The 288,358-nt window shown below is 38.0% G+C and overlaps 1 protein-coding gene and 2 pseudogenes across 2 annotated transcripts; 1 reads left to right on the top strand and 2 right to left on the bottom strand.

Annotated features, from left to right (window-relative positions):
* Window positions 1–53,655: 53,655 nt before the first annotated feature.
* On the bottom strand, window positions 53,656–54,873 carry LOC102953512 (annotated as a pseudogene).
* Window positions 54,874–67,633: 12,760 nt separating this feature from the next.
* On the top strand, window positions 67,634–109,711 carry LOC102953212 (annotated as a pseudogene).
* A 4,964-nt stretch (window positions 109,712–114,675) lies between these two features.
* EMCN (endomucin) lies at window positions 114,676–218,281 on the bottom strand. 2 transcript variants are annotated; one of them, XM_042984129.1, is made up of 12 exons: window positions 218,090–218,281; window positions 180,880–180,996; window positions 174,712–174,789; window positions 163,555–163,665; window positions 150,931–150,969; window positions 138,686–138,778; window positions 138,168–138,221; window positions 136,375–136,470; window positions 131,904–131,928; window positions 129,593–129,654; window positions 122,825–122,898; window positions 114,676–115,582 (listed from the first exon to the last, which is right to left on the bottom strand). In XM_042984129.1, exons 1-11 carry the CDS (start codon window positions 218,154–218,156, stop codon window positions 122,864–122,866), a joined length of 777 nt encoding a protein of 258 aa, XP_042840063.1. In that variant the 5' UTR covers window positions 218,157–218,281; the 3' UTR covers window positions 114,676–115,582; window positions 122,825–122,863. The 2 variants fall into 2 exon arrangements, with proteins under 2 accessions (XP_042840063.1, XP_042840062.1); XM_042984128.1 differs by having other exon boundaries at window positions 114,688–115,560.
* Between the last annotated feature and the right edge of the window lie 70,077 nt (window positions 218,282–288,358).

The following is a 288,358-nucleotide window of genomic DNA, read 5'->3' as shown; positions in this document are numbered from 1 at the left end:
TACATTAAGAGAGAAGTTGGGGTTCTCACGTGGATTTGGACTTTATCTAGCATGAAGGCGATATTCGAAGGTACGGGCATGGATGTGACCACATTGCCTTAAACACAGCAGGAAAGTTTACTTTGAAACGCTAGTTCTCTTATTCGAATTAATACTAACAACAACGGAGCCATTAGCAGTTAACAGTGCTTGCTCTGGGCCTGGCATCGTTCCTCGTGATACAGTTATCAAATTCCTATGGCATTGATGATACTAATATCTGATTTTGCAGGTTGTCTGCTAACTTTGGTAATCGTCATCAAATTGTTATTTATCCAATTTCATTTGTTTCTCATTGTGTGATTTGGGACAAGGTATATTGACAAATACATATATATCTTCTAAGGTAGATCTAATTTTTTTGTGTTTTAAAGATAAAAGACTTATCTTTACGTCTTTTGTCGTTACTGCTGCCAAAACTCGCATGCTTTTTTACTCTGTCCTTTACTTTTATGCATAATGGTGATCACAGAGATCATTGGTTGAGTGTCGTGCTTACTCCATGGCAGGCATTACACTCTTTATCTTATCTAAACCTCATAACAGCTATACAAGGTAGCTTCCATTATGATTTCTATTTTATATATGAGGGGAGTGAGGCTTATTGAGGATCACTGATTTGTTCAAGAAGGCACGGCTATTCAGGTGGAGTTGGAAATGATATCTGGATACAGATACCATGCGATTCACTGGCAATCTAGCTATCTGATGATACTGTCTCTTCATTACTTTTTCTTGCAGCCTATAAACATGCTTGAGGCTCCTGCATTCTTTTTTTTGTTGGGGCGTAATCACATATAACATGATATGAGTATTAGGTGTACAACATGATTTGAAATTTGTATATATCGCAAAATGTCCACTACAATAAATCCAGTTAACATCGGTCATCGTATAGCTATAGTTTTTTTTTCCTTGTGGTGAGAACTTTAATTATGTAATCTCCTAGCTACTTTCAAATCTTCAGTAAAGTAAAATTCACTGTAATCAGCATGCTATACACTACATCGCTATGACTTATTCCTTTTATAGGTGAAAATGTGTACCTTTTAACCCCCTTTATCCATTTCATGCAACCTCCACCCCTTACCTCAGGCAACCACCAATCTGTTCTCAGTAACCATTAGCTCAGCTAGGCATGTTTGTTTGTTGTTTTTTGGATCGCACATATAAGTGAGAACATCTGGTATTTGCCTTTTCCTACCTGACATATTTCACTGAGCATAATGCCCTCAGAGTTTATCCATGTTATCACAAGTGGCGACATTTTATTCTTTTTTATGGCTGAATGATACTGCAGTCCGCGCGCGCGCGTGCATGTGTGTGTGTGTGTGTGTGTGTGTGTGTGTGTGTGTATCACATCTTCTTTATCCGTTCATCCATCAATGGACATTTAGATTGTTTCCATATCTTGGCTATTGTAAATAATACAGCAATGAACATGGGGGTGCGTGTATCTTTTCACATTAGTGTTTTTGTTTTCTGGATGTAAACGCCCAGAAGTGGAATTGCTGGATCATCCTGTAGATTTATTTTACATTTTTTTTCGGGAATCTGCACACTGTTTTCCATAGTGGCTGTACCGATTTCCATCTCTACAAGCCATGCACATTTCTCTTCTCCACGTCCTTGCCAGCACTTGTTATTTTGTCTCTTTCTGTCAACAGCCGTCCTCACAGGGGTGAGGCCATATCTCGTTGTGAAGACTCTTGCACTCTTGACATTACATCCTTCTTTTGCTTTCACCCTTTCTCATGACTTTTTTACTAGTTAGGCTTGTTTGAAGGACAGACTGCAGTCACTTTATCGGTACCTTCCTTTCCCACGGCACTCTGGTGCTCACCACCATGCTTAAACTGCTTTGGCCAAGGTGCCCAATGGCTAAACCCAATGGATACTTCTGCCCTTTCCTTATATGCTCCTATGACCCTTCATGCTTTTTTGAGAATGCTCTAATCACGTGGTTTCCTTGACACAATTTTTCTTTGGTCTTCTTTTACCTCAAGCTTCTCCTGTAGGTGGTGGTCAAGTGTTCTCTCGTCGTTCATGATAAACACCCTCCCTATGCGATCCATTCATGTTTACCATTTTAACTGTTATTTCTTCCAAAGCAACAGATTCATGCCAATTCCTTTCTGGATATATACGTTGGTATGTTTCTCGAACACTTTAAGATAAACAATTACCGCCTACTCTTCCTCCTGGGTTCCTGATCATAGCAAACAGCAGCACCCTTTACTTGTTTATACAGACTGGAAACCTGGAGTCAGCCTAGATGCTTGCCTTCACCATCCATTATATTTCACTCCCTAAATGCACCTTACATTCATCCCATTCTCTATGTTTCTGTGTGTATTGTTCACTTTCATTCCCATAGTGTCTGGTTTTGCCCTTAGCAAACCTATCATTCATGCTGTGGCCAGAATAATTTACCTGAGAAAACTCTTCACTCCTTTATTTGCTTCATTTATTTATATAATGTGTTTAGTAACCCCAATTTAACACACCGATGCTGGAGTGCTCTCTTAGAACTAAGCCATATAGGTACCCTACAGTACAAGGATGATTGTATCACTTCCTAAGACCCTCTAAAGGATTCGTACGGCAGTTAAGATGAAAATTTAAATCCTTTATGGCCTTCAAGCACCTGCTGGTGCCCCCTGCTTGTTTCTCAGCCTCATTTGGAACCAGTTGCCATCTTGTCCTTGACATAGACCTTACAGTTTATGTGACCTGCTATATAGCTTCCTGCCTCAGGTCCCTTGTATGTGTTACACCCTCATTGCCACACCTCCCTACCCTGATATACATACATCTTTAAATGAAAATAAAATGAAATTTTATTATTGCAATTTTTTCTAGGATGTCACAGAACTGTGTCCCTTTCCTTCAGACTACTTCATTCAGTTTGTAATTAGATAATCAGAAATATGGGGTAGTTTGATTAGTGGCTATCTTTCTTATTTCCCTGTTTGGCAAAAACAATGTCAACTTTGTTTATCATGGCAACCCTGCATAAGTACTGTGCATATAGTAGGCACTTAATAAATGTTAATTAAATGGATGCTCATTGTTGTAGGGGACCTCCTTCTTTTTTTTTTTCCCTCTGAGATTTATCTTCAATAGACCATTTGTCTAGAATAAATGGCAAATGGGATTTTCTGATTGTAAAGAAATCTTGATCTTGCTTAAAACATGCAACACACACACACACACACACACACACACACACTGCAAATAGGAAAGTACATGTGGGGAAGGCAGATGTTTTCATTGAAGTTTTAATTTCATTTGGGATTTTCTCACAGGAGGAATGTGTTTCCTCTACCATACTCGGTTCTGAGGCACTAACTGCCACCATCCCTCTTTATATTCTGTGCCAAGAGGAAAACATTTCCTTCCTTTATTTATTCTTAGCCCTGTTGATATTTTTCCCTTGAAAAGTATTTTCTCGGTAATATGGAAGGACTGAGGTGAATATTGAAGCTCTCTAGGAAAAGACAAGTTACTGAGCATAGGCTCACTTCATGTGAAGATTTGTTTCCCCTCTCACCACATCTCTAATCCATTGGTAGTGGCTGCCTGGAGACATGTGTGAGAGGGAATCTGAGGGCATGGCCAGTCTTGGTGGGAAAGTGCACTGTGACTAATTCATTCAACACATACTTATTGAGCGTGTGTTATATAATTAGCAGGCTGGCCAGGGGCGTGGGAGTAGAGAGAGTCAGCAACCTGGCTCGTCCTTCTCCATGCACAAAGGGCTGATACAATTTTATAAGCATCTTGCTTATTTTATTCCTCCCCCTACTCAAAGCTTATCCCTCGCTTACAAGACTTTTGGCCACCATCTGGACTTCTTGATGTCAGAAGCAAGTCTAACAGAGAATTTTGTTTTGTCATCGGACAGGAATCAAAAGCTCTTTCCTCACTAAAAGCCCCCAGTTTTCCTGACTTAACCCTTCCCATATCCATCATTCTTTCCTTCCTTCTTTCCTTCTACCCTCCCCCCTCCCTGTTTGCCTCCCTCCCTTCTTTCCTTCCTTCCTTCCTTCCTTCCTTCCTTCCTTCCTTCCTTCCTTCCTTCTTTCCATCTTCCCTCCCTTCCTTCCTCCCACACTCCTTCCCTCCCTCTCACTCCCTTGCTTGCTTCTGCTTTCTCTTTTGAGAAACATACTTTGCTCCCATCTAATTAGTACTGAAGGGTCTATGACCTGTCTTGAGCCTCAGTGAATAGTCTGGCCCTTAATTCTTGAGCTGTGGTGGAGACTGTTAGCTATTTATCCAACATCCACTTCTCATTCTTTCTTAATGGCCACTTATAGGTCATTGGGCAAGGAGTTTTGCACATTTGGCACTTTTCTCCTTCTTGCAGGAAAGTGGGTGTGATGGCTGGAATTTCAGGAATCATTTTGTGACTTTGAGGTTAGAAGACACAAAGGTAGAGCAGAAAGATAGATGTAGTCTGGATCCCTACTGACCCTAGTAGAGCTACCCTTCAAGCTCTGTACTGCCTACTTTTGGACATCATTTTATATAAACCCTAATATGGTTAAGCTACTCTAGTCTGGTTTCTATTATTTGAAGCTGAATGCAGTTCCTAGCAATAGGTTCGTTATTCAGCTCTGGTTTCCCCTGGATTCTTTTGTTACAATAATATGCTTGTTCATGTGATACTGTCTCTTCATCCAGGAAGGACTCTTCCATCCATGTTCCTCTAAGACTGTAAGTTCCGTGAAGGCAAGGAACACGACTCTTCTACTCGCTAGTGTTTCCTGTGTCTAGCCTGTTACCTGACAGGTAGTAGTTGGGTATATAAATAGTTGATGTCTGAGTGAATTAATAATAACACATCCTTTCTTCAAATGCAAGTTATATTAAAAAGAACTAGTGGGGAGGGGGTGCCTGAGTGGCTCAGTCATTTAAGCATCCGACTTTAGCTCAGGTCATGATCTCATGGTTTGTGAGTTCAAGCCCCGCATTGGGCTCTGTGCTGGTAACTCAGAGCCTGGAGCCTGCTTGGCCAGGTCACTGAGGGCTTCCTTCCCTGAGAGAGCTCACATACTATCCTATATGTACCAAGGGGACCAAAAAATAGTGCCGTAGTTACTTTTATATTTCAGTAGAATAACTGACTGCAACGTGGAGAATAGCAAGACCTGAAGACTCGGGTGAAGGTGAATGCATTAGGGTCCTACCGTATTGTTTGAATTCAAATTTAATTGAAATGAGATCTCTTGCAAATTTTGAATGCCTATCCTCATTTAATTCTGAAAAGCTGTATGCCCATGGAGAATCTGCACTATGGTTGAGTATTTCAAATAGGCTCAAACTTCTATTTTCTGCTCCAGTGAGAAGAAACAGAGGAGTGTATAATACAAAATGGGAGATAACTTCAACTAGTTAATTCTATTTTTGAATTTAGGAATTTCTAATATCCCGAAGATGTATTCTCAAACAACAAATGGTGCTATGGAGAACCGCTGGGAGAGGCTGAACAAGTGTCCTATTGTCCCATGCTGATCCTGCCTTTCTGTTCCTAGCCTCCCTCCATTATATTCCGTGCTGGGCATTGCTGGCCAACTTCTCAAAAGGATGCATACAAATGGCTTTTTCTCAACCCTTCTGTGATGGAAGTATCATGTTAAACAATTGCAATCTCCCAAATTTTCTCTGCAGAATATGAAATGAGGAAGAGAAACGGAGCCATCAAACAGATCAGTCAGCGGTATCCATCCGCGCCTTCCTCTATGTGGCCAGAGTGGGACTTGGGTTTATAGTTTTTTAACTGTAACCCCACATCGAAAAAGCTCTGAAAGACCGAAGTGTTCTCACGGCTGATTTGGCAGTAATACCTGATTATACACCTGACCCAAGCTGATGAAAGTTTATTTTATAATCTGCATTTTACTCGGTGTGAAGGATCACACACTTCGCTAAAAAGGATTCATATGTTTGACACTGCTTGTCAGGTTACATAATATAATGAATATGCACTTACTGCCTTTTAAAATGTTTCCCTTAAAAAATTTTATTGAGACTTGTCAATTCAGATGCAGCTGTAAGAAATAGTAGACGAAGTCGTATATCCCCCATGGTAACATTTGCCATGTCTGTAGTGTTGTATCACAACTAGGAAACTGACATTGATACAAGCCTTTGATCTTATTTGGTTTTTGCCCATTTTACACGCACTCACGTTTTTGCCTGTGTGTGTGTATTTAGTTCCTTGCAATCTTGTTACATGTAGATTTGTGTGACCACCACCACAGTCAGATGCGAAAGAGTCCATCCCAAGGATCTCCGGGTGCTACCCTGTTGCAGCCACAGCCCCCTCCTGCACTGCTTATCCGCCTAACCACTGTGGCCACCACTAACCTGCTCTCTCTCTCTCTCTTTGTAACTTTGTCAGTCCAACAAGGCTAGATAAATGGAACCATGACGTAACCTTCTGTGATTGGCGTTATTCACTCAGGACGATGCCTTTGGAAATTCATACAGGTTGTTGCATGCCTTTTAATGTCTGAAAATTCTGAACTCCAAAATGCATCTAGCTCAAAGGTTTTGGATGAAAGGTTGTAGAGCTGCACTGAAGATCTGTGGCCACCGACAGAGCCCCGCCTGCTCTTTGGACCATTGAGGTTCAAACCATTGAGGGGTTGGGCCGGCAGGACCTCGGTGGTTGTGTTCCCACCAGTGGTGGGGCCTGGAAACAGTTTGAAACCTACGTTTCCAGTGTCTCGTTTAAATGCAGCTCCTGTCCCGTGTGACATTTGCCTCACGTTGCAGCTCTTTTTATTCAATGCTAACAATCCTCCTCTGGCTTGCCTTTGCCTGGGTTTCTCATTTTCATCACATTTCCCTTCTGGCCCTAAATTCTAGCCCTAATTAGCAATCTGCTTTCCTTTTCTTGTTTCTATCAGCCCCCTTTCCCTGGGACTGCACCTGGCTTCCTATGTCACTTACACTGACTCCAATCAGCTACAGATCTGTGACTCAGGGCTCGGATTTCAGCCCCGCCGGCCTCAGGCCTGTGTTGAGTTCTCGCTGCCCCTCTGACCCCAAAAGTTGGATACAGGGTCCTTCACGGAGAGCTGCCAAATTTGCATTCTCATCATCATTAGAGTAAGTTCTGATGTCAATAAAGTTAAACCATAAGTATAGTGACTGCTTATATTCTAAAGCAAAATTTGCTCCATTTAGACTGACATACAGTTCAAAAGAGACTTTGGTAAATTCAGTAACCATAATAAGATAATGTTCTGTTCTTGACATTTGACTGAAGCTTATCTCTAGAAGTGTGCATGTTTATGTGTTCCTCTAAAATTGCTAATGATATGTAGGGAAAAGGATACAAGGCAGAATGACTGAAGGAGGGGCCTTTATTATGTTCACCCTAGAATCTCAGTTCTTTTTTCAGCCAGCTGCAATGGAAGATATCAAAATAGTCAATGTTATAATGTTATTATCCCAGTCAACCTTGATTAAAAATGCTTCCCTTTTAGAGAAAGCTAAACTGAAGGAGTTGTTGGATCACCAAAATTTTACTTCTAGCCCTACAGCTGTTATACACAGACACATGCAGGTGAAAAGCAAACACTTCATTTCTAATAATTCATAGAATTTATTCAGGGGAAATGATTATCTGGGAAATTTCCAGATTTCACTTTTTCATCTGCTGTTTGCCAATGTGTATAGAAGTGTCAGATTGTTCTGTGATACTTTTGGTTAGCGCTGACTTGCCAAAATTTTGCTTTGGGAATGTCATTAAGATCCACTGATGCCCTGAAGAAATCAGTTAGGAATGAAGAAGGAAGAGAAGAAGAAAAGGTAGTATCTGATCCTGACTTAGTTTCTCATCTAAAATATTGTTAGTCTTCTTTCCAAAGACAATGAATGACACAGATTTGGCAACTAAGAAAGAAAATAAGGGCAAATTAAAAACACATAGGGTAATTTGAGCCATCTTTTAAATCTCTATACAGAAGTAATGGAAAAACTGAGTAAGTAAGAAAGTTATGCATTTTTTTAGGGTGCATGGAAGAAAGGAGAAAAACAAATAAACCAGCTTTCCTCCCTTGAAAGTGTTTTAAGTCTTTTTGTCTTTTTTGAAAATCATCCCATTGTCCCTAAAAATCTCCCAGAATAGCAATGAAATGGGTTCCTATGATTTTTACCTTCAGTTAAAATAGTTTTCCTTTATTCAAGTGCATTACCACTGAAGAAACAGCCATATCCATAGGTCTCTGCTTTTGCTTTGTATGTCAAAGCCACTTCTTGAAAAATAATTTTTGTTCTACTTTGCAAATCTATTCACAGTCGAACGAGTCATACAGTGCATCAGATAAAGAATACACAAGGAAGCGGATGTGTCTGGCTGGTTACCCATGATGGAACGGTGAGGTTAGGGGGCATAGATACGAAAAATAAAGGCTAATGGGTTTCTATTTTTTAGTCTAAACTATAGACATATATATTTGTTGTCGTTATCATTTGTTTGTCTCAAATACTTAAATCACAACTTCAAGTAGACCTTAGAACCTTTTTATTACTGGGTGTCCAGAATAGGGGCTGGCCCAAAGTGGGTGCTGAATCAATATTTACTGGCCAACTGCATGCATGAATGAGGATCTCTGTATTCATTCTCTCCCAGTCTTTAAAAAAATATCATATGAGACTCCCAGAACCTTGACCAAAGCAAGGAGGAATTTCTGAGTTTGGACTATTTATTTTGAAACTTTATTTTGAAAAGTGGGAATGCCTTGCCTGTGGAATTTGAGTTTTACATAATATAATAGCTATAGAAATAAAGTTTGTTTTTTTTTTTTTTTTTTTGCTATCCGGTTTAATTAGATAATTAGAATTCAGTAAGCTATGTAGAGGCTGCCCTTTGCGGCTCATTAAGCCAGCAGGGTTAGGAGTGTTGCAAGTGAAGAAAATCCATTTTTGAGTCAAGCCTGTTGTTGCCGAAAAGTCACTTGGTTACTACAACACTGCTTGGGAAGAGGGATCAGCCTCGGGGCCAGATGGCAGGCGGGGATCCCGGGAGCACGAGGCGGTGAGCAGTTGCGCGGTGCAGCGATCGGCTTACGGGTCTGGGGCGCAGCGCCCTGCGGCGGCGGGCAGGGAAGGCGGCGGGCTTCTGAGCGTGGATGTGCCGGCTCAAACAAGCTTAATCTTTTGAGCGGGCTGACCCCGGCTTCACTGAAGAAGCAGTTTGAATCACAACGGTCTTTGGATTGAAATCTTAGCCCCAGCGCAACAGGAACCCTTCACTGTTGCTGTTGCTGTCCTGTTGGCTGCGAATGTTGGGGATTCCAGCGTTTCGGTCTCCAGGGCCTTCGGGTCTAAATCTTTCTACCAGCTTGAAAGTCTCACGGAGTTGTTAAAAGAAAAAAAAAAAAAAAAAAATCAAACACACAGAGCCACAGGCCCTTCGCATTTAGTTTTGCTGGACAGGGAATCATGCTAATTGGAAAACAGACCGCACAGCCTGTTTTATAAACTGAGACTTTTGTTCTTTCCCCCCTGTATTTTAAACCTGTGATTGCAATGGCCTGAATTTCTTCCCCTGAAAACAGAAGAGGTATTTTGCACCTGGATATAAAATGCTGCAAGTCTCGATAATGAGGCAGTATGCTGCTGTCTTACAAAAGGCCAGTTCTGCCATGTCGAGTTACACTTCCAATCTGCAAAACCACTGAGTTGTCAACAAATCTAGTTCCAAATGGCTGGATTAGGAAAAACAACAACAACAACAACAACAACAACAAACCTAGACGAAGTTTGTCATTTTGATGTTTCTGACTGTATGCTGTGTAGCTTTGTGAAGGCCCTTTTCATCATTTGAAATGGTTTTGTTTAGTCAGGCTCTTACTAAAGTGAAATGCATTTCCATGTGAATTTATTGGGGTTTGCAGCCCTATGCCACTCCTGCCCGCCTCCTTGATTTTGGCTCTACTATCCGTTCCTTTTATTGGTTTTTGGCAAGTGGCTGAGGGCATATGTTTTAGACTTTTCTTGCCTAATTTGTGAGATTCTGCTGACATCCAGGAAAGTGCTGCAAAAACCTGTTGCTCACATCCAAGCTTGTGTGTTTCATGGCAAATCCACCCGCGCTGAGCTCAAGTTTCTTGACGACAAGTCTTATTTATGGAGAAACAGACGTAGGCAGTAGTTTGTGGGACCAGGCTGTTCTTTCTGGGAGTAACATTTGGCATTTCTATGCAAAAGGGCAAATAGTTTTTAAGCGTCTCCAATTTTATGGGTGCGACGGGGGAGGTAACGCCGCCGTCACCGCCGCTTCCGGCGGTGGCGCCGTTTATTCAAACACGTTCCGTATACCAAGCAATTCGCAACTGATTCACCACCACGTAACCGCAAGGGAAACGCTATTGTACCCATTCTGAAGATGAAGATACTGAGGTTAAGCAACTTTCCTAGAGTCTTATGGAGTGGTAAAGCCAGGATTTAAAAACTTCAGTCTTTCTATGTCAACAGTTTTGGGCTTTTTCCCCCCAAAGAAATCCGGGAGACAAATGTTGCTCTTGATTTTTTAATAAAGAAAATTTTTTGTCCTGTTGTTTCCATTCTATTTTATAACAATTAGTAAATGCATCCGATTTGTAGTCGTCGGTGCCACCAGTCGTGACTAATACATCGTCTTAGTCATTCTTTAAGGACTCATAGACTAGAGCAGTGCTTGTTGACCTGGAGTGATTTCACCCCTCCAGGGGACATTTCCCAAGGTCTGGGGCCATTTTGAATTGGCAGGGTGGGTGAGTGTGTGCGGTGTCCAGTGACTTCAGGCCAGGGATGTTGTTCGACATCCTACAATACACAGACAAACCCTGCAACAAGGAATTACCTGCCCTAATGTGTCAGTAGTGGTGAGGTCCAGATACTGTGGTCTCGAAGAAGTGAGCCACTGAAACGTGGTGGGATTTATGCTGTAGTTTTGAGGACGGTGTGGTAGATTATATTATGTGTTCAAAATACTTGCTGATGTTTCCTATTGGGATCATCCATGTGGGAGAATTATAGGGTTCTACCCTGTTAAGTAGCAGGCGTGTTGCCTTGTTGACCAATGAAATAAGCATAGAAGCTTACAGAGCCATTCTGTAGATTTCTTTCCCCTCTGTCACAAGACTCAAGTTCCAGGCAGGGACTCCTTCACCTGGGTACTCGGATGAAGACAATATAGAGTAAATATAAAGGCCACTCTGAAGAATTGGTGCCATGAGCAACAAATAAACTTCTTTTGAAAGCCAGTGAGATTTTGAATTTTTTTTTTTTTTTTTCTGCAGCAGAACTTAGTCCATGCTGGCTAATACAGATGTGGTTATAACTTCAACAGATGAGGCTGAGATGGGACTGTAGTAAGAGGAAAACCTGGAAGGAAAGACTGGAGCCAGTGCACTCCAGATGGCAAAGAGTGGATTTTAACTTTATGTGTGGGAATTTTAGTAGGGGTGAGAAAGAAAATTAATTCCGAGAGACCAGAGGGAACAATTATTCAGAAAGAAACAGACACAGAAGGCCAGAAATCAGTTAGGCTATGAGAACAGTAGTCCCAATGAGAGAAGCAAGAGCGTGATCATGGCAGAGTCTATTTAAGTGAAAAATTGGATGCTTATGCAAGAGTGACTTGAAAAGATAAAACAACCATTGGCCCTGAAAATTCACTTGGTAAGGACAAGAAGAAGATGATGCAAAGGTGATATCAAGATTTTGAGAGTGATTATCTTGGAAAATGATGTCACACAAGAACATATTTTGGAATAGATATGATGATTTCCTTTGGGAGTTTATTGAGCTTGGGCTAAAGACGGGCTGTCCAGTGGGAAATATTCAGAGGCAATTGGCTATGAAGGTCTGGACAGTGGGAAGCCTGGTGTGATTTACAGATTTGGGCATCATCTGCGTAAGAGTGCAATTTGGGCCAAATTATCTAGGGATAGTGGCTGGAACCGAAAGAGACACTCAAGGAAAAGGAGGTTGGAGTTTGGGCAAAGAATGAACCTGATGGGAGGAATGTTTGGCATTTAAGTGGATAATGCTGCCATATTGGCTGGGAAAGAGCTTTGTTTGGATCTTTCAGAGGTAATTAAGAGTGTAAGGAGGCAAATTAATGCCTACTTCTTGGTTAACTGCAAATAGGTGCTTAAATGTCTTTGCTGTTATCCTGAAGCAGTTAAGCTTTGGTTAAAAAAAAAAAAAAAGGTAGTACATGTTTACAAGGTCAGGAATTTGTAAACACTCTAAATGAGAGTTTAAGTTTGAAGTTTTCCCTACTGTCAAAACGAAAACCATAATCACAGTAGCACTTACTTGAAAAAAATTCTTAATTTATAATTTATAGTGCTAAACTTTATTAACTCTGTGCTATGCCTGTCAGAAGCGATTTTCCTATATTCTTTATTTATTGGTTATATTTTTAAGGAAAGCTGTTCTTGATTAGGTCATGATCAATTATGTTGCTTCTCGGTTTCTGCACCTCAGGGAAACCTAACTAGCAGATGTTCACTTAAGAAGGTCTGAACTTCTGGTCCGTGCTGTTTCTACCTCCTCCCAGGTTCACAGGCAAGACACGCATTGGTTTTGAAGTTTTGGCAAGGCAGCTTGATGGATAAAATAGGCCGGCGATACGCCGTATTCCCTAAGCATAAGTCAGAACACCACCTGTTTCTTTTCCTCTGGCTTCACCCTTCAGTATGTTAGGATCCGGGGACATCATGGCAGAGAAATGCTAATGACCCACCATCAACCTGCTGGTGGCTGCAGGAGTTACGGACAGCGCCCGAGAGAAGTCACAGGGGTGCATGAGATTGTCTTAGGGAGAGACAACATTAAACACCTGGGTATTAAATACCATTCACCTCTGTGAAAATGGAACCTACCACTCTTTCGAAAGCAACACTAACGTGAGTGATTTCGTCCGGAATAAGAATTTCCTTTCATTTCTCAGCCGAACCCATCTGCCAGTTTGTATTTATTGCGACTAAAGAGATGAGGGCCTTTCCCAGATTTGGAGAGTTTAGGACACTGTCCTCTTTCAGGGTAGTTAGCATATTACTACATAAAGCCAGTCCTTTGGAGATCTTGTGATTTACACCGGAGAAGGCTGTGTAATCTTTTAGTTTCTGTGCCTAAGCAATGTTATCACCATTGGTAAAACATCTCCTCTGATGGCACAGTAAATTGGAGCTGGGGAATTCAGTTATGGAACCTCATGTCTCTAGGTCCTGAATTCACAAGCTTCTACCTCACTTCCTTTATCAGGGTCCCAGCATCCTCACGTGCTCTCTGCAGCAACTTGCGTTTTGCTTCATGACCTTTCCTTTCCATCTCTTTGGAAGTGTGGTACACATTGTCATGTGCATTGCAGCTCACTGGCATTAGTGACAGATTACTAATCTGATCAGCTACTCACTGGAATATATTACAGGGAGTGGCCGTCTTCATGGCTTTTTCCCTGGGTTGTACATTTTCCTGTTAAGGCAGGCCTTCCAGAGACACGAAGCATTAAGCCAAACAACTGTCATTAACAGAATAGTGTTCAGGAAGGTGAAGGAGAGATTTTTGAGAAGTCTTTAGACCTCCTTCTAATTATACCACTTTACTGATCAGCAACTTTGTGTCTCCGCTCTGTATGTGTGCAGAATAATAACTGAATGCCATTTTGATGTGGGTTCAGCAGAGATAAAGCCATGGACCGTTTTTAGTATTGTTGCATTTCAATTAATGATTAGGGGTAATCAGATGATTTAGCTTGAAGCAGTTTTCTAGATTCAAACTCTTTTGTTATAATTCATAGGGCAGAAACCTGAAGAAACTGAATAATCCACAAGACTCAATTAAGACAGACAAGGAGAAGCATCGGGGGAGGCCCTGCTGAAGAGGGTGGAGTCTCTCTCATCTTGCGATTTTCTTAGTGATCGTCACCGCTTGTCCACACTGGCAGCATGATAGGGATGATATGGTGTGCCACCCTGTGAGTGGTGGTGGGTGATGTGCTGCTATTATGCTCCAACGGAATCAGGGTGAATGAGGGTGGGGAGATGAGGAAGAGAAAAATGAGGGGGCTATCTCTCAGTCAGTAGAGGGATGTGCCCCTCCGGAAATCATTCAAGAATTGGTCTTGGGTTGGGGAAGAGCGGAAGTCATGGAGTGGGAAAAGGGTTATGGTGAAGGCATCCAGCAAATACCAAGAGCAGGGGCTGGACACAGGAGCCCTGGGTGACTCCCTATGTCTGGCTGCCTCTCTATGAGCATTCGACCTGGATCCTCTTCTCTACTGTCTGCACTGACTCCCTTGATGCTGCAATTCAGTCTCGTGACTCACACTGCCACGCACGTTTGAAAGACTTTGGCATTTGTGTCGGTAATCCAGATCATGTCGCTCCTCTGCTTAAAATCCTCCAGCGGATTCCCACCTTATGTAAAGGCTGAAATCCATACCTGGCACCGTTACCTCTCAGAGCTCATTTCCTGCTATCCTTTCTTCTCTTCAAACAAAAAAAAATCTTTTTTAATGTTTATTTGTTTTTGAGAGAGAGACAGAGAGCACGAGCAGAGGACGGACAGAGAGAAAGGGAGACACAGAATCCGAAGCGGGCTCCAGGCTCTGAGCTGTCAGCACAGAGCCTGACGGGGGACTCGAACTAATGAACTGTGAGATCATGACCTGAGCTGAAGTTGGACGCTTAACCTACTGAGCCACCCAGGCTCACCCAATCCTTTCCTCTCTTATTCCCTTCTAGACACACAGTCCTTAGGACTTTTGCACGGAAATACCTTTCTTCTGTACAGCCATGTGGCTAACTTCTTCACTCCTTCACAAAGTATTCAAATGTTACCTTCTCAGTGAGGCCTGCTCTGATAGTACCACTTAAAATTGCAACACACTCCTTCTTTTCCCCAGCACTAGAATCCCTTCACGCTCTTCTAGTCATTCCTTTTTATCCCCCATAGTATTTATCAACTTTATTTTTTTTAATCTTCATTTAATTTTGAGAGAGCGAGAGAGAGAGTGCGAGCATGGGAGGAACAGAGAGAGAGGGAGACACAGAATCTGAAGCAGGCTCCAGGCTCCTAGCTGTCAGCACAGAGCCTAACATGGGGCTCGAACTCACGAACCACAAGTCCATGATCTGAGCCGAAGCTGGACGCTCAACCAACTGAGCCATCCAGGCACCCCCATCACCTTTCAGCATACCATATAATTTACTCACTTATAATATCTAATGTTTATTGTCTGTCTCTTTCTAGAACGTTAGCCCCACAGAGGCATAGATTTTTGTGTTTTGTTCACTGATGCTTAAAATGTTTAGAAAAATTGCCTGATATATGGTAGTGATCAATGTGCTAAATGAATGAATATAAATAATTTCCTTTGCCAGGGAGAAGGTTATCATGAGGTTGGAAGCTAGAAAAATCAGAAAGTGGAGGGGCCAAAGTGGAGCAATGGATCCAGGACGAGGGACCACAGACCAACGCAAGATGGCAGAGTTTTGTTTTATGTTGTGGAGGTAGGTTTAACAGATGTCAGTTACCACGAAGCACTGAAAACCTAGTTTGTTCACAATTCTGCAGATGATGTGGCTTCCAGACTCTCTACTGCCTTGATTTTCTCCTTTGCATACGTTTTAGTTTGTTGGAATCCCTTTAAAAAATATGGTGCTCAAAACTGAACACGATATTGCAGATACACTCAAACCAGCATCCCATTAATGTAGTGGACTATTGTCTCCCTTTGTCTGAACCTACATGTTCAGCAACATAGCCAAAGAGATCATTCACTTCCCGGGGTTAAGTGACATAGGACTCAGATTGAGCCTGCTGTCAGCCAAACCGCAAGTTGCGTTTATTTATTTATTTTTCACATAAACTACACACACGCAATTTGCTCGCTTCTATCCTTTTAACGTATGTGTATGACTTTTATATTTTTTTTCTATGAAATTTATCTTTTCAGTTTAGATCCATTATTCTGACCTGCCAAGATCTCAATTAAGAACTTTAGTATATCCTCACAACCTCTCATTTTCTAGAAATGTGACAATTGAAAAAAAAAGATTGTCAAGGTATTGATAAAATGTTCTTGACAGGGTCCATGGCAAAATCTGTGCAAACTATTATGAACCTTTATTTCCATAAAACAGTATCTGCTTAATACTCAGGATATATAGGTTTAAGCTGGATATTTCTTAGTCTTGCCCACAAAATTATTGCTGAATAATTTTTCAGATGCTTGCTGAAATCCAAATGTCCTATGCCTGCTGATTTTCCAGTCTAGCATTTTGACCAAAGGAGAAAGTGAGGCCATTTTGGCATAATTTTATTAGATAAGCCTGTGTTGGCTCTTCATGAGCCCATTATATGAACTCACAAACCCATCTTTTATGAATTGTGTCTTGAGGTCAGGCTTAGTATTTGTGATTTGAAGGTTTAATCTTCTCCATCACAGTGACGCCTTGTCTGTATTTATTTGTGACTTATATTTGTAAGGAACCATTAATATATTCCTTCTAGATGGGTGGTCCTTGTCATTCAAAAATATGAAAAATTGCAATATATTATTTTATATAAATGTATATATGAAATATTATCATACAAATTTGAGTGACATCTTTCTTTTCCTATTTTTCTTGGCTCTCTTCTCTCCTTTTTTTTAAATTATGACTTGTTTTATTTTATATTTTTTTAAATTTACACCCAAATTAGTTAGCATATAGTGCAACAATATTATCAGGGGTAGATTCCTTAGTGCCCCTTACTCATTTGGCCCATCCCCCCCTCCCACAACCCCTCCCGTGAGCCTCAGTTTGTTCTCCATATTTATGAGTCTCTTCTGTTTTGTCCCCCTCCCTGTTTTTATATTATTTTTGTTTCCCTTGTGTTCATCTGTTTTGTCTCGTAAAGTCCTCATATGAGTGAAGTCATATGATTTTTGTCTTCCTCTCACTGACTAATTTCACTTAGCATAATACCCTCCAGTTCCATCCACGTAGTTGCAAATGGCAAGATTTCATTCTTTTTGATTGACGAGTAATACTCCATATATATATATATATATATATATATATATGGAGTATTATATATATATGTGTGTGTGTGTGTGTGTGTGTGTATATATATATATATATATATATATATATATACACCACATCTTCTTTATCCATTCATCCATCGATGGACATTTGGGCTCTTTCCATACTTTGGCTATTGTTGATAGTCCTGCTATAAACATGGGGGTGCGTGTGTCCCTTTTAAACAGCACACCTGTATCCCGTGGATAAGTGCCTAGTAGTGCAATTGCTGGGTCATAGGGTAGTTCTATTTTTAGTATTTTGAAGAACCTCCATACTGTTTTCCAGAGTGGCTGCACCAGCTTGCATTTCCACCAACAATGCAAAAGAGATCCTCTTTCCCCATATCCTCGCCAACATCTGTTGTTGCCTGAGTTGTTAATGTTAGCCATTCTGACAGGCGTAAGGTGGTATCTCATGATTTGTATTTCCCTGATGGTGAGTGATGTTGAGCATTTTTTCATGTGTCAGTTGGCCATCTGGATGTCTTCTTTGGAGAAGTGTCTATTCATGTCTTTTGCCCATTTCTTAACTGGATTATTTGTCTTTTTGGGTGTTGATTTTGATAATATCTTGATAGATTTTGGATACTAACTCTTTATCTGATATGTCATTTGCAAATATCTTCTCCCATTATGTTGGTTGCTTTTTAGTTTTGCTGATTATTTACTTTGCTGTGCAGAAGCTTTTTATTTTGATGAGGTCCCTATAGTTCATTTTTGCTTTTGTTTCCCTCGCCTCTGGAGACGTGTTGACCAAGAAGTTGCTGCGGCCAAAGTCAAAGAGGTTTTTGCCTGTCTTCTCCTCAAGGATTTTGATGGCTTCCATCTTACATTTAGGTCTTTCATAAATTTTGAGCTTATTTTTGTGTATGGTGTAAGAAAGTGGTCCAAGTTCATTCTTCTGCATGTCGCTTTCCAGTTTTCCCGGCACCACTTGCTGAAGAGACTGTCTTTATTCCATTGGATATTCTTCCCTGCTTTGTCAAAGATTAGTTGGCCATACATTTGTGGGTCTATTTCTGGGTTCTCTATACTGTTCCATTGATCTGTCTGTTCTTGTGCCAGTACCATACTGTCTTGATGATTACAACTTTGTGGTACAGCTTGAAGTCTGGGATTGTGATGCCTCCCGCTTTCGTTTTCTTTTTCAAGATTGTTTTGGCTATTCGGGGTCTTTTCTGTTTCCATACAAATTTTAGGATTATTTGTTCTAGCTCTGTGAAGAATGCTGGTGTTATTTTGATAAGGATTACATTCAATATATAGACTGCTTTGGGTAGTATTGACATTTTAACAATATTTGTTCTTCCACACAATGCTCCTCATTCCAGGAGCATGGAATCTTTTTCCGTTTTTTTTTTTTTGGTCTTCTTCAATTTCTTTCATAAGCTTTCTATAGTTTTCAGTGTATAGATTTTTCACCTCTTTGGTTAGATTTATTCCTAGGTATTTTATGGTTTTTTTTGTGCAATTGTAAATGGTATCGATTCCTTGATTTCTCTTTCTGTTGCTTCATTGTTGGTGTATAGGAATGCAACCAATTTCTGTGCATTGATTTTATATCCTGCAACTTTGCTGAATTCATGAATCAGTTCTAGCAGTTTTTTTGGTGGAATCTTTTGGGTTTTCCATATACAGTATCATGTCATCTGCAAAGAGTGAAAGTTTGACATTTGGATGCCTTTCATTTCTTTGTGTTGTCTGATTGCAGAGGCTAAGACTTCCAATACTATGTTGAATAACAGTGGTGAGAGTGGACATCCCTGTTTTCCCCATTGAGGATGATATTAGCATTGGGCCGTTCATATATTGCTTTTATGATCTCGAGGTTTGCTCCTTCTATCCCTACTTTTTTGAGGGTTTTTATCAAGAAAGGATACTGTATTTTGTCAAATGCTTTCTCTGCATCTATTGAGAGGATCATATGGTTCTTGTCCTTTCTTTTATTGATGTGATGAGTCACGTTAATTGTTTTGTGGGTATTGAATCAGCCCTGCATCCCAGGTATAAATCCCACTTGGTCGTGGAGTGAATAATTTTTTTAATGTATTGTTGGATCCGGTTGACTAATATCTTGTTGAGGATTTTTGCATCCATGTTCATCAGGGAAATTGGTCTATAGTTCTCCTTTTTAGTGGGGTCTCTGGTTTTGGAATCAAGGTAATGCTGGCTTCATAGAAAGAGTTTGGAAGTTTTCCTTCCATTTCTATTTTTTGGAACAGTTTCAAGAGAATAGGTGTTAACTCTTCCTTAAAGAGTTCCTTAATGTTCCTTCCTTAAATGTTTGGTAGAATTCCCCTGGAAAGCCACCTGGCCCTGGACTCTTGTTTTTTGGGAGATTTTTGATTACTAACACGATTTCCTTACTGGTTATGGGTCTGTTCAAATTTTCCATTTCTTCCTGTTTCAGTTTTGGTAGTGTATATGTTTCTAGGAATTTGCCCATTTCTTCCAGATTGCCCATTTTATTGGCATATAATTGCTCATAATAGTCTCTTATTATTGTTTTTATTTCTGCTGTGTTGTTTGTGATCTCTCCTCTTTCATTCTCGATTTTATTTATTTGGGTCCTTTCCTTTTTCTTTTTGATCAAACTGGCTAGTGGTTTATCAATTTTATTGGTTCTTTCAAAGATCCAGCTTCTGGTTTCATTGATCTGTTCTACTGTTTTCTTGGTTTCGGTAGCATTAATTTCTGCTCTAATCTTTATTATTTCCTGTCTTCTGCTGGTTTTGGGTTTTATTTGCCATTCTTTTTCCAGCTCCTCCTTAAGGTGTAAGGTTAGGTTGTGTATCTGAGATCTTTCTTCCTTCTTTAGGAAGGCCTGGATTGCTATATACTTTCTTCTTATAACCTCCTTTGCTGCATCCCAGAGGTTTTGGGTTGTGGTGTTATCATTTTCATTGACTTCCATATATTTTTTAATTTCCTCTTTAACTGCTTGGTTAACCCATTCATTCTTTAGTAGGATGTTCTTCAGTCTCCAAGTATTTGTTACCTTTCCAAATTTTTTCTTGTAGTTGATTTTGAGTTTCATAGAGTTATGGTGTGAAAATATGCACGGTATGATCTTGATCTTTTTCTACCTACTTAGGGCTGATTTGTGTCCCAGTATATGGTCTATTCTGGAGAATGTTCCATGTGCACTGGAGAAGAATGTATATTCTGCTGCTTTAGGATGAAATGTTCTGAATATATCTGTTAAGTCCATCTGGTCCAGTGTGTCATTCAAAGCCGTTGTTTCCTTGTTGATTTTTTGATTAGATGATCTGTCCATTACTGTGAGTGGGGTGTTGAAGTCTCCTACTATTATGGTATTACTATCGATGAGTTTCTTTATGTTTGTGATTAATTGATTTATATATTTGGGTGCTGCCACATTTGGCACATAAATGTTTACAAATGTTAGGTCTTCTTGGTGGATAGACCCCTTGATTAGGATATAATACCCTTCTGCATCTTTTGATACAGTCTTTATTTTAAAGTCTAGATTGTCTGATATAAGTATGGCTACTCTGGCTTTCTTTTGTTGACCATTAGCATGATAGATGGTTCTCCATCTCCTTATTTTCAATCTGAAGGTGTCTTTAGGTCTAAACTGGGTGTCTTGTAAACAGCATATAGATGGATCTTGTTTTCTTATCCATTCTGTTACCCTATGTCTTTTGATTGGAGCATTGAGTCCATTGATGTTTAGAGTGAGTACTGAAAGATATGAATTCATTGCCATTATGATGCTTGTAGAGTTGGAGTTTCTGGTGGTGTTCTCTGGTCCTTTCTAAGCTTTGTTGCTTTGGTATTTATTTATTTATTTATTTCTCTCTCTCTCCCTCTCTCTCTCTCTCTATATATATATATACATATATATATATATACACATATATATGTATGTATATACACACACATATATATGTATATATATGTATATTTTTTAAAATTTATTTTATTTTTTTTCATCTTTTCTCCCCTAAGAGAGTCTCCCTTAAAATTTCTTGCAGGGCTGGTTTAGTGGTCACAAACTCCTTTAATTTTTGTTTGTCTGGGAAACTTTTTATCTCTCCTTCTATTTTGAATGACAGCTTTGCTGGATTAAGAATTCTTGGCTGCATATTTTTCTGATTCAGCACATTGAATATATCCTGCCACTCTATTCTGGCCTGCCAAGTTTCCGTGGATGGGTCTGCTGCAAACCTGATCTGTCTTCCCTTGTAGGTTAGGGACTTTTTTCCCCTTGCTGCTTTCATGATTCTCTCCTTGCCTGAGTATTTTGTGAATTTGACTATGATATGCCTTGTTGATGGTAGGATTTTGTTGAATCTAATTGGGGTCCTCTGTACTTCCTGGATTTTGATGCCTGTGTCTTTCCCCAGGTTAGGAAAGTTTTCCGCTATGATTTGCTCACATAACCCTTCTACCCCTATTTCTCTCTCTTCCTCTTCTGGGACCCCTATGATTCTGATGTTCTTCCTTTTTAATGAGTCACTGATTTCTTTGATTCCTAAATCGTGCTCTTTTGCCTTCATCTCCCTCTTTTTTACTGCTTCATTATTCTCTATAAGTTTGTCCTCTATATCACTGATTCTCTGTTCTGCCTCATCCATCCTTGCCGCCACTGCATCCATCCGTGATTGCAGCTCAGTTACAACATTTTTTATTTCATTCTGGCTATTTTTTACTTCTTTTATCTCTGCAGAAAGGGATTCTAATCTATTTTTTACTCCAGCTAGTATTCTTATTATCATGATTCTAAATTCTGGTTCAGACATCTTGCTTGTATCTGTGTTGGTTAAATCCTTGGCTGTCATTTCTTCGTGCTCTTTCTTTTGTGGTTAATTTCTTTATTTTGTCATTTTGAAGGGAGAAGAGGAATTAATGAGGTAGAAAAATTAAAATTAAAAAAATTAAAATTAAATAATATTAAAATTAAAAAATTAAACACAGACACACAAACACAAATTGAATAAATGATGCTAGATCCTAGACGTGTTTTGGTCTGGGTGTTGAAAGTGGTTTGACAGATTAGAGGAAAAAAGGGGGCGGGGAAGGAAATTGTTTGAGAATTTGAAAAAAATGAATACACTAAAGTAGACTAAAATGAGATGAGGGGAGTAAAATAGAATTTGAAAAAATTGACCCAAAAGTAGAGAATATAGTCGAAAAAAATTAACGAAAAATATTTTTAATAAAAATTAGAAATAAAAATGAATTTTTTCTTTTTCTATGTTCAAGAAAAAGAAAAGAAAGGAGAAAGAGAAAAAGGAAAAAAAAAGAAATCATTTCAGAATTTGAAAAAGTGAATACACTGTAGTAGGTGTGTAGGATGGTTTAGTGTTGGTTTGGCTGTTTTTCATGGATGTGAGACACACAAAAAACCTCCATGCTGTTCTGCCATCTTGGCTCCTCCTCTCCTTTTTTTAAAAAAAAATTAATTTTATTTATTTTGAGAGAAAGAGAGAGAAAGAGAGCAAGTAGGGGGAGAGGCAAAGAGAGAGGGAGAGAGAGAATCCCAAGCAGACCCTGTGCTGTCAGTGACTCGGGGCTCCATTGTGCTAATGATGAAATCATGACCTGAGCCGAGATCAAGATTTTGACATTTAACTGAGTGAGCCACCTAGGCGCCCCTCTTCTCTCCTTATTCCTCCTTCTCCATTCACATTGTCGATTCTATATTAATATCTAGTATACGCATTGCGTTTTGCCATGTATTTAGCACACTTATATAATCATAGATGACTTTTATGAACTTTCAGGTAGTCTATTTCAAAGAGAAGCAGTTTGTACATAACTTCCCTGACGGATGATATTACCTATAAAACTGTCTTTGAAGCACCTGTTTTATACTTGGGACCCCAACCTAAAAGTAATAGAATAATTCATTTGTCCTTTTGTTCAGTATGTTTTGCTGAGGGCTTCTCCCATACACTAGGCCCTGTGCTAGGTTGTGCAGGAACTCCCAACCTTGTCAAGGTGCTGTGTTTAATGTGTTTAGTCCACTTCTCTGTTTTTTCTTTGGCCTCTGAGTGGGGGAAAAAGTTTCTTCTGCTCAGAAGACATCTTTAATGGACTGAATGTGTTCGTTCTCCCCAAATTAATATGTTGAAGCTCTACCCATCAGTATGGCTGAATTTGGAGAGAGGCCTAATGAAATAAATAAAGGCAAATGAGGTCATAAGGGTTGGGTACTGATCTGATAGGATTAACACCCTTTTAAGAATACTAATAGTAAGGGTAGTTGCCCAGAGGAAGATAGAGCCTGTTGACTGAGAGCTATAGATTTTTATCACAATTTATTTGTTTAAAAAAATTTTTTTTTTGCATGGAGAGGGGCTTGGGGAGGTGAACAAATGTATATCCCACAGTATAGAGGAAAATATCTTGATTTAATAAATTAATAAAAATTATAAGTATTCATTATTTGAATATTATGACCTGTGTGGCCCACTTTCTTTCAAGACATGCAGAGTCCCCCTATGATATTCAGCAATATTAAATATTAGTTTGAGTATTATGGGCTGAATTGTGTCTCCTCTCCAAAACCTTCTAGTACCTCAGAATGTGACTATATTTGGAGATAGGGACCTTAAAGAGGTGATTAAGTTAAAATTGGGTCATTAGAGTGGGTCCTAATCCAACCTGGTTGGTGTCCTAGTAGGAAGAGGACTTTAGGATGCAAAAAGAGACACCAGAGATGTGCTCAAAGAGGAAAGACTGAGTGAGGACACAGGGACAAGAGGAACTTCTGCAAGTCAAAGAGAGAGGCCTCAAGAGAAACCAAGGTTGTCGACACCTTGATTGTGGACTTCAGTCTCCACAGTTGTGAGAAATACACATCTGTTGTGTAAGGCAGTCAGTCTGTGGTGTTGTGTTATGGCAACCCTAACAAATTCAAATAGATGGTATATGAGCTTTGGGTTTGTTTTGTTTTTCAATGTTCTCTTCTCCTTGTGTTCTGTAGGTACTCTAAGTACCTTGTGGTCCCTTTGCTATTTAGAAAAATTCTTCTGGTCCACTCTCAGGTACCCTAGCACAGTATCATTTTTATGAATACTAAGTACTGGCAAACTCACATGAAAAACATGACTTTGCTAACCAAAGCACTGGTCATCATGGGGCCAGTCATTTTTAAACACATGTAGAGTACAACATTTGGTCTATTAAAAAACTCTTCTTCCAAAACAATGAATAACCTTGCCTAGGACATACTCTGAGAGCACTTTTCATTTAATATGAAGTTTCATGTTTTATTTGCTTGATTTTTCCTTCCAAGTTCTGCCTGTGACATTCTCTATCTCCTTTTTATGAGGACAAAATAAAAGTGTTCTCTTCCAGATGGTGGGAGGTTGGTAGAAATGGACCTTAGAACCCTTAGTTCTTAAACCCGTGTTCAATCTTCAAGGCCAAGGTGACTCAATGTAGCATATAGAGAGATGAAGATAGGGTCCATGCAGTATTTTAAATAAATAGATAGATAAACAAATAAATACGTACATACATAAATATATAAATAAATGCATAAATAAATAAAAGGATAGAGATTCAAAAAAGCTGGAGTGACTCAGAGCTTATTCCCTGGAGCCCAAATCTCCTTGAGGCTCCTTAGCTAAATTCCCACACTTAGTGTACTTTGTTGAGCCAGCTTCTAATCTGTTCCTTGCTTTGCCACAGAAGCCTTTGTCCCACAGCTGGGGCTCATTTGGTTTGGATTTTTATCTATAAATTGCTTTCAGTAAGAATCTTTAGGAGCTAATTGGTGAAAGTGACCTAAAAAGGGAACTCCAGAAAGGAACCAGAAAGACTGAATTTTCATCCTTTCTTTCCCCAAGAATTTGTATTACCCTCTGCCAAGGAACAGCTAGCTTTGAAGTTTGAGTAATCTCTTTTATTTAAAAGCTAACAACCACCTTGGATGAAACACCATCAAACAAAAGTGTGTTTCTCAGTCCTGGAGTTGAAGAGTATGGAGTGCCGAGTGTTTGAGATTCAAAGTCCCGTTTGGACTCACTTCAAAGAGGGACTCCAGGCCCAACTGCTAAAAGCTCTGCCGGCACCAGGACGCACAGATTTCTAGTCACTGGGGCCTGAACTCAGTCCCTGCCTCTGAGGAGGATCATAATTGCCGTCTTTTTAATCTTCTTTGCAGCCTGTCAAATGGAGGCCACTTCACAGCAGGACACATAGGTTCACAATAATAAGAGCAAAGTTTATAATGATTTGATTTCCCTTAAAGAAATCTTTTCAGCGAATCTGGGGCTTAACACAAGTGTAGGTATTTAAATTGGAATAAAGGAGTACAGGGTAGCTCAGATGATGGGAGAGTAATTCTGGCATCTAAGAACTGGTAGTGGTCCAGGTATAATAGGTGTGGATGTCAGTTTACAAACTGAGGTGTACATACATATAATTTTGTACATTTATTGTTTTTTAAATTTATTTATTTATTTTGAGAGAGAGAGAGAGACAGCAAGTGAGCATGAGCATGGGAGGGGCAGAGAGAGAGGGAGAAAGAGAATTCCCAGTAGGCTCTGTGCTGTCTGTGCAAGCTTGACATGGGGCTCAATCTCACCAACGGTGAGATCGTAACCTGAGCTGAAATCCTGAGTCAGGTGCTTCATTGACTGAGCCACCTAGATGCCCCTGTACATTTCCATAACAACCAATTTTTATCTCGACACCCCATTCCATGAAGACAGAGTAACTTGATCTCAGTCTATTCAGTGTCTTAAAGTCCTAGTGGTTGCTCAAGGTCATCTGCTCACATCTCTGAAATGGAAGTTTTGGGGTATCCATTGTCCTGTCAGGACTTGGCCATGTGCCTAAATGACTTGTCATCTTGACGCTTCTGTCTCCACCCCATTGGCTCCAGCAGCTCTGTTTATTACTTCCATCATGAAGTCTGGGACACGAGAATCATTAGGACACTTGACACAGGGCATGAGAGGCTCACCATGGATCTGGACCAGCTATTCAGCCAGTACCTCCTCAGGGTCTTTCCACTTCCTTGAGGCTGTACAAGGTGAGCATTGGTTCTTCTGCTTCTGGAGTTTTCATACCTCTTTGGGTTTGGCCACATTCCAGGGACAGAGCAAAGTGCCCCTTCTAGACTCTCCAATGTTTATATTCTTGTTGTTTTGCCACCAACTCTCTTTCTCTGCCCCCAGCCAAGGGGACATTTCCTACATTTCATGTAGAGGTGAAGCATTGTGAAGAACTCTACCATCCCTGGGTCGGGCGACCCAACATTTCTCACTTGTCATGCTCTCACACATTTCTCTACATCACCAGTTCTTTCTGCATCTAAAGACTTTGTCTTTGGAAAAAATACCTAGGAAGATATTTCTTCTTCTTTGCTCTTTTGTTATGATATACCCTTCCCCTAGGGCAAGAAGTGCAGGGTTTGTAGGAATTGGGATTGAGGGTGAAGGAGGTAAGAAGCAGAGAAGGGACAATGAGGAAATTTTTAGGAAAAACTAGTGTTGACTAACATTTCAAAAATATGATTGGACCTTTCTAGCTTCCTGTTGATATCTCAGAGTTCATAGGAGACTGCCCTGGGAAAAGTGCCTGGCAACCATATCTTATCTTCCACTTGTAACTTGGAGACTTTCCTTGTCTGTTCTGCTGTTCATTCCTCTAAACATACTTGCCCCACCCTTATGCTTTATTGATCTTAAGTAATTATTTGGCTGGACAACCAATTCATGCTCTAAAATTTCTTTGCACATGCATGTTTTCCCATTCTTGAAGTCCTTGCTAACCAGTCCCCAAGGGTAAGAGTGGGCTCCGCCTACCATTCACTCTTCTTGTGCCCTACAGTTCCTCTTTCATAGCAGCGATTATTTAATCATACTATTATTTGCTAAATATTTATATTGCCCCCCATGAAGATAGGAACCATTCTTTCTTATTCACTGCTGTGCCCACAGCACTTGGCATCTAGCAAGTAGGTGTTAAATATTTATTAGCCAATGAATGAATGAATGGCAAACCAGCTAGATGTTGAGGAGAGGGCAACGGAGGCCCAAATTTGTGTTCCTAGCATTCCAGGCACTTGCATGTAAACCTTATCTGTACTCTCACCTCAGGCCTCTGAAAAAAGATCTTCATTACCCCTATGATGTAGTAGGGTTTCTGAGGGTCCAAGACTGAGGAAGGTTATTTCCAATATTATTCAGTTAATAACTAAAAAAAGGCAAATGCTTTGCTGATTCCCCATGTAGCATGTGTTATCCTTAGCATCTGGCTTGTCTTTGAAAATAACTTCAAAACTTCTACTAATAATTGATACCTTACCAAGTGCTATTTGCTTTTTTTTTTTTTTTTTTTTTTTTTTCTGAGTGGAGTGGGTCTCTAGTCAGGTGAGTGCTTTGCAGAAAGAATTTTAGGCAGATCATGGTGACATAGTTGGTCAGAAATCCTCCCCCAAGTTATTTACATACACATGTACCTGTGTTCTGCCTGTTGCCTTCCTTTCTCCTAAATACTAGACCCATTTCATTTCAAATACTGCATTCAGTCCATTTTTAGGGCCTTGTCTTCAGCATATGAATTTGGGATTGGGGTCAGAGCATCTACTCTGCAAAACATTAGAACAGAGAAGAATACAAACAACACAAAAGGAGCACATTTCTGTTATAGTAACTTCTACTGTCAAATGTAAGAAACATGTGACAACACAGATAACTAGTACAAGAAAGATCTGATGGATTTGGGGGCTTAAAAAATGTATTGGGGCAAAGAGTGATTGGTTGAGGGAGACCAACACAGATAGAGCACTAGAAGGATTCTTGGGGATGAGGAGATTTGGGTTGGGCGTTGTGTAAAGCATAGAATTTCTGCAGACAAATAGGTGATTGAAGGGATAATGGATATTCCAAGAAAGCCAAGTGGTTTATTCTGGCTCTAGATCTCCAATTTAGAGAACTTCCGAGAAGCCCAGGCGGCCCTCGTGTCAGCTTACAAGTTGGAATATAACACGTGGGGTTTGAGTTTCTTTGAGGTTTGAGTGTGTCAAGGCCAGCTTAGGTGTTCCTCAAACAGAGCCAGAACTCTAGATTAGTTTCCGAACTCTCCTGATCTCCTGGAAATGATCCTGACCACAAGATCAGTCTCTGGATCAGAGCAGATGAGGAGATCAGGAAGTCCTCCCCAGCATGCCTCCCACCCACTCCAGATGGACTTAATTTCCCAGCCCCAGCAACCTCTGCTTGCCTCCCTCGCCGCAGTCATCACATTGCTCACTTTGTTTTTAGGGCCGTCTTGCCTCCCTGCTCTGAACTCCTTGACGGCAAGGCTCTGGTTTATTCTCAGTGGTCCCAGTTGTCTTCAGCATCTAATACTTCCCTAGCACTTAGCCTAGGAGGGGCTCAATTAATTTAGTGGAAATGAAGAGACATCACTGCCAACCTCAACTCCCTGCTAGTCTTTACAGAAGCAATGTGTTTTTATATAGGTTGTTATGAATCTCATCTAGCTTTACGAATCAGATATTCCTTAGGAAAGTTATTTAAGTGTTGACACACCGTGTTACATTAGTTTCAGGTGTACAAACTTGGTGATTCAACTTCTCTACACGTCATACTATACTCAGCACAAGTATAGCTACCATCTGTCACCACGTGACACCATTACACTCTCATTGACTATCTTCCCTATGCTGTACCTTTTTAGATATTTGTCTATTACTATTTGGCAGATGGAAGAATGGAGGCTGAGCAAGTAAATGATCAGCTTGCATGGTTCGTAAGTGCATCCTCCAAACTTGAATCCAATCTTTTTTGTTTGTTTGTTTTGGTAGCAAGTACTGTGCTTTGCCTTGGAGAGTTTAGTTTCAGATCTATGTTGAGAAAGAGGAGTAACTTCTGACAAAAAGTTTGATGAGACTCACAAAACCCTAATTACATCCGTGTTCCCCACCACTTTCTGTAAATTCAGAAATGCCCCTTTTAGAATTTTATTGTTGGCTAAAGCACGATCTTCACAAGATTCCTTTTACATTTCATATGTTTTCTGGTAATGATTCCTTGATAATAGAGTTTACATGATGCGGGTCATTTTTCCAATAATAATAATAATAAACACTTGATTAGTGCTTTCCTAAGTGCTTTATACATTTTATTTTAATTAGCCCTCACAACAACCAAAGGAGATAGGTACTGTTGTTGTTGTCATTTTATAGATGAGGAAACTGAGGCAAACATAGACTAAATAACTTTATAAAGATGACACAGTAAGTGGCAGAGTCAGTTTCCCAGTAGTCACCCACTGTCATCAAATATTTATGGATCTGCGCTATAACTCCTACCACCTTGTGCTGGGAGAGCGAGTGATGCACGAAGCAGACGCATTTCTGTCTCCTCAGAGCTCTTATTCGAGGAGTGGATGACAGGCTATTACCAATAAATAAATATGATAAATCAGACAATGACAAAAACAATGTAGCAAATAGCTAGGGCAATGTGATAAAGTGTGACCAGGTTAGAGGAGTGTGGCTACTATACACACGATGGCAGGGAAGGAGGTGACAGTTGAAGCGAGACTTGAGGAGTGAGAAGGTGCTGCCTATCCCAAGTTCCATGGTGGGGCCCCTGGGTGGCTCATTTGGTTAAGCATCCGACTTTTGATTTCGGCTCAGGTCATGATCTCACGTTTTGTGAGATAGAGCCCTCTGTTGGTCTCTGTGCTGACAGCACAGAACCTGCTTGGGATTCTCCCTCTTTCTCTCTCTCTCTCTGCCCCTCCCCAACTCTCTCTCTCTTTGTCAAAATAAATAAACATTAAAAAAATAAAATTAAATATTAAAAAAAAAGTTCTATGGGAAGGGAATGGGAAGAGCTTTCTCCTTGTGACTGGAGCTTGGCTTAGAGCTGTGCAGGGGAAAGAGGGGGGCAAGACCATGGTACGAGTTTGAATTTATTCGGAGTGCAGCGGGAAGAGTTTTCCGTGGGGGAGCCAAGTGATCTGATCTATGGTTTATACACGTCGCTGTGGGCTTTTTAAATGCTCTTATTTGTTTTATTTCTAAATGCCTTTCCACAAAAGAAAAACTTCCCTTTGAGGCCAGGAAATGTACAGTATCTTTTATTTGTATCCCGCATGATACAGAACCCAAGCCAACCGCGTAACAGATCCTCAACATATAATAGGAGCATAATAAAATACCTACTTTATCGGTTTATTGTGAAGATTAAGTGAGGGAATGCACGCATAAAGCTTAGAATGGTGCCTGGCACATGGTAAAAGAGCAGTATATGTTTACTACGACTACTACTATCCTACCTTTCTTTTCTCGAACCTCTGACACACAGCCCTGTGAATTGAAAAGATAATGACATATGACTAGCCAACCTAATTAGAAATTACTTTACAGTAGATATGGGTTCCAGCCTTGGCCATGTTTGATAAGGGCAATCTGCAGTTGGTGTGGATTTGGGAGTATGGAGAGCAGTCGGGAGGCCACAGCACAGCGCTGGCTAGAGGTGATGGCTGTTGAATGGAGAATGGTGGCCGCACAGGTGCAGAGAAGGGGGGGGAGCGTGGAAAATACGTTGGAGGTCAAGCCCGGAACTCCTGTTGGTGGTTTGGGCTGAGAAAAACAGGAAAGGAAGGAAAGTAGGATGACTCCTACATTTGTTTTTACTTTGGTTGCTGTTTGAATCCTCGTGTCATTTTACTGAGTTGGGGAAGGACCGAGGGAGGAACTAGTTTTGAGAAGTGAGCTAGAATTCAAGAATTTTTGTTCAAAATCTGATTTGGACTTTCCTTTAGATATCCATCTGGAGTATTCAAGAAGCAACTGTATATAGACTCAGGTGCTCAAGGGTTGTCCATGTTAAACAGAAGCCTCTAGACAACCAGATTTGACAACATCACAATAGAACTTTTGTGGTTTCAACATTTCTGCTCCAGAGGAGAATCCACTTTTTCAAAAGTATGCCTTGACGTTGAAAGTTTCAATTCTTATCCAAACAAGTAGGCTATAATTTGCACCATCAGAGTGGCCCTAATGGTAATTAAGAAAAACACAGAGGAACAGGCTGTGTTCATTTGAGAGATACAAATTGCAGATGTGTGTGCATGCGCTGTAGGCAAACTTAACACTGTTCCTGGCAAAGTAGTAACAAGGATTGTCTATCGGAAGTCAACAAAGCTTCTCAACAATGAGCCTGCTAAAGATGTTGCCGTTAAAATCGGAACTTGGAGCAAATACAGAGACTGTGCCTAGTAATACAAATATAAAAATGAGCCTTATTTCATAGCAGAGTGGTGGAGCACAGGAATAGGTGATGTTGCAGAGGGTAGCAGGATGTGACAATACGAGGTGAAGCCAGATTCACACCAGGTTAGAACAGAAACCATCTATCTCAGCCCTATCTAACAAAGGATTTTTACTATCTTGTCATGGTGAGGAACTAGAAATTTATATCAGAATTTCCACTGTATATCAGAATTTCTTTTATAATTTGTTGACTACCTAAGTTAACTGCAGAATAAAATAAATATCTAATCCTAGTTTTGGCTTTATCTTAGTAAACTGATCCATTGTGATTTGTTATTAAGTCTGAGATAAAGAGAACCCCCAGATTTGATTAGTGCCCTGCTGGCTATCACAGTTAAGTTTCTGGTATCTGCAGGATGGGCAGAACCAGTTAGCAGAACCTCCAACATGATGCTGTCTTAGCCAGGCTAATTCCTTCCTGGATATGGTACAAGTTTCAAGTAACACCTTAAAACATGAGCACAAACTGGCCATATTTCCTGTCTGAAAGTTAGCAAAGAGTCCTAAGCAAGTGGGACCTAGCCTAGGATGATTTTGCACTGGTTAGCAGGGATGTGCAAAGCTATGGAGCAATCAGCACTTCTAAAGAAAAATGACCCAGGTGGGCTGTGTTAGCTGCTGGGAGAGGATATCTCCACCTCTACCCCTGGACTTGAATCAATATATTCTCTGTAATTACAGACCCAGCCATTCCCCCTTTAGACCTTGCCCAAGTCACTAAATTGCTCAGGAAGTCAAGCAGAGTTATTCATCCTTGTCAGTTAATGTTTACGACTCATTCATTCCCTGTATGCTGGCCATTTTACTGACTAGGCAACTCACTGTGAACCATGCTCCCTGGGAGACTGAGGATTAATGGAGCAAGACAGGGGATTTGGCAAATTTGGCATCCCGTGGTTATTTTCCAGGGAATTGAGAACTGCTGGGACAATGACTAAGCCAGAAACTCATCTTCCATAGAGTTCTACTTGGTTTCTGGTTTTTTATACCATTAATCATGCTCTGTATTTATAGTGTTTCTTTGTCGACCTATATGTCCATGAACAAATATGAGAAAAGGTATCATAAAGCCCATTTGACAAAGAAACAAAACTGGAACTCATGTCAGACCTTATCAAACGCATTCGTGAAAGCATGTGGACATATATAAGGGTCATGTTTAGATATTAACAAGAAATGCACACCTAAATCAAATAAAGAGATATCAAAGAATGATACAGTCATGTGCGTCTCAAATGGTTTTTAAAACTTAGAACACTTTCTTCAACTGAAAGTTAATGTGGAAGCCCAATGTATAAAGTTTCATGTATAAAAAGGTGAGGTGAGGGTTTTGACTTCCTTAACCTCCCCTGAGTCACTTTCCCGGAACTGGAGAGATTAGACAGGATCATTCTGCAAATCTAGCTAGCTGACTTTATTGCTAAGGTAACCGTGGCCCAGAGGAGCCCCAGGGTGATTGTCCAAGGTCACTTCATAAATAATTTAAGTAATTACAGCTAGAACTTGTTTCTACTGACTCTGGATCCATTGTATCACACATTAGGAATCAATTTTCACACTCAAAAATTCTGTGGAATCAGTGAATAAAGGACTGTCTAGTTAGTTATTGCTACTGTTTTTATTTAGATCTTCCTCGCTTTCAAAACAGAGTTGGATAGTTAGAAGTTAACCACATGCTTTTATAACTTGGCCTTTTCTATCTGATTGCTGGGAAAAGTTCAGCTTTCTTAGCTAAGGACATGACTTCCTCCAGTCTGCTGGTGAGTTCTTTTCAGGTTATTGACAACTCCGCAATCCACCCACCTGACACACCAGCTTCTCAGGGTCCTATGCTGACCTCTTTCCTCTCTCTGGACCTCCACATCTTGGCTGGTACGGACTGTTCTCCAGATGCCCTCTTCCCATGTCTCTTGCCATTGATACCCAAGCATCTCAACTTTCCCCATTTCAGAAACCCTTCTGCTCCTGTCTTCCTTCTGCTATTTCTCCAGACCAGCGCATGTCTGAGATTGCCTGTTATTCATGTTATTTAGTGTGTGTCTATCTCTTTCCCTCTCATTTGTGAATTGCTAAGAGAGATCTGGAAACATATTCATATTTTTAGCTTCGGTTAAATCCCTGCCCATACCCAAGGCCCCCAAACTGTTACTCCATTAGGATTGCATAAAATATATTGAAATAGTCTTACTTCCCAGTTTTGATTACTTGTGATAGTGAAAGTCCAAGATGATCAGTAGAGATAACACCCGCTATGAGAATGCTGTTAAAAAATAAGGCTTTGTGGGGCGCCTGGGTGGCTCAGTTGGTTAAACATCCAACTCTTGATCTTGGCTCAGGTCATGATCTCGTGGGTGGTTCGTGAGTTTGAGCCGCGCATCGAGCTCTGCATGTGCTGTGTGCTGACAGCTCAGAGCCTGCCTGGGACTCCTTCTCTCCCTCTCTCTGTCCTTCCCACTCTCTCTCTTTCTCTCAAAATAAATAAATAAACTTAAAAAAAAAACAGAAAATAAAGCTTTGGAATTTTATATTTACAGGTAAATATACGGCTATTCCAATGTTCAAGGATTGAAACACCACAGAAAGTGTTACCTTGATTCTGAGTATGTAGAACTTGAGTTGTTCAGCCTGCTTCTGCAGTTCTATTAAATTCTTTCCAGTTTTTTTTGTTCTTTTTATTCTTTTATTCTTTTTTAACTCTTATTCTTTATTCCCAATAGTGCATCTCAGTTGATATATAATGGCATGATTGGAAAAAAAGCATTATTTTATTTAAAAAAATTCTCACACTATTTTTCTGACTTACTTTTTTCTAGAAACTATGAAGGTATTGAGAGTTAATTTATTTTATATACATAAATATATACATTATATATTCCATCTATTTATCTATCTGTCTGTCTGCCTCTATAAGATAGTCAGGAGCAGGTTTGAAAAAACCGGTCATTTTGGTTCCTGCTTGATTATAGACTTTAGTAGAAAAATAGTCAGTTATGTTTTGGGGCCTGTTAGAATAATCTTTCAAAACACTTTTACTTGTAACAAAAGGCCTTGTGACATTATAATTAAGAGCATGAACTTTGGAGTTAGGCTACCTGGGTTTGAGTCACAATTCAAACTTCTCAGTCGTGTGAGTGAGGGCAAGTTGTAACTCTCTATTTCCTTGACTGTAAAATGGGGATAACGATAGTACTTACACCTTAGAGGTGCTGTATAGACTAAGTGAAGTAACATAAGTACCAGTTTTGTAAATACTAGTTGTTCCTATTCTAGAACTCTCTTTTCATTTTTTTCTGCCTATTCCTATCCCTACCCCCTATGTGTTCTTTGATACGTTTTTGAGGATTAGTTATATGGTTGAGACGAGCATGAGTAAATACAGGCATATACAGCTTAGAGAACACTGTATACACACTTCTGTAGAGTAGGGGTGGTTAATGGCATGAGAAAGTTCTTACACCAAAGGTTTTATGAGAGTGTTAATGGCATTGCTCATAACGGAAAGTAGGATATATGGAGGGGTGATTAGAAATGCAGTCACTGCATTAAATGCATTTTCAGATAATATAGTTCGGGCCTTACCATAGGCAGCTTGAGTGTATTATTCAAGTATGAGCAGAGCTCTGTATCTCAAAAAGCCATTCTAGACTGAGAAGTTTGCTGATGTTAAAGAAGTGCAGATATATGCAATTAATGGGTGAGGCATGGGGGAGAAGTGGTTGCTGACTCAGCCCAATATCCCCATCCATTTGATTGATATTATTTACAGCTCTTTGGGGAAAAGTCCTCCTGCATGCATCGAGATGGTTTTAATGATCCCATTGCTTGCCATCACTCTGCATAATAAGACTAACCTTCATGGGCACTTTCCCTGAGTTTTGAGACTCTGCAGGTTTTTCCCTTACCCTCTTTACATTTCTAAAACGTACATGTTTAGTAAAGAAAGGCTCCAAATTGTGCTCACCGTGCTTGATTGGACACATAGTTTTTCCACTTGGGTTTTAAAGAGACTTGCAGATTTAGGAATCTGCAGAGGTAAAGCTGCTCTATGCCTTTCTGCGTGGACTACCTACCGCCTCCTTTAGCCAGATAATTCAGCACCCACCAAACTTTCCAGTAATGTTTTCCATGTTTATTCATAGATGCAAATTCCAAACCGTATGTTTGCCATTATTTTTAATATTATTGATTACAGAAACAATATTGTGAATTCTTCATTCATAGAAATGAGAGAGTAGGCAAGACAAGGGTAACAGGAGATCAGACATATATACATATATATAAGTATATGTATACGTGTATATATGTATAATATATATACATCTGCATAATGCACTGAGTTTTCTAGATTTTATCTGACATTGATGTCATTTAGAGGTAGACCTGACTCTAAAGATTTACAATTCATTCTTGGAGGTCTCTAGGGCTGTCTTCTGTGTATGTGACCTGAAGGCTATTGGAGAATTAGAAGCTTACCTGAGAGCATAATGCACTAGGTGGTCTCTGCTTATCGACTTATCTTGGAAAGATACCACCTTGAAGACTGGATCGTAGTGATCTACTAAGTTAATTCATCATGAAAGGTAAACCACCGCTCTCAGAGAATAACTTGATAATAATTTGAATAATTTGAAATGATATAAAAATATCTGGAGAAATTTGGTTTTGTTTCTAAAAGAAATTGAGAAGGGGGCTCCTAGGTGGCTCAGTCGGTTGAGCATCCAATGCTTGGTTTCGGCTCGGGTCATGATCTCATGGTTCGTGGGTTCAAGCCTCACAAGGGACTCTGTGCTGACAGCGAGGAGCCTGCCTGGGATTGTCTTTCTTTCCTTTTCCCTTAGCCCCTCTCCCATGCACACACACACTCTCTCAAAATAAACAGGTAAACTAAAAAAATAAATAAATTAAAGAAATTGAGAAAAATTTTGTGATGTATTACCTGGAGTTACTACTAATCATGGCCACCTGAGTGTTTCTTAACCAATCTGATCCTTGGTTCCTAAGTAATGGGAGCATAATTATACCAGTTTTGGAGTTGTTATGATGATAAATAAAATCTGTGCTGAAACGCTGACCCAGGATGACACATAATAATAAGTGTTTAATAATTGGTAGCTCTACGGTGGTATCAGATGCTTGGATTTATTGACAGAGCTTTGGAATAATGTAGTATAACTGCATTCAATCACACAGTGACTGTGGCATGAGTATTTGGTGCTTTTCACTCCTATTACTACTGAGTAAAGTAAGTTTTATTTTTAATAACTGGGACTTGAGGGTGCTCCATTCTGCAGAGTCTTCAGTTGAGAATGCTTGACTAAAGAGCTTCCCTCCTTGACAGAACTCAAGTTAATAGTTGATAGCCTTTCTGTTAGTCTCTGCTGTCCAAAGGAATTTCTCTCTGCCCCTAAATGAGGTAAAAGAGACAGATGCAATGTTTTATCAGTTTGAGAAATGATTATTGAAGGTAATGCTTACTACTGCATGATTTGATTTTCAACTTGCCAAAGACTTTGAGGAATCTAAACTTCTTTCTAAGTAGTTTCCACTTATTAGCTTTTTAAATTTAAGTAATTATTGAGGGAGCAAACACACATATAGTTAGTTTACTTGTGTCTGTATTAACTCAGGATCCTGTACTGCTATGTTTCAGGGACCATGAATGTTTAGAATGTTGGTGGCCATATTGCTAGGATATAGACATGAATGAAATGTGTCAGGATGGTTTAAACCATGGATTCCTGGACTTTGATCCTAAGAACCCCAAGATGAGCGGTGGAACTTGAAGTCTGAGTTCTCTTTTCTGTTAGGAGATGGTGCAGAAAAAAAGTCCCACTGTCACTCTGGAGATACCCTTTCATCACTCCTTCACCAGGAAACACAGAAATATAGGGTCTTGGCGAGGATCCAGTCTCAGGGCTGAAACTACACTAATTATTTTAACAGAGAATTTAATGTGAACAATTGTTAATTTGGACTTAATGAACTGAAAATGCCAAAAATGAACATTATTGGGGTCCAGAGGTGGTCTGCTATCGGTAGGGCTCTTGTTATGTGTGTGTGACTCCTGTGTTTGCACCCTCAAATTTAGAAGGACCCATGAGTGATTTCATGCTGTGTTGTTGCCATCTTAAAATTCTTAGTAATTTTTGAACAAGTAGTCCACATTTTCAATTTTCACTGGACTCTGCAAATTATGCAGAAGGACCAACCTGGAGGAAGCAGCTACCACTTTTAGGGGTAGAAAAACAAAGGAAGAGGTTGAGATTATTGAACAGAAAGTCTTAGAGAAGGTGGCCTCAGAGGTGTGATGGTACCTCCATACTGTTATCTTTGAGTTCAGAGAAGGGACCCTCTGTGGCTGGGGCACTAAGAATGGGTATTGGTCAGCTGGGGCTGGAGTCTTGGAAAGGGCATGCCAAGACTGGCTCTAGAATTCCTGAAGTGGAACCATGAGCCTACTTCCCTGAGTTTTAGAGCCTTAGATTTCTACTACTGGAAGGGATGGGCACTGCTGGGCTGAAGAAGTATTGCTCAAGGATGCTAATAAAGTCAAAGCCCAACAAGGGCAGAGAACAAAAGAGATTAGGGAAGCAGACAAGAGGAGCCAATGCCCTCTCTCTGTTCCAACCTTCCCATCTTCCCCTTGCCCCCTAATGGCAGAGTTTAACTGGCAAAGCATCACCTTGGGCTGCAGAGTCTTAGCCCCAGAGTCACAAACAAAGTACAGAAAGGTGAGTGTGAAGGGAGAGCTTAGTAACTTTCAGGAGCAGTAAGACACTGGGAGAGATGTACAAAATGTCCCAAATCTCTGTCCTCCCCAACCTGCTTTTGCAGTAGTCCGCTTGGACCTATTTAGGCAGATCTTCTGACGTCTCAGTGAACCTTTGGAAGATGCAGCCAACGTGACTTTTGCAAACAGACCTTAAGTATTTGTAGTTCCACTTTGCCCCGAAAACTTTCTGATAAATTATGCAACACATAATTCTGGTTCAGACTGGTGAAGTCTTCAGATAGATGCACATGTGTTAGAAAAAGGTAGGTAATACTCCACTGTGCAGAATATTGACCTTCCCTCTGAGTGCTTCCTGGAAGAAACATTTTAAATAAGCGTCAGACTTCAGGCTCCTCCCTTTGCCTTTTCTCAAGTTCAGAGCTGTGTTTGTTCCAGTGCCTGTGTGAAATTTGATGAGCATGAAGTTTACATCTATTATGGTCTTGCGGTGGTGGTGATTGTTTTTTCACGTGACTCCGTTAAGGTAAGGATTATTATTTCATTTTAAATGAAATCGTTTGCATTTCAGGATTCAGAGTTCCTACAGAGAAGGCCACCCTCCAAGTGAGTGGGTGTGCATGGTTCCATCTCATTGTGCTGTTCTGAGGCTCCCGTCCTTCTCTGGCAGCCCAGGTTGTAATGAACAGCTCAGCTAGATAGGTTTGGAGAGCTCATGAAAATTCTGGTTTGGGGATGGTGCTTTATAAGAGTGGCCTCCTCCCATACATTCTTTTTCTTACACCTGTTTTTTTTTTTTTTTTTTTTTAATGTATACAATTCATCGGTTGATAGTATATTCACAGAGTTGTACAACCACCCCCACAATTTGAGTACATTTTTATCACCTCAAAAAGCCCCTTCCCTTCTGATATCACCCCCCCCACCCCAAACTTTTCACCACCCCTCATCCCAGGCCTTAGTAACCGCTCATCTACCTTCTGTTTATATATTTTCTTATTCTGGATATTGTGTATATATCAGCACATTTTTTCTTTCTTTTTTTTTTTTGGAACTAGTCCTTTGATGAAGATTGAGCCCCACATTTCCCAACATATGTATGTGTTAAAAGAAAAGGGTTTCATCAGAATAATGATGTCAGGCAAGGTACCTATATGAATTTAAACTTAAGCTTACCTTCATAAGGCTCATTTCTCCACTCCTAGGTCTGCCTTCCTAACAATGGCTTTAAAAATCAGATAGGACTATGGTAGTAGCTGCAGGACCAGTTATGAAAACGGTATAGGGGAGAGAGAAAAAGCTGGGACAGAATCCTTTTGTTAGAGTTGTTTGCAGATGAAAAACAAGCACAGTGATAGTTCATACACATGTCATCCATCGTCCATCCCGATCAAAGAGGAGTGCAAGGTACCTTACAATAGAATGTCAAACGTTGGCCTTGAGCAATTCAGCCAGGCCCAGCTCAGCTTGAGCTGCCACTGAGGGGACATGTAGGCAAAGCTGACGGGTTAACTTGATACACTTGATTTCGACAACATTGTGTTGGATCAAGGGCGGACCTGGAAAGAGTGCTGGATTCAGAGAAGTTATTGCTTATGAAATGCCAAAGGTGGGCTCTACACAAAAATATCTAGGAGATCTCTATTTGTGAGATGCAATTTCTTCGCCAAGTGCACGATTTACCGCAAAGTGTGCAAGAGTAAAGCAGCTATTCTTCCTGCCGCTTTGCTTGCCTCTCTTTTTCATTTACCAGCAAGGATCCCCAAATTATATAGACATGTAGAGGCTTTGGTGCACTTCTGGAGCAGGGAAGAAAGAGACCCAGCTGACTCAGCTTCCTAAACTACCGCATTATTTTACCCTGATGGTTTTAATTAGAGAAAAATAACTGCATTGAGACCATCTGCATATTCATAATGTGGAACATATGGCTGGCTTTCAGGATTTTGAAAAAGAAAATGCATTAATAACCGTGCTTCTTTCCATTCATTTCTCACATTCCAGGTTATTTCCTTGAGAAATAATATATTTGAAAAATCTGTTTACCCTTTACATGAGCCAAATGTTCTCATTCCTTTCGGCTTTGTGTGTTGTGTCTGCTACTATTGTGCATTTCAGCAACAAACGCGACAAAGAATATGGTTGTTTATGATTGAGAATGCCCCATAAGTGAGTTCATAACACTTTGTAGATGTGTATTTACATCCACACATTGTCTTTTCTTAGGCATTAGTTACTGGAGTTATATTTATGAGAAAGTCTTGTTAGAATTTCCTGAGAGCATGTTAAGGACTCAAGCCAAGATGGGTGCATAGTGTTTGCACACGGACATGTGTGTCTGCCTATGAACATGAGGGTAGGCATCTCAGCACCTAACAACGCGCATCTAGTTTTGACCAAGTGAAAAAAGTCAACAATTGTGAAAACAAAGAGTATTTAGTACATAGCAAGTATTTTGGACTTACCGCCATTCTGGTAAGACAGTAGATAAGACAGATTGATTTTTGAATTTTAAATTCTTGAAGGAAGAAACTGTAATCTCTATTTATATTAGAAGAAAAAAGAAAACCAATAGAACTATGTTCTTTTTTGTTTTTTGTTTTTTGTTTTTTTGCTTTTGTTTTTTTTTTTTTTTGGTCTGGCTTTTGGATAGTCACTGGATCAATAAATCCAATTCCCAGAGTAAGATAACAAACAAGAAAACCACCAAAGAACTAGAATTGGCATAGCTACCTCAATAGCAAAGCAGAAAAAAGGTGTAAACAGCGGGGGAAAAAAGATTAGGAAAGAAATGAAATCTTGCTCCTCTGGGACCAAACTACCATGTTGGTCGAGCAAAGGAAAAAGAGAACAAAGGAAACAAAATTCGGATGGCAGAGACTTATATGTTGTGAAGAATTGGAAGAAATCTACCTGCTCCCTGGGAGATTGGCCCTGAAGCACTCACGTCCTGTGGGCATGGTGTATCTTAGTTATTCTTGATGCCCCGAGGCGAGGCGAGGCGCTTTCAGGCCCCCAAGGGCTCAAAGATACAATTTCTTTCTTCTCTGTTGCCACATTCAGAGTTTAGCAAGGGTTCTTAGGCACTAAGGTAAAACAACTTACAACTTTTTTCAGATAAAAAACATGGAGATATTTGGAGCAGGTATTGTTTATTAAAAAGAAAAGCCTTCAAGGCAGTGACTGAAATAAATAAACCGCTTATATCAAAATTATGCCTCTGTTTTACGGAAGGAAACAATCTGACCCTTCCATTTATTTAGTGAGGGCATTGGAGTTTCCACTATTGCACAAAATCTACTGGGATGACTCTTAGATTGGGAATAGGCTTGTTTTTATGAACATAATGAGTGACTCCTTTTCAAGGAATTGACTTGATCTGAATTAATTTTGTCCTTTTTTCCCCTTCCAGTTAGAACATCATACCTATGGTTTCACCAATATCCTGTTTTGAAATAGACTGTACTAACTCAGCTCAGATGCCACAGCTCTTTGAATAATAGAAAGAATGTCTTGTTTTCTCTATCGTTTACTTTTTAAAAGTTTTGATGGTTATTTATTTTTGAGAGAGAGAGTGTGCACGTGTGTGTGTGTGTGTGTACCTACATAAGCAAGTGTGTGTGTGTATGTGTGTGTGTGTGCACCTACAAGCAAGTGCACCTACATAAGCAGAGAGGTCAGAGAGAGGGAGATAGAGGATCTGAAGTGGGCTCTGAGCTGACAGCAGAGAGCCTGATGTGGGGCTCGAACTCACAGACCCGCAAAATCATGACCTGAGCTGAAGTTGGACGCTTAACTGACTGAGCCACCCAGGTGCCCCTATCATCTATTTTTTTTTTTTTTTTTACGTAGGCTTCATGTCTAGTGTGGAGTCCAGTGTGAGGCTTGAACTCATGACCCTGAGCTCAAGACCTGAGCTGAGATTAAGAGCAGAACACTTAACCGACTGAGGAACCCCGACACCCCTCTATCATCTAGTGATTTCTAGTGATGATGATACAAAGTTAATAATTTTCTTCATATGGTTTTGAAGTTTGTTTTACATTTACTGTCCTTATATCTAATTAAAAATTCCCCTTGCTTTCTTCTGTAGTGCAAATATCAAAATTTTCCACAATGGGTTCAGCCCTGCTGTTTCTTGTGCATACATTTATCTTGGCTGCAAGCAGTGTAACATAACTGTCCTTTATGTTCTGGGTACCATATTGTTTTATTAGTCCTACTCATGATTTTTTTTTCTGTAAATTTTCCAGTATTATGGAGTTCACTTCTAGCTGATAAAATTGTCTCCACTCTCTTTCAGGGAACAGGGTATACTTAGATGTAGCAATGCCATGTTTTAGTAAAATATGGACTGTTCGATTAGTGTGAATCTCTTTCTCTCTTTTTAAACTTTGCTTTGGCTTCATGCCAATCTAGAAGTGACCATGGAATAAAAAAAGTCTTCACCAGTAACTGTTTTTCTTTTCTTAATGAGATGTGATAAAACATGATCTATATCTTTTAGTTCTGTGCATTTGACAATTCCTCAAAGACCTCAATCAAATCAATTATTCCATATGAAGTGGCCCAAACATTTAAAATAAAATTTCCTGTTTCATTTATTGTGGTAAAATGTATGCAACATAGAATTTACTATCTCAACCATTTTTAATTTTTTTAAATGTTTATTCATTTTTTGAGAGAGAGAGAAAGAGAGGGAGAGAGAGAAAGAGAGAGCCACACATGAGTGGGGGAGGGGCAGAGAGAGAGAGGGAGACACAGAATTCAAAGCAGGCTCCAGGCTCTGAGCTGTCAGCACAGAGCCCCATGCAGGTCTCGAACACACGAACTGCGAGATTATGGCTTGAGCCTAAGTTGGATCCGCAACCGACTGAGTCACCCAGGCGCCCCTATCTTAACCATTTTTAAGTGTACACTTCAGTGGCATTAGAACATTCACATTGTGTGCAGCCATGACCACCGTCCATCTCGAGAGCTTTTCATCATCCCGAACTGAAACTCTGAACCTAGTTAAGCCATAAATCCCCATCTTTCCTGCTTCGCCCCTGGTCACCACTATTTCACTTTCTGTCCCTATCGTACATACTTCATATAAGTGGAATCATACAATGTTTGCTCTTTTATGTAAGTTTTCCCTTTTTGAAAGGATATTGCAGCATCCAGCAGATGACTTGGACCCTTAAAATTGCTCCTTCACTTTCCTTCGGTTTCCGGTCAGCTGAATAAGGTGGGAGATTCATGAGGGCTTCCCCATTAGCCGCAGTGAGGTGATGCTTCAATTAATTTTGTCAAAGACAAATTCATTTCACACAGTATCAGACTGATAGAATATATCACACTCATATGAGAATACTTTTAAGCTCTTTGAGCCAAGGATATAAAAACATATTGAAATAATTATTAACTGAAATTGTTCTGTCTGCATCTTGAGTGTGTGTGTGCATGTGTATGTGTGTGTCTCCTCATAAAGGAAAGGATTTTGCCTGGTAGCATTAATAACTAATCTCCATAAGCCATATTATAGTTTACAAAGGACATTTTCACGACCCCTTCCTATGAAACAGGAGCCTTGAAAAGGTTAACGTTCATTCCCATGTTTAGATGCTACAGTACAAGCTCATTGAGATTCACTCCCTTACATTCCCAAGGTAAGTTAAGTGGTGTTGCCGGGTCCTGAGCACAGTCCCATTGTGTTGGTCCCACATCCCTTCATCTCGCTAATTACCCCCCAGTGGCACAGGAAGCCACATCAGTGTGTGGAATCCCAGTCTGGTGCACTAATCAGCACACGCAGTGCTCTCCGTCTTTTAATTTGACCTTCCAGGAGACCTTTCCCTATGTCCAACAATCTACTACTCACTCTAAGGACGTGGCACTTGACCTACACATCGTGAGGTTCCAGGAGGGTCAGACACTTCCCTTGTCTGGCAAAGAACTTCCCTCAAGCTGCTATGCTTAAGGATCAGGAGCTCTTTTCTCTCACCAAAACTGGGTCACATTACAGATAGTGGGGAGAGATAGTGTGGAACTAGTTCACAGTGGCAGCTGACCAAGTTCTATTGCTGGCAACATGGATGGAAAATGGCCTATGTTAAAGTCCAACATGAAATTGCAAACAATTAAAATAATAATAAAAAGTGCTGCCAATGGTATGCTGAAAACCTTTCGAAATTTAAGGAACATAGTGCAGAGCATATTGGTTTACTTGATGATCTCTCGGCTCTGTGTGTCTGGTCAGTGTAGGAAACACAGCAAAGGGAAGGAGATATGAAGCAGAAACCTCAGCTCTGTGCTCTCTTAACTCTTGGAGACTCACATCCCCAAGAGGATGGTCAGAGTGGTTCTTAAATTAAAAAAAAAAAAATGTAGCAGAGCTGCTAAGTGTTTTATTTCTGAAACCCTCGCCGTCCATGACCATTGACAAACCATCTTCTGTAGGTCCTGCGAAGCTGCCAAAGCAGGGAAATGTGTTATGTTGCATGGATTCATCTCTCACTCCTCATTCGCTCCTATTTTCCATGGCACTTTGATCTTTTCTTGTTTTCCACTCCACATTGGTCCCTGTATATCCTGGGCCAATTGGCATGCTTCTGTTAAAGAAGGATTTTGCTAATAGTATCCTAGCTGTTCTGACTTCTCCTACACTGTCTCGTCCATCCTATCGCGATATACTGCTGGTTACTCTAAATCCTGCTGTTGAATCTTGCTGATACAAGCTTGACTGCCTAACTTTACATTCTTTACGTTATCTATAGATTTACCAAACATCTTTGTTCCAAAGAGTTCAAATTTTTTCGAAAAAAAAATTGTTTTTATCAGATAACATTTTGTTTTAACAGTTTGACAAAAAGGTAACCATTAAGGGGCATCGGAGTGGCTCAGTTGGTTGAGCACCCGACTTCGGCTTAGGTCATGATCTCACAGTTGGTGGGTTCGAGCCCCGCATCTGACTCTGTGGGGACAGCTAGGAGCCTGGAGCCTGGAGCCTGGAGCCTGCTTCGGATTCTGTGTCTCCTTCTCTCTCTGCCCCTCCCCAACTTGTGCTCTGTCTCTCTGTCTCTCTCTCTTTCAAAAATAAAATAAAACATTAAAAAAATTTAAAAAAAAAGGTAACCATCAAGAATGTGTTAATGTTGCCTACTGTGTTAAGGCTAGTTGAGATACAGGTTTTAGTTTGAAAAAGTAAATCTTATCAAGAGATACTTGCCCGAATAGAATGGCTCAAAAGACTCTCCAAACTAGCTGTGTTACACTGCACAAATTACTAGGCCTTTCCAGGCCTCTATTCTGCATCAGAAATAAGGAGTGGAAGATTCCATTTGCCTCTGGGCATTAAAATGCAACAATTCTTTGAATTTATAAAATAAAGAGCAAGTCTGGCATGCTGCCTGAGGACTGCTAGGACTCACATTTCAGATGCTCTTGGCTGTGTGTTTCTAGAAATCAATTTCCTCATTAGTCCTCTTTCAACTTATTTTGAAATTTAGCCTCTGAATTTTTTTCTGTCTTATTCCCCCCTGCAGCCCAGTTCCCCACATTTATTTCTAGAAACCAGCAGCTTCTATAGGTGCTTTAAAACAAAGCTGTATCAGCCACTGAGAGCTATACGTGGCATTATCAGAAAGAGAATTTCATAGAAGAATAACTTTGAAGGCAGTGAGCTTCTGGCCTTTGTTTTCTTTTTTAGCCCACGGAACCACTGTCAGACATAAATGTGATTTCTGTGCTTTGTTTGAGTTGGGTGACTCGGTTTACATGAATATTTTATCATTATACATTAACTTTATCTGGAACATGATTTTTTAACGAGTTCTGTTTGACTAAGAATGTTTTTATTATGCCCTAGGCTTCGCTTTTCTATGGAAATGTGTGCTCAGTGTTATAATAAAAGGATTAAAACAAAAGCACTTTATTTTGAAAGCAACTTTTCAACAATACTGTGTATAAGGCCCTGATAGAGTTTTTAGGCTTTTAATGTTTAGAGAGGTAGTTATAGGTTTGAGAGAACACTCTTCTATCCCACCGAGGCAGCATATCTGCTGTATTTCATAAAGGAAGATGTCTAGGCCTTAAATTAGGTAGCTTTGGACTTTAACCTCATGCTACCCCTTAGCTCAGCGCCATTGGATAAGTCATTTTACCTTAACTTTTCTCCTATAGGGTGAGGGCAGTAATAATTACTTCCCAAGATTAGAGCCAAACACCATCTAGCCCACGGGAGGCACCAAGCAAATGGTTTGGGGATGATTTTCTATTAAGAGATGAGGGAGATTTCAGTTCTTTAGCCTCAGGGTACCATATATTTGCTTTTCTTTTGGACTTGAAGAATTCACTAGGTACAATTATGCAATTTAACTACCACTTTAATAAATTTGTCTTTAAACGATACCTGCTAATTAATGGTTTCCTTCATACCTAAAACCAGCCTTTCATCATATCCCTAGCCTTAAAAATTAACTGTCAGCAAAGTGAGTTAGTGATTTATTAGATTTGTTTGTTTGTTTGTTTGTTTTTAGCTGAACAATGCTTCAGTTGAATTCTCCATTATATAACTCATTTTGCTTCTCTACTGGTTTTCTGATTTGAATCATGAACATTTCTCTCCTTCTCTCTCCCTCATTCCTCTGTGCTTTTCTTTCTTCCTTTCATTCAACATGTATTTACTGAGGGTCCGTTATGGGCCCAACATTGTTCAGGTCCTGGGGAAAAAGTGAAAAAACAAACTAGGAGGTCTGTTTTAAATGAGATGTTCTGAGAAGGCCAACATTTAGGATAAACATTTTTTATATGACATTGGTTCTATTATTCTGTTACCTTTACCCAGAAGCTTCTGAAATGCTCCTGGTTCTCGAGCCATGTCTCAATTTTGAGGCTACATTTTCTAGACATATATGGCCACCTGGCTTTGTCTTAACCTCATCACAAATTCCATTTGATTGCTTTGCAAAACTGCTTGGGAGGTCACATATGCCAAGGGTGGCTCTACACACTTTTTCCTATAAACCCTTCCAGTTGAACTTGTCAACATGGACCGAGAAGCCATTAAGTGGGTGGATGTGATGGTTAATTTTATGTGTTAATACTGGGCATGGAATCCCCAGATATTTAGTTAACCATTATTTTTTGTGTATGTCTGTGAGAGTGTTTCTGGATGAGATTAGTGTTTGTTTTTGTTTTCTTTTCCAAGGTTTTATTTAAATTCTAGTTAGTTAACATATAGTGTAACATCAGTTTCAAGGGTAGAATTTAGTGATTCATCACTTACATACAACACCAAGTGCTCATCACAAGTGCCCTCCTTAATACCCATCATCCATTTAGCCCTTCCCCCCCATCCACCTCCCTTCCAGCAACCCTTGATTTGTTTACTATAGTTAAGAAAGTCTCTTATGGTTTGCTACCCTTTCTCTTTTTTTTCTTTCCTTCCCCTATGTTCACCTGTTTTGTTTCTTAAATTACACAGATGAGTGATATCATTTGTCTTTCTCTGACCGACTTGTTTCACTTAGCATAATACACTCTAGCTCCATTCACATTGCTGCAAATGGCGAGATTTCATTCTTTTTGAGAGCTGAGTAATATTCATTGTATATATATACCAGTTCTTCATTATTCATTCATCAGTCAATGGACATTTGGGCTCTTTCCATAATTTGGCTATTGTTTGTAATGCCACTATAAACATTGGGGTGCATCTGCCCCTTTAAATCAGTATTTTTGTATCTTTTGTGCAAATACCTAGTAGTGTAATTGCTGGGTCATAGGGTAGTTCTATTTTTAGCTTTTTGAGGAACCTTCATACTATGGGTATACCAGTTTGTATTTCCACCAACAGTGTAAGAGAGTTCCTTTTTCTCCACATCCTTACCAACACCTGTTGTTTCCTGTGTTGTTCATTTGGGATTAGCATTTGAATCTGTAGACTGAGAAAGCAGATTGGTCTTCATAATATGGGTGGGCATCATCCAAGCCACTGAAGGCCTGAATAGAACAAAAAGGTAGAGGAAAGGAGAATTTACTCTCTGCCTGACTGCTTGAGCATGCATATTCATTTTCTATCTTCAGACTGGAACTTCCATCATTGGTTCTCCTCTTCTCAAGCCTTTGGACTTGAACTGAAACTATATCACTGACTTTCCTGGACCTTCAGCTTGTAGAGCAGATCATAGGATTTCTCAGCCTCCATAAATGTGTGAGCGAATTTTTTTTCTCTCTCTCTCATATGTGTGTGTGTGTGTGTGTGTGTATGTGTGATGTATATATTACCAGTTCCCTTCTTGCCACCATGATGGAAATATGACCCAGACTTGGAAAATTCTGGTACCTTACATCCTATGCCTTTACAAGCTGATAAAATCCTACGAAATGGGTATTACTATAATTTACAGATGTGGAAACAAGGTCAGAGACATTATGTAAGTTGCTCAAGGTCATCAGCTAATAAGAGGCAAAGCCTAATTTCAATGCCCATGTTCTTTCCACTGTTCCACATTACCATTTATATCATAACGCTTGTTTTAGAGAGCACGACTATTGCTTCAGATCCCGTAACTGAGATGATTGGCAATACTTCTTTTCTAGCTACCTGAGACCTTGTACGTTTAGCCAGAGCTCCCATTAAACTGAAAGATGAAGTTGAATCAAATAATCATGAAAAAATGAATGTGAACAAACTTTAAATAGTAAAACTTCATTAACATAAAACGGGGATTATAAAGCAATGGCAGTAGCCATATGTTATTTTTGTTTGCTCTGCATCTGTTCTTTCAGGAAATTGCCCTACTCCCCATGTGGTTCTGGACATATTTTCAATCAACTCACTTGGCATCCAGGTGCCAGCACCCCCAGCTCCCTTCCTGCCACAATGATGAAAATGTGACCTACTCTTATATCCCAGGCTACTTGATGCCTCTGAAGAGTGGAGTCATGACTGAAGGAAGGCCAATGAAAATCTTTTGCCAGGACTGGTATATAGATGTCAGGAGAGGAAAATTGATTTTGGTTGAAGGGCATACATTTCTACTGATGCTAATCATTTTTTTGAAACATAAGGACTACAGTATGATATATACACACATGTATGTACATAGAATATACGTATATACACATATATCATATTTCTGCCTCTCTCTTTCTCTGCCTAGAGACCTAAACAAATTCTGATTAATAGGGGCATTTCAAGAGGCCATGGAAAGAGGGGGAGTTTAGAGGTTATGTCCTGAGCTGATGAGAAAAAATGAGGTCTAGAAAGTCTAAATGCATGCCTGGATTCATGGATCCAGGGTTAAAATTTAAATCAGTATCTTATTTTGTTGTTATTTCGATCAAACTACACTGCATTAATCTTTCAGAGGTCCACTAAGTTTGCCTGAGTTGGTAGGGGAGGTAGTGAGTATTTATCATATTCAGGGAGCTGTGGTAAGTGTTGCAAGCAAAAGATGATCCCTGGTCTCATGGAGTTTAAGACAAACCATGAGAGCTGCTCTGGTGCCTGTTATGTTCCAGGCATTATCAAGGCCCAGGCAGGATAGGGTCTAACAATAGGATTTATTGCATATATTTCAAATCAATGATTTTGTTTATTCATTCTTTTTAAGAAAATGTTCATTTAATTTGAGAGAAAGAGAGCATGGGAACATGCCTGCACCCTCAAGTCGGGGAAGGGCAGAGAGAAAGGGAGAGAGAGAATCCTAAGCAGGCTCCACACTGTCTGTGCAGAGTCCAACACAGGGCTCACTCCCACCAACCATGCAGGGCTCGGTCCCACCAACCGTGAGATCACGACCTGAGCTGAAATCGAGAGTCGGTCGCTTAACCTACTGAGCCACCCAGACACCCCTTTTTTATTCATTTTTGAATGAGGATGTGATGATATTACAGGATACCCAGACATCACTGAAACCGGAAAGTAGGATGTTATGGTGAAGATCCTGCATTTGATTCTTGCTCTCTTGTAGATTGCATTCTTGCTCTCCTGTAGATTGCATTCTTGCTCTCTTGTAGATTGCATTCTTGCTCTCCTGTAGATTGCATTCTTGCTCTCCTGTAGATTGCATTCTTGCTCTCTTGTAGATTGCATTCTTGCTTCATCTTGCCAAGATGAAGCTTCTAAACACAGAATTATTTACATAAGTAGGAAAATAATAAAAGTACTTATGTTATATTTGCATGTGTTGTAACAATCCTGTGAGCTAGTAACTGGTTCCTGCCCACGTTCCAAGTCTTAGGAGGCTTTGTAGCATCACCTGATTTTCAGTCATCATTCGTGTAGGAGTCCAACAAAGCGTGCATGGTGGCTGGTTTTTAATATTATGGTTATATCTGCATTAACGGTGACAGTTATGTATTCTTACCCTTCAAACAAGAATTTTGTAAAGCTCCGCTCAGATGACCAGCCTACTGTCCATAGCAACCCTAAGTTGGATCTAAGTCAATCCTTTTCCATTTCTGTGCCAGCTGTTAGGCTACAGAAGAGGAGACACATATAATTTGTGGACTTCACACCCATGTAGCATATTTCTACTGAGGAATTCAAGGCAGTCTGGATTTTTATTCCTTTTAATTTAAAATAACCCTGAACTTTAAGATGGAAGAGGTAGTTTTCTTGTCTACTAAATGGAGAAGGTACCTGAGCACAGGGTACCTTACTTCATGCTATGGCTCTGTTGCTGAAAAATGATACCTAAGCTGGATGCTTGCAAATAAAGCAGGGGAGAGTGGTGATAGAGGTTGCAAGGTAAAGAGATTATATAGTGAAAATGCTAATAAAACATACTATCCCTCTATTTAAGTTTTACTTAGAAATTCAGCTTTATGTACATTTGGCCTAAGGAAATAAGACGCGTCTAAACTACATTTCTTGGACTAGAGGTGTTAGTAGAAGCTTCAGTCTGAGGCTCCTTGTCCAGGATTTTGTTGAGATGTCAGTGGCATTTGTCTGTAGAAATAAAAGCTTCTTATTCTGGCCAACAAGATTTTTCAAAATCAGGGCATCACCTATACTTCCAATCGTATTTTTCGGGTACTGACTATTTTTATATAAATAAATATATAAAATATATGCATTGTTAGTTCTGCAGGCCCCAATTCAGCAGATTGGCAGGTAGTATTGAAAAGCTGTGATCCCTGCACTCCTCTGGCTCTCCATCTATAAGTATGAAGTTTGGCATGTATATATGGAACATCGTTCTTCTGGAATAGGAATTATTCCATTTCTCTAAACATTAACTGCCTGGTGTGAGCCCTTGAGTGCCCAGGTGTTCACAAACATCTGTCTTTTCATGCCCCTTGAGAATCTGCCCTGTATTTTCCTGTTGCACTCGAGCCAACTTAGAACCCATCCCTTTCCAGCCAATCTCTTCTCCCTGGTCTTTGGTTCTTTCTTCTTCTGTTTCTGATTTGCCCTGATAATCTTTCTCAATTTTCTGCCTCTAAATGCATCCTAGCAACATACAGCTTCTTGTTTATACATTTTTCTTGTCTTTAGGACTTTGCTGATATTGCGCTTTTGCCTACAATGTCTTAGTCAATCAAACTTCCGCATCTTTGAAGACCCAAGTCAGATGTCAATTCTTCTAGAATCACTTCCTCAGTCCATAGCTTAGGTAAATTTTCTTCTTTTAGTCTTCCAAGGTAAACTGAATGATAATTTCTTGTTTTTTTAGTTATTTAGATCAGCTTTATGTAAGAATTTCCAACATGAACAACTCTTTTGTAATTAATTAATTAATTAATTAATTTAGAGAGAGAGTGAGAGAGCATAAGAGCAGGGTAGGGGCAGAGAGAGGAGAGAGAGAATCCTAAGCAGACTCCACACTGTCAGCGCAGAGCCTGATGTGGAGCTCCAACTCACGAACCACAAGACCCTGACCTGAGCCAAAATCGAGAGTCAGATGCTTATTAACCGATTGAGCCACCCAGGCATCCCCAACATTAACAGTTCTTACAAAAAGCATCTGAGCACAGAACACAGAACTGCATCCAACAGCATTCTTATGGGTCGCTAGCAGACGTTAGGACTTCAACCCTTCTTTGTGACACCCCTAAGCTCCCTGGTGAACTCGACTAACAAGTACTCCTGCAAAGCACACCACAAGCTCAGTTCAAGTTCTCAGCCCGCCAGCTTCAGTTTCCGTGACGTGACCGCACTTACAGATCTGTAACAGAAAAGACCCCCTACCGCTCAGCCTTCACAGCAGTTGACAAAGGGGTGGGGGAGATACCAGTATCATTTCACTTAAGACATTCAACCAACACGGGGTATCTAAGAACAAAACTCACTGAAGGTCTCCAACAGATGCGGACGTCCTTTGAATGCAAAAAACATTCGTACGTTATTTGCTATCATTGCCATCTGCACACTCTGTCACCAAAGCCATAGGATTGAGAGATAACATCTCACCAAGTTGAAAAATATCCGTTATGCATGGGCTGCATGGCTCTCTCCTGTTCTTGCTCATACTGGCCTTTGAAGCCTTGGCACCGCCATCAATCCCACACAAAGTTTCAGAAGTTCATACAGCCTTCTGGTTCCATAGCACAGCCCTGTGTTCATAGCATTGATACGACTCCGTGAAATAAAGAGTAGCGGATAAAAATGGGACGCCCGCTGTCAAAGACACAGCCTGTGCAGGGCAGTGACAGATTCTTGATTCAGAAAGCAAGTAGACAGAGATATTCCCTTGGCAGAATATTTACAGCACTATTTGCAATGAAGAGCTTCCTCCACAAACATTTGAAATGCGATGAACTGCAAAGATTAAATGAAGGCTTCATATCATACTTTTGCATATGAAGGGAGACAAGTGTGAAAAAAACAAAAGAACTAAACACGGTGACAGCGTGATCGCCAAAAAAGATTTTCTTAAGGAAAAAGTCTATATGGTGGGGTTCAAAGTAAAACAAGGAGAAAATAATGTAGTTCTAATCAGTGGTTTCCATTTTGAACATGCGAAGAATTCACTTAACAAGCACAGGGATAAAATATTATAGGAGAAACCTTTTTTTAAAAAAATTTTAAAAAGTTTTTTCTTAATATTTTTTTTTTCTTTTTTTGAGAGCGCGCGCGAGAGAGAGGCAGGCAGAGGGAGAGGGAGACACAGAATCCTAAGCAGGTTCCAGGCTCTGAGCTGTCAGCACAGAGTCAGACACAGGGCTAGAACTCACAAACCAGGAGATCATGAGCCAGAGTCAGACACTTAACTGACTGAGCCACCCAGGGGCCCCTAGAGGAGAAACCTTTTGATATCAATTACAGTGTGTTGGTTCTTACCAATCGGGCAAATAGCAATTCACTTGTAAACATTCAATATTTCTACCTTTTGTAACAACACTTCTAAAAGTCCTTTAGCTTTTCCTCTTTTTCTACAGAAAAAGGTAAAAAAAAAAAAAATACTCCTGAATATACTCCACACTGAACAAACCAATTTTGAGAAGTCTTGGTACATCTGTATTTTACATTATGCTTAACATATGTTTGGAAAAATTTGAATTCCCGCCAGCCTATACCAACCCCACTGTCTACATTCCTCAGCCAGAAGATTTAGAATCCACACTTGAGCCAAAGCATCCACTGGAACCGCTGCCTGACTTTGCATGTAATGCAGAGCCCCAGCCAGTTGCTGCACCTGAATGAGAATTGCTTAGAGGAGTTATTTTCAGAACCAAAGGCCTGACTTGGCTCCCTCTGCATGTTACCCTGGATTCGGTTCTTACCCGATGGGCCTGAACTGGGGACGAACATGCCCATCATACCCTAGCAGCTCTGCGGTGCTGCTGGGGCTGCAGCGCCACTGCTGGATTAATGCTAGAAGCGCCAGAGTTCATCCTTGCACCCATATTCCTACCTTCATCGTTTCCCAAGCCAGCTCCACCCCCTCTCCTGTTACCAAATCCACCCTGATTCCCAAAGCCCCCTGGATTGCCACCAGATCTTCCACTTTTAACTGTCCGTTGCTGTTGTGCTTAAGTTCAGCATCGGTTATGTGGACACCGGGTCCTTTAATGATCAAATCCCCTCCACAAAGAGACTGGGCCACCTGATCATCTGCCAATGTGGCAAAGGCAAAAGCCCCGAACGGTTTGGGAGTAAAGACACCGACCACCTCCCCGTACTGGCTGAAGAACTGCCGCAGCTCCTCAGCAGTCATGTCCCCTCACGACGTCCATCAGATACCTTCCTGCTTCTCAAAGCCTTCCGTGGGCTTTACTTAGAATTAGGAAGTTTATAGTGACACCTTCATCCATCCATCATGTGTCTCTGTGGCATTATTTTCACCTAGGTTTTATATTCCGAAAAATGAACAAAGCCAAACCCCTTTGAATGGCTAGTTTTAATGTCTTTCTTGACCTGAACCATAAGAACTTCTCCAAAGGCACTAAAATATTCTTTTAGATCCTGTTCAGTTGTTTTTCATGGGAGGCCCAACATTATTAAGTTAGACCTTGTCTGGACAGCTCTTTTCACTTGCCCTGCTGATAAAGCATCTGTCTCATCCATTTTTCTCTTGTTATCTTTGGGATAGTTGACAACATATACCAGATTCCCCCAGCCAGTACCGGGCCAGGCAGAATTTCTTCTACTAGCTGGACACCTCTCATCCACTGAGACGCTGGATTGCTGTAGCATGGTCCACATGCCCCTGGAAACTGGGCTGTAACCATGGAAAGCAGCAATGTCTCATTGTCTTCTGATGGTATTTCAACAGGCTCATCATTCTCATCTGCGGTTACCCGAATATATTATTTGGGTACAACATCGTATTTTTCCACTAGGCCGCTGCTAGGAATTCTGGCAAGGAAGCCAAAGCAACAAGGGATCCAAGAGCAGTCCAGCTACCCCTTCACTCCTACCGTAATTTCCTGTTTGTATATAGATTTCTTTTTAAATAATTGTTTTAATGTGTATTTATTTTTGAGAGAGAGAGAGAAAGAGAGAACAAGTAGGAAAGAAGAAGAGAGAGAGGAGCCACAGAATCGGAAGCAGGCTTCAGGCTCCAAGCTGTCAGCACAGAGCCCAACGTGGGGCTCGAACTCATGAACTGTGAGATCGACCTGAGCTGAGGTTGGATGCTTAACCGACTGAGCCACCCAGGTGCCCCTATATACTTCTAATAAGATTCTGTTTCAGTCCCATCCCATTCCCACCCTACTAGCCTGTGAAATACCTCAAGATAAGGGCCAAAGCATTCATCTTTGTATGACTAATACTCTAAGATATTGTTAGACTTTCAGTAAATGTCCCCTGGATGACTGAATGCTCCTTGGATTCCTAGTCACTAGCTGGGGTCTTTATCAGCCTGGAAAATGTTTTCTGGAATCATGACTCTTGCTCATTGGCTATGAGTCTTTACCATGGACTCTCCCCTCAAATCAGACAATGCAGAATGGGGCCACATTAGAGAAGATCCAGCTTCACCATTTCCTCATGAATGTTATGGTATGCCAGGGCCTTTGAAGAGGGGGGTTGGGGTTACTAGGAGAGAGTTTCCTTTGGCTTGTCTCTGTGGTCTGTATCCACTCATTTCTGTATGAGGCCCATTTTTGGGTACCCAGCAGATCCTGATGTCAGAGACATATAAATTATAAGATAAACTGTTCCCTCCAGATGCCATACATGTTCTGATCTTTATACCCCCTTTTATATTATATCTTTCTGGCATGCTCTCCACCAACTTCTCTGTGTAACCAAACCCTACAAATCCAAATTTTATTTCAGGCTCTATCTCCTTTGTGAAGTATCTTTAAGCTTATATTAATCCCCTCTCCTTTTTACTCCTTTTGGTTTCTAGAATCCCAAACTTGTTCTCATCTTTCCTTTGTGTTGTCAGTTTCTACATACCTGTGCTGTCTTCTCAATAGGATTATCACCTTCTCCAAGGTGAGTGTTTTAACTTGGGAATGCCTAAATTTAGAACATGTGGGAACCTCAGTGACAGACCACAAGAGGGCAGGGGTTGGGAATGGCAGAATCAGGTCAGAGATAGTGGGGGGAGAAGTTGACCTGTCTACAGAGGTTGGGCTCTCAGGGGCCTTGGGGTTGGCCAGTGCTCTAAGTCCCAGAGATATGGGGAGGTCAGGGATGGTTCGTGCCAATGTTGGGATCTAGGAGTTCAATCTGCTGTGTGGAGTGGGGCAGTGTGAGGGACCCTGGGCAGCGGGATTTTATTGTGGCCTCAGTTAAACAATGCTCTCCTGTTAGGAAGCCAGTCAGGCTGTAGGAGCAGGGAAGAGTCTGGCAAAATCTAGGTAGAGTGGGAAGAAAGACTCCCAGATCAGTAGGAAACGGGGTTGGTCTAGTAAGTTGAGACAGAAGCCCAAACAACATGAGGGAGGTGAGGAAATGGTGGGAGGAGGGGGAGCAAGGGAGAGAAGAGGAGGAAGGGAGATAAGGAAGGGGAAATGAGGAGTATGTAGAGAGGCTAGCAGTGTGAGAGAAGAGAAAGGAGAACTAGTTGAAGAGGAGAGAAGAGAAAGAGAAGAAAAGGCAAATAAAAGTAAAAGAGAGGAAAGAGGGAAGAAGAGAAACAAGATTAGAAAAGGAGAAGCTAAGAGAAGAGAAGGAAATGGGGAGGCTTATCCCTGCACACCACCTGCCTGAATACAGTCCAACCCAACAGTCATGCTAAGAGGGTGGGTCAAGTTGCATTCTATCTCTGTAAAATCACTATCAACCTTTACCTCCCAAATAGCGACTTGGATGTGGACAACTGCTGTTTTTCTCTCTTTTTTTGTAGAGCGTGAATAAAAGCTTTTAAGAAAATTTGGCTGCATTTAATTTGCATTCTATATACCTTCTCCACTGTGTGTACATTATTTTCATTAAGTGTACGTTGCATATATTGTACACGTATTCCTCATTGGGCACAAATGTGGCATGATTGCTATACAGACACAGCTTTGAAACTGATTTTCTGACTAACTCACTATACCAGCTGCTTCTAGCTTAACCACACTGTGACCAATAAGCTTTAACTCCTGTGTGCAGTTCTGAGTCTGCCTCAGTCACAACCAACTTGTAGGTTAGAGGCTGCTGATGCACTCCCTGGCCCCTTTAGAACTGGCTCATCACTGAACAGTGTCTAGATGACTGAGAAATGTGGTCACGATGCAGTTTTGACGGCCAAGTAAGAGCAGCATCAAGAGTCATTCATTCTCAGCACCCTCGCATGTTAGGTATGAAATAGATCAATGCAAGTAAAATAATACTTGCATGCAACATGAGGCTGCCGGGAGGAATGAAGGACATGCCCTTACAGCAGTAACTCGCACAAAGCATCCGATATCATCTACTATACTTTTATTTGTATTGTTATTGCTTTTGTGCTTACATTTCAACATGCAATATCTGGCCTGATCTTCACAGATGCTCATAGGGCTGACAGAGCAGGCATTCGAGCCTTGTTATACTACTGGGGAAGCGGAGTTTGGCTCAGGTGATGCAGATACCCAAGGGGCCCCAGAAGTCCTCAGCTGCCTAGTGGAGTGCTCTTTGTACTCTTATGAGCTACAACCCCTTAGACCGGCCAAAGAAAAATGATTATTTCTATATCATTTCTAAATGGCCACAAAATAACATATGGTATGCCCTGACAACCCTCCAGTGAATGACTCTGTGTTGCTGTATATTGCTTGATATACTTTAAAAATTTTTAGTTTCAGCTGGGGTTTATTTCTGTGCTCTTTCTCCATTATCTTTCAACATTGGGAAAGTAATACTCAAAATTTTAAGGCTAAAGGGCCACTGGGAACAAGGGTTCAAAATAAAACTGGCTTCAAAACTGCTCCCAGTTTTATTAGTGTGTGTAAAACTGATATTTGGTGGTGCTTGTGTGTGGTTTCGAAGTTATCCCCTGTTGCAGTGAAAAGGCAAGGCGGTAAATCCAGGGGTAGAATCAGGACAGCCAATTTCTGGCTTGCTGTCTGACTCTTGACAAGTCGTTTAATATCCATGCCTTGTTATCTCCTAAATGCAAACTAGGGCAAGCACCAGGACAGGAATGGCATGGAACATTGTGATTACCAGCTATCAAAACATGTATTGGAACAATCTGTGCAGGAGCGACTTTTCCATATACATATCAGAATGTTAGATTAACAGGCTCACAGTTCAGATCCCCTCGGGACAATACCATTGAAGGCATTGGTTCGGGATGTTGTACATAAATTCTTATGCACTGTCTGCTTTTGGGTCTTGGGGATTTTAGTAGGGGACATATTATGAGCATAGCCACTGTCTGTGATGGATACAGATGAATTCTCCTGTGGCCTCCAAGGGATTGCTGAAGAAAATATTGAGAAACTACTTTGGGTTTAACTCAGACAAAAGATTTTCCTACAAAAGGCCTACAGGTAAGCACTAGCTGTGACTTGATACCTTTACTCGATGAGGTATTTCTGGCATATTTTAAATATGTGGAACCTGAAGGAATAAAGAAATGTAAGTCCAAAGAGGAAGTATTTCTCTCCTATCCGTGTATTTCTTTATCAACTTGGTCATGATGCCTAACACCCTTAAATAAGGGTTTTATATAATTCCGTTGAGAAACAGAGTAGTCTCCAACCTTCCAGAATTTTAAAGATCCTCAGAATAATCATATTGGGATAAAATTTGCTCAGGGATTGATTCATATTTCAAATTTATGGTGCTCTTCCCTATTGATTTTCACTCCCTGGGTGATCTCGTCTGGTATCATGGCTTCAAATACCATCGATGTGTTGACACTCCCATATTTATATCTCTGGCTTAGACCTTTCCTCTGAACTCCAGGTTATATACCCAGTTGCCTGATTCACACCTCCACTTGGTGTCTAAAATCTTCTTGAGCCTAACATGTCCAAAATAGAATTCTTGTTAACCCCCACTAAACCTGATAATTCCAAAGGCTTCTCCAACTCTGAATGGCAACTTCATTCTTGAGGTACTCAGTCCAAAAACTTGGCGCTATTCTTTCTTCCTTCCTATCTCACAGCCCATATTCACCTCTCTCAGCAATTCCTATAAGATTTACTTTTCAAAATGTATCTGAAATCGGACCCCTCTGTGTGACCACTTTGTGCCACTGGTCCCGGCCACCGTCACCTTTCATCTTAATTATTATAATAATATTCTAACTGGTCCCCCTGTTTGTTTACACCATAGAGTTTCCTCCATGGTCCTTCTAAAATGTAAATCAGGTTGTGGCACCCCTCTGTTCAAACCTTCTGGGATTTTCTGAAAATATGGACAGTAAAACAAAGCCCTTAAAATGACCTACAAATTTTGGAGTGCCTACAGCCTCCCTCACCTCTGTCCTCACTTCCTAACAGTCTCTCTTGTATTCTGTTCTAGATAGTAGCCTGCTTGCTCTTCCTCCATAATGCCAGGCATGCTATAGTCTTGGTCCTCTGCTTTTTGTTTCTTTTTCCTGTAATGCTCTTTCACCAGATCCTCTGGAGGTGACCTTTTACACTTGTCTGTCAACATTTAGATTCTGATTACTCCCTTCATTGACATCATTGGACCATGGATGGTAACAAAACTTGGAATAATGCACTGTTAGTTGTGATTCCCTCTATGTCTCATCTTAGCAAACTGTCCTTTTGTAAGTAGGCTTGAATTGTCCTAATTTGAATATGCCATCCTGCTATGACCCTGAGTGACACAATAATTACCATTATATTTAGCATTTATTGGTACTGTAAGGTAATAGGCCTGCAAAATGGGATTCTGACAATGAGTTTCTCTTAAATTAATAGAGCACATGGAGAATCATCTTTCCAGGAGAAGGTGGGACATAGGCGCTCCATGTAATGAAAAGGCATTTCTATTACCCAGATTATCACTGATGGTGATATAAATGATATGCAGATGGGGGACATGGCAGTGGGAGATCACTGTGGCAACAATAGGGACCATAAAGATTGCAAGTGAGCTGGTTTCTTCTCTCCCTCAATAGCTTACTTATTAGGGGGGAAAATAAGAGATATAAACTTATATAACACATGTGGAGAACCAGATGGCCTCTATGAAAGATTTGAAGGAATTCCTTATTTCCTACTGTTGCAGGATATATTTGGCTAAGGCACAAGCCCAGGATCTGGTTGTAAGGGGTGAAGGATTGCAGAATTAAATACTGAAGGCTGCCAGGTTTCTCTTCTAAGGCAACTGGTAGAAAAGGACCTGTACCCTGAAGCAGGGGATTGGGACATTTGAACACATACTGGGCTGAGGATTTTGACACTCAAAATTCTCCTGAAATTTTCTTGCCTAGGGAGGTAGTGTCTGCCTCATACCCTTCCTCTAAGTAATGCTCTTCTGCATAAAAACTCTGTAGTTATTGAACCTAAGGTGGTTGCCTCATAACCTAATGTTAGTTTTTCTCACAACCCAACCTCAGGCCTTGTCATTCCTTCTAGACCTAAAATGAGAATTTTTTTTTAACAACATAGCACAGTTTGAGAAGCTCAAGACCTGCCTCCAGGAGGAAAGTGCATATAGAAAAGGACAGAAGAATTGACTAATCTGTATCAGCAGATGCAATTGTGTGGAATTCTAAAGGTTCTGTAGCAAGGGAAAAAACTATATGGTGGACCAGGCCAGAGTCATTTATGTGGGTCCACTTACCTGGAAGTTAGATGTAAATGTTATCTCCAGGACCTGGAAATGCACTAATAGTCTACTAGGTTTCTTAATTGAATTCTATACTCATACATAGAACTCACTTGGCATATTGCAGAGGACAGAGTCTAAAGGCTTAGGAAGATGGAAATATTGGAATAAATATATTATAAATAAAAGTGCTTAGCCACTACCTTGTCTTACCCTTTGGGAGGACCCAGAGGACCCATCATTCACCAAAGCATTAAGAAATGCATCAGGGGTGCCTGGGTGGCTCAGTCGGTCGAGCATCTGACTTCATCTCAGGTCATGATCTTATAGTTTGTGAGTTCGAGCCCCGCATTGGGCTCTATGCTGACAGCTCAGAGCCTGGAGCCTGCTTCAGATTCTGTGTCTCCCTCTCTCTCTCTGCCCCTCCCCTGCTCATGCTCTGTCTCTCTATCTTTCAAAAATAAACATTAAAAAAAAAATAATAAAAAAAGAAATGCATTGGTGTGAGGGATAACAGTATGGAAAGATCTATGATGGCTCCTCTTGGATCAGAGATAATGAAGGGGATGATGCAATGTAATTGGGTACACTGATCTTAATGTGACTAGTAGGAATCGCAGAATTATAGAGGACATTACTAGCAATTAATTGTAGAAGAAGTGGTGGATGCTATTGCTATAATAAGCCATAGGACTTGAATGGTAATCATGGAATTTGGATTTGAGGAATCTGTGACAATGTTTAATTGATGAGGGAGTCCCTAGTAATAAAATATATGGCAGCCTACTAATAGACTGTTTGACATATAGAAGAGGAAAACGTTTTGGCCCACAGTAAAGAAACCTAATTCAAATTTTTGAAGTGGATTTCATGCCTTCTATACAATTTCTAAATTTGTTCAAATCTAAATTGGTTCAAATACCTCAAGTCTTTTAACTAAGGAGAAGTCCAGGTCTCTTTGTAGAAAGACATTATAATATGGAACTATCAATCCTGTAAATCTTTTCCCAAGACTCCCCTGGGAGATCTGAAGCCATTTATTATGGTGACTGTGCATTGAGCCAAAGGTAAATGCCCATATTTTCTGGAAGTTATTAGGTATCGTCCATGAACTGAAGCTAATCTCTCAAGACCCCAAATAGCTTTTTGTTTTCAGAAGCAGAAGGACTGGGGATAAATACTACTATTATTTCCTCATTCAGAAAGTTTAGGGGAATTAATTTTCAGGAAGAGGCAAAATACCCATATTGACATTTTGACCTATGAAGTGGGGAGATATTATGGTAGAAAAGATTGAATAGAAATCCCTGAAACTGCCTCCAACCCTTCCCTCCCTCTTCCCATAAGATCAAAAGTGATATTCAATTCCTGGAGATATTGTAGAGATTAGTATCAGTATACAAATTTTGAGAAATAAAATGGTTACGCTTGCCATATATTACTTAACATTAGCCTATTTGACTGATACAAAAGCCAGATGTATTATGGAGAATAATAGTAGCCTATAGCAAACTTAATCATGTAGTGATTATATTTGCAGCTGTGCTGGGATTCTATTTTAATAAGTGAGGGAGATCAGAAGCAGTTTGCATTTACATAGCAGAGACTACAGTATACCTTCAGTATTTTGCCCAAGGGCTGTGCCACTCTCTTACTCTATGTTATAATCCAGATGGGCCTTCATCATCTTGTTATTTTACTGAACATCTCACTTATCTACTATACTACATAATGGTGACACTGTTAGCTGGGTCTGGTAAGTAGGAAGTATAAAGCACTCAAGATATCTTAATAAGATGTATGCATTCTAGCGGTTAAAATCTGTTATGTTTCAGGGTCTAAAATATGATTGTCTGGTAAGCATAATGTGATCTCTTTTCTGAACTAGCTGCTACACCTTACACAACACTCACCACTTAGAAAATGGTATGCATCTAAAACCAGTTAGGATTCTGCAGCCAATGCATATATTTGGGGATGGTGCTCTCCCTCATTTATTGGCAAATCATAAGGTTACAATTTTTGAGTGGGACCTCTAGGAAGAAAGGGCTCTGTGGCAGGTCTAAGTTGCAGTGCAGGTTACTTTGCTATCTGGACCTAATAATATGGGACACTATAAATAAAGGAAGTATTTGTGGCAGAGAGAGATGCTCTTTGAGCCTCTGGCAAATTCAGTACGAAGATCACAGCACAGGGTTCTGGAATGAGGCCATGTCCTTCTTTACTGACAAATATTTTCCATTTGAAAAATAACTCCTGGCTTGCTAGCTGGTTCTGATGGACACTAACCATTTGACCATGGGATATAAAATGACTATGCAATCTGAACTTCACATTATATATAAAGTATTATTTGACCAACAGAATTTAAAGTTGGACATAAACAATAAAATTGAAATAGTATCTGCACATCCAGTCCCGAGCATATTCATCAATCTTCAGGAGCAGATTCATATTGTATTTGCTTCTCTTGTTTTCTCATCTTTTCCTCATCCACACTTATGACTGCATGGAGAGTTCAAAATGACTACTTAATTGTGGAGGCAAAGCATGGGCCTGATTTATGGATAGATCTCCATGCTTTGCTGGCACCAGATGAAGAAGGACAAACATTACACAACAATCACACTCAGTGGTGACCTTGAAAGACATGTATGATGGAGTCATTATTACTCCATGATAATGTTAACAGCTGATGGGATTTCATAGGTCTCCCAAGATGAGAACATGTAGTTTTCAACTGGATGAAGGAAAAAAAATGAATGGTGAGGGGCGAAACATGTAGGTTTTGTTGAATATATTCCATGTGAAATTACAGATCAACTTTCACCCTTCTAAATTTTGATCTCTGCCCTGGAAGAATGGTTTGTGTGGGCTACATCCCAGGCTTCTCTGGCTTTCAGCTGAGGATGGCCAGTAGAGATCCCAGGCAGGCGATCAGAACGAGGGCGAGCATTTATTCCCATGGCTCTTTTCTTGTGAAATCATTGCAAATTAGTTTAAATTTGACTCAACATCACTGTTTATTTCAAGGTAATTTAACTTTTTTCTATATGACTCTTTCCTTTTATGTCCTGATAACTGGTCCTTTCCCTTGTCCTTTTAGGCCTATGGGTAATGATAGCACTGTTCTAACCAGTTCTGAGTTACTGCACAACCCTTCTTGTTCAGAACCACCCTACCTACACCTTTGTAAGTAGGACCTTAATTAAAAAAAATCCTCTAAAAATGTCCAATTTGAGAGTGCCATCTGTTTCCTATAGGGAAATACACCTCGGGCAGTCTTCTTCCCTCTTAACTCCACTCTGTTCATTATTTAGAGCTCATGCATTTTCAAGTGACAAAAATATTCCAACTAACCTTGCTTAAGCTGAAAAAGCATAGGGATTTATTGCATCACTAGAAAGTCCAAGGGATAATTCTGTCACCAGGCATGGTTGATTCCAAGAGCTCACATGATGTTGGCAGGGTTCTCTCCTCTTGGCTTTAGTTTGTGTTGCTTTCCTTTTTTAGGCAAGTCCTTTCCACAAAGTGACAAATATGGACACTGGCTGTTCTGGCTTATGGTGGCTTTACAGATTACAATCCTAGGAAAAAGAGCGTGAGAGATACTGCAAACATCCTAACACACATTGTGATGTGATTCCAATGGTGAACTGTTGGGTGTAGTTGAGGTGGCTTTCCTGGCTGTCATGTTGGCACTCACGTAGAATAAATGAACAAACTCTGCAGTCTGGCAGAGGAGTGGCTGTGAATGGAAAAGAACATTGCCTGGATCAGAGGAGGGCCATCTCCCAGCTCTCCACTGGAGCTGATTCTCTTTGAAGTATATACTTGAAATCAAGGAAGAATGTTGATAATAGAGGGTATAGGGCAAGCCAAAGGCCAGCTTCTCTTTTAACTGGAACACTCCTCTTGCTAGAATAGTGTCACTTGTCTGCCTCAGAAGAAAAACTGTTTTGGTAAATCCATTTGGAATGGCCTCTCAGCCTCAATCAGATCACCAAACTCAATAATATTGTGAAGAGGGATTCTCTTGGGGAACAGTGAAATGGAACTGTTCAAAAGACTTCATAAAAGGCACAAAAGCCCTTTGCCAACCTTGCGTGTCTCTCTTTTTGGTAACCTTGCTGCAAATATAACTTGGAGCAGTTTGTATGAATCTTTGGGGTGACAATGGATGTAAGGAAACAAACTTGTCTGGGATAGAGGATGTATTGCACCTTCTGTGATATGAAATGCATAATACGGCTGGATTATAGCAGCAGAGGGAACAGATAGGTAAGGTGGAGTGAGCTCCTGAAGGGAACGGCCCCCATTGGCATAGTTGGTAGAGCCATGGAAAACCTTTGGGATTTCTTATCCAAGCACAATGTGAGAGTGGCAGGCGTGAAAGACAGCTTTGGCTATGGTGTTAGTAGATTGGTGTTATAGCTGTTTATGAAAGAAGTGCCTGGGGTCTAGACAAGGGAATTCACAGTTTACTGGAGAGAAAGTAAGACAAAGAGATAAAGAAACCGCTCTGTGCTGAAAACAGAATAATATATGCTAAGAAGTGGTAGATAGAATTCATTTGCCTTTTAAATTCTTGTTTGCACACATCGAGCCAGGAACCAAAGTAGTATAAAAATACAAATTGCATCTTTCACAGAGCAGATAACATTTTGTGACTGGAGATTTTGGCATGTTTTATTCAATAGATATTGGTTAAATTCTTTATTATTATGTACTTAGTACCTACTCTGAAAATTAGTGTGATATAATGGAAAAATATGGGTTTTGTGTCTGGCAAGGTGGGTTTTAGATACCTTTTCTGTCACTTAACTAGCTTTGTGCTTTTGGCCAAATTTCTGAACTTCATGCATAAAACGCAGCACACAGTTCCCACCTGCTAGGATTGCTGTAGATATTAAATCAGGTAATGTGGACAAAGTGGCTGGCACAATGGTTGTTATATGAGCAAATGGTTGCTGATATTACTACCAAATCCTTAATTAGAAGAGATCCATTCAAAGCAGGATGGCATCATAGCTCTGGTTAGTTGACATGTATATCAATATTTACGCCTACCCGCCTTCCCATTTTAAATTGTTTAAACTAATCGAGCATGTTAAGGTTCACCATCTTTCACTTTTTAGCCTACTTGGGAAAGGGGTTTGTCCAAGGGGTTTTTCTGTGGTCTGGTTTCATCCCCCACGGGGATCAAAAGGTGGTATATGCTTTGCGTGTCAGCCTGGCTCACAGACTGCCCTGGAGAAGATATAGCTGACCTCTGCTGAGGTTTAGAAATTGAGACGTAGTTTGAAATTTCTGATCTACACCATGGGCTTGTTCCTATACATTTCAATAGCTCAATATTTTCATTGTGTATTTAAATGTCAACGTAGCTTGACCTCTGGATCTCCCCTCATTTTGCCACCACTTAAAGCTACGGGTGCAGACCTTGTTATTGTTTCTACATTAGCAGATGAGAGAGGTACACTTAAATGACATATTTGTTCTTTTGTTTTAATGGAATGAATTAACCTGGGGGTGGGGTGGGGTGGCGGGAAGCGCTACAAGTGTGCAAGCAGGGGGCATGTGTGAATCAAGGGCAAGTGTCTCTTTTTTAACGTGTATGCACATTATTTAAGAAATGAATACAGCAAATTATATCTTTCTCATTACTATGGATGCCTTTGGATTCTCCCTCAGTTTAAAATTTGACTTGTGGAAACAATATTTCAGAAGTTGGGATTAGAATTCAATATAAGTAAATACTTTTCCTGACATTTTAAAATCAGAGACAACATATGGTAACTGTTGTCTGTGGATATATTCATTTTGGAAATTTTCTGTTTGCTTTCTGCTAATTCTAATTCAGAGCTAAGTATCCTGTTCTCATTTTCTTCTCAGTTATCTTGTATTTATAACTTCTTTCCGATTTTCCTATGTATGTAAAAGAGGTATCTTGAGCCGTACATCAACACAACAGCGAACAGGGGGGCCTGGGTGGCTCAGTCAGTTAAGCGTCCGATTCTTGGTTTCAGCTCAGGTCATGATGTCATGACATCATGGGACTGATCCCCCCCGCATCAGTTGTCTGTGCTGACAACACAGAACTTGCTTGGGATTCTCTCTCTCCCTCTCTCTGCCCCTCCCCCCCAATAAATAAATAAACTTAAAAAAAAACTTAAACAACAACAACAACAACAACAACAGCAAACAGGAACACAGTTGTGCAAAGCAGAAGTACCTCATTAAATTTATCTTTTTAAAAGTTACTTTTAAAAATCAATGACTTATTTTATAATGGCATACAACTAAAAATATTAGTTTTAATTAGTAAGTGCATTTGTTTACAATTTTTTTTTAACGTTTATTCAATTTTGAGAGACAGAGACACAGAGCACGAGTGGGGGAGGGGCAGAGAAAGGAGACACAGAATCCAAAGTAGACTCCAGGCTCTGAGTCATCAGCACAGAGCCTGACGTGGGGCTCAAACTCATGAGCCATGACATCATGACCTGAGCCGAAGTTGGACGCTTAACCACTGAGCCACCCAAGTGCTGCAGTAAGTCTATTTCTTTATGTAAAACCTCCATACTAGACATTTTCAGGTTGCCAAAAACAGAGGCATGCTTAAGGCACCAAAGATCAGTGTTTATGGGGAGCATCTGAAGAAAGCGCATACAATCGCTAGAACATCATTGGCGAAGACAGGTAGCTCTGATTGTTCATCAAGTTTCAACAGCAGTTCAACAAGTTTCAACAGATGCTGAAACGGCATTTCAACAGCAAATGCTCCATCACTGCCGTAATTCAGACACTTCATCTCTGTTTCAACTCCTTCTACTTCTCCCATTAAGGACCACCTGACCCTGTTTGTGAGTTTTATCCTCTAAAGGGAGGCAACCACAGAGACGGACTATGGGAGAGAAACTGAGAGAGGAGATATGGTTTGATGCCCTTTATGAAAATTTCTGCATCAAAACACCTGGTCAGCCTGTGGCTCAGGTACTGTCCTTTGGCCTAATTAGCTGTTGGCCAGAAGAACAGGGTCATAAAGCATGAGATTACATGCCTGAGGGGCCATCTGGTATAAATTATGGTGTCTTATGCCTATTCCCTCTTTTCTTAGTGGAGGACATGGTCATGCAAACTTTCAAAGCAAGATACAGTTCTCTACAGTATATGTCACGAACTCAAAATACAGAATCTATTACCTTCCAGGAACTTAAAACACACACCTTATTCCACAACCATTCAGATGATTGATGTTAAAAAAGAAACCAAGAAAATAGCAAGTGTTGGCGAAGACGTGGAGAAATTGGAGCCCTTGCACACTATTTACCCCATAAAGGTTGTTGTGAGGATTACATGAGTTAATACAGCATTTAGAATAATGTCTGCAACACATCAAGCGCTCAACAAATGGCAGCTGCTCTTACAACCCGACTATGCATAAAATGTGATTTTTTTTCCCCTAAATGAATTGAATATATCCGAGTGACTTTGGTAGGTGCGTCTTCTTTTACATCTGAGATAAGGAATTCCTTAAAAAATTTTTTTTAGGGTGTATTCATTTTTGAAAGAGAGACAGAGACAGAGTGCTAGCAGGGGAGGGGAAAGAGAGAGAGGGAGACACAATCGGAAGCAGGCTCCAGGCTCTGAGCTGTCAGCACAGAGCCTGGCGTGGGGCTCAAACCACAATCCGTGAGATCATGATCTGAACCGAAGTCAGGCACTTAACTGACTGAACCACCCAGGTACCCCTGAAATGAGGAATTTCTAATAGAAAGTCCTAATGTGCTAAATGTGAAAGAACAAACGTTCTTTGCCTTGGGAACGTAATAGGTTGGCTTCTTTAGATCAGATGCAGCCATATATAAATCCATATATTATAATCTGTTAAGTTAGCGGTATTTTTTGCTTGTAATTTTCAATTTCACCACTAAAAGAAAATATAGTTACACATTGGATACTTTGCTTTCTCAGGCTCAGTCATTAGATTTTTTCTAACTATCCTCTCTCAGTTACTCTGCGTTTGTGTTTATTGTAGAATGATTTAGTGAGCTTCTGAAACATGGTGGGGCATATCTAATTTTGCAAACCAGACCAAGCTAGACACAGAAGGATCACATTTGCATAATGGCCACAGTACAGCTAAACTTATAGCATTTTCCTTTGCATAACAATGACATTCAAATTATTATGCTGCTCAAAATATAGCAGTAAACTAACCCAGTCAGGTGTCCCAGTTTAATATAACATACTGTGGTCCTTTTCTCCCTGAACATAGCTAATGATGCTCTTGTTTCTCCGATTTTTTCGTGTCGGAATCCAATAGGACATCTCACATGATTATGTGTGTGTGAGCTTGTTTGTGTATATGAGAGTCTTGTTTAAAACAAAAGAATCTGTTTTCCTGATTTGTCTTGACTCCTATTGAAATTATTTTCTCAGCTTCTATTCTTATCGATGCAATTTAAATAATTTTTAAAAGCCTAGTAAATATGTACATATGAACAGTAACATTAGCAATTTGTGTAAACAGATACTATGATTTTAGAGTGTCATGTGCTTTCAAAGTGTTCTCTTAAATTAGATATCCTGAGGATATAGCAATTGTCTTTGGCTGCCACAATGTCGTGTTGTCCAGTGGTACATGGAAAAACCTAAAGCTCTAGGTCTTTGTTGGGTTCTTTTTTCTCTTGAATAATAGTTACGAGCATGGGATTTGGCATCCTATAGATCCAGGCCGCCGCTTTACCATTTGCCAGTCATGGGACTTTGGGAAAATGAACCACTCCAACCCTCAGTTTTCTTATTTACAAAGTGGAGTCATGATGCCTATGTCTGATTACAAGGGGGTGATTATGAGGATTAAATGTGAAAGCACAGAATATGGTTTCCTTCTCGGGCTAGCTCCCCATCATGATGGCAAGATGGCCAGAAGCAGCTCCGGACTTACATCTGACTGGTTAAATAACTATGAGAAAGAGAGCTAGCCCGGTTCACAAAACAATCCCTGTGGCCAGAAGGAAGGAACACATGAAATGGCCAGGGTCTCATGCCTACTATTTTTTTTTTTTAAAGATTTTTTTCTCTTAAGCCACACCGAACTATAATCTACCTGTGATAAAGTTCACCCCATTTATGTGTATCATTTGATGAGTTTTGATGAATGTATGCTAATGTGGAACCACCACCAGATCAAGGTATAAAACATTTCCATCACCTCAACAAATTCCTCTGTGCCTCTTAGTCCCGCTCTTCCCTGGTCCCAGCCCCTGGCAACCAATCATATACTTCTTGTCACTACAGTTTTATCATTTAATAGAAGTTTATACGAATTGAATCAAAGGGTCTTTTATGTCTCCCGTCTTTTATTTAGCATGGTAAGTGCTTTTCAGATTAATCCATGCTGCTGCCTATATAAGTAATTCTTTCTAGTTCTGAGTAGTAATCGATTGTATAGACACACAGCACAGTTTGCTTTTCCACCACCATCTGATGAATTTGGGTTGTTTCCAGTGTTTGGCTGTTATGAATAAAACTAGTATGAAGATTCATCACAAGTCTTGTATCTTATTTTAGATACCTCTACCCTGAAAATCAGTTAACTATATACATGTGTATATTTATATCTAGATTCCCTATTATGTTAAAATTGTTCATTTTTTCTATGTCAATACCAAACTCTCACGATTAATTATAGGTTTATATTAAGTTTTGTAATCAGGTGGTGTAAGTCCTCCATCCTTATTCTTCTTTATCTTATTGTATTTAGCTATTTTTGGTCCTTTGAATTTACATATAAATTCCAGAATCAGTTTGATACTATCAGCTAAAGTCTGTTGGGATTTAGCCAAAGACTTCAGGGAAGCTACAGATGGATTTGGAGAATTGGCATCTTAAAAATACTAACTTCTGATTCGTGAGCATGGTTTATTTCTCCCATTTATTTTAGCGTTCTCAAATTTCTCTCAGCATTTCTCAGAGTTATCGGTCTTATATGTATGTCGCTGGCTGTATCCTTAATATTTCAAATTTTTGATATTATTATAAATGATACATTAAAAATTTTAATTTCTAGTTGTTCATTGCTAAGAAATAGAACTATAATAAATTTTTGAATTTTTATTTTATTTTTTATTTTTACATTTATTTATTTTTGAGAGACAGAGCACAAGCGAGGGAGGGGCAGAGAGAGAAGGAGACACAGAATCGGAAGCAGGCTCCAGGCTCTGAGCCGTCAGCACAGAGCCTGACGCGGGGCTCGAACCCACAAACCGGGAGATCATGACCTGAGCTGAAGTCGGATGCTCAACCGACTGAGCCACCCAGGCGCCCCAGATTTTTGTATATTAACTGTGTATCTTGTCATCTTGCTAACTCAGATATTAAACTTGGAAATGTTTTCATAAATTACTTAGAATTTTGCTCATGGACAGTTATATTATCTCCTTTTCCAATCTGTATAACTTTTATTTCTTTTTCTTAAAAAATTTTTTTTAATGTTTATTCATTTTTGAACGACAGAGAGAGAGCACAAGCAGGGGAGAGGTGGGGGGGGGGCGTGGGGACACAGAATCCAAAGCAGGCTCCAGGCTCTGAGCGGTCAGCACAGAGCCCGATGTGGGGCTCGAACCCACGAATCGTGAGATCATGACCTGAGCCAAAGTCGGACGCTCCACTGACTGAGCCACCCAGGTGCCCCTATTTCTTTTTCTTGATGTAATGCTCTTGTTAGGACATCTAACACAATGTTTAATAGAAGTGATATTGTAGATATCCTTGCCTTGTTCTCAATCTTAGAGAGAGAAGCATTTAGTTTTTTTTTACAGTTAAGTATGGGATTAGCTTTGGTTTTATATCAATGCCTTTTATCGAGTTGAGGAGGATTTCCTCTATTCCCAGTTTGTTTGGAGTTTTTACTATAAACAGGTATTGAATTTTGAAATGTGCCTGTTTTGCATCTGTTGAGATGTTCATATGAGTTTTTCTTTTTTTAGTCTCATTATATGATGACTATTTGATTACTTAAGGTATATTTAAACACTCTTGTATTCCTGAAACCATTCTTTGTCAGGATGTATTATGCAGGAATTTGATTTGCTAAAATTTTAAGGGTTTATGTATCTATATTCATGAGAGATATTGTTTTCCTTCTTGCCACATCTTTGTTTATTTTGGCTATAGGACAATGATGGCCTCATGAAATGTTTTGTGAAGTGTTTTCTTCTCTATTTTCTGGAGCAATTTGTGTAGAACTGGGATTTTTTTTTTTTCTTTCTTAAATGTTGGTAGTATTCACCAGTGAAGCCACCTAAGTCCTGAGATTTCTTTGTGGGAAGATTTGCAAGTAGAAAATTATGTTCTATTTCTTTTTGAGTAGGACTTGGCAGTTGGTAATTTTCAAGGTATTTGTTTATTTCACTTAAGTTGTCAAATTTATTGGTGCATAGTTGTTTATAATATTCCCAGATTATCTTTTTAATTTCTCTAACCTCTGTTATGGTATCTCCTTTTCAATTCTAGATATTTAAGTTTTTGCCATACTTTCTGTCTCTGTCTCTGTCTGTCTGTCTCAAGTGTGGCTAGGGATTTGCCAATGTTATTAATCTTAAAATAACAACAACAACAACATATGGGACTACATCAAACTACAAAAGTTGCACGGGGAAAGGAATGACCAAAGAAAAGACAACTTATAAAACATGAGAAAATATTTGCAAATCATGTATTGGATAAGGGGTTAATGTCCAAAATATATAATCAGGTATTAATATAGCCACTCCCCCTTTCTTTTGATTAGAGTTGACATGTACATCTTATTACATCTTTTTACTTTTAAATTGTTTGTAAGTGGATTTCTTGTAGGAAACCTATAGTTGGTTTTGTTTAGTACAGTTTGACAATCTTTATCTTTAAATTGGTGTGTTTGGGTGCTTAGGTGGCTCAGTAGGTTAAGCATCCAACTTTTGATTTCAGCTCATGGTCTCATGGTTTGGGAGATAGACCCCTGGGTCAAGCTCTGCACTGAATTTGATTTGCTAAAATTTTTATTAATAAGAGATATTAGTTAATAGTTTTCTTTCTTGCCATATCTTGGAATTCTCCCTCCCTCTCTGCCCCTCCACCTCCTCCTATGTGTGTGCGCGACTTCTCTATCTCAAAATAAATAAATAAGCATTAACTTGGTGTGTTTATTTCATTTATATTTATATTTGGTCTGATTCTTCCTCTCCTCTTGGCAGTATATCTTCTATCATATTTTGAGGGCAGCAACGATTACAACTTTCTGTTAAAATTATTTCTCCTTGCTCTGATTCTAGGCTAAAGAAGCAAATTTATTATTATAAGTTTGCATTCCACTGGCTTTCTGCAGGTGTACTGGCAACAATACGATCCACGACAGTCTGACTAAAAGTTACATTTCTCATCATAGAGCTATCGATTGATATTCCTGATGACACAGTGTCTTTGTAACCAGGGTTAGCCTCGGGAAGCGAATCCCTTGGGAGTGTGCCGCTGTTCTTCAGAGCTGAGGTTTGTACCTTTGACTGTGATTATCCCCTGGAGGGCCTACCACCCTTGGAGGTCCTGAATGGGTGTTCTGCCTTCCCAGACAGCTCTATCTTTGCCGTAACTAAAACAGGACCCGGTTCTAAATGAGTGTTTCTTAAACAGTGGTCTATGGAGTATTTACATAAGAATCATCTGGGCTGTGTCTTGTAGTGTAGATTCTAGGGCACAAACTCAGGCTAATTGAATTTATCTCTGGCAGGAAGCCCCAGGAATCTGTAGTTAAACAAGCTTCCCAGGTGATTTTCATGCACATGCTATTTTAAAAGCCATCATTCAATATTATGAGCTCTGATAATGAGAGAAATGCATCCTCTGTATTTATTGTAAGAGTTCTAAATTTTACACACGTGTTGTGTATTAATGCTATAGAGCACATATACACAGGCAAAAATAAATATTAAAACATTGACATTTAGAATGAATAAAAATGGAAGTTCTGCTACATGTCTATATTTATGTCTATATTCTAATGGTTGTATTGTATTTACTCACTTTGGATTCACCCGTTCTTTTTTTTTTAAGTTTATTTTTATTTATTTTGAAAGAGAGATGCAGAGCAAGTGGGGGAGGGGCAGAGAGAGAGAGAGAGAGAGAGAGAGAGAGAGAATCCCAAGCAGGCTCTGTGCTGTCAGTGCAAAGCTGGACAGAGGGCTCAAACCCACAAACCGTGAGATCATGACCTGTACTGAAACCAAGAGTTGGATGCTTAACCGACAGAGCCACCCAGGTGCCCCTCGATTTTCCTGTTCTAAACCTTAGGGGAACTGGCTAGGCTGAGGTTTATTTTCAATAATTTTATAAAAGGGAACCAACACAAATGCTTCAAATGAATTATTGGGAGTATTGTCTTTCTTTTTTTTTTTTTTAATTTTTTTTTTCAACATTTTTTATTTATTTTTGGGACAGAGAGAGACAGAGCATGAACGGGGGAGGGTCAGAGAGAGAGGGAGACACAGAATCGGAAACAGGCTCCAGGCTCCGAGCCATCAGCCCAGAGCCTGACGCGGGGCTCAAACTCATGGTTGTCTTTCAACCATGATATTACCCAGGCTACACCCCAGACCAATTAAATATGAATCTGGGATGGGACTCAGGCTTGAGTATTTTTAAAAGTTCCCCGTGCCATCTCAATGTGCAAAAAGGTTGAGAATGTTGCTATGGGAACAATGCTTCTTAAACTTGAACGTGCATCAGAATCACCTGGAGAGCTTGTTAAAACACAGAGTCTTGGGCTCTATTTGCACATAGGTCAGGGGTGCTGGTGGTGGTGGCAGTGATTTCGTGTTTCTAACCAGCTCCCAGGTGAAGCTGATGTTAGTGGTTTACAGACCACTTACTCTCAGTAGCACCGCATTACGGTGGTGGTGGAGCCTCTCCAAACTTCCTGCCAGCTCTTCACCTGTTTTGCCTTTTACTGGTTAAAAATTTCGATTCAGCCTATGCCTATATTAATGAATCATTCCTTTGGGAATATAATAACTCCTTAAAACTGGTTTCATCCTTAGCTCTATCTTACATATTTGAGAAAGACCAATTACCACTCACTGTGTACTGCCATATCCCGATCATAAATGCTGTGACCTAAATGAATTAACATGGTCGTATTATCTTGGCCATGTGATGACCGACACGCCGACAAGTTTATTGAGCTACCTTTTCTCCTTTACTGAAAATGGTAATATCATATAGTCTCGATCCTGATTCCTACGAATGAAGGTCCTTCTTCTTTCCAGAATTAGGTCTTCCTGGAGTTCTTTGGTACCAATTCTCAAATCTCAAAAGTAGAGACAGAGGAAATAGGCATGAGGACGCTCAGTTCCAGTCTGACTTTGCCATTAAATTCTCTGTGTATGTCTAAAAAAGACATGTTCAACTTTCTGGGCCTCATGCTCTTCATCTATAAAATAAGGAGTTGGACAGGTGAATATTTTTAAGTTCTTCTTCAGTTCCAAAATTGTCTTCTCTGTAATTTTACAAACTACCAGGCCTAGAGCCAAAAGGCTACTGTGTGAGTTTGTGTTGATTCGGTAATTCCGTACATTAAAATCAAAGGTGGTTCAAATGCTTAGCTCTCCGGAGCTTTACCTGTCAGCTTTTAGGGCAGAACGAGTACAATTAAAATGGGTATGGTTTCATGGTGGCTTTGCTTCATCCTGCTGGGGCTAGGAAACCTCTCCAGAGAATCACCTCAATGATGAAAATCACCAGTTTCAATCTTCCTTTGGCAAAACAAAAGGACTCCGTTATGCTGGCAGAAATTGTATTCTTCTGTATAAAATCCTGCATGCCAAATAAAGAAACTTGATAACATTATTGCCAGATTAAAAAAGAAAGATTAGTGATTTTTAATAAGGTTACAAATTGGAGCTTCTAATCTGTTAGCCCGATGTGGAGCTGGTAGGTCATTCACAGCAAAGCTCTTGCATGGGAGGGATTTAGCATATGACTAATTTTAAGGGCTAACAACCTAGTAACACAGAAAGCTTGGGAAAATTAAAAGTATTATAGTTGTTTTAAAGAAAAAAATGTAGATTATAAAACTTTTTTTTTAATTTTTAATGTTTTTATTTATTTTTGAGACAGAGAGAGACAGAGCATGAGCAGGGGAGGGGCAGAGAGAGGGGGAGACACAGAATCTGAAGCGGGCTCCAGCACAGAGCCCAACGAGGGGCTCGAACTCACAGAGTGTCAGATCATGACCTGAGCTGAAGTCAGATGCTCAACCGACTGAGCCACTCAGGTGCCCCTAAAACTAACTTTTGATTACTCAATAATTCCACTTCTGGACATATTTGCCAAGGAAATAATTAGAAATGTGGTAAAAGCTGTGTTCACGAAGATGCTGAGGATAGGGTTATATAAATATACAATAGAAAAATATTGGAGCAGCCAATATCCACTAATGGAGTAGTTAAATGAATTACTCCACCCACGGGTTTGAATAATATGAAGACATAAACTGAAATATAATTATACAAAAACATGGAAAAAAATAGTTATAATATGTTAACTGATAAAACCGAAGGACAGACTATGTACCGTAGTAATCATGATACAAAATCATGAATAGTGAAAAGGTGGTAACATTATGCAATAGTTACATAAGAATCAAGAGGTTATGGGTGACTTTTCCCTCTACTTTCTCAGCTTTCCATGTTTCTGGGTTACCTTTACATCACAGTGGTTCGGAGCACAAATGTTGCCGCCATATGCCTGTGTTCAAACCTGGCTCTGCTTCTTACCACCTGGGTGAATTCGTAAAATTATTAACCTCTCCTCTCAGTTTCCTCATTTCGGAAATGAGGATAATTCTAGCAACTCCCACATAGGTTGTGAAGATTTAATGAATTTGTATAAAAATCACTTAGATCAGAGGATATGCCATGTGGCAAATATTATGTAAGTGTTCGCTCTTTATTATTGTTTAAAATAATTTATCTTATTTCATCTATAATGTCTTTTCTATTGATAGAAATATTGCACTTTTGGGGCGCCTGGGTGGCTCAGTCGGTTAAGCATCTGACTTCGGCTCAGGTCACGATCTCGCAGTATGTGAGTTCGAGCCCCGCGTCGGGCTCTGTGCTGACTGCTCAGAGCCTGGAGCCTGTTTCAGATTCTGTGTCTCCCTCTCTCTCTGACCCTCCCCCATTCATGCTCTGTCTCTCTCTGTCTCAAAAATAAATAAATGTTAAAAAAAAAATAAAAAAAAGAAATATTGCACTTTTTTTTTAAATAAAGAGAATATAAAAGTTTCTTCCTCAAATCACTTGGCCCCTCTGACACATAAACCCCAATCCCCCACAATGCAGGAAAAATTACTGGTAAGTTTATGTATTTTATACAGAATCCCTCTCCGCTCAGACTCTCATTTTCTATCTTATTTCTTGGAAAGTTTCTTACAGTACACTTAGATACACCAATCGATTCACAGGTACTCACATAAATATGAGGATCAGTGATTACCACTGAAGTTGAAATAAGATCTTTGACTTCTTTTTGCTTGAGTCTCTGAAATCACCAGAGTTCATAGCACCCAAAGACGCTATGATCTTTGTCAGCAAATAAGGAAAACTTACTTTTTTAAACAACAGTCTGTTATAAGCAATTTTATTTCAGAAATTGTTGGGAGCTAGAATCTGACTTGACTTTTTCTAAGACTCCTTGGCACGGAATTTGTTTCCATAGTTATGAGGCAATACAGAAGAACCAAAACTCAGACTCATTAAAAATCAGATAAGCAAAAAACTTTTAAGTAAACTTTTAAAATGAGAAAATAGTTGGAATATTTGGAAGTGGATGAGACCTAGATATTGATAAATATTAGTAGTGACATGTAGATATTCCTAAATATTTAGTTAAAAATTTTTAATTTTTTAATATTTATTTATTTGTTTATTTATTTATTTTTTAATGTTTATTTATTTTTGAGACAGAGAGAGACAGAGCATGAATGGGGGAGGGTCAGAGAGAGGGAGACACAGAATCTGAAACAGGCTCCGGGCTCTGAGCTGTCAGCACAGGGGCCCGATGCGGGGCTCGAACTCACGGACCGCGAGATCATGACCTGAGCCGAAGTCGGCGCTCAACCGACTGAGCCACCCAGGCGCCCCTAAATTTTTAATTTTTTTAAATGTTTATTTATTTTTGAGAGAGAGAGAGACAGAGTGTGAGCAAGGGAGGAGCAGAGAGAGGGAGAGGAGACACAGGATCTGAAGCAGGATCTCTGAGCTGTTAGCACAGAGCCCAACGTCGGGCTAGAACCCACGAACTGTGAGATCATGACCTGAGCTGAAGTCGAAGGCTTAACCGACTGAGCCACCCAGACACCACTTAGTTAAATATTTTAAAGTGGAAGAAAGCTCCTAGGTCCACGACTACTTTGTCCCTAATACAGCTCCTCACAGGTGACAATTTTTTTTTTTCACTTCTTACTGTTATTACTTCCATATACTTAAATAATGTGCTGGTACTTCTAGGTCTTGATTTTTTTCTGATCTGACAAACTGTTTTGCCTAGCAAGTTAGTGCATTCGTATATGTGATGACTGCTTGTATACTTGAAATGAATTGCACAATCTTATTTTGTGTTCTCTTTCTCCATGCTTTCCCCTCCCTCCATCAGTTTCTGTCTTTTTGGATTTATCAAGATTTTTAAAATTCTCTTATTTGCTTTAGTTAGTTTAGAAGTTATGAAGTATATGTCTGCTGGGAATTTGACTTAACTAACTTAAATTGATCGATTTTTAAATGTGAAGGAGCGCCTGGGTGGCTCAGTCAGTTAAGCGTCCAACTTCGGCTCAGGTCATGATCTCCCGGTTTGGGTTTGTGTCAGCTGTGCTGACAGCTTAGAGCCTGGAGCCTCCTTCGGATTCTGTGTCTCCCTCACTGTCTGCCTCCCCCCCACCCCATGCTCTGTCTCTCTCTGTCTCTCAAATATAAATAAACATTAAAAAAAAACTTTAAATGTCAAACCGAAATTTTAATTTGCCTACAAACCCAATTTTGTCATGATATAGTATTCTTTTCATACATTGCTGTTTCCGAGTTGCTAATACTCCAGAAAGTTTTCTATCTGTATTGATGAGTAAGATTGGCCTCTACTACTCTTCCCTTTCACTGACATTGTTGGGATTTGCCACCGAGGCAATACTAATTCTTAACATCAGTTGAATCAGCTGAGAAGTCAAACATTTTTTTCAGTTCTTTGGAGGAGCTCGTGTACAATTAGCATTGTCCTTCCTTAAATGTTCAGTAGAACTCAGCAGTGAAACAATTTGGACCTCGAATTTTGTGGTAGAAAGTTTTATATTACCGACCTGATTAATTCAACATTAAACTGTTCTAAGAATTTATTTCATACAAATTGAAAAATTTTGTCCGTAGAATCTGTAATGATGTTATGCATTTTCAGGACTGAACTGTGCCTCCCTCTCTTTCTCCATCAGCCTGTTAATGTTAATAGTTTTATCAGTTACTTTTGACTTTGTGACCCTCTGTATTATGTATTTGTTTTCTATTTCGTATGAATATCATCTCTTTCTTTGAACTGATTTTCCTCTAACTTCTTGTGAGGGACTCCTAGCTCCTTTATTTAAGGCTGTGCACTTCACTCTACATAGTGATTTTGCTGCAACCTGTGAATTTTGTCAGGAAGTATTTTCAGATTTTACAAAGAAATTGATCATGAAGCAAGAGGTGGACTGTAGATGCTATGACTTATTTCCTGATCACCCTTCAAGAAGAAATCGTTGATCCCCTCATTTGCTGAGAGTCCTCTGGCAGAAGGCCTAAAGCTTAAGGCCCCTTTCCTGTACTGCCTTTCCTGGTGAGCGTGCCTCACTCAGGGTTATGCTTCCTTCTTTGGGCACTCTGCACCTAGTACCTGACTGAGGTAGGCTAGAAATTCCTGACCCTCCATGTTTGTAGCCGCTCTATCAACAGTAGCCAAGTTATGGGAAGAGCCCAAATGTCCATCAACTGATGAATGGATTAAGAGGGGGTATATATATATTTATATATATATATATATATATATACATATATATATATATATATAAATATATATATACACACATACATATACAATGCTACTTGGCGATAAAAAAGAATGAAATCTTGCCATTTGCAACAGTGTGGATGGAGTTGGAGGGTGCTATGCTAAGCGAAATAAGCCAGTCAAAGAAATCACATGATATCACATGATTTCACTCATATGTGGAATTTGAGAAACTTAACAGATGATTATAGGGGAAGGGAAGGAAAAATAAGATAAAAACAGAGAGGGAGACAAACCATAAGAGACTCTTAAATATACAGACAGCAAACTGAAGGTTGACAGGGAAGAGAGCGTGGGAGGGTGGGGAAAGCGGGTGATGGGCATTAAGGAGGGCACTTTTGCAGATGAGCACTGGGTGTTATATGTAAGAGATGAACCACTGGATTCCACTCCTGAAGCCAAGACTACACTGTATGTTAACTAACTTAAGAATATGTTGAAAGAATAATAAAAATAAATAAATACATTCCTGACACTCCCCAGTTTGGGACAACACTTACAGGTCAGCTTCAGAACTCCCCCTAGAGTCTGCTCAGGTCTCCGTTGAAATTTCCCAGGTATACTTCTTCAGTCCGATATTGTTTTCTTCTCTTTATTCCCACAGGTATTGATCCCAAGAGTTTGCTAAAAATCCCCTGGAGGGGTAATCTCTGTATCATTCTTTCTCTCAGGGAATTAGACCTTTGAGAGAAGACTTTCTGGGAGAAATGATATTCAAGCTGAGAACTAAAGTAGCTGTCTAGAAGATAGGTGCGGTAAGTACCAACAGCCAGCTCACTGGGTGGGGAGGAGAGGCGTGTGCATGTGTAGGTGTGCTAAAGTGGAGTGGTGGTGGGGAAGCATGGCGGTATGAGAGAAAGAGCTAGAAAAGCATGCTTACCTAAACCACGGAGGAGTTTAAAGTCTACCTTGAGAAGTTTTGGGCCTTCCATCCCATTAGAAGTCCTACAGATGTAGGTCCTGGGCACGGTTCATTGATTGGAAGGGCTAGGTGGGAACTCTTTGCCAGATAGAATTCAAGAATATACGTGGAGCCAAGTTTCGTTCAAATAGTAAAGATATTACCATTTCTTGAAGTATGATAGCACTTAGCCAACAACAAATGTTTGCAGATAGAAATGATCACTAAGTGATTCCAGAGTGTTTAACTATCCACTTCCTCATTAGAAGTCCATTTCACTGTTGACTTACCCAGCAGGATTTTGGAAAATGTTTTTACTCTATTGGGAACATGTAGCCTTCTATTCTTATGGCTTGCAGGCAAATGGCACCCACAGGGAAAATTCTGCACATTGTCAGTTCTCAGATATGCAACCAGCTCACTGCTGTGCTTTATTAAAGGCATAAATCTGAACTTGTGCTGAATATGTACAAAGGAAATTTGATTTGTTCATCTTTATAACATCAAAGAGTTACTCCAGTTCCAAAGGCAGCCTATTTACTGTCTCATTAAAGGATCAGCACCACAGTAATGTTTTCCAATAGGTGGTGTCACTGACAGCTTGGAGTTCCCTAGGTTTTAAATGCACTGGAGAGGGGCGCCTGGGTGGCTTGGTCGGTTAAGCATCCGACTTCGGCTCAGGTCATGATCTCACAGTCTGTGAGTTCGAGCCCCGCGTTGGGCTCTGTGCTGACAGCTCAGAGCCTGGAGCCTGTTTCCGATTCTGTGTCTCCCTCTCTCTGTGACCCTCCCCCGTTCATGCTCTGTCTCTCTCTGTCTCAAAAATAAATAAACATTAAAAAAAAAATAAACGCACTGGAGAATGCAACATGATCCTATAGAAAATTCAAGCTAATACCTATTTCTTCAATTGTCAATAATTTATCAGCTATGGAAAAAGCACTGATTTTTTATTATTATAAAAACACAGTAAAAATATTAAGCTTTTTGGTTAGGAGAAAACCTCTCTAAGTATTCAGAGAATCCACGTAGAAGTAGGTGGCAGAGGGAGAACGGAAGGGGAGGGGGTGAGGAAAGTAAAAGAATATCTACCTTTATTTGACTGGAGAGAAAAATAATGATGTTTTTATAAAGATTTGAATAAACACTTCAAAGATCTGCCACCAGCAAGAAAGGTCAATAGAGTCCCTTTGATAATGGATTCAGCTGAAAGTAGCAAAACCTGTTGCATAAATACAGGACTTCAAGAGCAGTATTGCAACTCCTGAATGACAGGTTGTTAACCTTACCAGTTCAGTGTATCCAGGAGAAAACAATGTTTGTGTATGGAGTTTCATCAAAACAATTGGCAGGCACAGTGATATTTTGTGGTGTAGCTCGACACAGGGAAGTCATTTCTTGCCCATGTAGTAATCCAGTGAGGACTGGTCATATGTTCCCACATACCTGTAGTGGAGGCTGGGAGGTGTAATCTGTGACTGGGAACCCACTTTGCAATGTCACCTCTGTATACTCTGGTAACTTTGGGGTCAGTTAACTCTCTTCCACATGAGCCATCACTGTCCTCAGAAAATTGGAACAGATCTCTTTTGATTGGTTTTTCTGATAATTCCTGCATTGATATGCAAACACCTAATCTATATGTAATCATCTGCATTTAGGAAAAAAATGATTATGTTCAGTTCAAATGAATAAAAATTGTTGTATTAAATATTATGGGGATCTGATGTTGTTGAGGTTCAATGTTAGATTCTGCGAATAAGATATTATTAGGGTCTTCAGGGAACTCTTAGAGAATATATTCTAATAAAACTCAACTTCAATAAAATGTAGTAAGTGCTAGTTTCTTTTAAGAGTGCTAGATGTTTATTCTTCCTATGGCTGAAATAAGGAATCATTCATTAGAGGATTGTCAGAAGCTCAGATACAATTGTACTGACATTTGAATAAAGTTTTTTGGTGTCATGTGTCAAATGAAACAAACTTGATAAGATTTCAGTATATCTCCTACATACACACACACACACACACACACACACACACACACACATACACACACACACAGTGGAATATTACTTGATGATCAAAAAGAATGACACCTTGCCATTTGCAACGACGTGGATGGGACTAGACTGTATTATGCTAAGCAAAATAAGTCAGTTAGAGAAAGACAAATATCATATGATTTCACTCGTATGTGGAATTTAAGGAACACAACAGACCATAGGGGAAGGGAAGGAAAAATAAGATAAAAACAGAGAGGGAGGCAAACCATAAGAGACTCTTAAATACAGAGAACAAACTGAAGGTTGCTGGAGGGGCTTTGGGTGCAGGGATGGGCTAGATGGGTGATGGGCAGTAAGGAGGGCACTTGTTGGGCTGAGAACTGGGTGTTATATGTAAGTGATGAATCACTAAATTCTCCTCCTGAAACTGTTATTACTCTATGTGTAAACTAACTTGGATTTAAACAAAATAAACAAAAATAAAAAAAAAATTTAGTATGGTTCTAACATGTAACCATGTAGAGAATTTTATATTGCATTGAAAATGTCTGATTTTGAAAAAATTTTTTTAACATTTATTTATTTTTGAGACAGAGAGAGACAGAGCATGAACGGGGGAGGGTCACAGAGAGAGGGAGACACAGAATCTGAAACAGGCTCCAGGCTCTGAGCTGTCAGCACAGAGCCTGACGCAGGGCTCGAACTCACAGACCGCGAGATCATGACCTGAGCCGAAGTTGGCCGCTTACTGACTGAGCCACCCAGGTGCCCAGAAAATGTCTGATTTTGAAGAAAACTCTTCTCAGTTCTGTCTTTCCAAAGTGGAGGAGCCGCAGACTGGGACGAGCCAATGTGATTTTTATTCCATAATATACCACATGCAGTCAGTCTTCTGACAACTAATAATTGATATTTGGCCTTACTGAGCTCTAGGTCAAGAAGTTTTCCATAGCACAGAGGAGTTTGACGTGCCACATAACAGCACAACCACAGCATATACAATCAATGCTTCGTCTTTCTTGTATCATTACTTGCTATGTTCTTCAGTGCCCTCCACAGCCCAGAATTACTACCCCTAATTCCACCCCTGTGCTTTTTGATAAAGAATCAGACACATTTTTGGATCTTCAGATGGAATTAGTTATTGTAATGGAAAGAAATTAAACCCCAAAGTCCTGGGTCTGCCATTGGGTGACCTGAAATATGCGTTTCACCATTCAGTGCCTTAGTTTCCTCATGTGTGAGAGTCTCACAGTCATGAAGCTACAATTTTCTACACATTTTGTTTAGTGAGTCTATTACTCTAGTATATTTCTGTATAATTATGTTGTCTATGTAGGGAATTCCAACGTAAAAAAAAAGTCCATTGGATATAGGCTATAGCCTTTTTGTTATTTAGATACAACCTACCTACTTGTTCAATTTGGAAATCAGTTGTTCACACTACCTTCGTTTATGTCTTTAGCTTCTTCTGTGCTGCATCTTTCTTATCTCCGTAAATACAAATTATCGACTACCTGAAACTAACTCCATAAGCTATGAGCTTAAAAATTGCACAATTCTTCTGTTTGGCAGTACTCGAAGGAGGAAGATAATGTATTGCAAATAAATAGGCTTGGTTTTGGGACTGCTTCCAATTTTGAATCCTTGGCAATGTTGGACTTCCACTGGAAAATAAAATTAGCCAAAGCTCTAGCTCAAAATCTTTTGAAAGATAAAGCTCTGGGGATCACTCTAATGTATTCAAGGTGTCCATGTGCCTTGAGTATGGCTAATAATAAGCTCCCTGGAAAATATGATGAAGATGCTGGCAGGTTATCAAAGTTCAACAAAAATCAACTGCATGCACATCTAAGGCTACCATTTCCAAAACAGATCAGTGGATTTTAGGTTTATTGTTTCATCTGGAATGTTAAGTTTGGGAGTGTGGGAGGCATTTTTCATCATCATAGGGAAGAGGACAATAAGCCTCGCCTCCCATATTCAGTGTGTATCCGCTTACTGTTTTATCTTAGCATCTGAAATTCAAAGTAGCTTCCTCCAAAGCAAAAGGCCACCCAGGAGCTGGAATGAAACGAGCACGAGGAGGAATTTGCGGTGAAATTTGGCCACAGTCCCTGAAAGCCCCCTTCCTGCATTTTTTCAGAGCGTAGGGTAATATTTGAGTGTCTGTAACGTGATAGATGTTCTACCCCCCCAGACTCAGTCTTGGGGAATTCTTCTCAGAGTGATTGGACTTCAGAAGTGAATAAAGGTATTACTTGCCTATTCCAAAATTCAGAGACACTGATGAAAATATTTCAGATCATAAGAATTTCCCTAGTAATCCAGCTACATATCAGGTTCATAGAAAAGGGTTTAATTTTCATAACTGAATAAACTCCCTTTCTATTCAGGAATTATGTAACTTCCAGCCGTCATTTTTAACTAAGGAGATGAAATGAAGGTTGAATCAAAGTCATCTGTAACACTTTCTCAACTCTCACCTCCTCTCCTCTCAACAGGCCCCATTGTCTCCCCAAGAGAAATTCTAGCACATTCTTGCCCGTGAGGCAGCATGGTTAGAAACTGCCACTGGGATCAATAGTTACTTATAAGAGTGGCTTGTATCTCCCGGATTCTGGAGTGGGAAAAATGTTGAGAAATAGCTCTGCTGTCTTAGAGCAACATTTCTCAACAGTGTCCTTAGCCCTTCGAGGATCTGTGAAGTTAGTAATGGAGACCTGTAGGCGATGTTCATTATTTTTTAAAGCAACCTTATGGAACCTTTCTATCCACTGACAATGAAGCTGCTCTAGCTGCTGGCTGAAACCTGGTCTCTTGTCTTCAAGCTAAAATTATATCAAGTCATGGTGATGAGGTAACTATAGCAAGCTATGTGGAAGCTCTGATGAACATTTACATGTTCCTTGATGAATAAGAATGGAAAAAAGTGACCTGCTATTTAATTACGTCTAGTCATTTCACAGACTGTTTCAAAACATGGGACATATAGAAGAAAAGTAATTAAAGGGCACGTGGCACTAAAATGTTTGGAAACCACTGACCTCAAATGAAGTAAGATTCAGCACAGGGGAAATATCTGTTGATTTCTCTTTAATCAATAGCTTTCTTATTGATAGTAACATCTATAAATACATCTCTCCCCCCACTCCCCCCGTACATATACACAGATTTGTACTTTGTTCTATAATCGGTAGGACTGAAGAAAGAAGGACAGATCTACTAATTAAGGATAGAACTCTTAATATATTGACAGCTATAGTCATTTTTTAATTTTAATTATGATCTTTTGAAATCATTCACATTTGATTAATCTCCAGTAAATTTGAGTTCCACACCCTTGCTCTTCCTAGAATGGGTGCTGTGGGTGGTGAGATCGTGGGAGGCTCAACTTCACAATGCATTTTTACAAAATTACTATCATCAGTAAGTTCTGGGTCTTACATAAGGTGTGAATGATTGACCTTAAAAATATATCTGCAACTATGATGCTTATGAATATAGTTCTTACTGTTTTTTTGTATAATGGGTGGTAAATGAAAGTTTGGTCATTTGGGTGTCTTTCTTTCTGTAGAACTAGCAAGAATTTCTACCAGCAAGCTATCATTAAGAAAGTCGTTACTAAAGAAAGAAAATCATGGGAGGAGACTCTGAAAGCTACCAGATTTTAACTTTTGGAGAGCAGCAGAAAGCTATTAGTCCTTTTTCTATTTTCCTTCTAATACCAATTAGATTGAAGGGGGGGAAGGACAAGGTGGCAGCACTTTGTTAAATGGCGGTGAGGCATGAGGCCATGAGAAGGGTGATGGGTTCCAGGTGAACAAATATCTGGGTCTGTTGGTTTGATCTTTAAGGTATCAGTAAGAAAAAAATAAAGAAAAAAAAATGGGAGAAAAAAAATGGGAAAAAGAAAAAAATGGGAGAAGGCGGACTTGCTGATTTTCCTCCATGGGAGAAAGATGTCTTTTAATTCCGAAATGAAAGTGCATTCTACAAGAAATCTGCTTTGTAAGGGAATTGCCAACAGGTTCTTGAGATTCCACATCATCCTTTCAGGTTACTTGAACAGAGAGAAAACATACATGATCAATATCAGCCCCACCTCATTCGCATATTTATTTAACAATATTTCAGTGCTCTTGGAGTCACACTGGGCTAGATTATTTATTCAGTTAGTGGTCATAGCGACTCCTCAGTCAGATTTTAAGAAAAGGAGGTTCGACAGAGAAGGAAAAGAAATAAAAGATGCATACCTTTGCACTTTGTGAAATAATATGTGAATTCATCTTTTTGAAACCCCCTTTTCATCCCTGCCTGCTCCCATTGTAAAGCAGAAACAGTAGTTGGAAACTCGAAAGCGGCTTAACATCTGCCACTTCACTTGTAGAATATCTGTTCTCGGGGTGCCTGGGTGGCTCAGTCGGTTAAGCATCTGACTTTGGCTCGGGTCATGATCTCACAGTTCATGGGTTCGGCCTGCGTGGGGCTCTGTGCTGACAGCTCAGAGCCTGGAGCCTGCTTCGGATTCTGTGTCTCCCTCTCTCTCTGTCCATCCCCCGCTTGCACTCTGTCTCTCTCTGTCTCTCAAGAGTGAGTAAATAAATGTTTAGACAAAAAAAAATTAAAAAAATAAAAAAAGAATATCTGTTCTCAATCAGTGTGCAATCTATCTAGATCGCCAGGAGAGAGGAAGCGCATGATGCAGGAACTCAAGAACCGACATAGCATAGAGCCTTTCTTCTGTGGGCCATCTAGTCAAAGGGCTCAGAACAAAGTCAGGAAGAGAGTGTTCCAGGTTTCCCCGTGCTCTGAGTGCCTAACAAACAGTCACAGGGAAAAAAAGTCAGAGATCGTTGCCCCTAGGTCAGCAATTTCAAAGTTATCTTCACCCCACTTTGAACTTCTTAGCGACTTTTTTATCCTTTGCCTTCTTCCTCCCCAACAGAGTACTTAGCGTAGCACTCTGCATGCACATCAGCCTCTCAACAGTCATGAGCAGGTTGGAAGTATGTTAAATTTGAAGTAGTGGGGTCTGGAGCGGGGTGGGGGCCACGCAAACACACCACTGCACCTGCCGTGGGAAGCGTAAGTGATGGAGGTCTCGCTGCCCCCTCCTGAACCCCTGCTTCTGGTGCTAATGCAAGCCCATTTCTTCAAGGGCAGGACTCCTCTCGTCGATGACTTTGGCCTGCAGACTCTGTAGGCCCGGCTGAAACCGTGATAGCTGTGTTGCAGCGTGAGACTCTTCCTACCAACCCTCCTTCCTTTCTCTTTCCTTCTGCAGGAGTCACGCCTGCAGGCCACTCGGAAGCCTTCCCCTGCCTCCTCCAGCTTGGCCCCCTCTGCCCCTCACAGGGTTAATCTCTTGCTAGTCTCATACCGTCTTGGCATCTGCTCCTTGGAGGGCCTGAGCAAGCATAAGGAGTAGACTTTCTCCCACGGTTTAGAGCTCTAAATCTGAATGTAAATAAGGCATTAGGGAAAACCAAGGCAGATATCCAAATGGAATTCCAAAATGGGCTTGGCCACCCCCTCTCTCCTTTAATTCTTTTACCACTTCCCAGCCCTGGAGCAGGGATCAGCCAACTTTGTTGTAAAGGGCATTATAGTAAATGCTTTATGCTTACAGATGAGAGGGTCTCTGCACAACTACTCAACTCTGCTACTGTAGTGTCAAAGCCACCAGAGGCAATACATAAAGGCATGGACATGCCTATGTTCCTGTGTTTATTTAAAAAAATAGGTGGCAGGGCATATTTGGCCTGTGGGCCATAGTTTGCCGACCCCTGGTCTTTCAAGTACTCATCAGAGATTTCCTTTGGCTGACCAATTCAGTCATTTATTAAGACCTCTGGACACTGAGAAGATCTTTTAATCTAAAAAGAACAGGAGGCTCTGTGTTCTGCACTGGCATCTGCTTCTTTAGAAATGCCTCACTCTGCAGTCAGCATTCAAGGCTCCCCTCCTCGGGAATCTCGTGATGGCCCCGTGGTGCCCATTCCCCAGCTCTTTTTCATTTTGCTTACAAATTGCAAAGCACTCCACTTCCCCTTCTAGCAAATGAAGCTTTATTTTTGTTGTTGTTGTTGCTGGAAATTTTAAAAACTGAAATATAACAAGAGGATGACTACATCGTATAAAAGCTTCTAGCAACTACAATAGGAGTCACCATGGCAACTCACATTTTTATGGATTAAGGCATTTTGGAGTGAGAGCTGATGAGGAAAAACAAAAAAAGCTGCATTAAGCCAACTGAGGTCCTGACTTTAGCTAGAAAAATACCCCAAAGCTTTCCCAGAGATGTAGGAGTTGGGGAAAAGGAAGCAGAGCTGATAAAACTTAGAGGGGATGAGAACAAACTTAGGTAGGAAGTCAGTCAATCAAACAGCCAAGTAGTGGGGCGCCTGGGTGGCTCAGTAGGTTAAGCCGCCAACTCTTGATTTCAGTTTAGGTCATGGTCTCGCAGTTCGTGAGTTCAAGCCCTGCATTGGGCTCTGCACTTAACAGATTCTGTCTCTTGGGACTGGGATTCTCTCTCTCTCCCTCTATCCGCCCCTCCCTGACTTGCACCATCTTGTCTCTCTCAAAATAAATAAACTTAAAAAAAACAAAAACAAAAAACAAAAAAACCAGCCAAGTACTCTGCAGCTATGGGTGAGACGGGAAGATTTCACCTCACTGAGTATGCTTAATTGGTGGTGAACATGGATATGTTGTGAATAACGTTTACATACTTACTGTTGTTTCATTTCTATCCCTGCTTGGATGGTCTACTTAGATTGGACCATCCTCAAAGGAAGGATTTGGAAAAGGGCACCGGGCCTATGTGGATTGCCTTTGGCACTTGTTCCAAACTCCAAGACGGCATGTAAGAAAATGACCTCCGTTCTTGGATGTGGGGTGGTGGCAACATAAACCTTGGCTCTATCTTCTGAGAGAGATCTGTGACTCAGAATGCATTTCCAAGCCATTCCTCTGTTTCTTGGCATCTCACCCCGATCTTTTGCCCTTCCCTCCTTCTTTGTTCTTGTCGAGGACTAAGGCAGAGTCAAGCCTGCAAAATAAGCCATGGGTGATAAACCTTCCTTTACACAGAGCCTCTTAAAATGATGACAGTGTGCAATACTTTGTAAAAGAAGTTTCATTTATTTATTTTAAGTAATCTCTACACCCATTGTGGGGCTTGAACTCACGACCCCGAGATCAAGAGTTGCATGCTCCACCAACTGAGCCAGCCAGGCGCCCCAACAGTGGATGATACTTTTAAATAAGGGTCTGGTTAAATAAACGTTAGAAAAAAATTAAAAATAAATAAACGTTAAAAAAAAATTTTAAAAAAAGGGGGCGCCTGGGTGGCTTGGTCAGTTAAGCGTCCGACTTCGGCCCAGGTCATGATCTCACGGTCCGTGAGTTCGAGCCCCGCGTCGGGCTCTGTGCTGACAGCTCAGAGCCTGGAGCCTGCTTCCGATTCTGTGTCTCCCTCTCTCTCTGACCCTCCCCCGCTCATGCTCTGTCTCTCTCTGTCTCAAAAATAAATAAACGTTAAAAAAAAAAAATTAAATAAGCGTCCGGAGTTGCGAGGGTTAGTCATCAAGTTAGTGGTAACATAGTATATAATAAATATAAATCATTAGCAATTACAATAATAGTTATAAAGTGATGGACTGAGTATGACCTCAATGACTACTACAGTAATAATGAATGTGTATCATCTCATTCCATTCTCACAGCATCCACTCTAGTTGCCGTTTTACAGATTAGAAAATTTATTCTCAGAGTTTAATTCTGATGAAATGATTTAACTAAGGGCATAAGGCTGATAATTCATGGCATGGACATTGTTGGCCAGTCCGGCTTCCAATGACTAAGACAAGTGGTTAGGCTCAGAATTCTGGAGCCAGATGATCTGGGTTTGAATCTCAATTCCGTGCCTTGACTGATAAATTACTCAGCTTCTGCATGTCTGCCCCACGTGGTTGCCGGGAGGATTAAATGAGCACTGTTGGGATAATCTTTAGAACCATGTCTGGCATATACTACATCAGTGTTTGTAAAATAGATAAATATACTCTATTGCTTTCAGGAGGTTGAATACATTAGTTGACTTTAGGAAGAGCGCCCGGTCTTTCTGAGCTTCATTTTCTGTGTAACTGCAAAATGGGAATAATAATAATAGTTATGTCATAGCTGCTTACAAAGCTAATTGGACTTAAAGACCTTACTATAATACCTGGGACTTATTAAAGGCTCTATTCTGGTAGCTCTTTTTTTTTAACTTTTTTTTTTTTTAATGTTTATTTATTTTTGGGAAAGAGAGAGAGACAGAGCATGAGCGGGGCAGGGGCAGAGAGAGAGGGAGACACAGAATCCGAAGCAGGCTCCAGGCTCTGGGCTGTCAGCACAAAGCCCAACGTGGGGCTTGAACTAAACTGCGAGATCCCAAGTCTGACGCTTAACCAACTGAGCTACCCAGGCACCCCCTGGTAGTTTTGTTTGTTTGTTTATTTACTTATTTATTTATTTTTAAATTTACATACAAATTAGTTAGCATATAGTGCAACAATGATTTCAGGAGTAGATTCCTTAATGCCCTTTACCCATTTAGCCCATCCCCCCACCCACAGTCCCTCCAGTAACCCTCTGTTTGTTCTCTAAATTTAAGAGTCTCTTATTTTTGCCCTCCTCCCTGTTTTTATATTATTTTTGCTTCCCTTCCCTTATGTTCATCCATTCTGTGTCTTAAAGTCCTCATATGAGTGAAGTCATATGATATTTGTCTTTCTCTGACTAATTTCGCTCAGCATAATACCCTCCAGTTCTATCCACATACTTGCAAATGGCACCACCTGGTAGTTTTTGAAGTAGTCTGGGTTCCCTAGAAAACAGATCAAATAAGATATACGTGTGTGTATATGCATATATGTATATTACATATATATATTTACTATAAGGAGTTGCCTTATGCAACTATAGAGACTGAGAAGTAAGTCCAACATATGCAGTCAGCTGGCAAACCAAGAGAGCTGAGAGTGTGAATTATAATCTGAGTCCAAAGGCAGAAGGTTTACATCCCCACTCAAAGACATTTAAACAGAAAATACCACTGGGGCACCTGAGTGGCTTAGTTGGTTAAGCATCTGAGTCTTGATTTTGGCTCAGGTCATGATCTTACAGTTTGTGGGATCAAGCTCCATGTGCGGCTCTGTGCTGACAGCTCAGTGCCTGGTTGGGATTCTCTCTCTCTCTCATTCTGCTCCTCCCCTACTTGCACACTCTTTCTGTCTGTATCTCTCTCTCTCTCTCTCTCTCTCTCTCTCTCAAAAAAAAAAAAAAAAAGAATAAATAAACTTAAAAAAAAGAAAACATTCCTTCTTATTCAGCCTTTTATTCTATTCAGGCTTTAATGAGCACCACCCATTTTGGGGAGGGTGATCTGCTTTACTCGGTCTGTCCATTCATTTTTTTTTTTTTTTAATCGGTCTGTCCATTCAAATGTGAATTTCATCCAGAAATACACTCAACAGACACACACAGAAGTAATATTTGTAATGGGTTGAATGTTCATGTCCCTCCAAAATTCATTAGTTAAATTTGTAACACCGAACATGATGGTTTGGGAAGTGGGGGCCTTTGGGAGGTGATTAGATCATGAGAGTGGAGTCCTTAATGATGGAATTAGTCCCCTTAGAAAAGAGACCCCAGAGAGAGAGATCCCTTGCCCTTTCCACCATGTGAGTTTACAGCAACAAGATGGCCATATATAGGAAGCAGATCTTTTTAAAAATTTTTTTATTATTTTATTATTTTTTAAATATGAAATTTATTGTCAAATTGGTTTCCACACAACACCCAATGCTCATTCCAACAGGTGCCCTCCTCAATGCCCATCACCCACTTTCCCCTCCCTCCCACCCCCCATCAACCTTCAGTTTATTCTCAGTTTTTAAGAGTCTCTTGTGGTTTGCCTCCTTCCCTCTCTGTAACTTTTTTTTCCCCCCATTCCCCTCCCCCTGGTCTTCTGTTAAATTTCTCAGGATCCACATAAGAGTGAAAACATATGGTATCTGTCTTTCTCTGTATGACTTATTTCCCTTAGCATAACACTCTCCAGTTCCATCCACATTGCTACAAAAGGCCAGATTTCATTCTTTCTCATTGCCAAGTAGTATTCCATTGTATATATAAACCACAACTTTTGAAGCAGATCTTTAACAGACGTTGAATCTGCTGGTGCCTTGATCTTGGACTTCTGGCCTCCAGAACTGTAAGAAATAAATTTCTGTTGTTTATGAGCCCCTCAGTTTATGGTATTTTTGTTATAGCAGTCCAAATGGAAATGGCGATATTTAACCAAATATGTAGGTACTCGATGGCTCAGTCAAGTTGTTATGTAAAATTAAGCATCCATGTTATTATGGTTGTTTTTACCACTGTTGTATTATCTTCTTATGTGGAGGCAAAATCTATGTAAGGACATCAGTTAGACCAACATTGAGCTATAGTCAGTGTAAATGGTTAATATTGAAGATAGTGTGTGTAATATTTAAAATTTCTTAGGAGAACACACATAGTATTGAAAGATTAATAAAAGGCAATTTCAACTATGTTTTAAGGGCAATGCTTTTCATAGAGATGTACCTTGTTCAGACATTAGACAACTACTGTCTTTTGAAAAGACAGTAGCCTCAAAATAGACCAATGTGTAAACATATCAAGACCTTCCTTAAGTGTTGGAATTTTAATGCATCAACTGGACAGCGGGCTTTGTAAGTTGCTAAATTAAGACAGAGTTACTGCAACACAAAACACCTTTGCGTGTGAGGGGGACTTGAGAAATGACACAGGTGGTTTGCTAAAAGAGACCCAGTGGAAATTCCCACAACCTCCGAGCAAAGGCGAGCAAAGCTGCTAGTGTTGCACTCAGCTCCCCTTACGCCACCATGTGAGTATCAACCTGCAACCTTAGCAACCTGGGAAGGCAAGGAGCTTGTGACACGATCCCCCCGCCCATCTCTCCAGCTTTCTCTCTGTCTCCTCCCCTTTTGTCTCCTTCACTTATGCTGGATCTTTATTAGGTCTACCAGTTAGCCCTGCTCACCCTTACTTTCAGGCCTGTGCACAAACCACTCCTTTCAGTGGGGGTCATTCTTTCCTTACTCCTGGTTAATTGCCTCTCATCCTTCTGTCTTTTTTAAATGTTTAATTTTTTTTAATGTTTATTTTTGAGAGAGAGAGAGAGAGACAGCGACAGGGTGTGAGTGGGGGGAAGGACAGAGAGAGAGGGAGACACAGAATCTGAAGCAGGCTCCAGGCTCTGAGCTGTCAGTACAGAGCCCAGTGTGGGGCTTGAACCCACAAACCATGAGATCATGACCTGAGCCGAAGTTGGATGCTTAACCAACTGAGCCAGCCAGGTGCCCCATGTCATCCTTCTGTCTTAGCTGAAGTATCATTTCTTCAAAGAGGGTTTCCATGACTTCCCAGATGACATTAGACCCTTCTGAGACATGCCCCAAGAGCATATACATTCCCCTCTGATAGCACCATCTCTCATTTAATTATTTTTCTTACTATGTTTTTAGTAACTATAGGTACTAAGATCATGTAAACTCAAACGGGCAGGACCCATTTTTACTCTATCTTCTCAATTCTTACCATAGCTCCTGACACATAGAAAAACATTAAATAACATCTAATTGAATTTAAGATGCATTGATTGTAAGACACATCACTATTTCATATACCCCTAGAGAGAACAAAAAGTCCAATTAACTATGACATGATACATTTTTTTTATCATTGAGCCCTCTTATTCTATATTTACTAGAGGATATTATTTAGTCTAATTTAGATATAGGTTTTTATCACATATTACATTTATACACATATGAAAAGAAAAAAAGTGAAATAGATTGGTTAGTGCATTTCATAAATTCCTTCATATTCAGAATCTGAGTCTTCTGATTTATTTATTTAAACAGTTAAAAATTATTTTATTTTTTATTTTATTTGAGAGAGCACGAGAGAGCACAAGTGAGGGACAGGGGCAGAGAGAGAGAGAGAGAGAGAGAGAGAGAGAGAGAACCCCAAGCAGGCTTTACTCTCAGCATGGAGTGCAACTCAGGGCTCGATCCCATGGCCCCAGTATCATGACCTGAGCGGAAATCAAGAGTTGGATGCTCAACCGATTGAGCCACCCAGGTGCCCCTGATCTATTTTATTGTATTTTTTATTGTGGAAAAGTATAGAGTAGCCTGTGTGGCTCGGTCAGTTAAGCATCTGACTCTTGATATCAGCTCAGGTCATGATCTCACGGTTCAAGAGATCGAGCTCTGCTTTGGGTTCTGTGCTGATAGTGCAGAGCCTGCTTGGGATTCTCTTTCTCCCTCTGTCCCTCTATCCCTCTCTCTCTCTCAATAAATAAATAAACAAACAAATAAATGTGAACCCCTTCCCTGCTCATGTGCGTGATCTCTCTCTCTCAAAATAAATAAATATTAAAAAAGGAGAACAGAATACATGACATAAAATTTAGTGTTTTAACTATTATTAAGTGGACAGTTCAGTGGCCTTAAGTACACTCATAGCGCTGTAAGATTTATTTTTTAACACTTAGTTTAAGTATTCTTTTTTCTTCCTCCCACAAAATATTATCCTCTTTGCCATCAAGAACTTCGGTGACAGCATATCTTAAAAAGGTGACTCACTATTGTCTCTGCGAATTTCTTACAAATTTCACAACATCCTTCAAGTATTTATGTACACATGCCCACCATGGCTGCAGCTTGGCCAGAGTGATTTTAGGATGTGTCCCATTTCCAGAGATGTTCAAAGTGAAGAAAAGTAAAACAACAAACATGACACTTGCCAAATAAATACTGCAAACTATAGAAATGCATGTAAGATGTAGGTAGGTAGGTAAATAACAATAACAATTTGTGCTCCGTATGTGTGTGAAAACTGAGAAGTCCACATCTGATTGCTTACAGACAGGCCTCCCTGAGGGCTTTAGAGGTCAAGGTAGTAGAGTTGCATGATGCACACTCTTTTTTTTCCTTCTTCTGCTTCCTGCCTCCCTAGGGTGGGGTGAGAAGAAGGATGGGGCTTTCATATTTGTAGAGGAAACTTGGCCATCTCTTTCTCGTGAGCTTTCACAGTTTTTTCCTCAGCGTCTTACCCTCTCACTATAACATCCGACTGAATTTATACACAATGACTTAGGGTCTTGATTCTGTTAAGGCTTTAGGACACCATAAATTTCCTCTGGTCAAATCCCTTTATTTTGTAAAAGAGGAAATTTGATATCCATAGAGGTAAGAAGCAGCTTTTTCGTAGTCACATGGAGACAAATATAAAGCAGAGTAAATTGAGTAGACACTCTAGTGAAAGATCATAGGCCAAATTCATGGGAAGCCTAAACTCATGCTATGTTCATCTATAACACATTAGGCTCTTTATGTCCCCTCAAAACTCATATGTTGAAGCTCTAATCCTTAGTACCTCAGAATGTAACTATATTTGGAGGTGGGGTCTTTAAAGAAGTAATTATGATTAAATGAGGCTTTAGGTGGACCCTAGTCCAATCTGACTGATATCTTTATAAGAAAAGATTGGGATATACAGAAAGAGACACAAGGGTGAGGCAAGAAGGTGGCCATCTGCAAGCCAGAGAGCGAGGGCTCAGAGGAAGTCAACCCTGCCAGCACCTTGATCTTGGATTTCCAGCTTCCAGAACTATGAGAAAAGAATCCCTATTTGAGATATCTTGTATGGCAGCCCTAGCAGACTAATACAACATCTTAATGAGGGAATAGAGGAGGGGATTCCGAAAGATAGTTACAGATGAGGGAGGAGGAGTGCTCTGGAATGTCCTTAATAACTTACAGCAAGATTGGGTTATTAGGATCCCAAGAGAAACTTAATCCTCCCTCAAACCACCACACTCTTCTTCCCAAGGCTCTAGAGGAAGAAATGGGCCAAAAGCAAGTCTATAACACTTGGTGGTTAAGCACGGCTTGGTGTAGAATGCCATTAGAGAATTCTGGTCTGCTAGGCTGGGGAGCAGGGTGAGGGCTTCTTTCCTGGCAGTGACTTCACACCTGTCTCAGCCAAGAGGAGTGTACACACAAAGGAAAAAAATGATAGTCTTGGTGGTTTCAGGTTTTTATTTCTTCTTAAATCTGAGCAACTTGTGTTTTCCTATAAAGTCACCCATTTTGTCAAGATTTTTAAATTGAGTAGTCCCTAATTGTACAGAGTTTTCTTTTCTAATTGAAATAATATATCTTTTGTAGTTATTATAGACTCTTCATTTCTTGTTTTGTTTGTGTTCTCTCTCTTTTTTCTTTCCCGTGCTTGACTGACTCAAAAGATATTTTAAATCCTTCTGTTGTATTTGGTTCCCTTGGAATCTTCAAAACACTTGCTGCCACATGCTGCCATGGCCTCTTAACCTGTGCTGTCATGTGGGTTTCTCTGTGATATAGACATTATGTTCTTTTCCAGCTTGTCCCTGATTCTTGTGGCAGATCACTTTCAGACTTAGGCTCTTCTTCTGAGTCTTTATTATCATGCTCTGTTCTCCTGTCCCACAAAAATGTATTTAACTTGCTTGTTGTTGCCTCTTCCTTGAACGAAATAGATCTATACCTGGTGTTTATAAACAAATAGTCTACGGATTGCCTTTGATCTCACTCACCAGCCACTTGAGTGTTTTCCTGTTTGTTCCATCTTATGTACATGACAAGAGAGGAGCAGATTGTTGCATGTAGTCTCCATTTCCATTCCTGGAGTTGGACAGCCTTTTACCTAGTGCAACCCTTCTGAAGTTCAACATGTGACAGCCCTTCTTGAACTCCCCCACTCCAACCTCTTTCTGTAATAAACTGAATCAGTGCACTAGATGAAAAAGAGTAGTACTCAGAATATTCTACTTCATCTGGCTCTTTTCGTGCATGTGCTTAAGACCCGTTCCTACTCTCTGACCAGTTATTTTCTGAGTGTTGCATTCTATGTATGGATATATGATGTCCTGGGGGAAGGAGAAGCAAGAAAATATCATCTTGCTTGCCTCAAAAGAATAGAATCCACACAGCAGCAGGATTCATGCTCAGTGTTTTTTTGTTGGTTCATATCTTCCTTATGAGTCAGATAAATAGAAAACAAAAAGATATTTTCCTTAGCATAACACCCTCCAGTTCTATCCACATTGTTGCAAATGGCAAGATTTCATTCTTTTTCGTTGCCAAGTAGTATTCCATTGTATATATATACCACATCTTTTTTATCCGTTCATCAGTTGATGGACATTTGGGCTCCTCCCATAATTTGGCTATTGCTGATAGTGCTGCTATTAACATTAGGGTACATGTGCCCCTATGAATCAGCACTCCTGTATCCTTTGGATAAATTTCTAGGAGTGCTATTGCTGGGTTGTAGGGTAATTCTATTTTTAATTTTTTGAGGAACCTCCACACTGTTTTCCAGAGTGGCTGCACAAGTTTGTATTCCCACCAACAATGCAAAAGGGTTCCTCTTCTCCACATCCTCACCAACACCTGTTGTTTCCTGAGTTGTTAATTTTAACTACTCTGACCAGTGTAAGGTGCTATCTCAATGTGGTTTTGATTTGTATTTCCTTGATGATGAACGATGTTGAGCATCTTTTCATGTGTCTGTTAGCCATTTGGATGTCTTCTTTGGAAAAGTGTCTGTTCATGTCTTCTTCCCATTTCTTCACCGGATTATTTGGTTTTGGGGTGTTGAGTTTGGTAAGTTCTTTATGGATTTTGGATACTAGCCCCTCTATCTGATATGTCATTTGCAAACATCTTCTTCCATTCCATTGGTTGCCTTTTAGTTTTGTTGATTGTTTCCTTTCCTGTGCAGAAGCTTTTTGTCTTGAGACAGATATCATATGTTTTCACTCATATGTGGAAGTTGAGAAACTTAACAGAAGACCATGGGTGAAGGGGAAGAAAAAAAATAGTTATAAACAGAGAGGGTGGCAAATAATAAGAGACTCTTAAATATAGAGAAAAAACTGAGGGTTGATGGGGGTGGGGGGGCAAGGAAAATGGTTGATGGGCATTGAGGAAGGCACTTGTTGGGAGAGCACTGGGTGTTGTATGTAAGTAATGAATCATGGGAATCTACTCCCAAAGCCAAGAGCACACTGTATACACTGTATGTTAGCTAATTTGACAATAAATTATATTGAAAAAAGATTTTTTTCTTTCCACTATCTAACTTTTTCAGAACAACAGATTATGGTGGGATAATAGTTGTATTTCCCAGTTCCATTACATCATTTTAATTCTAGTTTTGGGTAATTGTATGACTTTTCATCCTTATCTGACTTCTAGGTGGCAGTTGGGTTTGTCATTTTGTTTCTGACATATTCACAGTGTCTGGAATACCCTAGGTGCTGAACAAATAATTCATCTCATAAATGGATGAATGTCACCATTGTTATATTACTGGGTTATTAAGACAATTAGCTAGAAGAAAATTTTAAACTAAGCTTCACTATTAAGGTTGGTTTCATTGAATTCTAGTGCCAATTTTATTTTCTTCCTACCTTTTAAGATGGCTGTATAAGAGAAGCTAATAATTTGATTTGGAAATTTTGATATGTAAGAAATTATATTAACATAAATATTTTCCCCCCACAAACATGTATTTATTGAGTGCCTATTTAGGTGAGCACTATGTCATGATAGAATTCTTTTCAGATAGGGATTTGGGGGTGGTTAAATAAATAGGAATAACACAGGTTAAATATACAAATCAGTTTTTAGATTAAGAGTAGATCACAATGTATTGTGAGATATAATAGAGTAATGTAAAATGTGCCATGAGGTATAGGAGTGACATTTGAGTTATGTTATGGGGTCTTTAGAGAACATCACGAAGGCTAAGAGTTATGAAGGATGAAGATCTAAGAGGAGGATCCAGAAGGATTACTACCTTCTGGAGAAGGTAGTAATATCCAGAGTTTCGAACAGTCAAGGAGTTACATATGGTTAAACATGATTGAAAAAAGAGGGTGAAGGATAACTGGAAGGTTTTTGAAGATGCAGCTACCTATGAATCGCTGAGAATAATTTTTCCTAGAATGCATGGATGGTACTAGATTCAGAAGGGCAGTGGACCATAAGTCCGGGTGGTAGTGACTGGGTAAGATATGTGACTGTGAGGCTATGAGAAGTACGTGTGGATAAGAATTACATAAATGGATAAAGCTTCCTTTGAGAAAATGGGTTTAATATAGCATTGTATTAATGGTTCGAAGAGAAAGTGCTGAGAGAATTATTATGTACTTATAGAAGGAGATGTATGTGTGTGTATGTGATCATTTGCACATTTGACCTAGAGTTTGAGCCATGTTGCTGCTTCACTCAACCAGCCTTTCTTTGGTATCTCTTGGAGTCATGGCTTAAAACACTGCCTCAAATCCAAAAGGGGAAAAGTGATAAAGTATAAACTAAGAATGCTGAGAGAATAGAACAAAATGAACTACCAAGGAAATCGCTGGGGAAATATCACCACAGATTTTCAAGGGCTCTGAGTTGATGTCAGAGGTGTGACGTATTGAGGGAATTTATAACCTTAAATAGTAAATACGTAACATCGGAAAACTATTAAGTAAGGGGTATAGAAGAAGACTAGGTACAGGCAACAAAGATTGAGGATTATGGTGTTAAAATCATGAAGAATGGCATTCACTCTTATTCCAAATGCAGGCCTTATCATCCGTAGACTGTACCAAAACTTTACCACTTTATTCAAAATCAAATTCCACTCCTACCAATGTGGACTTCATTTATTCCATCCCCTACATGTGCCCTTTGGCATATTCTAGGTTTTCTAAACCTTTATTTCTTCACACTCTCATTCAGAAGTGGCATCCATTGCCATGACCTCTACTACAATTTAAATGGTGATTCTCCCCACCACCCCTACATGCACACAGATAATTTTAAAATAACTTTTCTATTTAAATCAAGAAATATAGTATACTCAAGTATACTCATTGTCAAGATTTTATTTATATAGGTGTTCAACTGTCTTGTCGGTGCAGATATAGAAAATTGCACTATTTTGCCATATCTCTTAGTTATGCAAATTACCTTCCAGCTCAAAGGGACTTTTTATAGTGCTGAGATAGTTCTCTCGAAGATGCTAAGGATTCATCATTATCCCAGTTAGTAGTTATTTGCTGCTGAACATAGTGAAGGGGACCGAGGGTATGATAATCCTCAGAATTTTTCCTTAATGTGATTTCATGTCTGAACTTTTTTCGAGAAAGGCATGCAATGCATTATAACAACCACTAGGGGCCACTGTGGAAAGGTGCCCTAATTCCGTTGGGGGAGAGGTGTGGGAGAAAATAGGGGGGTGAAGGGTGAGCTGCTTTTTTATTTAAGAAGTACCGTATTTAAGTTTGCTTTAAACATTTAAATGTAATTTAAAAAGAAACAAAAATAACGAGGTAAATCTTTTTGTTACCAAGCATTAAATTAATGAATTAATGTACTGATTTAATTCTGAGTTTCTTGGTAAGTCTGGCAAAATGAAAAATATGTTGACTTCATGTTGTTCTGTTACACAGAACAGCTCATCAGCAGTAACAAACTTCAACGGCACAAAATCAAAACGGCATCCACTGTGTGGGTCTTTATGTAAGGGCTACGGGGTACACATCTCCCAATGTTTTCAATTAGAATTTTGCAGAGAACACGTTTATATTGCTCAAAATGGAGCTTTGTGTATCTATTATCTATAATGACTGAGGAAACAAAAATAAAGAATCCATCCAGGAAGGCATTTCTGCAGGAAATGAGCTGGATTCGGGAATATTACTTCCTAATGGCAGCAATGCAGGATTAACTTTCTTAATGCAGGCATTAAGGGAATTTCTAGGGAAATGCCTAGACAAAATGCCCATTATGTTATTTATCCAACATGTGCTTAAATGAGCCATCCACAAATGCTCAGAACTGGCTTTTGGTTTTTATCTGTTGAGAGCCTAAAGTAGAACTACTATCAAATAAATATCATTTATTGGTTGAAATGGAACTCTCATGCTTGACTCTGCTTGACTTTGGAGTTGAGCATTCTAGTGACGCTCACCTCCAAGTGCCTCTGTGACATTTCCCTCTCTCGACATGTCACCTGTTGCCATTCAATATTGATCTTCTTTCTGCCTATCCTTTACCTATCCTTTAAATGTTGGTGTTTTTCACTGTTTTATTCTCACTGTGTGAACTCTTCCTGCAACAGGTGTATTCACTCTCTTCAACCACCCCGCATGCGCTGATGATGTCTCAATCCGAATTTCCAGTTGAGATATCTCCCCTGAGATTCAAACTACTTTTTTTTTTTTTTTACATTTTTTAATGTTTATTTATTTTTGAGAGAGAGAGAGAGAGAGAGAGAGAGCGCACAAGCAGGGGAGGGGCAGGGAGACACAGAATCTGAAGCAGGCTCCAGGCTCTGAGCTGGCACGGACCCGGATGTGGGGCTCCAACCCACGAACCACGAGATCATGACCTGAGCTGAAGTTGGACGCTTAGCTGACTGAGCCACCCAGGCGCCCCTGAAATCCAAGCTTCTAATTCCTACCACATCTTCATGTGGAGGGATATACATATTATAAACAGATATTGTCAGCTCTGCTTCTTCAAGATTAAACTTACCAGATTCACTCTCATGCCTATGTTTCTTCAATGGACACTACTATTTAACCTGTCGTACAAGGGAGCCACCCATCTGAGAATCGTTGAAGGTGTATCTCCTTTACTCACCTTTCCTATCTTCTGTTACAGAATGTTGTCAATTTCCCCACTCTTCTTACTTTACAGTAATTGCTTGTGTCCAGATACTAATAAAATTTAAATACATTTTTAACAAATTCAATAAATTTAATAAAATTTTATTTTAAGAGCAACCCCCTTCTCCCCCCATACACATACACACAACACTAGAGTGGAACACTTCATAGGATGGATTTTTATCTCATTTTGGCTTCTTTGCACTTATTTCTAGTTTCTAAATATTTATTGAATAGATGAGTAATGGGAAAAAAAAAAGTAATTGAATTACGAATGTCCCTAGCTTTCCCATTAAAAAAAAAAATGGGTTAGAGGCTTTGTCGTTTCATTTATTTCTCTTTGCTCAGCTTCTTTGGAGGTTTCTGCCTTTACTAGGAGAGTTCTTTGGGATTTTGTAATAGGGAATTAAGATAGGAGGAAGGAGAGAGGGAAGAGAAGTCTTCAGACAGGGCTTGTGGAAGAATTACACAGAGAAAATTTAGAGGAGATTTGAGAAAGGTAAGTGTATTTTATGAATAAAATGGACACGACAGAAAAGAGAGTTTTCAGAATATGTTATTGTGGTCAGAAAATCTTCCACAAGTGTTGAGAAATACAAGTAGAAGAAAAGAGATATGAAAAATATAATTTGAAATGCTTTTTTGGTTGTCTAATTGTGCATATACCCTGACAAAAGAGTCACAGATTCAATGCAGATACAAATAATTAAATACATAATACATAAATGAGTGAGTGACAAAAAATGTAACAAAAAATGTAACAAAAAATGTAACAAAAATGTAACAAAAAAAGTAACAAAAAATGTTAGCTTCTCTGATGGAAATGGCTGTGAACTAAAGTCAGAAGACCTGGATTAAAGCCAAGTCTTACTTGGCCACTTACAAACTGCATGATCTCCAGTAATAAATTATCTTGCTGGGAGCCAACAGTGTGTTTCCATATTTATAAGAAGGGAAAAATTAATAAAGCGGTCCTACCTATCCACAAGGTTATTGTGGCAAATGGAATCATAATGCTTAGAGTGTTCACTAAAATCTTTTGTAAGGTGTTATTACATATATAAAGTGTGATTTTATTATCTTGTGATATATGGACGGTAAAATCATATGTATACTTATTTAAAAATTTTTTAAATGTTTTATTTATTTTTGAGGGAGAGAGAGAGAGAAAGAGAGAGAGAATGAGTGGGGGAGGGGCAGAGAGAGAAGGAGACACAGAATCCGAAGCAGGCTCCAGGCTCTGACCTGTCACTGCAGAGCCCGACGTGGGGCTTGAACTTGTGAACTGGGAGATCAAGACCTGAGCTGAAGTCGGAAGCTTAACTGACTGAGCCACCCAGGCACCCCAATATATGTATATTTATTTTAATATGTTTTTTGAAGGAGAAAAAAATATAAGTAGTATTTATTTGGTAGAGCTCTTGCAGAGCCTAAACTGATATTAACACTTATTCTCTGCCCCGGATTCCAGCCAGAGATAATGACCTCAACTATTTCTGTCTTCAGTTCTTCTGGGGCTCATCACTACAATTGTAAATAATAAACTTGCATCTTTTTTCTGTAGACAGTGGCTAATTAAGCCTGGGCTATGAATAAGAATTTAGCTCACTAACACTATCTCCCAAGTTAAATAACCTGTATCATTATTTGATGCTTTCCTTGCTTCTCTTTTTAACCTTAAATGATATAATGAAACCTATTGTTCTTCTTTTCATTAATTTCGACAGCGTCTCTGGGTCTCTCCCTATGTAAAATACACGCATTAGTGTCCCTATGGCATCTCTCACCTCTCCTCTTTCCCTTGTCTTGTAACTTCTTCTAATTAGTTAGTTATTAGTTAGTTATTTTGTATCTTCAAAGTTTTGGTTCGACCTTAAATGTTGTCTGAGTAGCTCCAAAATTGAGAACCTATGAACGCAACACATCTTACATTATTATGATTAGATAATGTATATTCACAGCAGGATCCAGGAGTGAGGTTTGCTTTCCCTGGAAGGGTCTTTGGACAATTCTGCTGAGGCTTCCTCCCTGTGGAGCTAAATGCCATGCTTGGAGAGAAAAAGCCGTATGCTATTCTAGTCCAACAGGTCCAACAGGCAGTGCATGTAACAGGTGATCTTTACAGCAAAGGTGCACTTAAGTCATCGGAGCTTGTACATTCATGGGAATTTTTGCCTACCTGAAACTTTGCAATGTCTTCTAGAGAGTAGTGAGAACCTGCCTCCTAATGTCCATGATAGGAAAGTACAGACTGTAATTGGTTATTATTGTTGTCCATCGCCTTGGGATAAAAGAAGCAGGAAGGTTACCTCAAAAGACAGATCCAGTGATCTGTAGACCTTGACCCTGGATTAATTAGTTTTCTAAAATCCAACCCTTTTCAGATTGGGGCAGAGTGGGACGAGTTACCAAAAATCTCAGGTCTTTGAAACAATTAAGGAAAGAGACCCAGGTGAGTGGAGTTTGAGAATCCAGTGTAGGTGATAGTTGATTATTAATTAATATTAAGTTGAGTAGAAAGATGAGTGGATTTTTCTGGAAATCCTTAGAGTGATGTTTATTTGTTAAGGGAATGAACCTTTTATTGCTTTAGTAAAATTCCTTATTAATTAATTGGGCTCAGCAAGGAAGGGAATCTTTTTTGATTTTTGACCCAAAGTACCCTCTCAAATAGACCAAGACATTAGTCAAAATATAATTCTGTGTCATTAAATTGTTTCACTTGAAGGCTGCTGTTCTAAATATCAAACTCACCTACATTCCTTTGGAAATAACTGTGCATTTTCCCTTCCTCCTTGCATTAAAAAAAGTCAAAAAGCAAAATAAAAAAAAACATATTCATTTGCATCTTCCCTTAACTGTTTCTGGCCCCATAACATACTACTTGCCTGAAATACATTTAGAGTTTCCTCAAAACCTATAGAAAAAAAGAGGCAAAACTCTTCCAGGATATGGCTTCTATTTATGCTGCTACCTTGTGTACCTAATTACTTGTCTGTATTAGCTCTCTGCTACATTTAATTTTTTTGTTGTTGATGTTTTGAAATTCTTGTTTTTCATGCCTGGGTTATAAGCTAGGCATTGTGTTAAATGATTTGCATGCGTTACTTTGCTAATCTTAATATGGCCATCTTAGAATTGAGAGGCTAACACATGGAAGCTAGACTTACGCTCCTGTCTAACTCAGAGCTCATCGTTTATTCCACCCCTGTGCACAGTCCCCACTGAATGCCACTTGGAGCACAAGTAGTGTCACGAAACACTTGGTGCCCATTTATTTCATCACTTCATCCCGCCTGCCTGTATTAAGCAGTAGGAAAAAAAAAAGCCCTCCCCTTTAAGCTATCTGTCTTCTGTTATGCCAGACAATAAATTTATGGACAAAATGATCACTTATGATGTCTTTTCATCACTCCTGTGCCTAAAATAATACTTCGAGCTAGTAGGTGGAAATAAAACTTTATCGATGGTAACAATGGTGATAACTATTAACCTTTGGTATTAATAGCCAATTGCAATTTCTGCTCTGTTCCCACACACATGTCTTAAAGCTTCAACCTTTGAAATCTTCCCACACTTCTCAATCCAGACAGTTCGACTTCACTTCCACATTTCACACTCTGAAACTTCACAAGAGCGGGAGGCACAGCCATCGAACTCTTCTTTCGAAATAAAAATTCATGCCATTTCTGGGGAGTGGGTCGTATCCCAGTAATAGGATGGAGGGGAGAGGGAGCATATTTTTCTAGGATGCCACAGTTTCCTCCAATACTTTACTGATTAGTAATTCTTAGGTAACAGAGGCATTTATGGCAAACTGCCTCTTGCAGCCCTCCCATGACCAACGGTAGTACCGCACTCACCGAGTAAGTGAGCTTTGCTGCAAAACCAGAGAAAACCTCATCTGCGTCTCCTCTCTCAAATCGCCTGAGCTCTTTGAAGTAACTCAATGGCGTTGCAATGGGAACAGCGATGTCGTAGCTGACAGTTTTTATTTTAAATGCTTTCATTTGCTTTAGTTTTAGTTCCAAGCAAGATGCCCTAAATCCTGCACAGTGTGTACACTTGTAATTTCAATGCAGCATTATTATACTGTACTGCAACACCAGCAGAAGACAGCCCTCGTTCTGCTGATATATTGCCAGCACACCAAAAAAGCTCGACCTGTATGAGAGCACATGCCCGCTCTATCTCTGTCTCTATCTCTCTGTCTCCATCTCTATCTCTCTGTCTCCATCTCTCTCTTTCACACACACACACACACACACACACACACAGGCTTGGCTTATATTTGTGAGCACGGAAGTGGACAGACATCACAAACACCTGATACTAGAGGAGGTTAATGAAGACCGGGCCCTAAATTTGAGTGTACAAGTAAGGTTTTGTACCTTAAAACGTTGCAAACGTTATCTTGTTTAAGTGTGCTTAAATTGAAATGGCCCAGGCTTACATTTGGCGGACAAAATAAACACGCACCCCAAATCGAACAAATCTGTATTAAAAAAAAAGTTTTCTCAAGTTAATCATCCTTATTGCCTTTTGCCCCATTCTCAAAACACATCCCTGGGCACCTTTTGGGATGAGCACTGGATGTTGTATGGAAACCAATTTGACAATACATTTCATATATTGAAGAAAAAAACACATCCCTAAAACCAGTGCTAGTCAAAATAACTAATCATAAGTGTGGCATGGGGCATTGACTTATAAGAACAGATGGCCTCACTTTTGTCAGACATTATCCCTTCAGGTGCTGGATCCGAGAAAGATTTAGGTCCCAGGGGAGGGACCCGAAGAGCTGCTCTGGGAGGGAATTGAAGGGGGGGGGGCAGTAGACTTAGGATAGCAGCTATTTATGAAAGATACTGAAGTATTGAAATATTTTAATAGCTTATCAGATAAATGTTAACCTCACTACAAGCTCATTTATATTAAACGGTAATACTAGAGTCATGATGCTTAGAAAGAGAAGGTTCTAATCTAGTTGTAGAACAGAAGGGTTTAGGAATTCTTCCAGGTGTTGGAAAGGGATCTCAGTCTTGCCAATTAATGTTGAATATAAATATGAGTAGTTCTAACCCTGGTTGTTACTAGGAAAATCAAGAAGGGAAAAAAGTTATTATATCTTGTGTTTCCATGAATCATAATCTAATTTAATTATCTCCATGACCCTGTAGGCCTGTATTAGTTTACCAGGGATACCATAACAAGTACCACAGACTGAGCGGCTCAAATGAGAGAAATTTATTTCCTCATGATTCTGGAGGCAAAAAATCCAAAATTAAGGTGTCAACAGAGCCGGTTTCATTCTGAGACTTCTTTTCTTGGCTTGTAAACACTTGTCTTCTCCCTGTGTCTTCCCATGGTCTTCCCGGTATGTGTGTGTGTACATGTTTGTGTGTGTGTGTGTGTCTCCTAATTTCCTCTTCTTATAAGGACACCGGTCACATTGGAGGAGGGTCCATATTAATGTCTTCATCACTTTAATGATCGCTTTAAAGGCCCTATCCCCAAACACAATCACATTCTGGGGGTACTGGGGGTTAGAACTTCAATATACAAATTTGAGGGCACCACAATTCAGTCCATAACAGAAAGGTAATAATATAACTCCTCCTTTTAGAAAAAACTTTATAGAGTCAGTGCATGACTTACCTCAACTCAGCTTGTTAGGGACGTTAACTGGGACCCGGTGTCTGCTCCTGTTGTTGCCCGTGCCTCCTAGTCTGTAGCCACCACGCACAACTGCGTCACTATCTACGTTGGCCAGGCTGGTATCCAGATCAGCAATGTCTACTGGAATTCTATTGCCTGCAATATGGCATCCAACCCAATGGCCAGATGCCAATTGACAGAAGATGACTCCTTAAACATCTTCTTCAGTGAGGCAAGTGTGTGCCAGAGGTAGTGTTTATAGACCTGGAACCCACAGTCATTGGTGACGTTTACACTGGTACCTACTGCCAGCTATTACACCCTGGACAGCTCATCACAGGCAAGGAAAATGCTGCCAATAACTATGCCCAAGGGCATTATACCACTGGCAAGGAGATCATTGACCTTATCTTGGACCTAATTCAGAAAGTGGCCGACAAGCACACAGGTGTTCAAGACATCTTGGTTTTCCATGGCTTTGGAGGGGGAACTGGTTCTGCGTTCACCTCCCGGCTGATGGAATAACTATTGATTATGGCAAGAAGTCCAAGCTGGAGTTCTCCATTTACCCAATCCACCAGGTTTCCACAGCTGTAGTTGAGCCCTGTAACTCCTATTCACTACCCATGTCACCCTAGAGCACTCTGTGCCTTCATGATAGACAAGAGACCATCTATGACATCTGTCATAGAAATATCGATATTGAGTGCCCAAACTACACTAATCTTAATTGCTTCATTAGCCAGATTGTGTCTTCCATCACTGCTTTCCTCAGATTTGATGGAGCCCTCAATCTGACAGAATTCCAGACCTGCCTGGTATCCTATCCCCACATCCATTTCCCTCTGGCCATATATGCCCTTGTCATCTCTACTGAGAAAACCTACCATGAACAGTCCTCTGAGCAGAGACCACTAGTATGTGAGTTGAGCCAGAAAGCCAGATGGTGAAATGTGACCCTCGCCATGGTAAATACATGGCTTGCTGCCTGTCGTACCATGGCAATGTGGTTCCCAAAGACATCAGTGCTGCCATTGCCACCAACAAGACCAAGCATCCCCTTTGTGGGCTGGTACCCCACTGGCTTCAAAGTTGGTATTGATTACAGGTCTCTCACTGTGGTACCTGGTGGAGACCTGGCCAAAGTACAATGAGCTGTGTGCATGCTGAGCAATACCACAGCCATTGCTGAGTCCTGGGCTCGCCTGGACCACAGGTTTCACCTGATGTATGTATGATTTATTCACTGGTAAGTGGGTGAAAGCATGGAGGAAGGAGAGTTTTTTGAGGCTGCTGAGGACATAGGTGCCCTGGAGAAGAATTATGAGGAGATTGGTGTGGATTCTGTTGAAGGAGAGGGTGAGGAAGAAAGAGAGGAACACCGTTTACCATTCCTGTCAGCCTTGCAGCATGTCCCTCTCAGAACTTTAGCTTCCACATTAGCTGACAAGCGTTAAAGGTTTCTGGTTTGATTGTCTCCAATTTTCACTGTGATCACGTCTTATTTTTCCATGTGTACTTGTCGAATTTTCCTATCATGTCTCAAAGTAAAAGTGTAAGAAGGAAAAAAATATTAAAAAGTTTACAAAATATTTTTAAAAGTCAATTTTATTAAGGCATATTTTATACTTAAAATTATACCCATTTAAAATTTTTTTTAACGTTTATTTATTTTTTTTTTGAGACAGAGAGAGACAGAGCATGAACGGGGGAGGGTCAGAGAGAGGGAGACACAGAATCTGAAACAGGCTCCGGGCTCTGAGCTGTCAGCACAGAGTCCGACGTGGGGCTCGAACTCACGGACCGTGAGATCATGACCTGAGCCGAAGTCGGACACTTAACCGACTGAGCCACCCAGGCGCCCCAAAATTATACCCATTTTAAATGTGTAGCTTGAGTTTGGGCAAATCTGTACACCATCTAACCCACACCACAATCAAACTACAGAAATTTCTATCATCTCAAAAAAAATTGCCTTGTGCTTGTTTCCTGGCATTTCCCCTTCATCCCTGGCTCAAGACTGACATTGGTTTGATTTCTTTTCTAGTGTTTCATATAAATGGAGTCATAAAGTATGCACACCACTGTCCCTGGCTTCTTTTTACAGCATAATGCATAGTGTTTTTGAGATTCATCCATTTTGGGGGACGGTATGAGTAGTTTGTTCCATTTGATTGCTGCGTGGTAATCCATTGTATGATTCTACCACCATTTGTTTATTGTTTATAGCTTTTGGCTATTATGAAAAGAGCCTTTAGTTATAGGTCTTTGTACAGCCAGGACATGTGTTTTCATTTCTCTTGGGTAAATATATAAAAGTGGAATGCTTTGTCATATGAGAAGTAGGCATTTAACTTTTAAAACTTTCCTTTTCTCAAGAAGAATCTGCTAAATTCTTTTCCAAATGGTTGTATTATTTTACATTCCCACTAGCAGTGTATGAGAGTTCTAGTTCCTCCATATCCCCTCCAACACTTGGTATTATTGGCCTTTATGATTTTAGCCTTTCTTGTGGATATGTAGTGGTATCTCATTGTAGATTTAAAATTGCATTTTATTAATGACTGAGTTCTAGATATAAGCCATTTGTCAGACATATGTAACTCCCATGTTTTCTTCTATTCTTTAGTTTGCATTTTCAGTTTATTAATGCTCATTCAAAATGCAGAATTTTTAGTTTCGATAAAATTCAACTTATCATGTTGTTTTTAGTTTTGGCCTTTTATGTCCTATTTAGGGAATCTTTACTGACTATAGAAAGCAAATGTTATATATCTGGATGTAATGTTTAAATTTTTTTTTTAACGTTTATTTATTTTTGAGACAGAGAGAGACAGAGCATGAACCGGGGAGGGGCAGAGAGAGAGGGAGACACAGAATCGGAAACAGGCTCCAGGCTCTGAGCTGTCTGCACAGAGCCCGACGCGGGGCTCTAACTCATGGACTGTGAGATCATGACCTGAGCCGAAGTTGGACGCTCAACTGACTGAGCCACCCAGGCGCCCCTCTGGATGTAATGTTTAAGTTGTGACACATTTCAAGTTGTTTTGTGTGTGGTATGAGGTAAGTGTTGACTTTAGTTTTTTTATGCACACGAGAAAACTATTGTTCCAGAGCCATTCGTTGAGAAGTCTGTCCTTTTTCCATTGAATTAATATAGCATCCTTGTTAAAAATCACTTTTGTTAACTAATTTTTCTCATGATTAAGGTTCACAGCATACTTCTTTGGGGGCATCTGTATCATTTTATATCGGATGATGAATATTTGGAACTTTACGTTGATTTGTTATTTTGTCCTATTTTGTTCTCTTTATAAAAGATTGTCAGACTTTGTCCTGGGAGACCTTTAAATGTGTTGTGCTTTTTTCATTCTTTTGGGATTGCTTTTAGGCTGGGCTAGGGTTTATCTAAAGCCACCTTTACTCTATAGGTGTTTTAGCACAACTATACTAAAGTGTGACTCTTATGGGCTTATTAATCAAGGTGATCAATGAGGATTTCCCAATATCATTGGTCATTGAATGTCTTTCTTTCTTGAATGTCTTTCTACCCTTTATGATGTCTAGGAATTTTCAGCACACAGCTCCCCCCCCCTTTTTTTTTGCCTGGTTTCATGGAATTTCACCCTAAGTGTATGCACAGTTTAATATCCCATTATCAACAGATACAGTGTCACCAAATGCAGATTTTTGGAGGCCTTTATGTAGCTCCTTCCTATCTGGTACTCTCCTCCACAAATTTTGGCTACCTTAGTCCCCTTGCTTCAATCTACGTGTCCTCAACTCAGTATGACTCTCAGGTTCTACTTCGGGGTCCCCTCTATGCCACTGGTCTGAAATGTGTCAAAGTCAGGACTTCATAGGACTCACAATTTTGTCTCTCTATTCTTAGGGATCATGGTCCAGTTCTGCCTTTTGTCCATCGTCTGAAACAGATGTTTAGTTTTTTCAATTGTTTATAAGGGGATGATAAATCTGGTCCCTGGTTTTCACTATGGCAAGGGGTATAATGTTTTCACCCCTTTTTATAGATAAATAAACTGAGATTAGAAAGATTAAGTAGTATAGTGATGAGGAACAGGGATTTGGGATTTAGGTTGGAATCCAAAGTTTTGCTCTTATCTAGTTGTACAACCTTAGGTAAGTTATTTAACTTTCTGTCTTGGCTTCCATATCTTTAAAATGGATATGTTTTTGTTTGTGCTTATGACAATAACAATAATAAGCAAAACATAATAAAAGGTTAGAAGTTATTTCTTACTATTATTGTGAGGATTAACTGAGATGATGAATGTGCAGTGTTTAGTATAATGCCGGAAACACAGGGAGTCTTGGATATGGCGTTAGCTAACTAATGATGTTAGTCCATGATCACTGCAGTAGAATTCTGACTTCAAGTTCAGGAATGTAACATCGATGGACATGATAGATGTTTTTCCATTTTCTTTGTCAAAACTGTTTTGCTTTTAAAAAGTATCCAGAACAAGAAAATATATCCAGGGCCACCTGTAAGACAAATCCCTTTGAAGCAAGGACAAAGTATACTCATTTAATGAAACACGAGAAATCTGGTTTGTATTTGTGGAGAAATTTTTAAGGAAAGATCCATGGATCATCCATCATAAATTCTTAGTTCAAGGTAACTATTATTTAATTAACCACAAGTGATGGATATCTTTAATATGGGTCATTATTAGCAGTTTCATAGCTTTGAGACTAGGATCACCCAACACATAACTTTTAAAAGGACATTATCTACTTTTCTTTTTGGAACCCCATAAAATCTTGCATAATCACAAGTAGGGCTCAACAGAGAAAATCAGGGAAAGCAGCATGTTCATTGTTGAAGGTTTGTCCATGTCCTAAGTTGATCCTCACGATGGCAGGTAGACAAGTAATAAGGCATAGATTTGTCAGATGTGTAATGGAATATTTCAGCTCATCAAGGGGGAATTTAGAAGTCTCTCCCTGCTGGCTGATCACCGGCCCTATGTCGTCCAACAACATCTGCTTATTCTCAGATGACAACAGTGCCAGTTAATTAGCGCTTGTTTAGGTTTTGACTATTGATAGACTTAAATTATATTCATGTTGCCATGCAGAACAAAAACATAGAAAGGTTTAGCTTTGATATAAATACAGCCTTTCCTTTGCTGCAGTGACATTTGAACTACATATCAGAATAAAAAGCTTACAATAAGTCAGGCATAAAAAGTAGATCATCTAAATCAGATAATTAAGAAACATCTGATTAATGGCAATTGTGGCTTGAAAACAAAACACCCTACTTTAACAGAACCTTAAGTTGATTTATAAAAATGTAGACATTACCTACGAAAGAGATTGATGCTGTAAAATGCCACTATTATCTCTGCAAAGTCTTCAATCCTCTTTTCACTTAGGCTGTTTTAAAGATTTAATGCTATATTTGTTAGTATAAAGCATATTCTTTATATGAAATTCTTGAACTAGAACGAATTTCGTTCTTTTATGACCATTAAAAAGCTTTCCCTTTTCTGCACCTTGTAAACTCTCTTTCAACAATACTTATGAAAAGTCAAGAAAATGGTTTTTCTAGAAACCAGAATAATATATCACTTGTAGTCATTTAAATCACAGAAAAGTTTGTTTCTTTGCGGTACATTTTGTGTAACAAGGTTTCTGTTGAGAGACTCAGTAGAGCGTTCTATGGGTGTTGGGATATTTTCTTTCAGGAGACACTGCTCTACTCATTGCTGTTCCCATTTAAAGGCTCGTAGGTTAGAGTTGACCATGGGCAAGGCATCCCTCAAGGGAGATGCATGTCACAGATCCTTGGCTTTTTCTCTACCTTCGTGCTTGCTTTTTCCCTGCCCTCCTCCCCCTTATTCTCCATGTCTCTTCTCAGAGAAACACAAAGAGGCATCATTCAATAATATGTTTGCTTGGTGTCCTTGATTAGACATAATCCAGACATCAGGAGGCTAAAACCAAGATGATTATTTATATAATTCTTAAAGCTGGAAGTGTTGAAATACACTGTAAAAAAATGAACTTTTAAAAAGCAGTTTTAAATACAAAATTCTGTCTCTATTACACTGCCCTCACAACACTAAGGTAATTTATCATGGAAAGCAGCTTAGGTAATCATAAAAGTTAAAGAGCTTCCTGACACTGGCAGCGCATTAGTTCCAAGGCTTTCCATAGAACTTCAACCAATATGACATTTCGATCCCTTGTGTCCAAGAAGTGGTCAAGGTTGATCAGTCAGCTTTCAACAGAAGAACTGGCTCCTGATGGAGGGCAGCTATAATCGTAGGTTTTTTTTTGTTTTGTTTTTTTTTTTAGGAAAGTGATATACTGAGAAGTCATATCATAGTTACGTTTTTATGAAGTATTGGTTTCTACACACTGGACGTTTGACAATGATTGCTAGAACAAATCATTACCTTTCTAAAAAAAAAAAAATTTAAAAATGCACAGACTCTATCAACCAAATGGATTATAAAAAGTCTCACTCCTGTTATCATCTTAATGAATGCAGTACAGAGTGTCATAAATGCCCTTACATCCTTGTCACATAGTGTGAATTACAAATAGAAAAACCAAAGAGATGTTAAATTGACTTCCCTTTAACGGAGTCTGATATGTGAATCCTTTGTTCCTTTCTCACTTATTGCAGATGTCTTTCATTAGTGAGTTCTCATGTTCAAATAATCAGCACCCAAATATTCAAAATTATGGGAAGACAATACCATTGCCATTTTCACAGTCACATTATGATATTTTAGTGTGTTGAATATAGTAATTATTTATTAAAAGTAACACATGAAAATATGAATAAAATACCTTTATGTACAAAGTGGCATGGCATGATTTCTACCTAACATTTAATAATACACTTGCAAATTGTCCCTGCATTAACATAGTACAAAACAATAAATACAAACATTAGGTAATATGAGAACACCAAGAAAATAGGAAAGTCTCCACGGATAGGAACTGTCGGCTCTGGAAACTTTCAACTCAAGGGAAGGTCATGTCATCAGGGAACCCACCTACCTGGCTGTCAGGTTAGCTGCTCACAAAGGTCCTTCCTAAAACTCCTAAGCATGTTCTTATAAAATGTAGTAATGTGCTTTTCATGTCACAAATGACGGGGGAGGCCCGGGCTTCTTCGGATTCTATGAAATTATTGCATGCCATCTGGACATCACTTTATTGGGACAGGTGACTGGCAGACTGGAGAGCAGGACTGGACATCAGGGAAGAGTCCACGAAGCTTTCTCCCTTGCTACCCCTGGAGCACAGAAGCTGAAGATGAAGCCTGTGGGGGGAAAAAGTTCAGACTGCAAGAAAGTGAGGAAGTAAAGATGCCGGAGGGACCATTTCTTGTTAAGAAATGTGAGTGACTTGCTTTTTTCCACCCGATGGAATCACTTGACTGTCTCACAAGCACTTCAAAGTCAAGGTGTCTCAAAGGACAACACTCTACAGTAGCCTGACCCCCACTCCAGCCGTGGTTTCCCATCTCCTGGCTTCGGCTACTTGCAGTTGACCTCGGTCCAGAAGGAGAGGGTCTTCCTTCTGACCTATTGATCAGAAGGTCAATAGCAGCCCGAGGCTACATCACCACACCTATGTCGTTCACCTCACTTCATCTCATCAAGTAGGCATTTTATCATCTCACATCATCATAGGAAGGGAGCATATAGTACAACAAGATATTTTGAGAGACAGAGAGAGAGAGAGAGAGAGAGACCACATTTACCTAACTTTTATCACAGTTTATTTTTATAATTGTTTCATTTTGTTATTCGTTAATGTTGTTAATCCCTTACTGTGACTTATTTATAAATTAAACTTTATCATAGGTATGTATGCACAGGAAAGGAACACAGCATGTACAGGGTTTAGTCCTATCCGTGGTTTCAGGCATCCACCGGGGTCTTGGAACATGTCCCCCATGGGTAAAGGGGGGCTACTGTACTGCCAGCCAAACCGGTTCCCTCTCACTGCACAATTCAAATCTCTGCTCTAACCTCCATGACCTACCCAGGTACTCATGCTGGAAAGGTGGGCACATCTAGAGTTGTAATCTTCCTCATTCCCCACTGCCCACATTCAATCAATCACCACCTCTGGAAAAGTTCACCTTCCAGACTTTTCTCTACCCCGTTCTGCCTCTTCAGCTCCATCCCTACTGTACCTGGAGAACTGACGAAGCCCTTGTGCCTTTCCTAGGGAATATTGCAATAATTTTCTAACTCCTGTTTCCAATCCTACTCCTTACTCTTACCTCTCTTGAATTAATCTTTATTAAACACTCCGTGATGTGTCTCAAGCACAAATATCATCATATTCCTCTTCTGATGAAAGTCCTTAACTCTACCCAATCATTAATGGGAGGCAGTTGGCGGTCTGTTCCTTGGGGTGACAACGTGAGTAGACGTTTATTGGCCACTTTCATGCTTTGCTGCTTGCTGTGTGCTTATCAGGGTGAAATGTGAACAGACAACTCTCCAATTCTCCTTCACAAGAAGGAGAGCAGGAGAGCCAGGGCTTTATTTGATCACTTTGGGATTTCTTCTTTGCAATGCAGAAACAACTTTCCATGTTGGCCCCCAAAGGAGCAGGAGATGGAGGCTTCTGTGCCTAAGTGGGAAAAGGAGGGTGTGGTCTGAGCTGGCAGGGCTTAGATGTTGTTGTGCTGCTGATGGCAGTACTGGTGGTTCCCGAGAGTCTGGGTGGGGTGCGCAGTGGTGCCAGCGGTTAGAGACCTGCACCCTGCTCATTCACGGCATGGTTGGTGGAAGCAGGGGCTCTGGTAGGGTTAGTTAGTTACACTGCTGCCTCGCATGGGGGCAAGTTAGACACTGGTGGCCATAGCGGGGACTGCTTTGCAGAGCAGGGAGTGGTCACTGGATCCATGCCTTAGGCTATGGGAAGGATTGTAGAGCAGAGTATTTCTGATGTCCTCTAGAGCATCTGCAACCGATAGATGGTCCAGTATATGGTAGAGCGTAGCATAGCTCTGGAAAGAGCACAATAATTCTAGGCATGACTGCAGAACAGACTCCCCTCTCAAATTTGGAACTCATTTCCTGGGTATTTTCCATCCAAGTTTGCAGGAGGGGGAGGTCTCCCCAAATGAGAAAATGTCTTGATGGCAGTAATCAAGGAGGAAAGAATCTGATTTTATTCTCCTTAGAAAAAGTATTTCATTTTCACTTTCTGAAGTCCTTGATGACTTACCATGGGAAGCAAGACCTCTCATGATCTGGGGCCCTCTACTGCTTCAGCCTCATTTCCCAGCCTTTGTGGCATTGAACTATGATTCTGGACCAGTGCTTCTCAAGTTATCTAGGGTGAAGGACCAGATTGGTTTCCAAAAATTTCTAACTGGCTGCAAACTGATATTTCAAAAAATACAACAACAGGAACAGAATGTTGCAGCAATATCAGATTGCTATGACGACTTTTAAGGGCTCATTCTCAGTTTCTACACTTAATCTCACCACGGAACAGTGTCAGCGGTTCACTGACCTAGCAACAGATGTGCACAGCACAGCACAGCACAACGCTAACCAATTATTTATAATTTCTTTTATATTCACGCAGTTTCTTATCCTGTAAGTTTCAGCTCAGATACCATCTTTTCTAAGCAACTGGCCATTAAATTTCAAGGTCCCATGTTTAACTTTACACACCACTGTCTTATTATTTACCATATTAAAGTCCAATTATCTTCCTTACGTGTATTGCTCTTCACTTCTATAAGCCCCTTGAGGACAGCGACATGTCATGAGCCTTTTTACACTTGTCCTTGAACTTGGCAAAGAGCAGGGTCTCTGTCATTTTTTGTTTAACTGACCCATACTCCTCTGTAGGTGAGTCCCCAGGTAAAGTCAAAAGTTTGCAGCACAGACCATCTAGGTAAACACCTGGATTCACGTGAGTAAGATAATGCTCACGATTAATACCATATTTTTTTTCAAGAATCAGCAAGCAATATGAAAACAAACTGGAGTTTTGGTCAGAGTATATTCCACATTGAAAATCTTTCTCAAGAAATGGGTTTTGCTTCGTTAATGATTTTTTCCATTAGTTGGCAGTTTCAGTTCGAATGTCTACACCAATATCAGTATTTGCTTCCTTTCCAACATATAATCTCTCTAAATTTAGTGTGTTGTCTTCAATAATGATAATGCAAGACTTTAAGGTCCTTAATATCTCACAACCCTAAAATTTTATAAATTTATGATTCTTATAAAGAATAGAATGATCACGTTTGTAATAAAGTATCATGATAGATTCTTTACCAACGCTGACAATACTTTATAAACAAAGAAGCAAAATAGGCTTAAAAGAAAAGATCTTTCTATCCTGGTTTTATAGATGTGGAGCCCAGTGCAAAGCATTATTAAGGAGATTGTTCAGGGCCATACCTAGGATCAGAAAATAAATCTCTTTCATGATTTTTCTTTTTAGTCCCAGCTATTTCATCTTAAAATGCAACAAAAATAATTGAAAAACATGCTAAGCTCTTCTGGAAGTTCACAAAGGTGCTTTTAGATGTTCATGGTACCATTGAGAAATGACAGGAAGAATGAATTGTATCTGGGAGAAAAATGAAAATAAGTAACATTCCATAATGCTGAGGGTCTGTGGGATGAGACTCTCATAAAGTCACTGGTCTTTCCAGACTTTTGGTTCTTGATCTGAAACTCCCACCACTTCTTAAACTGTCAGGGGGCTTGGAACTGAATGGAGGGGGAGCCTGCTGGTGAGGGAGCATGCAGGTAGCAGGAGCTGCCTGCCTTCCTCTAGCACAGAATTGGTGGTGGAACAATCAAATGCTTTCTGTTCAGTTTTAAGTTTGTCCCCTCCCCCACTTAACCTATATCTTGGATGTGTTTGCATGTAATTAAAAAATCATCTTGAGAATTACTTTTGCTAAGTTATATAATGTCATTGATTGCATGAAGCATAATTTACTTGAAATTTCCATACCATTAGACGTTTAAACTGTTTCTAAATGTTTGCTACTATTCTTTATATATTAATCTTTAGTCACATTTCAAATCATATCCTTATGAAAATTTCCTAAAAGTGAAGTTACTGGGTGACCAATGTGAATCTTTTAAGTCCTTTAATAAAAATATTACCAAACTCTTCTTCAGAAAGATTAATCGAATTTAGATTTTCAAATGCAGCATATGATATTATTTGCTTCACCAGTATGATTTTTAAAAATTAGAAAAAAAAGGTTTAATTAAATTGAAGGTTATAATTTTTTTGGTCTTAATTCACATTTTTTAAGATTTTATAGTAACTCTTCTGTAATTTTACATTATCATTTCTATTCCTTCCTCTATGAATTGCCTGTTCCTAGCCTTTGCTCACTTTTCTATTTCCTAATCTGTATAATGCCTTTGGTATATTTAAGAAGTTAATTATTTGGTCTCATGTTTTTGACAAACATTTTCCCAATTTGTTTTTTGTTTCATAATTTTCTTTATGATAATTTTTTTTGCGCTTGGAAGTTTTAAGTCATGATGTGGTAGAATTCCTATCTTTTCCATTGAATTTCCTTATACTGTTTTATGTTTTAAAAAATTTTAATCAGTTTCTTAATAAAACATACATAAATTCTTTTACTCTCTCTTTTTGCATAGTTCTTTTTATACATATTTCCCCATAAAGACATTACTAGCTAATGTCCCCACCTCCATGCTCATTATTGACCAATTTGCTCAGACCGTTTGTTGGCATCAATAACAAAAGAATGTACTTTGCCTGTTCCACGTTTTTGCATAGAAATTTTGGGCTTAGCAGAAGTTCTTTGTGACAGCAAACCCATTCCTCTAGCTATGTCATCCTTACCACTCCCTGTTGTAAGAGAATTAATCTCAGAAGAAGATAACAGAGCACATTTACATTATAAATGAGCCCACATATATCTAGAATTGCATACCATTAATATGTTTCTAATCTTTGATTCTGGTGGCCTTCAAAATTTAACAGAAATTATTTCCACATTAATAGCTATTTTGAAGGTGGTACCAGGTAATAGATGGGACCAAAGTGATTTATATAGGGAAAGTTTAAGCTGATGTGATCCTTTTCTTACTCTTAAAAAGTTATGATCCCTAAATGGAGCAATCCATCTGCAGTGAAAGGATAATATTTTACTGGAGCCCTTACCAATTTTCCTCTTGTTGGTATAAAACCTCCGAGATTTTAAAATCTGTTTGAATTGTTGAATCAGTGTCAATCACGCTCACACAGCTTTTAATTTTTTTTCTCTAATTATTATCTTATTTCTTGTATGTGATTTAATGTTACCACTAGGCAAACTTGGAGAGGGCAAGAATCATAAGTTATAAGTATTTTGGAATTCTTCTCTGCCCTGCCAAATCACATTAAATATAATGCTCTGCACAAAACAGAGGATTGATATATGAAGCAGCAAACATTAAGTTTATCCAGAATTCGATTTTGAGACGAAAGATTTTAACATTGTGAACTTTGCTACTCCTCCACAGTTCCAAAATTCCCCACTTCTTTTCCCAAAGCTTCTGGTTCTGATGACTACATTCCTATTTATTCTGAATCTCTTGAGTTGATATCTGATTTCTAATTGATAATCTAGAAAGTCATTGCTCACTGGTTACTGCGTTCAAAGTACAACGATTGCCAAGAGAAATAGACTGAAAAAAAGTTAGACAAATAGTCGAATTGATGTGTCAAACTTGTTTCTTCCTGTTCTGATCTTTACTCTTCAGAACATGGTTATGTAATTCCAAAATTACAGAGACGAGAGACAAAAGCTACTTATTTCTGAGAATTTAAAGACACGAAATTAAAGGCTAGGAATATTTTTTAAAGTATAAAAAATGGAAAGGAATCAGAACTGGACAAAAGTTTATTTTGTTGAGCTTGTTTGGGTCACCACTATCCCTCACTTCTGTATACCTTTTCTTTCCAACTGAAAAGAAGACTTTGTCTTCTGCCAAATTGGACAGTTGGTCACTAAGAGTTGAGCATTTTGATAATTTAGAAAGCATCTTTTGACTAGCCACAAGGTTGCAAAGGAACCCTAGCAGGCATGAGAGGAAGTTTTCCATGTACTAGATAGGTTTGGACCACCTGCCTCCACAAACTTCTTAAATTTCTCAGCTTCTCCAACTTTGCATCTAAAAATGTCCATCGCGAAAGGATAGGCAGAATCTCAGATTCTTCTCTTTCTAATCCACCCTTGCTGGCTAGAAAGGGATAGAATCTGACACTGGTGTTCACATCTGGATGGCAGTCCTCTGTCTCCATCTCCTGCTACTGGCTGGAGAAATGTGGCAAGCATCATTTATTCTACAAGTGCTCTCTGAGTGTCCGTGACAGCGCTATTACTAGCTGGGTAGTAGACATAGGTAGTGGACACGAAAATAATATCCCTTCCTCTGGACACCACCCAGAGTGCCTACCATCGTGGTCAGGTCAATTCTGGGCATATGCGTATTTGTTTGTTCTTTTGCTTTTTTACTGTTAGTTGCTGAAGGGTAAATTCTTCTGCAGGTTCTAAAAAGCATCAAACGCTAATTGTGAGGGCACTTAATCAATGCATCTTGTGAAAACTAAACTAAAATAGGAAGAAAATCTTCTTACTCAATTCTAGGAAAGCAAAAGACAATCCCATGCTAAACCAAGAGGGTTGATTCTAGCAGGCAAGAAACTGGCCTGAGCTGTTTTACTGAAAGAGGAAATGTATGTGCATTGCACGGACTCCCGGTCAAAGCACAGAACATACAGAGTAACAATGTCACTCGTAACCATAGTTTTGAGAGGTTTCAATTATTTATTGATTCACAACTGCTGCAATGAGATTGCTCATTTGCATCTGTTCTCATAGAGACACTGGCGGGCTCTGTGTCTCAGCTAGTTATTTAGCAACACTATGCCTTTGTGACCCACTGCATACCAGAAACCCCAGCTGAGACTACCTTTTTGGATCACCTTGCTTGAGGTGCTTTGTATACACACCCATGGTTCCTGCACCCACAGGGAAAGGATGTCCCGGTGCAGTCTTTACAGAGGGAGGACAAATGGACCTCCTACCTCCCTCCTCTGAACCCCTTGCCCTCCGCCAGTCTTTGGCTGGGATGCATCTCCTTACGTTAGCACAGCTGCTGTATCACATCTTTTTCTTGCAATAAACTGAAAATTTGTAAGCATTGCCATTCTGGGTCCTTTGAGTCTCTGTTAACAATAGAACCCTGTCTAACTGCCACTGTTAGTGTGCATATTCTGACCGAGGTAAAGGCAAAGTGCATTTACATGAAAACATTGCCAATAGGCAGAGTGAATTGTAGCAGGCAAGGCAACTGGAAGAATCTTCTACAGCCCCCAATATATGCAGTTCTCTGGCCAATCTTCTTAGAGTTTGTTTTTAGACAAATAGATAATGATGGTCTCCCCGACACAATCCATTAACTTTTCAGCTTGTAAAAATCTTTCGAGATAATCTAAGCTACAGCACTCTAACAAAGCAGATATTAATGAGCATCTCACTGAATAAAATTAAAAAAACTTACATATTTATTGCCCAGGTGTGGAGAGGATTCGTCAAGCTGTCAGTTCTTAGTTTTTCCTTGTGCAGAGTGCTCACCTACAAACAAAAGAAATGTTTTGATCCCTAAGCTCAGAGAGTGAATAGGGATGAAAATAAGGTTTCTTGGCTTGTTTTTTATTTTTCAAGGAAAGTCCAATTTCCCAGCAAGAATGTCATTAGAGCCACAATCTGCCTCTTGGTATCGCCTGGAAATTGTTCACCAAGATTTACGAGCTTTGTTCCACCATCGTCTGTTTCCACCCTAAAGGAGCAATGCTCAACTAATTCTCTGGGAGCAGGGGTTGTGAGTCAGGAAGTGATAATAAGAGAGGCACTCTCGGGAATGAGTTATAGTTTTTTGCTTGTTCCTTGAGCCTAAGCAAAACTGTATTATATATTTAATTTTTTTTTAACGTTTATTTATTTTTTTGAGACAGAGACAGAGACAGAGCATGAACGGGGGAGGAGCAGAGAGAGAGGGAGACACAGAATTGGAAGCATGCTCCAGGCTCTGAGCCATCAGCCCAGAGCCCGACGCGGGGCTCGAACTCACAGACCGCAAGATCGGGAGATCGTGACCTGAGCTGAAGTCGGGCGCTCAACCGACTGAGCCACCCAGGCGCCCCTGTATTATATATTTAAACTGCCATTTTATCAGGAAGACATTCTAGGGTCCTCTGTTTAAAGAGTTGGGTAAGAGTTTTGTGAAAAGGAATTTGGAAGCCAACATAAACCCTTTGGTGATATACAGAGCAGTAGAGGGGGCTTTAGTCAAAATAACAGTGTTATTCCGTCACCCAATATAAATATAAATATAAATAAATATAAATACATATAAACATAAATATAAATACAAATATAAATATAAATATAAATATAATTATTGACCTAGGATAATGGAAAGCAGAGGATCCCAAGTGCTTTTACATGCCCCTGAATTCATTCATGATCAACACACTGCACGCTACCTGCATCTTTCAGGCAGATTCAAGTATCAACATCAGTCACACTATATAAAAGCGGTATGGGTCAAAGTCTCCAGCTTTGAGAATAAATGTCATTGTTTTGCTCCAACTTTTATCTGTCTTTTAGAAACCTGTCTTCTGGGAACTCCGTTAATGTCACCTGTCACCAGCACTATCATGGTGGTACTAAATGGTGCCAGAGACCAACGAGGAGAACAACCCGGGACTCCCTTTCAAGAACCCCTTAGGTGCCATGCTCTGAGAAATCCCGGGCACAGAGCGACAGCCCTCCTAGCCGCTTTCCAGCACAACTCTGTGCTCACTATTGTTATTTTGCAAAAAGCACAGCACCTCCTGGAATCCGTGACTATGAAGTCCAGGAATGAGAAGTGAACAAAATAAAAAAATTATTGAACCCCTACTGTTTGTCAGAGTCATGTCAGGCGAAGCTTATGAAAATCATTCCAATTCTTTTTTTAATTTGTTTTTTTACATTTATTTTTGAGCAACAGAGAGAGAGACAGAGAGAGAGAGAGAGAGAAAGTGTGAGTGGGGGAGGGCCAGAGAGAGAGGGAGACACAGAATCCGAAGCAGGATCCAGGCTCTGAGCTGTCAGCACAGAGCCCGATGCGGGGCTCGTACCCACGAATCGCGAGATCATGACCTGAGGCAAAGTCGGACCCTCACCTGACTGAGCCACCTAGGTGCCCCGAAAATCATTCCAATTCTTAATATCTCCCTCCAAGTTCTGTCTAACTGGGAATAGAAAATACGAGAAAGATTCAGTTACAATATGAATCCAGTAGGTTATAATAATGTCTTTGGTAAAAGCAAATGAAACACGCACCTACAAAAGAAACAGCTGGAAAGAGATACACCAAGCCATTAATGATTGTATTGTGTTGCGTTTCATGAGACCTTTTTAATTCTTTTCTATTCTCTAGTTTTCTCTATTCTCCATTATGCAAAATGTGGTCAAATATTAAAATGGAAGTTTAAGGGGTTCTTGGGTGGCTCAGTCAGTTAAGTGTCTGACTTCGGCTCAGGTCATGAGCTCACAGCTTGTGAGTTCGAGCCCTGTGTTGGGGTCTGTGCTGACAGCTCAGAGCCTGGAGCCTGCTTCGGATTCTGTCTCCATATCTCTCTGGTGCTCCCCCACTCATGCTCACCCTCTCTCTCTCTTAAGTATGAATAAACATTAACAAAAATTAATAAAAAATAAATAAAATGGAAGTTTAAGCCATGAAGAGGTATTTCAAGGCAGTGATGCATATTGATTTGCCAAATGAAAAAAAACAAGTTTGGAAGAGGAAAAGACCATGTACACCTAGGACAGTCAAGGGAGGCTTGATGGAAATGCAGGGTATGGGCAGATATTGAAGGGCTAAGACAGAAGCTGAATCGATGTATGCCTTTCTAAATCCGTTCATCTTTTTCCTCATCTTCACACTTTCTTTCTTTCTTTCTTTCTTTCTTTCTTTCTTTCTTCTTTCTTTCTTTCATTTGTAAAAATAAATAAGCAAAAAAAATGACTGCACACTTAAGGAGTAATTACCATAATATACTAATTAGTGTTAGTATACTAACAATATACTCATAATGTGTCATTACCGTAATGGGGAAGTGGCAGGGGGTGGGAGAGAGAAGGGTTGACAAAAGGGAGCAAGACACCATCTCCTCCTTCAAAAGAGCTTGAGTTCAGCAAGGAAGACAGGGATGGGAGATGAATAGTGCCTGGAGAATATGAGTTAGTACGTGGTTCACAAACTAAGCAAGAGGAAGTCTGGTGCATCACGAAATGCCTTGTAAACATGCCAAAGTGAACTTCATCTTAGATAATACAAACCTAGCAGTTTTCTAAGCAGAGGAAAATTATGAGTTAAGATCTGCTTTTTCTTCTTCCAAATGGTTCAATGTCAAGTAGTGCTTTATTTTTTTACATTTATTTATTTATTTTGAGAGCGAGCGAGAGAGAACAGAACAAGCAGTCTGTGCTGTCAGTGCAGAGCCTGAGGTGGGGCTCGATCTCATGAACTGTGAGATCGTGACCTGAGCTGAAATCAAGAGTCAGACATTTAACCAACTGATCCACCCAAGCATCCCTCAAGTAGTACTTTAAAATGAAATTCAAAGACACTATGCTTTCTTTCTTCTGGGAAGTCATATATTCTTTAAGGAATTTTCTTCATAATTCTTACAGTCTTTAATATTAAAAAAAGGCAATGTATATTAACTTTCTGAGATGTGATATAAGTAGCAATCGTATTTAAAATGCATTATGGCACATATGTATATTTTGCAGTCAATCATGGTAATGTTTAACTTGGCCAGATTTCTTACTAAAGCTGAGTGGGATCTTGTATGTTCTCATAAAGGGTTGCCTGATCTGCTATATTTGGTGCTCATTTCTTTCTGAAAGCAGATTCTTGTTGTACTCTAGCAGACTTTTTCTTTTACATTGAAGAAAACTCCTAATTTAAATAATCAAATTGCAAACATTTACGGGTTACCTTTTCAGCAGAAGAACCTACTTGAGAGAGTACATATTTAAAGAAAGCAAGAGGTGTGGATGGATAAACAACATGGCCTAATCAGAGGAGGCTTTGGAGCAAGGAACTGTCTTATTAGGAGAAAATGACCAGAACAATAACTATGGCTCATGGAGGCTTCTGGAAACCCAGGCACTTTAGTATTCACTGGCATTTCCCCTGAAGATGGGTTGCTACAGAGCTTTGTTTCCTTGGAAACATGATTTATTGACCTCTAAAATGGCACGGTTTATTCTGAGATATAATACCAGAGTTTATAAATTAAAGTACTGACTAATCCAATGAGTTCTTATGGCCATTGAAGCTCAAATTTCATTTTGTTACCACTTAGGCACATTAACACTGTATTTCTTAGGCCACAGAGCAAATAACATGAAATGTAACAGTCAGCAATTCTGAGTGGTGGGTAGTCAGATATTCGTTCTATCAAATTATTTTCTGTATTTTTCAAATTTATTAAAACTTTTATATAGGAGATAGTGGAAAATTTGGCTAAAGGTGTGCATTTGTACCAAACCTAACCATTTTAGGTTTTATTCTAGTTACCTTTGAGGAAAAGTGTTACTGTTGGGCAAAAGATATTTGGGTAAAAATAATTATAACAATGTAACTTCTGTTGAGTATTGTGAGCATAGTTTTGTTAAAAAAACATATTTGAATTTAAAAGAGAGTGAACAGAGATTTGTTGATGAGTGTTTCAGGGGCCAGACTGATAAAAATTGTGGTAGTACAAACAGCATTTGGAGATCATTGTGTTTTAGATTATTAATTCTAGGCTATTGAAACAGACTCTGAATGCGCAATTTTAGTTTTTCCCTATCACCAAATATTTCCCATGAAAATCAGGATGGGCTGACCATTGAGAGGTTACTTCATTAAAAGAGGTATGATTCTTAAATTAAGGTTGGCAGAAACAAAGGAACCAGAGAATAGATTTTATTATTTCCATGGTAATACTTCCTCCTTAAACCTGTGACCTAAAAATTTGCTCATGATGAAAAGGAATCTTGGAGAATTAAGGGTCTTCCTAACTACCTCACCATAGTCTATTTCACTGATTAATTACCCTTGTGACAATGTGAGTGGGAGATATCAGTTTATGTCGAATTTTCCTTGGACCTTAAAGAAGAATCACGTATTAAATTTGCAACCAAGAAACGCAAGCTTCTCTGGAGTTTTCCAATCCTCAATCCTCAATTCTGGTGTCAGTTGTCATTTCCCTGATAGAAATGGGGGGTAGTAGAGCAGGTGGTCCTGATCCCAGCCCTCTCCTCACAAGGATAGCCACAGGGGCTCTACATGGAGGCTTCTTCCAAATGCTTATTAGCCTGCTAACCCACAGCTCAGAGAGCCCCAAGGCTGCAGAGTGTTTTGTTAAATCCCCAAGGGATTAAGGAGAGTGCATGAAATTATTGTGATGCTTGTCTAGACACAGGCAGGTTCTGAGCACTTTTCTTGGCAAATGGTGTGATCACCATTTAAGATCCTTATTTAAGACTAGTTCACATGTAGGCTGGTCTTCCCTGACCTGGTAGAATAGGCATAGCAATTTAGTTGAGGCTGGGGAACAACCAGCGGAAAACTGTAAGTGGTTTCCAATTATTCTATGAATGAACTTTATTCCTTTGCCCATTCAGATGGTTACCTCCAAGAGAACACAGTGGGAATAAAGGAAATGTGTACATCGAAGAGTAGACTAGATGCAAGAATGAAGAAGGTCTCTCATAAGCGCAAATGACTCACATGAGGGGTCTGGGCATGTCTGCAGATTCTGGGTACCCTTCCTCAGTTTTCAAGTCTTCTGTCTGCCTAGTGTAGTTTGTTCTAGTTAGAACTTCCTACCTGAAGTTGGGACCACATTCAGCCTTTGATATCTTGCTCTTGAATTGGGACAATATTGGCTGCTTTTTGTTTGCCAAAATTGTTTTTTGCTGCATATGTAAAATGGAGCCGGTCATTCTAAAGCTCTCATGTTGCATACCATCTGTATTCTGTGACTATTTTGTACAGGTGAAACGGGGGGACTGCATATTGTAAGTGTATTCATTTAACTTGATATTTAAATTAGATCCACATGGATTGTTTTGTTGAGTGAATAATTATCTTTTATTTTTTTTATTTTGTATTTTAGAGGGAAAGAGAGAGAGAGAGAGAGAGAGAGAGAGAGAGAGAGAGAATGAGGGGCAGAGGAAGAAAGAAAGAATCCCAAGCTCTGCATGGAGCCTGATGGAGGGCTCGATCCCATGGTCCTGGGATCATGACCTGAGCCCAAATCAAGAGTCGGATGCTCAACCAACTGAGCCACCCAGGTGCCCCTATTATTCATATGGCTGGTTTGTAATACTGATGTTTTAAATATTTGGTCTACCCAAAACAAGAAAAAAATCTGTAATTCTTCATTTCTTAAAAGCTATTGATTTTCATTTTTCATTACTCTTGATGCAAATATAATTAATATAAATCACAATCTATATTTTGAAGAACTTACACATTTCAAATCTAATTAAAAAACCTAGGAAATTGGAAAAAAGACATTTAAATGTTACTAACAGGAGATTATGTTTTCTCCTCATTGAGAAACCCAATTAAAATTATATGAAATGATACAAAATAGGATTTATATTTTTAACTGATGAGTCCTGGTTCTAGCTGACTATAGATAGCCCTTAGCAAAAATAAAACAACAGCAATAATAAAAGACCGGGTAGTGCATTTAATGTTCTTTCTGCTACTGCTACAGAATAGAAAATGCCTCAAGTCCCCACCCCTTCTTTAGAACACATATACATATCATAAAAAGCAACCTCTAAAAGTACCATAGTCCAATAATCTTACCAAAAATAATATTTCTAGGACTAATCTTTCCCCAATAGGAGAATTTTGTATTTTGGGGGAGTTACTAATTATTTCCAAATAAATTATGCTTTTTGATTGTGCTTCACATGAACAAAATCCAAGTTCAATTTTGAAATAACCATTTTCAGGGGCACCTGAGTGGCTCAGTCGGTTAAGCGTCTGACTTCGGCTCAGGTCATGATCTCACGGTTCATGGGTTCAAGCCCTGCGTTGGGCTCTGTGCTGACAGCTCAGAGCCTGGAGCCTGCTTCGGATTCTGTACCTCCCTCTCTCTGCCCGTCCCCCACTCACGCTCTGTCTCTCTCTGTCTCTCAAAAAAGAATACATGTTAAAAAAATTTGAAATAACCATTTTCAGCTAATCGACAATCTGGATACTTACCAGACTCATGAGAAATTGTCTTAACAGTGAGAAGCTTCACACTCTCTTTATCGGATTGAGGTCTATTTGGAACAGAAAACATAAGTGAACACTGCAGTAATTAGCATTGTATGTCTCTGTGAAAGAAAGTATACATGATATAAACAGAATGAAGAAGACACAAAAGCACATATATATATATATATATATACACATATATATACATATATGTATTATATATGTATTAGGAGAATACAATACAATTAGGAGAATACAATATATATATATATATGTGTGTATATATATATACACATATATATGTATATATATACATATATGTATATATATGTATATATATACTGCAGATGTATATATATACTGCATATATGTACATATATATACATATACATATATATGTATATATATACTGCATATATGTATATATATACGTCATATATGTATATATATATATGTATATATATACCGCAGTAATTAACATTGTATGTCTCTGTGAAAGAAAGTATACATGATATAAACAGAATGAAGAAGACACAAAAGCACACACATATATATATACACATATATGTGTGTGTGTATATATATATATATATATATACATATATGTATATATGTATACACTCACATATATATGTATATATATACATATATATATGTATATATGTAAGCACACATATATATATACACATATGTATGTGTATATATATGTGTATACATATATATGTATACATATATATATGTATATATACATATGTGTATATATATGTATATATATACTGCATATGTATATATACTGCATATATGTATATATATACTGCATATATGTGTATATATATGTATATATATACTGCAGTAATTAGCATTGTATGTCTCTGTGAAAGAAAGTATACATGATATAAACAGAATGAAGAAGACACAAAAGCACATGTATATACATATATATACACATATATATATGTATATATATATATATGTGTATATGTGTATATATATATATATATATATATACGTGTTTCTATGGGAAAACCTGTGTCTTTTTACATACAGACAGACGTATACTTTTATAGCACTTTTTGCCTCTAAAATAAAGCCAATCAATCTCTGTCACACCATTAAGCAATCATAATCAGATAAAACAGAAACAGATCACATGAAACACTTGACACAAGGTCCATATCACAAAGGTCTCTGGTGCCTGAAGGAAGGCATAGGAATGTTTCCAAACCTTTTGGGCTAATGTTGAGTTCTGGGGATATCCCTTTTCACGAGGCCCTGTCTACCGCACTATAGCAGCTGAACTGTCTATTCTAACCAAGAGTGTCCACTCAATCCTTTCTCAGATTTGAAACAGTTTTAAACCCAGATTCCTTTACTTGAACATCTCAAGAGACTCTGTTTCTAATAAAGAAAGGTAGGTGATCTAGGGATGTTATTTTTTTTTAACTTTTTTTTTAACATTTATTTATTTTTGAGACAGAGAGAGACAGAGCATGAACGGGGGAGGGTCAGAGAGAGAGGGAGACACAGAATCGGAAACAGGCTCCAGGCTCTGAGCAGTCAGCACAGAGCCCAACGCGGGACTCGAACTCACGGACCGCGAGATCGTGACGTGAGCCAAAGTCGGATGCTTAACCGACTGAGCCACCCAGGCGCCCCAGGGATGTTATTTTTAAAGTACACAACTCCATAAAGGCAACCTACAAATTCAGGTCAACAGCTCCATAAAGGCAACCTACAAATTCAGGTCAACAACAAAAATCTTAACTACAAAATTTGTTTTTGACATTAAAACAATTTGTCTCTTTGGAGAACCTTGACTGTAACAGTTGCCTGGATTGGTAAGCACTGCTTTTTTGTTTTAATAAAGTCAAAGTACAATAACCATCGACTGCTAGGATAAAGCCACTCAGAGCTGTCTCAAAGCATAAGCATGATTATTCCCTAACTGTGATGAACATACTGAAATTTTCACTGGGAAAGCTATCTTAAAACTCTATCTTAAAAATCTCTATGAGATTTTTCTTTCTGGCTATTTTTATGCATTCTTTTCTCTTTGCATTCCACGTTTGGATTTCCCATTTTACTACTTTATCCAAGTTTAAGAACAAATCTTCCCTTTTAGTTGTTGGAATCTGTCTGTTGGATAGAGAGTTCTGACAAATAGCCAAATTCTATTTCTAGTGATTTTTGCACAATTTGTTTTAAAACTAAACCAAAAAAAAGTGTGAGTAGAAGATTAATGTTACATGTAGATATATAGATACAGATATGGTAGAGTCAGAGCTTCTGGAAAAAAAATGATGTGGCTACTTACTGGTCATTTCCATTTTCTGGTGTGCCTAAAAGAGGAGAGAATTGTTATTACAGCTGTGGGAAGCTGGCTATAACCTCCCCCCGCCCCCCCAAATAAAAGCACCCACTCCCAGACCCCAGCTACTTTCTGTGCAGAGATTTTTATAAAGCCACTTTGTAACTTTTAAAAAATCTCCCCTGCTGCCCCACTGGACTTTTTCTCATATATGGTTACAACTATTCCTCAGGTATGGCTGACACATTCATGGAATAGCCCTAAATGGGACAACTCCCCTGAATTTAGTTCTGGACTAATTTTAATCTTATAGTTTCATATTGCTATGTGAAACTACTATCCATCGTCACACATCCCACAGACAGCAGAAAATGTTTCAGTTTATTTTAGTATCTCTGAAAAAAAATTTTCCTCAAAATATCCAATTACCTTTTTATACCAGAGAATTGGATTTTTGGCTCTCCTTTATACATTGCTCTTTCTGGAGACACAAGCCACCGTATTTGTGGCGAACGACGATGTAGACATTGCCTCTAATTGCATCTGGAGCCCACTGATTCAGCCTCTCAAAAGTGCCCTGCAAAATGTCACTGAGGCTACTAACTATAGCTAATCTTTTGTTTGCTTTGCCTGGCTGCTGCACCACAGTCTGGTAGAAGACATTTTGGGTGTAGAGTGAGAATTCAGAATGATTCATTCTGCACAAAGCCTTGGCCTTTAGGGAGGATATGTTGGGTGGTCAAACCTTGTGGCAAATTAGGCAAACTATTTAATGTAATTGCCTAGGGCCCCCTTGTTTTGTTCCTGACTGTGCTGTGGTTTTATTTCATTGCTACTCAGCTTTCTTCTCTTGGAATTCCTTTCACGTGTAATGTAGCCCTTGTCATTGGGATGGGCCTTTTAACTCTAAGTCTCCTGGCAATGACCATCATTGTTTTATAAAGAGTTTGATTTCCACTAATATTTTGGCTACTTCTATTTCTGTCATCTTGGCTAAGATACACCATCATGACTCTTAATCCCTAGGATATAATTCATGGCGCCATATGCTGTTCACCAGTCTAACTTTGTGTTCCCACCATCAGTAGGATTTTAACAGCATTTTTAAATTCCTATTTTAAGTGTTATGTATGATATCACTCATGATGCTTATAGCCCTGCTTCAAAGTGAGTTGATATTTTTTTCTATGCCTTTTTTTCCCCTTAGAATACTGTAATACAGGTTCATTAGCAGAATGAACAGACTACCTTCTGCATAGGTGCTATTCTTACTTAGGTTAAAGCTCGGACTACTGTTAACATTATCCAGATAAGCTTAATTTTATACCGACATCTCTGATTCATGTTGTCTTCCAGAAAGCAGAGAATGTTTACAAATTTTCTGAACTTGAAGTCTAACCCACATACTTGAAGAGAGTTGAACTGTGGGTGTTTAATGGTGCTAATTTAATAACAATGCTGTAAAAGTCTGTTCGGAAAGCAAAGTTAACAATAACCAAATAGATTTTGCTGATTGTACAATTACCGAACTTGGTTATAAAGTATTATATGCTTTCAAAATAACTCTCCAGGGGCCCCTGGGTGGCTCAGTCGGTTGAGCATCCGACTTTGGCTTAGGTCATGATCTCACAGTTTGTGGTTTCAAGCCCCGCATCAGGCTCTGTGCTGACAGCTTGCTCAGAGCCTGCAGCCTGCTTCAGATTCTGTGTCTCCTTCTCTCTCTCTGCCCCTCCCCCGCTCATGCTCTCTCTCTCTCTCTCTCTCTCTCTCTCTCTCTCTGTCTCTCTCTCTCTCTCTGTAAAATAAATAAATGTTAAAAAAAAAGAATAACTCTCCATAGCTATAGGTATTTTATACATTTTTTTTCCTGAATGATCCAATTCATCCAATTCATTTCTTTAATAGAAAATGTCAACTTTTCAAATAACTTAGTTGCAAATCTTCTTATGCAAAGCAGTCTTTCAGTACTGGGTATTTTTACAAATGGATTTAGCACATTAATTTTTTACCTATCCTACTCAACACCCACAGGCTTCAACTTGGATAGTCGATTTCCCATATAAAATAGTATTGGTGTTTTAGAAACTTAGAGAAATTAAACTGATTTATAAAATTGCTATTTCCCCTCTGGAAACTAAGGAAACATATTTCAGACATTATTAAGAAGTTTATTCACTAACTCCTAAAGGTAAAGGCATTTCTTTGTTTTTTTCTTATTTTCCAATAAGAGCTATAATGAACACTACTGTTTTTCGTAACTTTGCCTCGTACTGTCACGCTTGGGCCCCGAACTCTCCGTGAGGTACATGGCCAGGGATTGGGCTCAGGAGCAGCGTCCACTAGTGTCCTGGGAGCACATTGTTCAAGGGGGTAAACCCAGAATAGTGTGGCTTGCATATCTTATAAAAATAATTGATGTTTACTTTTTTAAGAGTATATGAGACTTAGGTAGCGTTGTGTTAGTAAAATATTTAGAATTGAAGTGAGGTAAGGGAAGGTTCCATTTTACTGAAAATTAAAAATTTAAGTCAACAAGCAACAAGCAAGGCTCTGCTATGTATTATACACAGTGCAATGTGAACGATATGTGGTTTGTGACTTGGAGGGCTTGCCTGATGTCACAGACTGAATGTCTGTGTCCTCCTAAAACTCATCTGTTAAATCTTAATGCCCAATGGGATAGTATTGGGAGGTGGAGCTTTTGGAAGGTCATTAGGTCAGGAAGGTGGAGTCCTCATGAAGGGGATTTGTGCCCTTATAAAAGAGATCCCAGAGAGCTCTCCTGTCCCCTCTGCCATGTGAAGACACGGTAAAAGGGTGGCTGTCTACAAAGCGGGGAGAGTGCCCTCATCAGACATCAAATCTGAGGATGCCTGGATCGGACTTCTCAGCTTCTAGAACTGTGAGAAATGTTTGTTGTTTAAACCACCCTACCTGTGGTATTTTTGTTATGGCAGCCCCAACAAAGACCCACCCTGCAGTGGATGCAGGCACATAGAGAAGTAACTGTACGATAATGTGATGAATAATATTGCAAAATTCTGTGCAAGGAGAAGTAACAAAACACTCTACTCCTCTTAAAGAGATGGCATGTTATAGAAAGATACACTCAATGGCTGTTTGAGCTAGGCCTTTATGGATAAACTGCAGATCAGGTATGTCATAAAAGGTAAGTGGTGAGCAAGGTGTTCTAGGAGAGGGAATAGCATGGATGAGGGCCCTCCACTAGACAACCAGGGCTCAGGTCTGGGATGGAAAGATAGGTTTATGCTTAAGGCAACAGAAAGGGGGTTGCTGAGCCATGGGAACTGAAAGGGGTTCGAGAGAGCTCAAGTTTCTGGGACAAGAGACAGACTGAAAAAAGACTAGGAAATCTGAATGAAGTAAGGATTTAGTTAATAACAATGCATTGATTGGTTCATTAATTGTGGCAAATATAGAATACTACTGTCAGATATTAATAATAAGGGAAATGGGGTGTGCAGTGTAGGGGAACTCTTTAACTATCTTTGTGACTTTTCTGTAAATCTGTCTCTTTTAAAATAAAAAAAAATTAAAAAAATAAAAATATAATGCAATTATGGAAACCAGAAGTATTTAAAAGGAGGGAAAAGAAGATGAAGTAGCAAAAAGAAAAAAAAAAAAGAAAAACAAAGAGTGACGACATAAAAGAGAGCAGTGCTATTTATTTATTTATTTTCACTTCAGGAGTAGAGTTTAGTGATTCATCACTTGCATACAACATCCAGTGCTCATCACAACAAGTGCCCTCCTTAATGCCTGTCACCCATCTATGCCATTCCTCCTCCTACTCACCCACTCACCTCCCTTCCGGCAATCCTCAGTTTGTTCTCTACCGTTAAGAATAGCAGTGCCATTTTAAAGAAAAGCGGAAGGACCTTAAATGTTATTGGAGAGATGAAGGAGGATAATAAAGAATCGTCACGCTTAAATCTCACGAAAAATTGCCATTGTGTTCGGTCTTGAGGAGATGAGTCAATTAGCAGAACACACAGTCATGGAACACACCTTCATCGAAAGGAAGATGTCTCCCCCAGGCATGAATAAGTCACAGAACGCTCCTCTAGAGATTGTGGGCCCCTCAACTAAATCCTTAGCAATACTTACCTTTATTTTTTGTCACGTGGAAGTGGACAAAAATCTTCACTACAGATAAGGGATGTCATTTTATGCCTCCTTTACTACCATAATCCCCTGACCACTCACAAAACTAGGGTTATTTCATTAAAAATAATCTGTTCATATCCGATTATATCTGTCACTAGTAAATCCTCACTCCTTACATTCGTCAGCGTTCAATGGGTTTCTCTGCCCCTTCTCTTCTATTTCTGTGATCAAGTAACATGGCATTTTCTTTCAGCAATCCTCCTCTCCCCCCAAGAGTTTAAATTCAAGTTTAGACTGAATATATATTCATCTTTCAGGAAACAAAATGAGACAAAACCCTGTCACCTACCTGGGTCGGTCTTCCAGCACATTCGATACAAACCCACAAGAATAAATGCTGAAAGGGTCACCACAATCAAAGCAATAACCACTGGCAGAATAATACCTAAAACGTATTGAAGACATTGTCAATTAGCGTGGCTGTTGAGTTTAACAGTAAGTAGTTTAATGAGCAAAAGCATGCATGCATTCTTCCTTCTTCGAACATCACTCTATTAGACATCTTATATTTTAGGCAAAGAAGATTTATCTGATTCAAAGGTTTTGCTCTAGTTGTCATTTCTGACATATCCACTTGATGTCAGTCTTGCAGCCTTTTGAAATAAAATTGTAAACCTAAGGGAGCTGGTTCCTCACCTTAGTTAGACACTGGAGAAGTGAAGCAAATGGAAGACTGGAGATGTCCTCTAGACTATAGTGTGACCCACATTCACACATTATATTCTTTACTACTGTATAATAAGGTTACTAATCTATCATCTATTATCTATCTATCTGTCTCTCATCATCTATATCTCCCGTACTGGAACTGCTCTAGTCATAATGTTGGCATCCTAAAATATCACAAATATCTTTCCATAATGATATCTTAAAACTAGAAACAGCATAAAATAGCATAAGTGGATATAAGTGGAAAGCAGAATCGATTTCTAAAAGTGAACACATGGTCCAAGAGGGATGTATATGGATGTGGTCATGCATTTAAAGGAGAGGTGTTGTGACAGTAAGTTAGGGTGAGTTTTTAAGAGGAGAGTCTTGCTGTTTTGCTTTGTTTTTAGCACCTGCCTTATGTTCTGACAGTCATTTCCCAAGACAGCTGTCATGAGGATACAACCAGAGATGCAGAGGTTATAGCTCTTATTTAATTAGTTATTCTTAGCTGCTTGCATATGTACTCCTTATATTTATCCAATTCTTTTGTAGGATGGCTTACACTTCCAATTTTATGGTTAAATGCTTGCTTCATATTAGACCTTGAGTGAGCTCATTGGTGCCTCCCAAAATGAAGATGCCATGAATTAGCACGTCAGTAAATGTAATGCTGACTTATTCAATAGAATGGCTTTACCTAAAATTAGATAATCTTTTCTAATCCAGTTTCATATACATTCACTTTATCCTTAATTTCTAGAGAAATTAATGGATTTTTTCTATTCAGTCCTAGAATACACATGTGTTATATGACATATATATGTTTTTTCTAAAATGGGGCATTTCTTTAAAGGCCATTTTTAACATTAAGGTAGAGTTCTCTGAAGATAAACAATTCATTTTTATAGACCCCTCTGCCTGTGCACTTTTGCTTACCTGAGACTAGTCTCATCAATTCACCTTGACCCTAGGTGGTAATTGCTGAGCACTAAAGTAAGGAAAAAATCTCAAGGGTGTGCTCATTAAAACCAGACTCAAGGGGCACCTTGGTGGCTCAGTCAGTTGAGCATCTGACTTCAGCTCAGGTCATGATCTCACGGTTTGTGGGTTGGAGCCCTGCTTCAGGCTCTGTGCTGACAGCTCGGAGCCTGGAGCCTGCTTCAGACTCTGTGTCTCCCTCTCTCTCTGCCCTTCCCCAACTCATGCTGTCTCACTCTTTCAAAAATAAACACATTAAAAAATTAAAAAAAAAAAAACCAGACTCAATAGTAGGAAATTCTTAAGCGAGCAGCAGTTAGATAGAATTATAATGGGATTGCAGGTTCAGTAAAGTTGATAAAGGCTGTCTATAATTGAATCCTCTCCTTTATCAGTCACATTCAAACATTCTGAGTATTTATAGCCGCGAATGAAGATATGTCCGTTACTCACTGGAATAAGAGGGGCTGGCTGAAGAAGAGCTTGCATTTTTTGCATCCTCAGTACCTATTATTTTAAGAAAGAAAAAAAATAAATCACCTTTGGTTAATGTATGCCAATCTTCCCAGTCCTTCCCCACCCACCCTTTCCTCCCATTTAAGCAAGCCTCTGTGATCTATAAGTATGATGCTTCAAGCGGAAAACAACAACAACAACAACAAACCAAAAAAAAAAAAACAAAAACAAAAAAAAAAACTATCTCATTCTGAAAGGGCTCTGTTTTGTACATCAAGTTTGGTAGGGAGTTAATGTATACAACTTGATGAGTTTGGACAAAGGTATATACCTGTGTATAGATATATCAAGGTAATAGATAAATCTATCACTTGCAAAGTTTCCTTGTGTCCCTGCAGTTTTGTTTTGCATTTCGATTATACCTCAATAAAGCTTTTTTAAAAAGACTGTAGGGTTTTCTTGGTGAGAAGAGATCAAGTAACCAAGCTTCCACTCGTATTACATAGAAGTCATACCTTGAAACTGGGAGATGTTTCCTGGAGTTGTTATTGATATTGAGGGTAATGTACTGGCATTAGAAGGTAATGTCTCTGGACGTAGACTGTTAACTGTAGGGAAATCACAAATGCAGTCAGACGAGGGTATTGGTTCTTCTTACTGAATTTCTTTGTGGATGTAAACAGTTTGCATTTCTGAAGACCCGTGAAAATGGTTTATTGTTGAATAATAAGATACATACAACCGTACACTTAATCATAAGTTCATCTATTCTTCCTGTAAAGACGATTAAATTTGGAATCACAAAACCTGGGCGCCAGCATCACGTCTTCGAGAACTGGCCAAGAAAGCTTGAGCAAGTCTCTTTTCCTAAGCTGCCGCCTTTATCACCTGCTTCATGAAATTCTTGTGGGATGTGAATCTATTCAAAAACAGTACTCACATTTCAGATATTACAACTTTGGCGGATTTTTTTTTTTTTCCCACTGTACTTAAAATAGACATAAATGCATAGGACTTCAGATTTTATCGTGTTTCTTGGTGGTTGAAGAAATTGCAGTTGAGGCTTTGATTAGAAGGATTGTCTGGGGAAAATATCAAGGAAAATTCCTTCATTTGCACCCTTGAAGCTCAGTAGTTGTTTACATTTATGTGCCTTCTTTAGAATAACTGCTGCTTGGTTGCATTTCTGCCACCGTCCATGCTCTTTTCTTCCAAAGGAAATATTAAGTTTAACTTATTATTATTCTCATTAATGTGTTTACTTAAGTCAACATCTGCAACCTTCAATCAGAAGGACTGAAACAAAAATTATAAATAAAGTTGCATTATTCAAAACCCACCGATCTCAAGTTGCAAGGAAATATAAATACCTAAGTGCTTTGTAAACTTAAAGCATTTATCCTCGTGAATTTTGGATAAAGCACAGTTTGCGTTTTGAATGATTTTGGAAAAGAATTATTTTTCAAAGAATGTAGTTTAAAAGGATTTCTTTTTATCACACCTGCTTGGCTTGTCTCGCTGCTAAGTTTTAAGTTCTGGCAGTGTGAAGGCCATAACCCCCACCATCCTCCACCTGGAGCTCTAACTACAGTGCGTGTGCAGTGATATGTGGCTGACTGCTTGGCTGCACCAAGAGGCATCTCTTATAATTATGGCCCCCTTAGGAGTATTGGTGCCATGTATAATTGCACCAAAGAAATTGATATCGCCTATGGCTGCCTTGGATCCTTCTTTCTTTGCCACCCACAGTCCATCGCGCATTGCATGCTCATGCATTTTTGACATCTGTGGGGGAAGAATGATGTTTCGAGTCTGTACCGTTCTTGCCATGCAAGGGATCTGTGGGAGGAAGCTAGATATATGCCCATAAGAACAAAGAAAAATGTCAGACTAGTGCACTAAACAGGCAGAAAAAGCAGTACCAAATGAAAGACTGGGAACTAGCTGAAACCTTGGTACTTTTAGTTGTTTTTTCCAGCGTCAAGTGTTTTAGTGAGAATGTTGCTCTTTTGATTGTGTTGGTAGAGAACAAGATAGCTGATTAAATTACCAATGGCATTAATTCACCTGGGATGAATTAATGAATTCCCAAGGCTTAATTTTCAAGACTCCAAATCTTATCTTACTACCTTCTCTCTTTTTAAAAAAAATGTTTATTTTGAGAGAGAGAGTGAGAGCAGAGGGAGAGGGAGAGAGAGAGAGAGAGAGAATCCCAAGCAGGCTTTGCACTGTCAGCACAGAGCCCAACGTGGGGCTCAGTCTCACGAACCCGGAGATCATGACCTGAGCCAAAATCAAGAGTCAGATGCTTAACCAATAAAGACACACAGGTGCCCCTATCTTACTACCTTCTCACAGATAAGCTAAATGGCCATAATTCTAAATATAACCCATGTGGTTTATATAAAACTCTGAACTTTCCTATTTAAAACATGTTGATAGTCCAGTGCCAATTCTTAGTGCTAATGATCCATAGGTTAACCCTTCTTGAAAGAAGAATTTATTGGCTCCTTGGGCAAAGAGTTTAAATTTTTTGTTTTTCTTTTAACTGAAATGTTCAGTTAATAAATCATTTCTGAAACCAGTACATCTACACACACACAATTACACACACACACACATACACACACACTCTTTACCTCTAGTAATGTGCAGTGCCTTCTGGGGTTTTGTTTTCTCTTGTCTTTTATTTAATATTTACAATATTGGTCATGACCCACTTATGGAAATTAACTTACAGGTTTGAGATAGACTATTAGAATGCTCATATTGATGAAATTGTTATTCTTGGCTTAATTCATAAATTGTGGGCCTAATGGAATTCTTTCTGTGACTAAGATAGAAGGATCCATGGTGTGTTCAGAGCTGATAATCTCTGTGGGTTTTGTTGAGACTCTATTATCCTATATTACTATTGAAGCAGCATTGGCAGAAGATGTACAAGAGAAGTATAGTGGAGTATTTAAGAGCATGATTCTGAAGCCAGAGTACATGGGTTCAAATCTGACTATAGAACTGGTTTCCTGGAGAATGTTGGGTAAGTCACTTAACCTCTTTTTTTTTTTTTAATGTTTATTTATTTTTGAAAGAGAGAGAGAGCATGGTCAGGGGAGAGTCAGAGAGAGAGGGAGACAGGATTTGAAGCAGACTCCACACTGTCAGGCAGAGCCAGATGTGGGGCTCGAACCCATGAACCATGAGATCATGACCTTGGCTGAAGTTGACGCTTAACCAACTGAGATACCCAGGTGCCCCCTCGCCCTTTTTAAGTTTCTTTATTTTGAGAGTGAGGGTGAGAGTGCAAGCTGGGGAGGGGCAGAGAGAGAGAGAGAGAGAGAGAGAGAGAGAGAATCTCAAGCAGGCTCCATGCTTTCAGCACAGAGCCCGAAGTGGGGGCTTGATTCCATGACCCCAGGATCATGATCTGAGCTGAAATCAAGAATTAGATGCTCTACTGACCACACAGGTACCCCAGGTCATTTAACCTCTTTGTGCTTGAGTTTCCACATGTACAAATGGTGATTATAATAGTTCTATATCATAGTGTTATAAAAGTTTAATGAGTAAAATTATATTTAAATTGCTTAGAAGAGTACTTGATACTAATATATTTATATTATATATAATATTATTATAATATCATAATATAATATGATACACGATATATTATTATGCTATATTGTTATATTATATTATTTTATAATAATATATTTTTTATTATATTGTGATTAGGCCTCTAAAGAGTTGTACCTTTCACCCAAAGTCAATTTGTCTAACTTTCTCAAAAATTCTTAGTGTAAAAATATATGCAATAGACTTTAGGGGTACCTCCATGTTTCTAGATGCTTCTTTTCTCTAGCCAGGAACTGGAATAACTGAAGTATATAGTGCTCTTAGATGACATAGATTTACTGTTTGACCCTGACTTTTGGTGATTGTAACGATTATTTAATTTCAGATATGTTCTGTCATAATTTAAATACAGTTTGCAAGCTTCAGGCCAATGCTTGGAACAGGCTGTTTGAGGTAGAGACCCTCAGAACCAAGTCTGTTGTAACAAGGTGCATCCAAATTTACCCCACTGGCATCAGACTGTGGCATATATTTGGCCCTTGCTGTAAAGGGCCAAATATATTTCTTCTGTTTTACCTGATGAATCATTGGGTGTTTTAAAGACAGAAGGCCTTACTGATATCTCAGCGTACCTGTGGTGGCAGTGAGAATGAGCCTTAGAAAACTCTAACTACAGGAAGTGTAATTGACCAAGGTTCCCCACCTGCTTTCTGAAATTCATTGCTGTGTTCTTGCTGATGTCATGCCTCTCCTAGGCTGAGCCTAACAGGCCTGTTCCTGGGAGCCGCAAACTCCTCTGAGGAGAGACTGGGGCTGCAGGAGTCCCTGATGGCCTTTTTAGAGGAGGGTATATGTGATACATCGGTATTAATGGGAGAAAAGTGTGAGTGGCAGCTGAGGATAAAACATTGTATATGAGAAAGAAAATACAGCTATATATTCTTTTTTTATTTCTTGTATGTTGCCTACACTTCTTTCTAAACACTTCTTTTTGCTTCTTTCTGAACACTTTCTAAACACTTTCTAAACTTTCCAGATGCTTTATTTAAGATTTCTTTTTGAGTTTATTTATTTATTTTGGGAGAGACAGAGACAGTGCAAGTGGGGGAGGGGTAGAGAGAGAGAATCCCAAGCAGGCTCCACACCACCAGCACAGAGCCTGATGCATGTCTTGAAACCATTAAGCTGTAAGATCATGACCTAAGCCGAAACCAAGAGTCACACGCTTAACCGACTGAGCCACCCAGGCTCATGTTTCTAAACACTTTCTAAACTTTCTAAACATTTTCTAAACAGTTCTTTTTACTTCTTTCTAAACACCTTCTTTTTTATGCTTAAAGAAGTACCTAAGGGGTTAAACTTAATTGAATTGATGATTGTTTCCCATTATTTATAAATAACTGGGACACGTGTTTAAATTGCAATTTGGTGGATTCATGTCTCATTTTAAAAAATAACTTTTGAGCATTTGACACAATGAGTCATTCCTCCTGAACACCTTTGCCTCATGTGACTTCCGGTAGAGCATAGCTTATGGGCTAATCTTCTTGGTCTCTTTGGCTGGTTCCTCCTTTATCTGACTTGATCTTGGAGGGTCCCAGGGCTTAGTCCGTGGTTCTCCTCTCTAACTATGCTAATTTCTTTGATGATCTCATTCAATTTCAAGGCTTAAATACAATATCAATGCTAATGGTCCCCTGACTTATATTTCCAGACCTCATTCTTAAACTCCAGATTCATAAAGCCACCTGCTTACTCAGCAAATAATAAACATCTTAAATTCCACGTGTCCAAACTTGAACTTCTATTTTATCTTTAGCCTTCCCATCTGACAATCATTCCTTCCAGTGGTTCAGGCCAAAGATCTCACAGCTATTTTTGCCTCATCTTTTATAACCTATCCCACATGCAGGATCACCAGGAATATATCTATTGGTTTCACCTCCAAAATATATGCAGAATTTGGAGACTTCATGCCACCTACCCAGTGACTATGCTGGTCCAAGCCAACACCATCTCTCTCCTGGAAAACTACCAAAGTATTTTTGCTTCATCTGACAGTCTTTTCTTAGCTCTCAGATTTATATTTATAAAATATGAGTCAGACCATGTCACTACTTTGCTCAGAACCCCCAATGTTTCCCCATTTCTCTTATGGAAAAAGCCAAAGACCTTGCAATAATCCTCCAAATCCTAGGCAATCTGCCTGGCAAATCCCCTGCCCCCATACCTCACTAACTCTAGAGGTTCGTAAACACACTGGGCCTCTCCTCAAGTTCTAGATCTGCCAGGACCCTCTTCCTCTACATATTGGTTTTCTTACTTCCTTGTATTTACTTAAGTCTTTTCAGGAAAGCTCACCTTGACCACATTTTTCAGTACTGTGAAATGGTCCCCACCTTTCTTCACCTCTCCAGCACTCGCGATCCCTCCTTCCTACACTGCTGTGCATTTTCTCTTTCTTATAACACTTACCATCTTCTAAGTAAGATCCTTGAGGTCAAGGATAATATTTTGCTCACTGGTGTCTCCCAAATGTTAGAACAGTGTCTGGAAGTACAGTCCATAAGCCTTTGCTCTATGGATAAACAATTTTTTTTTGTAGAAATGACTACTGTTAAAGTTAAAATGAATTAATGAGCATACCTTTTGAATCTTCTTAATATTTGGACTGGTACATATTTAAAATAATTGTGTCATTAGTATGTTCATCTGTTCTACAATAAGAAAAAAGTAGACAGCTACTCTGGGTCTAACAGGAGATATTGAAGGAAATACTATGGAGTACAAGAGGCATTTATTGCCTTTAAGGAGCTTACATTCTAATAGAAGAGGTGAGAAGCACAGCCCAAAGTTGATAGATGTGAAACATGAAATAAAGAATAAGACAGAACAATATGTCAGGGATCAAAATAAGAGAGACTCTGTTATTTCTTATTGAGTTTTACTTATGAACTAACTCTTAACAAAAACGATCTGAGGAGCTTAAGCAATGATATATACCATGAGGTGAATACGATAGAAATAAGAAATCAGAACCAATGCAAATGGATGAAACAAACAAGCTCCTTTTAAGAGTTAATAACAAACATAACACAGTTTCTGGTGCTCCTAGAAGAATTGACCCTGAGCATCCTGCAACTCAGGAAAAGGAAGCACAGTCTACTCTAGGCTTTCATTATCAGAGGAAAAAAAAAAAAAAAGGTTTATTCTATAAGTAAGTGGCATATAAGTGGTGCAGGCAATAAATGCTGCGAGTATGGCTGGTACCATTCTGTGTTTTGGGAGGGGAATATGCTGATATGATCCTTGAAATCTCTTCTAGCTTTAAGATTTTGGTTTCTTGTCAAAGTTCCTTTCAATCCAGATTTTGTCATAGCTAGAACATATTATTGCCTATAATGGCACCCTCTGTTTACTGAATGGGCAAAATATCAAAGGGGAAGTTTTCTGCTCTCATCACACTTTACCTTTCTAACCTTGGCACACTCTTTCTTTCTTTTTTTTTTTTAATGTTTGTTTCTTTTTTCTTTTCTTTTCTTTTTTTTTTTTTTTTTTTTTTTTGAGAGAGAGAGCATGAGCAGGGGTGGGATAGAGACAGAAGGGGACAGAGGACCCAAAATGGGCTCTGCACTGACAGCAGCAAGCCCTATGCAGGGTTGGAACTCACGAACCATGAGATCATGACCTGAGCCGAAGTCTGATCATGCTCAACAGACTAAGCCACCCAAACACCCCGACATTGGTGTACTCTTAAAGCAATGCAGAAAAAGTTTTATCTCAAATCTCTTTCACTTTGCTGTGGGCCATTGGTGTGACTAACCTGAGGTAACAGAATCTTTTAACCCAGTAATAACTGTGAAAGGAGATTTATTTACCTCAGGTAAGTTTTTGGAATTACATGTTGAAGAAAGAGGCTGAATTTTTTTGTGATTTGAATATGAATGGTTATTAATTTCCAGAAAGTTATATAATATACAAAGAATGAATGAGGCACTGTGCTAATTAACCTTATTCTGAAACATTTTTAATCTCGTGCTTTCTACATGAGAGATTCTGTGGCTCTAAGACACAAGGTAACACATCTGACAGTAAGTAGAACTAAGACATAATAAACCAAGTAGGACTCACAACTTCCTTCTCCCTTCTCATTATACCATGTAACTAACGGATTTTAAGTGAGTTTAGTTCATCTTACTTGTTAATGGAACCGTTATCGATGAGGCCAGTGACATCTTTTCTCCGCATTCTGAAAGGTTTAGAATGTTCTTACCCTTCCCCCAGCACAGATACATCATCTTACCTTAAATTTACAATGTGGATAATATGACTTGAAAACACTGAGAAGCTTTACAATATGTAACTATGTCAGTGCTATGCTTTCTGAGAATGTGAGGGTAAGCTTTTCAAAATATAGGCATTAAAATATTAAATAGGATTTTTATTTTCCAATCCTTTCGGGATACTATGTGTTGTGGGAATTATTCTAAGTGTTTTACAGATGTTAACTCATTCAATCATTGTGTTGTAAATATTTTCATTTTACAAAGTGGAAACTGAAGCCCAGAGACATGAAGTAATTTGCCCAAGATGACAGAGCAAGTAGGTGGCAGAGTTGGGATTTGAATGCAGGCTCTAGAGTCTGTGCTGTTACATACGATTATGCTGCCTGCTACAGTATTTCAGCAGGAATGAGTTACAAGTCCATGTCTCCTATTTTTGTTACATAAAATATAGTTTATTTAAATTTAGACTCCAATCAAGACAACCTTCTTCTCATCAAAACAAACTAAACACCTCCTTCCTTCAACGGGCCAAACCAGACTATGCAGATACGTACAAGGAGAGAGAATTATTCCTAATATATTAAATAAAGCACATTGTAGATTTTATAAGGCACACACCATTAGTAGTAACATTGAAATGTATTGGTTTTTAAAGCAAATGCTGGGTAGCTAATCAGTCAAGACTGAGTTCTTATTGACCTTCTGTGTGACTAGAGAGTCACAAGCCCTTCTTGGAGACTCAGCAGATTTCCAAACTAGAGGAGAAACCACCTAGCTATACCCAGATATATACAATTTCTTAAGTGAAAGTTTATGGCAGACCCTACCACATAAATATTGACATACCCCATTAGTGAGTTCTTTTATTCTCAACTAATCTTTTAAACATTAAACAATTTCCAGGTTAAAAAAAAACAACAACAATAAACCTTTAGGTTTGTTATATGTATTTTTCTAGCTCAAGTGGATTCTAACTGAACAATAGTGCCAAGATTCTGTCATTCAGAGTTGGAATACTCAGATAACTAATTTTCTGTATAGAATGATCGATGCTTACATTATATGAATTCCTAGAGATCAGCAACCAATTCTCAAACATTACATAGGGTGTTGAGCGCAATGAATATGCCAGGAGGGAGTATCCTCCTTTTCAAAGGCCAGTGGTCACGTTGGGTGGGATTTGTCATGTCTGTTCTGGCTTCTAATTTTCCATCAAAATTAACATCTACAACACAGTTGAAGTTGTGAAACACAGTAAAAGAAAGTAAAGAAGATAGGTACAATGAGATCTTTCACAAGTTGTACTGTCTACTATGGGAATGTTGTTGCAACAATTAATTTTATTTGTCAAGTTGACTTTGCCACTGAGTCCCCAGATATTTGGACAAGCACTAGTCTGGAAGTGTTTGTGATTATTTTTGAGGATATTAACATGTGGATTAGCAGACTGAATAAAGCAGACTGCTCTCCAATGTCGATGGCTCTCCATCCAATCAGTTGAAGGCCTGAATAGAATAAATTGGCTGAGTCTCAGTAAGAAATAAGGAGTGGGGCGCCTGGGTGGCTCAGTCGGTTGAGCGTCCTACTTTAGCTCAGGTCATCATCTCGTGGTTCATGAGTTTGAGCCCTACACTGGGCTTGCTGCGGTCAGCCTGTCAACTTGGAGCCTGCTTTGAGTCCTCTGTCCCCCCTCTCTCTTCCCCTCCCCTGCTTGCATGCTCTCTCTCTCTCACAAAAAAATAAATAAAAGCATTAAAAAAAAAAAGAAGGAGTAAAGAACAAATTCTTCCTGCATCACTGCCTTGAGCTGGAACCTTGGTCTTTCCCTGCATTTGGACTCAAACTAAAATATTGACTCTTTTTGGGTCTTGAGACCGCTGGCTTATAGTCTGGAATTTAACCATTGGCTCTCTTGGTTCTCAGGCCTTGGACTGAATGTACACATTGCTCTCTCTTGGGTCTTTAGGTTTCCAGCTTGCTGACTGCAGATCTTGGGACTTCTCAGCTTTCAAAATGCATGAGCCAATTCCATATAATAAATCTTTACACATAGATATATATAGTTTCTCTGGAGAACCCTGAGTAATATAGTTGTATTTTCCAGAAAGTTGAAGGCAACTGGCTTATTTATTTCCCCATACACTGAGGCATATTGGTCCATTTTTCTTCAAATCTAAGGTCTCTTATCAAAGAAATCAAGAGTTTCATTTTCAAGGACACGTTATTAGTTATGCTTGTCTGTGGAAAAGTGATAAGGCTAAAGAAAAGTGAATTCCATCATTGATTAAAATTGTTGTGATAGCTACATAATTCCTTCGTATCTATGGAATAGATAGCCCTGCATCACTTTTTCTTTGCATCTCCTCGCTAGCTCTGAACTCAGAGCTAGAAAAATGAGTAGGCAGAATAATCTGGAAGCTAGGCGGTCATTTCTTACACAAACATTTTCCTCATCTTTCTTAAACTGCTTTCCTAAATCTGATATATAACACAACCACAGCTAAAGGGGGAAAAAATTTCTCCCTCTCCAATCTTAACATACGGTTAAGAAGTTTGAAGTCTGTCTATGACACATCACTGTAGACCTATACGGCTACTAAAATTATTACAGTTATTTACCGTGCTGATTAGTCTTTGCTGGTAACCCTTAATGGCAGGCTCCATGTATCACTCACAACTATTAGCTAGTGTTACATGTAATAGCACAGAATGACTATTTATTAAATGCCCAGCTTAGTGGTGGTTGGTTGAATATACGGTTCTGTGTATTTAGTAGAGTCTTATGCGAAATTTGTGGTCTTACCATATATATTACAGTGGGTAGTTGACGTTTGACCCTCCCACTTTAGACATGGAGCATGAATTCTTCAGACATGGAGCATGAATTCTTCATGCTTATCATCATTAAGCACAACAATCAACCTCGTATTGCCTTTTCTCTATTAAATTGAATGAATGTTCATGTCTTCAAAACTTGATCAGTAATTTCCCTATAACTATAACTATCTTTTTTATTATGTTAGCCATTATATCTACTTACGATTTCTTAGAATTGATGCTCTGTGTATATTTGCCCTTACTTACTTTGAATTCTCAAAAAGTCTTTATATGAAATAATCATCAATTTATATACCCTTAATAATATTTTTTGAAATCAGTGGTAAAAACATAGTTTTTCTAAGAAAATGAAAGATGGATGCATAATATGAAAGGAAATGCCAAATGTGAGAACCATATATGATGCATATTAGCTCATATTTATAAAAAGGAGGCAGTACTAATAATTCTGTGGGCTAGAATTCTACCTCAACTTTTAATAAAAAAGAAATACTAAGTGTTTCAAGTAAGATGCCTATTCTTGACCACATTTTTGATCAAACTGTTTCACAATTTGATATTTGAACACCTTTGATAACAAATGATTGAACAAACAAATGATTATAGTTGTCAACAGATATATAATTAATACCTTGTCATTAGACTTTTTTTTCAGTGAGTCTGGACTTAGTCTTTACCTGTAACATATATCTTTGAAGTTAAAGACTGACTTTTCTTATAGTTTATAAAGTCAGTCTCATTTCTTTTTAGTACACTGATCAAATCAATGATGTGTTTATTATCTGTTTTAGAACTAGTTTCTGTAACTCAAACTATAAATGGTGTAAATGGGCTTTCTATTACAGTTAAAAATCAACTATAGTTAAAGCTAGCATTTTGTAAATTAATCTCTCAGAGGATTCTTCAGTGCCTCCTTAAAGGGAACTGATGATTTGGGCAGCTTCTCAATTCTCTTCCATCTGTAACTTCTCCTGGTTAACTAGTCCATGAAGCAGAAGGGAAGGACTTCTCCAGAACAGTGCAAACCATCAGCCAATGGATGCACTGTTTTTATGTTTTGTTTTGCTTTGTTTTTCCCGGTGCATTTTCTAGTGCATTTTAGACTTCCATGCACATGGAAGTAAGTATTTAAAAAAATACAGTGACACAGGAAAATAAAGAGAATTAATATAAAAATAACTTCTGAATTCATGAGATATATTGTGTAGAAGATAAATAATCAAATGTTAACAGCATAATCCTTTCAGGTTTGAGTTCCTTGAAAACATGATGCAGGAGGTAGACTATGATGATTATTTAGTACATTTGCTCTGAAAATGGAGTCGCTCATAATTTTCACAGCTTTAGTTTTCTGGCTTCGTAAAAAAGTGACATGATCTTCTAAGTGTATTTCACATATTCCTCATTTTTATACGTACCACAGGTGAGCAAGATTGAGAACCTAAGAGCTTTATCATTTATAAAAGTACGAGGTGGGATGTAGGAAGATAAAGTCTCCCAAATAATTACGATTTCAACACAACAGAAGGGTTCAATGGTACCATCTGCCTCTTCCCAACAATCTTTTTCAGTTTCTGTTGCGCCATCGTCCTAGATTTACTCATTTTAAAACTTAGGATAACAAAACAGGAGCACTTCTTGGAGTGATAATATTTTAGGCTTCACTGTGGTTTGTAACATCAACTCTCTGACTGTCAGGATCAGGCTGTGTTGGGAAGCACAGAGAAGACAGAGACATACTATCCTTCTGGGAGAGGGCATGCCAACCACAGAAACAGACAGGGAAGAGCGGATTCTGGGCAGAGGACTCTTCCACAGGCTTCATGCATTTACCAGGACTGATTCCACTCACTCTGGCCACAGGGGACTCAGGCACATCCTATACTCTGATCTGCATTTTATTTATTATTTATTTTTTAATACAAGTTCTCCTAAACATGTTAGTTGTCATGTCATGTTTTCTCTTGTACTATTTCCTCTGCCCTCACACTGACTGATGTCCTTTAATCTCATTTTGGGGATCTTTCTCATGAATGTTCTCAGAGAGGAGAAAATGAACTTACCTGGTGTTTCTGTTGTTTTGATTGAACTCTGATTCTCAGCTTTAGAGAAAAGAAAAGAAAAGAAAAGAAAATCACTACAAGGAAATGTTGACTGTCCCAATTGTTACAGGTCGTAAATGGACATAGATCCTACTTCATTTCTGATGCATTTTTCTTTGAATCATAAAATCACGGGGCGCCTGGGTGGCGCAGTCGGTTAAGCGTCCGACTTCAGCCAGGTCACGATCTCGCGGTCCGTGAGTTCGAGCCCCGCGTCGGGCTCTGGGCTGATGGCTAGGAGCCTGGAGCCTGTTTCCGATTCTGTGTCTCCCTCTCTCTCTGCCCCTCCCCCATTCATGCTCTGTGTCTCTCTGTCCCAAAAATAAATAAAAAACGTTGAAAAAAAAAAAATTAAAAAAAAAAAAAAATCACAAGGTGTTCCTGGTTAGAAAGACTTTAGAGCTAAGGTCAGCCATTTTTTTTTTCTTAAAAGGCCAAATAGTAAATATTTTAGGCTTTGTGGGTCATAAGTCTCTGTAGCAACTATTCAACTTGCCGTTGTAGTGTGAATGCAGTCATGCATAACACCTAAAGAGACTGTGTGGAACACATATGGCTGTGTTCCAATGAATCTTTACTTACAAAAACAGGTGGGGTGCTAGACCCTGTCTGTGGGCCACAGTTTGCTGAATCCTGTTTTAGAGCGTCTGGTACAACTCCATATCCTCAATAAGCCAAGAAAATGCAGACAACTACAAATTCTTTGGGCGGGGCTTAATGAGTGACATGGCCATGTGTCATATTCCCACTAAGAGATGATGCATTTCCTGACCTGAGAGAGACTTAGGAAGGTTCGGACAGATACCTCTCAAACTCAGGGAATTCCTTTAACATAAACATAGTTCAGATGAGCTTTCTACAATAAAATTACTTGAAAAAATTACAATCAAAGATCACTTCAACAACTTTGAGTGTATGTACCATGAACAAAATCTGTCATGTGAAAAATAGAGAAAAACAGAGAAAATGATTTTAAAATAACCAGAAGCCCAATACAGATAGTTTAAAATATCCATTTGACCCCTTTGTGTGTTCACTTGACTGCCTATCAGCATCTTGAATTTAACATGCTTAAAATAGAACTCTTGACAGGTATCCTTATATCTTCCTCTTCCCCCACTTTCTTGGTTCAGTGCATGGTAACATTGTCCCCCAGTTGCACAAGCCAAAAAGTAGTAGCCTTCCGTGATTCTCCTCTTTTTCTCATCCCTATGGGCTTTGGCTTGAAAACACATTCCAAATATATTCATTACTTAATTGGCTACTGTTCATCTAGCACCGATCTCTCTCCCTAGTTCCTGCAATAGCCACCTAGAAAAATCTATTTAAATTTAAGCTTCACTACTCTAATGGCTCCCTATTCCTTTCACTATGGATGGTAAGTCTTTACAGGACATGACCCCCTGTTTCACCCTGATTGGTAGATAACATCATGGAGCTCTTCCTACCTTGGGCTTCTCTGCTCACTCTTCCCTGTGCCTTGGTGTTCTCTCAGGCTACGCTCTGGCTTCCTTCTATCTGTCGTGACTCTGCTCAGATGTCACCACTTAGAGAAGTCTTCTCCAACCACCTCACCTAAAGCGGACTCCTTATTTCTCTTCAAACTCTGCCACTCGGCTTCGTTTGCTCAACAGTCCTTTTATTACCACAGTGACATTTTTATTTTTTATTTTTTTATTTTATTTTTTTTTAATTTTTTTTAACGTTTATTTATTTTTGAGACACAGAGAGACAGAGCATGAACGGGGGAGGGTCAGATAGAGGGAGACACAGAATCGGAAGCAGGCTCCAGGCTCCGAGCTGTCAGCACAGAGCACGACGCGGGGCTCGAACTCACGGACTGTGAGATCGTGACCTGAGCCGAAGTCGGCTGCTTAACCGACTGAGCCACCCAGGCGCCCCACCACAGTGACATTTTTAAAATGTACTTGCTGTCAGTTGAATATGACTCCAGGAGGACAGAGATGGCATGTTTTATTCAGAGCCACAATTTCAGCACCTACCACCAGGTCTCTAGTAAAAATGTGGAATGAGTGAGTGAGAATAGGAAATAACAATAGTAATAAATAAGAAAAATTCTACTTACCTGAATTCAATTTTTCAGGGAAAAGAATGTGTTATTTAAAATTGCCAGTTGGACAGCACTCTCAACAATAGCCAAATTATGGAAAGAGCCTAAATGTCCATCAACTGATGAATGGATCAAGAAATTGTGGTTTATATACACAATGGAGTACTACGTGGCAATGAGAAAGAATGAAATACGGCCCTTTGTAGCAACGTGGATGGAACTGGAGAGTGTGATGCTAAGTGAAATAAGCCATACAGATACCATATGGTTTCACTCTTAGGTGGATCCTGAGAAACTTAACAGAAACCCATGGGGGAGGGGAAGGAGAAAAAAAAAAGAGGTTAGAGTGGGAGAGAGCCAAAGCATAAGAGACTCTTAAAAACTGAGAACAAACTGAGGGCTGATGGGGGGTGGGAGGGAGGGGGTAATGGGTATTGAGGAGGGCACCTTTTGGGATGAGCACTGGGTGTTGTATGGAAACCAATTTGACAATAAACTTCATATATTGAAAAATAAAATAAAATAAAATTGCTAGTTGGATAACTATAGCTGCCATTAAGCATACTCTTATGATTAGTTCCACATATTATTTGCTGATGTCTGCAAGGGACAGACAATTACCATTCTGCAGATCTACAAATATTAGCTGAGAAAAGTGAAACTCCTTTCTCAAGGTGGGGACAACAATTATAAATTAGGTGTGTTCATTCTAATGTCTATCCTCTTCTACTAAAGTAGACAGTTTTTCTATCCACTAACCCACCCTGAATGGAAAATTTATGTAATTGATTTTTGCTTTTGATAACTAGTTAAAATACTTTTGAACATGGCATAATGCTGTATTTGGAAGATGCAGTTAAAATATTTATCAGCTGCTAGAGGATTAGGATGCAAAGACAATTAAAACCCTTTGTTCCTATTGCTATGAATATCAGGTCATAACCTTTCTTGCTGATAGACTTCATTAAGAATGAAAAAAATTTAAACTTGTATCAGACAAAACCTGATTGTTCTGTATTTAGTTTTTTTATTAGCCTTCAGAAATGCATAATAACTTTAGAAGGACGTGTCATTTATAGAAAATGAACTATGTCTTAAGACTTAGCTGAATCAAAATAATAACGTATGTCAGTGCAAAACCCTTATATTGAGTGTACGAAGAGGTCCAGACTCTTTTTTTTTTTTTCAGACTTTTATATATGAATGCATATGCTGTTTTTTTGAGGAACAAATTCTGCAGATCTTAAATATTTAATCAAAACTAAAATAGATACCTTTTTTTGTATGAAATCAAAGAGAGATTATTTTGAAAGTAATGAAGTGTTTTCATATGGCACTTCAAATTTGGAGTCAGTTCTGTGGGCATAAAAGTTTAATAACGATGAATGTTATAGAACACGGATAAAGTGTGAATTCATGAAATGTGAAGACATTTACAATTATTCCTGAGTTTTAATTGTAAGTTTCATAATACATGTTTTTAGAAAAATCTAAACTCTGATCTATAGTGAAGTGAGTAAAGTCAGATAGCAAATGAGTATAGTACATGCTATTAAGCTACTCTCAAATTTAACTATTTAGTAAAGACTAAAATCTTAGTCAAAGTGGTTGGCAACTTAAAATCTGTTGAGTTTTATTCTATGAGATGGAAGTATTATGAAATGCAAGAGAACTTCTAAATTTTCAAACTTAAATCCACATTAATCGAAAACTATACTCAGTTAGCTTTTAAAACAGAAAGCTTAAACAGCAAAACAACAAACAACTTTGCTAAATATCGTCTTATAAAGAATATTGTACTCCTAACTATATATGCATATATAACTGTATATAGTTATGCATAGAAAATGTCACTAACAGGAAAGGAGAAAAGATACATTCCCATATATATTCCATATATAATTCTTTACTGATATGCTTAAAAATAATTTACTATGCCCAATTCATGTTTTCCTTATCATTTTCTTATGCACAGCGTTGGCTGAGTCATTATATGTGACATTAGAGTTGACGCCAGATCAGCACAGGTTTGAAATGTGTGGGTCTACTTACACACGGATTTTTTTTTTTTTTTTTTTGGTACAGTGTAGGACTATAAATGTATTTTCTTTTCCTAATGATTTTTTAAAATTTATTTATTTTTGATAGAGAGAGAGAGAGAGAGAGAGAGAGAGACAGAACTAGAACGGGGGAGGGGCAGAGAGCAAGAGGGAGACACAGACTCCAAAGCAGACTCCAGGCTCTGAGCTGTCAGCACAGCCCAACGCGGGGTTTGAACTCACGAACTGCGAAATCATGACCTGAGTCAAAGACGCTTAATGGATTGAGCCATCCAGGAGCCCTTCCTTATGACTTTCTTAATAACATCTTCTCTTCTTTAGGTTACTTTATTATAAGAATACAGTATATGATACATATTACATACATGTGTTAATTGACTACTTATGTTATTTGTAAGGTCAACGGTAGGCTATTAGTAATTAAGTTTTTGGGGAGTCAAAGTTATACGTGGGTTTTCTACTGCCCAGAAGGTCACCCCTCCCAACCCCCATGTTGGTCAAGTGTTAACTTGTATTTCTGGTTTGGCTAAACCATGACTTGTGTATGACTCAGACTTTGTTGTCCTAAGAATTCCTCTTGAAATAATACAAACTAATTAAATATCATGTAAGAGATGTTATGATTAAGTTCCCAGATAAGTGGCATAGGTAAATGGTGCAGTTCCCTAAGGAAATAACGAGCCTGGGCGATCTGATAAATTAATAGTTTCCAAAGGATGAGATGCATAGCGTTGTATGAGATTCCATAAGGCAGTACTGGAAAGTGACATTAAATAAGATTGAAACATTCAATGAAAATGTTATTAGCTTTTCATCTTTCTTTCAGTTTATTTGGTTATTTCAATGAGGAACTTTCAAAATTACAATTTAATGCAAATGTGTGATTAATACCTAACATGTGCTTATCTTGATTTATTTTTTTTAAACAAGAATGACCAAGCCTTAAACAAAGAGCCTTTGGCAAGCAACAAAACCTAGCTACAACTTAATTATATTTTGTTTTTTTTTAATTTGTTTTAATATTTATTTATTTTTGAGAGAGAGAGAGAGAGAGACAGAGTGCCAGAGGGGAGGGGCAGAGCAAGAGAGGGACACAGAATCCGAAGCAGGCTCCAGGCTCTGAGCTGTCAGCACAGAGCCTGACGTGGGACATGAACTCATGAACCGTGAGATCATTACCTGAGCCAAAGTCAGATGCTTAACCCAGTGAACCACCCAGGTGCCCCTTTACATTGTTTTTATAGTGATTTTATAGCTACTGTTGATGCCTCATGAAACACATTTTTCATTTACAATGGTTTTCTTCTCAAGCAAATTTAAGAACAAAAAGTGCATCAGTTTAAAGGAAGCTAATAAATAATAGTGCAAATGGTTTACATATCTCGTGACACTCATTAAATTGTGGGAAATACTGAGCTAAAATCTTGTAGAGGCCCTTGATGGATGTGTAGAATCGGGATAAGCAATTGGAGGAAAGAAGAGGGGAAGAAGAAATAGGAACACGCAAATGAGGAGCTCAGGATGAAAAAGCCGGTCAAGAATAAATCTGGCCTGATGGGTGACGGCCGGAGAACCACCTTTCTTAGAATCACAGGCTTATATTCTGGGCCAGCCAATCAGCCAATTTGTGCTGTAATTGGTGAACACTTACTTGTCAAGCATATGATTCACACAATTAAAAGCAAATTGTGGGGTGCCTGGGTGGCTCAGTCGGTGAAGCGTCCAACTCTTGATTTCAGCTCAGGTCATGATCTCACAGTTCATGAGATTGAGCCCCGTGTCAGGCTCTGCACCCACAGCACAGAGCCTGCTTGGGATTCTCTCTCTCCCTCTCTCCATGCCCCTCCCCCACTAGCATGTGGTCTCTCTCTCAAAATAAATAAACTTACTTGTTTTCTACTACCTTTATATACTTCATATAAAATAGTCATGATGAGAACAAATAGGGTATAGTGAAGAGTTTGAGTTTTGAGGCAAGAAAAACAGTGTTTGAATTTAATTCTTTTAATTTAACCATGGCCAAGTCATTTAGTCTTTCTGAACCTATTTCCTTATTTGAAACTGGTGTGATAAATACCAACTTTGCCTGTCCTTTATAAGGATTATTATTAATAAAATAATAGCTAACGTTTATTATGTTTACTTGCCAGGAATTGTTTTAAGCTTTGTGTATTTTATCTCTTTTAATCTTCACAAGAATCCTACAAGGTTATGATCTTCTAGCTCTTTTTCAGATGAGGAAACTGAGGCACAGAGAAGTTAAGTGGCTTATCAAAGGCCATAGTACAAATAAATGATTGTGCTATTATTTGAGCCTGAGCAATCTCACTTCAGAATCATGCTTCATAACCAATAAGCTAACTTCCTTTTGGCATGATTAAAGAGCTTAATTTGGGGCGCCTGGGTGGCGCAGTCGGTTAAGCGTCCGACTTCAGCCAGGTCACGATCTCGCGGTCCGTGAGTTCGAACTCCGCGTCAGGCTCTGGGCTGACGGCTCGGAGCCTGGAGCCTGTTTCCGATTCTGTGTCTCCCTCTCTCTCTGCCCCTCCCCTGTTCATGCTCTGTCTCTCTCTGTCCCAAAAATAAATAAAAAACGTTGAAAAAAAAATAAATAAAGAGCTTAATTTTTATTTTAAGACGGGTGTGGTGCCTGGAAAAGCAGGGCTTAAGCGTAGGTCGTTCTCATGTTTAGCTACCAGTATATCTAAAATGTCTATTTGGTTATTGTACAATTATCTCTGTTTTTTTGTGCAGACATAAACTCCATATTAAGCTGGAATAAATTATAGAAGAAAGATACATATTTGATAAACTAGTCACTATTTGTAAATGTTATTACTCTTACTTAATAACCTACTGATGACTTATAAATGTTATTCATTTCTACTTGACAGAAGCCAGATTTTAAGTCTGTAATATTGTTTATGCTGTGGTAGCAGAAAATCTGGCTTGGCAAAACCCTTGTAGGTATTTGGACCAAGTCCTTGCCTTCGTTGAGTTAAGTATTGGCATATTGTCCATCTCGATCTGCTTTCTACGTATAATCTTATCCACATTCTTTCCTCAGCCAAGTGAGAATTCACCAGCAAGAGAAAGAGTAATAGTTTTCCCTTCCTTGCCAATCTCTTGCAGTGTGTACCGTGCTTGCTTTTAAATCTGGTTACAGATACCTACGTGATTAAATGACCAGCAAGAAAAGCACCTATTTTGCTTTCTCCTCTCCATCTTCCTCTTCCTTTACTCTTCTCTCCTCAGAAACCAACTGAATGTGCACCCAGTACCTGGGAATAGGACCTTATTGGAACAGGTCTTTGCAGTTGTAATTAAGTTAAGGAACTTCATAACTACAGGCGTCTGTATAAGAGAATGCACAGGGGTGCCTGGGTGGCTCAGACGACTAAGTGTCCGACTTCGGCTCAGGTCACAATCTCGCGGTTCATGAGTTCGAGTCCACGTCAGGCTCTGTGCTGAGAGCTCAGAGCCTGGACCCTGCTTCAGATTCTGTGTCTCCTTCTCTCTCTGTTCCTTTTCCTGCTTACACTCTGTCTTGCTCTCTCTCCCAAAAAGAAATAATAAAAACATTAAACACTCAGAAAATAAAAAAAGAAGAAAATGCACAGACAGAAAGAGGAGACACAGAGGGAGGAGAAGGCATGTGATCACACAGAGAAAAAGACCATGTGAAGACAGAGGCAGAGATTAAAGGGGTGCATCTACAAGCCAAGGAATGCAAAGGCCTTCTGGCGGCCATCCCTAGAAGCTAAGAGGCATGCCAGGCACAGAAGCCTTTTAATAGACTTGTAGTGAATAAACTAACTTATTAATTAATTCAACAGGCTCTCATTTATTTAACTGTAAATTCAGAACACTAAGTTAGTGATACTATCTATCTTAAAAATTCTGGAATTCCAGGAACATGTCTTCCCCAGGTTGAATAAAAGAGTAAAATAAGAGAAATACACTGAACTTTAAGAGAATGGGAAATGATTAGAGATAAATGGTTTGAGGACTTGCTTCTTTTTGATCTACATCCTTTCTAGGGAGTAAAGCAATAAATTTCACTAACTCTTCTTTACTTGAAATCAAATCTACACTTCAGATGATGTACCCACAGTGCTTTTACCTGATAGTTACTATCCAAGGATCCATTACCCTATGTTTAAGAGGAAGATAAAGCTTCAGCTGTTCAACCTTCTCTTACCAGTAGATTGTTTGGTTCTCCTCCTGTCTCTGGCTCTTGGGTTTGCTAATTTTGAATATTTATGTGCGTGATGGGTAGAGATGGAAAGGGAACATTGCTCTGCTAACTGGGAATCTGAGCTAGCTCCTGGTTTCATCAGGCACAAATGGAAATGCGTGCAAACTCATTATAGCAAATGGATTCCATACTAAGCAGGAAGCACCTTGAGAAACAAGAGAGGTCTGAGGAGAAATGACTACCCCAAAAATGAGTTTTGTAAAAAAATCTCTAAAGGATTTAGTATGGAACTGGTTAATCAAATGGCAAATGCAAAGAATAGCAGTAAATACCTTTATTTAATTATCTTGCTTTCCAGGGTGCCTTATTTTTCAAGAAATAGCTTTGTGGGTGTATTTTTTTTTAAACTACTTGGAAGAAAGCCACTTCAAACTGTGTTTAGAAGCTAAATAAATACAATAGTCCCCAGAACAGAGATGCATAGGGCATTTTACTGCATAAATCAAAGTAAAATTAGGAGTCTTAATGGACTCATGGGGCTGACCACACACTTCTGTATAAGTGCTAATTTTAATAAACCATGGTCCCTGAATGACATTTTCCTAATCAGGGACTGAATGAGTATTAGTGCAGAATACAGATTATTTGAGCTTAGTCTTCAACTGCTATACATTTTGCAGATGCATATTTACTTTTATTCTTGTTTATATTCAGGACAATCATATTATGAAATGGATGGGGTTTTGGTCTGCTAAAGGTATCTTACAGACATATATTGCCTGCAAAATAGATTCTACTTAACAGAAGCCAAAACACTACCACAAGGAAATGTTCTACATATGAAGGAGCAATGGCCCCTCTCTTCAAATTCCTCTATGTGGAAATTGTCTCATTAAATAAAACCATTAGTTCACAGTTATGGTATGAAATTAGGCTCCTTCTATATAACCTCCTTTATGTTATGTTAAAGAGAATTCAATATAATGGGAAAATGGATGTTCCCGATGTGTTTCTATTTTTTTTTTAATGTTTATTTTTGAGAGAGACAGAGTGTGAGCAGGGGAGGGGCAGAGAGAGAGAGAGGGAGACACAAAATCCGAAGTAGGCTCCAGGCTCTGAGCTGTCAGCACAGAGCCCAACGCGGGGCTTGAACCCACGAACGGTGAGATCATGACCTGAGCCGAAGTCGGATGCTTAACCAACAGAGCCACCCAGGCACCCCTGTTCCTGATGTACTGGGCCTTGCACATCCCACTTGCCATCTCCTTCTACCACAGAGATCTCCCAAGAAGAGACTTGGAGACTGTAAGTCATCTATAGCTGTTTCTTATTAAGGACTATGGATATGCCAAGAATGCCTTTATTGTTTATAATGGATGGTGTGTGATAAGGCTGTTATGCCAGATTACTAGCTTTTCCAGTCAGGATATTTTGAATAAAGATACAAATTACTTCACACCATGGAGGCCAGGATTTGGGAAGTGCTTATAGTGACGATATATGTGGTTGGAGCTAGAAAGTTGTCTAAGCTCAAGGGAGCTCTAGGTCTTGCCGCTCTCTCTGTCTCTCACAAACAACTTAATCTTGCTCATGGGGTCTGTTCATCTCCCACATCCCTTCTCTCCATTCTTCCCTATCAATTTTTATTATTCATACCATCTGTTTGCTTATGCCATAGGTATGCACAGGAGTCGTCATGGTTGTCTCAGACTCACTCTGTTGAAACCTTTCTGCTTCAGTTTTCACAGCTAATAACTTTTTCATTTGTTTGAGTTTTCTAGTTAAGGTTACACAGAAAGTAAATTTGATTAGACTAGCTCAACATTTTCTTTCCTTTTGTTTTTATTTTATTTTATTATTTTATTTTATTTTTTAATGTTTATTTTGAGAGAGAGAGAGAGAGAGAGAGAGAGAGAAAGCAGGAGAGGGGCAGAGAGAGAGGGAGAGAGAGAGAATCCCAAGCAGACTTCTCACTGTCTAAGCAGAGCCTGACGTAAAGCTTGAACTCATGAACCATGAGATCATGACCTGAGCGGATATCAAGAGTCAGGCACTTAACCAACTGAGCTACTCAGGTGCCCCTCCTTTTATTTTTAGGTAAAGTTTTATAAAGAAATTCACAACCAAATTCACTCATTTTAAGTGTACAAGTCAATAATTTTCAGTAAATTTATAGAGTTGTACAACCAAAACTGTAATCCAGATTTAGAATATTTTCAACATAAAAAACTCCCTTGGGACTTTCTGCAGTCAATCCCCAGTTCCACCTCCAGCTTTAGGCAACTACTTATGTGGTTTCTGACCCTATAAGAATGTCTATTCTGGATGTTTCATATAAATAGAATTATAAAATATGTGGTGTTTTTTAAAAGGCTTTTTTCACCGAGCATAATGGTTTTGAGGTTCATGGTATTACCACATGCATCAGTAATTTGTTCCTTTAAATTGCTGAATGGTAGTCCATTGTATGGATATCCTGTTTTAGAATATTCCAAACCCATTTCAAGTGGAAAAACCAATGGAATATTCCATCACACCAGTTAGTGGACATTTGGATTGTTTCCAGTGTGACTATTATGAATATTGTTACTATTAATAATGTCTCAAAAACACCTGTCTTGATTACTGTAGCTTTAGAGTAAGTTTCGAAGTTAGCTTATGTAAGTCCTCCAACTTTGCTCTTCCTTGACCAAATAGTTTTAGCTATTCTAGGTATTTTTCATTTCCAAATATTATTTAGGATCATCTTATCACTTTCTAATGATTTGCTGTGATTCTGTGATTCTGATAGGAATTGAATTGAATAAATTAGTCAAATGTTTATCAATGGGGGGGAATGCCAACTTAAAATATTCAGTCTTTCCATCCATGAATATGTAATATCTTTCCATTTACTTAGATATTTAATATCTCGCAGAACAATAGTTCATTGTGCAAATCTTACACTACTACTATTAAATATATTCCTAAATATTTTATTCTTTCTGGTGCTTTTGTTAATGTCACTATTCCCTCAATTTTATTTTTGAATTGTCATTGTTAACATGCAGAAATATGGTTTATTTTTGTATCTCTTATATCTTGTGATAGGAAATACTCTATTAGCTTTAGTAGTTTCTGAGTTTTTTGGTTTTCTACATAAATTATGATATAGTATGCTAAGAAAATCTGTTTTATTTCTTCCTTTCAAATCTGTATGAATGGATCTATCTATCTGTCTGTCTATCTATTCTACCTACCTACCTACCTACCTGTCATCACCTTGTTGTCCTATCTAGGACCCTTGGTTATAATTTTGAAAAGAATGGACATCTTCGCTGTGTTCAAGATCTTAAGAGGAAACCATGAAATATTTCACTATTAAGAATGATGTTTTCATAGATACCCTTTTCAGTTGGGGGAAATTACACTTTATTTCTAGTTTATTGAAATTTCTAATTAAAAGTGGGTACTAAATTTTGTCAAATGCTTTTTCTGCATCTACTGACTCCACCAATATAGTGCGTTGCTCTACTTGATTTTCATGTATTAAGCCAGTCATACATTCCTGGAAGAAAATCACTTATTTATGTTTTCTATCCCTTTCTGTATGTTGCCAAAGTTGGTTTGTTAATATTTTATTAAGGATAGTTGCATCAATGTTCATGAAGGATATTGGTTTTCTTTACTTGATTTTGTTTTCTTTTCATTCTTTTCTAGCTTTGGTATGAGGATAAAGCTGGCCTCAAACAATTACTTCTGTAGTGTTCCTTCCTCCTCTTCCTGAAAGGATTTGAGAAGAATGGTATCATTTCTTTTGAATATAGAATTCAGAGTTGAAGCCATCTTGCTTGAAGTTTTCTTCATGGGACCATTTAAAATTTCTAATGCAATATCTTTAATTGTTTCTATATCTTTTCAGACTACCTATCTTATTGAGTCAATTTTAGCAATTTGTTTCTTTCTAAGAATTTTCCCATTTCATCAAAGTTTTCTAATTTGTTGCCAAGGTCACTTTTTGTGTTTTGTGTCAGGGGTTATCATAGATTACTGTTTGGCCTTAAAGTGATCTTTCCTGGCACCCACCCATTTGTGGCTATGGAGGGATAAAGTATCACGGTACAAAGCCAAGTTGCCAAATGGTTGTCCAATTTGGTAGAGACCAGATAAGACAGGTGGGGGCATGGTTCTTCGGTAGCTGTGGGCTGGAAAATGTTCTGAATTTAATGCTATCCAACATACAAATTTAACATTTCAGCATGAATTTTTACACTTACTCTTGTGTTGGGAACTCTGTGATGTTGAAGCAGAGTTGGAAAGTGGAGGATTTGTCACTGTTGCATTTGCAGTGGTGAACTCATTCTTCATGACACCCTTGGTTGGGTTTCCTAATGATGTAAAAGGATAAGCAGCCATCAGGGGTATAACCAATAAAGAATCTCATTAGCATTAATATTAAAATCAGTTACAACTTGAACTTTAGTTACCGAAAGTCTTCTGATCAAGATTTAGAAATTCAACATTTTGGTGAGTACCTTTTGGTGATCAGTTAATTACATCAAGAAAATGGAGGAATATTAGACTCTTCCCTATGTCTGCTATAGGTTATCTCATTTGAACAGAACAGTAATCCTATTAATTAAGTAATAATTATCATCATTCTTTAACATATGAGATTCAGAAAAGTTAACTTCCCCATTTTCATGTAACTTGTAACAGAAGAGAGGCAGGATCTGAATCTAAGCCTTTCTGATGCAAAAGTTAATCACTCAGCTACCCTAGAAAGGGGGTGGTAAGAAAGGGGTAGTAGTTGAAGATGGTAGTTCCCATGCTGTCTGGGGAAGAATTTTTAGGTGGGTGAAATAGACAGCAGGAAAGGGATAACAGGAAGTACATAGAATAAACTTTACATTTTTTTGGCAGAAGGGGAAGTAGAATTAACAACAAAGGAAAGGTAACCTGAACTTACAAAAATAACACTGGAATATGACTACTTGAAAAAATTTATATTTACACAAATATTATAAAAACAAAATGGTGAATGTCCCTCAGTCTTTTCAAAGTCTAATGTGGAGAACATTGGGTTAGTGAAGAAACGACAGACATGATGATTAGTGTGTACTTAAAGTTAACTAGATATGATGGTAGCTGGAGGTGGGAGGAAATCAGTTTAATAGATTTCTTTCACAAGGTAGGTTGAATTGCTGTTTTCAATTGCCAATCAGCTTCCATTCTATGGCAGCAAGCATCTATAGTGTAATGCAAATTTTTAATGCAGTTGAGAGATTCATGCTGGAGAAATTGATAGTTTGCAAGAAGCCCTCATAGACATTGGGCAAATATGTTTTCACACAAAAAGGCTTCAGGAATTGGTATGCCAGCAAAATATAAATATAAATTCAAATATAAGCCATAGCATTAACACTGCATATGGTAAAGAAAGATTTGAAATGGGCAAAACTTCAGAGGAATCTTAAAGTATTAAACTGACAGATAAATATTTGAGAAAGTAAAGAGATAGCTTGTAGCAGAAATTGATGTTTGTGATAGCATGGAAGTACAAAAGATCACCCTGAATACAGGAACTCCACACTCGAGAATGAAGAAGGAATATGTGGGGTAAAGATTTTGCTCCTCACTGGAACTCCAAGAACATATTCTTAAAAAGCATTGGAACAGGATTTCCTCTTTAGAAATATTTGGTGAAGAATTCTTCTTCTGAGTTAAAAATAGAAAACCATGAAACAGCTATCCTGATGGCCTAAAGAATTCCCTAGCATAAGACAGACTCAAAAGTCTTGGACATGGTAAAGAGAATATATATTTAAGAAAGATATGGGAGGCTGGCTGATTAGCAAAATACAAAGAAAAGAGGAGAATAATGGAATATCTGGGGATACAATGCCAAAGAGATTGCTTTGAGAATTGCCTATTATTGATGTGGAATATACATCACAAATGAGGGTAGAATGAGAGCCTATACTTAACACAGGACAGGTTGTCAATTACACAGTGTCATGTAGGCCATAGAAGGAATCTTGAATGCTTTAAAGGTAACCAAAATATTTTTAAACATACATGGTGGACCTAAAACCAATAGAAGGAAAGATGCAGAGACAAATGCTGCCACAGCCACAAATTTTGAAATTTTCCTAGTATACTGAGATGTTTCGAATTCTAGTCAAGAGAGAAGAAAATAGGTGACCTACATTTATTAAGATATGAGACTCTTAAAAACTGAGAACAAACTGAGGGTTGATGGGGGGTGGGAGGGAGGGAAGGGTGGGTGATGGGTATTGAGGAGAGCACCTGTTGGGATGAGCACTGGGTGTTGTATGGAACCCAATTTGACAATAAACTTCATATACTGAAAAAAATAAATTAAAAAAATAAATCTTTAACAAAAATAAAAAAATAAAAAATAAATAAAAAATAAAAAAAAAGATATGAGAATCACAGTCGTGTATTAACATCTTGTTCGGAAAATTTTCCCAATTGTACTTGGAGTTCTCACATAGTAGATTCTGGACTCCTGCCAGAAAGTGATTGCCATCTCAGAAAAATGAAACTAATCTTAAGGCTGTTCTTTTAACCCATATGGCTTGCTGTCGTCTAGTTTTTCTGTCTGGTCATTTCCCCCAGATAACACTATGTATCTTCTTTGATCTACAGGTGCAAATTGTACTGTAAACCTAGGTGATATTATATGTATTCGGTTTGACAAACCTTATTTAGCTTGAGTAATATTAATTTTTTTATTTTATTTTTTATTTTTTAAATTACATCCAAATTAGTTAGCATATAGTGCAACAATGATTTCAGGAGTAGATTCCTTAGTGCCCCTTACCCATTTACCCCATCCCCCCTCCCACAACCCCTCCAGTAACCCTCAGTTTGTTCTCCATATTTATGAGTCTCTTCTGTTTTGTCCTCCTCCCTATTTTTATATTATTTTTGTTTCCCTTCCCTTATGTTCATCTGTTTTGTCTCTTAAAGTCCTCATATGAGTGAAGTCATATGATTTTTGTCTTTCTCTGAATGACTAATTTCACTTAGCATAATACCCTCCAGTTCCAGCCACATAGTTGCAAATGGCAAGATTTCATTCTTTTTGATTGCCGAGTAATACTCCATTGTATGTGTGTGTGTGTGTGTATATATATATATATATACATACACATTGTATATACTCCATTGTATATACTCCATTGTGTGTGTATATATATATATATATATATATGTATATATATATACATACCACATCTTCTTTATCCATTCATCCATCGATGGACATTTGGGCTCTTTCCATACTTTGATTATTGTTGATAGTGCTGCTATAAACTTGGGGGTGCATGTGTCCCTTTGAAACAGCACACCTGTGTCCCGTGGATAAATGCCTAGTAGTGCAATTGCTGGGTCATAGGGTAGTTCTATTTTTAGTTTTCTGAGGAACCTCCATACTGTTTTCCAGAGTGGCTGCACCAGTTTGCATTCCCATTGAGTAATACTAATTTAAATCGTGGTATCAAAATAGTATTGACTTTACTCTTAGGACTTGTTTTGAAATTCATGCCCTTTTAAGTCTTAAAACTTTGGTATAGGTAGGATGAATGAAAGACAAACTATAAGAATTTTACAACTGTATTTGACTTGGAATAAGAAGAGTCTGACACACTAGAAGCTTGAGAAAGTTGCATCGATGCTAGAAGCTTGAAAAAGTTGCATCAATACCATAGTGTAAGAGTAGGGAAGACACCTTCACTGCAACCATAACATTAAGTGAAAACCATTGGCTAGAAATGAGCAGAATGAATGTGAAGGATTGGGGCTATTTTATAATTACCTTGAAATATTAATGTGAAATTTGTTTTGTATATTTTGTGAGGTTAACTTTTGGGAAGAAGTCAACAAATACGAGTATTAATTATATTAGGAATTTAAGGTGTGTTTACAACAGACCGACTTGAAAGAGAGAGTTTATGGAGTTAAATTGTGCAAGGCATGGGATTAAGCAGCATTATTCCTTTGGAATTATATAATTTGAATTACAGTATTGTTTTTTCTAATGCACATAGCAAAAGCTTCTTGTGTGGTCGCTTTGTCTTCAGAAATAGAATATAAGATAAGGGGCTTTTTGACAAAGTTAGCATTTATTAAAATATATGCTAAATATATTAGTACCGTGGTATGTTAATTCGGTTTTATGTTTAAGAAAAAACATTTGTAGTTAAATTAACTGGAGCTGCCTAGATTGTAAAAAAGCCAAATGGATGTCTTTTTGATAGGATTACTAAGATTAAATAAATGTTACTGTGCATTGCAAAACCCTAGGAGGGTAGTCTTTTCTAGAGCAATTGCCCAAGGATCTCCATTTCCAGGGATGTGCTATGGACTAGCACTCCATAGAAATTCTGTAACCATGGCAACATGGGTAGTCGTGGATAAACTTAATCAAAGTAATGTCTTGATTCATTTCTGTGACTTCTAGCGGTCATATGAAAGAGCCACTCATGTAAAGACTGTGAGAGGCCTAAATATTTATACCAATGGTCCTATGGAGATGCATCAAAGCATGTCAAAGACTGAAGAAAATGTTTCTTAAGAGCTTGCTCAGATTTTCTGATACTTTCTTTGGAATGAAAAGTAATGCCTCAGAATGTAAATAAATTTAGATGCCATGAGAAAAAAAAATGTGAAGGGGTGTAGGCCAAACACCTGAGCAATTCAACTAGAACTCAGGACTGTATCTCCTTCAGTGCTTCAGGATGGAACCAGGCTGCAAGGGAATTCCAAAGATTCTGAAGAGAACAAAATGGTGATGGTAGAGGAATATGTAGGCAAAGTAGGACTAGAGCTTTCAATGGGAGACAAGAGGAGGAGAGAATTTTATTTTTATGTGAATTTTGTGTTTCCTGTTCTGTGGGTAAGGGTATGTGTGAAGGGCCCCTTGAAAGTGTGCGTTTGCCAATACTTTCCCTCTTGCTAGACCAACCGGGTACAACCCCGGGGAAAGTGGACCAGAGCGTACTACCAAGAGCTCTCTGACACTCAGGCCTTGGCTAAGAGAATGTTTAGATGTCTTCAGATCTATTCATTTTCTAACTCAGTTATCAAGTGAAGTTCGTATGGGAATTTGGGGCTGATCCCAGGCCAGGTACAAAGTTTTACTTGTATTGACAGTGGCTCTTTGCTCACATACCCCAGAAATCATGTGGTTTGCAGTGGTTTCGTGACCTCGGAGGGATCTAGTCATTTGGGATTCTTTTTGAGCCCCTGCTCTTCCTTAGAGACTTCATTAATAAGTAGATATTGACTTTCCACTTAAAAAAAGTCTATTTTAATAGTGTTTCCTGGAGCCAGACCAAATATTGGTAGAGGCGTCTCCTTCATTTCTCAGATCTATTGATTTTACACACAAGTGAATAATTGGCAACAGTGTTTATGGGACTTTTAAAAGCTTTTGGGATATTTGAGCTGCCCTTTTGAAAACTGTGGCCCACAACAATTACCAATGGGATGACTCCATGTCAAATGGTGGGAGAAAAAGAGTTGCTTTGTTTGTTTTCTGGTTTTAGAATGCATATTATTATTATTTTTTTTATTTTACTGTGAATGGCATTTAAATAACACAGTAATGCCTTGTTTCAGTGATTTTTTTAACCATACTGCTGAAGCCCTAAGGGCTCAGTGCGGAAGCCTCACAGACTCCCATTAGCAGTAAGAGAGAAAAATGGGTAGAAATCCCTCCTGCCCACATACACCACCACCACATTGCTTCAAACAAGCAGTCCAACTACTATTCAGTATATTGGCATTTTGGACTTCCTCATAAAATTTTACATGGAAATATCTCTGCCAATGAAAAAAAAGCCTTAATTAACAATTGTCTTAATAATGAGGGTCGTAAAATGGTAACCTTGCCTATCCACACTAAAAGCAAGATGAGGAATTTCAGAGTAGGCAGGAATAACAAGATCCACCGTTACTGTGAAATTCAGGTATTCATGAACCTACACTCTATGCAAGAACATGGCCTTTCACCTGGATATATTTCCTTTTCTTTTTTTTTTTAATACAATTCTAACAATTTTGCTGTGTGTGTTTATATAGGTGTGTGTGCATGTGTATATGTGTGTTTGCCACTTAAAGGAAATAAACATCCATAGCAGGCTGGCAATATCATCAAAAGGATAGTCTGAAAGCAGGGAAAGAACAAGAACATTTACCAAAACCTTAAGAGAAAAGTTAAAGTTATAGAATTTGGTGACTACTTTGTGCAGAGAGAAAAAAACAAAACAAAACAAAACAAAAAACCACATAAACCTTACTAATACCTGAGCACTTACTGTTTAAAAGCCAAGTATCATAACTGAGATTAAAATAATAATACCAATTCATTAAGAAATAATTGATTATGAATTTTGAATTAAATGGAAAGAAAAACTTGAAACTAAAGTATCAGGTTTCAAATTGCAAATTGTTACTATAATTTTGTGCTTCTTTTGTTAAGTCATTTAACATCTCGGAAACCCAGGTTTTCCATCTTCAAATAATAAAAATTAAATAATAATTTAAAAATAAACTAAAAAATGATAATACATTTCTTAAAAACAAGAGCCAAATGCACTACCTACTATAAAAATGGTACTTTGAAAACAAATTGCAAAGCATTTTCAAGTTATGCTTGTTATACTCTGGCTAATAGAGACAAGGATATCTATAATACACTTTAGGATAGTTTCCATATGCTTTATTTTTAAAATTACATTAAATTAAATTTTAAAATTGAATGCATAAGGGAAGTAATTTCTGATAGGCAGTATACACACTGAAGAGGGGGACACCTGCCTGGCTCAGTCGGTAGAGTATGCAACTCTTGGTTTCAGGGTCATGAATTCGAGCCCCACGTTGGGTGTAGAGATTACTAAAAAATTTATTTTTTTTAAGAAAAAAAAAGAATTTGGGGAGCCCAAGTGGCTCAGTTGGTTAGGCGTCTGACTCTTGATTTTGACTCAGGTCATGATCTCAAGGTCATGAAATTGAGCACTGGGCCAGGCTCCTTACTGGGTGTGGAGTCTGCTTAAGATTCTGTCTTTTTTATCCTCTGCCCCTCCACCACTCATGCATGCTTTCTCTCCCTCTTTCTCTCTCTCTTTCCAAAAACAAAACAAAACAAAACAAAACAAAACACTGAAAAGGAAATATTTCTTTTAAATGTAATAGGAAGAAATTTATAAACATGTAGAAACTTAAGAATAAACTAAATAACCAATGGGCCAAGGAATAAATAACAAAGGATACTAGAAAATACTTTGAGATGAACAAACATGGAGATGCAACCTACCAAAATTTATGGGATGTAGTAAAAGTAGCACTGAGGGAATCTTATGGATGTAAACATCTATTTTATAAAGGAAGAAAGATCTCATATTAATATTCCATTCTACCAACTTAAAAATTTGGTAAAAGAGGATTGAACTAACCCCAAAGCCAATAGAAGGAAGAAATAATAAGGATTAAAGGGAAGAGAAATAAAATAGATAATAGGAAATAAATACAAACATTAATAAAATAAGAAGTTGGTTCTTTGGGAAGATTGACAGAATTGACAAAGCCTTAGACTGACAAAGAGAAAAGAGAGAGGACTCAAATTACTAAATTATGAATGAAAGTGAACATATTGCTATTATCCTTACAGAAATAAGAAGAGTTATAAGGCAATGCAATAAGCAATTGTATGCTAACAAATTATATAAACTAAGTGAAATGGGAAAAATCTGATTTCCCAGGAAATAACCAACTATGACCAAAACTGAGTTAAGAATAGAAAATCTGAATAAACCTGTAATGAAAAAAGAGACTGAGTTAGTAATCAAAAAACTTTCACAAAGAAAAACCCAGGACTAGATGGCTTCACTGGTCAATTCTACCACATGTTTAAACAATAATTACCATCAATTCTTCATAAACTCTTCCAAAAGTTAGTAGAGGAAGGAGCACTTCTTAATTCATCTTATGAGGCTAGTGTTAACTTGATGCCAAAATTATGCAGAGACATCACAAACTTTTCTTTCTTATGAATATAGACACAAAAATTCTTTTTTTTTTAGTTTATTATTTATTTTTGAGAGAGAGAGTAAGAGTGTGAGCTAGAGAGAGAGAGAGAGGATCCCAACCACGCTCCACACTGACAGTGCTCAAACCCATAAACAGTGAGATCAAGATCTGAGCCGAGATCATGATCTGAGCTGAAATCAAGAGTCAGATGCTTAACCCACAGAGCTACCCAGACACCTCTAGACACAGAAATTCTTAACAAAATGATAAAAATAAAATCCAGCAATATATAGAAAGGATTTTATGCCATGATGAACTGGAATTTATCTAAGAAATGCAAGGTTGGTTCAACATGTAGAAATCAATGTCATATGGCATCTTAAGAAAATAAGAGATAAAAGTCACACGATAATCTCAATATGCCAAGAAAAAGCATATGGCAAAATCAAACACCTTTGCACGATAAAAACATTCAACAAACTCGTACTAGAACTGGGCTTCCTCATCCTGATAAGGGGCATATATGAAAAATGCACTATAACATCATACTTAATGGTGAAAGCATTCCCTATAATTAGGAGCAAAACGAGAACGTTTCCTCTCACTACTTCTATTCAGTGTTGTATTGGAGGTTCTAGCCAGGGAAAATTGATAAGAAAATAAAATAAAAAGCATCTAAAAATTAAAAAAATAAAAAGCATCTAGATTGAAAAAGGAGAAGTAAAACTATATTTGTAAAATCTTGTGTATAGAAAATCCAAAGGAATACACACATGTAAAATTTAGGACCAAAAAATGGATTAAGCAAGAAGGCAAGATACAATATCAGTATATGAATATACATTGTATTTCTATACAGTAGTAATGAACAATCCAAAAACAAAATTAAGCAAATGATTCCATTTACAATAGCATGAAAATGAATAAAATATTAAGAATAAGTTTGACAAAAGAAATGCAAGGCTTCTATGTTGAAAACTACAAACATCATAAAAAAATTAAAGACAGCCTAAAATAAACAGAAAGGTGTCCTATATTTGTAGATTATAAGATTTAAGATTGTTAAAATGGCAATACTTCGCAACTTGATCTGAAGATTTGATGCCACCCCATCACAATCCCAGCTGACATTTTGCAGAAATTGACTAGTTAATCCTAAATTAACTATGAAATCCTATGAAAACTCGAGTGAATCAGAATAGTGAAAATAATGCTGAAAAAGAAGGAAAAAGTTGGAGGACTCACATTTTCTGATTTCAAAACTTAATGCAAATGGGAATCAAAAGTGTATGATTCTGGCATAGAAACAGATACAGATTTGAGTCCAGAAAGAAACCTCATACATTTATGGCCAACTGATTTTCATTGAGAGTGCCAAGACAATTCAAATAGGGAAAGAATAGTCTTTTCAACAAAAGGTGTTAGGACAACTGGTTAATTGTGTGCAAAAGAATGAAGCTGGACACCTACCTCACACCGTATACGAAATTAAAGACTTAAATGGAAAAGCTAACATTATAAAATTCTTAGAAGAGACGATTGGTATAAATCTTTGTGACCTTGAGTTGAGCAATGGTTTCTTAGATTTGACCTCACTGGTGGAAGGAAACCAGAATATGTCACCTTGAAATATGCCTCTTTGGCATAAAAATTATTTTAAACTGCAGCCAATTAAGAGGCAGCCAATGCAGAAAAAGCTTTTCTGCTAAAGGCAGGATACATATTTTCCTTTTACTGGAGACAGACTTTTATCAGCCCAGAAAAGGCACTAAGGGAATCTGCAAATAAACCTTACTGGGGTGTCTGGGTGGCTCAGTTGCTTAAGTGTCACTCTTGATTTTGTCTCAGGTCATGATCTCAGGATGGAGAGATAGAGCCCTGTGTTGCTGGCTGTTCTGGGCATGGTGCTTGCTCTTTCCCTTTCCTTCTCCACCCCCATCCCTGCAAATTGAGCATGCTTGCATGGTGTACACTTTCTCTCTCTCTCTCTCTCTCTCTCTCTCTCTCTAAAAAAAAGTCTCAAAAAAAGTCTTAAAAAAAAAAGTCCATCAATTTCCTTCTGTATGTTTACCCTCCCTTAGTTTTCCACCCTTGGAAGCCTAAACTACTTTCTTTGGTCCAATCATTTAGCTGCGAACTTGTTGTTCTTTGTTAAAGATGCTATATAAGCCAAAATTCTAAGCAACTGCTTTGAGTTACTCTTTGTTTTAGGCCTCTCATGTGATGTGTGCTGTCCACATTTATTTTTTATCTTGTTTTTTATCTTGTTAATCTGTCTTCTTGTTAAAGAGTCCCAGCTGAAAACCTAAAATGGGTAGAGGTACAGATTTACCTTCCCTACATGACAGAAAAAAATATAGGTAAATTTTCCTTCCTTAAAATTAAAGATTATAGTGCTTCAAAAGTTACATCAAGAAAATGAAAAGACAACCTGCAGAGTAGGAGAAAATATTTGTAAACTATCTACCCAATAAGGCTCTAGTCTTTAAAATATATTAAAAAATGCTTACAACTCAACAATAAAAAAATAACCCAATTTTTAAAAAATAAGGAAGAACTAACTAAATAGACATTTTCCCAAAGAAGATATACAAATGGCTGGCAAGTAGATAAAAAGGTCACTAGTCATTAGTGAAATGTAAATCAAAACCACAATGACATGCACTAGAATAGCTATGATGAGAAAGACCGACAACGAGTATTGATTAGAAAGTAGAGAATTGGTGCCTTCATACATTTCTGGTGGTATTGTCATATTGTAGAGCTCCTTGGGAAATCAGTTCCTCAACAAGTTAAAACGTAGAGTTACCATGTGACTTGGTAATTTCACTTTAAGATACATACCCCCAAGAGAAATGAAAAGATATGGTCATAAAAACTTATATAAGAATATTCATAGCAGCATTATTTATAATAGCCAAAAAGTAGAAGCAACTGAAATGTCCATTAACTAATAAATAAAATGTGGTATATCCATACCATAAAATATTATTCACTCACAAAAAAGAATGAACTACAGATAAATGCTATAGCATGGATGAACCTACGAACATTATGCTAAGTGAAAGTCAGACACGAAAGATCATATACAATACGACTCCATTTATACGAAATTTCTAAAATAGGGAAAGAGACAGACAGTAGCTTAGTAGTTGCTGGGGAGGGTGGGAGTAGGGGGAAGTGGGAAGTGATTGGTAAGAGATATAGGGTTTCTTCATGGGGTGATAAAAAATGTTCCAGAATTCGATACTGGTGATGGTTGCAGAATCTTGTGAGTATCCTAAAAACCATTGAATTGTACACTTCAAAAGAGTGACTATTATGGTATATGAATTATACTAATGGAAGAAAAGTGATTGAAAATGATGACTACTTACCTTCATCTTTAATTGTTGTAGTTAATGAAGAAAGTGTGGGCAGCAAAGGTGAATTTAAGGATTCCTTTTTTGTTGTTCCTAGTTTGATAAGATAGATGACATTATTATTAATCACAATTTCATCTCACCTGCCAAGGAACAAATAAAAGTCAGTCAAATCTGGAGGTGAACTACAATCCCTCTGCAGAGGTACTGGGTCAGCCTTTGCCTATCTTTAATTTTCTACTTTCTATCTCCTTTTGTCTGAAATAAGGAATATAAGTACTGAAAACTTGGATGACCCAGTGAAAGCACACACACAGACACACACACACACACACACACACACACACACACACACACACACACATTTTTTCTGTGATAGGCCCCTAAAGCAAATTTTCACTGCAGATAGTTACTTGGGTATCTTTAAATATATATATTAAAAACAAATGTTTTAAAATTATTTTGTTTTTCCTAAAGAGAAAAATAACCTAGTCAATAGAACTTTCACATCCCACCCAGAATTACATTTCATTTTGTTGATTTAGTTATGACATTGGAACTTCCCAAATTACATAAATCATAAAGGAGTTTGCAAACTATTGTAATTAATTTGTCCGTTTATGAAATATTCATTGAGTTCCCAGTCAAATGGGTGCAAGACCCATTTCTAGATTCTTGAAGGCAGTAGTTAACTCTTAGTCATCTCTTTAATCTGAGTAGTATCAAGGTTAATTCCTGGCATATGGTAGGCAAGTAGTAAATGTTTCAGATAAGGTGCTACTCATACAGGACATGGGGACCAACAAAAAGATGAAGATCCTCTTTAAGTAGTGAACACGACTTAACAGTTTGACACCTATAACTGTCAACATTCCCTTCTTAAAACACGTTAGGATACCCTTTTGTGATTAGGACATAATGTTCCATTTTTACTATTGGTATATATAAAATCCCAGAATGCGCACTGTTTTGGTGGGGGAGGGGAGGAAAAATTTGGCTCTGGACAGTTTAACACTTTAAAACCCGTCCAGAAGAGAGTTGTCAAGGTTAAGCTGGCTGGAGCTGTATATCAGAAAATACTAAGGAAAGACAAGGAAGTTAAGACCTTTGGAGGAACACTATGGACACACGCCTCCGAGCAGGGGGTGAAGGATTTGTCTTCTGCCCTTCTGTCCTCACCACTTATTAGAGGACATCAGTTATTATGGAAATGGAAAGTGGCTGTAACAGGTGGATTCTGTGAATTATAACATGGAGATTGGTGAAGCACTTAAGAGTTTGTCAAAGTCTTCTACACCCAATATGTGGTTATATTTTAAAAGAAGAAACCAACAAAAGAAACATTATTCCTAAAAGCTAGGTTTGGGATTTTGCATTGCCCACTCACACAATGCCATCTTAAAGTAAAGATGTAATGATATAAATGAAGTGTCCCTTCCAGCCAGGTGTGGCCCCTTGGTTTTCACTTCATCACCTACCAGTCTTGGAATCTTGGTACCAATAAGAGGCTGACTTGAATTTTTACAGTCACCTTGTTTCCTGTGTTTCACTGGTATATGTCTCATATATCGCTTGAAAATTCAAGAATGGGGAAGATTACAGGAAATAATTAGGACACATATAACAATAATCATGAATATAAACAGAAAAAGTATCAAGTGTGCATAATTCTTGGGTTTCTGAGGACCTTGCCCCCCCCCCCTTTTAATAGCTATCCTGACTTCATGTTTGATAGAGGGAAGATGTGTAACAAATTTGAGCTTTGGCCCATACATTCAGCCCAAATCTGTTTGGCTTCAGTTTCAGCCTTGGTCTTTGGAAAAGTAAGAGGTAAATGGCTATCCATTTCTGGTGTTCCTGAGCTTGTGTGTGAACAGTGATCTTGTGATCATGCCCATGATCATTGTAACTAATCAATGTAACTCTATCTACAGCAAAACAGAGCACAATTTATTTTAGCTTTATTGTTAATGTATGAATATTCACTTTCAAATATGGATAAGCAATCTACATATAACTTATAATAAAATTCTTCTTATGTGTTAAATACGTTGAAATTCTGAAGTATAAATGCATCCTTATTATTGTAAAAATCAGCAGGGTTTAAAGAAAATGTCTAATTTATAAGCATTTTATATCTTGTGAGTATAAACTAAAAGCAAATGTCAGTTTGACCACCACAAAATTCCATGACAAGGAAACAACAAAAAAATTTGTACAAAGATATCCCAGGTAAGTCATTTCCACTTCAAACTCAATAAGGAATGTAAAGACAATGGAGAACAGAAGGAAGATATGGAGAAAAACATGGTACCCAAACCTTTTTTTGCCCCCAATATTATAAGAAAGCTTAGAAGACTGTCTTTCATGCAGTCTGTTCTTTCCAGTTTTATGGTAGTCAGGTTCTAGAGAGGACGTACATCATAAACGTAACCATAACTGGCACGCTTTACGGAAGAGATGGCCAAAATTACCTGGCCCCTCTACTGACCTCAGTTGGAACTGAACATCTATTGAGTATCAGAAATGTGAAACATTAGTGCTGACAAATTAATTCAGCTAATTAAATAATGTTTGACTCTTAAGTGCTTTAAAAATCAAGCTGAATAACAGTTATGTTTTAAGAATAAAATTTCAGGTTTATTTTTGTATCTTAGAACTTGATTTTATGATGATGGCATTCAATGTCTGCCAAATGTTGATTCTAACTCTGGCCACTTGGCCTTCGAGCAAAATGGGCAGTGCACTTGGTACATATCTAGGAAGAGATCAGGTCCCCTCCTTCTAACTCGGGAAGCCTCTGAAAGCAAGCCCTCCTCCAAGCAAAGCTCTATTCGTCACCTCTGCCACTGTGGCCATGTCGTTGCAAGAGTGCCTATCTCACTAGCACATATTCCACTTCTCTAATGGTAAAATTTCTGCCATGGTCAAGGGAAAGAAAATTTACATGCGTTAGATAGATATAAGCACTATTAAATCAGGTATCTTTTGACCTTTAAGCAAGAAAATCTGACTTGGGAGGCCTTAAAAGGAAAAAAAAAAAAAAAAGAAGCTTCTCTATGTTGCTTTTTTTTTTTTTTTGGTGAATACTTTTATCATGTCTAAAATACCCATGGTGCCCATGAGGAAAGTAGACTAGAATCATTTTATCATAGATACACTTTTCCAATATTATTATGGTTGTTGTGGAGGATGAAACAATGTATAAAACTCCCCCAGATTTAAACTCCTCCCAAGCCTGAAGTCAGGAAGCCACGTATACTGATACACTACTTAGAATATGAGAATTTGAAACAAGTTTTACATTATCTTTGTATTAATTACATTACCTTTAACAGCATGGGCAATATCCAGTGTGTGTGTGTGTGTGTGTGTGTGTGTGTGTGTGTGTGTGTGTATACATATATATGTGTATATACATATACATACACATATATATGTATATGTATATATATATATCCATCCAAATATATATATTGGCACACAGCCCAACCAACCCATGTTTTTAATACAAAAGTGGTGATCAAATAAGCCAGACAAATAGGAGCTCCTTTATCTGTCTTCCTTGTCCATGTTCCCTCATTTTCCTATAAGCACAATGGAGCATCCTCTGACCGATGTCTCCACTGCTCCCTACTACCATGCTGGACTTTCTGCTTCTTATACTAAATTAGAGAGTAGATTATAGACATCATAGCCTGCCTTTCTTTCTTTTTCTCTTCTGCGCCAGCACCTTCTCAGCTGATTTCTTGAGAGACTCCACGATGGACTTCATTCCTTCCCTTAATCTCTCTCCCACTGCCATATCCATGGTTACTAGATTTTAACCTTTATAACCCCTCTAAATAGACATTAGATTCAACTGAGCCATTAGCATTATTAATTTGGTGGATTTGATAGTGATATTGTAGTTTTACAATAAAACATCCACATTTTTTGAGATGGACATTTAGTGTGTGAAGAAAATGGCAAAAAGTCTGAATTTCCTTAAAAACACTAGATAATAGCAAAACACAAATAAACAGGGAGAAAGAAAAAAAGGAAAAGGAAGGAAAGAAAGGAAGATAGAAGGGAACAAGGGAGGGAGGGAGGAGAAAGAAAAAAATGAAGCAAATATGATAACATCTTGATAATTATTGATTCTGGTAGATGGGCAAATGGGTATTAATTATAGTATTCTTCATTTGTGGTACATCTAAACATTTTTATAATAAAAAGTAATAAAAAGAAAAGCTTCACTGGCCTATTACAATTTGTACAATTGAATGTGAATAATTTAAAGGTCATGTGGGAGAACTTTTGAAGAACACAGATTAGAGTTTAGTTTTTGTTAACTGAGTAATATAAAGCAATCAAAGTGTCCAGAAAAAGAGAAATAAAGAGAAAGATATGTACGTGTGTGTATGTGTGTGTGTATCTGATTTCAAGTGCTTTACCAAGTGAATTGTTTCAGACAAGGGGCTTCAGGGTCCCTTACAGGATCCTCCAGTGACGAAGTTATTAGGATAGTCTCCTAAGTATAGGAGTAGGTATAGAGTTTCCCTTCCCAGCCTGAAAGGAAAGATGCATTTCTGGGGTCACAAATGACAATTCTGCCTGAATTCCTTCACTGAACCCTTCACCTCTGACCTTTCATGGCCTTTTAACATAGTCGTTGTGTTATTTGGACATTGTTAACCACCACAGGTCACTGAGGAATGGGCTAGGAATCCTCTCACTGGGAAGGCGTGAGTTCCAAGGAGTTCATGTAAAAATTGTAAAACTTCAACCTTTTGAGTCCGCATGCAATGTCAGCACCTACCTTCTCTTTACTGGTACTTTTTGGCGGATGTTATTGATTACAAAAATAACACACTTTTACCGCATTAGTGCAATTTTATGTCAAGAACTCAGCTGACAACTCACAGAAAGAGTGACAGAAAAAGACAGAGAGAAGCAGCAAATACTTACACTTTGTCAAAGTTCTAGAATGCCTCTGCTTAAGCTTCGAGAACATAGGACTGAAACAATTTTTAAAAATAAAATAAAAAATCTATTGTGCAAGAGTTGGCTGCAGGCTTCATGAACCCTAGTTTTTTGGACTGTGTCATTTGGAGTTTCCCTTGGTTGGCAATAAAGGTTGTACCACATTCTGGGGATAAAATCCACTGTGCTTTCTTCTTTGTGCAATGCTGTCTCCTGCTTTGGTAGAGACGTTCTAGAAGAATTGGTTTGGTTTCATCTTAGAACTGCACATTTCAGAAATAGTGGACTATATTCATCATACTCTTTTTCTTTGAGGATCACCATCCCTTTTAAGTCCAGTGAACTAGCCCTCATGTCCTCTACATGTACTTGAATTTTGTCTTGGAATGAAAAATGAAGAGTAAGTAGAGAGGTGAGAAAAAGAGGTGAGAAAGAAATTCATTCATCTCCTCATTAGGGTGTGTGATTCAGATCTTCCTCTGACCTTAGCATTCTAACTGGAGTTTCTGCCCATAAATGATAAATGATAAATGATAAATGATAAATTACACCTGCTTCCCAGGTGTCATTCAGTCCATTAACAATAATGATGACATGGGTCGCATGGGTGGCTCAGTTGGTTAAGCAGCAGACTCTTGATTTCAACTCAGGTCATGATCTCACAGTTCGTGGGCTTGAGCACCAGGTCAGGCTCCGTGCTGCAAGCGTGGAGCCTGGAATTCTCTCTCTCTCCCTGCGCCTCACTCCCAAAGTAAATAAATAAACTTAAAAAAATAGTAATAGCATTGCTATCGAGCCTTACAAATTAAATCTATCATCAGCCCTATGCAACTAACAGATCAATCTGTTATTAATACAGTTTTACCTTGTTAACTGTGCTGCTTAAGTGGACAACTAGAATGTTTAGAAACATATTTTTATGACTAAGGAAATGATATTTTTTTTATTTTCTAAAAATAAACTTTGTGTATGCAACATTCACAATAGGATTATTCTCAAACAGGAAATGATCCAAAGGAATATCATCAAAGAAGCCCACTGCCATCTCAGGGCTTCGTATGCCCAAAATAACACGTAAGTTTCAAAAGAGTGAAGAAGCACAGACCTTCATAATAATAGATACAGCACATCGAATTATTTTTCTGTGATCAGATTACGTAGATGCTACTAATTTTATTTGTTACAGTTAGAATAAATTTCACTAATTGCTAATCCTACCTTTAGGAGATGCTCCCGATGTTGATTCCAAAACAGGATTTGGTATTATGCTTGCTGTTGATACAGATATTTCTGTTGCACGAGTTGATAGTAATACACCAGTGATTGCGTTAACACCTGAAACAAATAGCTTATGTTAAAGCAGCTGCATTGAAGTTTACAATTTATTTTGCCAAATAACAGTAGTATATTTAAGCAAAGTAAACTGTATGTATACGGCTGCTAACCCAGTAAGCAGGGCATGGATTTGAAATTAATTTTCTAATTGTAATGAATTCAGCCTTCAGTTCAATATTCATTCACTAACTCCACCTGCCTCTCACCAACGACGTGAATTTTCAAGAGAGCCGGCAGGAGCAGTCTATAGCTCTGAAACAAAATGATTCCTGAAACACTTAGGAGGAATAAATGTATAAATTGAAATTTGACAATTTTTTTATTTAAAACATTTTTTTAACCTTTATTTATTTTTGAGAGAGAGAGACAGAGCATGAGCAGGGGAGGGGTAGAGAGAAAGGGAGACACAGAATCCGAAGCAGGCTCCAGGATCTGAGCTGTCAGCACAGAGCCCGATGTGGGGCTTGAACCCATGAACTGTGATATCGTGACCTAAGTCAAAGTCGGCTGCTTAACCGACTGAGCCACCCAGATACCACTAAGTCTGACAATATTTTTAAGCCCACTTCACTAACGTTGTGAGATGAACTAATTAAATGGATTTTCTCTGGGCAGTGGATGTTTTACTAAATATTTTCATAGAACACTGGAATTATTAAGTAGTAAAATGTCGGTATTCATACATCTCTTCTTGATATAAAGCATTCCCTCCACTCTCTTTTTCTATATACATTCCAAAGGAATAAAATATATTTCATTTTTAATTTTTAAAAAATTTTTAAGGAAAGACCATACATTTTATTATTTATTTTTATTTATTAAATGATTTAGTTCTCTAAATTGCAACAATCAAAGGCACAAAGATGAAGATGATAATTATTAGGTATATTACATATTTAGTTTTAATAATTCCTTTTTGGCAATAGAAGTCAATATTTAATAGTAAGTTGTAAATTTTCATTGAAATATTAATTATTCGAAGTGAAGTATATAGAACTTAATTCTCAGTGATTTATGGAAATATTTGTTTTACACAATATTATTGAATTTGTTAGCATTTATAGAATCCTTTTAATCTTGCATTTGTTGGTCTTGTCTCTATACAGTCACTGTCGTGTTAAAGATCAGAAAATAGCAAACAAAAATGTATAAAGGTCTTGGACAAAGTATTCACGTCCATGGAAGGCATTGTTTCCGTGCTGTTACTTCGTCTGTATAGAGTATATATAGTATAGCATGTTAGTTAAGAGTATGGACTTCGAGTGACAAAGACAAGTTTCAATGCCAGTCAAATTGGGTATGTCATTGCAGTAAATACACTGACTTCTCAAATTTAAATTTCATCCAAGATTTTCCTCTTTGAATCTGGGAAAAACCAATAATCTTGCACAGTTGTGAGCAATATTTCAGGTGTCATGAGATAGAATACACTTCCTGTTTCATTTTATAGACTTGAGGTGCTTGGAAGTGTTAGCACTTGGCACTGACTTTGTTTATAGGCAGTACACAGAAATTGCTTGATGTATTCATCACATACAGATTTGTTCAGCACATTCAGGAATGACAGAACTGCCTTTTCACAGGCTTTACAGAAGTCAAGTCAAAAGCTTTTTTCACCTCTGGGTGCACTTCACACCCTCGGTCTCAACCCCTTCCCCCAGTAGGGAGAAGGAACGTAGCATGCGTGAGGTTATCTTTTCTCTGTCAGTCATTTTGTTCTATCTTTCTTTTCATCCCAGAATCTTCGATGTAACACTCATTTCTAAGTTGAAACTGAAGTTGAAGAAAGTTATTCAAAGAAGCACATTCCACTTTGACTGGAAAATTCGCCTGTAAATAACTTAAATGATCCCTACCTGTCAACTTGCTAAATAGTAGCAATCTCAATTTCTGAGTATAATCAACATCCCTGGAGACTTTTTTCCTATTTCTTTCCTCCCTCCCTCCGTTCCCCCTTTCCTTCTTGCCTTTATTTTCTGCTTCTATAAACAGTTACTGCATAACTAATATGGAAAGCATGATAAGATCTAATAAAAGACTCTATGTTGTACCACATGGTATCACCCACGAGTAGCTCTCAGTCTGTTAAGGAACATAATGCCTACACACAATAAATAATCAAGGATATTCTGCATGGGTTGTGTAGACCAGTGTTTTTCAAACTGCAGGTTATGAAATAATTAAAGAGTACTTAAAATCTAGTTAGTAGATTACAGTCAGAGCTTTTGCCAAATGAAAGAGGAAAAAGCATTAGAGTGATATTGCAGATAATGAGGGTAAGTATGGTTTTATGAAGTTTGTGCACGTGTGTGTGTGTGTGTGTGTGTGTGTGTATTTGAATAAAACATTTGTCAGTGCACAATATGTTTCCTGCTGTGATTCCAGCTAAAAATTTGAAAGCTACCGGACAAGAAATTGGGCAAGAGTTTATAAGATAAAGGATGACCACCATGTTGACATGAGCAAGGACTCCGTTATGAATGAGTTGACATAGGAGCTAGGGCTTGAAGAGTAAGTAACACGTCCACATAGCTAGAAGAAGGGGTATGGACAAACGTCTGGAGGGGAAGTCAGAGGTGATTGAGCACCTTGCAAACAGTTGTATCTGGTTGGATTGCTGTATGCTCTGAAAGAGCATAGTTGGCCTTGTCTGGTACAATACTGGCAGCTAGATCATAAAGGACCTTGAACACCAAGCCAGGGAGTTGAATCTTTATTAAGTAAGGAGCCATGGAAAGAGACCAAATAGAAATTCTACTGTAGGAAAAACAATGGGGAAGTGGGTGGGGCAGAGAATGAGACAGCGCTAACCGAACTGATCTGCAAGTCCCATTTTTATGTTTACCAATGTCCATGACCTTTTGAAGTCATCATGTGAGATTAGTGAGTTCATATCCATAAAATGACTTGAGGCAAACTAAAAGCAGGCAAAATCTTAACCACTGTGTGGTAAGATTGGGAGGTACTGGGAGGCTTTTCCTCCTTATCATACTTCAACCCATTTGGCTACTGAGTTCCCTGAGTGAACTCTTAATCCAGTAGCAGTCATCCATGTCTTTGTTATTAGTTCTTCAGACTGTCCATCAAAGAGAATGCCCTCCTTTGGCAAAGACTGACAAACAGCCTGTGAAAGTATTGAGTGTCTCTGTGTGCCAGGTGCCATGTGAGCATTGTTTCCTTTAATCCTAAAAAGATACCGTGGTGCCCATACTTGTATGATCAGCACTTTACAGATGAAGACAGTGAGGTTCAAAAAAGATGAGCAACTTGCCCACACTATACAGTGGGAAGTAACACAGTTGCGATTTTAACCCAGAACCCCTTGAATCTTTACTCTTACCCACCACAGATCTTGCCATGGGAAGGTGGTCCCATGCAAAGCCACATACTTCTGCTCTGCCTTTCACAGGGTGTGATATTACAGGGGTAGAAGTGACTTAGATGCACAGATGTTTTGCCCTTATGTATCTAAGATGAGGAAGCAGACGAAATACCTCACTGTTTTTTTTCTTAAAAAAATATCATTTTGTCATGTACATTACATAAATGCACATACAAAATGTGTCCCTCCATGAACATCCATAAAGTAGACTTAGAGCTCTGAAGGAAATTTCCAATCTACTGAAGCTATTTATGTTTGAAAAATAAAAATAGAGGTTTACTCAGTTGGAAAATTCTGCAAATAGAAACGTTCTTCTGTTATATGGTGGGAAAGAATTATTCTAAGTACCACTGTTGAAGGTTTTATTGACCACGATGCAAGTAACCACCAGTTATGCTTTTACAGCATTTTCTATAAATTTCTCTTAGGTCGATCTGGTCTCCTAATAAACTATTGAGGATAATGGCTCATTCTGAACTATTTTCTCTTCACAAGACATGATGAGGTGGCATTTCATTTTTCTTTATCTCCAAAGTAATTAAAGAAAAATTTCACAAGAAGACCTGTGCTTCGCATCTTCGCTTATGTCTAACCAAATAGTGCTGTTCTTAGGATGCTATAAGGAAAACAGATGGCATTTTATCCTGATTCCACCCTAGACTGAGAGAATACAATAGATACTATGACACTAGTTTCCCATACTATTAAAGGGTGAAGCAGGATTGGGATTTTTAAAAAAGTAACTATTTTAATTACAGAAATCATGAGAACTTGGAAAATTCAGCTTACAGATGAAAACCAGGTATCATATTTTTTCCTATTTTCAAATGATCTGCTCATCTACTCCAGTCTTCTTAGATGTGCTTTGTTATTACGTTTCTAAGTATTCACAAGTAGTCTCTAAAAGTTAGAATTTTAGGGGTACCTGGGTGGTTCAGTCAGTTAAGCTACTGACTCTTGATTTCGGCTCAGGTCATGATCTCATGATTCATGGGATTGAGCCCCACGTCAAGCCCTGCATTGACAGCATGGAGCCTGCTTGGGATTCCCTCTCTCTGCCCCTCCCCTGCTTGCTCTCTCTCGCTTTAGAAATAAATAAAAACTTAAAAAAAAAAAGAACATAAAAGTTAGAGTGTCATCCATCCTCATAATGAGCAGGTATCTCTCTAGTTATCTTTTCCCCTACCAAGTCTATAAGCAAAGTCCACTGGAAAACCACTACTAGAGAAGGTAGATCTTACTTCCTCTAGATGAACACAAACACTGAATGACAGTACCTTAGAATTCTAAGACTTGAGTCCTCAAAAGAACTTCTAAAAATATCCTATTGTAACAGAAATGCTACATTTTATAGCTTAGAAAATGTATGAGTTTAAGATAGTTTCAAAAGATCATAGCAATAATTACTAAAAAAGTTCCCTTAATTCCCAGTTGAGCACTCTGTATTATGTAACAGAGAAAAACCTTTTTCCCCCCATTCTACTAAATGGAATACATTTCTGATGGAGACAATGCCAAAGTTTCCCTTTGAACTACAGGAGAAAAGATTTACTTTGTGAGTTTTATCCATAAACAAAATTTCAGAATAAAGTTTTAAGCTCTTTAAGGAAACAAAAGAGTGATTATTTAAAAAATATATATATATAGTTACAGTGTATACAAAATACTAATTACTTAATGGTCTAATAATCCTCAAAGTACAATTGTTACATAATAATTTCATAACCTAGATCAACTCATCTATGGAATTCAAAGTAAAGTAGATAGTTTTATATTCAATAGCATATAATTTGTTATTCCCACTAATTCATGTTGTTTTCATACAATACCCCCTCCTGTACATCCCCACTTCCTCAAGCTTTTAAAAACTTTATACACATTTTATATTGAAATAAAGTAACTGTCATTTGTTCAGTTTTCACTTGTGTTCAGTTATCATCTCCTATGCATCACAGCTTATAATGAATATGGATTCACTTCTTAAATTTACATGGGATGGCAGTGCATGAATTGGGGTGTGGTAAATAGCGGGAGGGCATTTTTCATAATAACTTGCCAGTAATTGCTAATATTCCAACCTTGTTCAACTGATACCCTATTATCTTCTTTGTTAGTAAATAATCATTTTTGAAGCTTAAGTTGAAAATTTTAATTTTCCCTCACACATCAAAAAATATAGATATTGAAGTATATGAAAAACTATAAATATATAACATAATACACTATAATTTGATATATGAAAGTAAAATATATTTACACATGAATATAATGAAATAAATAAAGGCATAAATAAAATACAATACCACTTTCTCTATTCCTACCAAAATAGAATATCAAAATTCATGAAATGGGGCACCTGGGTTGCTCAGTCAGTTAAGCTTCTGACTCTGGATTTTGGATCACGTCATGATCTCACAGTTTGTGAGTTCAAGCCCCTCATCAGCCTCTGTGCTAGGAGGGCAGAGCCTGGTTGGGATTCTTTCTCTCTCTCTCCCTCTCTCTGTGCCCTCTCCTGCTCACACACTCTCTCTCAAAATAAATAAGCATAAAAAAAAAACTAAAACACAAATAACTCAGCACCTTCATGAAAGGCAAGACACCAACTCCTTTCCATTATCAGTGTCTTATCAACACATTCTTACACTAACGGTAGTCCTTCTCTTTTGACATAGCAAAATTCATTTTGGTTCATTGCCAACTGAATTAAATACAGTTAAATCTTTATCAATTAAAATAAAATAACAATTATTCAGTGATGATGTGTCTTTGATGATTTCTTCTGTTTGCACTGACCCCAAATTTTATAATGTCCTATTTTAAATGTATGAGTAGCTCACTAGCCAATGAATTGTTTACCGCAATAAACATTTGTTAAGCATCTATTTCATGAAGAGCTAAGCAAAAATAGAAAAACATGTTTTTCCAAGGGGACCTTAGAGTTTATTTGAATACTCAAGCTATACATATGTGAACCAACTATCAGATTATGCTAAGATGCTGTATAAAATGGTGTTATGTAATTAATACTACGCATAGCTGTTTCTGTACAATGTTAAGTGAAATCAAAGTAAGGTGATGTTTCTCTTTGTGTCAGGGACAATCAGAATCATTTTCTTGGAGGGAGAGATTTCAAAAAGAATTATCTTGGGGCACCTGGGTGGCTCAGTCGGTTAAGCGTCCGATTTCGGCTGAGGCCATGATCTCGGCTGAGGCCATGATCTCGCGGATCATGAGTTCAAGCCCCGCGTCGGGCTCTGTGCTGACAGCTCAGAGCCTGGAGCCTGTTTCAGATTCTGTGTCTCCCTCTCTCTCTCTGACCCTCCCCCGTTCATGCTCTGTCTCTGTCTCAAAAATAAATAAACGTTAAAAAAAATTAAAAAAAAAAAAAGAATTAGCTGAGACATTAAAGAAAGAAAAAAATTATTTCATGGGAGAAAAGAAAGCAAGTATACACAACCAGAAGAAGAAAGTGAAGGGAGCCAAGTAAAAGAGAGGCCATATAACAGAAGGTCTGGGAGGGGATAATATTAGACACTTATAAGCAGAATCTCTTGGGAGAAGAAAGTAGGAAAATCCCACTTTCAATGAAAACATCAGAGCTAGTGGCAACTCTTGAAAAAAGGATTTTAAATTTCCACTGCATTTTCAATTAAGACTAACAAAATATCGTAGCAAGCACACAAGTTTTGAAAATGCTTCAATTTCCTAGGCGGAATGAGTTGGGAAGGTAAGTAAGAAGAAAAAAAAAAACCCTCATCTCTCACAGAGAGGAGACAAAAAAAAAAAATCAGATAAGTGGCAGAAAGCTGTGCCCGAAAGAGGAAATCTCCTCAGGTTACCAGCCATCTGTGAGGTGGGGAGGGAGCGCCAAGCCTGGCCGGCTCCGAGCGTGGACAGGTGTCTCAGCCACCTGGCCCCTCTGGGGAGAACAGGAAGGCAGCATTGCCTTGGTGAGTTTCTTCAACAGAAAACGGCGATGTCGGCAAAATGGACCTGAGAATTCAAGGTGTTTTGGCCGACAAGTGGATGGAAGCGTACAGGCAAATTTCCTCCACTCACCCAGATGTCAGGTTGGAAACGATGGGGTGGCACAGTTATTTCCTTCCACAAAAATAACTGTGATTTAACAACAAAATCAGATTCCATAATAATGAGATATTTGAGATTGTGAACCCTAGTATCAGGGGACTTTTTGTATTCTGTTCGAGATGTTAAGAGTTTCGATTTCCTGAGGCATGAAAAGGCAAAGGTTGGATTTAATATTTATAGGGGTGGGAATCGGAGGAAAAAGGAACAATCTGGCCATACTCTCCGGCTCTTAGACAATCATCCCACGGTCCCTCCCCCCCAGGCCGTACTCTGAGGCCGGAGAGGAACTGTGGTTTTAGCAGCCCAGAAAAAACATCTTCCAAGGAAACAAGAGGCTTAGGCTTCACACATTCTTATAGGCACCAGCAAGTTTCAAAAGCAAGACTCTTGGACCCATCTCATGACTTCAGGAAGGAGACCAACTTGGGTGCCCTCTCAGTCCTGCGAGGAACAGCACTGCTCTGTCCCTTCTCGGGGCTTCACGTAGGGGCAGTGATACTAGAAGACAGTGGAGTCCTATTCTCTCTCTAATGGCACCTCCAGCTTTCCTCTGAACTTAGGATGTAGCCACTTGAGACCTTGGGTCTTAACTATAGGCTCTCCTGAGTGTTTCTTCAGAAACAGGGACAGGCTCACTGGACACTTTCTACCAGCAGGTTACATTTGTTTAGAGTCACGACTTATACACATGAAATGACATGATGAGAGATGGAAGCAAGACCCAGACTTGGCAATTGTGCCACCGGCTAACTGTGCAACGTGGTATGAGCCACTCTTCCTCACCGGGCCTCAGTTTTCTCTCTATAAGAAGCGTCCATTGAACAACTTCTCGTCAACAATAAAATTGTTATTACCGCTAGGATTAAATTGCAATGGAAACATCCATGACGGCAAATAATAAAGTACAAGTTGCACTTCCACATACCAAATGAAGGCTTGTACTTCAGCAGTTATATACAATGGATTTATGGGGTTATTAGTGCTGCCTTGGAGAAATTTGAGCCCAGAAGGGAATTCCGTATTTCAAGGGGCAAAAATGACTGCATTCATTTGCAGTTTGATAATGTTACCTGGACTAAGTGTATTTCCCTTTAGGGTGTTGGTCTACTCAGAACTCAAGAAAAATGTGAAAGACAAACTTTGAAACAGACGTTGGGAATACTTGGTTTCAGAATTTTCTTTTCAACGTAGAAGAGCGAGTGTAAGATGAAATATTTTTTATAGGTGAATTAATTACTACATGAAGGAATAGAGCCCAGATCAAATAAAGTAGTCAATTCCTTCTCAGCAATGTGTGTGGGGGTGTGTGCTCATGTCTATATTTAATTAGTGACAAATGCATTTCCAAAAATAGTCTACAGTTTTGCATTTGGAGCTAGAAAATAATATTTGGCTAAATTTGAGATATCTTGTTTATCATTTCATCTACTTTTATTTTTGTCTTTTCTAAATGTAAAGAAACACTCTCTAGCTATTTTAAAATGTTTTTTAATTTATTATCAGCTGAGAGACTATACTTTTAGTTGTAAAGGCATCAAATAAAAGAATGAAAGAGTTATTTCTACTTTCTGAAAAGTCAAAGATAATCTTTTCTTGCCTTGAAAAGAGTTATTTGAAGGGACAAAAAGACTTTAAGGGATAGATATTCCAAGGACACAAACTCATCTAACAATAATTACTTTCTATTACATTTATTGATTTTAACAACAATTTTGTGAAACAGCTGAACAGACACAAATGTTATCTACATTATACAGATGAAGAAATGGAGGTCCTGGTGACCGACTGTGACTTGTCAGGATGCAGAGTTAGAAGGTCTTAGAGCTTGTTTAAACCCAAATGTTCTAATCCCTCTTTTGTGTTTTTTCCCTCCACATTGGCTAGAGTTTTAGAACTACAAGATCATCTTTGTGATTGCAGTATTGCTATGCCAATACTTGAGTAGTTTAATGACTTTAATGTACGGTATTTTCCTCTTATATTATTGCTAATTGTTATAAAAATAAATGTAGCTAATTAAGGTATGTAAAATATTAAAAGTAAAAAAAAAACAGTGATCATCGGTAGTACTTCATCAGTTTGTGGCTGACCAATCACTCATCTATCAGAGATTATTAAATAAATAAAATTAAAACAAAATCTCTTAGCTCAAAGTTTTATCTTCTCTTGTCCATGAGTAGAACATTCATGTGAAACAATTTTACCAAAAAATTAAAAAAGTAAGAAAGTCAACTTCTATTGTAATATCAAATGACTCAGAAAATTTATGAAGGGTGTTTGAAGGTACGACTTTTTAAGTGTCTTCTTCCCTTTATTTGTTACTTATCTTAGATTTAGGACAATGTTGTAAAAAGGACTGTTTGTTTTCTTGTTTTGGGGTAAAGCAACGGTGTTAAGGTAAATACCTTATTGTTTGGTCTCACTTTGATAGCAAAATCACTCATTACCTTTGTCACATCAAAAAACTATTTTGTCCCCTTAATTTTATTTGCATCAAATTCTTTTCTAACGTATATATTCAGTATCCCCTGTAAATGCAAGAAAGGCACTAAATAAAGGAAAATCATCTCTTAACAAGTTTATAAAGCAAGGGGCAGGGTAGTGCTAGGAATAGGGGTCTGGGGCCATGTTACCCAATCCAGGCCCCACCATCGACCCGCTGTGCAACTTTCTGCAAATTGCTTAACCTCTTTAGCTTCAGTTGTCAATATTTTGGAGACCTACCCTATACGGCTTCTGTACAGATCAAACAATGATATATATAAAAAGGTAAGAGATGCAGTCAACAGCTAGATTACACATGAATTTATCCCGACTAAAAAGTCAGTGAAATGAGGTACATTTTAGAGTTCTATCATTAGGTCAGATCAATTTACGTTTCTGACTTATACCGCCTCTAAATACTGGAGTAACTACTTACGGGGCCATGTCTAATACAGTCAGTAGGTTCGAGCTAGGAAAGTCTTTCTGAAAGAACTTAAACTCCTCCTGAGATCATAACCTAATTCTCCCAGTTATGCCCTAACGTTGACAACCACTTTGCCGGATTTCTTAAATTATTTTTTCATTATTCTCTTTTTCTAATTTCCTTATATCATTTATTTCAAGGAACAGATTAGGGTAGCAGAACAGAAAGATTGAAAAAAAGGATAGAGAAGGACAGAGAAAAGAAAACTTGGGAGTTGGGTGCATATAGTAGAAGAAAGAAGTTTTTCCGGTTGTAGTCCTTAGGCCCATGGTTGCCAATGTGCTGTAGACACTGCACCAATGGAACCTGGGGAGTTTCTACGAGGGTCACGGTCTGTATTCACACGTGAGCACCAGGTGACATACGGAGGTATCGAATCACTATATTGTACACGTGAAACTAACATAACATTGTATGTTAACTACACTGGAATTAAAATAAAATACAAATTTAAAAAATCTGTATTCACACTAAATATTGTGTGTGTGTATTGAAAAAAATGATCCACGCATATACGCTAATATTTTAAAATAGATGTAGGTTCTATTGTGAAAAAAATGATCCACGCATATATGCTAATATTTTACAAGAGATATACATTCTATTGTGATTAATACCACTTTTAAAGAATTGCTTAATATTTAGTAGCATTCTGTTTCCTCAATTAGCGGGTGCAAATATTATCCCACTGGAAGGGGAGTTCGCAATCTTACCACGTAAATGAGGTATTTCTCTTCAAAAAAGTTTGAGGACCACTGACTTGTGGATCTAAGTACATCAATAACAGTATAATTTAGTTAATTTGGCTGAAGTCATCGTATAGCATCACAAAACCACCAGAATTTGAAATCTTGTCTGATCCATTGCAACGCAAAATTAGGGCCACTCTTCAAACACCTGTGACTCATACTTTTTAATTAGAAACAAACAAGCAAAGACTGACAGAGGCGCCAATTTAGAGCCCCTTTGTTTCTAGTATATGCCAGTTCTGGGTGTTAGAACAATAGCACGTTTTTTCTTCCTCTGATTCTCTTTCCCCAGAGGTCCTCCACTTTTGAGATGGACAAACTGCCTGAACCACACATCCAGTAGTGACCCATTATGTGTTTACACAAGAACAGGAAAGTAGGCATAGTGTCTACTTTCCGATTTCAGACTCTAGCTTTTATAGGGTATATTTTCCAAATTAAAAAGATTTCGAACATTCCATTAGGACATCATCAAAGGAGTCATTTGTGGTGCATTAATGAAATCTAACACATTTTAAAATAACTCTGCATGTTGTGGGCCAGATGCAGCCTTTGGAAAAAGAAGGAGCCTACACTGAACATTGCAACAGATTTTTGTATTTAATAGTAGGCAACAGACACGTTTCCAGAATATGCTCTCAAAGCCTGGTTGGGAAGTGTCTGCTCTGCTCACAGCAGGAGAAAAAAAATCCATATATAAAGTAAAGGAGAACAAGAAGTAAATTATATACTTTCACCTCTCAATCAACTCAAATTTGCTTCATTATTTAAAAGTGGTGCCCCACTGCATGATATTGTCCAATTTTAACCAGAAGAATGAACCACTCCAAGAACCCTTCCCAAATGTCAAGACAAAAAGTAGGATGGCAAATTTGTTCTTATCTAAAAACACATTGTCAGTTATAGCCTCATGAGAAGTAATTTTGGAAAATAAAAAGGATGTTCAGAACTATATGAGATGTAAGAGAAAGGTCTAGAGAGAGCTGAACTGCTTTGTCCAAAAAAAAAAAAAAAAAATGGACTCAATGTTTTACCCATAAGAATGAAAGATGTGGGGAAAGAGGAGAGAGAAAAGGCCAAGAAAGAAGGTAAAGCATCCAAAGGACTTTTCAGACCAAGGACATCTAAAACTCACTCTTTAGGTACCTGGGCGGCTCAGTCAATTAAGTGTTGGATTCATGACTTTGGCTCAGGTTATAATCTCATGGTCATGAAATCCAGCCCAGCATCAGGTTTCATGCTAAACTGAATGGAGCTTGCTTAAGATTCTCTCCCTGTGTCTCTCCTTCTGCCCCTCTAAGCCACTCATGCTCTCTCTGTCTCAAAATTAATAAATAAATAAATAAATAAATAAATAAATAAATAATAAAGCACTCGCTGCATCGCTCTTATGTAAAACCTCCCTTTTCAGTAACATCGGCTGCTACACACAGAGTGTACAAATACCCACCAAGATTTTAGTTAAGTAGATCTTTCAAGGGAATGCATGAAGGAAAGGGGAGCTGTGCTTTGGTTGTGGCCAAAGTGAAGTTAAAGAAAATGTCACAAGAAACCAAAAGGAGTACATGATCTGATGGATACAGGAAGTAGGAAAGAAAGGTGAGAATGAGGACTTAATCCTCCCTCTACGACAAAGGATTTGCAGAAACATCCAGCATTGGGCTTTAAAAAACTTACATATATATATGTGTATATATATATATATATATATATACACATATATATATATACACATATATATATTTTATATATATAAAATATTTATATGTATATAATATTTATAAATTTTTAATGTTTATTTTTTTAAGAGAGAGAGAGAGACAGAGTGTGAGTGGGGGAGGGGCAGAGAGAGAGAGGGAGACACAGGATAAGAAGGAGGCTCCAGGCTCTGAGCTGTCAGCACAGAGCCCCATGTGGGGCTCGAACCCACGAATGGTGAGATCATGACCTGAGCCAAAGTCGGACGCTTAACCAACTGAGCCACCCAGGTGCCCCAAAATTTTTTATATATTTTTTAATGTTTATTTATTTGAGGCGGGGGGAAAGGGCAGAGAGAGAGGGAGACACAGAATCCAAAGCAGGCTCCAGGCTCTCAGCTGTTAGCACAGAGCCCAATAAACTGTGAGATCCCATAAACTGTGAGATCATGACCAACGCTCAACCCACTCAGCCACCCAGGCACCCCTGGGGGAATTGGGCTTTTACCCAGAACAGAGAGTAAGTTGAATCTGAACATGGTTTTATATTAAAGGCTGGAGACACCCGTGTGACATCTGAGGTATATATAATGATTTTTTTATTTTATTGAATGCTGCTTACTAGTCTAAGAATCAGATTTGCTAAGTCACAATGATGACAATGCGTTTACTGAGCAGAGGATAGACCATAAATTTGTTCTGTAGAAAATTGTTCCAGACAGAGTGGGTTATAAACTGTTTGCTTTGCAAATATGGAGGGAGAGATTATCAGAACAAATAGACTCTACAGAACAAGAATTTCAATGCAGCATCAGTAATTACTTAAATCAGAGATATCACCATTGTTGAGCAATAAAGTATTTCCTAAGTGTGAAGGCCACCATTACATCACAGTTGACATTAATCTGCAAACTGATTTTTTTTTTCTGGTTTGGGTGACAAATTCATGCCAGAACAATTAAATCTACTTTCCTGACAAAGTAACAGAGATGTTAACAAGAGAAAACAAAATAGATGTAATATCACATTGTTACCATTATATAATTAGTGTCTTCTATTGAAATAGATATTGAAGAAGTATGATGCTCTGTATAAACATTGCTATTAGTTTAAAATCCTTAGGCAAAATGTACCAGAATAATGAATTTTCAAGCAATTCTAGTAAGTAGCTTTAACATTTATCTGTGTATCTTCAACTACTAGTACAGTACTTGACAACAGGCCCTTATTAAATGTTAATTAAAAGATAAACATCAGTAAATTTTCCTGAATAGCCAGACTTTTCAAAATATTGCAGTTCTTCTATCATTTTAAATAGAATTGCCACTGGCTAAAAACAGAAAGTAAAAACAGGTTGAATTTATATTGAACATATGACTCACTGTTGAAGCCTCATATTGAAATAAACTTTCCCTGTGTAATGGTAAATCCTTATTCCTTACACTTCATTACTATTTGTAAGCATATCTCTGCTCTTCTGTGACCTCAGTAGCATTGAAGACTGGATCAATTTGGACTTATGATACTTTTTCTGATAGAGGGTCACTTTAAAATCTGGGAATAATTTGTAGGGCACTTTCTGTGTTCTTGGCATCTTTCTTATCTCTAGTGAGACTTCTGTAACATTTAGAAGCATGATTCTTCATATTCTCCCTGGACAAAGGTTGAGGTAGAATGTATTTGCTAAGTTCAGAAGGGTTACTTACCAACTATCAAAGTGTCCTCAGAACTCTTGTTCATTTTAACAGCCTACTAGCAAGGAAAAATGAGCCGGCAAAGTAAATGCCAAAGTTGACTAGAGCAGCCTCCTGAGGTTTAATCTCCAGGAAAGTGTGTCCAAAATTGTATCCACTCCTGTACCACTTTTGTTGAGTCTCTATATCCTTTACTCTGCCTGCTCTTAGGTCCTTACTCTTTTTCCTAAAAGTCAAGTCATGAGCAGGGAGGGGCAGAGAGAGAGAGGGAGAGAGAATCCCAAGCAGACTCCATGCTGTTGGAGCAGAGCCCAATGTGGGGCTTGAGTCCAAGGAACCTTGAGATCATGACTTGAGCTGAAATCGAGTTGGATTGTTAACCGACTGAGCTACTCAGGCACCCCCACTTTTAAAAATTTAATCCAGTTTTTAAAAAGAAATATTATATTAGTACCACAAACGAAGAGTAAGATCTCTCTGGTCATTAAAGTAACCATGAAAATAAAAACATGAAAAAAGTAATGTTCCATATAGATACTATTAACTATGGTCGTTCCATGCTTGATCCTGTGTGCTCCATGTTGAAAAGTGAAATTAGTGAGTGTTAGGCCATAACAAAGACATAAGGACACCAAAAATATGCTGAGATAACCAAAAGCATAATAGAGATTTGAGTCAAGGTTATTGAATTCCATGACATTCATCCCCCAAATTATCTCAAGTACCACCAGTTGTACTCATTACATGCCCTAGGAATATTGCTCTAGCTTCTTAAGGCCACCCAATTAGTCATAAAGTACCTTGTAATGCACCAAATTATAGCTTTTCCATATAGCAGAAAGTCAGATCTGACTGTTTTCTTTCCTTCCATTTTCTTCTCATACTCGCGTACATTTTTATCATCATCTTCTTCTTTTTTTTTTAATGTTTATTTTTGAGAGAGAGAGAGAGCATGAGCAGGGGAGGGGCAGAGAGAGGAGGCACAAAATCTGAAGCAGGCTCCAGGCTCTGAGCTGTCACACAGAGCACCACACGGGGCTCAAACTCTCGAATCACAAGATCATGACCAGAGCTGAAGTCAGATGCTTATCTGACTGAGCCACTCAGGCACCCATGTTATCATCCTCTTTTAAGAACCAAAGTCAAATGGGCTTAAAGCTCAGCATTGTTTTAGGGACTGATAATATAGGTACAAAGTAAAGGCTGAGTGGGTGATGAATAATCTTTAATGTCTTAAATACCATTGGTCCACATATAGGCCTGTAACAATCAAGTCTGGCCTGAGTAAAGCTTTTAATTTTTGTCTCATCTGACATTATCATCAACGAAGTAGACAAACTATAAAGCAGTCAACAGTAGAACCAATTTATGAAAACATTTAGCACAGTACTTCAAATGAATCTGACCTTTACACTTAAAAAAACATCCAAGTCAAGTTTTTAAAGGATAATAAATTGAACTGCTTTTTTTTTTTTTAACACTTTGGGTAAGAATAAGGATGTTAACAAGATAAAAATATTTAGATAAATTATTGTTTATTTACAAGATAAAGTTCAGTTGGAATAAAGTGAACAACCAAAGAGTAAAAGCCAAGAGTATACAAATTTAGTAGAATAGTATAAAAATAAGTACAACAGGAAAAGATGTAAAACCAAAGAAAATGAATAATTAATATAATACTTTATCTTAAATTCATACTTGCAAATGGAACTGTAGTAATGAGATCATGTTATATAACTATGAAGTAACCATTGCTCTTTTGTTCAGTAATGGTTAGATTCTTATTGCGACATGAATTCAATTTTGATCTTTGCATTTTAGACAAGTAGGAGAAAAATTTGTCAAAGAAGAGAAATTGATGTGAATAGAGATGGAAATTGGATTCCAGTAGAAGAAAAAGGAGTTGGAATGATTTACTGTTTAATCTGAGAAAACAATGTCTGAAACTGTAATATCATTTGTGTCTATATCTTAATTTCCCAATATACGAATGGAAGCAAAAAGAATTTCACCTTAACATTTCTGATGTTTTACTAGATGAAAAAAATTACTGATTATTTTACCAATATTCAGAGATATAAATGAGCAAATATGTTCGTTAACAGTAATTCTCATGTAAGCACATCAAGAAATGCAAATGATAACTAACCCAAATTTATTAGTAAAATATATTTGCAATGAAAACAACATTATAACTTCCATTAATTACAGTGTATAATTTAAAAACTATGTTAATCTGTGCTGCTTATAAAATTTATTGCTATTATTATTATGACAGTATTACAAAAAAAGGTGATGAAGCATTATTTTAGTTCTATCTGCACCAATTCTTCAATGTCAAATTAAAGCTCCGAACTTTAAGAATTTAATAGGCAAGACATATAATCCTAAAGATGTTTTTGGCTTATGGAACAAGTAAATAAGAGATCAATTAAATAAATTCATCCAGTATTAATTAAACACTTACTGTGGATATCGCTAGAGAGAAAATAATTTACCTTGAAACCCAGGACAATTCCCTTGATGCAAGGTGTTCTTTCTGATCTGAATATCAATCAAAAATTGTATCAAAAACTTGGGGCGCCTGGGTGGCTCAGTTGGGTAAGTGACCGACTTCGGCTCAGGTCATGATCTTGCAGTTTGTGAATTTGAGCCCCGCATTGGGCTCTGTGCTGACAGCTCAGAGCCTGGAGCCTACTTCAGATTCTATGTCTCCCCCTCTCTCTACCCCTCCCCTGCTCATGCTCTGTGTCTCTCTGTCTCTCAATAATAAATAAACATTTAAAAAAATTGTATCAAAAATTTGAAAGTATTACACGTCTGGATAATAGCACTTATATCAGCCATACACTGCTGTGCAACAAATTGTCTCTACACTCATGTCTTAAAGCAATTGTTTACTATCTCCCACAATTTTTGTGGGGAAATAACTTCAGAGAAGCTCTGACCAATTCTGGCTTTGGGTCTCTTACAAGATGGCAGTCTATAGAGATTGCAGGTGGGGCACCAATCTCCAAGTGTGTGATGGGTCTGGAAGATCCATTTATGAGGTGATTCACTCACATTGCTGGTAAGTTGGTGCTGGCTGTCAGTTTTACTCCACTGGGTCTGTCCACAAGGTTGCCGGATTGTTCTTACAACGCGGTGGCTGGCTCCCCCCACCCAGAGAAAGCAGTCTGAGAGACTGAGGTAGAAGCCATAATGTCTTTTACTGCCTAGGCCTTAGAAATCATACAATATCTCTTTCACTGTATTCTATGAGTCACACAAGTCAGCCTTAATTAAGTGTAAGAATGTTCTACCTACATGCTTGAATACCAAGAAGCAGGGATTATTGGAGGCCATCTTGGATATTGGCTACCACAATAGAATTTGTTGGATTACTTTCAAACACAGAGAATATTAGATTAAAAAAATAAATTGCTGTCTTTTAGGAAAAAAAAATTCAAAGTTTTATTTATAGCCTGAACCTGTTCACTCAACTTTCCCATTGCTTCCCAACAGATAAGCTGGTTTCTTTGCTATCTCTTAAACTTGACATTTTTTACTTCCAACGTCATAGTTTTGCTCATGTTTTTTCTCCTTTTTAAAAAATTAAATAAAAATATCAGAGAACATGGATAATTTTTTTTCTTTAAAGTTCAGCTAAAGTTGTACCATCTGCCTAAAGCCTTGCTTATTAGTTCTGTCTACAATAACTTTCCTTTCCTTAGAATTGTATATATAATTTTAAAAATAATTTAGAGAGAGAAAGCACAGCAGGGTACACAGGCAAAGGGAGAGAGAGAGAGAGAGAGAGTCATGAGGAGGCTCCAACTTCAACACAGAGCCCACTTTGAGGCTGGGTCCCATGACCCTGGGATCATGACCTGAGTGGAAATCAAATGTTGGACACTCAAACGATCGAGCCACCCAGGGGCCCCTATATATACTGTTCTTAAACCACACAATTAAACACTTAATGAGTACTTTTCATTAATTTAACGGACAATAACTGAATGCCTACTATGTACCAGGGCAAAAATAAGTGATGGCATACAGTTAATGATTTATTTCCCTTACCAATACGAAGAATTTACTTATGCACTCATGATACTAATATTTAATATATTAGTTCTGTAAGTATATTTTCAAGTTTCTAAATGTAAGCTTTTTTTTGATGCCCCCAAGTATGTCTTTTGTGTGCAGAAAATGTCTTATACAAGTTAATTCAGTTTTGGAAGTATATATTTAACTTTCTTTTTAATTCACAGAATTAAAAATCTTTTTCTCTCTTAAGCTTTTAAACTCAATTTACAAATGCTATTATTCTATTTATTAATAGGCAAATTTAACAATTCCTTTAGAGATCCTTTAACATTTAATCCCATTTATATATTTGGTTAATTTCCCTTAAATATTTAAAATTTTATTCATAAATTGAAAGTAGTTAACATATACCAGTTTGCCTGCCTTGGAGGATTTTGTAGAGATAATGTATATAAAAGTACTTTGCAAACTCCTAATTAATGCATAAATATGCCATTATTGTTATTAAATCATAAAGTCAGATGTGCTTCCATATTGAAATGATTCAGTGGTAAACAAAGCATGTGGCTTTGCTCATAACTACTTTTAATAAATGTTGTATCAATTCTTAGAATGGCTACAAATGTTTTTAAATAGTACTTCTCTTTCCATGACTCAGATGAAAATTGGAGAAAGTCAAATCTAAATGAAATTAAAGTCCTCAGGAAGATTAAACCTTGTTCCAACTCATGACAGCCTGTCTTGAACACCACGAAACATGGCGACCCAGCTTCGATTTGGACTTCACAAGACAGGTTCCAGCCTCGAAGAGGATCTGGTGAAGACCAAAGATCCGGAGGTGCGTTGCTGGCCATGAGTTCTCACGTGAGCATTTAGTCCCGTGGAACAAGAGTGCACGAATCGACTAGTGCATATCAAATTAAAGAGGATGAATGCCTCTGACTGCTAAAGTAATTCCAGGTAGTGACATCCTACAGAAAGCTAGCTCAATACAAGGGAACAAACCAGAAGCAAGTCTTACACGGAAAGCTTCTGACTCTAAATAAATAAGACTGAATGACAACCTAAAATCCAAGAGAAAAACAGAATGAGATTGAGAGAAAATTGGTAACATCTAAATTAAAGCTTAAAGCTCTATGGTCTTCCCTATTCCTAGGAGATTTGTCCTAGGGATGCAGGGGTGGAGGGAGAAATGGAGAATCCACAAATAGTGCATGAATAATGACAATAGAGATTTATATACCAAATTTCTTGTTATTTCTTGATATTTTCTGATTAAATTGATTCAGCCTCTGTTACATAGTAATCACTCTTAAGACTTGAGGAGTCTTTTCATCTACCCCATAAGACAGCTTATTTCCCTTGTAGGTAGATCCTATCTTTAATTTTAAGTTTCTTAAGTTCAGGCTCTGTATCTTTTGTAATCATTATAAAAGGGTAATATAGACAGAAAAGTGCAAAAATACAAACATACACATCGTGAATAGACATTAATCAGAACCTAGTGTAATTATGACCCAGATTAAGAGAGAGAATATTCCCAGTAGTGCAGAAGCTTCTTGGGAATATTCTATGAATTATATCCCTCTCCCACTGCTGTAGAGCAAATCTTGTAGCAAATCTGACTTAATTTCTAGCCTTTCTTTTTGGGTTTACTGTCTATGTATACATCTGAATATGATAGAATTTGAATTTGACCATTCTTATCTTCATGTAAATTGCAATACATTGTAGGTATGTTTTGTGTTTTGTTCAATTTCGTATTTTAAGATTTTTTTTTATTGATTATAGCTATAGTATGTTTATTATTGTTGGTTCATACAGTTCATTGAATGAATAAACAATAATTTACTTATTAATTTGGTAATTCATAGACATTTGAGCTGTCACTAATTTTTGTCTATTACAAAAAAATGTGCAACTATGAGCATGCTTATATTTCTTTTGCTTTTCTTTTTTTTTGAAAAAGTGAAGTACCTATTTAAGACTGCCAATTATTTTGTTTTGTTTTGTTTTGGGATTGGGTTGTTTTAATTTTCCTTACTGATTTATAATTATTTCTATATATTCTAGATGAGTTTGTTGCTGTTGTTGTTGCTGTTGTGGTGGTGGTTAGTTATATCCATGTCAAATACCTTGTTCCATTTTGTGGCTGTCTTTTTGTTTTCGCTGTTATTTCTTTTGAGAAACTGAATAATTCTAATGCAACAGAATATATGCCTTTTAATTTATGGTTAGTGTTTTTTGTGTATTTTCCTAAAATAAAGTTTCAGAGATATTCTCCTGAATTTTCTTCTTAAAGTTTTAAATTCCACATTTGCATCAGTATATAATTCATCTGGAATTGGTTTTTGTATATAGTGTTAGGTGGGAATCGATTTTAATTTTTCCCCAGTGGCTACCGGATTGTCCCAGCAGCATTTATGAAAAAAGCCAATCCTTTCCCACTGCTCTGTTTTACCATCTTTGTTTTCTATCTCAGATCCATATATCTGTAGGTCTGGTTAAGAGCTCCTTATTTTATCCACTGATCTTTATAGCATTAATGCCACTATGGCTTGATACACCACCCGTGCTCCAATTTGACAGTTTTAATTATTATATCTTTATTATGGCACTTGATAACTGGTAAAACAAGTTCTCCTTTTTTGTTTTTCTTAAGAATTACTAAGATTTTCTTGACTTTAATGTACTTCCATATAAGTTTAAAATCAGATTCCTACATTCCACAATAAAATTTATTAGGGTTTTAATTGGAGTTATCTTGAGTCTACAGATCTATTTGGAGAAAATTAACATAATTTAAATACGGGGTTGCCCAATCAATGAACATGGTATATTTTTCTAATTTTTAAGGTTTTCTTTAATTTCATTCAATAAGTTTTAGTATTCTCTTAAGAATCGTACATCTCTTTTATTAGAATTATTTATAGGTACTTGGTGTTGTTTCTTTTTTTCTTTGATGTTTTTGTAAACTGTATTTTGTTAAATGTTCAAATGGCTGTTGCATAGATAGAAATGTAATTAATTTATATAAATTCTATATCCAGAAATCTCAGTTAATTCTTCAATTCTAATAATTTATCAATAAATTCTTATAGATTTTCTACTTATACAATCATATCGTATCCTGCCCAAGTAATAAATTTTTACTTTTTCCTTTCCATTTATGGTAATATTTATTTTTCCTGTCTTATAGTACTAGGTAGCATATTTGTTACAATGTTTTATAAAAATAACATTACTGGACAAGATTGTTTTGTTCTCATTCTCAGAGGGAAAGCTAATATTTCCCCACTCTACACAACGATTGTCACAGTTTTTGAAGTTATTCTATCAGATTAAAATATCTTGTTTCCGATTTTTTTTTATTAATTCAATAATATTGAATTGTTAAAAGAGGTTTTTTTTTGGCATCTGTTCTAATGATCATATGTTGTACTCCTTATTCTGTCAATCTAGTGAATTAAGTTGATTTCTTAGTTTTTTTATTATTATTATTATTTTATTTATTTATTTATTATTATTATTTTTTTAGGGCAATTTCTAAGCCCAACATGGGGCTGGAACTCACAGTCCCCAGATCAAGAGCTGTGTGCTCTACTGTCAGAGTCAGTCAGGTATGCTGATTGGTTTCCTAGTTTTAAACCAACTTCACATTGCTAATATAACCCCAACTTGGGCAAATTTAAGTAACTTTTTATGTTTTGCTGGATTTTCAAATCTATTTTTCATAATGAGATTGACCAACAGTATTCCTCTCATAATATTCTCGTCAAGTTTTGATTTTAGCCATCTGCTAGCCTCATAAAATAAGTTGGGGAGTAAAACTTCTATCTTTAGTCCCTGGAAGAGTTTATGCAAAACAAAATTTATTTGTTATTTGAATGTTTAATATAACATTTTGGTGACACTAATTGTGAGATTTTTCTTTGTGGGAAGGTTATTAATTGCTGATTCAATTCTTTAATGAGTAAAGATCTACCACAATTTTGTATTTCTTCTTGAGTTAGTTTTGAGGGGCCATATTTTTTAGAAATGTATTCATTTTATATAAATTTCCAAAATTATTGAATTATAAAGCTTTTTATAATATAGACTTACATTTTTAGTGGCATCTAGAGTGATGTTTGCTTTTTCATTTTTGTTTGTTTCTTCTCTCCTTTTTCTTGATTAATTTTGGTAGAAATTTAGCAATCTTATTATATATGGAAATTCTTTGCATTATGTATTTCTTTTCTATTTCATTAATTTTGGCTCTTACTTTTCTTATTTCTCCCATCTACTTTATTTGGGTTTATTTTGCTCTTTTATTTTTTCCTTTCTTATGTGTACAATTAAGACTACAGAGTTTCCTCTAATCAGTGGTTTAGCTCTATCTTACACATTTTGTTATAAAATATTTTATTTCCTCTTCATATTCAACACATTTTCTCTAATTGCTATCATCGTTTTTTCTATGATCCGTAGGTCACTTATAAGGGAATGCCTTAACTTCTAAACATACAGATAATTTTATTGTTCTAATTATAATACTGATTTAGAGCATAATTACATCAAACTTTGAGAAAATACACATTCAAGGCTTTAATTGCTTCAAAGGAAAGATTGGCACACGGTATCTGGCCCAAGGTGTGAACATCAAAGTTTTATTCAGGTACTAATGCATGTGAAATCACAAAGTTGTGAGACACTCATAATCAGATTTTCAAATAAAATACCTAAAGCCTGTTGACACTGGAATCCCTTTATCCACTCTGTAACATAAAAGGAATAAAAGTGTGGAGAGAGGCACGTAGATGTTATTTGACAGGAGGTTGTCTTTGCAAAATACTTCTTTCGAATCCCATTCTCATTTACTTTACCTCCAAGGAGCAAGGCTTGTCTGGTCTGCAATGCAAACCTGCCCTAATATGTGGTTCTTACAGTTGAAAGTCATAGCGGCCAGTGACTCATACTTGGAAAATCAGTACAATGAAAGACTGCTGCCTAGCTGCTGTAGTGTAGGAACAGGAGAGTTATTACTACATTGAGAATGACTGCCCCAGCAGAGCTTATTAGAGAAAGAGATATATGACTGTTTCTTGTGGACCAAACGCAGGGAGAGAGTGAGAGAGTGAATTTAGAGCTACTTTGAGTCCTGTTCCTCAGGTATATGTAAAGAGTTGGGCACGTTAACATCGTGAAGCTCTGGGTTAACACAGGATTACCAGTTTTTTGTTCAGAAGGACTAAGAAGCAAACTCCCAGAATAAGGATCCATTCTTATGAACCAAAGAGCTGCAAGGGGCAAGAGGCCCAAAAGCACACCTTTGAAAATGCACCATTCAGCAGTTGTCTTTAACTATCTATGAAGCTCCGGGCACAACTTACGGTGCTAGATCAAGTAATACCTTTCATTCACCTTTCTTACTCCTTGCTCACTCTGTTCCCAACGTGGAGTGGTCAGAAAGGGGCTGGAGGGAGGACAGGGAACCAGAAAAACAGAGAAACTATAAAGAGACCACTTTGTAGAATTCCATCCCACATGAACATGTTCTATAGGAGAGAATTTTCAATCATTGTTTTGGATTGTATATTCTAATTTTGAATTGATGCACTCTGCAAATTTAGTTGTCCATAAAATTGTTCACTTTTTAAGAGTGAGCAAAAAGGCCATGGGCTTTCAATATTTTCTTCACGGGTGGAAGTTTATGTTCACCAAATAAGTTGTTAAGAGACGGTGGGAAACAAAAATAGTGTAGAATTTTAATCACATTTTATGATTTGTAGCTTCTAAATTCTTTAAATCATTTTCTAAGTTTCATGCTTTCTTAAGTCTATGAAAAAAAGAGTATTCATCAGCACTAAGTTAATTATGTATAACTATACTTCAATAAAAACATTCTTATTCATGAAAAATGAAAAAAATGGTGACTGGAATATGTCTTTAAAATTCTGAGATGGAGTTAGCAAGCCTAGTCAATTACAGGAAATTGCCCCAGAACCCTTTTCTTTCCAAATCCACTGAACCACCACAAACATGGAATAAGTTTGCAAATTATCCACTTAATGCTTATTTGAAATCCTACAAATTCTATGAAATAGGTGAAGGAATTAACCCCAATACCCACAGAGGTTGGACAGAGAAGTGAATGAGAGACCCAGGAAGGGTACAAGTACCCATATGTTTGTAAGAAAGAGAACATTCCATGATTCAAAGGGGCATGTATTACTGAGGGTTTTCTTTTAAATGGCTATTTATTTTTGAGAGAGAGATCATGCAGAAAGGGGAGGGGCAGAGAGAGAGAGAGAGGGACAGAAGATCCAAAGCAGGTTCTGTGCTGACAGCAGACAGCCCAATGCAGGGCGCGAATCCACAAACTGCGAGATCATAACCTGAGCTGATGTCAGGCACTTATCCAGCTGAGCCACCCAGGCGCCCCATTACTTAGATTTAAATGAATGCTGCCATGAGGAATATGAGGCCCAGAGTTGCCAGAAAACCTGAAAATAAGATCATCAATGTCCTTCTTTGTTGCTGTTTTGTGAAGTTTTCTTATTTTTAAATATTTTCCTGTAGTCATAGAACACTTTGGGGCTAAACGATACACATGTGCAGGTTATGTCAGTGGATGCCAGTTTGTGAGCCCAGGAAGAGACCGTATTAAATTCCTCCTGTCACATATCCCAGTGTGTTAAGTCATGGCAGGTAATAAGCCAGTTGACAAATTTCACCTTGTAATTTTCCAATACTACCAGTTTCCCTGCATGGCTATTGTAGATTCATAACATCACAGCTTCTCAATCTCTTTTTAAGCTTACAAGGTATCTGTTAACATTGGCCCTTGAACTCGCCATACCTTCTCAGACTCCTCTGGCTCCAGCACCTCTCCAGGAACCAGAAATATTTGTGTTTGGATTATTGAACACATTCAGACACCACCTGAAACTTTGACGAGAAGGCCGTAGCTGTGTCTCTAACCAAACTATTATTCAAGGGGGTTCCTCTTGAGCAGCGACAGGACAGAGACCCAGGGTCTTGCAGTGTTGATGAAAACAGGAAGGAGATTAATAGTAGAATGGAAAGCAATCAATAGGAACTCATAATGAGTAAGGAATCTCCTTACAATGAATGGATAAAAAAACTTGGAATTTAAACCTATGCACCTATGGAGATTTCAGTGGCTCAAATCTAGTTTGCCTTGGCCAAATCTAATTTCTATTATACTAAACTAGTACAAGAAAAAAAAAAAACACAAAAACACAAAACACACACACAAAATGAAAAACAAATCCCAAAAAACAAAAAAACTAAAAATCGCTCTGAATTCATACTAAGTCTCCCTCTGAAAGCACCAGACCCTAGCACCTTTTTTTTTTAAAGGTTAACACCTCTGGGAATCTTGTGGGTCTGAGGGGCAATAAAAAGAGTTCAGATGATTGCTCAGGAAATTGAAATCTAGTCCAGGATTTCTCAGAACGTAAGTCCATGTGCCAGTGTATACAAATTATCCATAGTAATTGCTGAAGCAGAGTTGTCTGGATTTTACTGGAAGCACTGGGGATGAGCCCTAGGAAAATCTATTTTTCACAGGTAACTTAAGTGATTCTTATGATAATAAATGTTAAAACCTACTGATCTGAATTACAGTGTGTGTGTCCTTGGGCTTTTCTCCTCTCACAGTGAACCCAGTAACGCCAGCCTGCACAATCACCCAGGCAACGGCAAGAATTAAATGAGATAATTGATCAATAAAGTGCTTTGTAAAATGTGTAGCATGTTGCAAATGAAATGGATGGAAGAATGAAGGACTAGCAGTAGATATAATGATAAGAAGAAAGAACCCTATTGCATATCAGGTCCAGAAGAGTGGCTGGAAGGCCATTGGGGAGTGCTCCTCCCAAATTATCAGAGCTTTTGTTACATATCTTTCTTCCTCCCCTTCTTATTCTTCAGATTTCCCCCATCCCAACCCTCTCAGAGAGGCTTTCTCTCTTTCTCCCAGCCTCCAGCACCTTCTCCGACTCTTTTTAACCTCATCTTTACTCTCAATCTTTTTCTGGATGTCAGTGAATTTATCTTTCTCTCTCTTTCTCTCTCTCTTCTTCTATCCCTCCCACCATCACATGTGTCCAAATTATATACAAATAATACCACAGGGCAAATGGGTAAACTGTCTTTCGTGGGTGTGTCCTCTGAGAAATGTCTCTCATGGCAGAGAAATGACCCTTTACCTGTGAAGCAGATACTTTCCTACAGCCCTGTCTGAAAATTCCCAAAGGAAACAACATGAGGAAACAGAATTGAACATCTTGATCCAAAATGAACACATCTAGAAATAACAGGATGAAAGTGAAGCAAGATAACTTGAGGCAAAATACACAGAAATTGCTTGTTACAGATCACACAATGATAGATCTGGAAGAAAACTTGAATATGATTTCGTAGGACTGTACTCATATTGTTGATTGGGAAATTAAAGACTCGAGAGGCTAAAACATTTGCTTGGCCCAGCCACACAGCAGGCTTGTGGCCCCTCTAACACCGAAGGCCTCTTGGCTTCAAGACCAACCAGTACACTTCACCTTTGCACAGTGCCGGCTTGTGACATTAGTCGGAACTCAGTGCAAAAAAAGTTGTTCTATTGCCGGATATATACATACAGCTAAAGCAGACTTTATTTTATGTAACATACTGGTAAATGGTATGTACATTGTAGGTAGTTTGTGTCTTTATTTGACAAAGTAAAAACCGGTTAATTGCCTGTCAACTGCCCGAGGGGAATTTTATTATTTACTGATCAACGAAAATGTTAAAACCTGGAAATAACTGAATTATTTAATGCCTTTGCTTCTGGACAAGATTAGAATAAAGTTATTAACTCAACACACGGAATGAAGGCCTCAGAGTTGGAGAGGTAAAGTCTGTAATCAATGCATCTCTACAGTTGAACTTCCACAATTTTACATTTTAGCAAGAATGAGGACTAGTGAGATCTAAGTGTTTCAGAATTACCCAATGAATTGTAGGATACTTTTTTTTTTTTCTTCTGAGCGAGACACAAGAATGATTCAACACTTGCGTTCTGATAATCATACCACTCCTATGCGATTTGAACAGTTAATATAAACCAGAGGTGGGCATTTTCTGCTATTTATACAGCAACAGGACTGCAGGTCAATTTCATAAAGCAAACTAAATCAGTTCAGCTGACCAAAATGACACTCACAACTTCTCCACTACGCAGGCCAAGGATAAAAATAAATATTGTCCTCAAGTCACTGAAAACAAATCCAGGAATGTTTTGTATATTTTCAACTCTGACTTTTTTCAACTCTGCTGACTTTTGAAGAAATACAGTTTTCCAAATTGAAGCAAGAGCTAGTTAGTGATCATCACCTATGTGTCCAAAGATAGGTCCTGGGGGAAAAAAAGATCAATTCGATATTGTCTTTGTTCTCAAGAGATTTACATTCAGTTAGGTTACAATGGACCCTAATAAAAGGATTTTAAATGGCTGGCAGGATTGTCATTTTTCTTTCTTCTACTTTGCAAATCTATGGAGTTGTCAACTTTGGTTAATATAAAACTGGTTCCCAACAAATGAGGCTGTCAGAAAAAGATAAAAAGAAAAATAACAAAAAGCTTATGGATTCATAAAAAAAAAAAAGAAAAAAAGAAAAAGAAAAGCTTATGGATTCACATCATTTCATTATCTTAATCCCAATAATGCAATTGCTGTTAATTTTGTGTATTTAAAATGGAGGATCTCGTTTTCAAAAACTGGGTCCACAGGGAGAGATACTTGAGAGATGTTTCATTGTTGGAGAGAGTTGTCACCATGGCCACGAGCTGACGAATGCAGGAGTGACCTCTCTTCCCTAGAGACAGCGTCCCAGAGCTCGCCGTTTATGTCCTCAAGCTTGCCAAATGCTCTCGGAGGACGATTTCACAGTTCATACCACAAAAAATAATTTCTTTCCCCATTTGAGCTAAAAATAAATTCAATGCCTGATACAAATGGTTCTGTGTTTCATGTGTGTGGTTTTTATAACTCAAACAGTAGTTCAACACATGGCTACTTGAATGTGTAGCAGCCGTAGAAAAATATATAAAGGTATTTCTTTCTTTCTTTCTTTTGAGAGAAAGTATGCACATGTGTATGAGCAGGGGAGGGGCAAAGAGAATGGGAGACAGAGAATCCCAAGCAGGCTCTGTGCTGTCAGCACAGAGCCTGATGGCTGGGCTCCAACCCAGAGCAGTGAGATCATAACCTGAGCCGATATCAAGAGTTCAAAACTTAACCGACTGAGGCACCCAGCGCCCCAACATATAAAAGTATTGTAGCTCAAAGAGCAATCGTGGAGTGCCAGTCAAATTCCCAAATGTATGAAATGCCTTCCTACTTATTCCTTGATACTGTGAGTTAAATGTTAGTTTGCATATTAATAACCAATATTTAAATAGTAAACTATGAGTTCCAGAGCACTTCAAATAGGTTTTCTGATTTTCATGTAACACTAATACTGTGTCAGCAAATATCATTTTTCTCATATTCAGATGAAGAAACTGAGGCTAAGAAGTATTTAATGTCTTGGTTAATTTCAGCATACTAAGAAGCTAGACTCAAACTTGGTTCTCACGTTAAAATCAAGGTGTCTTCCCCTCACATATCCACCTCTCAGATTAAGCAGTGCTCAATACCTTAAGGAAGGTGAGAATATGTAAGGAGGCTGACAATTCTCAGGCTACAAAGTTAGCATCTTCATTAAAAACAAACACATTTTGGGGCACCTGGGTAGCTCAGTCGGTGAAGCATCTGTCTTCGGCTCAGGTCATGATCTCACGGTTTGAGGGTTCCACTCCCGTGTAGGGCTCTGTGCTGACAGCTCAGAGCCTGAAGCCTGCTTCAGATTCTGTGTCTCCCTCTCTCTCTCTCTCTCTCCCCATCCCCCACTCATGCTCTGTCTCTCTCAGAAATAAACATCAAAAAAATTAAAACAAACAAAAAAACACAAACATATTTTTACTTATTAGTTTGAGTGGTTAGTTTATACAGTGAGTTAAATAACTTACAAATCTGAAAGACATTCTAGAGAATACGATCTGCACATATCAAATTGTGCCTACATGTATGGTGATTAAAAACATGGCAATCATCTTTCTAGCATCTCACATCAATTCTTCAGTAAAAATTTTCACGCGCTGGTTTTTCACTTTGTGAGAATTAACATCATAATTATTTAAATATTTGCTGAGTTTGCATTAGAATCGATTTGGAAATAAGGCAGTTTGTCTAAGGAATGGGATATAATAAACTAGAGAACTCTGAGTCCCTAAACTCGGCAAACCTTACAGAGTTCTCACATGCAGGGCACTATTGTGGGTGTTTTCTTTGTGTGCATGCCTTCACGTGATCCCCCTAATATTCCCATGAGGTAGGGACTGCGCTGGTCCCATTGCACAGCTGGGAAAGCTGAAGGTTGCACAACTTGCCCAAGTTCACACAGATAGTAAGTGGCAGAGCTGGAATTTGAACCCAGACAGTCTGGCTCCAAAAGAGTTATAAATGTGACACTAAGTGATTAATTCACTGTTAGTTATTTCCTTAGCTTCTTTCCTTCTCCAAGTCTCGTATTAGCTGCACTGACATTTATATTGCAGACAACCACATTGTTTTTTCCCAACTAACTTAACAATCGGTAGGTAGGCAAATGCCTACACCTCTTTTCAATGCATCCCCTTAGTAATTAATTGAATCCAGCACAGCAAGAGGATCATTATCGCTAAGTGGAAACTCATTCATGGCACTTAGTTTGTGGTTTTTAAGGTGTGGAAGATGCTATGAGAGGCAGCAGTGGCTTCTGAATTACCCAAGTGTTAAAGTCTCTATGCTTTCTCTTTTCCGTTAGAAAAATTCAATGTATTGCAATTTCACCACACTGGAAGGCAACAAGCTACAAGGAAGATTTTGAAGAACTTCCTCTCGTTTGATTTAAACCACATTGCTCTAGTATAACTTTATAGTCCCTCAAGCCTCATTTCCTAATCAGTAAAATGGGAATAATAAAGTTGGCCTTAAAATGTTGTGATGGAAGTGATCCGTGTAAAATGTCTGGCTTAATAAATGGTAGATGTCAGTAGATGTTGTGATGACACTCGTATGGGTTAAATTGGACCAGATCCAACTATGTCAGGGTTTTGACACAACTAATTTGTGTTTAAGACAGAATATGACTGAACAGACAGATTTAAAAAGCAGTTCATATTTTAGATGAGCAGTGCACCAAGAATAAAATCAATGACTTCAACATTTTTGGCTACCAACCTTACAATATAATTCATTCCTGAATCTATACAAACAGGCAAATGATTGCCTTAGAAAAGGACCTGCTTAGAATATTGTTTAACACATTCAACAAAAGATCGATAAAGCTTTTTCTTGCTTTTTTTTTTTTAAGTGAAGAGGAAGAAAGGTGGTGAATAATGATTGGAGTATCAGAGAAACTGTAACAAGTCTACATCTCGATATATTCTTATCATTCACACTAAAATGAGCCCATCAAGAGAAATAATTAATCCTGGATTTCACTGGAAAACAGAGCCCAAGATGAAGCAGAGTGTGCAAACTCTCTGTGTGCAGACAGTTTGTAAAGGAAAGTGAAGTCAGGGAAAGGAAGAGAGGACTAAAGCAGTGAAACAGAGCAGGAACAGAAGAGGAAAGCATTTATTCACTGGCTCCATTTCCTCTTTCGGCAGGAGTTGTCTCATAGAGGGGCTACTGCTCCTGCTCTTACAGCTCAGATGCCCAACAGTGCCGTATGCGGTTCTGCCAGGGACACTGTCTCAGTATCAGAGTGACACAGACAAGAAAGCAAAAGATATACATTCACATGAAGCAAGGCGCTGTCAGGCTACACATGTGCCTGGCAGGTTGCCATAGCGATGGCTGGAGTAAACACAGCCGGAGAAGATAGAGGGAAAGACACAACAGGGGTCTAATGCTTGTACAGTAGCTGCTTCTATTTAGACACTAGTTATGATTATCTCTGCTGATATTTCTACAAGACATAAAGCTTGTATTCAAGTTTAGAAAACTGTTTTTTTCTTTTCTTTTCCTTGTTTAAAACACTTTTTCCTATGGTTGTTCCAAATTTGGGAACCATGCAGTGGCCTTTCTAGATGTAACTGCCATCACTAACGGTTTTCATGTCGATGCTGATGTTGTGTCTGCAACAGTACAAAAGGGATCTTGTCTGCTAACTAAAAGAGTTTCTTCTAACACCCAACAGGAATTATTATCTTATCCTATAATGACCCACAGGAATTCAGTAACGGGAAAAGAGGCACTTACTAACAGGAATTGAATGTCCCTTAGAGTACATTCCTGCTTTGACATTCACTGTTTAGAAATGTGCATCTCAAATTGTTCTCAAAAATGAAGAGGAAGTTGGAAAGTGATGACTAAAAAAAAAAAAAAAACCCAAAAAACATAGAAATTACTTGAATTAGAATTATTCATAAGTTAAAATGTTTACCTGAAGCATGAAATGGAACTTCATCAATGAAAAGGAAAGGATGGGCAATGATCCAGTAAAATACAAGCTTTCTGAAAATCCCAAAGGGGCATCATTTTTTCCCTCAATTATCTGAATAATTACAATTAGCAAGATAAAATTGCCAGAGAATTTACTGGTGACTACTGTTATGAATCTCTTGAAAACAGAAATTCTAGACTGATCACTTCTACTTTTAGGTAGAAACTTCAAACAAAATGAGTAGTGGAAAAAAAAAGAATGTTAAACAAATGGTGTGGGGACTGAATACTTCCCCAATGGATCTGTTTGCCTATTGGTTCATTCTCCTTACAATAGAACACCCATTTTAGGCAAGATTTGCTGACAGTGATTAAGCTAAACAGAAGTAATCAGTAAAATGATCTGCTCTAAAGCAACTCTTATGCTATCTAAAATAACACATGAATTAACTTTCTTAAACTTCACTTTTTATGAACTTTGTTTTTTTAAAAAAATCCATTTTGTATTTTTAAGGTTTCTTCTTGAATATTTCTATCTATAAGAAGATACTACATAAAGTATTTTATTCCCAAAAAGGAAAAGTAGAGCTAATTCTTTTTAGATGCTCTTCCTCCCAAAGATTATAGTCAAGGCTGTCTCTTTTTCCATATTTGTTGTAAATTACTGTCACCCAGTGCTAGATGGTCCATCTATAGGTGTCATCTTCTCTCTTGGCCAGACTTTGGGAACTGGCTTCCCTTTGATAAGAAGCCCCTTTCCCTTTTCCTTATATTTGGTGCCCACTTTCGTTGCCAGGATCAAAGCAATCCATTTGTATCCATGTTATACACTATGAGTCATACGTGTCCATAATCTTTCATATAAACAAGGCAATAAACTGGTGAGTGCTTGTCATTGGAAGAAATAAAAAATGAAAACAAAACAAAACAAAAAAAGAAGGCAACTGTATCATTCATTTACATGTCATCCGGCTAACTATGTCCTTACTATGTTTAGAACTGTTACTGGACAAACAAAATAAATATGGTAATTAAATATGGCCCCTACTTTCAAGGTGTTTATCATCTGGAAGAGGAGATCAGATATGCCTACAAATAATTATGATAGAATTAAAACACAAGTGCCATGAGAGAGCTAGAAATATGAGCATCCAGGTGAGAAATAAATTGCTTTTCTCTGTTATGAATCTTAAAGTGGGCAGGACTAAGAACTCCTGGGATTCAAGAGTAAAGAACACTCACCGCCACCTTCAACTTCAGGGGCATTACAATTCCCTGCGGATTTTAATTTACCCTCAACGTCTCTGTTTAAATATCTTATTAGGATTTCAAACTCACCATGTCCAAAATCAAAGACTTCATTTTTCTCCTTAAATGGTCTCCACCTATCTTTCCCTCCCTCTGCTCCCAAACCATTTTCCTACTTCTGGTCTTCAGATAATCCTCTCTGTACATCTCATTCACTTTCTCCCTCATTGCCAGTCAAGAATATGTCAAATCACAAACTTTCTACTCCCTTTAGGCTCTTCCCCAAATCTTTTTTTTTTTTTTTTTTTTTTTACTTTATTGACAGATTTTTAGACTGGCAATAACATTTGCACTATTTTCTTTAGCTTTCGTCTCTCCTGACTGCAGCAGTCTAATTTATATCCTGCCGACAGATTCATCTTCCCAACGTATAGCCCCAATCATATAATTTCCACACTGAAACACATTTAGAGGCTCTAAATGAATTAACCATTCAGTATTAACTATTGACTGAAAACTAGCCAATATTTTTCATCCTGGTAGCCACATATCTTGAGACTCTATTTCCAATCTTAGTTTCTAAAACTTAACCTACATCCAATGTGTACATCCAATCCTTACATTTCTACACTAGAATATACTGATGTTTTCATGTTCCTACTCAAGAAATTCCATCGGTCTGGAGCCTCCTGTTTTTCAAATTTCAAAGTTCATCATAATTTCCACTTTTATATGAAGTCTTTTCTGATGCCCTTACACCCCAAACTAAGCTCCCTATCATTCTTTATTCACCACTTAAGACTTACAATATAGTCAAACTTCTTATTCCTTACCTCCTCTTCTCTTCCCCATTTCAAGGGCCATGGCTGAGTCTTAAGTATTCTCTATAAATCTATAGCATTTAGTATAAAGCCTGTCTTACAGTGTGTTCAATCCATTTTTTCCATGAAACTGAATATTCGATCAGTATCAAATGAATCTCTCCAAGCAATTAAATTCTTCTTCAGATACCAATAAAATGATGTTTGTTCCCATTTGCAAATGCTTGAAACATTTTCATCTTTCCTAAATTAATGTAAACTCCAAAAAGCAAATGGCGCTTGAAGAGTAACTTGTTTCCAGGCCCTCTTCATTTCATGTCTTTCAGTCTTGATAGGAAAAGGCTCACAGATCTAGGCTTAAAAGCCAAAGGGGTTTAAAAGCCACAGGAGGGGTCTGTTCCGTTTTAAATACAATTTAGAAAACCTTGGGAAAGAATGACAGTTCCTTTTCAGGAACTTCACGTACATATTTCAACAGAACAGCTTTCCAAATTGGAGAATGTAAAATGTTATACCACCAACCAAGTAATAGAAAGTCACTCACTGCTGTGTAGAAAGATTCACTTGATTTTCACAATGAGCACAAAAGACTATATTGTATTTATTTAAATCTGGGACTGACAAAAATGTCAGAAGGAAAAAGAAAAGTAGTCAATTTCTCTAAAAGATCATTATTTAGGAATAAATTACTATGCAAAAAAGCATGGATCTTCTTGACAACTTGTGAATTTAAGGCAGATGAAATGCCTCCCGCCTCACCCCTAATAATCAATTCTGCTGATGAAATATGTTAAGCATTCTAAGTTTGGGGAATGTACAAAGCTTTGAAATCAATGTGTTTCCGGTACAGAGGGTTAGGGAAAGAACTTAATAAATCAGCTTAGGAAATGCTTCATTTCCTGCGGCATATCTGGGGACAGAAACAGAACAGGCAGAGCCAGGTGCAACAGAACCATACAACCTGGTGGAAAACCTCTTCCAGTTCCTTCTGGGCATCACTTGGATGGGCAATTTATGCTCATGAGCTAAAGTTTCCTTTTTTTAAGAAAAATGGAGTAGATTTTACAGGCACTTTCCTTAACAAATAGGCTTGTTGGCAGAAGTTGAAGGAGACAGTCATTATGTAATCATTATATCTGCTTAAATAAGAAAGTACCCTACTTGGGTTAATAGTTCATTAGAAAGAAGACACCATTAACAGGTTGTGCTCACTACTGGTGAGTTAAAAGAAGTTGGTATTTTCCCCAAATGATCATAAACAGAAAATCTGCCAGGTCATCTCTGGGTTATCCTGTACCTTTCCATCTTTCTTACGGCCAGGTTTTGCAGGCTGATTCTTGATTTGACACTACTGAATTCTTGAACTGATACCATTCCATTTTGCTTTCAGAAAGACATGTAATCCATTCAGAGTTTAACAATGCCGGGAAATTAGTGTACTTACAGACCCGGGGCAAGGGACAGCTTCATCCAGACTTTCAAATTTATATTGACCTGACCCGTGTTTGTAAGCAGTGTTTTTCATGGCATTGGGATTCCTACCAATCTTTCCCATGCATACTGAAGAGTTACTTAAAAGCTCATATACTGATTTCTGTGGCCTCTCACAAATACTCTTTATTTTAAAAACTCAGATGCTTGGTAACTCTTCTAAGTTAGGTTTTCTGGCCTTGATACCTGCCGCAACTTGACTCTGGAAACGCCAAGATGCATGGTAAGCCATCATAGGTGATTTTGAAGTGTTTGGGAATGAGTCCTAAATGTATGTATGTATTTTGAGAAATTAATGATAAATATTATTGAAGCAGTGTATGTAATTTTTCCTATATTATTACTCTATATTAGAATTTTTGTAGGCAACAAACTTTTGAAAAGAGCACATGAAAAAATAAAATTAGAACTGATATTTTCCCAGGGCCCCTCAGAATCAATATTTCCCAACTGTGCTCTTTTATGACAGCTTGTACTTTGGTTTTCATGCTTATTAAATCTGTCGTGTATTAGAATTACATATTTATTTTTCCCCACACTACATTTACCACTGTTGGTAAGGACAATGGCTTAATCATTCATGTATTTCTTGCACTGATGACTACATGGTAAGATCCTAATAAATATTGATTAAATTTAATTACGTACAGTGAATCCCTCAGAAAGGGTTAGAAGATAAATGTTAATAATCTCTTGCAACTGGCCATTAACATAGTCAAGACTTATATTGATTCACATATAGCCTTTGGTTGAGTCTCTGAAACTGCCGTCAATGGGTAAGATTTTTGAGATGATGAGCCAAATGTTGTGTGTATATGTGTGGATTTGTGCTGGTTTCTGGAGCAAATAAATGTTACTCACTTTTATCAAAATGACTCTCCTCTTTACTTCCCCGACCACCTCAACATACTGCTATTCATTTTCCTAGGCAGCTTTATCCAACCTCTCAATTTATCAGAGCCAAAAGATAGTGGCCACGCATATAGGCCAGCATCTGCAACGCAATGTTTCTGACTACAGCCTTTCACCCATACTTGACACAGTAATTATTTCTAGACTTAACACCTGAAAGGAGCACAGTGGTGATAAATAGTACATTTTTAACCAGTGTTTTATTCCCAGGTTTTTATTCTCAAAAAATGCTATTGTGTATTCCCTGTACCTTTACGATCCCATCAAATACGCTGCAAGGCCACCGCACCAGCAAACATTTCCTTTCAGTGAAAACAAACATTCTCTCCGTGGAGCCTTCTCAATGCATTCCCAGTCAACATCCACACACTGGACACAGCAAATGAATTGCTGCAGCCACGTTTCAGGGCAAGGTCCCTGAGGGTAAACTGAGACCGAGTCCCCTGCTAGTGATTTCTGATCCACACCGTCAGAGGAATAAGAGAAAATGGTACCTGTGTCCTCTTTACTGCTATAAAGACTGAGCAGAAGACAAAGGATGGTCACTTGAAGGGATTTCATGGTGCCCGCGGATCGGCTCCGTGGCTCTTCTCTTCAGAGTCAGGCGGAGACAACTCCCTCCCAGCCTGGCAGGGCCTTATTAGCAAATGGAAAAGGTGTGCTGAATGTGAACAGCCACTGCCCATTCCTACTTATTTCGGGGGCTCTGATAAAGAACGGGAGGAAATACACACAGTCCCTTTGGGAGTTCAGCAGAGAGGAGATTTATTGTTTCAGTCCCTTACAGGAACTTTTTTTTCTCTTCCTTTGGCAGCCACTTGTGTTTTTGTTACTACATTATTTTGTTCTTCTTCAACAAAAAGGTCAGGGCGGGTGCTGAACAGAAACAGATCTTTCTTGAGAATGGACCATACAGCATTCTAACTTTTGTTTTGAAAGCGTGTTTTGGAGCAGTTATAAAAGGGGCCTTATTAAACAGAGATTCACTTTGGATAAAGAGGCTTTAACTGCCTGAGGGTTAAAGTTTAGAGCAAAATCCATAAGGAATCAACTTTTATTCTTTCCTTCCAACTTGAAAGCCAGATTAGCAAAGGCCATCTTCTGGAAATAAGTGTAAAACTTTAATAAATAGGTCATGCTCTGCTCTTGAGTAAGCAAAAAGACTTCTTAGGGATGTCCGGGGAGGTTTCTTAGGACATTTCTAATAGAATTAAACAATGATATGTGACTCTTCACTGCTCATTCCTGTTTTTTATTGGTGGAATTTGATGCAGAATAAGGAAAAATTAGTTATACAGGCAACCCCTGCTTTTGGCAAGTAGGGTTCGGTGTTCGTGTTGCAGTGAGCTATTCTAGAGTCAGCACGCAACCTTCAGCAAGAAGAGTGGCCCCGCCAAGCTCCTTCCCTGGAATGACACTCAGTATCTCAGCGTCAAGCCACCGCAGTGTTAAACTCTACCCTGTGAGCATCTGTGCTTTATCTCCATTTAACCTGTGCGTCCATTAGCAAGATGTGTCTTAAGCTATGAGAAAAGCCTAAGAAAGATTATTTTTGTTTTTGTTTTTTTGGGGGGGGAGTTGAGAGTGCTCAAAAATTCTCCATATAAATTAATGATAATTGCTTCTTCACACCATTTCCACTTAGGAAAGTTTTCATAGGAATGCTTTATTTTCAGATAGCCAGGGAAACCTTGTACACCCCCCATGGACACTCTTCTCCAAGAAATATGATCGAAATGGCACTGGGGTAGAATGGTCTCCCAACAAGTCAGTGAGGTCGGGAGAGACGGACTCTTCAGACCAGAATGCCAACTAGGAAAGACTCTGTATATTAGGGCTCTCTCTGATGTTAGTAGCATTTGATTAAGACGTTGTGATAGCATAGCCACAGCCCTGGCTACAACGTGTGCCCAGTAATTCTACACTTTTCCTTAACCACTGTCTGCACAGCTAATCTCATCCAATGATCCTTGTAAAAACCTTTAGGTATGAAGCCTCATGGAAAAAGAGTGTCAGTAATCAGTATAGAGCCATCTGTTTCACAACGAAAACTACTGCAAAATTATACTTTTACATGGTTATAAGAAAGACGCACAATTCACTGCTGCACCTTGCTGAGGAGGACTCATTACAAAAGTGGTTAGAACAAGTCAACTGATCAAAATATCCCAAACTCTAGCTTGTTTCTTCCTAAATTATACCAAGTCTCAGAAGAGCCTCCAAGTTTATATTTTGTGCATAAGCAAGACCAAGTTTTACCCTCTCTTCTAATTAATTTTCTAAAACAGACCGCCTTTGGACTTGTTACTTTATTTGGCATATCCTGGACAGTATAAAGATAGTAATGTATGTGAATAGTTGTCACATGCACTTACCAGAAATAAATTGAGGTGTGGCCATGAATTCACAGGCGAGCACTTACATTGCCTCACTTCCTGCTCCTTGCTCTGCTCTGACTGTGGAGTTTTCAGCACACAGTTGACCATAGTCATTGCTACAGGGGTTCAAGAGCTTTTTGATTTCTCAGCCCTAATTGCTAGGCATTTTCATGAAAAAGACTAGATACCTATTTTAAGAATATTTGATAAAAGAATATTATGTCAATTTAGAAGGAAAGCCTTGTAGATGAAAAAAAAAAAACAAACTAAAACTAAAACATAAACTAAGAAAATGCATTTTTAACAGTACGGAGCTTCCTCAAAAAGTTAAAACTAGAACTACCCTACCATCCAGCAAGTGCACTATTAGGTATTTACCCAAAGGATACAAAACTACTGATTTGAGGAAATACACACACCCTGATTTTTATAGCAGCATTATCTACCTAGCTGAATTATAGAAAGAGCCCAATGTTCATCAACTGATGAATGGATAAAGAAGATGTGGTTTATGGGGTTCCTAGGTGGCTCAGTCAGTTAAGCATCTGACTCTTGATTTCAGTTCAGGTCACGATCTCATGGTTTGTGAGATCAAGCCCTGCTCACGACTCTGTGCTGACAGCATGGAGACTGCTTGAGATTTGCTCTCTTCCTCTCTCTCTGTCCCTCCCCCATTTGCACTCTTGTCATAGACTCTGGATCTGGAGTTCTTTCTTGTCCAGCAAGAAAGTGGGACACAGGATTAAAAATGCAAGAGATTGCCAATGTCCTGGAGAAGACAAGAGCCCCCATTAAGGGTCCTTGCCTGTTTTTATTAGGATCAGAAGGCTTACAAACATTGTGATGGACGTTCACAAAATGATAATGAAACTGTGAACATTAACTCATGGGTGTGAGGTAAAGGGGGTTTTGAAGATATGCAGGGCTAGGGGTTTGGGTTAATACAAAACAAAATCCTGGGGCTGGGCAGAAAGTTGTTTACAGAAGACCTGAGGCACCACCTCTACCTAAACTGGTCTAGGGGATGAGAAAGACAGAGCATGCTAATTCAGGGTCAACAAGGCACCTTTCTTTTGCTAATTAGCTCCTCTCTGGGCAACTTCGCCCCAAGGCGGTCTATAGCCCTATTTACCTGTTTACCTATTTGGATCCTTCCTTCCCTTGAAAGCAGCTTTCTGCCATAGTACTAAATTGGGGGGCATTTCCTAATCTTGCTTATCTCATATACCTTTGTTCTATACTGGGGCCTTTGCCCCGCCCTCTCTATACCTGTTTACCTAATCTTGTTTACCCAAACTTGGGTGTGAACATCCTATGGCTTTCTCATTCTTTATGCCTTGTTAACCCATCAGTGCAAGCCAGGGGTTTCTGAAGCTTATTCCCTACACATACTCTCTTTCTTTGTCTCTCTCAACCTCAAAATAAATAAATAAGTATTAAAAAAAGAAGATGTGGTATATATACAATGGAATATTATTCAGTCATCAAAAGAATGAAATCTTGCCATTTTGCAATGATATGGATAGAGCTAGAGAATATTATGTTCAGTGTGATAAGTCAGACAAAGACAAATACCATATGATTTCACTCATATATGGAATCTAATAAGCAAAACAAATAATCATAGGGGGATAAAAGAGAGAAGCAAACCAAGAAACAGACACTTAACTATAGAGAACAAACTAATGGTTACCAGAGAGGAGATGGGGGGTGGAGGATGGGTTAAAGTGAAGGGGATTGAAGAGTATACTTGTGATGAGCATGAAGTGTTTTAAGTAAGTGTCGAATCACTAAATTGTACACCTGAAAATAATATTACACTGTATGTTAACTAACTGGAATTTGAATAAAAACTAAAAAAAAAAAAAAAAAAAAAAAAGGAAAATGCATTTTTAAAAGGCTTAGGCAAAAGGAAAAATAAAGAGTAATATAATGGGTCAGTTTTGTCTTAACATATCAGAAGGTATTTTTAAAGTAAAATAATTCATTCAAATGGGGGTGATTGCCAGAAGAGACGGGAAGAACAATAGCATAAAATAGGAAGTTTATATACAAATAGGTATATTTATATACTTAGACATATTTGCAGATATGTGTATGTCTAAAAGAGACTAGATATAAGCAAATTTAACATATAGTACATATGATTAGTAGGATATATTATTTAATAAGTGGTTTGTGGCAAGTTGTTAATCATTTAAGAAATTAAAGTTGGGTTCCTATTTTACTTTGAATACTAAAATAAATTTTTATATGCTAAACAATTAAATGTGAAAAACACAATCAGAAAATCTATAGGCAATTATTTGCATGTAGCTGGGGTGGAGAGAACATTTTATGCACAACACAAAAAGCAGAGCACGTGAAAGGAAGACTTGATCTGTTTTCTTAACACAGATTTTTTAATAAAAATAAAATATTTTTGGCTCAACACACCCTAAGATGAAAAAACAAATAAAACCTTGTAAAAAAATAATACAGAAAAAAGATCTGATATCCTTAATATGTAAAGACCTCTTCCTAGCCAACAATAAACCAATGACTCTACAACTGAAAAATAGACAAAAGACCATCACAAAAGAAGAAATAGAAGGCCAATGAAATGGAAAAACATATTCAGGTCACTAGAAATCAAAGAAATGGATTTAAACAGTTGAGATAATAATTTTTGCCTTTCAAATAAAATTGGGTATATTTTCCGGCAATACCCAGTTTTGATGAATGTTCAAAGGAAGTTACTATCTTTTTTAGGGGTATAACCTTTCTGGAGTGTGACTCAGCAATATGCATCAAAACTCTTATAAAAACATACCCTTTGAAATTACATGTTTAAGAATTTATTCTAAAAATGAAGATGCTCATTAAGGTTCATGTTATACAAATATTTGTCAATAACATTCATTATTGGGGAATAAGATACCATATTCTTCCACAAAATAGTATTAGAAAAATTTTTTTTAGAGATGAATGCATTTTCACAATATTTTGTTGCATGTACGTACGTGTATATGTATATATATATATATAGAGAGAGAGAGAGAGACAGAGAGAGAGAGAGAAACAGAAAGTGTTAGCAGTGCTTATCTCTTAATAGTGAATTACATAGGGTTTTTATCTTATATTTGCTCATGTTTCTAAAAGATTTTCCAGAGTAAACATATATTATTTCTATCTTTAAACAAATAAACAAACAAAGCCTTTTTCTACCTGGTACTTTGTTTAATTTAATTTAATTTAATTTTTAATTTAAATTTTTAATTAAATTTAATTTAGAGGGAATATTTATATAAACGTTTTGCATTCTAATGTTTGAATTTTTAGGAAGTATGTGATTTGAGAGCACTTTAATGAAACATAATACTTGAAAGGAAATAAACCACCCTACCTTGAGAGGTGAAAAGTTGTTTTTGTTTGTATATTTATGCAATTCATTTTCTGTATTTCTTGTCTAATCTGAAAGATAAGCTCTTGTGAGGTTATGCAAGAACCATCCCAGAATTCTTTACAAGGACATATCAAGGCTTGTCATTGACATCTTTGACACTGAAGAAATTGTATAATGAAGACTTCAACACTGATGAGTTTATGTTAACTCATATGGTGCTGAGAAAATTTATTCAACTGGCACCGTTATTAAGCATCTAAATTAAACTTCCTTTTTATACTTGCTTTCTTCCTCTGCCAGCTTGTCAGTGAATAAAGTTACCTAAAAATGGAAGGAATGTCAAAAAGTGATCTCATGAACTGGCAAAGAATATGAGTTCTGGGTTCAAATTCTGACTCCTTTTCTTAGTTACATGTGACTTGACGGAGTCCCTTGGCCTTTATATGCTTTAGTTCTACCATGAAAAAATGGGGATAATCACTATGGCAACTATGAATGTTGCTTAGAGAATTAGGTGAAAGTTCAGAAAGTTTTCTAAAACAAACAACCAAACAATGAAACTAACCTTAAACTTCTAGAATCTTTAGGCTAAAAGAAATTGCCTTCATTCAGTGATATATTTTCAAGTTTTAGGATTTTACATAAACCTTCTCATTCTAGAGTGATTAACCAATTTCCTAAGAAATATTCTGATGATGCAAATCCCAAAGTATTGTTGAGAATAGATTAAATACATTTCTAACTGGTATTTTCAGGAATTTAGTCCATGCTCCACTTTAAGGTATTTTAAATGTCAAGTACTTCCTTCAAGGGAGATAGAAGCTAAAAGCTTATTTTTATTACTTGTCTATCTGAAGTGGGGATCAGGGAATCTTCTGAAGGTGTTGGGATCAGAACTGAGGACAAACAGATATTTAGGGTCCATGATACTGGAGATATAAAGTCTCCCTCCTACAGAGCCAAAATGGACAATGAACATGAAGCGTGGGTGGGCCTCACCATTTGGTCAAACTTATGCCAGTGAACTATCTTCCTTAATTACTAAATTTCTTTTAATCAACTTCTAGTGGACCAAAACCAGTGCTATTTCATATTGCTCAAGTGATAGAAAACATGGCAAGCTAATTCTTGAAGTTTCCAGTTTATCTTTCACATTCCTAATGATTTGTCACAATTGTATTCCTCAACATATAAAGACAGTCCTCTCCTCTCAAACCAACTCCCTAACTTGATAGGGATCAATCTCTTAAAGCTCTTGATACATAAGGACACAAATATGATGGAATCATAAAAGCATGGTAGCTCAGAGATGAGATCTACAAAAAGCTACTTCAGTGCAAATTCTTACCTAACATATCATTGTCAGAAATCCCCTCGACAAATGATGAATGAGCCTGCATGTCAAAAGTTGAAATGATCAGAACTCATTACTCTGTGAGGCAGCCCATTCTCCTATTGGACCACTCGTCCTGTTAAAAACTTTAATTACCATTTCTTCATCTTTATCTGCCTTAAGAAGCTCTGGAAATCATTATCATAAATTGACTTTTCCGTGTACAAAACTGAATTGAAGAGTATTTTTTCCATTAATTATGTAAACCACATTAATAAGGAGATAAGATTTTTCCAAGAGCTTTTTGGGAATAAAATGTAATATAATTCATTTGATAATATCTAACACAGCATAGGTATGATGACTTCTGTAAAGTTCTGGAACATGTAAATGAATAAAAACTAGGCAGGTAGAAAGTTCTTTAATAGTTTACTTAACTTTCCATTTAGCTCAGCTGTTGCCATACAGCCCATATCCAAGATTTCTGCTCAGATGTCTCATTTTTGGTGTGCTAGAAATAGTATCTGAGAGAAATATTCTTTTCTTATGTCAAGAGACACCTATTACAAATTATTGGGTGTGTAGTATATGCCAAGTATTTTTCACAGATATGTTCATGAAAAATGTGACATGTGAGTGAATGGCATCTAAGTGTCCTCACTTTTCACTTTACATCTGAGCCATCTAGCTTTACTAATTTACCTATTTAAATTTTACTCCTTTTTTTCTCACCCATTCTAATTCTTGTTCTTAATTTTCCAATCCTTTTTTGCATTGTTCATGTCTGTGGCTATTTAGTAACAGTCAAAGGGATCTTTCACAGGAGCAGATCTGAACAAATTTAAAGGCATGATGAAGTGATTTATTTACTTCTCCTTTCCAAACTTCCAGACAAATGGAGGTTAGTTAATTCTCTAAAAACTGTGAGTTTTTTCCCCCCCTCTTTTTCCAAATAAAGAAAGCCAACTGTAGGCACAGCTTTTGGGTATTCATAGAAACCTATAAACTTAAAGTTAGAAATGGAGTGTCTGTACTGGCTCATTCCTCTTAATAAACCACTTCTCAGTTAAAGGGTTACCTTACTAATGGCTTCTGGACTATACGTCAGGGATTTAAGAACCTGTGGCTCATTCTTTATATTTAATTCCCAATCTTCTTTGGTCATTTCCTTTCAGGATTCTGGTTTTTGACCTAGTATATGCTCTTCAGAAGAGACTACCTAGATGTAGAGTTTGTTTTAGTTTGTTTTTTCCCCTGTATGCTGTATCTGAGATCAATATTCTGCTAACCTGTGGAGACATTTCCCAGATGGTGATGTTCTACATTCTCAATCCTGACTCTTGTCAAAACTGGCTGAGATCTGTAGCCAAGACTTTTACTGCTTACTGAATGCCCAACTTCCTGCATTAGGTAGGTTTATGTGGTTGGTTCTGGCTAGAGGCTATAAGCAGAATAACACATGTCACTCTCAGGACAAGGCATATGCTTTCTATTCCCCTTCCATGGCAACCTTTGAGACCATCTATTCCTGAGAGTACAGTCTGGGTCCCAGAGTGACTGTATGGAGTAGAGGTCTCCACCTCTAAGCCATAGATCTGCTCTGAATGTGTATCAGCAACACATAAACATTTATTGTATTAAGCTACTGAGATTGCTTCAAGTTTATTTCATTACCAAAGCCTGTCCTGACCAGTAGAGGATCCTATTTATTACTTTCTTTTGAAAATCTTGATTTTTCTTACTTTTCAGACATTATATGCCTCCCACACTAGATAGTAAATTTCTCAATGGCAGAGCATTTGTCTTGGTCATCTATCTCCATAGTTAGTAGAGTGCCTGACATAAAATAATTAAAGTTTTATGTCAACTATGTTGATCCATTAGCTCTGATCTTAACCTTTTAGAAAGATTGTCTATTGAATCCTAGTTTCTTCCCCCACATTTGCCTGCTCCATTTTTCCTTAGCAATAAAATGCAATGAAAGTTTTACTGATTCAACTGAAGGCTTGTTGAGTAGTCCAGGAGGTGGGTGGGGAGAAAGGAGATCTAGATAGTTTCTTAGAGATTATGTAGCTTTCCTCGTTTTACTGAGAGAAGTTGGTGTATCATGAGGACATTGGCTTTGGGTGCAAATAGGCTCAGCTTAGCCATTTTCTCTATGTGACTAAGAGCAACTTAATAAGTCACTCTAATCCTAAATGGAGAAAAAAAAATTTCCCTTGGGGCTGTTGAAGTAATACACCATTTCATATATGTAAATTATCTGAAATAGTTGATGAACTTTCCATTCCAGTTCTTTTATGTGGCACTAGAATAGAAATAACTTTTCTTTGAATCTTAGTTTACTCATCTATAAAATGACAATGACACTTCTTACTTCTGAAACTATCAAGCTGATAGTTTTGTTTCAAAAATTAAAGATGATTTGAATAAAACTATTCTAATACTCATTAGTTTCTGCATAAAAGTAAGATACTTTATTTTCAATTTTCTGAAAAGTAAGAATATGTGAAGTAATACAAATAGTTTTAGGAACAGGGTGTTAATAATTAAGAATATGGCCATTATTAAATGCCTTGTCTTGCCAGAATGCAAACAATTTTAGCAAAATGCAAATGGTCTTTGCATCAAGCTCCTCAAAATAAATCATTTCTATTTCATCACCAAATAGAATTGTTTAAAAATGTTTTCAACTTCATTAAACTAGCATTGACTTAATATTTTCTCATCCTGTACGACTAAACATAAAAATATCTTGGATTAACAACAAAGCTGGGACCCAATTCAACCCATCCTTCCAAATCCAGACTTTGGTCAGAGGAAATGACATAGTAATGGCTTTCACAAGCAGCTGAGTGCTGCATTTGAGCACATTTCCAACCATAGAATTCAAATTTCCTGTCTTAAGAGGTTTTAGATTCTGATACCCTGGAGTGGCTTGACCCTATACCACTGGCAGTTTTGCCCATGTTTATCCATGAATTTTAATATCAAATATAATTCATGGAGCTTTTCAGAAATATATATGTTTAAGACTTAAACATAAAATTTTTATTTCGGAAACCCAGGGTAGGGGCCAGGCATGCATATGAGAAAAAATATATATACTGGTGATTCTGATGGTTACCCTGTTAATAATTACTTATTTAGATCATTATTAAAAAAATTTTTTTTAATGTGTGTTTGCTACTATTTAAAAGGAAGCAGCTGAATTTCTTGGTCCTCACTCTCAGCATTCATTCCAAAGTCTCACTTTAAGATTGTATAAGTGGTTCTAATTGACTCCTATCAAGCTTTCTCAACATCTGTGTAATGAAGTCTTAAAAAGCAGTGACAATATTTCAGAAGCTCACTTTTACAGAATGTTTACTGCTTTAAATTAAAATATAAATTCCATTTATATTGTCAAACTCACAGCTAATTAAACCTGGCTTGATCTTTTCAGGTGGCAATGAGTCCAGCCTATGGGAAGACATAATTAATTTTTGTGATTTTGCACCCTAAAATCCCTAACATTCCAAACTGCTTTGAATAATCATTCATGAATTCCCTTTTGAATCTCATTACATTTGTATCCCGATTTATACAGTGCAAGAATATAATATCTCCAAATTTTGAAGGATTGGTTATATTCTAAGTGGCTTTAGAGTTTTTTTCTTTCTATTTGACTGAGGTGTTTTTGTGAACACTCAAATTTAAGACATGGTGACCAAGGTGTGATTCCATTAGAATGTCATTCTGTCTAATGTGTTTAATTATACCACCTTTTATTTCATGCTGTCCTAACAATCTTCTGATTATAAGTTTGCAGGCCAAGTATAATTCTCCTTTAGAAAAAAACAAAACATGCTGACCAATAAAGCAAGTTTCACAGATACTTAGCAATAATTATGTTCTATTTAAATTAATAAATTAGCCTTTATGTTTCTATACAACCAGAGTCTGTTGGATAGTTTAATTCAATGCTCCAGATCTGAAAAAATTTCAGTTTCTGGGTCTATGAAACTAAAAACCAGATGCTGATCCATTGTGATCCAACCAAGTCATGCTTCTATGAAAACCCTGCCTGAGTGTTCCTGGGTGATATCTCTATTTTTATGGTTATTTCTTCTTCTGTCACAAAAAATAATTTCTAAATTTATTTATCTTTCTTCTTTTAAAATTTATTTTTGAGAGAATAAGCATGAACCAGGGAAGGGTAGAAAGAGAGGGGACCAACGGATCCAAAATGGACTCCATGCTGATGGCAGTGAGCCCAACACAGGGCTCCAACCCGCAAACAGCAAGATCATGACCTTAGCTGAAGTCAATGCTCAACTGACTGAGCCACCCAGGGCACCCCGAGAATTCCTGAGTTTCATTATCCATTGTATTGTATAGAACGTATTGCTTTTTTCCCCCCATTTTCCTTAAATAACTATTTTAAGCTTCAAGGATGGCTCCCTAACCCTTGAATTTAATTGAAATTTAATTTAATGAAATTAAATGAAAAATTCACATTTTTCTTTAAAACTGGTTTCTTATTTTTATAAACTCTGATGGTAGTTATCTTATTTCTTTAAGTACCATTCCATTAAAACTCTGATTTTTAAAATAATTCATTTCTAAAGAAATATGGTTTTTATTGTATACTCTTATTAACATCTAAAATACTTTCGGTGGAAGCTCATTGAATGATGTGGAGAAGTATAAATAATAAACATAGCATTTTCACAATACCCATGGCCTCATGTAATGTGTAACCATTTCTTGCATTACAATCAAGTGTTTCATTCAGAAATTTTTCGTTATAGCTTTCTTCTGAACTTTAAGAATGAAAAAATCCTAGAAATTCCATAACTGATACTGGTCTTGAATGGAGAATCTCTGAATTCCAAAACTAATCTAATTTTTAAAACTATGCCAAATTCCACAGTAGGCTAGGCACAATTGATCGTAGTGGCTACTTTGTCTCATAGATGTCCAGATGGCTTGTTGTCTCTTGAGTGTAATTTTTGGAAGACATTTATAGTTTATTGAGAAGTCAAGAAAAGATATAGAAGGATATCTCACCATCATTGAAAATAGAAAGATTTATCCACACCAATTGCTTATCTCAATTCTGAATGTTAATTTCTGAAAAATACCTTAATTCAGAATTTTAAAATGTTTAAATGGATTGTAAGACCAAAAGTATAACAGAAACAAACAACAATGAGAAAGAAGTTTTAGAAAGAAGTTTTAGATGTGGAAAGACAAGAAAGAGAAAATACTAAATGCTTATATATTAGAATTGGCTATTGGCTTTAACCCAATTTGATGTTGACCCAAGTACTAGCCATCAAGAGTCTTGGTTTGTCAACCTGAGCTTGGAAATTCTGTAGCACAAGGCTTCTCTAAGTGTGGCAGTGGACTATAAGCATAAAAATCACCAGGAGTGCTTACTAAAAAATAAAAAGCATAGATTTTGTCTGGACCAGAGGGTCAAAATCTCTAAAGTTAAGATCCTAAAAATTATATTACTGAGAGTATCACGTAGGTAATTCTTATGCATGCTAAAGTTTTAGAAGCACGTCTGTATTTTTGTATGTGTGTTCATTTTTGTTTATTTGTTTTCCCCAGGGTTTACTAAGTGTTTCCATATCAGACATCTTAATCAACTCCCAAATAAGGGAGTCCACCAATACCTAGGCCTTTAGCTTGTTAGTAAATGTAGGAATGTTGTTGAGGAGTGAAACAAAAGGGAATGCTTCAATTTATTTAGTGATTTTATGAAATAGAAAACAAAGCCCCATAAAGTACAGACTCAGACATTTTGCTTAGCTCAGATTTGCAGTATAGTAAAACAGGTGTTTTGGGAAGTTTATTTATAAGTAGAGCTGAGGCTGATATGAGTAGTTGTTTTAGAGAATGAAGTTATTTACTTGATTATTACAATGATATGAGACTTTTGGGAGGCAAGAGCCATACATGGAGCAGAATCACTAACATTAGGAAGATATCATTGGAGATTTGAGAAGAACTCATAACCTACTGAAACTTTGTGTTTTCTAATTTTAGACATGCGCTTCTTATGGTAGCTATCGTTTTTGTGCACAGAAAACAAATTTAACCTCCAAAAAGAAATAGTAGAGCTTCTCCCTTTTGTTGATTTTCTTCCTGATGAAAATAATGAAAAATAGAGGCATTTGCCACAGCAAACATCAATTCATTTTCCCCTCGATGTTCCAGGAGATAAAAGATTTAGAAGACAAAATAGGAGACTCAGGGCTAATGACCCCTTAAAAAGCCATGCAGAGCCTCTACCCTGCAGGAGGCCAGTCTTTCTCTCCCTCACCCCTCACCCCAAGTCTTCATTCTGAAAAAAAAAAACAAAAAAAAAACATAGATTGATGGATGAGACTTCCATCAGACAAAGATCTGGAGGCAGGAGTAGATTTACCACAAAGCTAATGAAGTTTACATTTCAGAGTGTTTCACTTGCATATGCTAATTTCAAGGTCATCTGGGTAGGACTTAGGAATGCTTTCACATAGTTCTATGTGTTTGCTGTAAAATTTGTGAAAGAAAGATATTTTAACTGAAATCAGTTTAGACTATTGTCTCTCTTTCCATTGTCTTCCTTCCTCCCCTGCTGGGTAGCATTGCAATGGATATCATGGGGATATAAGTAAGAAGAGTTTGAGTGGGAATTTAAAGATTTGGTGGTATATAATTGTTATGATTGACAGGCATTTCTCTGCACCATGAAGTTGTGACTATCTGTTTCAGTGCACTGTACTGTCTTTTAGGAATGTCTTTACTGGTCACTGCATGGATTGGGCTTGTGTTGTGCGTAAGTGGCTAAGACCTGTTGCGTGATTATAATTTGAATGTGTTTATGGCTCTTGGTACTAAAACTTTGTGGATGTGGAAGCAAAACAATGTTTGAAATGTATAGAATTGGATGCCAGTTTGTGGATAATTCTCCTAATCATCAGATTTATCAAGTCATATGTTCAGCATGTGGTTCCATTTGTTTTCTTCTATAAGAAAAATATTTAATAGATTCCATACATTCAAATGTAAATGCAAAGTAATTTTTTTTTTGCAAAGTAATTTTTTTGATAGGAATCATGAGAAATAGAATTTATCAAGTTGTCTGATAAATATCAGATTAGTATTACAAAAAACAAGTATACATATATGTACAGTCACATGTTTAGGTACCTCAACTATGAGTGATCTGAAACAAATTTTGTTCAACCCAGCTAGAGAAAGACTGATTATCTTTCTCTTCTCCCTGTAAAAAATGGTCTTACAAAGTTTTGTCATATGAAAAAGTGATCAGATATTACAAAACCAAACATGTAGAAAATAAGTATTACAGAATTAGGTTGTTTTGTGATGTTCGTAAGATTTGTTTGCTTTTAAAATATGTAATTTACTGTGCTTTTTTTTTTCTCTTATTCCAAATGAATAATTACCATCAAACCTTATATCTTTTCCTCAAAAATAACCATCACATTTTATAAGCTTCAGGCCCCATAAAATCTTTTCCTTGTCCTTCCAGGGGAAGCTAAATGGAAGATATGAAAATGCCTAAAATTCAGCTAAAATAATGTGGTTCTCAAAAAAAAAAAAGTCTCTAAAACTGTACAGGGAAACATGGAACTGTACCAAGTCTCTGTCTTTCAGTCTCTCATTCTCTCATTTTCTCATTTTGTCTCTTTCTCTCTCTCCTCTCTCTCCCCACATCCCCTAACACACACACACACACACACACACACACACACACACACACACAGATTGTCTAGACTGTTCATATTTCAGACAACAGAACAGAGACATTCTCTACATTCAACATTATAATTTGCATAGATCACTAAGCCTCAGTGAGAGAATATACAACAACTTTGTTTTCCTGTTTCCACAAAAGGCCAAATGACACTTCCCTTCTATTGACTCCAAGTGTACTTGGAAAGTTCACACTTCTCAATCCTTTATGTCTTTAAGTGATGTTTATCTGCCCTGTGTTTCTGAGAGCAATCTTTAAACTCCTCTTATATTTCTGTCCTTGATTATGTCCTGGATGCCAACTAGGAAAACACCTCAAAACCATGCAGAAAAAAGGTTTTATTCTCTCTGGGAAACCTGCAAGGGAGATACCCCTTGATCAGATGAATAGATCATATAACTAAATCTACAAAACTAACAACTGGATTTTTTTGTACACAATCTTTGAAATGAAAGAAAATCATTCAGTCATGTGAGTTTATGCTAAAGGAAACTTGAGAAGCCTTTATTTAGTCTAATACTCATACCAAGTCTTGGAAGCTAAGTAGCTCAGTGTCAGGATTTGAACCAGCCTCCTTGCTCTTGGTCCAGTGCTTTTCTGGTCACACTCTTGTACATTGTCCAGAGCTCCAACAAGAGATGGCAGGACTATAACAGCAATATATTAAGGTTCAGCATCACAAAATTAACCAGGGGCTTAAAATCTAGATGAGGGTCAGACTTGTGGACAATTTTGAAATTCTCAGAAAAACTGGGGTAAAAAAAATGCAACAGCTTATGAAGATTAAGTTATCATTTGTTCAGCAAATATCTCTTAAGTATCTATTACGAGCCCACCACTGGTGTAGGGACTAGGTATAAAATAATGAGGATATGGTCGTACTTACCCTAACGGTATCCATGGTGTGAAGGCAAATCCTCATCATTTTAAAAGTATTTAATTATTAATATTTGACTACTTATTGTATTCGTTTCTCAACCTATCATAACGAAATACCACGGACTGGTGGCAAAAATAACAGATATTTATTTCTCATAGTTCTAGAGGCTAGAAGTCTGAGATCAAAGTGTTGGTTGATTTGGTTCCCAGGAAGTATGCTCTTCTTGGCATTCAGGGGGCTTCCTTCTCATTGTGTCTTCACATGGTGGGACAGAAAGAGTGATTTCTCTGATGTCTCTTCTTCTAAGGGCACTAATTTCACCATGAGAGCCCTACTTCATCACCTCATCTAAACCCCATTATCTTCTGAAAGCCCCATTTCTAAATACCGCCACATTGGAGCTTAGGGTTTCAACATATGAATTTTATGCCTATTTAATTAAATACTTATTTAATTAAAAATATAAGAACATTTATAAATATTTAATTATTAAAATAATAATTTAAGTACAGTTGTGATGAGAAATGTATAAGATAAATGTAAATTATGTAATGAAGATATACAATAAAAGAACTTAATTCTAGACTTCCAGGGAAAATGACAGAGGGTAGGAGGCTGCTAGACTCACCTCATTATATGATACACCCAGGTGACACTCACATCAGTATAAATAACCCAGAAAATCACTAGAAAACTGGCAGAACAAACTTTCCATAGCTAAATGTAGAGAAGAGGCTTCATCAAGAGGGTAGGAAGGATAGAGATACAGTTGGAAGCTAAACAGACCCTCAGGGCTGTCCATGGGAGGGAGAGACACTTCAGGTACAGAAATGGGAGAGGAACAGATCCCACACCAGGCACCCCCGGCATGAAGGACCACACTGGGAAGATGAATCCCCAGAACATTAGGCTTTGAACACCAGAAGGACCAATCTTGCAAGTTCTTACAATCAGTGGGGCTGGGAACTTTAAAAATCAGCAGGCATGGATCTGGGAGAGCTGGAGAGTGAGAAGAAATGGAGTCCGTGCCTTTAAAGAGATAGCACAACAAACAGCCCCGCTGAGATACAGCATGGAAACAACAGTTTGAAAAATGCCTGGGGCCTATGGGAAGGAGATTTATTTATTAATCTCAGAATGTGTGCTGGAGGGCCAGGAATCTTTAGGAGACTTCTCTAGGAGCAAAGGAGCTAGTGAGTGCTATTTCCTTCCCCTGTTCCTCAGCCCAGATCCAGGGACACCTGTGGGAACCAGTGCAGTGGGAACCAGTGCGGCACAACTACTCTCCACCTAGCTTGCTCACAGTGCCACTGCCCTCATGCTCTTCTGTGGACAAGTCTTCTCCAGCCTGGCCTTGGCAGGAGTTTTCCCAGGCCCCAGCAGGTACCCTCCCATAGTGGTGGGATGAACGCTTCACCCCTGTGATTTGCAGACCTGTCCCTCGAACACATCCTCAGCAGGGGTCCATCTAAAGTGACACCACAAATGTGGCAGTGTGCAAAGTGGCCCCCACAGGTTGCCAGCACCACTCCAAAGTGACTCCTGCCCTGGGGAGAGGAAAAGATAACTACACACACCAGTTCAACTGCAGCCACGGCAGTGGGCTGAGAGCAGATATCTGGTCTGACTACAGGCTCTGCCTATCAAGGTAAGCTTCTCAGAAGATATCACAGGGAAAGTACCCTGCAGTTTGGTGCTACTGCAGCTCTAGCAAATGCTGGTCTGATTCAACTTAATCCCAAGGAAATTCGAGACTGGCCCACTAACAACACAGGGACCAAACTCTGCCCACAACAGGCAAAGAGAACCATTGCAGATGACGGGACTGAAGATGAATGCAACATTGGGGTACACACAATATACATAGGAGACACCCCTGAAGCACCAGGTTCTGGTAAACAGAGGACTTTGCACTGCAGGGCACTATAGGGCATCTTCTTCATAAGGCCACTGCTTTCAAGAGCAGGAGATGTAGGTGATTTCCCACACATAGAAACAGACACGGAGAGTTAGCCAAAGTGAAACGACAGAGGAATATGTCCCAAATGAAATGAACAGGGCAGAATCACAGCAAGAGAACATGCTGAAATGGAGATTAATAATGTGCCTGATAGAGAATTTAAACCATTGGTAATAAAGATACTCACTGGACTGGAGAAAAGAGTGGAGGATACCAGTGAGACATTCAATAAGGAGATAGAAAACATAAAAAAAGAACCAATCAGGGATGAAGAACTCAAGAACTGAAATGAAAAATAATCTAGAGGGAATGAATGGTAGACTAGAGGAAGCAGAACAGATCAATTACCAGGAAGGACAGAGTAATAGCAAACAATCAAGCTGAACAGGCGAGAGAAAAAGAATAAGAAAAAAAAAAAAAAAAAGAAAATAGATTAAGGGAACTCAGCAACACCATCAAACATAGTAACATTTGCATTATAGGGTCCCCAGACAGAGAAGAGAGAGGAAAGGGGGCATGAATTTATTTGAAAAATGATATCTGAAAACTCCCCTAATCTGGGGAAGAAAATAGATATACAGATCCAGGAGGCACAGAGATTCCCCCAACAAACTTAACTCAAGGAGGTCCATGCCAAGACAGATTACAACTAAACTGGAAAAAGTAGTGATAAAGAAAGAATTTTAAACACATCAAGAGAAAGAAAGAAAGAAAGAAAGAAAGAAAGAAAGAAAGAAAGAAAGAAAGAAACAGTGATATACAAGGGAAATCCCATGGTCTATCATCTGATTTTTCAGCAGAAACTTTGCAGGCCAAAAGGGAGTGGCATGATATATTCAAAGGGATGACAGAGAAAACAAACAAACAAACAAACCTACAATCAAGAAAACTACCCAACAAGGTTATCATTCAGAAGAAGGAGAAATAAAGAATTTCCCAGACAAACAAAAGTTAAAGGAATTTATGACCACTGGACCAGACACACAAGAAGTGTTAAAGGGGACTCTGAGTGGAAAGAAAATACCATAAGCAGGAGTAAGAAAAGTAAGTAGCACAAAAGCAATAAAACTAAGCGTATCTATGAAAATAAGTCAAGGAATTCACAAACTAATGGGATGTAAAGTATGACACTACATACCTAAAATGTAGTACTTTTAGAATGGGTTAAAACTTAAGTGACCATCAACTTAATATAGACTGCTATGTGTGTAAGATGTTATATATAAACCTAATGATAACCACAAAATCAGAAACTGATAATAGATATGCAAAAAATAAGAAGAAAATAACCCAAGCATATCACTAAAGAAAGCCAGCAAATCATGAGAGAAGAGAGCAAGAGAAGAAAGGAACAGAGAAGAACTACAAAAACAATCACAAAGCAAGTAACAAAATGGTAGTAAGTACATACCTATTAATAATTACTTTGAATGTTAATGGGCTAAATGCTCCAATCAAAAGATAAGGTGATAGAATAGATTAAGAAGCAATACCCATTTATATGCTGTTTATGATATTCATTTCAAACCTAAAGATACATGTAGATTGATAGGGACAGGATAGAAAAGCATTTAGATGCAAATAAAAGTGAAAAGAAAGCTAAGGAACTAGCTTGTGTGGAACGAAATAGACTTTAAAACAAAGACAGCAACAAGATACAAAGAAGGACCATGCATAATAATAAGGGGGACATAATAAAGGGGGCAATCCAACAAGAGAACAGAACATTGCAAATATTATGCAACCAACATGGGAGCACTCAAATTCAAAACAAAAACAAAAATAAAAACAAAACCAGCTAATAACAACAAACATAAAGGAAGTAATTGATAGTAATACAATAATAGTAGGGAACTTTAACACACCATGTATATTAGGCCACAAAACAAGTCTCAACAGATTCATAAAGATTGAAATCATACCATACATCTTTTCTGACCCCAATGCTATGAAACTAGAAATCAACCACAAGAAAAAAATCTGAAAAGAGCACAAATACAGAGTCACCAAATGACTCTGAAAAGTCAAGTAAGTTGAGAATTGATAAACGTTATTTGGATTTAGTACTACGGAGGTCACTGATGGCTAGACCGTGAGCCAGTTGAATGTTAAGGTTAGGGTTAGTGTGAACTACATTTCATAGTAAACAGGATACAAAGAAGAGACAGTGTATAGACAACCGTTTCAAAAGTTCATAAAGAGTTGAAGAGGTAGGAATAAATTTGCAAAGTTATAAGGCTGTATCAGTCATAAGTACTATATGAGTCATATTCCTTTGGCACCTCCTGCCTTTCAGATCCTTGGAGTCGGTGGAGGCCAACCAACTCTGTTTCACCAACACAGGTTCCTCATCTGGGTTTGACCAGTCACTTGTCCTAGGAGTCTGGGCTGACGTAGCACCACTGGATTTTCTGGCTTCTCTCATCTCTTCCAAACTTGGATGAATTGTAACCACACTGATTCCAGTGTGAACTCTGGTATCCAAGAGTGCCAGACCACAAGACTCAAGAAAGCAGAGAAGTTAACTCCTTGAGGGCCAATATTGCTCAGTTGAAAATAAGACCTAGAAGGGAATTAGGCAAATCAATTCCCTGACTTTTCTTTCTCCTCAGGACTACCAGGAGCACATTTTCTTCTTGTCTCCTGTCTAGAGATACTGCGAATGTCAAGCAGTCATAGTCATACCTGTTGAACAACTTGCTACACACTTTAGAGCTTATACTGAAGGCATAGCTATTTGCATCTCATTTTATGTTGCTTTATGTGATAACTTGTCTCATTTTTCTTTTCCTCTAAAATATGGCATCAGCACTTTAATTTTTGTATCAGTCTCTCTGGTTTATAGTAAACCTGAGCTAATAAAGGTAAAGGATCTAGGGTTTTTTTCTTTGTTTTGTTTTGTGTTGTTTGTGTTTTAGATGGGGAAGACCTGAGCACATTTATTACTGGAGAGAAGGATGTTGTCAGGAAGAAAATATTGAAGATGTAGGAGAAAGGGAGAATCATCACCGGGGTGTAGTCTTTAAGTAAGGAGGCAGAATGAGCCCCATAGCATGCATGGAGGGTGAAACTAAGTTTTGTTGTACCTTTGTACCTTTGTCAGGCTATTTCTCAATGATGAGATATATTATTTATTATTATTATTATTATTATTATTATTCCTTACCACATCTGTTGAAGTAATTCTCACCATTGTCCTCATAGTTCAGAGGAAGAAAGAATTTTCCCAAGTCACACAGAATGTAAGTGGAGGAGACAGAATTGTATATCAAGCATCTATTTCCAGAGCTACTATTCTCACTCGGTGCATTTTACTACTTACCTTTCACTGGAAGAAGATTATTTCCTCCATTGTGATTAGAAGAAAGGAAGAGCTTTCATGCAGTGCAGATATGAAGATATTTGTGGTGGAAAGGTGAGGGAGTTCCCTTTAGATTGCTCCAAATTTCCCAGTGGACTGTGCCACAGCTAAGAGTGAGTGGAAAAGGGTATGCTGGGGATTTCACAAGAGTATGAAAAATTAGACATAATTTCATCTGTAGCCTAGGTAATTGCAATAACCTCCAACTCACTCATACCCTCATTTCTCCCCAGTCTAGTTTCAACACAGCCACAGAGTGATCCTGTTAAACTCAAGTTAAGGGTGGCTTGGTCGATTAAGCAGCTGACTCTTGATTTCGGCTCAGGTCATGATCTCATGGTTCATGAGGTTGAGCCCCACACTGAGCATGGAGCCTTCTTGGGATTCTCTCTCCCCTCTCTCTCTGCCCCTCCTGTCCTCTCAAAATAAATAAATAAACATTTAAACTCAAGCAAGATCATACCACTCGGCTCAGACCTACCTATGACTTTGCATCTGGTTCAGGGAAAGAGTCAAATAATTCTTATGAATACATGTAAGGCACAACATCATTCAACTCTATCCCCATGTGTCTCCTCTCTGAGATCTTCCTCTTCTCCCTCCCTTGTTCACTCAGTTCCAGCCTTCCATGAAAACGTATCATGATCCCAGTGATCATGACCTTTGTACCTACTCCTTCTACTTGGGATTCTCTTTGTCCAGACATCCACGTGGCTAGTATCTTTTAGGGTTTGTTCAAAACTTGCCTCTCATAGAATCCTTCCTGATTATGCTAAGATCTCAACTGTCCTGCTAACACTTCATATCCCCATCCCTTCCTTGCTATTTTTCTTCTTAATACTTACAATTACTTATCACATTATACACTTCAATATTGTTTTTGTCTTGTATATTGTCTGTCTTTCTCACTAAAATGTAAAAGTCCTCAAGAGCAGAGCTTTTTGTCTGCCTTTTCACTACTGTCTCCCTAATAGCTGGCATCTTCCTCAGCTCATAGATGCTTAATAAATATTTGTTTAATGAATTGTTGTAGAGAGTGGGAGAGTCAGGCACTTAGTGAAATGTACTAAGATATCTACACAATACAAGACACTGAGGTGAGGGTGGTGAACACAGGTATGTGATTTTCTTCTATACCAGTAAGTTGCTAGGTATAGGAATAGGGACTAGTAGGGAGGGAGCTTTTCCTCCACCAGAATTTGTCTCAGAGACGTCTTTTCTCTCTTTTTTTTCCATCTTAGACAAAATCTTAAATCCCATTAAATCCCATTAAATCTTTAATGTGAATTAAAGATGAACCACTTTTAAGGGGCTTGTTAAAATTCAGATGGAAGTTACTAATAGATACGTGATAAAATTGTTGAATAAAGAAAAAAAATCATGTCTGCAAGGTGCTGAAGTTCAAACCTCAGGTTGTCCATCTGTTTTTCTTCATCTAAGAAAAACTTGTATTTGTTGGCAGATTTGTGAATTTGCAGCTCAGATGATCTATCCTGTAAGTGTTTCAGTTTGAAGGGTCACATACCAGGCTTGGAGTTCTGATATGTAAGCTAGCACATTCCCATCTAATTTTCCACTCCTAAGAAATGGGAAAGATTGAGTCATTAAGTGATAAGAAGCTTCCTAATGGTGACAAACCAGTCTTCTAGTGCAGTGTGCAGAGTGAGACCTAACTGGAATGGAGAAGACAGGAGATAAACAGATATTGTAATGAGAATTAAAAGAAACTACCATGATCTTCATCTGATTAGTGGCACTTCCTCAGAAACAGCTGGTATTTCAAATTTGCTGGGCACAGGAAGCCCCTGAGGCATTTGCTAAATGCACACTCGTGAATCCAACTCAAGATCTAACATGTTAGCGCCTCTAAGGCTGTGACCTGGAATCTTACTGTTTAATAAGCACCCCAGCTTACTATTCTATTGTATGCTGTGTATAAACCAAACATGAACAAACATTGTTATAGAACATAGCCTATAATAACCCCCCGCCCCACAATTAGCTTCTAAGTTATCAAATTGCTGAAAGTCAGACACTAAAGCTGCATTTTCCTACAGGAGGAAGTTTATGTTCACATTCAGAGTCTTCTTACTTTTATTTTAAACAAATGTATAATACCATTGCCTGTTATTCATTTTAAATTTTTATAATTGAATAAAAACAGCAATTAGAAGAAGGAATGATGCTGCTCGAGCCAGGCAAGCTGAAGTCTGATAATAAGAACTAACGGCTGAGAGTCTGTCAGGGAATTAGGAAAACAAGAACTATTTCCAAAAGCACATAAGAGCGCAGAAAGAATTGCAGTTTAGGACCTCCTTAGGTAGGGATAAGCAGATCTCAATGGTTCCAGAGGGTATCATTGCATTACAGACTAATAGTATCCCTGAGTTAATAATGAAAGATTCCATCATTTTTAGTATTCTCTGTTTAAGACTTCAGGGAAGTGTAACGAGCCTTACAAAGAGTTAGGTGCACAAAAATAATATTAAATATAGATTAGAGTAAATCTCAGTTATTTGGAAAATTAACAGAAGTGGAAAAGCTTATTTCCCAGATGAATGAGATACTTTCCATGCAGATAATGGTGAAATAATGCCCCTATGTTGGGCCCGGGGCTGGCCTGGCATAGGAAGTGGTCTGATGGGTGGTGTCATAGTTTATATTCAAGGTGCCAGAAACTGGGGAAGATTTGTGCCTGAGACAGCACAGGGCAGTGAGAGTCAGAGAAGAAAGCCACACCAGTGTGCGCTAGAACTTTGTAACTCCAAGGGCAGTTCCTGGACTAGCAGCCTCAATGTCACCCGGGAGCTTGTTAGAAGTACAGACTCTCAGATCCCACTCCAGACCTCCTGAGTCAGAACCCTCAGTTGACAGAATTCCTGGGCACCTTAACATTTGAAAAATGTTACTGAGATTTCAGTGTCAAGGGATGTAGTTGATGATGAAAAATGAGAGCTCATAATTCAGTATAACACAGAAACTCGCAATTCAAAAGCAAGTTCAAATTATATAAAACTGCCAAGAATAACTCAGGGGTATCCCTATAGCTCTTAAAGAGAAGGCATAGGTGATCAAAGATCCAGGATCATAAGTGGGACAGATATCTTGCCCATATTTATGTTAAAAAAAAATCTCATAGCTTTATCTCAAAATTTTCACAGTGTTTTTACTGTAACATAACATAAATATTTAAAAATGCACAAACCACGTGTAAACTCAATGACTTTTAAAGATATTTTAATGAGAAGATTTATGTGCAATAAAATCCATGATAACTTTTCCAAGTGTATAACCCAGGCAATTATCCCTCTGGTCAGGATATACCACATACTCTTTACCGCCAAATCATTTTCATCCGTATAGGCAACTACTAACACACACACACAAACCTTATGTACTTTGTGTGTGTCTGGATCCTTTCCCTTAAAAGAATGCTTTCAAGAGTTACCTTACATTTTTGCACATATAGTTTGTTACTTTTTACTAGTAAATAATATTTTTGTATGAACATATCACATTTGTTTATCCAGTCTCCTACTGATGGGCATTTTTTCTAGTTTTTTGGTATTGTGAATAAAGCATCTATAAAAATTATTATACAAGGCATTTGTGGGCAATGTTTCATTTCTCTTGAGTAAATATCTAGGTGTGAGATTGCTATTAATTTTCTAAGAGACTTCCACTTGTCCAAAGTTGTTATACCATATTATGCCCTCACCAGCAATATATGAAATTCTGATCATTTCACATCCTTGCCAGCATTTAGTGGTGTTATCGGTCTTTTAAATATTAGCCACAAATTCACCATTTGTGAAATGGTCTCTCACTGTGGCTTTAATAGGCACTTCCTTGTTGACAAATGATTCTGAACCCTTCCTTGTGTGTATACTTATCCTTCATCTATCCTCTTTTGCCAAGGATCCGTTGAAGTCTGTGGCAGACGTTTTTCCCCCCAAAATAATAATAACAAAAATAGCCACAACAATATCTCCCATAACATATGTTTATCATATAATGTACTCATGACATCCTGCCATCAGGTAGTGGGGTGTATGTCACTTCATCTTTTTTTTTTAACGTTTTATTTATTTTTCAGACAGAGAGAGACAGAGCATGAATGGGGGAGGGACAGAGAGAGAGGGAGACACAGAATCGGAAGCAGGCTCCAGGCTCTGAGCCATCAGCCCAGAGCCCGAAGCGGGGCTCGAACTCACGGACCGTGAGATCGTGACCTGAGCTGAAGTCAGACGCTTAACCGACTGAGCCACCCAGGCGCCCCTGTCACTTCATCTTAAAAATGGGTGGAATTTAGTGACTGCCTTGGCTGCTGGAGTATGGTGGCAGTGCTGCTATATGACTTTGGAGGCTAGGGTGTGAAAGACTATATGCTTTATACCTCCAAGGATATGCTTTCTTGAAGGCCAGCCATCATGCCGTTTGAAAATCCAAGTCACTTTGTGGATAAACCCATGTGGATAGGAACTGATAGCCAGCACCAGCTTGCATCATGTGTGTGCACCATCTTGGAAGTGGATGCTCTAGACCCATATGAACTGCCTTAGCCAGTACCAAGCGGAAGACGGGCAAACTGTCTGCTTTACTCAGGTTATTAGATTCATGAGTGAGATAAATGGTTGTTGTTGTCCTGAGCCACTTAACCTGTGGGATGGCTTGGTATACGGCATCAAGACAGATTTTAATTGTTACACAACAAAAACTAAAACATCTGACATTGGCTTTGTGACTGAAGGGTGAAAGAAAAGCAAAGGGTATTAGTAAAATCATAAGGACCTCAAGCAGAAGCTTAAGAGACTATAGAATGCTGTCGGTGATGTAAAGTAATGTGAAGAAAATGTTATTGGAACCCAATAGAAAGGGCACCCTCGTAATGTGAGATAATCCTGGCATCTGAAGTGACATGGAAAAGAGGCAATTTGCCAAATTTACCAAGTGATGAGTTTATCAGGGGTCAGTAAACTTTTTCTTAAAGATTCAGATAGTAAATATTTTAGGCTCTCAGGCTATATGGTCTCTCACAACTACTGAACTATGCCATTGTTATGTGAAGAGAGCTATGGAAAATACACAAATAAATGCACATGGCTAGGTTAAAATACAATTTTATTTACCAGAATAGATTTCATCTCATAGGGCCCAGTCTACTGACCCCTCACACAGTTAAAGAGATGTCCAGGCAGAATATTAAAAGATTCATCTTATGTATTCTTGTTGTCTATGATAAAATGCAAGAAGAGAGAAATAAATTAAAGAATGAACTAGTAAATATAAAGGACTCAGAATTTCTGAATTTCCAAATAAAACTGCTCCTCATTCCCAGCCTCTCCAGAGAGCAAAAGATCATCACAGTAAGAAAAAATTTCAGAGTTCCAACACGGGGCAGTGCTTTAAGAGCCATTGTTAAAAATCTCAGGAAGATTTAAAGTGATGCTTCATAGAATCTTTTAAATAGGAAAATCAAAACCAAAACCAAAAACTTATGAAGCCATGAGCTGTAGAGAACCATTTTCAGGAAGGAGTAGTCGGCCCTAATCAAGAAAGTGGCAACATATAATCGGCTAGATTTCCAAATTGCTATTGACCAGTGACTACTGTGTGTCTCAGTTTTCTTCCTGTTGAATGTGTCTGTGGCACTTATCCCATTACTCTTTGCCTCTTTCACCAATGTATGTGGGATAAGAGGGAGGCAGATAACTTGTATCTCTTGTTCAGAGATCTTCCTATAGAAAGAAATCAAAATGTATGAAGTTAAAACAAATTTGCCTTATATTAAATTTGCCAGTATCTCATTTAGATGACAAGATCCTGGACTTGCAATTGAGCTTGATGAGGCAATAGATGATCTATTTGAAGGTTTTTATGAAGGTAGTGAATGTATTTTAGATATGAAAGTAAAACCTTGGTTTGAGAGCATAATTCGTTCTGGAAACATGCTTGCAATCCAAAGTACTTGTATATCAGAGTGAATTGCCCCATAAGAAATAACGGAAACTCAGATGATTTGTTCCATAACCCAAAAATATTCGTATAAAAATGATTACAATACTATAATCTAACATAAAATAGTAAAGAAAATATAAAATATAGAGGAAAATAAATTAACCTGCACTTACTTTGAAAACCTTTGTGGCTGGTGTGAAGGAGACAAGAGAAGAGGGTGTTGTATAGGAGGACTTTCACTACCACTAATAGATGTTGATTACAGTACAGAATTTTTTTTAATGTTTATTTATTTCTGAGACAGAGAGAGACAGAGCATGAGTGGGGGAAGGGCGGAGAGAGAGGGAGACACAGAATCAGAAGCAGGCTCCAGGCTCTGAGCTGTCAGCACAGAGCCCGACGCGGGGCTCGAACTCACAGACTGTGAGATCATCACCTGAGCCGAAGTCGGTGGCTCAACCGACTGAGCTACCCAGGCGCCCCTACAGTACAGTATTAATAAACTCTTGTCATATACTGTGTTTAATGTAACTGGCAATAAGGCAGCAGAGGAAAAGGCCTATATCGACAGACAGCCCGACCTAGAATGAGGCAAAGCATTCCTAAGTTTACTCTGTATGGAAAAGCAAAGAACTGTCCACAGGTGCTTTGAAGTGACAAAAAAAAAAAAAAATACACTAGTGCCAGTTGTGGGGACCTTCCAACGTTCTGAAAAATCACCGATTTTTGCCAAACACCGCTGCCTAAGACTGAGCATCTAAGCATAGGAGACAATCACCCACACTTCTGCAGTGAGAGAGAGAAGAACCATTGGCTCAGTTGTGATCATGTCACATTGGGCATCACGTACTACTCGTATTGCAAGACATCGAGTTTATCAAGTTAAAATTTATTGGAAATGTTTGCTTGTCTTGAGGAACCCTTGCAGAACACATTACTCGCAATCTAAGGTTTTATTGTAATTTGTGGGTAAAGGGTCAGCTGTGGTAGTTTTAAAAAGTTGTCCCCAAATTCTTTGATACTTCTTTCATTAAGTGACAGTTTCTATAGCTCCTTCTATAGAATCTAGGCTCAGTGACCGTTAGATCAATCAAATATGGCAGCTTTATAAAACAGGACTTTAACAAGAGATCAAGAGTCCAGACAGCCTGTGCTGAACTTGTCACTCTGTGTGGGAAGATCTTTCCCTGTTTCATACTCAGCATGTACTCCTTTGTTTTGCGTAATTGTATCATACAGCACCTGGCTGATTACACTGCTATATCTGTCCCCTATGGGGAGGAGACAAGGTCCTTCTGATGCAGCATAAAAGGGGTGTGGGCAGGCTATTGCCCTGCATTGGCTGCAGGAGGGACCCTGGCTATAGGATACAGACACCCACTACTGAAGCAAGCTCTGTCTCTTCTCTATGTGAGTGCTTGATTGTGTTGTGTTTTTCTTGGCATCTCTGATACCAAGATGCAGTGGGCAGAAGTGTTCGGACTTCTCCTCCTGATAATAGACAACAGATGCCGTTTGCTCAACAGTGCCAATTTCTGAGCCTAGACCTTAATAACCTACAGCTTCCACTTTCTCTTGGGATATGTATTCTTGGAACCCAACCACTCTGGTCTGAGGAAGCCAAGCAGACACATGAACAGGACATGTGCAATGTGTTATGAACAAAGCCCCTGATTAGGTACCTAATCTCCATCTTTCTAGATGGACAAATTCCATACATTTAAATGAGCAAAGCTTTAGATGACTCCAACCTCCAGGCAAGGAGTTACCCTCAGTCTTCATGTCATCTGAGCTATTACTACATAAAGCAGGTATATGCTATTCCCTCTGAGCCTTGCTCAAATGGAAAATTTGTGAGCAAATAAATGATAGTCTTTGTTTTAAGTTATTAAGTTTGGTATGGCTTATTGTTCAGTGATAGACAACTAGAATGGTTCTTTGTTCATTTTTTACATTGGATTGCTTTTTATTTTATTTTTGTCTTATTTTTATTTTTATTTTTTTTTACAAATCTGTTTGCAAACAAACTTTACATTCAGGATAGAAGGCATTGTCAGATATATGTATGAAAAAATATTTTTTTTGTTTTGTCTTTTGTCCTTTTCTTAATGATTAGTTTGATCAGCAGGTGCTTTTAAAGGGCTTATTGGAATGTTGATTGACATTGAGTTGCATCTTAAAAACAATGGAGAGAATTGTTATCTTAACAATAGTTTTCCCATCTATGACCATGGTTCATCTCTCCATTTTTTCAGATCTTCAGTTTTTCTCATGAATGCTTTATAGTTTTCAATGTGCAGTGGTTTAACATCTTTTGTTAAGTGTAACTCCAAGTATTTCCTATTTTTACGCTACTTTAAAAGGGCTTTTAAGTTTCCTTTTCCACTTTATTGCCTCCAGTATACAAAAATAGTTGATTTTTCTATATTGACTTTACAACCTACAACCTTGTTAAAGTTATGTCTGAGTTCTATGAGCCTGTATTTTTAGATTTCTCAAGAGTTTCTATGTAAATAATTATGGCATCTGCTGATAAAGAGTTTTAACTCTTCCTTTTAAAGTTTATGGGTATTGTTTCTTTATCTTACCTTATTGCATTGGATAGAACTGCCAATACAATATTGAATGGATAAGGAGAGCATCCTTTTTTTCTAGATCTTAGGGGGGAAATATTCATTATTTTACCACTAAATATGATGTGTTGAGGTATTTTTTGTAGATATTCTATATTATATTGTGGAAATTCCCTTTGATTCCAGGTTTGATAAATATGTTTTAAATTTAGTCCAACGTTTGTGCTGCATTTATGGAGATATATTTTTCTTCATTATTCTCTTTAATATGGTGAATTGTATTGACTGACTTTTTTTTTTTCCTTTTTTCCTTTTTTTTTTTTTTTTTAATTTTTTACTGTTAAACCAAGATTGCATCCCTGGGATAAATCCTACTAACTCATCATGAATTATTCCTTTTATATATTACTGAATTATTTTTGCTACTATTAAAAGCTTTTGGTCACTATGTTCATGAGGGATAATGGATTCTAGATTTTCTGGTGTCTTTGTCAAGTTTTGGCAACAGAGCTAAGTATGTCTTATAAAACAAGTTTGGATATGTTCCTTCCTCCTATATATTTTTAAAGAGTTGTTATAAGATTGGTACTATTTCTTTATTAAATATTTGGCAGGAAACATCAGTAAAACCATCTGAATCTGAATTTTATTTATGGGAATATACTTGAAAACAAGCTTAATCTCTTTAATAGATACATAAAGCTATTTACATTTTCTATTTTTTTAAAATCTGTCTTGAAAACTTGTGTTTTTTGAAAAATTGTTCATTTTTCTAGGTTGTCAAATTTATTGTCCTAAGATGTTCATAATATTCCTTTATTATCTATTTAATATCTGAAGAGTTTACCTCTCTTTCATTATTGCTATTAGTCATTTGTGTTTTCTTTTTTTTCACTCTTCTCAGCCAATCATGCTAGTGTGTTTTTCAATTTTATTGATTTTCTCAAAGAACCAATTATCAGCTTTGTTAATCTTCTCTATTGTTTGTCTTTTTTACATTTTATTAATTTTTTTGTTGTTATTCCTTCTTTTTCCTTTGTTTTGGTTTGATTTATTCTTCATTTTGTCATTTCTTAAGGTGGACACTTATAATATTGATTTGAAACTTTTCTTATTTTCTAAGGTATTTTGATATTTAGATATTTTGATATAGTGTATTTTATCATCTGATTAACAATATTTGCAGAAACTTCGTGATTCTTCTTTGATCCCTGGGTTACTTAAAAGTATGTTGTCTAATTTCAAAATACTTGGGCTGAGGTTAGATATCTCCTATTATTGAATTTTAGTAATATTTTTACTGGATATTAGTTTAATTTTGTTCTGTTCATAAAGCATATTCTGAATGATTTAATTATTTTGAAATGTACTGACATTTGTTTTATGCCCCAGTATGTGATTTAATTTAGTGAACATTCTATGTCCACATGAAAATAATGTGTGTTCTGAAGTTTCTGGGTGAAGTTTTCTACAAATGTTAGTAAGTTCAAAATAGTTGATAATGTTATAAAATCTATACCATTTCAGTTTTTTCTTTCTTATCAATTGATAAGTGTTGTATATTAAAATCTCTATTTATGATTGTGGGTTAATCAATATTTTTCTCTTATGTCAGCTCATATGTACATAAGATTATAATGTGCTAATGAAGAACGGATCATTTTATCATTATGTGATATCTTTACTTCTGATGCTTTTTCTCTTGAATTAATTTTGTCCAATATTAATATAGCTATTTCAGCTTTTGTTTACTATTTGTACGATGTATCCTTATTATCTTTTTTTTCAGTATGTCTGGATTTTAAATTTAAAATGAACCTCTTGGAGACATATTTTAGTTAGGTACATTTTCCCATTTTATATTTTCTTGAAAATTTCAATAGCTTGGTAAAACAAATACTTCTATAAATATTTTATCAATGGGAAAACAGAAATGGAGAAAATTTAAAGGTCTGACTTATTCAAACAATGGTACTCTAGCTTCTAATACTGTGCAATTTGAATGAGATGACTAAAACAATTTGAATTATGAAAAGTGACTTTGGCCTAAAACAATAAACATAGAAGTTAGTGAAAAATACTTTATGATTTATTATTAACCTCTCTCTTTGATTTCAACTGTAACTCTGTTCTCACAGCAAAATAACCATTACACCTAACCTCAACCTATTTTTGAGCTCCAGTTTATATTTATAGTGTCTTTTTGGATGTTGCTGTTTAAATGTGTTGTAGACATCACAAATAAATAATTCTATTTTCTGTCTCATTTTGTCCATAAAAGTCTATGTTCTTTTTTTCTTATTTATTTTTTTTTTTTAACATTTATTTTATTTTTGGGACAGAGAGAGACAGAGCATGAACGGGGGAGGCACAGAGAGAGAGGGAGACACAGAATCGGAAACAGGCTCCAGGCTCCGAGCCATCAGCCCAGAGCCCGACGCGGGGCTTGAACTCACGGACCGTGAGATCGTGACCTGGCTGAAGTCGGACGCTTAACCGACTGCGCCACCCAGGCGCCCCCTTTTTTTCTTATTTTGATTAAATAAATCAACAACCTCCACCCACCAAAGTCTTCTTTGTTTCTTACTTATTCCTTCTATCTAATTAGTTTCCATTTTTTTTTCCTTCTACTTAAAATAGTTCTTGAACCCATTCCTGCTTTTTCAAAACATTAGATCTCATCTTCTTGGTGGTAAATTACTTTGCAAAGGTGTTGTATCTGATCTTCTACTTTAACCACATTCTACTTAAAAAATCTCAGTGATAACCAGTTCAGCCCAATCTGTAAGTCTTTTGCAGCTTTCACAAAAAAAGTTCACACTCTCAACTCTTCCTGTTTGCATGATAATGGCTAAGTTTGGCAGAAACCAATTATTTTCACCAGTCCCAAAATTTATCATGGCATCTATCACACGTTCCCTCATTTACTCTTACTGATTAAGGTATTCTTTCTCAGATTTCTTCCTGGGAATGACCTATCATCTATCTATGTATCTACCTATCTATCCATCCATCATCGATTGGTCACCTAATCATCTATCTATATAATTACTTAGCTGGTTAGTCAACTATGTATCTATCTATATATCTATTCTTTGAATCTCCATACAAACGTGACTGCCTTGTAAAGCCTTGCTTAACCCCTCAGCAACATGCAGAGTTTGTTGCTCCCTCCTCACTATTCTTTTTACATCATCGATGCTTTAATTTCTTCTTCTGACATTATTTTACCTTATTTTAACATAACGATCTTTGGTATATGCTTAAAATATTGAATATCAGACACATTAATAATCACCATAATAATAATATAAAACAAATGTTACTTTTTATATATGTATTCATATGCTATTCTGTATATTTATTTTTTTTTATTTAAAAAATTTTTTTTCCTGTGTATTTATTTATTGGTAGAAGGCGCAAAAGGGTTAGACCATGTACTGAGTAATTTCATTTTTTGCACTGACTCAATAAATCTAAAATATTTTTTTTGAGTGAATTTATATCCAGACCATGCTGAAAAAACTTATGTGCCAGAAAGTACTAGTTTACCAGGTGTTTCGTGGTGATATGTGTTCATTTCACCTTTATATTGTAAATACCTTTTTTGAAGTTTCTAAATATACTGTGAATTATTTGATAGAATACACCACCATTTTTGTTCATCTCTGTATTATTTATCCTTTGGCACATTGATGACACATAGTAGGGCTTTCAACAATGGATACAAATTTTTAAACAGCCTGTGACTGTGGAAGCCAAGACTGAAAAGACTGTATGATGTAAAGCTATAAAAGGATAATGAGTTTCTTTAATAGTTTATTTTAGAAATGGGCCACTGAGTTGAATAGACATAGTGGAATAAAGGAGCTTGGGAAATAAGACAGATCTATGCAAAGAAACTCATTAAATGTTTAATCAAAATTTCATGATCTGTGTAGGGAATTGAACAGACTCCCTGAGAAATCATAAAATTAATTTGAAAGGGAATTAAAAATGAAGAGTCGTAGTGCTGTATAAGTGATTTTGTGTCTTATAAAGCTCCCTAAATGTGTTTATGAGCTGAGCATCCTGTCCCGAGCTCATGAAATAGGAAACAATGCATCAGTCTTGGCATCTCTTGGTATTTGAGATGCTTGGAATTATTATCTCATAGTCTTGGCCATCTCAAAGGAAACAACACAGAAGTGTATGTTTGGGTCAGGCTTTAATTTTCCAGAAGACTGAAAAATTCAATCCCTATCTACCCAGATGCAAATCTCATCTTCTTTTTCTTTGATCAGAAAGAGTTCTTTCTCCTGGGCCTGGGTCAACTGTAATGGACAGTGTGGGAAGGTGTGATCCCAAGAGTATTTCAGCATTTGCTGCACATTTATTCTCTCTTCTAACTGTCAACTTTAATTCCTGGTAGAGATCATTGTGTAAATTTCACCAGCTTGTTTTCTTTCTTTATTAATAGAGAGTAGAAATAATGAAATGTTAAGTAAGATTATAAAAATTTAGTGCCTGTGTCTCCACGTGTAAATTATTTAAAGTCTACCATTTTGGACTATAGAAAGTATACTATGAAAAAAATCTAATTAGCACACACAGAAGACTTATTCCAAAGAACTGTAGAAATGGATATAAGTATAAAATAAGTAGTACCATATATTAAAGTAATAGTGTTTAAATGTTAAAAAGTTGTCTTATTTAAAATGATTCATTGCACACATATTTGATAATATAACCAACATTTCAAAATTTGACATGATATAAATGCTAAAGAATAGTTAACTGGCAATAAAGTCAGGCCTTTTAAAAGCACTTTAAAATTTGGCTATGAGATGATGACCACAGGTTTTCAGCCTTTTCTCTTTAGATGTAAAAATGTAGATGAAAACAAAATATGTCTTAATGTTTCAATTATAATTATGTTTAAATAAGTGCACATTATAAATTAGAATTTGTGTCCAAGGCATTTTTCTTTTTTTAAATTTTTTTAATGTTTATTTATTTTTGAGAGAGAGAGAGAGAGAGAGAGCGAGCATGAGTGGGGGAGGGGCAGAAAGAGAGAGGAAGACACAGAATCTGAAGCAGGTTCCAGGCTCTGAGCTGTCCCCACTAATCTTGATATGGAAAAGATTTATAGTGGTAAGTGGTGATTCCTTTACTCAAACATTTAGAGGCAGCCACCTAATATGACTTTCATAACCACCTAACATGGTTTTTTATTTTACTATATTAAAGGGAAACTGGAGAGAAACCTGAAATAATTCAAACCTATTAATCACATCTTGCTTTACTTGATGCACAAAGTTGCATATAAATGAGGGCTTTCAAGAAAACAGAGAGATATTTAATAATTTCAAAGTTTGGGGTAGGGAAATAAACATATCTGAAAAAAGATTTTTTTTTTATTTTAATGCCTTCTAGTTAAAAGAGAAAGGAGGAAAAACAAATAATGGATTGTGCGGATGGTAGCAAAAAAAAAAAAAAAAAAAAGGAAAAGAACTATTTGACCACTAAATAGTACTTTATGGTAATAGAAAGATGGAATTCTGCTGTGGGAGATACTGCCTACTTTTTAAATTAATACCCAGGTTTTCATTTTCTTGGCACACCATTGATTACATTATAAACTTCTTTCATTGGAGACCATGTGATGAATTGTTTCCAATAGAATATGAATCAAGTAGTACATGTCTAGATTAATGTGATTAAAAGTGGGACATTCTTTCTATTTACTCATCTATCAACCTGATGCTAAGGATCCAGCTGAGGATCCTAAGGACTGGTAAGGCCCATTAATCTAAGTATGCTAGGTCCTTAAATGATCAAGGGGAACAGAGGTCTCTATCTACTGACATTTAGGCTACAAAAAAGAAAACAAACTTTATTGAATTTAGTCCCTGAGATGTTTGAGGTTGTTATTCCAGGCAGTCTACCCTGCATGTCATCCAATAGGTGGGGTAGACTTTATGCTTACCAACTAGCTAAGCTGATTATTGTTTTAAGCTGAATTTGAGTTAGAGAAAGGTAATAAATACATTAATAGAACAATCCAGTGAGATATGTTATGAAAATGTATGGAAGAACAATATAAGAAAGAGTGCCCGCTAATTTTTAGGATAAAGTAACAGAGAAGAACCATGAGGAACATTTGTTTCTTGAGTTGTCTGTTCATCAGGATACAGATATTTAACATGGTAAACGTCAAGTTACAGAAGGAGGTATATATTGTCTCACAAGTATCAATAGGACCTGGTGGATGGAGCCCCTGGCTACACTATGAAAACAGAGAAGAAATCTTTATCTATGGAACTGAACTGATTAGAAGAGGTGGTGCCTTGTGTGTGTAGGAAGGTACACTGGCTCCTGCTTCTTCCACCTTGGCTTACACTTGAAGTTTCTGTCTGTCCATCTGATTTCCAGTTTCATCCTACAGTTTGAATGGCAGAGAATATGCTGCCATATTTCTCTCTACCAGATGGGCTCAAAGTTGGTTTACTACAAGGAAAATTATTAAAGGAACCTCTGCTCATCTCATCCCCCCCCGACCCCCCCCCCCCCCGCAAGAGGGCCAGCCCTAAGCTTCGGGTGGATCATGTTATGTCAGTGTCACTTCAGCCTGACCCAGTGTCTTCCTGCTGGTTTTTTTGGATAAGAATCTCAGAGTTGACAACTAGGTCTCTTCAAAGTTATGATAGGATTCCACTGTAGAGGGAATCATGATATTATTGTGGTAGTATGCATCTGGAAACAATTTGAGTGAAAACAAAGGACAAAAGAGAAAAGCACTAACAACTGCTGTTGAAGGAGTCAACATATTAGACCATTTGGCCTAGTTGGATAATGCCATCAAAATACAGGGATAGAGGTATGTAGCTAATATACAAAAGATACAGGGAAGTGTATCAAAGCCCTTATTTTGAAAGATATCTTTTGGAAGCCTCATTCCACTTAAAGTGGAATAACTGATATGTTATTGGCTTTTTGCACCAATAGATTAATTTTCTAGAAGGTGATGGAAGCAACTATAGAGATTGCTACTTTAAAAATCATTGCAAGAAAAAAAATGAACAGGTGATTTTGGTGTATAAACACTGGCAAAAAATCAAAGGAAGATTATATACAAGGTACGGTCTGATGTGTGCACTGGCCTTTAGGAAAGCAGCTTCAAAATATTCTCAAAAAAAACCTAAGTCTCTGTTCAGCAACTTAAAAGAAGAGGGTAATTCAAAAAGGACAGGAATCTCAAAGAAAATAAATTCTGATAATTCTCTCATAAATAATCCGCTCAAAAAAGAAAAAGAAAGTGACTTCTAAAGAAATCGGCGTAGCTCTACAGGAAATTATCTACGAATGCGCAAATGAGGGAAGAAGCACATTTCAAAGGAACAATATAAAGAAGTATTCTAACCAGAAAATTCATTACAAAAATGTTAAAACTCAGAATAAGCTAGGGTTTGTAAAATATACTGAGGACAATGAAAAAAATGTCTATTTTTCTGCTTTGAATGAAAAAAAAGACCATAAGGAAAGATCAGTCTTGGCTCTGATGTTGTGACGTTAAAAGGGAGAAAGGAGAACAAGTCAACATTTCTTTTATTTCTACTTTCCATATGAAAGACAATGATCTTCAAAGTGTCCAGGGTAAAACTTTGCCAGGAAAAAACTAGGCTCAAGGTAGGCAAGGAAAGAGAAGTTAAACCTACATTTATTGATATTTACTACATGCCATGCATTTATTCCGCAATTACTTTCACTGTACATATTCATATGGGTTCTGGGTGTGTAGCAATGAATAAACTAAATAAGTACCTGAGCTCAAGAAGCTTTGGTCACCAGTGAAATTGTATACACACATCTCATGTATTCCTAGGAATTTAAAAGGTATCATGACTTTTACACAAAAGAAATTAAAGGCTAAAAGAAGGTCTTTAAATCACCCAAGGTCGTAAAGCATACTTAGTGTAGATGTTAGAATGGTAATCTAATACAAACTAGCATTTTCTTCTTTGTGTTATGTGACTCTTTCTTTGTAGAGAGTAATAGTTCATAAGAGTTACTACCTAGGGTGCAAAGCTAAGTGCAGATATAGTCTTAGAATATCCACTGGCATTCTATAAAACTACATAATAAATAAAGACAAAATAAATTAAAAAATTTAGAAAAAAATTAAATGCAAGGGTACCTGGGTGGCTCAGTTGGTTGAACATCCGACTTTGGCTCAGGTCATGATCTCATGGCTCGTAAGTTCCAGCCCCGCATCTGGCTCACTGCTGTCAGTGTGGAGCCCTCTTGGGATCCTCTGTCCCCTCTCTCTCTGACCCTCCTCTCTCTCTCTCCTCTCTCTCTCTCTCAAAAATAAATAAACATTAAAAAAAGAAAAATTTTAAATACAATTATACAGAACAGCTAATACATTGTATTTTTGAATAAAAATGCAACTTAATTTTGATAGGCCAAATAGGCAACATGAAGTTTAACAAAGAAAATTTTAGACTTTAAAAAATTAAATATTGACAATAAATATGTGGCTTAACATTATTCATATAAAAGTCCCAGAAGATTTGAATTATTACAAATCCAAGCATAGACAACAGTATTAAATGACTTCAAAAAAATTTAATGTTTATTTATTTTGGGGAGACAGACAGACAGAATGCAAGCAGGGTAGGGGCAGAGAGAGGGAGACACAGAATCTGAAGCAGATTCCAGGGTCTGAGCTGTCAGTACAGATGCCAACGCAGGGCTCGAACCCATGAAGCACGGGATCATGACCTGGACAGAAGATGCTTAACCGAGTGAGCCACCCAGGTGCCTCTTAATGACTTTTTATGAAGATAATGCCATCTCAGCATCATTTCTGTTTATCGACATGACCCCATAAAGTATATTTTAAGTAAGACATTGTCAGATTAAAGCCCACCCAAAAGAGATCCACACAGAGACTGGAATGATCAATGAGTATTTTACCCCCTTCTGATTTCCAGTGCCTAGCTGTGGGTCTAGAACAAAATTGGTGCTCAGTAAATACGTGTTGAATAACACATCATGGGCACCATGTAACAGAGGGTGTAGTTAAAGGAACTAAAAAGTTTCATCTAAAGGAAAGAAGGTTTTACAGGGCAATAACAGCTGCCTTTAAGTAAGGTAGGATTTATCACGTAAAAGATAAATGAGAATTTTTTTTCTAGTAGTTTCAGAGGAAGTTAAACATGCTTCCCATCCCCCGCTGTGGTAAAATGAAGTGTTTGAAATGATGAGAGGTGTTCAAAAATGAAATGATAGCCTTTCCGAGGGTAAGCTCCCTGTTGCTGCACATGTTAAGAAAAGATCATCAGATTTAAGAAAGAAGGTAGCCAGATGTGTGTTGCAAACAATTCTTATGGAAAATCTCTGATTTTGTGTATGAATGTTGTCAGACTCTTTTTCTTTATTGTTTCATGAAGCTTCTGATTTTCTTGGTTCACAAGTGCTAAAAGTGTTTCAGGGTTAGCTTTAAAATGCTTCATCTAAAGAATATTGGATTTAGTGTTTAGACTATCTACAGTTCAAAATGTTTCAACCTTTTAGTTGATGACTAAAACTGAAAGAAATTAAAAGAATGAAAAAAGTGCCTTCCCTTTCAGAAAAAGTATTTGGAGCCAAAATGGGTAACTCTGAATGAAAGTGGAAGTCACAAGTAATGGGATCACAGTTTGAGAGGAGCGAAGTGTCCCAGTGAACTGTGACTGCCAGAGCTTCCAAAAGGCAGGGTGTGGCCATCCCTATGATGCCCCTGCTCCCTCTGCTGCCTGCCATCGCCCTCATGGCACCTTGTAATCTCCAGTAGCTTTCCCATTTGCCTCTCTTCCCCAGGAGGCTATGAGCTCCGTGAGGAGACATGTTTTCCAACCGACCCACCATAACATCCCCAGCAGCTAACGAAGTGTTAATTGTATGAAATTCAATAAATATTTGTTGACTAAAGTGTGTGGATAGATTTTGGAATCCATACTATTTTAAGATCGAATATCATATTTTTATTTTGGGAGTAGAGTAGTGAGGACTTTAATAGAAGGATGCCGAAACATATACCTTAAATGGTAGGGAAGCCATTTAAAGATCTGATCTCTTGATTTTGAAACTTGTGTTTATTTACTGATAATTAGATCGTTCTTTAATACTCTATTATTAGATACTTGACTTTTAAATTTATTATTTTTAGCTTTCATTTCCTTGCTGTCGTCAAAGAAGTGTCTGAATGCCTCTTAGTATATAGTAGTGATCACTATGTGAAGCAAAAGAAACCCTCATTCATCAAACATTTGCTGAGATGCTGTGCTAAGATGATGAAGATAGAAAAATGAATAGGGCACAGCACCTGTTTTGGGGAGCTCTTGGACATGGGAGGGACAAAGGTAATTATACCATGACAATAGTGTATGAACAAAAGTGTGTGCACTTGTGCATACCTAAAATAGATAAGGCAGATATATCGGCATATCTATTAAATAAATAAATACATATCTTTATAATAAATAATGCATAATTGAAGAGAAGAGGAAAATAGGGAATTTTAATCATGTATCTCAAAACAACGGATGTTGACTATCCGTTTCTGGGTTTGTTGGAGGGGGGAGAAGTAGAGAGTAGCATGTAATGAAACGATAAATACGAGCTTTAGTTATTCCAGGCTTTTGAATAGAGGCTTGCTGACCACTAAGCTCACAAGACTCTGTAATATCACAGTTTTACATATGAAAATCTGAAGCTAAAAGAAGTTAAGGGATTAGCCCAGATTTCCTAGCCAGCAAATGATAAAACTAGAATGGCAGCCCAGCATTTAGTACCCATGAAGAAAGGGTCTTCAGAAGTGCTTAACTCATTGAAATGAATATTCCATTCACGTATCTCTTTTCTGTAAAATTACTTTGAGTTCCAGGGTTTTATGCATAAAAAATACTACCTAAATGTGACAGATTTTACATAACCACATTAATTCAACACAGAAGTCTCGTCTTCTGCCTTCCACATCCTTCTCCTTATCTACCTGCAAAATAACTCAGGAACATTATTCAAGTTGGAAGCACACAGCCTCTGCTAGCATTAACAAGAAACCCTATCTTCAATGTCTTTTTCTTTCTTTTAAAAAAAAATGGTCTGAGTAGATGAATAGTTTAGTTTCTTTTTATCATAGTGATGATATTCTGAATTGATGGCCATGACAGATCTGTTCTTTACCCTAAAAAATAATGACACTTTTCAAGGTAAGTTACTGTCACATACTGATTACCTGGACAGAGATAAAAAGAACAGTAACAAAAATTATAAATATTCTTGCTTCTGAGTTCAGAGGCATATTTGTAGGAGGATGGAAATTTTGACTGGAATCATAGCAAACTCCAAACCTTCTTTTCATGTTATAATTTCCATTTCTGAACTTTTGAATCTCTTACTGGGAAGTTTTTGGGTTTTTAAACACAAGTCAAATTGAAATGGAAATTATCTACATACTTTAATATTTAATGCTAGAATTATCAGCATTGATGTTTACATGGACTTTAAAGTAAGACAGACGGGAGATTTAGCTTTCTGCTTCCACTCATTAACATCGTGACTATGAATTTGTTATTTCAAATACTATGCCTCACTTTTCTTACCTATGAAAATGGAGATGTATATTAATATTTTGGACATATATACAACAGGTGAGGTGATATTTTCAAATTAATTAGCATAGTGATAGACGTGTTAAACGCGTATTAAATGTTATCTATTGTGATTGGATTGCAGGAAAAAAGTTTTCCAAAACTCAAGATTTGTTTCATTTTAAGTTTGTAAAAAATGTTTGATGGATCAGATAATTCTGTGGGTTAAATAATTGTGTAGGGATTCTGGGGTACCTGGGTGGCTCAGTCAGTTGAATATCTGACTTTAGCTCAGGTCATGATCTCACAGTTTGTGAGTTTGAGCCCACTTAGGATCCTTTGTCCCTCTCTCTTTCTCCCCCCTCTCTTCTCACATGCTGTCTCTCTCTCTCTCTCTCTCAAAAATAAAATAAACATTTAAACCATAAAAGACTCTTAAATACAGAGAACAAACTGAGGGTTGATGTGGGGGTGGGAGGGCTTGGGGAGAGGGAAAAATGGGTGATGGGCATTGAGGAAGGCACTTGTTGGGATGAGCATTGGGTGTTGTACGTAAGTGATGAATCATGGGAATCTAGCCCCCAAACCAAGAGCACGTTGGATACACTGTATGTTAGCCAACTTGACAATAAATTATATTAAAAATTTTTAAATAATTGTGGAGGGATTCAGTGGAGCCCAAGTTATAAGACCTGAATTTGCCTTTTCTAGTTTTGTTTCCTACATCATTTTACTTTTTTTTTTACTACAAATTTGTCAGTGCTAAAAAGGAAATGATGGTTTCTACTTGTATATCGGAGTTTTAAATCAAGAAAAGACGATAGATATTGTCAATTGCAATTTATCTATTTTATGAAAAAGATGCTAAAAAATAGAAACCGCAGAAGTTTTATGGCAGTATGAGTTAGCAACTAGCAACAAATTCCAGTCTAGTTTATATTTTTGGTAGACAAATGAATTGTGCACAAATAGAAATAATACATCTAGTACCAAGTCTGGTTTTCACTTTTATAGTAAATTCTCTGTCCACATTTGGCATCTTTATTTAAAATGATATTTTGGTTTACAGCTGACCTTTCCAGACTTATATAATCAATCTCTTCAGTGGCCTATTTATGGGCCCTATATATGGGGCACCTGGAGTGGACCATTTTTAAATACCCCTCCACTATAAAGTAAGTTATTTTCAGTAATATTCACAAAATGAAATAAACAGTAATGATTCCAAATAAGAAGCATAGACATAAAAATTTTTGTCTTTGAACTTTGTACATGAAACTATGCAAATGGAAATAATTAAATGCTACAATATAAAAAGAAAACAGTAATTAATAGTTTTAAATTACGTTATTGCATTAAAAAAAAAATAGAAAACTGACACATACGTAAGTGCTTCCAAAGAGTAACTCTGCAAGTTTCAGATAACAATTTGCAAATACAGTGATGAATTTGTAATTAAAGTTCTGTTTCCTTAACTCTATAATCACTGGAATTGTGCTTATTTAAGTGTAGCGCCAAAATGTAAGAATCTATAGTACCACAAACACTGGATCATTCAACTCAGCACCGTCCTGGTGCAAATTCCCATTGACCCCGTGGCTATTGGCTATTTCCATCACACCCTTCCATCGCATCTCTTCCCAAATCCTTGCTCAGTGCCATTACCGGGGCAGATTGAGATTAGTCACGGGAGGTGTAGTATACCAAAGAAATCAGCAAGTACAATTCAAGGTTGTTTCTTCAGGGATCCTGCTGTTAAACTTCACCAGTCCATCACAGAGCTGTACTCAGAATGAGCCCGAACTAATTCAAACTGTTGAGGTGGCCCTCTCAAAACAATTATCTGTAGTAAGTCCACAGAGTTGGGAGCCAAGCATATAGCTGGCAGTCCTTGGCATTAACTCTCGTAGCTGGCAGTTCTTGGCATTAATGCTGATGTAGAAAGCAACATAACGAGAAATTGCTTAAAATGTAGATCGACAAAGGATCATTTAGAATTGTTGGCACGTGTTGATAATAAAAAGCAGACTGATTTCAAATTGGTTTTATTATTTGTTCAATTTTTATTCTTAAAGTTAACCTTGTCCAGGTAGAATTTACTTGGGTGTATTCAAAGTGCACAATCTGATGAACGTTACTAGCTGTATAGCCTGTGAATCACCACCCCTGTCGATGAACAAACATTCTTATAACCTCCAAGGTTCTTCTTGCCCCTCACACTGGCTATTTTCCATCGCACCGCCTATCAGCAACGGATAGGATTTTTGTCACTAAAGATTAATTTTTATTTTCCAGAAGTTTAAGTAAATGGAATCATATGTTACATACTCTTTTGTGTCTAGTTTTTTGTTGTTTTTTTTTGCCACTAAACCATAATGATTTTGAGATTCGTCCCTTGTGTAAACGTTTATCGGCAGTTTATTCTTTTCATTGCTGAGTAGTTTCCCACTGAATGCGTATGTCACATTCATTTTGGTTTTCCATCCACATATGGATGGGCATTTAGATTGTTTCCGGTTTGGGGGCTCTTGTGAGTAAAGGTGTACTCATCTTTGTCAGGATATATGTTTTCATTTCTTTGGGGTAAATTATTAAGAGTCGAATGTCTGGGTTGCATGATTATGTTCTACTCTTTAAAAAAACAGACAATTCTCTAAAGCAGTTGTACCATTTTACATTCCACTGGCAGCATAGGAATGTTCTAGCTGCACTTAGTTCTCATCAACACCTGATTGCAAGTGGCAGTTCACACTCTCCCAGCAGCAGAGTCAAAGTCACACAGACCCTGTTGGAGCCAGAGTATCACACAACTTCCCCAAAACAATTACTATGGCTTCAAGTCGCCGCGTTTTGCGCCACATGTTTATGGTAGCTAGATTGGAGTCAGCTCCACTGACAACCATATGCCGAAGGTTGGGAGGGCATGGTTCCCCAAAGGGAAACTGAGGCACTAAGAGGACTCCAGGAAGCCAAGCACCAACATAATTCTACCATACATTTCCATTATGTACAAAAACCTCTGCTAGAAATAACAGTTTTTTAAATTTAGAAACGTGCAATCACATGAAAAAATCCATTTTTTAGTTGGAACAATAGTGCAGTGAAACACAGTACCTAATAAACATATGCTCAGAATAGTTAACAATGAAATTGATGGGTGGGTGTTGGCAAAAACATATTAAGTTCATTGCTTTCCACTTCTTTGTTTGTTTGTTTGTTTGAAATTCATAGAAAGCTGTATGTAAGGCAACTGGGTGTACTTGCTGAAGGCAGATGGTCGTGTTCTCTTGCTTGGTAACATAGAAAACTGGAGAAAGAGGTGCAGGTGGCCAGGTGGGGGAGGCTTTTAGAAATGTGTGTGAGGCCAATGCTAACTTTAGGGATCGTAGAATTTACGTAAACCTAAAACTTTTGGAATATTTGTTAATGACAAATTATGATCTAGAACCTTTAAACATTACTGTTGTTATTCAACCTTGGCCTTATAGAAGGGGCAAAGAAGAGAAGAGAGAAGAATCAGCCGACATTCCTACTTTCAGCTGCTTATTATATTAAGTTAACTCTCTTTATGAATACAGAATCTGATGTTTTCTTGTCCAATTTCCATTCTTTATAAGCTGTTTGTGATTGCTGAAAGTTATTTAACTCAGTGAGTAATTTTATTGACTTTATATCATATACCTTAACACCATTTCCTATCTCCCTTATATTACTCATCTGACTATATATATATATATATATATATATATATCCACACACACACATATGGGGGCACACACACATATATGTTTAAATTTATATATATTTTTATTGTCCTTTTCTGTCCATCCCCTCACTAAAATAAAAACTCCATGAGGGAGGACTATTTTATTTATTCTCTTCACTGTTGTATTTCTATCACCAAGAAAAATTCCTGGCATGAAGCCGGCACTCCAAAATACTTGTTGGGTATTTTCCGATTTGTTTCGGGTAGGTAGGGGAAAGTTAAAGATGAGAATAGGATCTTGCCTGACTTATTTGGTGATATATCCTAAGTGCCAGCAATAGTGCCCAGCAAACAGTAGTTTCTTAATGACCATTTGTGGGATGAATTAAAGATATCCATTCATTAATCCTTCTTTGTGAAGGAGACAAGGTTAACTGTTGGATAGTTAAAGAAAGCAAGAGTAATGGTGGTTTGGAAGAAATGCTGAAAATTTGTAATAATTATTGTAGGGAATTATAAAAGTAACCAATAAGAGACCGCTAGAAGGATTTCTCAGTTGAGGAAACTCTGTTTTGTAATGGACACAATCAGTATGATTTATGATTTCCTCCAACAATGCTAAGCTATCAAAGACAAGGAAGCAGATGGTTTTGTTGACCTAACATCACCACCCTCTAAAATAATTGATCTCCCATTTAATAGAAGTTGCTGTGATGTGTCATAGGACATAGACTGGATAGGAAGAAAAGCAAGTGCATAGGAGACGGGGAGATTGGGGTATAGTATAGATATTAGAAGACTCGATGGAGCCCAAGAGAAGGAATAGTGGGAGGAATGAGAGACTGAAAATGTGATTGATTTTGTCATAGAATGGGATCTCAGAATTTATTATTTAGGAAATATTTTAGTTTCTAGGTTATGATAGGATTCATTCTGAGACCAATGTCAAATGCCAGCATGGAGTAGAATGGTTTTATTTAAGGTTTGTAAGGTGTAGCATATGAGTAGGAAAGACCAAGGAATAGAGAACTAGGTTCTAGTTGGGTTGTCAGGAGTCAAGTTGAAGATGTGGACTCTGAGTCATATTCAGTATCTCCACCGAGGGTGAAAGTGACAGAAGTCTATAGGTGAAGGACTTACAGCAGGGTAGTAAGAATGGGATTAGAGGTAGTGCAGATAGACAACTAAAGCTTCGTAAAGGAAGAGGGTAGCCAATAAATGTCTCAGGAGTAGCAATGGGGGCTAAGAGAATAGACTTGAGTGGGTGGGGCATCAAACTAGGAAAAAGTTGCAAGCTACTGGAGTTGTATATAAAGAGACATTAATGACTAGGGCAGTAGGAGGTTTTGGCCAGGGCAGTAGTCGTGAGGAACTGTCATTGGAGGGTTCATTTTTCGAAAGTAAAGTCAACAGAGGTGGCTTTAGATGGAATTAGATGTACGCTTTGAAGCTCCTTGGTATTTAGTCTGAAAAAACTGGATGAATGTTACTATGGAAGAAGACAGGGAAAGACATCATTTTGGAGGAAAACAAGAGGTTTTTTGGGGGGCTTTATAAGTTTAAGAAATTTATTTGAGTTATTCAGACATCCGTAGGGGTGTTAGAAACTGTGTCAATTGCTTTCATATGCACCATGTCACGTATTATATTTTCCTATTGATTCTATGAGGTGGATACTAATGTTTTTCCAATTTAACAGGTGATGGAATTTGAAGAATTAGAGGAACAATGCCAACGTCATGTAGTTAGAAAGTCTCAAGGGAAAAATTTGAGTCAAATCTGTCTGATTAGAAAGCCCTAATTCCCAGTCACCATTTCATACAACTGAAAGCCCTCCTGATCAAATGGATCCAGGTTATATGATATCTTAGGCACATGCAACTGAGGGAGGCTTCTTTAAGAAAAAAAAATTACCACTACAAAATTGCTTACAGAGGTAAATAGAATGAGAAAAGAAATCATAATAAATTGTACACTTTAAAAGCTGTCCAATGCCATAAACATCACAAAACCTAGAAAATCAGCATAATTCTTAAAAGTTAACAAGTGAACACATTGCTGTAACAAGTGAATTCCTACTTTTTTGTCTGCATACACTTTGATTATCTCTTTCTATGGTAAAGGTTTTATAACGACATTTGCGTAGAAAAAACTGGAAGATAAATTCGATGGGCATCTTCTATGACTAAAATTGATCAATTTTTAATTACTGATAGTTGAGAAAAGTTTCTTTCATATTTATAACTTACCAATAGTAATACTGTATAAATTTGTAGGATTGTTTAGGAATTTATTTGGGAAACCTGAGAAAATATTCATGTTTGCAATAACATGTAACCAATTAGTTGGACACTGTTAGTCTCTTCCTAGGTCTTTCAGGGGCCCGTGCAGGGCAGGAACCTGGTGAATCCACTTCTGGTACTGGTTTCTCTCTAAGCAATTGGGGGAAGAAGTGATAGGGCCAGGAGGTTTTTGCTGTGTGTGGTGTAACATGAGATTTACCCTTCCAGAGTGGCCAGAGAGGGATTGGCCGCCTCCTCAGGAACTCACCATCTGATGGAACTATCATTTCTCCAACTGTGGGGTGAGAGCCAGGGGGTGAAAAAGCAAAAGACTGGTGAAAATGATCCTTTTCACAAATTCTTCAACAACTGTGTTTAAAAAATTCTAGAGCCAGAATTACTTTTTCTATTTCTCTTACCCTCCTCCCATAAGTCGATGAAAATAACCTACTAAATATTTATGTGGCTGAAGTTTTCCTATTTTAAAATATATCCTCTTTGAAGGCTAAGTATATATAGCAGTGGTACATATCTTCTTTATGATTAACTAATCAATAACTGGAAGCCTTGCCATGATTATAGTCTTACTTGAGCACACTGTCACAAAACAGTGATTGAACTTGAATTGTGCCTTGTTTTCTTTCTTCACTCAATTTTCCTTTGCCTGAATTAATTATATGTTCAGGATCCCTTCTGCTATTGTATAGCAGCTGTGAAATGAGAATAAGGTGGTTGACTTTTTTGTATCCTTGGAGTAAAGGGTAGATGAGGACTGGAATAATCATTATAAAAGAGGGACTGTTGGTCCTGGTTGGAAAAATAGAAGGAATTTAGAGAAAAAGAAACAGTGTGAGTATGAAAAAAAAAAAAAAAAACCAGGACATTAGTATGAAAAAGTGGTTTTGGGGGATGTTTGGAATCCAGTTAAACCCCTTTTTGCTTCCATATGTTTGGTAAGCTATAAGGTATCAGTGGGGGCACTTTAAGTCAATTTAACATGCTTAATGGAATTTCGGAATTCAATATAAACAGCATGGGCAGTTCCCACCAGTCCACGGCTCAGTATCATTCTTTAATTTATATTTCAGAGTGCCTAGACTCCATCTCTCACCTGCTCAATCCAACAGGAAGCTCAGTCTGATATGTCAAAAATCCCCAGGGGTCCTTACTGTCCTAGCTGTTTGCCGATGGATCATAAATTCCAATTCATTCCAGCGGCCTGGGGAGTCTTTCCTGGGGCCAGGTGATGGCTGCTCCCCAAGCCACCGGTGTACAGACAAGCCTGCTGCTGTGCCAGGGGCACGAAACCACTGAGCGCACGGTAGTTGGACTCAATGTCCCTCACTGCACCTGGGCGTGCTCTGTGCTCCTTAGAGCTGCTTCAGTCATGCTTGGTTAAGAAGATCCGTAAACTAGGTCTGTGGCATCCCTAAAGTGCAGACCTATATGCAAGAGTAATGACAGGCTCTTGCGAAACCAAATCTTAAATAATTTCAGTCTTTTTAAAATAAAAAATACAAAATCATAAGTTTTATGTACATCATTAGGTGTGAAAGTAAGTATTTACTTAGAATAAGGAAACATATACCATGTTGCAGAATCCTTGGAGATTCAGGTCCCTTTCACTTAAGGTTCATGTCAGGCAATTTGCCAGAAATACTTCATAGAAATAGTCCTTAAATGCAGTCTGGCTTACCCTCCTCTCACAGAACATTCTAAACTCCATACAAGTCTTCCACAATCCCAGGAGCCTGGATGAGGGAGAGTCCCTGAGAGGGAAGTTCTATTAGCTTCGTGATAAATTCACCTCTGCCTACACTGGTAGTGTCACCTCTGGGTACATTGCTGTTACCTGGGGTTCTGCTAGAACCATCTAGCCTTGAAAGTTTGGATGCTTTGAGCATGGACGTCACTGAGGTTGTCTGCCCCTGCTGGAGTCTGGGTAGTGCTCAGAGATTTGGCTCACTTACTCATCTCCTCTTCCTCACTTTTTTTTTTTTTTTTTTTTTTTTTTTTGCCAGGGCTGGTCCTGCCAGTTAAGCCCAACCTACAGTGGTTTCTTGAGGTTTGAATGAAGATATGACTTCTTTTAGTCTTTATCTGGTAAAGGACCCCCTTGACAAAGTGAGCAGTTCCACCACCATGGACCACTTTAATTTTATTCAATTGTATTTATATTTCCTAACCCAAGTAAAAGATGTGTGATGAAGTGTCCCCCCAACTCCAACACCCCTCTTCTCTTGTTGTGCAATTCTCCTCCTCAAAGTTATTGTTTCTTGGGTGGCATTACAGAAATATATTTTGCAAAAATAAACAAATCTGTGTATATACGCGTTGATATTAAGCTCTTCCATTCTTTTTTAACCTACTAGAAGAATTTAATCTATTCTGTTAGTATGTAATTTGTTATAATTCTCTACTGAAATGATCTGAGTATAATGCTTATGGGAGAGCTGGAAAAGAAGGAAGTTCTTAGACATCTTTCTCTTCTTTCATAGTGACATTTTTTTCTCATATTGGTTCGGATACTCTGCTTTCCTTTTGTTAGCATTCGCCTGGCATGACTCTTCTCTTCTGTTTTACCAAAGGATTTTGCTTTGTCATTCAAGTGCTACTATGTGAGTTTAGTCTGATTAAACTTATTGATATGACTGATTTTTTCTTCTGTTATACTATTTTAGTTGATTTTTTTAATTTTCATAGCTTTGAATATACTTTCTAGACTCCCTGGGAATCCAATGGTGGTACATAGGTTGGAGGTTTCTCTCTGCTGGTTTACCTTTGTGTTATTAAATATATTCAGCCATCTTTACTCTTTGATTTGTTACAGAAGAGATCGAATATTTACTTTTCTACTTTGGCTAATTTTAGGATTACCACAGATTATATTATTTTCATTTTTATCTGATTTCATAATCTTAACATTTGTTTCAGTCTTTATTCTATGGGTAAATAGATTCAGTGACCACACAAATTTCTTTGTTGTGGCTTCTTCAGTCATTTCTTGATTGGCTAAATCTTGCTCAATGTTAGATTCCTCAGGAACAGATGGGAACAATTTCCTTGGATTCTTGCATTTGGTATCCCTCTGAATATATAGGTTGAAATAGTCTTTTATTTCAGGAAAGTCTTAACAAATTATATCATTTTATACTTGTGTTGTCTTCCTTTATTTCAATTTATTCGTCTATAATCCCTAGTATGGTATCTTGGGTATCTTTGGTTTATCTTCCATATAAGAAAAAAATATATATATATATATATGTATTTTTTTTCTCTCTATGAAAAAAAAAACAACTAAAAAGGCAGTTGGCCAGGAGAAGCAAATAAATCTTCCTTTGATACTCATGTCTAGATTGAGGTCAGACATCAGCATATGATTTAACCTTCTCCAGGTCCTATTTGAATTTGCACTTGCATATGCAAAGTGGGTGGCCCTAGATTCTTTAAGACAATATAGGTTTTGTTTCTGTTGGAGCCTAAGAACAGCATTGGGCCAGTGTATCAAGTGGCAATATAATTGGAGGGAAACCTGAAGCCCCTCCAAATTATGTCACCCACCCAGAACACAGCGATATTTACTCTACAGACTTTGAAATGTAAATTTTAGAAGAACTTTACCTATTTGCTATCCTGTCTTCTTATAAAACTTTCTAAAATTTTTGAAAAAGTTTTATGGTTATTTTAGGAAACAATCTCCAAAAGAATAGAAATCAGATTTTATGAGTACAGACTACAAAAGGGTAATTCCTTGGGGTGGGTATCTGGCTCTGGCAATGAGACAGAGTGGACCAGATGGTCCCTGAAGGAAAGGGCACAGGAATTCTAGGCCTCAGCACTATTGATGTATTACCAAAAGGTGTAGGTTTTACAGCAGGTAAATAATTATGTTGGCCAATATGTTCCTAATATTACTGGTTCAGACAAGGTCTAGGGCTACTGTAGGGCAGCTGACTTAGTTTCATGCTGGATTCCCCATTCTTTGGCGCCTTTGAGAGTCCTGCTGTTACTAAGAAGATCCTTGCCAGTGACGTTCTGTAAGTCTCAGACATTGGGACAGAAAAGGGGCACCATATCCAAGACTTGCATGATAAAAAAGAAAAGGAATCTAAAGGAAGCAAGTAGAGCCTGCAAAGGGTGCCAAAACATACCTCTGACTTAATTCTTCAGCTGCTCAGCGAGTTACGTATCTGCTGTTCTATAGATATCACACATATTTTCCTGTTTTCAGTGTTTCCTCTTTCCACTTTCTGTCAGAGATAGAGGAGAATGAAATATTTCTCTCTGCACACACTGCAATCAATTTTGCCAGTAAGTACAGATCTTAAAACAAAAGTATCTTGACCCTCTCATAAAAGAAGGTATTTTCAATTGCTTGCTGATAGCTTGAAAGTACACATCATATTTCATACTCATACCCCTAGTAATTTGTCAGGTGTCTGGGCATTTCATTATCAGCGATATTTTACTATCTATCCATCTCTGCTCTTTCAAGTGCCTGTTTTTAACACTGAGACAATAGACTTCATCCAGTCAATAAAAGAACATTCCAATACGTGTTGATTAAGAACATACTCAGTTGTCAGACAATTTGGTTCAAATGGGCAATTTAATCAATTCTCTCTAAACCTTGGTGGATCATGTCAGTATCCACCTTACAGAATTGTGATGACAATAAGATTCATATACTTATTTTGCAGGCACTTCCCATTAAAAATGAATGTGAGCTAAGGTGATAGGGACAATTGGGTGCTTTTCTAGATATGGCAACAGAGAACGCTGCTCCAGAAAGGTTTTATTTGAGCAAAGATCTGAATCAAGTGAAACAAGAAAGCAAGTCTTGCAAATATTGAGAGAGAGAAGGTTCTGGGCAGAGGAAAGAGCAATTAAAAGGTGGTGTGCTGGGAATATTATTGCCATGTTTGAGAAGCTGGGTGAATTGTGATGTCATTAATGATATCATCTTTTCACAGAGTCTGGGGCTTAGCAAGTTCTCCATGAATATTAGCAACTCTGTTTAGTATCTGAATCATAAGAACAGAAATATTTCCCCTTTAAAGAGGCCCCTGGGTGACTGAGTCGGTTAAGCATTTGACTTTGGCTTAGGTCATGATCTCTCAGTTCAAGAGTTTGAGCCCCACATGGGGCTCTCTGCTGTCAGCACAGAACCTGCTTTGGATCCTCTGTATCCCCAGCCTCTGACTCCCCTTTTCTGTCCCTCCCCCACTTGCGTGCATTCTCTCTCTCTCTCTCTCTCTCTCAAAAATAAATAAACATGAAAAAAAATATTTCCTGGGGTTCCTGGGAGGCTGGTTGGGTAAGCGTCTGACTGCAGCTCAGGTCATGATCTCCTAGCTTGTGAGTTTGAGTGCCACATCAGGCTCTGTGCTAACAGCTCAGAGCCTGGAGCCTGCTTTGCATTCCATGTCTCCCTCTCTCTGCTCCTTCCCATCTTGTGCTCTGTCTTTCAAAAATACATAAACGTTAAAAAAAATTAAAATCTCCTTCTTTTGTTATCTTGCTTAATGTAAGAGGATCTAATTATGCCAACCCTAGCACAGAGATTACCGGCAAACTCTCTTGTTCTTTAAGCAAAACGGTTCTCTGTTCTGGAAAGAAATAAGCTGACTGAGTTTTTCTTTGGGACAGGGCAAGGAGCAGTGATTTGTGGCTTGCCTTACCTTGAGAAATATTATAGGACAAAAGTGTGCCTTTCTGAACTTGGGTTATCCACAACTGATGGCCTCAAGAAGACAAGACCAGAGGTGGGTGGGAAGAGCCGTACTGTATATGAGTTCCCAAAGCCAAACTCTTTCTGGAGAGTTCCAGGCTAAGAAGAAGTCACAGTCTACATGCAGACTATACTATGGAAGTGTGCTCCTCATCATTTGGGGTATTATTTATTATGTGAGCAATACTTATTGTAGAAAATTTATTTTTTTATAAATGTTAATATTTTAGAAATGTATAAAATGTATAATACATATTCAGAACATTAAGAAGGTATAGACGTAAAGAAGGAAGAGAGAAAGAAGAAAGGATGGGGGAAGGAGGAGAAAAGAAGAAGAAGAAATCATCTACGAAGCTACTAGCCAAACATAAGTGCTATTCCTGTTTCATTGCATTTTTTTGAACCAGATTCAATGAAAATATACAGTGAAAATATACATGTTGTTAGTAACTTACTATGCTCACTCAGCATCTGATATTTACCATCTCTTTATGGCGATAAATACCTTTAACCCCACATCTTTTTTATTGGCTGCATAGTTATCCATCATAAAATTGAACCATAATTTACCAACTCATTGTGACCTTATGGAAATCTCCCTTTATAATGTTAAACATATTTCTCTTCACATACAGCAATTGTGCTTCCAATATCCACAGAAAGAGAGAATGCATTTCTGCATTCTGTGAACAATTGTCCACAAAACCAGTGGCATCTTCAATGAGTGTGTTGATTAGTAACCAGAACAGCATCTATCTGCATTTGAAAATTTTGGGGCGCCTGGGTGGCTCAGTCGGTTAAGCGGCCGACTTTGGCTCAGGTCATGATCTCGCGGTCCCTGAGTTCGAGCCCCGTGTCAGGCTCTGTGCTGACCGCTCAGAGCCTGGAGCCTGTTTCGGATTCTGTGTGTCCCTCTCTCTCTCTGACCCTCCCCCGTTCATGCTCTTTCTCTCTCTGTCTCAAAAATAAATAAATGTTAAAAAAAATTAAAAAAAAAAGAAAATTTAGTTAGATAGGTAGGTAGGTAGGGAAATAAATGGATGGTATGTGAGGACTATTCAATTTGCTCACATGCTTGATACACAAATAAACTCTTGGACTCCTTGAGAAATTTCCACAATGCACTGTTCCACTCAGAATGCAGCTGCTCACAGATTATACTGTACAGCTAATGCAAGGCTGTGGTCCTCCAAGTATGGTCCCAGGACCAGTTATAACAATAACTAATTATCTGGTCCCACTCCGGACCTAATGGTTCAGAAGCTCTAAGGATATGGCCAAGCAACCTGTTTTAGCAAGATGTGTTAGTGATTCTGATCAAATCAGAGAACCACTGGAAGGGAGAGAACATAACAGTTGTATCCTGTCACTATCAATAATGAGACTTGTGACTTCTCACCAGCTACATTGTCTGTGCTTCTGTTTTCTCATTCATAAAAAAAAATCAAAAACAGAGGAAGCAAAAAAACATTATATCTCTAATGATAGAATTGTTGTAGATTCAATAACAATTTCTGTGAAAGCAACTGGCTGTGCCTGGCAGAGGAGACACACATTGATTGAGGGATTATTTAAGACTCTAACATGTGACAGGTACTAGAAGACAAAGCGAAGAAGGTAAATATTTTCTTTGACCTCATTTAGTAAGGGAAAAACCGCAGGTTTTAAAAACCATTCAAATGTCATATTTGCCATGATAACATGTAGTTGAAGCCCAAGGAAGGGAGCGATTAATCGTGTTTGGAAAGATCAGGGAGGCAGGAGAGTCCTCACAGGGGAGAAAACCATGAGCCACAGACACCCCAGAGTAAATCACTTCTGGGAAGTGTGAAGAGGCAGGGGCTTGTGGATGTGGCAAAAAGAAGTCACCATATATCCATGAATGACACATGAATGAGACAGCAGAATTTCCTGCAACGTTGGGTGTCTGCTACGAGAGGATGAGAGAGGTCGAAGAGGAAGCCACAAGTAATTAGAAGAGATGAAATTTGGGAAAGAGAAAAAGATAAGTTGAAAAACAAGCCAGATCTTAGAAAGCCAAGACCTAGAGGTCTTGTATTTCTGGTTCTGAGCAATGTCGGTTTCCCTCTTTTCTTGAACACTTTTTTTTTTTTTTAATCCTGATAGAAACTACATTTTAAAGTAGTATTGATGGAGGAAAAGCAATCACAGAAAGGCTTCATCACAATTTGGGACCCAGGTGGGAAATGACAAAGGGGCCTCAGGAATTCTGTATGTTTTCCTCTCTTTGTGTCTGTCTGCAGCTGATTGCCTGAACGACTGACAAGCTGACAGTTTCTAGGAAGAGGAACATAGAGTGGGTGGGAAGTAGAGGAGAAAAGAAGAAAGGAGAGAAAGAGGAGGGTTCAGAGGAGCTCCTTGGGGGTTCACCATACTCAGAGCCAGACGGCCCATAGCAGATTTTTAGATACACTGACGTAGATCATTTACTGCCTTTGGATTTCTTTGGATTCTTTGTGGCACATTATTTATGACTGGGCTCTTTGTACATAGTTATTTTTAATGACTTTGTTCCCAAAGTAAGCCCTCGGTACCATTGTGCCAGCACAGCTCCCGTGAAAATTGACCACTTTGTTCTGTTTATGAAGGACTATAGATTTACAGCTGCCGAAAATAAAACCCACAGAGTCCATAAAGTAGACGTTCTTGGTCCTTTGCTACCTTATTCTACATTTAAAATGTTTTCCCAGCCACAGTCATAATCATGGTTTACTGCATTGCCCAAAGATAGAGGCCTTAGAACATCCACTCCTGTAACTCAATTAAGGGCGGTAGCCAGAGGCCTCACTTCTGTTCTCAGCTCTCAGTTTAGGACACAAGAAATGATTATGCTTTATGTAAATATTATGGATGTGCATTCCGTCTCTGTAGCTCAGGGTTTAAAATTTTCCACTTTACAACATATTCACCACTTTCCCTTGCTTTTCCCAAACATGAAGTAAATCTCCGAGAATAAAGGAAAGTTAGTTTAGACACCATAATGCTCAGTTTCAATATAATTAAATTGCATACACATAGTCACACTCAGGGAGAGCTGGGACGTCAGCTTCTAATTTGCCACCAAACAAACATTGTCTCCAGTTATTTTCCAGAGTCTAGGGTGGTAACTCTAGTAATTGAAGAGGGGAATAAACAAAGTTAGCATAAAATTATAGTCTGACACAACCTTAAATTCTGCATTTTAAGATCTGGGTGAGCTCATCTGTCATGAGGCCTAAAATAAACAAGTGTTCAAGATGGAAACAATAGTGTAGTTAAAAGTCATCCACATAAGTGAGTCAAGCACTCAAAGTGCCTTCGGCTCGGGGTAAAGTGAAATTCTGAGGGGTGAATCGTCCTTTTAGACATTAAGATGTTTAAGCAACCACTCCAACAACAGACACACACACAAACACACTTGCTTTTATTCTGTTTGTAAAACGTTGGGAAATAATCATGTTGATAAAATACAAAACTTACTGGGTCGTCCATGTTCTGAGGTACAAGGTGAATACCAGAGGGTTTAGGTTTTTCAAACCTCCAAATGGTTGGGAAATGGAGGGAGGAAATAAAATGGATCATCTCTCTTGAGGAACTTCAGCAGATCTAGGGACACGAACAGGGAACAAATACCAAGGAGTTCAAGAGCTTGCATTCTTCCCCATCTCAATAAATGAACACTCTTATTCATCTAATTGCTCACCCCAAAAAGTTAAGGTTATATCTGACTCCTCCCTTTCTCTCATAGCCTATGTCTAATCAAGCTGCAGATTCCGGCAGCACTGACATCACCCTGGTGCAAGTGACAGTCATTGTCTTGCCAGTTTTCTTATCACCATAGATTTTTAATCGGTCTTCTTGTTCCCACCTTGGTCCCTCTAATCTATTTTTGACCTAACAGCTAACTGATAATATTAAAATTTTAGCCAGACCATATCAATGACTACCCATCTCAGAGTAAACTCCCATCCTAAAAGGACTCTCTTATTCAGACCTTCTCTCCCTCCAGATGTTTTCTCTGGCCACCAGGCCCATTCCCTCTTTCTCATTTGATTTCCACAGCATGAGCCACCATATTGTAATTCAAGCCTGCCTCAGACCATCTGCATTTGCGCTTTTTTTTTTTTTTTTTTTTTTTGCCTGAAGTGCTCTTCCTTCAGATATCCAAAAAGTTCTCTCCCTCATCTTATTATGGGTCTCTGGTCAAAAATATTTACTTTAGGGCTACATAGGGGGCTTAGTTGGATAAGCATTGGACTCTTGATTTGGCCCACTGTGGTGAGATCGAGCCCCTCAGCTGGCTTCACACGGGGCACAGAGCCTGCTTAAGACTGTCTCTCTCTTGCTCTGCCCCTCCCCAGCTCGTGAATGCATGCTCTCTCTCTAAAATAAAAAAATAAATAAAAAATACATATATATTTACTTTAATCAAGAAACACTTTAATGAGCACCTTATTTGAAAGTGCAACTTTTTCCTTCACTCTCAGGATTCCTTGATCCTTTCCTTTCTGTCTTTTTTCCTATAGCAGTAATTACTTCTTACAAACTTCAAGTTTTATTTATTTGCTTATTATCTTTTCTCTTCCACCAGGAATGTTTATTTGTTTGTTATTTTTTGTAGCTCTTTCCAGATAACTGTAATAGTGGCACAACGTGGGTAAGTCCTCGAAAAAAAAATTGTTAAAATGATATAAAGAGTCCTTCAAATAAGCCCAATTGTACTTCTTTCTTTTAATGTTTATTTTCAAGAGAGAGAGAAAGAGAGAAAGCATGAGTGGGGGAGGATCTGAGAGAGAGAGAGAGAGAGAGAATCCAAAACAGGCTCCACACTGTCAGTACAGAGCCCGACATGGGACTCAGGCTCACAAACCATGAGGTCATGACCTGAGCTGAGGGTTGCTTAACCGACTGAACCATCCAGGTACCCTCTCCAATTATACTTCTTATAAGCCTGGCCCTGCTCTAGTTTACTATGGTTATTTACAAAACAGATCTGAGGAGTCCCAAGACTCATAACTAAAGAGAGGGGGGAAAATTCTGAAAAAATTATGACCATCCAGAGGGGTTGGATGCCCCATTGCGTTGGCTCATGGTTCCTTGAACAGTCAGCCAATCCCTTGCATCTGGCTCCCAGACCTAACAGATGTCATTCTATAATATGTGAAAGCAAAAACTTAGGAAGGAAGGAGGAAACAATTTTATCGACTGCTTTACTAAAAATTAGCCAACAGCATCTTCCTAAATTCATTAAGGATTCAACAACACTGTCCATGTTTCCAAATCACAGTAATATTCCATGTAATAGGAAAACACATCTGGCATTAAAAAATATTAGTGGTGATGCCATGAATTTTATTCACTTATCCCACTTTTGGTTTAAAATATCAGGTCTATTGCCACTAGACTAATTCTTTTTAAACCTTCTCTGACTTTATTTAGGACCTGGATTAATGAAGTCATTCTAATTCCTCAAATGCAGATTAGGATTAGAGTTCTCCCAGTACCAAAGTAATAGCTTGGTTAAAAGAGATCAAATAGAACTTGCCTTGATGTCATTTTGAACTAGAAAGTATACTACACTGAAAACTTTCAATTATGGTTACGTGTTATCTTAAACAGATCCCATCGGATCTATACCAATGCACACTGATGTTCACAATTTGTTTTCAACTGCCATGGTTTGTCCTCTCAGTCTCACTCCCCTTGGGAGCTGGGGGTTAATTAGTAGTGGACAAGAAAATTCTTAAGTAAAATAGCTTCAACGGACAAGAACATGAATGGATCTACTCAAGGCTGTCTCTTAGAATCTGAAATGAGTCACTTCACATTAAAAGGTATTGCAACAAACGTTGATGCACAGAAGATTCACCTTCCTCTCTGACAACATCAAGTCAGGTCTTATGGTTCACAGGAGAAGCTGAATCACAGACATTACAGCACATAATGCCAGTGGTCTGATGAGGCATATGAAATTGCCCAGTGTATTATTTTTAGAGGGAAAATATTAATTACCTTGCAAAAACATGCAGATGGTGGAAAAGCATGCCTTCAGGGAGCTCAACCTTTTAGGTAGGAACATCTTAGAAATCCAGACTGAATGCCTGCGGTACCAAAATTTCCCCAAGATTTGGAAGAATCCACGTGATACTGCATTATTTTACTCTTCTTAACAAATTTGATGTCATAAAGTGATAACCTCAGTCTTAGCCTTTTCTGTTAACAATGAATCCATGCCTCAAAATAAAATAATTTTTTAAGTAGTAACATTTCTTAACATCCCTCGACCACCTTTACTTCCCACAACAAGCTATACATAAGAGCTTAAGACTGATAACTCCTTTTTAGTGCTGCTTTTCTTGACAAGAATTGTTTTTTTTCATTTTGTCTATGTAACGTGAGCCTTGGTCAACTCACATGGTCCTCAGCTGCTCACATTGCCAAGTACATACGATAGCCCATTTTTTCAAATAAACTTACAACTGCTTTTTATTTTATCCCCTCTGAGCCTCATCAGCTTCTTTGGGTGCCATGCAGTGGAGACCAGAGGTCAGCTTAGAAAAAAAAAAATCTCAGTAAGAACATCTGAAGAGCTTTGCAAGGCTTCGTAAATACGCATAAACAAACTCGCTCTACCTGTATCAAAAGGGTTAAGTGCTCCTGAGCAGCACTTCAAGGTCAGTGGTTTGCTTTCATCCCTTTCCAGCACTTTGCTTAGCTGGCAGCCCTCCATCCTTTGGGGAGTGCAGGGGCAGCAGAGTGCACAAGACTTCACAGCCTCTGCCAGAATTTCCATGATCACATCAACAGATGGAATAATAATCACCGCTGAAGTTACCGCACTATCTTTGTGATCCAAGGAAACTTCCTCCTGCTTCATTTCAAAATCATTTCTGCTGGCAATTTATACATAAGGTATTCTTATTTTCTGGAAATGTTACCCGCATTAAGGTGATTCTAAACAAGGGAATAGTATAAGCCCTGCATTTGAATATAAACGCCTGTAGGGGGGTTAAACACCACTGGGGGAGGGGAGGCTTTGTGAGTGCTACAGGGAACACTGTCATTTTCTTGGCAGCTGGAAGTAGTGATTGTGAGGCCTGTCACTAGCGATACTGTCTCCTGGCCACCTGGGCTCTGTCTCCACAGCTGTGATTCCAATCATAACAGTGCTGGAAAATGACCTCCCCTAGTCTCCATGCAGTAGGTTCTCTGTGTTCTTGATTATTCCATGAGGAAAAGCCAGTTATGTGGATTATATTGCAGAGAATATCAGATCAGTACAATTAGAATTGGACTTTCTAAAATCAGGTGTTAGAGTATTTGGTGTTAATTTCTAGACAATAGCTCTGAATCTGCCCAACAGCCCTGTGTGGGGTATGGGAATAAGTTACCTTTTAAAAAACATTGAACAGTTTTTCCATTGTGTAGATTTTTAAGTAGTGTGAGGTTTTGGGGGGGGGGGTTAATGTTTATTTATTTATTTTGAAAGAGAGTGTGTGTGCATGTGCATGCACAGGTGAGAGCATGACCAGGGGAGGGGAAGAGGCAGAGTGAGAGAGGGAGACAGATGATCCCAAGCAGGCTCTTCACTGTCAGCACAGAGCCTGACACAGGGCTCCATCTCACAACCCCCCGCGATCATGACCTGAGCCAAAATCAAGAGGTGGACCCTTAACAAACTGAGCCACCCGGGTGCCCTTAAATTGTCTGAGGTTTAAGGCTTTGTCGATATCATGCAGTCTCTCAGATTATCGGGAAACAGACACTGATTTCTCAAAACCTTTTACTAATTATTTATCTTAGGAGAATCTTTTACCAATCTAATGTCCCAGTCATACACATGAACAATTTCAGTAACCATAAAAGCATAATATAAACACAAATCTCTCTTCTACTCTTTAAGAACTCATAAAAGGTGTCATATGTTTGTGTGACATAATCTACTAAAAAGATAATGAAAACAGAGGAGATCTCTACTCTGGTGCTATTCCATATACCAAGGACAATACAGTCTTTCTTCCTTTTTGTGCATCATATCTTTTCACATAGATGCAGCTATATTCTAATTGGAAGTCTCTGAAATCTATGTTTTCAATAGCAACCTCTATTCCAAGCCTCAAGCCAATGCTAACAATTATACCTGTTACAACATTTTTTATGGGGAAAGGGAGGTTTAAAGTTGCCAGATAAAATGCGTTCTGCACATTTAATTTTGTCCCAAACTTGTGGGGCAGATTTATATTAAGAATAAAAGAGTGTTCATTGTGTATCTGACATTCAAATTGATCTAGACTCCCTGTATTTTAATTTGCTACTTCTGGTAACCCTAAGGTGGGAATTGGGATAAGTTTTGTTCTTTTGTGTTTTTATCTCTACATTTCCCCCTCTCCTAACTTTAACTATCTCCTTGTTGCAAGGTTTTTTTGCAGGGCATACAGTCCAAGCAGAAACTCAATAAAAATATCACGCGTGGTGTTTAAAGAGAAGAGGAGAGACAAGACAGAGGTGATGGGAGAGTGACTTGAGGGGGAGGCTCTCTTACATGGCAGGAGATCAGAGACTGGCAGACCTTGCATTTATCAGGGGCCTGCACATCACCTGCAAACACCAGAGCAGGACAATGGCAGGACTTAAAAGAGGATGATTTGGAAGAATGGTGTCTCAAGGGAGGTACTACCTATGACGCCAAGGTTCCTGGACTCACCATCAGTTCACACGTCTAAGCAATGAGGGTTGCAGAAGAAGTGCCCATGTCAGACCCGAAAGTTCTGTGTGCAATGCAACAACGGGTGCTTCCGTGGAAATCAGTGTTAGATGACAACTGAGAGTTTCCCTTGATGCTTTGGCATCAAATAACATCACAGAACCTTTGCATCAGGGAGAAACCGAGGTTATAGACGATGATGGAATTTTTTCCTCCTATGAGCATGACTATGGGGACTGAGAGTCTAATGCAATCTGACTTAAAGGGAATGATGAAATGAGATGGTCCTTCCACACCGCATTAATGGAGTCAGATTCAGACACGTTTGTGGTAGACACTGATGGTTACTCACCCTAAACCACTTCCCCCCGCCCAAATTTATCCTTGTTGGCAGGTTGCCTTCTTCTGCAGGAGCTGAGCATGCCAGGAATTGCTATTCCAGCCTGCTTATAAGCTGCAAGAATGACACCCAATCTAGGCCACGGGGGACTGGAGAAAGACTTTCTTCTATGATTGAAACAAAAGAAAGAGCATCTTGCAAAAGGAACCTACCACCCTTTTTGGACCTGGTTTGTGAGAATGTATCATCTGGATTCGTAAAAACCATCCTTTGAATATGAGGGGACAAACCTGAGAACAAACAAGATCTGAACCTTCAGGAAGACAGCATGGAAAGACAGAAGAAGCTCGAGGGTATCACTGAGCCATTTGTTAGTCCAACTCTGTAACTGCCCTGCTTTTTGTTTTATGAGACAATAAACTTTAAAGATACATTTAGTTGGGTTTTCTATTACTTGCATCTAAAAGAACCCCAAATGCTATATCACTACTGCCACAGGTTGGGTTTTCCAGAAGCAGATGCTGACATGTAGTTTAGGTGTAAAGTGTTCACAAAGGGCAATGACCAATAACATCTGTATCGCCTTATGGTTTATTTACACTGCCTGCTACTTTTCCCTTGGCTTTTGGTCACCTGGTGTCTTTGTTTGTTTGTTTGTCTTACCCATCTCATAACGTTATTTCACACCAAAGATTGAGGACAAAAAATTACGGAGGCTTGAAATGTTATTATCTTAATCTAAAGAGAGCATTTTCTTTTTCTTTTGTATTTATTTAGTTGTTTGTTTTTTGTTTTTTTTTTTTTGCTTTGTTTTGGCAGCCAGATAGCGTACCAACAGATTTTCTAGATCTTCTTTGCTCCCTTGCTTTCTGGATTATTGCTCCTGAAATCTTGCCTGATTGTGCTCCATTGCCTTCCAACTCTTACCTCTTACAGTCCATCCAGCTCCTATCATTGGTGGTGAGGTGGTTAATCCAGCACCGGTTATTCTCTCAAGTCTCTAGCTATCAACCCTGTTAATGAGATTTGATTTTATCCGGGTAAGTCGGGACAGGGAAGAGCTTTCTGGGAAGGGGTACTATAGCCTGAGTGTAAGTCCAGCGTTAGAATGGATGAATTTTTGATGAAGGCAATTATCCGCTCAAGTAGAGAGCTTGTGTGAGGTGACTGTAAGGAAAAAATAAATAAATAAATGCTTGAATAGAACTAGATTATTGAGAATTTATTGCAGAGCTGGTAGGGGCTTATTACATATTTTTAAGCAAAGGCGTAGGAGGATGAATTTGTAAAGCTTAGTCTATGAGTTGCTTGTACAAAAATAAAATCATCCTGATTTTATGTAAAGAAGATATCAATATACTCCTAAAGGCATTGTTTAAACCTTTAAGTGGCAGGCCACTTTGAAAATCTGGTGTTGGGCTGGGAGCAGGGGACAGGGGAAGGGCTCTAATACAAAGGAGTGATTGAGACTAAAGAAAATGAGATAAATGATGAAAATGTCACCAAAGTAATATATAATCTTACATTTTTACAATCCAAGTTTCATAGTGTGCACTGGCCGATTTGATGTGAAAGCTGGAAAGAAGTGTTAAAATTTGTTATTAAAATTTGTGATTCCAGTTTTCACTTTTGTAAAAGACTCCTCTGTGGATATATTTATGGGTATAGTATAGTTATAATCCTAAGGCATCATTTGTAACAAGGACATATCCCCATGGTTCTCTGATTTATGAGGCTGTTTATTTGAATACCAACAAATTTATAAAAATATTTTGACAAGTAGACTGTCCAGTTCAATGCATCTTGTTTATTGTTGTAACTATACATAACATAAAATTTACCATTGTAACCATTTTTTGAATTAATAAACTTTATTTTTTTAAAACAGTTTTAGGTTTACAGCAAAACTGAATAGAAAATACAGAGAATTTCCATATACCTCCTGCCTTCACAAACAACTTTCTCCGCTATCAATTTCCCTCACCAGAGTGGTACATTTGTTACAGTCAATGAACTACATTGCCACATCATTATCACCATACACACACACACACACACACACACACACACATATATATATATATATATACACACATATATACATATATATCACCATCATATACATCAGGGTTCACTCTTGGTATTGTACATTCCATGGGTTTTGACAAATATATAATGACATGTTTCCACTATTATGTTATACAGAATAGTTTTACTGCCCTAAGTATTCTCTGTACCCCACCTATTCATCTCTCCTTTCTCTCTAAACCCTGGGAACATTAATCTTTTTATTGTCTTCATAGTTTTCCTTTTCCAGAATGTCATATAGTTGAAATCATACACTATGGAGCCTTTTCAGTTTGGCTTTTATTGCTTAGAATTATGCATTTTAGGTCCCTCCATTTCTTTTCATGACCTGGTAACTATGTCTTTTTAGCACTGAATAATATTCCATTATCTGAATGTACCACAATTTAAACACTCATCTATTGAAGAACAACTTTGTTGCCTCCAAGTTTGGGCAATTATCCATAACAATCCTATAAGCATCTATGTGGTGTTTGTATGGACATACGTTTCAATTCATTTGGGTACATACCAAGGAGTGTGATTGTTAGGTCGTATGGTAAGAGTAAGTTTAATTTTGTAAGAAGTTCCCAAACTGTCTTCCAAAATGGTTGTACCACTTTGCATTCCCATCAGAAATGAATGAGAGTTCTTACTGTTCCACATTCTCGCAGCATTTGGTTTTGGGTCATTTTAATAGGTAGGTGGAGGCATCTCATTGTTGTTTTAATTTGCAATTTCATAATGACATATGATGTTGAACATTTTTCATATACTTACTTGCCATCTGTAGATCTTCTTTGGTAAGATATTTGTTCAGGATTTTTTCCCCTATTTTTAAACCTGGTTGTTCATTTTCTTATTCTGGGATAGTAAGAATTCTCTCTACAAAGAGAATAGTCCTTTATCAGATGTGTCTTTTGCAAATATATTCTCTCAGCCTGTGGCTTATCTTCTTATTGTCTTGACATGTTAACCATTTTGAAGTGTGAAGTTCAGTTATATACATACCTATACCTTATCATGTAGCCATCACTACCATTGATCTCCAGAACTTTTTCTTCTGCCCAAACTATAGCTCTGTACTCATTCAGCAACTCCCATTTCTCACCCACCCTTAGTCCCTGGAAGCCACAATTCTACTTTCTGTTTACATAAATTAGGCTACTTTAGGTACCTCGTATAAGTGGAATCAGACAATATTTTTCTTTTGGTGACTGACTTATTTATCTAATATATTTTCAATGCTCATCCATGTTATAGCATGTGTCAGAATGTCCCTCCTTTGTGTGTGTGTGTGTGTGTGTGTGTGTGTGTGTGTATAACATTTTATTTATCTATTTACCCATCTCTTTGCGCTTGGGTTGTTTCCACCTTTTGGCTATTGTGAATAATGCATATATATATATATATATATATATATATAATAGAAAAAGAGAGCACGTGAGTGGAGGGGAGGGGCAAATGGAGAGAGAGTGTTAAGCAGGTTCCGTGCTCAGTGTGGAGGCTTGATCCCATAACCCTGGGATCATGATCTGAGCCGAAATCAAGAGTTGGACACAACTGACTGACCCACCCAGGCACCCCAATAATGCTACCATAACCATGGATGTGCAACTATCTGTTTAAGTCTCAGTTCAATTTATTTTATAAAACAATTTTTGATCTGTTAAAAATAGCTTATATATTGACTTTTTTCCCCTTTCAAGTTTAGCTCACATTATAATAATTTAAATATTTAGGTTTTAATTTCAATATAGTTGCCAATGTTCACCATTATTATGATATTATAAAAAATTTAAATGTTGACTAGAATCATGTAACATTATTACATGCTGCTAAAATTTTCTTTCCCTTTAAATGACTTCATTTTTCTTTTATAGAAATTCTGTTTTGAGTTTCAATTTTTATTTTCTGTAGTGTCTTTCTCTGATTCTCTTGTTTAGAAGAAATACCTACCATTGGTTAAGTAATTAGCAACATATATTGTGACTAGAATTTTAAAACCATTCATGTACTGTCATAAAGAGTGTCCTATGAAAGAGACAATAGATCAAAGAGAGTTTGGTCAGGCTGAGAGACCAATCTGCTCTGAAAATGGAGCATAGGTAATCAGTTGGGTTCTAAACAGTCAGAAAGTTAGTTTCAGGGAATACTTGATTCAGGCAAGGATCTAAAGAGTTAAATAGAGCAAGACATCAAGGAGGTGTTCAGCTAAATATCACGCACACAAAAGAATATTTGGTCAGGTCTGATAGCACATGGTTCAGGGACAACACTGTAGTCTCTGGAAAGATTGGAGAATAAGGCAGGAAACCAGCCCCATGGAACTAAGATACTGGAAAGGAAACAATCAAGAAATTGTGAATGAGTGACTAGAAAGTGATGACTTATTGCCTGTCTCCCCTATTAGACCATAAGTAAGTCACATGAGGGTAGGAAACAAAGTATGGGGAAGACAATAACAAAGCTAAAGAAAGCTAAGTTAACTCCTTTTATTCACCTTTACTTAAAACATTATTGTTTGAAAATTGTAGAAATGGACTAAATCTCCAGGGGGGCATTAAGGTGACTTTGCAGTGAATGTTTAAAAGACTGTAGGAACAAATGTTCAGGCATATATTCCATTCTTTGTTCAATTTTTTTCAGAAGCTATAGATTTGTAGGCTAAGCTAGAATTTTTCATGAGCCCTTATTTTGAGCTTAGTTCCCTATACAGATGAAAAAAGCCTCAACTTCTTACTATGTGACAGGAACATATTCCCACTACTTTATATATGCATTAAGGAAATGTTAAAATTTAAATAATAGTTGTGCTCACATTATTCTTAAGTATCTATAGAAAGGAAAAGATTTATGTAATTCACATTTATCTCATCTATTTTAAAAGATATGGACATGCAGTATATTTAAAATTAGAATTAAGAATCTAGGAGCAAAAAGTAAAGGAACAGAGAACAATTGCATAAAAAATGACAATGGATTAATAACGTAACATGGGAATCACTTACATTTTAAAAATCGCATTAAGTCAGGAAAACAAGTAAGATTGTCTCAGTCATAAAATCCAGTGTTGCATTCAAATGAGAGAAGAACACAAGATTCAACACAAGTTACCAGAAAATTCTCAGTTGTCCATGAGAGATTTGTGGGAAACCCTTGGACTGCAAGCCTACTCTTAAAAAAAGAGATTACAACGGGTAAAGGATTTTAACATCTTTGTTATTTAAATTAGGAAAAAAGAGCCAATTAGTAACATGGTTAATGTTATCTATAAGAAATCCTTGCGTTAAATTGCTCAAAGGATTTTGATACCAAGTTGAGAGAAAAGCCAAGTTGAAACTTCAGGTATTATGAAGTTCTAGAAAAATGTTGACCTTAAGGGAAATTTCAGGTTGGCACAATATGTTGCATTTGAGACCATAATTAATTAAAGAAATCCTTGCTATTTAGACCATGGGATCCCATCTTATTACTCAGGTCCAACCCCTTGAAAGTGGTAGTTTACTAACATTTCAGGCCTAATGTCTGAAAAAATGCAGAATAGGCTCTGGAAGACTAGCCTTAAATCAACAAATATATATGGTCGACGTGCTTGCAGGATTCAAACAATCCTACTGACTTGTCAGTTTTGCAAAAACATTGTGCATTGTGGAAACTGTTCAGCTCTGACTCTTATTAACAGTGAGGACCTGGGCAAGTTACATAATCTTCCAGTCCTGCATTTCCTCATCAATATTATGGGCATAACCACACCTGCTCCCACAGTGTGTTAGAAGAATTCAATGAAATCATGTTGTAAACACCTTGCACAGCCCTAGTATAGACAGTGGTCAGTCTATACTTTTGATTAATAATGCTATTAGTATTTAGTTAGACAGAATCCACTATTTCAGAAGGAATCTTATATCTACTATCTGTGTAGATCCCTAGATTCAACTCAGTCTTCAGAAGGAAAAATCTAACAAGTCAAAATGGTTTTTGGCATATCCTCGGCACAAGCAGGATCCATTGCAGCATTTCTACCCCATAACTGGAGCCTGCTCTAGAATGTTCCATCTCCTTCAAGATGGTTGGAAATTTAATTTTCATGTATTAGTTTATTCTGTAGACCCCCCCCCCATAGGAAAACTGAATTTTTATTGGCTCAACTGCTTTTTATACAATGTGAGAAAAGTTTTATGGTATTAAAACTAAAACATGCAAGATCAATCAATACTTGCCTACAAATACTTTGTAGTTATTCACGCTTCCTTATCCACTTTGGTTGTGTATGCAATTCTCATACTTGCTTTATTTTCTCCATTATACCAGGTGAGATGGTCCCCAAAGCAATTTTAATGCATTGTTTCCTCTCCCTAACCCAATTTCCTGTTTCTGCCTTCTCCCCAAACTTTTCTACTGTGCCCTCTGTATATATATGTGTGTATATGTGTGTATGTGTGTGTGTGTGTGTGTATTTTTTTCATAGTTTGTTTTCTACGGCCTTAAAATGAACATGGCTGTTTGCCTGAGTATACTACACTCCTTTTTCATCCCCTCATTTTCTCATATTTTCTTATATCTCATAATTCTCTAGATTTCTGTTGCTGCTTATACACAATTCAGCTAAATGTTATTAATAATTATCTAAAAAATGTTATTTACTTATTTATTTTGAGAGACAGAATGTGAACAGAGGCACGAGGGAGTGGGGGGAGGGACAGAGAAAGAGGGAAAGAGAATCCCAAGCAGGCTCCTTGCTCTCTGTGTGGAGCCAGACTCGGGGCCTAATCTCATGAACTGTGTGATCATGACCTGAGTTGAAATCAAGATTCTGAAACTTAACCAACTGAGCCTCCCAGATGCCCCAATAATTATTTTTGAAGGCTATCAGTTGTTGTAACAATCGTTACCCCATCTCCATTATTTCTACACAACTGTCTGGGAGCTGTAGTCTCCACTTTCATTGGATATGTTGGAATTTAGCTCACAGTTTTGTTTTTCAACCTAAATCTTACCATCATTCTCCATACTTTCTATGTCATTTTTTCATCTTTCTAGGTTGGCATTCACAACTTGGGCATAACCACAGGCTGCTTCTCTTTTTTAGGCTTCATTTTCTTTTATCTTTCTTCCTTTCTCTTTCTTTCTTTCTTTCTTTCTTTCTTTCTTTCTTTCTTTCTCGGAAAATTTCTTTTTTTTAAGTTTATTTATTTTAGAGAGACAGCAAGAATGAGCATAGGAGGGGCAGAGAGAGAGGGAGAGAGAATCCCAAGCAGGCTCTGCACTGGCAGCATGGAGCCCGATGGGGGGCTCAAACTCACCAACCATGAGATCATGACCTGAGCTGAAATCAAGAGTTGGAAAGTTAACTGACTGAGCCACCCAGGTGCCCTAGGCTTTATTTTATTAACATCAGTTCTTTATTTGATTCATTGTCTCTATATATCTTGACTTTCTGTGTTTTTCTAAGCATATGACTACCTCATAACTTCCATCTTTCAGCTTACATCAAACATAGCATCTCAGTGAAAATATCAAATCCCTAATACATATAACAGGACTGCCTCAGCTTTGATCAGAGAACACCATGGGTGCAATAAATTACTGTGGGGGTGGGCAGAGTTATCAAGTGTAGAAGGGGTGAAGTTTTCTGAAGACAGATATTGTCCTGGGGAGGAAAGATGGCTCAAACACTATCTGCTACAGTGTCATTTCTCTGCTTAGAATTTTTCATTTTTCCCTGTCTGTGTCTTTTAGGAAAGGTTTAAATTTATTTGCATAGAATCCAGAGCCTTTTGCAATCTGACCAGTGTTTATCTCTCCAGCCTTATCACTTTCTCCTTCACTCCTTCTTCTCCTCAGCCATACTAACTTCTTCAGGATTTCTGAACACAATGGAATTTCTCTTGCTTTGTGGTCTTTCCCCTTGTTGATCTCTCTTTGGATAGTAATCTCCCTTCCTTGCATTGCAAGCTGCTTTCTTTATTTCTGATCATAATTCAGGTGGGATCTTTTGAAAGCCTGTAATAAATACCTCTTCTATTCTCCTCTGACAGAAGCAACTGCCTGTGGCACCCTCAGCACTTTGTGCAATGTTCTATCATATCCATCATCCCACAATGTAGTGACTTCTGATTTCTTAGCTCTTTCCAATACTGTGTCTTGTTCTCCCTTCGACAGTAAGCTCTTTAAGCTTAGAGACTTTGTTTCATAATTCTTGCCGCGGCATTTAGTATCTAGCAAAGTGCCTGATATTTAATATATACTCAGTAACTATTTGTTACAAGGAAGGGAGGAAAGAGAGAAGGAAGGAAATAGAGTGATATAGGCATTTCACCACTAATTGATGGAAATTGCTAATATCTGGTACAATTTTATGTGAACTGAAATATTTCTGTAATCGAAGACTATCATAGAAGCAGTTATGTAAATATGGTTCTTCTTAAACTGCTCACATAGTGTGAAAATAAAATCAACTGCTTTATTTTGTCACCACCTGTGCTCTGAACTGTCCTTCTATCCACAACTTAAATGACCCAACAGCATTGCTCAGGGAAATAAGGCTAATAAATAGAACATCTTCCCACTTAGACATCTACTTGTGTTTGGAAATGTGATGATGCTTGTTAGATACCAAAACATAGTTGGGGAACAGTTGTTTCTGTGGCTTCTCACCAGAATTGATTTTTTTTCTCACAGAATATACTCTGTGATCACTAAGAACTAGACCAAGAGTATAAAGTCAT

This window comes from Panthera tigris, chromosome B1, assembly GCF_018350195.1.
Source record: "Panthera tigris isolate Pti1 chromosome B1, P.tigris_Pti1_mat1.1, whole genome shotgun sequence".
Classification (NCBI taxonomy): domain Eukaryota; kingdom Metazoa; phylum Chordata; class Mammalia; order Carnivora; family Felidae; genus Panthera; species Panthera tigris.
The sequence above is the reverse complement of the archived record's forward strand: the minus strand, read 5'-3'. Positions and strand labels throughout refer to the sequence as shown.

Coding starts and splice junctions, on each gene's coding strand:
- EMCN (XM_042984129.1), bottom strand. CDS start 218,156: ATGAAATCCCTTCAAGTGACCATCCTTTGTCTTCTGCTCAGTCTTTAT. Junction 150,970..163,554: donor ACAGAGTTCCCAACACAAGA/GTAAGTGTAAAA, acceptor TTTTCTCTAAAG/CTGAGAATCAGAGTTCAATC. Junction 131,929..136,374: donor GTGCTGGAAGACCGACCCAG/GTAGGTGACAGG, acceptor CTCCTCTTTTAG/GCACACCAGAAAATGGAAAT.